General features: G+C 45.3%; 8 protein-coding genes, 2 long non-coding RNA genes and 1 other non-coding gene across 23 annotated transcripts; 6 read left to right on the plus strand and 5 right to left on the minus strand.

Moving 5' to 3' along the window:
* Nucleotides 1-413: 413 nt before the first annotated feature.
* Nucleotides 414-4412, plus strand: MARCHF9 (membrane associated ring-CH-type finger 9). The gene is made up of 4 exons (XM_047787064.1): nt 414-1216; nt 2287-2442; nt 3113-3305; nt 3560-4412. The coding sequence occupies exons 1-4, from the start codon at nt 860-862 to the stop codon at nt 3892-3894; spliced, it is 1041 nt and encodes a 346-aa protein (XP_047643020.1). The 5' UTR covers nt 414-859; the 3' UTR covers nt 3895-4412.
* Nucleotides 4413-7715: 3303 nt separating this feature from the next.
* LOC125131017 (25-hydroxyvitamin D-1 alpha hydroxylase, mitochondrial) lies at nt 7716-13162 on the minus strand. 2 transcript variants are annotated; one of them, XM_047787067.1, is made up of 9 exons: nt 12542-13162; nt 11714-11904; nt 11012-11214; nt 10730-10930; nt 10474-10646; nt 10108-10280; nt 9825-9903; nt 9341-9538; nt 7716-9029 (listed from the first exon to the last, which is right to left on the minus strand). In XM_047787067.1, exons 1-9 carry the CDS (start codon nt 12722-12724, stop codon nt 8916-8918), a joined length of 1515 nt encoding a protein of 504 aa, XP_047643023.1. In that variant the 5' UTR covers nt 12725-13162; the 3' UTR covers nt 7716-8915. The 2 variants fall into 2 exon arrangements, with proteins under 2 accessions (XP_047643023.1, XP_047643021.1); XM_047787065.1 differs by having other exon boundaries at nt 8631-9029; nt 10730-11214.
* A 127-nt stretch (nt 13163-13289) lies between these two features.
* On the minus strand, nt 13290-17320 carry METTL1 (methyltransferase 1, tRNA methylguanosine). Its single transcript, XM_047787068.1, has 6 exons — nt 17134-17320; nt 16120-16283; nt 15038-15222; nt 14832-14945; nt 14573-14674; nt 13290-14424 (listed from the first exon to the last, which is right to left on the minus strand). The coding sequence occupies exons 1-6, from the start codon at nt 17244-17246 to the stop codon at nt 14269-14271; spliced, it is 834 nt and encodes a 277-aa protein (XP_047643024.1). The 5' UTR covers nt 17247-17320; the 3' UTR covers nt 13290-14268.
* A 47-nt stretch (nt 17321-17367) lies between these two features.
* EEF1AKMT3 (EEF1A lysine methyltransferase 3) lies at nt 17368-27078 on the plus strand. The gene is made up of 4 exons (XM_047787069.1): nt 17368-17493; nt 17612-18035; nt 18148-18259; nt 25340-27078. The coding sequence occupies exons 2-4, from the start codon at nt 17859-17861 to the stop codon at nt 25729-25731; spliced, it is 681 nt and encodes a 226-aa protein (XP_047643025.1). The 5' UTR covers nt 17368-17493; nt 17612-17858; the 3' UTR covers nt 25732-27078.
* Nucleotides 27079-27609: 531 nt separating this feature from the next.
* Nucleotides 27610-36085, plus strand: TSFM (Ts translation elongation factor, mitochondrial). Its single transcript, XM_047787073.1, has 6 exons — nt 27610-27774; nt 27985-28155; nt 29188-29316; nt 30748-30870; nt 33331-33418; nt 35507-36085. The coding sequence occupies exons 1-6, from the start codon at nt 27676-27678 to the stop codon at nt 35911-35913; spliced, it is 1017 nt and encodes a 338-aa protein (XP_047643029.1). The 5' UTR covers nt 27610-27675; the 3' UTR covers nt 35914-36085.
* Nucleotides 36086-36368: 283 nt separating this feature from the next.
* AVIL (advillin) lies at nt 36369-56657 on the minus strand. 3 transcript variants are annotated; one of them, XM_047787070.1, is made up of 20 exons: nt 56587-56657; nt 53773-53857; nt 52021-52095; nt 51126-51322; nt 49007-49115; nt 48806-48916; nt 48336-48538; nt 47795-47873; nt 47568-47666; nt 46479-46632; nt 46277-46377; nt 45652-45789; nt 45388-45546; nt 44441-44620; nt 42638-42783; nt 42386-42530; nt 40740-40928; nt 40177-40245; nt 39015-39131; nt 37023-37610 (listed from the first exon to the last, which is right to left on the minus strand). In XM_047787070.1, exons 2-20 carry the CDS (start codon nt 53836-53838, stop codon nt 37497-37499), a joined length of 2451 nt encoding a protein of 816 aa, XP_047643026.1. In that variant the 5' UTR covers nt 53839-53857; nt 56587-56657; the 3' UTR covers nt 37023-37496. The 3 variants fall into 3 exon arrangements, with proteins under 3 accessions (XP_047643028.1, XP_047643026.1, XP_047643027.1); XM_047787072.1 differs by lacking the exons at nt 37023-37610; nt 56587-56657 and adding an exon at nt 36369-36782 and having other exon boundaries at nt 53773-54209; XM_047787071.1 differs by lacking the exon at nt 56587-56657 and having other exon boundaries at nt 46488-46632; nt 53773-54209.
* An 874-nt stretch (nt 56658-57531) lies between these two features.
* Nucleotides 57532-82459, minus strand: CTDSP2 (CTD small phosphatase 2). The gene is made up of 8 exons (XM_047787074.1): nt 81895-82459; nt 68043-68191; nt 65210-65248; nt 64695-64796; nt 64009-64065; nt 61713-61805; nt 61384-61569; nt 57532-61176 (listed from the first exon to the last, which is right to left on the minus strand). Exons 1-8 carry the CDS (start codon nt 81956-81958, stop codon nt 61051-61053), a joined length of 816 nt encoding a protein of 271 aa, XP_047643030.1. The 5' UTR covers nt 81959-82459; the 3' UTR covers nt 57532-61050.
* On the plus strand, nt 61110-62880 carry LOC125131023 (uncharacterized). The gene is made up of 2 exons (XR_007135844.1): nt 61110-61196; nt 62581-62880. It is a non-coding gene; the product is annotated as an uncharacterized LOC125131023 (long non-coding RNA).
* Nucleotides 82460-101703: 19244 nt separating the features above from the next.
* On the plus strand, nt 101704-222114 carry ATP23 (ATP23 metallopeptidase and ATP synthase assembly factor homolog). Of its 10 annotated transcripts, none has more exons than XM_047787078.1 (8): nt 101710-102049; nt 139582-139675; nt 151304-151400; nt 187986-188031; nt 189462-189543; nt 215638-215775; nt 218352-218435; nt 221463-221911. In XM_047787078.1, exons 4-8 carry the CDS (start codon nt 188015-188017, stop codon nt 221664-221666), a joined length of 525 nt encoding a protein of 174 aa, XP_047643034.1. In that variant the 5' UTR covers nt 101710-102049; nt 139582-139675; nt 151304-151400; nt 187986-188014; the 3' UTR covers nt 221667-221911. The 10 variants fall into 10 exon arrangements, with proteins under 10 accessions (XP_047643039.1, XP_047643034.1, XP_047643033.1 ...); XM_047787077.1 differs by having other exon boundaries at nt 101710-102038; XM_047787079.1 differs by lacking the exon at nt 101710-102049 and adding an exon at nt 107395-107413.
* LOC125131909 (U6 spliceosomal RNA) lies at nt 160164-160270 on the plus strand. Its single transcript, XR_007136084.1, has one exon. It is a non-coding gene; the product is annotated as a U6 spliceosomal RNA (small nuclear RNA).
* LOC125131025 (uncharacterized) lies at nt 164199-177789 on the minus strand. The gene is made up of 3 exons (XR_007135845.1): nt 177500-177789; nt 169198-169459; nt 164199-164251 (listed from the first exon to the last, which is right to left on the minus strand). It is a non-coding gene; the product is annotated as an uncharacterized LOC125131025 (long non-coding RNA).
* Nucleotides 222115-285526: the final 63412 nt, after the last annotated feature.

Here is a 285526-nt window from a genome sequence, read left to right on the forward strand (position 1 = left end):
AAGTGTTTATTGGTCGAGTCAATCTCTTGCTCACTCGCTTCACCTCAGACCGTTGCATAGCCCTTTCTTTGCACACTCCTATCTTGCACAAGTCTCTTCCTCCCTGATGCACCTGCGTCTTTGACCACTCACCTTCTATCCTCACCCGCTCACCCCCCACAACACCCTCATTCACACATCTATTCTTCTACCCGTGTGCACACCCCCCTTCCTTGGCCACTCCCCTCCCTCCACCCTTCCCCAGGCTCGCACACTCGCCCCCGCCTCTGGGGACACCTGCTCGCGCGGGGCAGGGCGGGGATGCGCAGCCGCGGCCACTTCTCTCCCCCTCCCCGCCCCCGCCCCTCCCTCCGTCCCTCACCGGCTCCCCGGCTCCCGCCCCGCCCGCCCCGCCCGCCCGCCGCTCCGGGGGGTCTCCGCCGCCGCCGCCGCCGGAAGGAGCCGCCATTTGCCACCGCCGAGCGCACAGGCCGAGCCGAGCCCGGAGCCTGAGCGGGACTGGGGCCAGTAGGACAGCGATGGGGAGCGGCCCCGCCGCAGGAGGACCGGTCGCGTAACCCCGGAGGCCCGGCCGGCTCCGGACCCGGACCCGTGGGGCGCGGCACCCTGAGCCCCCCTCCCCGCCCCCTGCCCCGGCCATGGCTGCCCGCCCCACCGCCCCCGGGCCGCCAGCCCTCTCGGCCCCGCAAGCCCCGGAGCCCCGGCAGCGGCAGCAGTGAACGGCGCTCGCAGGCCCCGAAGACCCCGACCGGGCTCGGCTCTCCAGCGCTCGCCCCCTTCCCGGCCTTGTCCTCTCCCTTCCCCCGCCGCCTGAGAGCCCCCCCTTGCACGCCGCCCCCCGCCCCCCGGCGCCCGGACGATGCTCAAGTCTCGGCTCCGCATGTTCCTGAACGAGCTGAAGCTGCTGGTGCTGACGGGCGGGGGGCGGCCCCGGGCCGAGCCGCAGCCCCGGGGGGGCGGGGGAGGCGGCTGCGGCTGGGCGCCCTTCGCTGGCTGCTCGACCCCGGACGGCGACGGCGACGAAGAAGAGTACTACGGGTCGGAGCCGCGGGCCCGGGGCCTGGCTGGAGACAAGGAGCCGCGGGCAGGACCCCCGCCGCCTCCCGCTCCGCCGCCACCACCCCCGGGCGCGCTGGACGCCCTATCGCTCAGCAGCAGCCTGGACAGCGGGCTCCGAACCCCCCAGTGCCGAATCTGCTTCCAGGGCCCGGAGCAGGTCAGGGCTGGGCACCCGGCGGGGCGGGGCGGGGAGGGGAGGGGTGGGGGCGCGCACCTGGGGCTCCCGGAGAGACGGCGGACAGGGGGGCGGGGCCTGAGGAAGCTGGGCGGGACCCAGGACCCCAGGTGGAAATAGGGTGAGGACTTGGCTGGAGACGCCTGCAGTGCCAGGTGTGGGGTGGAGGGGATCAGGGGCCCCGGGGTGGAGGGGATCAGGGGCCCCAGGAAGGAGTGGGCTTTATTCTAGAAGGGCTCAAAATCCCTCTCACGCCTTAACCAGGACAGCCTTTCTCCCCCACTTCTCTCCACGCCAGAGTCTCTGTAGGCTAAGAGGACCTATTCTTTGGGAGGTGGGCAGAGAGGAGAATGCTTCGGTTACCACCTTGAAAGGAGGGGTGCAGCCACAGCCCTTGCCTTACTCAATAGTTCTCTCCGTGGGCACTTTTCTTCACTTCCCATTCCACAACTTTCCTTCTCCTTCCAAAGACTATTCCTTGTTTTAATGTTATAGACAAAGTTGTCCCGGGACAGTACCAGGGGCGTGTCTCTATGTCGTGAGGAATTACTCTTTCATTAAAGGGTAGTCCCTCCTTTAGGACTTACCTCCCCTTTTGATACTTGGAAACTTAGGACAGTAAGCCATCCCTGTCTGCACCACATCTGGGAAGTACTTTTCAGTGTTGGAGTGGGTTAGGAAGGCATGGCTCAGAAGCTCTGACCTCTCCTGTCTCTCCAGATCCTAAGAAGTGGGCTTCCTTTTGGGAAACCTTAAAGAGCGCCCTCCTCAAAATCTAGTCACGGGCGAAGACCCAGTACTCACCGGCTAACCACACACCCCCTGCCTCTCTACCTCTCTTCTTTTGGGTCAGGAAAGTTTACCTTGAGCTCTAACTTTTTTTTTTTTTAGGCTGCAGCTTTAGTCTCTTGCCCTGTTTTGGTTGAAAGGCCCGAGTCCTTTTTAACTTGGGAGACTGAGTGAATTGAAGAAGAGGTTTCCCTCTCCCTGAATGAAAAGGACTGGGGTCGGGTGGCAATAGCTGACAGGGACCCACCTCACTCTTCCTCCAGGGGGAGCTCCTGAGCCCCTGCCGCTGCGACGGCTCTGTGCGCTGCACGCACCAGCCCTGCCTCATCCGCTGGATCAGCGAGAGGGGCTCCTGGAGCTGTGAGCTCTGCTACTTCAAGTACCAGGTCCTGGCGATCAGCACCAAGAATCCCCTGCAGGTGAGGTGCAAGGGGAGAACTCTGAGATTGGGGCAGAGGCCTTTCAGCAGTTAGAATCAGGGCCCCTTCAGGGAGCCTATTTCATCCATTTACTCTTGCTTCAAGTCGTGCTCCCCATGGTTACCATAATTTCCTGACTGTCTGTAAATCCTTCCCTCCTTCATTTACTTACAGAGTCAGTCACTGGGTGCCCCTTGTGTTCCGGGCACTGTTCTAGGCATTGGGACAATAAAAGAGGGAAAGATGGTAGTGCTGCTGCTACTGTTGATAGAGATATGTGGTTTTCTATGTGTCAAGCGCTTGGTGTGCATTAACTCTTCTAATCTAATCCTAATAGTTATGTACCATTAGTATCTCCATTTTAAATAGGAGACCATTGATGCACAAAGAGATTTTAAAACTTGCTCAAAGTTACTCTGCCAGTAAGTGATGGATGGTCTGGCTTCAGAGCACTTGGCTGACCCTGCCTCTCTAAAATAAAACAGAAAACAGTCTCAAACAATGTGAGAAGTGCCATATTCTGGATTTGATCAAGGCACAGAGAAGACAGATTATTAATCCTGCCTTAAGGATTTCAGGAAATCTCTTGGAGCATTCTCCTATTCAGGGCCACCCTAACCTTGCCCTCCACCTCTTTCCGTGACTTTTTGGAGCCTTTTCTCCCATACAGTGGCAGGCCATCTCCCTGACGGTCATTGAGAAGGTCCAGATTGCAGCCATAGTTCTGGGCTCTCTCTTCCTCGTTGCCAGCATCTCCTGGCTCATCTGGTCCTCACTCAGCCCTTCAGCCAAGTGGCAACGGCAAGATCTGCTCTTTCAGATCTGCTACGGCATGTATGGCTTCATGGATGTCGTCTGCATAGGTAAGGGTACCTCTCTTAACCTTATTTGCTCCGCATCTTCCTCTAACTCACACACTTAACTTCCTGCCATTCCCACAGTTTCATAGTCACATTTTCTACCATTGGGAGCCTTTAGGGCTGTCTTGGTGCCTCTCCCTTCCCTGCTTCTTCAGGCTCTTTGCAGTCCTATCTTCTTACCCTGAAGAAATGTTTAAGTACCTCTGGCCTAGGTCTGGGCAGCAATTGACCCTGGATTTCTTATCCCTCTTGCTCAGGCCTCATCGTCCATGAAGGCTCCTCTGTCTACCGTATCTTCAAGCGCTGGCAGGCAGTGAACCAGCAGTGGAAGGTCCTGAATTACGATAAGACCAAGGACATAGGAGGAGATGCAGGGGGAGGGACGGCAGGGAAGCCGGGCCCCAGGACCTCACGGACGGGCCCCCCCTCTGGGGCCACTAGCCGCCCTCCAGCTACCCAGCGCATGCGGACGCTCTTGCCTCAGCGCTGTGGTTACACAATCCTGCATCTCCTTGGACAGCTGCGGCCACCAGATGCCCGTTCCAGTTCTCATTCTGGCCGTGAGGTTGTCATGAGGGTCACCACGGTCTGAACTGAACCCCAGGAGCGGGGATCTTGAGTCAATGCGTCGGCCAGAGATAAGCTGTCATGGCTGCTGGAGGTACTACCTGGACAAGGTGTTTGGGGCACACTGCCCTCACCACTGAGGATCTCTGTGGGCAGCCTCAAGCTGGAGACATTGTCTGGCCTCTACTGCCCACTGGGTAGAGATACCTGGATGACATTCCAGCCCCACTCAAGCTCCTCACACTCGTCCTGGTGCCAGTGGGCAGGTGGGAAGAACATCTTTTCTTCCCTAGAGAACCGTCCTTACCTCAGCTCCTAGGGCCTCCAGCCCCCCAGCTCCTCCACGGTGACTTGGTGAAGGGGGACCAATGCCAGAAGAAAGGGGCTGTAGACCCCCCCCATTCCCCACCCTATGGCCACAGGGCAGCTGGCAATAAGACTAGTATACATTGACCTCCCGTTCCCTGCATGAGGGCGGGGGTACTTCCCCCTGCTCCACCCCCCATTGCATGGGGGGAGGGCATAAAGAATCATTTATATGCACGTGGAGACTCCTTTCTCATGTGGGGCTTTTTTGGGAGATGTGGGGAGGTTTCTCTGCAGGGGTTGCAAATCCCAAATGCAACCATGGATTCTGAGTTGGAGGTGTGACTCCCACTTGGTGGTGAATAATTCACATTGACTGCTAGGTGGCAGTGCTCAGAAGTATCTAAGGGGTGGACCTGATACCTGCGTGTTGTGTGATTTAGAAAAAAAATCCTTCCATTGTGGTTCTCCTGTCTACCACACAGGGTAGGATTGAGGATAAATGAGGGACAGGTTGAATGCCACTGCAAAGAAGATCAGTGATGGCATAAAAAGATTTCTAGACTAGTTGATGGTCCATTTGTTTCAAATAATAGCTGGTTAACAAATTTCAGAATGTGTTTTTCGTCTGGAATTGCACAGAGCCTGGGAAATTTGTGTCGAGTATCATAATAGATATGGAAAATACGAGGGGAAATAGACATTGCAAATGTTAAGGATGGTGGTTATTTGCAAGAATAAGAGCTTTTCCAGCCCCCTAAACACTGGGAGCTGGGAAAGGCTGGAGCTATCCTTCTTGCTCTCAGGATCTTGTGGGTTCTATTAATCCCTACCAGGAAATGTGCTCACCCAGAGAAGGGGTATAAAGTGAATTGGACTTATTTGGAGTGAGACAGGATTTCCCAGGGTTATGAGTCTCCAACCTCAGTTTAAGCTACTCTGATGGCAGTTCAGGATCACAGGTCTGATCCTAGTATACCCCAGCTAGTGATAGTAACTGGAAGATATTGTGCTTGAAGGCAGCAGCATAGAGGACTGTTGTTTATAGGGAAAAAGGACTGTTAAAATGTCAGCCTAAAGCCAAGGTCCCTCCTGAGGCCTTGGGCTGTGTATTATGAGTGATGGTGTCTTTTACGTGAACTATTCATCAGCAATTAAAATATTTCATAACATTGCTTAAGTCAGATCCAGAGGCCTTTCCTATTATTGGTCTTTCTCTCAGGGAAAGTTCTGCTCTGTCTCCTCCTTGGGGATGTTTTGGGGACAATGCTTCACTATTAAAGATCACATATCCTTGCCCAGGGCATGGTCTCCCCCATCCCTATCCAAAAGGGGTCTTGGCCGCTGTCCATGGTGCTGGCACTCAGACCTGCCTGGGAATATAGGAACCAAAGCTGTATTTGGTTTTGAGTTACCTGGAAGTGTTGAAGTGCATCACTTCCAACCACAGAGGGGATCAAAGTGGCTAAGCCTCCCTGTTTTTCCAGTGGGAAATCGTTTGCCTAGAGAGAGAATCTGCCACTTTCCCCACCTAGGGAGACAGAAAGGCCAGACGTCACTGATTTGCCATTTGCAGAATAGCTGGTGGGCCAGAAGGGAGACAGCAACTCCAAGCGACTACCAGTACCTATCTTGGCAGATAGGGGTTAGGTAAGACACAGGTGGGGTTTCCTGGGCCAAGCCTGGGCTGTCCCCAGGGAGGACTCCGCATGGAGGCGTAGCCATACCCAAGGACATAGGCACACTTACAGACACAGTGTCTCCATCTCCAGTCTGGGTCCTAAAACCAAGCTGAGTGAGACAGGACATTCTCCTCCTCCTCCAGTGTGGGGGGGCTTGGTACGAAGGTTGGGACCAGCACTCAGCATGGTCCTCTCTCCTTCCCTTTTTCCACCTTTAAGAGATTCTTGTCCAAGAAAGGATGAAAGCCAAGTATGGAGGTGGCCTTCTTGTCCAAGAAAGGGGTCCTAGAAACTGCTGCCCTCTTCAGGTGAGCAGTCCTATTTGCCCAATGAGGAGTGTGCAAAACCCTCACCACTGATTCCAGGGAAAGGGTCTGAGAGGAAGATGGGCTTTACTCAACCTCCAAGCTCAAAACTGCTAAAAATCAGGTCACATACGGAGTTCCCTGTGGCACAGCCGGTTAAGTATCTGGCATTTCGCTGTAGCAGCCTGGGTCATTGCTGTGGCGTGGGTTTCACCCCTGGCCTGGGAAAATCCACATGCCTCAGGTGCAGCCAAAAAAAAATAAATAAATAAATCAGGTTACTTAGTTTCAAGTCGAGTTCAGTGATAGGGAGTGGGGGTGGAGATTGAAAACCCAGCAGAGGAGAAGTTGAGAGGAGGGGCAGTAAAAGCACGAAAACCTTGGTCTCTGCACAGGGCCTTGGGTCTACCCTGTCCCCCTGTAGATCTTCACATAAACAGATACCCCCCAGAAGGCTGATGGCTAATGGAGTTTCTGTAGTCAGGGAGCCATGTCTAGGGCCAGGACTGAGGCGGTGGGAGGAGGAAGAAGCATGAAGTGAAATCTGTCTCCATCCACTAATTGGAATGGAGGGGAGCAGGAGGAAGGGGGGCAAGTCCTGACAAGAGGAGGGTAATCTAGGCTACAACAGAACTGGGGAGTGTGCTGAGAGATTTATTTTTGTGGGAGATGAGTTAATCTATATACATCACAAGAGGAGAAGTCAGCCCATCCTCTGGGGGGCCAGAGGGTACTGACTCAGGAAAACAGAGGCTCCTGCTGCCCACCCCTTTTTTCCTGCCTTGGTGCCCTAGGGCTTCTGGCCACCCCCACATTCGGCTTTCATCCTGTCTGTCTGTTTGTTCCTCTGCCTGTATCCTTGTCTTTCTCTGAAGAAAATTACCTCGGAGCAACTTTGCTAGAGAGGGAAGAGTGGCCATCCTAACGCATCCTTCAGTTCCAGCAGTCCAGATTCCAAAAACACTCTTCTACCAGAGTCAGCTGCCTCTAGGCATCTCAGCAAGTTCCTGGCTCCCCCACCCATTACAGCCTAGCGGTTGAAGCTACTTTTCAACACCACCCCCTTAATCTCTTACAGGGAGCCAGATTTTTCTGTTCCCAACTACAGACAGAAACATGTCTGGGTTTGCAACGTAAACCATTCTTCTAGGTGTCTAGACCTCCCATTGTTATGGGGGTCACTCCCAGGACCTGAGAAACCAAGGTGGAAGATTTGGGTAAGGATCTTGCCTCCAGGTCTTGTAGGAAGTAACAGTGGGAAAGAAGTCAAAAGTCTAGGTTGGAACATTTAATTTTTTTTTAATTTAAAAACAATACTTAAAAACTTCAGGAGTTCCTGTCATGGCTTAGTGTGGTAATGAACCCGACTGGTATCTATGAGGACTCAGGTTCAATTCCTCACCTCACTCAGTGGGTTAAGGATCTGGTATTGCCGTGAACTGTGGTGTATCTTAAAGATGCAGCTGGGATCTGGCATCGCTGTAACTGTAGCATAAGCCAGCAGCTGTAGCTCCTATTTGACCCCTAGCCTGGGACCTTCCATATGCCACAGGTGCAGCCCTGAAAGGCAAAATAAAATAAAATAAAATATTTCAATATATAAAAGGATTGGGCAGGGACAGCCCCAAAGATATCTCTGCCTGATACCTAAGTGGTAGGGCAGGCCAACCTAATAGTGACCAGATAGCCAAGGAGCATTTTGTATTTTGTAAAAAGTCATAAACAGGTGAGAGTAGACTCACTTTCCTATGGGCAAGATGAGGAAAAGGCAGCGCCTGGTAGCTGCCTATCCCTTCTGCCACATGGTCCAGATACAACGAGAAAATCTGTATGGTGTCACCCAGTTGAGGGTAGGCCCTGGCAAGGGATATAAAGACAACGGGGTGGTTCTTTGAGGGTCTAATGGGTTGAGGCTCCTGCGTTCTCACCACTGTGGCTCTGGTTGCTGCTGCGTGGCCTAAGTTTGATCTCTGGCCCAGGAACTTCCACATACTGCCTGTGTGGCAAAAAAGAAAAAAAAATACAAAAAAAAAGTGATAATAAGTCCCCATCCTTCCTCTCAAAGAAGTCACATGCAAGGAGAGAGGATCAACCAAGTGCAGATCAGAAGTTACAATTACTTAGCTCATGCTGTGATAACTGTTTAGCCAGCAGCACCAGCCAGTGAACACTGTGAAGCCCCAAAAGGTCAGTAGTTGAATTCTTCCTCAACCACCCATGATTATTAGCTAAAATCTGAGTTGGGGGAGTTCCCGTCGTGGCGCAGTGGTTAGCGAATCCGACTAGGAACCATGAGGTTGCGGGTTCGGTCCCTGCCCTTGCTCAGTGGGTTGACGATCCAGCGTTGCCGTGAGCTGTAGTGTAGGTTGCAGACACGGCTCGGATCCCGCGTTGCTGTGGCTCTGGCGTAGGCCAGTGGCTACAGCTCCGATTCGACCCCTAGCCTGGGAGCGGCCCAAAGAAATAGCAAAAAGACAAAAAAAAAATATACTGAGTTGGCCCTTGAAGGATGCATACGATATAACCAGAAGGGCTAAACAGGCAAATGGACCATGGTTTTCTCAGGGCCTGCTGGGTCAGGCCAAGTGCATTCTTCACTCCTTGGTCAGGGCTGCCTCAAGTACTTTGTTATGGTCATTCCAACCCGTTTGGACAGAGAGCTGGGCCTCAGGGAATATACATCCCTTGGTCTTATGCCTAATAAACCCCTATGATGAGAGAAATGGTGATGATGACAGCCTCCTTCCACAGGACTATCTGTCCACAAACTGTAGATTGATGCTTCTCTCAGGTACCAGAACAGTCCGGGTCATGGGTCTGATTGGGGCAGAACCTGGCTCAGGCTGCACCTCAAAGTGGATCAAGATCTGGAAAGGGAGGAAAAAAGCTATTACTATGGGAGGGATCTACAATGGTGGGCTTGATTGGTAGTGGACATTACTACTGTTAGGATAGTCAATGTTGGAATGGCACCTGCGACTGGTAGGGGACATCTTGGTTATTGACAGTAGGGACAAAGTCCAAATACTCTCACTCATCCACCAGGCCTATGGTGGGATTGACATATTTGAGGATAAAGACTTCCAAATCTTATATATTTTTCTATGCCTGTCAGGAAAAGAGCTCATGGCTTTAGATCCCTAAGGTATGGGGAAAGTAGAAGATCTTGATCACTCACCTGGGCCAAAGCCATTTGCAGCTCAAGCTCTGCCAGGCGTCTCCCCATGCAGCTGCGCTTGCCAAAGCCAAAGGGGAGAGATGCAAATGGGTGGGGGGCTGGACATTCCCCCAGCCAGCGAGCTGGACGAAAAGAATTTGGCTCTGGGAACTGGGCGGGGTCCCTTGAAGTGGCATAGTGACACAGAGTGACCAGTGTCTGGTGAGGGAAAAACACAAACTTGTCAGTTTGGTCCCAGGAATGCCAGGAGGGAAGTGGGGAATGGGATCTATGCACTGGGACAAAGGCAGACACTGGTTGGTTGTGGTGGGGAAATTTTCTGGGGCTACTTTTGGAATGATTTCTCCACTGCCCCATTATAACCTAGAGAGACATTCAGGCCAAGGAGAGGGTTTGAAGGGCTTATGGGGAGTATTTGAGAAGAGAACCAGTCCCAAGATGGTGAGGGATGGCTTAGCAAAGGGGGCCCATAGGCTCTACTCACATTTTTGGGGATAATGTAGTCACCCACACAAATGTCTTTGTCTGGCACACGGGAGTTTCCAGGTACCACAGGGTACAGTCTGGACAGCAGAGCATGAAAAGGAGACAACAAGGTGAGGCTGGGGGCTGTAGCCAACTTCTCATGTCTCTCACCTTCCAAACCTATTCTTGGCCAGGTGTAGAGTACCATTTTCCTCTGCTCTTTCTCCCTACTCCCTTCCATTATCTGCTTTTCCACCCCTTCCCTAGCATTTTCTCTAGCTCCTCCTCTCCTGCCCCCTCACCTTAGCACTTCCTTGACCACTGCCTTAAGCAGGGGCAGCTGGGATAGAACAGTGGCTGATGGGTGGGCACTGGAGCTGGGGCCCAAAGCAGTTTTGATCTCAGAGTGGAGTGCCATCTGGACTTCAGGGTGCCGAGAGAGTTCATAGAGAGCCCAGGAGAGCGTGTTGGACACCTGGAAGCATCGGAGGTGTGAGAGTGGGGACCCAGCATAGGAGGCAGAATATGAAGTAGGCTGGAATCCAGGGAGTGCTAAACCAAGCTGACCTAGGGACCATAGTGGATCTTCTGCAGCAGGAAAATGCCCCCTGAGAGTGGGGAGATTAAGCTGCGGAAGTGGGGCTCCTAACATGGAAGGGGAACCTCACCGTGTCCACTCCAGCCAGTAGCAACTCTGTCACATTCCCCAGGATGGATGGGGCAGGCAGCTCTTCCCGGAAGAGGAAGTAGGTCAGGTGCGCCCCAGATCCCAAGTCCTCCTCAGGTTTTCCCTGGCTCTTCATGGCAGCCTCGGCCTCTCGCCGCTCCACGTGCTCCTGGGCTATGGGGACAAGTTACAGGGATGCCTCACTACTCCTGAACAGCTTTATGTTCCCCCACGCGCACTTCATTTCTGTCCCTTACCAAATGCAAACATCTGGTCCCAGTCGCGGCAGAGGCGGGCCCAGGGTCCCGGCACGAGGCGGTGCAGCCAGCTGGGCATCGCCATGGTCAGGAGCGTGGACACAAACACCGATCCCACCGCGCGGATGAAAGTCTCTGTGTCTGGCGGCACTTCGGGTTCCAGGCAGCCCAGGCGGGAACCCAACAGCACCGCCGCAATGCCTGGCCGGGAGGGGGCGCTGTCAGGGCACCAGGAGACCCTGGCCGGGTGCCTCCTTTGCTGGTCCCTGCCTGGGGACTCACCTTCTAGTCCAAACTTATAAAACTCTCCTGCCACGTCCCGAACCAGGGCGGGAGGCCCAGCGCCCAGTCCCCGCTGGCTCCGCAGTCGCCGTACAAGGTCCTGGACCACATCATGCAGGGTCCCGGCATAGCGGGCTGCCGCTTGAGGCCGGAGGAGCAACGGGGCCAGGAGACTGCGGAGCCTCTGCCATTCTTCACCTTCCCTGCGAGGGCGAGGAGAAGGGGTGCATCAGGGCAGACAGTGGTATGCAGAGGTGGCCCGACCGGGCAGGTTGCTCTGGAGAAGGAGCGTGTTTGGCTGGGGTGGCCCGGAGAGGGACTGCGTCTGCTCCCTTGGTGTTACAGAAATCTGCCCCTGCTTGTGCCCACTTTCCAACTCCCCTCCTCGTTACTCATTTCCTGCCCCGGAGGGGCCTGGGTTCCTAGGTAAGCTGAGTCACAGAATCTTACGACTAGATCCTGGTACCTTAGCCCCTTCTGCAGTTTCTCAAGTTTCTAGCCTCAAAAGATAAGAGGTGAACGCAGGGGGAAGCGGGCGGGCGGGCGGAAGCCGGACTCTACCCGAGATTGGACGAAATCAGACTGGGGTGGGAACCCCGATTTGCCAGAAGAAACGACCGACCTCCCTCCACACCCCCAGACTGTCTCCAGACCCCCCACAAGAGAGGAAGGCAGTCGGGGCTTTGGGGCCAAAGCACTCACGCGGTGAGCAGTCCGCAAGACCGCTGGCGTCGGCGACGGTGCTCCGTCCAGGGTGAGAAGCTGCAGCGCTCGGGCAAGGGTCCCTCCTGTCGTAGCAGCTGCTCGACGAGCGTAGGGGCCGCCACGTATACCGTGCGCACCTTCCCGAAACTGGCCAACCACACTGGGCCGAAGCGCGCGGCACCCTGCACCTGGGAGAACCAGAGCAGCGGACACTGGAGACTCGGGCTGGGGACTCCCAGCTAGGACCGTGCCAATGCCAAGGGACTTGGCTACTGAGCTTTGAAAGGGGGAGCTTCTGCTCCCAACCAGCGTATGGCTTTGATGCTGTAAACCCCTCCTTCTCTTTTCCCCCACTTCCTATCCCTAGAAAGTTTGAGTGCGATGGGCAAAACGGAGGAGTTTTGCGCAAAGCTGACGTTCGGGATCTCTCTTTGGTTACCTGGGCCGAGCTGAGGCGGAGAAATCTCTAAAGGTTCCTCACATAGACTCTTCATCTCAGGAGGACACCCCCTCCCCCCCGTCAAATGTATAGGGGCACACTAGCTTCCTGCGCGGGGAAAGTACTCCGCCTCCCGCACACTTGTCCTGAACCTACCCGGCCTCCAGGCTTCTGCATAGGGAGAAGCCGTTTTTTGAACGCACTGCTCTGCTGGGTGTGGGGATGAACTCCGCGCCCAGTGAGCCACCGCCCCCAGTCCCAACTTGTCTTTTCCATAATTCATGGGCATCCATTCTCATTGGCCCTCTCTCCCACGTCCTGCAAGTAGAATTTTGTGACAGCCAGGTTCCCCAGCATTCAGTCCCAGGAACGGGGTCCCCTTCTACCTGTAGCTCGTGTAGCCGTGACAGACCCCCCTTGCAGAAAAGTTCGGCAAGGAAACCAGGCGTGGAGGGGCCTGGGAGGTCGGCCAATCCCCGAGGCGCTGAGTCGGAGCCTCTGGAACCCAGCTCAGGAGCACAGCAGACGCGATGGAACACTCTGGAAGCGAGCTTGAGGGTTTGGGTCATGGTCTGGCTGGGGGAACCCGCGAAAGCGCGCTTCTCCGGAGAATTTTCCCTGAGCCCTTATTTAACCCTTGGCTAGGTAGTGGCAACGCCCCCTTCTCAAGCTCCACAGCCAATCCCCTCTTCTGAGTGGTCGGTGCTGGGAATTAGCACCCAGGAACAGTAGGCTGGACAGGAGCTGCCAACAGGGCTCCCTTGGGTCTCATGCTGCAATGACCCTCTTGGGAGGGGAAGCTTGCCTCAGTTTCTCCTTCTGGGCTGGTGCCCAAGCCTAAGAGCTGAAAGGTCTCTTCCTCGGGAAGGCTATTTGGTGAGGCTTAAGTGACCAAGATACAGTTGATCCCTGGTATTCCTGACACTTCTGCAGGGAGCTGGGGCCCCAGGAACCCATCTTCAGGAATTCCCCAGCCTCCAGCTCCTCTGGGGGAGAAGCAAAGAGGCAGAGCTGTAGGCGTCCTCAGATTCTTGACTCCCTGGGCTGCACATTGTCTCTATGTGAGCAGAGTTTTCCTGCACTACCACATCTCCCCCTTCCCCTGTAGCTGACACTGGACAGAAGGCAGATGGGTTAACGGGTTAAAATGGCTCCAGGAGCCTTCGTCTTTATTCCTTGCGGAGAGGCAGGTTGGTTTTTTGGGTTAACAAGCCCTGTCCTCCAGCCATGGGAATTTGGGGCTTGAGTAACAGCAATGAAAGAACTTTTTTGCAAATTAGACAAGTTCAGAGATTTGTCTGGGCTCCCGTATGGAGGAAGGGCTAGCGAGTGCTCTGAATCTCCAGCCGACTCATCCCCTTTGCCGGGGCTTTCTAGTCAGCAGCCCCTTTCCACTTTTAGCTTCAGAATCCTCCCAGGTTCAGCTTTCTGCTCCTCACCACCTTACCCTACCCCTACCCTGAAGTAGGCTCTGTGCCAGCCAGTCAGCTCTCAGGTTCTGCAATCAAAGCGAATGTTAACAAGGAAAAGGAGAGGGTCTCCACCATCACACCCTCCCAGGGTCTCTCCAGAGACAGCAACAATAAAGGGAGCACGGGTTCCCCAGGTCAAGTCTTAGGCAGGGAGAGGACAGGAATGATACACGCTCTAGCCTTGCCTGGGTAATAGCAGCATGGGCACGTGCACATGTATACATGTTACCCCAGAATAACAAAGTAAACATAGTGGGCAGGTGATGTGAGCCTAGCAGGCAGTTTAGATGGAGAGTGGAGAATTGCATTGCTCACTCTAGCTGAGGAGAGATCCTAGAAGGAGAAGGGAGTGCTAAGGGAGAGCAAGACCCCGCTCTCTTCCAAGGACCCCTTCTGGTCCAAGGTCTTTTGACCTTCCCAGTCAGCTGCTTTTGCTTTCTGCTGTTATTGGAAAGGAAAGGTGAGAGGAGTCAGGAGTAGTCATGTACTTCAGGGTTCTGCCCAGGGTAATTCTTCAACTTCTTTGAGAGACTGCTGCCTCTCAGCCCTAGCAGGCTCAGCAGGGAAGGTCCAGGGGCCCAGTCTTCTTTCCAGTCCCTGGAAGATGGGGTCCAGCTAAGGCCCGGTCAGCAAAGGCAAAGTCAGTGACCGGGAGGGGTGGGACTAGGGGTCACTGCCTGGAGGGTGGGATCCTGTATTCTTCGGAAGATGGCTGGGAAATTCTTCCCGCCGTTGCGTAGAACTTTCTTTCCCTCCTCGGTTGAGGTGCCCAGATGTCCCACAATGGGGTCTTCACTCTGGGAGAAGGAAGGGTCCAATGAATCTTCGCCCACTGTTCAGGCCGCCCCTGACCCCAAGACTCCTGTCCCACCCTCCTGGCATGAAATTGAATTAAAAAAACATAGAACCATTCTGGAAAAGGTCTTTCCAGAAATCTCTGCTTACCAGCTCCTCCAAAGGCACACGCTCAAACAGGGGGTGCCCTTCGAAATGGGTGCACATCCAGTCATGTAGCTCCAGCACGTCAGTTATGGTATACACCAGCCCCTGCACAGGCAGAATCACCTGAGATAGGGGGCTGCACGCCATTGAGCAGCAGGATGATAGGAGTGGTGGTGAGTATCAAAGGCAACCCCACTGAATTCTTAGTGGAAGGCCCCTGAATAGGCCACTCACCCCATCTTCCCTCCCACTCCCAACTCACCCCAACACTCAGCACATAGGCATATTCTGCCAGCAGTGTGGGGCTGATGATTCGCCACTTGTGCTTTGTCCGCTTGAAATGTGGGTCAGGGAAGAGGAAGAACATCTTTGTCAGCTGTGAGACAGACGTGCACCAACAGGGTTGTGAGAGCCTGGCCTCCATGCCCTACCTGCCTACCAGCCCAAACCACCAGGGCCCCTCCCCACCTGGCCTTTGCGGAAGAAGTTAGGAAGATGTTTCATGGCATTGCTACGGAGACAGGCGATGTTCTGGAAGCCACCTCCAGGAGCTGCTCGTAGGGCCCGAATCCGATCTTGTACATAGTCTGAGACTTTCACCCGGATCTCCAGACCCAGCATCAGTGTGTCTGGGAACAGCGGTGACAGTGCCACTGGACACAGACATAGGAATGGAATCATCAACCTCATACTTGCGAGATGTGCAAAGGGGTCAACACAGGAAAGGAAGACTCAATCTGCAAGTACCAAAATCAGTAATGGGAAGTGTGGCCAGCCAGCTACCTGCGCAGTTGGCTCTGTGCTGGAGAAGTAGGCTGGGGGAGACTCACAAGGACTGGAAGTGGGAGGGCCAGGGAATACATGTATCTTTGCAAGTGCTTTAAAGTTTTCACACATTGTTTCATTTAATCTTCACATACTATGTGGTAAATTGCAAAGATGAGAAAACTGACTGTCTGAAATGCCCAAAATCACAGAGCTAAGAAGAGGGAGAACTGGAACTCGAACCAAGGTTTCCTGCCACCAAGTACCATGCTCTTCCTCTCTGTTGTGCCGTTAAGTCTATGGAGAAGTGGGTCCAGCATGCATGACTGGGATGATACAGACAATACAAGAGAAATTTGAAAATATGAGCTCAGAGAAGGAATGAGTTCTGGTGAGGAATGGGGGCGGAGGAGGGGTGGTGGTGGAATCCCTGAGAAAGACAGTTCAGGATCACTGGCCACAGTGACTAATCTCTGACGCTTGTGCTGACCAGCTCACTGACCCGGCACCTCACAGGTGAAATGGCTCATGTAGGGACTGGGGCCGGGGCGGGACTAGACAGGACAAGCCAAGTTTAAGAGTTTTTAAGGCAGCCCCCTCCCTTCTCCAGGGCAAAGGCCACAGACCCGGAGTGGAGAGAAGGTGGAGGTTCTCCACACTGATGTCACAGCACCAGCGTCTGGTCCGAAGGGGAAAGGCCAACTACCAGCCCCCACCAAACCTGCTGAGGTGGCAGAACCTAGGCATTGCCTCTCTTTGCCGCAGAGAAAGGGCCAGAGTGTTACCTAACAGGCCACCATAACCACAGCCTATGTCTGCAAACTCCACTTGGGCCTGAGCTCTCTTTTCTTTCTCATCTTTTGGGTCATCGTGGCTCTGATTTTGAGTCGGTGGAGTGAAGAACTCTGGATATAGCTCAGACCAGTCCATGTCCTCTGGCTTCACAGGGCTATTGGAGAGAAGACGTGAGAAACATGAGAAGGATGGTCATGTCATTGCAGAAGTGATACAACATGTGTGTGGGTGGATGGATGAGGGTAGGAAGTAGGTTAAAGGAGTGTTTCTCAAAAATTCTGTAAGAGCGGGTCCTGTGGCATCTAGGACTCACAATGGAAACTACCCTTAACTCCCAGTGTGAATCATAGACCCATCATGAGGCCCATTAATTGCTGATTTGCCCATCTCCATTTCCAGGGGTTGATGTAACTCTAGCCAGGCACCTCTCCTTTCCGGGGCACAAGTTCCCTTTGTCCCAGAGACTGGCTGCCTAAGACAGTGGGACCTTACTTTGCTATTGAAATGTTCTGTGGGAAGAGGAAAGTGGGCGGGATTGTATATACGTCTGTCTTTTTGTTAAATTCTATAAATGAAACTGAAAGATAGACTCTTCCATAAGTCTAGTTTCGATAACAATTTTTTTTTCTCACTTGCGGCATGCGGAAGTTCCTGGGCCAGGGATCGAACCCGCGCCACAGCAGCGACCTGAGCCACTGCAGTGAAAATGCTGGATCCTTACCCCGCTGTGCCGCAAGGTAACTCTTTTGCAACAATTTTTTCACTTTCCAGACTTGCACCGCTACCCAGACTTCGGCCAGAACGCCACGCCCCCTCCCAACGTGCCAACTCCGCGCTCCGCCAAATCTCCCTGACCCACCTCCAAAATGACGTCACCCAGTTGATTTCTCCGAGTCTAACCTAAACCTTACAACCGTCCCAGCACAATAGCTCTTCCGCGCTGCACCGCGCTATTTTGGTGGTCCTACCTTCCTTTCCCTCCCCCCCCCGCCCTGCTCACTCACTAGCACAGTGTATGGTCTGCCATGGGGTTGGAGTGAGCCCGCTGTCGATAGTAGCGCTTCTGAGGCTGCGAGGCTTCAGCTTCTGCCGCGTCCCGAGTCTCGGCACCCGCCATGATCCCTAGCGGCGGTTTCTCTACGGAACCCACGTGGAGACAGAGGTTCTGGGCGCAGGATAATGACGCAATCAGACACGTTGCGAGCAGAGCCCGCCCTTAAAGTCCCAAGAGCGAATTCGGCTGGGCCTGGCAGGGCGGGGCCGCAGGGGGCCGATGCGGGAGGGCTCCTCCGCGCCGCTGGTCTTCAACACACTGGCAAGGCTAGATCTGCACCGAGCCTCTTTCCTTAGCCTGCTTCTACTTGGTCTGGGTTACACTCTTGGTTGCAGGCCCCTGTGCCCCTCGCTGGTGAGAGGGGTCCGAGGACCCCGCTTCCTATGGTGAATTAATCCTCGCTCCTCTCCCCTCCCCCTGGTCTCCAGGCATTCAGCTGCATCTGACCCTCGCGGTCCCGCGTGAGTCCCGTCCGGTGTGCGCTGGAGCCCCGAGCCAGAGAGGCCGCTCCTCATTCCACGTCCAGGAAGTCAAACTGGAGGAAAGAAGGCAAACTCGCGGAGGCGGGGCTCGGTGCCACGGGGCAGCCGAGACTGCCCACGGCCCCCCAACCCCCACCCCGCTTCAGCTCTGGGATCCGAGTGCCCACCGGCGTCCCTGCACTCTCTTTGCCAGATGGCAGACCCCCGCCCAGATCCTGAATCAGAGCCCGAATCGGTGTTCCCACGGGAGGTCGGGCTCTTCGCCGACTCTTACTCGGAGAAGAGCCGGTTCTGCTTTTGTGGGCACGAGCTGAGCATCACAGAGAACTTCGGATCCCGCCTTGGCGTGGCAGCGCGCGTGTGGGACGCGGTGAGGAGTGGGCGGCTCTGGGCTAGGGTCCGCGGGAGGTCCAGACCCCGGACTTGCGTCCTTCCATATGGAGCCATCCCTGCTACAGTCTTTTCTCTTTTTTCTTCTGTAGGCTCTGAGCCTGTGCAACTATTTCGAGAGTCAAAATGTGGATTTCCGAGGCAAGAAAGTGATCGAACTGGGAGCGGGGACGGGCATCGTGGGTATCCTGGCAGCACTGCAGGGTGCGTGAGCTTTGCGGTGGGAGATGGTGGAGGGGGTACGGGACAGGGATGTGAAGTTTTCTTCCTGAATTCTTGGGAGAGGGGAGTATTTTGGGACCAGCCCAGTCTCTTCTTTTTAACGAATCTTCCCCCACCCCCAACCCACCTCCACCTGCTCTTGTGTGGCCAGACAGCGCTGGTTGGCTGTAATAGCACCCAAGGTGGTTGATTTGGAGGCAGGAAACAAAAATCCGGCAGGCCTTAGCAGACGAAATTTCTCCTGCCTTTTTGCTCTTTGTGATTTTTTTGTGGACTATGCTGTCATGTAAAATCTTTGCTTTGGTTATGGTCTTCTGTCAAAGCGCATATATGGGGGTACCCTGTAGGGGGAGCAGTCTGCAGGTATTAAATCTCATAAGTACTTTGTAACTTCATTGCGAGTATATTTTTGATTCTTTAGGTTTTGATTGCTTGGGAGGAGCAAGCTTATGAGTTTCTGAGGGTTAAAATGTGTTTTGTGGGAAGCAGGGTAGAAATTAGGCACTTCAGACTTAGGAAAGGAAATGGTAAGGAAAATTTTGCTTCATTTTTGTCAAGAACCAAAAACTACAAAGGAAACAGTTCCTTGGTTTATAATCTAATGGGCAGGCAAAACTTCACACTGAAAAGATTCCTTTAAAAACACTTATGGGAGTTCCTGTTGTGTCACAGAGGAAACAATCCCAGTATTGATGAGGATGCAGGTTTGATCCCAGGCCTTGCTTAGTGGGTTAAGGATCCGGTGTTGCTCTGAGCTGTGGTGTGGTCACAGCCACAGCTCAGATACCAAATTGCTGTGACTGTGGTGCAGACCAGCAGCTGTAGCTCCAATTTGACCCCTAGCCTGGGAACTTCCATATGCCATAAGTGTGGCCCTAACAAGCAAAATAAATAAATTAATTAATTAAATTAAAATTAAAATGACACTTATGATGTGGAGTTCCCATTGTGGCTCAGCAAGTTAAGAATCCAACTAGTATCCATGAGGATTCACATTCCATCCCTGGCCTTGCTCATTCAGTTAAGGATCCAGCATTGCGTGTTGCTAAGAGCTGTGGTGTAGGCTGCAGGCTTGGCTCGGATCCCAAGTTGCTGTGGCTCTGGCTCAGGCTGGCAGCTGCAGCTCTGATTTTACTTCTAGCCTGGGAATTTCCATATGCTGCAAGTGGGGCCCTAACAAGCAAAAACAAACAAACAAAAAGCCCCCACTTATGATGCCATCTCCCTAGGAATGCAAATTAACATGTCCTTGTTCACAGGGACGTAACACAAAACACATTCAGGGAAGTCTTTCCATTCATTCAACCAGCATGTATATAGAATCTCCTATGTGCCAAGACTCATGCTAGGTGCTGGGATACAGCAATGAGTAACACAGATTTCCTCTCCCCAAGGAGTTTATGGTCTAGTGGTGAAGATGGGGAAAGATGTTACAGCATGAGAACTATGTTGGGGTATGTGCAGAGCTAGTGGACATGCTCTGGCCATGTCTTCCTTGACTCTCTGGGAATCCATCAAAGAGACGCTCTGTCCAGAGGAGGAGCGTGAACACCCCAGGCTTAGAAAGAACGGAGGGAGTGTCAACAGCAGCTTTCTATGAAGGATGGGTGGATGAGAAGTGGGTAGCTAGGCTGAAATGGGAGAAAAGGCATGTCACATGGATGAAAACATTTTTCACTTGCTCCTAGACTGGCTTCTTCTTTTGCTCCCTATTCTGCTGCCAAGTCAGAAATCTGGTGTTATTCTCGTCCATTGCCCTCTCCCCTCACATCCTGCCAATCAGCAAGTGCTGTGGGTCATATGTCCCTCATATTTCCCCAGTTGTCTGTTCCTCTTCCCTCCGTCTGTAGTTCAGGCCACTGCCATCTTTCCCCTGGACTTTCACAGGCATCTTCGAGCTTCCCTAGGGGGGACATTTGGCATGCCCAAACTAGATCTCGTGAGCTTCCGCCACCAAACCTGTTTCTCCCTCAGGCTTTCCCATCCCAGTGAATCAAACCACCATCCACCCAGTAGGAAAACTAGACCCATCTTTGACATGTCCCTTTTTCTCACCCTCATCTCCATTATCCGAGCCCTACTGATTTAGCTCTTAAAAATCTCTGGTTGGAGTTCCCATCGTGGCTCAGTGGTTAACGAATCCGACTAGGAACCATGAGGTTGCGGGTTCGATCCCTGGCCTTGTTCATTGGGTTAAGGATTCAGATTTGCCATGAGCTCTGATGTAGGTCGCAGACGCGGCTGGGATCCCACGTTGCTGTGGCTCTGGTGTAGGCCGGCAGCAACAGCTCCGATTGGACTCCTAGCCTGGGAACCTCCATATGCCGCGGGAGTGGCCCAAGAAAAGGCAAAAAGACCACCACCAAAAAAAAAAAATCTCTGGAATCTCCTGTTTTTCCATCCACACCGATGGCTCCACTTTCCTGGATGGAATTCAATTAGCCAAACTGATTTTCCAGCTTCTACTCCTTGCCCCCACCTAGACGTCCGCCCACTCTACCCAGATCAAATCCCTCCCCCATCTTTCAATGGCTTCTTGTTCCTTTCAGGGTAGAACCAACCCCTTTAGCATGGCCTCCAAGGCTTTGGCTTCCCCTCTTAGCTTCTTTCTGTGCCTCTCCCTCTCCCTCTTGGGCTCCTTATGCTACCTAGTGCCCTCCTGTCAGTTTCTCAAGCCTGTTTCAATGACCCCTTCCTTGGAGCCTTCACACAGGGGGTATACTCTGTGTCTGGAATCCTTGTACCACCTGATAATGCACCTTCTTTGGTGCTCAGCTCAAACATCATTTTCAAGGGAAGGCCTCCTTGACACGCCTGCCCCCAGGCTGTCTTATGTCCTCCTAGTACTATATACACAACTGTGCCAACTGGTTTCTTCTTTCTCTTTTTTTTGCTTTAAATTTTTTTTTTTTTTTTTTGGTCCTTTTGCCATTTCTTGGGCCCCTCCCGCAGCATAGGGAGGTTTCCAGGCTAGAGGTCTAATGGAGCTGTAGCTGCTGGCCTATGCCAGAGCTACAGCAACACGGGACCCGAGTTTCGTCTGCAACTTAAACCTCAGCTCACAGCAATGCTGGTCCTTAACCCACTGAGCAAGGCCAGGGATCGAACCCAAAACCTCATGGTCCCCAGTCAGATTCATTAACCACTGAGCCACGACGGGAACTCCCTTTTGGTTTCATTTTAAATTTGTCACTAACCTCAGATGCATTGCCCAGGTAGCCTATTACCCTTCCCTTATCTGTTTATTCTCCCGCTCTCCTAAACATCTTGTTTTTTACCTCTTTGCCCTTCAAACTGCCAGATGTCTCTTCAGTTGATGATTTATCTCTTCTGATCTCTATTTTCTCATAGAAAATGTCCAAATGTTCCTCTCACAGTGGCTACTCACTCAGCTGTGTCCGTGTCTGTCTGCCCTGCTCTCTCCCCGTTACTGTGGATAAACGTGCTGTGCTCCTAGTTAGGGTCAGGCCCTCCATGTGTCATGAGACCCCAAGCCTTCTCATCTACTCAAAGACATTGTTCCAGCAAACACCTCACTCCCCTGCCTCTCCTGCATTATCCCTTTTCCTTTCCCTCTGAACCATTCCAGATGTGTCTGTGTGTGTATTATGCATATAAATAAATAAATTTCTCCTATCTCAGAAAAAACTCTGGATCTTACACATCCCTCCAGTTACTGCTCCATTTCTCTGCCCTGCTGTATAACAAAACTCAAAAGAGTGAATGCTCACTGTTGTTCCTCTCCTCCTATTCTTTCCTCAACTCCATTCCAGACTGCACCCCCTCCCCACCCATCCCCTCCACTTCAGTTGCTCTAGTCAAGGTTGTGAGAGTCATTTCTTTCTTTCTTTCTTTTTTTCTTTTGTCTTTTTGCCTTTTCTAGGGCCACTCCTGCGGCATATGGAGGTTCCCAGGCTAGGGGTCTAATCAGAGCTGTAGCCCGCCAACCTATGCCACAGCCATGGCAACGCAAGATCCGAGCCACGTCTGCAACTTGCACCACAGCTCACGGCAATGCAGGGTCCTTAACCCACTGATCAAGGCCAGGGATCGAACCCGCAACCTCATGGTTCCTAGTCGGATTCGTTAACCACTGCGCCACAATGGGAACTCCAATGAGCATCATTTCTGACTCCATATTGTTATGTACAGGAGTCAGTTATGAGCCCACCTCACTGTCTTTGCAGCATTTGTCACTTCCTCCTCCTCGAAACACCTTTGGCTTCCAGGGCACCACACTTCTCGGTTCTACCCACCTCCATGGCACTTTTTCCATTCTCCTCTATTGATTCCTTTTCTTCTTTGCAACTGAAAGTCTGAGTACTTCAGGGCTCAGGTGCAGTCCTTTGACACCCCGACACCCACCCCTGCTCCCCTCTTTGCAGTCTACAACTCCCTCCCAAGCGATCCTATCACCTCGTGCTTTAAATACCCTGTCCATGCCGATGACTCCTTCAGTTATGTCTCGACTGGTTTGTATAACCTGCTGTGTACTCGATATCTTCCTGTGGTTGTCTGATGGACATCTCAAACTTAATATGTCCAGAAACGGACTTAGGATCTTCCTGTCAATATCTGCTCCTCCTGCAGCCTTCCTTACCTAAATACATGACACCTTGGTCTTCTAGTTGTTTAGCCCAAATATCCTGGAGCCATCTGCCATCCTTAACTTCTTTTCCGCTAATATTTCCTATCTAATCTGTCAACAAACCCTACTGACTCTACCTCCAAAATATACTCAGGATCTGAACACTTTTTTTTATTTTTAATTTCAGGGCCACACCTGTGGCATATGGAGGTGCCCAGGCTAGGGGTCGAATCGGAGCTGTAGCTGCCAGCCTACACCACAGCCTTGGCAACGTGGGATCCGAGCCATGCCTGTGACCTAAACCACAGCTCACGGCAATGCTGGATCCTTAACCCACTGAGCGAGGCTGGGGATCGAACCTGCATCCTCATGGATACTAGTCAGATTCATTTCTGCTAAGCCATGACGGGAACTCCAGGATCCGACCACTTTCTAGACATTGCTGCTGCCCTGGTTTAAACCACCATCACCTCTCATCTGGGTTATGGTAGTCACCTCCCAACTGGTCTTATTCTGACCTTGCCCGTCTGCAGTATTTTCTTGTCACAGTAGCCAGAGTGATTTCTTTAAAGCCATTCTTCTTAAATTCTTAAAGCAATAAAGTTTATGCCCTTCTTCCATCTAAAATTCTTCAGGATGGAGTTCCCGTTGTGGCTCAGCAGATTAAGAACTCAACATATCATGAAGATGCGGGTTTGATCCCTGGCCTCGCTCAGTGGGTTAAGGATCTGGAGTTGCCACAGGTGTGGCATAGGTTACAGCTGTGGCTTGGATTTGACCCCTGGCCTGGGAACTTCCATATGCCATGGATGTTGCCAAAAAAAAAAAAAAGTACATACATAAAATAAAATTTTCCAGTAGCTTCCCATCTCACTCAAATGAAAAGCCAGATTTCTCAGTCTCCTTGCAGGGCCCTGGCTAGGATTTGGCCCCTACTATTATCCCCCTTATTTACTCTGCTCCAGCTACTGGCCTTCCTGCCGGTCCTCAGACTTGTTAGCCACTCCTGTCTCAAGGACTTTACACTTGCTAGTCCCTCAGTTGGTACAGTTTAACCAGAGAGGCCCACACAGTTTGCTCTATCACTTCCTTCAGATCTCTGCCCAAACATAATCTGCATCACAAAGCTTTCCCTAGCTACCCAACTTAAAATGATATTCCCTGCTCTGTCCCTTGTGTAATTCTTATTTTCCTTCCCTGAAGCATTAAGCTTCAGCACAGCACTTCTCACCATCTGACTTGCAGTGTGTCTTGTTTCTTTTTCTTTCTTTCCTTCTTTCTTTCTTTCTTTCTTTCTTTCTTTCTTTCTTTCTTTTTTTTTTTTTTTTGCTTTTTAGGGCTGCACCTGTGGCATATGGAGGTTCCCAGGGTAGGGGTCAAATTGGAGCTGTAGCTGCCAGCCTATGCCACAGCCACAGCAACGCAAGATCCAAGCCACATCTTCGACCTACACCACAGCTCATGGCAATGCCAGATCCTTAACCCACTGAGCAAGGCAGGGATTGAATCTGAATCTGTGTCCTCATGGATGCTAGTCAGATTCATTAACCACTGAGCCACAACAGGAACTCCCTTAGTTTATGTTTCTTGCCACTAGACTCTAAGTGCAGGAGTGGAAGGATTCTTGTCTGATTGGTTCACTGCTGTATTCTCAGCACCTGGCATATAGGCACATAATGGATATTAATAATTGAGTGAATTCTGTTTCTGTAATAATCATCATGATTATGATTAAATACTTCGCAGTACCTAATACTCCATAATGAAACTCAACGCAGGCCAAGAATTTGTGTTGCTCACCACTGTACCCCCAGAGCTTAGGCTCAGTACATATATTTACTGCATGAATAAAGCTTCCTGAAGTTCTAATCTAATCATCCTTACTCTCCACTCTACCCTTAAAACCTGTTGCCCTCGAGGTCAAGCCCAAATCGCCCAGCATGTCATAATCATTTTCCTCTTTACTCTCATGTCTTGATACTTTCCTTTCCACATCTTCCAAGATCCAGCCTTCTTTGCATATGCCGTGCTCTCACTACCAGGCCTTTGTACCCTCTGTTCTCTGCTTGGGAAGCTCCACCTGACTCACTCCCTCCTGTCCTTTAAGGCTTGCTGAGGTCATGTCTTCTGGGAAGCTTTCCAGACCCATGAAGGCTGGTTTGTGTCAGTAGGGGGTGGGTGCACAGCCCACCTCCAGCCTAGTCCTGCCCAGGCTTCTGTTGACCTCTATTTGTTGTGTGTTGGGCAGAGAGGTTGAAGATTAGCTCAGAGAGAATGTTGATGTTGTAGAATGTAGAGTAATGAGATGGCAGTGGATGAGGCTGAGGTTAGGGCAACTACAATCCAAAGTGTGGACTTTGGGCTGTCAAAACATTATCCTCTTAGGCCCTCAGGTCCCTGAACCGTCTGGGCAGGAGTTGAATCCCCTTGTTTGGTCCCTCTGACTTGCATTTCTCCTCCTTCCTCTCTCTCAGGGGGGGATGTTACCATCACTGACCTGCCCCTGGTCCTAGAACAGATCCAGGGCAACGTCCAGGCCAATGTGCCAGCTGGAGGCCGGGCCCAGGTCCGAGCCTTGTCCTGGGGGATTGACCAGCATGTCTTCCCTGGAGACTATGACCTGGTGCTGGGGGCGGATATCGTGTATCTGGAGCCCACCTTCCCACTGCTGCTGGGGACCCTCCGACACCTGTGCGGGCCCCATGGCACCATCTATCTGGCTTCCAAGATGAGAAAGGAGCACGGGACAGAGAGCTTCTTTCAGCACCTCCTGCCCCAGCATTTCCAACTGGAGCTGGCCCAGCGGGATGAGGATGAGAATGTCAACATCTATAGGGCCAGGCACAGGGGACCAAGACCTGCTTGACGTCACACTTCTGCTCCTCTGAACCCCTTGTTCTAATGAAGAAACTGCCAAATCTTCAAAGCCATAAACATAAGGACCAAAAACAGATGGATTTCCCTTGCCTCTGTCTTTCCTCCTTCCCTCTTTGTTTCTTGAGGTACTCTTGGGCAGGTGCAGGAGGTGCTGTCAGGGATACTGGGTTAGAGTGCAAAGGAAGTTCCCGGTTCCCATTCTCAGCAGAGGAAGATGGAGGGTATCCAGGACTTTAGGCGAAGGAGAGGTAAGTGGGATGTGAGAAGAATGGCTGCAGAGACAGACATGCTCCCGTCTAGTCCTGCTATTGTCTTTTTTATGCAGAATGGATTATTTTTTTAGATTCCAGTAGAGTTTTTTTTTTTTTTTTTAAAGAGAGAGAAATGAGCATTAAAGATTTCTGCATCTAAAGGACTCAGACTTTTGCTGGGGTCCTGGGAAGCAAGAAACCTCAGACCACCCACTTCTTGCTTCTAGAGACAGTCTGGTGGTCCCATGGCTGTAACTGGGTCAAAGTCCTCCCAGCACTGATGTTGGGGATAGGCAGCAGAGGTGTCCTTTGGACTGTAGCTCCTTCACTCTTTGCAGAGTTGGAGCCCTGATCACCATGTACCAGGTTCTCTTATTTTTCTTTAGGTTTCCAAGCCCTGTCTGCCCTTCCTTCCTAATGTGTTTTGCCTTCACTTCTTTTCTCCTCCCACTGTGGGACCTCTGGTTGGGGCTCTCTTTACTTCTCCTTGGGCCACATATCACCTCCTCTGGCCTCCTTTCATTCCCCTTTAAACCATTTTGTAAACTCTCTTGAGTTTCCAGAATCAGTTCTGATTAGCTTCTGCTGCTGCCAAGAGAAGCAAGAGTAAGCTCTTTTGCTCTGTACTCAATCTATCCCATATGATCCCAAATTACCCTTCTACTTCATTTCCTACTGGTTTCCCACATGTGTTGCAGCCTCCTACAAAAGGTCTATTCTTTGTGCCCTAAATCCACACCAAGATTTTCTGACTTCTTCCTTCACTCTTTTTGATGATTCCTTGCCTGGAAGGGCTGTTTCTGCCTGTGAAAAATCTTCATTACGCTTAACCTCGTTCCTGAAAAAAGCTTTTCCTGAGCTTCCTGTTTGAATATGATTCCTTTCTCCCTTGAGACCCTTTAACTGTTCCTCTTGTGGGGCTTACCTTGTCTTGTATGATCATTTGTCTGTTCCCTATTTTCTCCCCATTAGATTACCTTGGAGGGTAGGGCTGTGGTTCCTGGCACACAATTGGTGTTCAACAAATATTTTTGTTCGGGAGTTCCCATCGTGGCTCAGCAGAAATGAATCTGACTAGTATTCATGAGGATGCAGGTTCGATCCGTGGCCTCACTCGAGTTAAGAATCCAGCGTTGCTGTGGCTGTGGTATAGGCTGGCAGCTATAGCGCCCATTGGACCCCTAGCCTGGGAACCTCCATAAAAAAAATATGTAATATATATATAATTTGTCTGTTCCTTCAACAATATTTACTTGGTTTGTTGGAGGGACTCCACCCCTTCCTCTCTAGGTGTCCTTGGCCAAACTTTTGAACCCACCTAACTACCTCACAAGTTTGTCATGAATCATAAATGGACAATGAATATGAAAGCGCATTGGAAATAAACATAAAGTCTTACCACGTGTCTTGTATTGTTATTTTGTGACAACTCTGTCTCAGGCTTTCCATTATTTTGCCTGGATGGCGGCGGTGGCGGTTTGCGGGGAGTGGGGTAGTAGCAATTTCCTTGTGAAATGCCATCTCCAAAAGCCAAGTAAGAGAAATGAATGCGCCCTCCGGCCAGCAGGTGGCGCCATCCCCGCCTGGCGCGTTTCTGTGGAGAGTTTTGGCCCCATCGCCACGCCGTAGGTTCGCGGCCTCACCGGTGCGCTGGCCGGCGGCAGTGAACGGCCCCAAGGAAGATGTCGCTCCTGTGGTCGCTGCGCCTGTCCCTGGTTGCGCGGGCTGCGAGCTGCCCAGTGAGGGCTCTTGGCCCCGGCCCCGTTCTGCCTTCCTCACAGGTCTCCCGTGCGCCGTGAACGTGCCCTTCGCTTCTCCTCTGTTCGGCTCGGTTCCACCTTTCCACCCACCTTGGTGCCTGCTCGCGGTCTAGCGTCTGGGCACTTCCTTCCCCCCAGTCCCCTGGGCCTCAGTCTCTCCTAAGGTCGCCTCCCACCCCTGGAACTCCTCGCTGTTTCCCTTGTCTCATCCCTTCTTCTTAACCCTTCCAGGCGGGGCTCCTTCTGCTTCAGTCGCCGCAGCCGGGGCATACGTTTCACGCAGGGCCATGCCTGTCCTCCGCCTCCAGCAAGGAGCTCCTCATGAAGCTGCGGCGGAAAACGGGCTACTCCTTTGTAAACTGCAAGAAAGCTCTGGAGACTTGCGGTGGGGATCTCAAACAGGTGTGGGGGAGGAAGTAAAGGGGAGCTGGCGCCGCGGTGGGGAGTACTAGGGCCTGACCTCAGTGCTTTCGGGCACTGACTCTGACCCCTTGAAAGCAGTTGACTCAGGGTTCCAGGGTTAGCAAACTATTCCATGCAAGATGACTATGAGGTTTCCTTCTGCTCGAGGCTGAAAGGGCTTGTGGCAGCTTTGGAGTTAGAGGAAGACCAAGACTCAGATCGTGGTTCCTTCGCACTAATTCTGTGACCTTGAACACCTTACTTAATCTTTCAGAGTTGCATTGTTCTTCTTTTTTTTTTTTTTCTTTGTAGGGCCGCACCCGCGGCATATGGAAGTTCACAGGCTAGGGGTCTAATCGGAGCTGTAGCCACTGGTTACACCACAGCCACAGCAACGCCAGAACCGAGCTGCATCTGCGACCTACACCATAGCACACCGCAATGCCGGATTCTTAACCCACTGAGCAAGGCCAGGGATTGAACCTGCGTCCTCTGAATAGTAGTCAGTTGGTTTCCTCAGAGCCACGACGGGAACTCCACATTGTTCTTTTTTATATAACAAAAACACTACTATCTGGGGAATTCTCGCTGTGGGTTCATGATGGATTTGTCTCTGTGGAGGTGCCGGTTGGATCCTTGCCTTGGGCAGTGGGTTGAGGATCCCGCGTTGCCACAGATAGGGTGTAGGTTGCAGCTCCAGCTTGGATTTGATCCTTGGTGCAGCAACTTTCATATCCTGCTGGTCAGCTGAGAAAGGAAAAAAATAAAATAAACCTAACAACAAACAAAAAAAACCAACTACTATCTGCCCTATAGGGTTACTGTGAAGATTAAACCTACCCAAGGTACCAGGCACAATGCCTATTATTTGGTATTTAGTGGTAGGCTGCCAATAAACAATAGAAGTCTTGAGTTTCTATTGTATGGTTGAGGGGAAGGAGAAAGAATTGGGGAATCTGAAGATACTTTGGAGCCCTATTCTGTTCTAAATTCTGTGCTTTGTCATCTACCCTTTTTCTTTTTTATTTATAGGCAGAGAGCTGGCTCCACAAGCAGGCCCAGAAGGAGGGCTGGAGTAAAGCTGCCAGGCTCCATGGGAGGAAGACTAAAGAAGGTCTGATTGGGCTGCTGCAGGAAGGAAACACGAGTGTGTTGGTAGAGGTGAGTTGTCAGAGTTCCAGGTACTAGGAACAGCTGTCCCTTGGGTGCAAGGTGCTGTGGTAGACTCTGCATCCTTAAAGAAGTGGTGTTTGAGGAGTTCCCTCCGTGGCACAGTGGAAACAAACCCAACTAGGAACCGTGAGGTTTTGGGTTCGATCCTTGGCGTCGCTCAGTGGGTTAAGGATCTGGCGTTGCTGTGAGCTGTGGTGTAGATCGAAGACAAGGCTCGGATCTGGCATTGCTGCGGCTGTATTGTAGGCCAGCAGCTGTAGCTCCGATTAGACCCCTAGCCTGGGAACCTCCATATGCTGCAGGTGCGGCCCTAGAAAAGACAAAAAAAAAAAAAGAAGTGGTGTTTGAGAACCATAAAAGCTAGTTAGAAATAAGCCCATGAGACTCCAGTTATTATTTCATCATTATTATTATTTTTTAGAGCTGCACCCACAGCATATGAAGGTTCCCAGGCTAGAGGTTGAATTGAATCTGTAGCCATCAGTCTATACCACAGCCACAGCAATGCCAGATCTGAGCTGCGTCTGCGACCTACACCGCAGTTCAGGGCAACATTGGATCCTTAACCCACCGAGTGAGGCCAGGGATCGAACCCAAAACCTCCTGGTTTCTAGCCAGATTCATTTCCTCTGTGCCATGACAGGAACTCCTATTTTTTAATTAAATTAATTTATTTACTTATTTTTAGCCATACCTGGGGCACACGGAAGTTCCTGGGCCAGGGATCAAACCTGGGCTTGGGTTGCTGCTGTGGCAACACCAGGTCCTTAACCAACAGCCCTACAAGAGAACTCGGAGACCCCAATTATTAGCTATGGATTTATTGAAGTATAGAAATGCACAGGTTGTTGATGAGTGAAGGCCTAGTAGTCTAGAATATTTTTCCTAAGTGTAAGTCCATTGTGGCTTTACATCTTGTCACTGATAGTTTTCTTGAACAGTTAGATTATTAAAGCTAGGAATTATACTAATTAGCTGATGGACAGTGAATGGCTGTTTTAGAGGAGGTTTAAGGGCCCAGTTGGTGAAGAATCAGGTGTGGATTAGAGTGAGAGAAGAGACAAACAAGCTAATGACAAAAGTGGTTTGCCCTGTGTCAGGCCGCACTGGATGAGCTTGGAGAACGAGGTGCTTATGGCATGTGGTCACAGGCAAGTGTTGAGCTTGTAGTGAATCCTTTGGGGACATTATAGAACCATTCTCTCAATGTGCAGGTCATTGCTAGCTCATTGGCACGCAGGAATTACTTCATTCAGTTTCTGGCCTCAAGTTAGCAGAAGGACTGTAGCTTTAGAATCCTAGAGACATTTATTTCTGTTTTGTTGAGTCTGCTGCTTGTTCTGTCAATACTTTGGTTTAAGACATTTTTGGAAATGGTGATTAAACAGGTTACACAGCAGTATGAATTTCTTCCCACAGGTAAACTGTGAGACAGATTTTGTTTCCAGAAACTTAAAATTTCAACAATTGGTCCAGCAAGTAGCCCTGGGAACCCTGTTGCACTGTCAGAGCCTAAAGGATCCACTCTCCACGTATAGCAAAGTGAGTTTGGAGTTGTCTCCAACATGCTGGATTTGTTCCTATTCCAGTTTTTCAGACATCGTCATGTCTTACTTTCTTATTTCATGTCTCTGCTTAAATGTTATCTCTCTGGAGAGGAGTACCTTTCTGTTGTTTTATCCCCTTATCTTGCTTCATGTGAAATTTTTTGTTATAGTGCTTATATAGTTTTTGTTACAGTACATTTTTATTTCTAACTTGTCTGCTTGCCCCAGTTGAATGTAACTTCACAAAGTAGGGCATTTGTTTTTTCACTCGTGTGTCTCTGGTGAAAGAGAATTGGGCTCATTATGTGGAATGAATGAATGCCATGGGATAGAGTCCATCAAATCAAGTGAAGCTTTGTATTCTGAAATCTAGAATGGCCTGAGGAAGATTTTTTAAATACAGATACCGGGAAATGCCCAGTTTAGGAGACTAAGCATATTCTTGTCCGTAGATCATCACAACCCAACAACCCAGTTTTATAGCATTTCCAGCCCAAACCCCCAGCCCATTCCTGCCACCCCTCAACCTGTCTCCTTTGGACACCATAAGTTTTTCAAAGTCTGTGAGTCAGTATCTCTTCTGCAGAGAAGTTCATTGTATCTTTTTTTTTTTTTTTAGCTATTAGTCATTTTAATGTTCAAATTATCCCTAGATTTGGCTAGTATAAGCCAAGCCTCTGCAAGCTGGCTCTGCTGTCCTTTTGATATAGCCTCATTATTTTCTGAGTAATTTTCTTGCTTTTTGGCATAACAAAACATTCTGGGCATATGTCATACTTTCCCTGCTCCAGTCACCAAACTGGCCACTTCTCCAAGGAGTCCTGATTCTTCCTGGTGGGAAAATGGCTTTAAGAAACCAAGATCTGGAGTTCCCGTCGTGGCGAAGTGGTTAACGAATCCGACTAGGAACCGTGAGGTTGTGGGTTCGGTCCCTGGCCTTGCTCAGTGGGTTAATGATCCGGCGTTGCCGTGAGCTGTGGTGTAGGTCGCAGACGCGGCTCAGATCCCGCGTTGCTGTGGCTCTGGCGTAGGCCGGTGGCCACAGCTCCGATTCGACCCCTAGCCTGGGAACCTCCATATGCCTCGGGAGCAGCCCAAGAAATGGCAAAAAGACAAAAAAAAATAATAAATAAATAAAAAATAAAGAAACCAAGATCTTGGTCTTAGCAAGAGCTGGTCATTAGGTATGTTTACTTCTAGGGTGCCATTGCCACTCTGCTCTTTCAGCAGAGCTAGGAAGTTCTGTGTGTTTCAGTTCTAATCCTGCACCATAGGCCTTCCTTTCCTTCCCCCATTCTGTTTGTACCTTCCTTCTCTCATAGTGAATACCCTGGTTCCTAGAAACTTCATTTTATTTGCTTAATTTACTCGATGTTCACTACACACTTTGTTTCAGACTTAGTATCCCTGATCACTGCAAATTAACAAACCTGCTAAGGAATTCAAAATTTCTTTGATGTTCTTTTTGTCTTTATGGTGAAAAGATTGTGTCAGAAGTAACTTGGATTAGTTTTTTTCCTTTCAAATACAGTTAGAATCCTTATTTCTGTTTAGTCAATGTGCATTTTCACCCCGAATCCTTGTTAGTTTTATTTTTGAATATGTAAAACATTAACAAGGTTCTGAAAGTTAAAACTATTAATACACAAACACACACATCTTACTCCTTCTCTTCCTTCTACCCCATACCTCTCCACTCCTGTGGATAACCAACTTCATTGGTTTCTGGTTATCCTTTTTGCAGAAATAAGCATATTTATACAAATACTTTCTTACACAAATGGTGGTATAACATGTATGTATTTTTTAATTTGCTTTTTTCTCTTAATACATCCTGGAAATACTCCATAGCTGTTCATGGAGACCCTTTTTTTTCCTGCTGCATAGTATTCCATTGTATTACTGTAATGTGGTTTATTCAGCTAATCTCAGCCTATGTTTGGGCATTAGACTTTCCAGTATTTTATGATTAGAAATAATTGCTTAGTGAATAACTTTGCACATATTTACTTTTGTATTGTTGGAAGTGTATTAGGGTAAATTCCTAGAAATAGGATTGCAGGGTCAAAGGATAAATGTTTATGTAGTTTTGTTAGCTATTGTCCAATTCCCTGCTATTGTATTCGCACCATTTTTCATTCCTTCCAATAGTCTATAAACCTTTTAGCATTAACATTTTATGATTGTATGAAAATACTGTTCCTGGTTTCTAGGAAACTGCATTCTTAGAAGTTAGGTGAGAAACTGGGATAGAATTGGGGGTGGTGTGGTGACAAAATATTTATAAAGATGGACCTGTTATCAATTTTTAATGTTCTTGGCTTAAGGAAAACATTATCTATTTATACTTAGTTGTCTTAAATCATTTTCTGAGAAATAGGCAATATTTTTGCTTAGTCTCTTGATAATTTGAATTGTACAGACTGACTCATGTTCATTTTCTTTGTGCATTTAGGGCTTCTTGAATTCTTCCGAGCTTTCTGAACTTCCAGCGGGCCCTGAGAGAGAAGGGTCTCTCAAAGATCGGCTGGCCTTAGCAATTGGTGAGTATTTGTAAGGATCTGGAAATTGGAAATTAAGAACTACAGCTCCTGGAATCTTTGGTATCCTCCAAATCTAGATCAAGATTGCAAGCTCATGTTCTTTCAAGGACCAGATAATATGAATGTGAGAGGTGGGTTGTGTGTTAGATGTTAATGAGCAGTGGGCACCCTGAAAAGCTCACACTCTGCTGAAGGACGCCACTACCAAGCCATCTATTACCTTGGGATAAATGGGATCCCCGTGTCATAATTTTTTTAGATTCCTTGAAAAGAATTTTGATTTGTATGAAAATCTTAGTTTTTAGCTACTTGCACGTAATTAAATTTAGCAGCCATCACTATGCTGATCAGAGAGTGTCTTTAGGCAGAGATGGCCTTTTGACCTCTGGTTGACTACCTCTATATATTATGGAGGAAGTAGTCCATCAGAAGTCATTTCATCTTTTTATCAAGGGATCCAGGAATATTTCAGGGCATCATTTCTAGGAATTCATCCTCTCTGTAGAAAATCTGATCCTGAATTTGTGAAGGTACGTTCTTTCAGAACCCGCTGGCTACAGGACCCATATCTGGATCTGGTGGGAGTAGTAGGGATTTTGCCTTCTTCACACGTGTCCTTGATGAAAGGAGGGAAGTAGGACTGGGGTTGGAGCTTGCTGGGAATTTACTGCTCATCTCATGTTTCCAGTCAAGGCATCAGTTCTGTTTTTATCAGGTCATCTTGAAGTATGTGTGATGTTTCAGTGAGTCATGGTTGAGAAACCAGGCAGACAGCTGTGTATGGGACTTATTAAGAAATTCTGGAAGAACTGGGTGTTTCATCCTTGTCAATTTATGGGAATTAACTATTGGGTAGATGCTTTAAGCTGTTTGAAGATTCCTTTTGTTTTCGGGATACTCCCCTTCTTTGACGTTTAGATACATGGCTAATTCACGGATATTTCGCCAGACCCCTTTGTTTATTCTCCTACCTCTTTCTACCTTTTGGCTTATTTGGACTCCTGGTAGAGGGGATGGCAGCTTGCGAGAAAGGTGGAAAGTAGAATCTGTTTTTGGTTCTTATAAACAACTCTGAAGATGTTCTCTTTTTATTTTTGATGAGGGGAAGTTGAAACCATCAGATGACATGGAATTTGGGGTTTTCTGGGGCTTTTAGTTGTGGACTTTTTCCTGATAGAGTGGATGATTAGGAGTTGTCTGGGACAGTTTTGGTGGTTTTGGGGAGGGATAGTGATTCAGTGGCCAAAAAACACTTAATTGGTTTGGAGTCAGATGCGAGGTGTTTTTTTTTGTTTGTTTTGTTTTTTTGTCTTTTGTCTTTTTAGTGCTGCATGTGCAGCATATGGAGGTTCCCAGGCTAGGGGTCTAATCGGAGCTGTTGCTGTTGGCCTACGCCAGGGCCACAGCAACGCCAGATCCAAGCCAAATCCTCAGCCTACACTATAGCTCTCTGCAACACCGGATCTTTAACCCGCTGAGTGAGGCCAGGGATCGAACCCACAACTTCATGGTTCCTCGTCGGATTCATTACCCCTGTGCCACGACAGGAACTCCAGATGGGAGTTTTAATTCCAGCTCTGCTGTATAGTAGGTCTGTAGCCTTGGGAAGGTTCCTTAAGCTCTCTAAGCCTGAGTTTAATGTAGTAACAAGAGCCAGATTGGAGTGCTCACTGTGTGCCAGATACTGTAATAAGTTCTTTTACACATCCTATTTATTTCTCCCAGTAACCCTGCTTTCAGGTTACTTGAAGTGGTATCATCTCCGTTTTACAGATGAGGAAATGAAGGCTTGATGAATTAATAAGTGGGGTTCTGTCATTAAGTTCCTTGCCTTAGGTCGTGTATGCCAGGGTCTATGTGCAGCCGGGGCTGTGATTTTAAATGCCAGCGTGGCACAGAGTTGGTGCTCCACAAAGGATTCTCCATTTCTCCCACCCTTTTTTCCTCTTTACACTGAAAATGGTATGTCTCCATTTTACAGCATATCCACAGCATAAATTCCCACACTTGGCCGCCTCTGCACATATTTTGGTACTACCACAGGCATCATATTCTGGAATCGTATTTTTTGTTTTTGCTCTTTTATAGGGAAACTGGGAGAAAACATGACTCTTAAACGAGCTGCATGGGTGAAGGTGCCAGCTGGGTTCTATGTGGGCTCTTATGTCCATGGGACAATGCAGAGTCCCTCACTCCACAACCTGGTGCTGGGGAAGTATGGGGCCCTGGTCATCTGCGAGACGTCTGAGCGGAAAGCAAACCTTGAAGACCTTGGCCGCCGCCTTGGGCAGCACGTGGTGGGCATGGCTCCTCTCTCTGTTGGCTCCCTGGACGATGAGCCTGGGGGAGAGGCAGAAACCAAGATGCTGTCCCAACCATACTTGCTGGATCCCTCCATCACACTTGGACAGTATGTGCAGCCCCAAGGGGTATCTGTAGTAGACTTTGTGCGGTTCGAATGTGGAGAAGGCGAAGAGCTAGCAGAGGCCGAATAGCTTCCAGAGACTTTTGGCCCATGGGAAAACATTTATTCTTAACCGTGGACATTATTACAAAAAGAAGCTATTTCCTAAGCATCTTCAAACCCAGAATTTGTTTTCGTTTGAGTTCATAATGAAATTATATACTTCATGGGTGGAGTTGTTAAATAAAATAGTTATTAATAGAGTAGAATCTTTTCCTTGTTTTCGTAATGCTGGGTCTAGCTTTTTTGTGCCTTGCTTGTGGCAGGTTTTAGAAAGCAACAGGTGGGCTTTATTTATTTATATTTGTCTTTTGTCTTTTCAGGGCCGCACATGGGGCATATGGACGTTCCCAGGCTCAGGGTCGAATCGGAGCTGTGGCTGCAGGCCTATGCCACAGTCACAGCAACCTCGGGATCCAAGCCACGTCTGCGACCTACACCACAGCTCATGGCCACACTCGATCCTTAACCCACTGAGTGAGGCCAGGGATCGAACCCTTATCCTCATGGATATTAGTCGGGTTCATTAACCTCTGCACCATGACTCGAATTCCCCCGGTGGGCTTTGGTGAAGTAACTGACAGTGTCTGGGGAACAGGCATCTCCAGCTGTGCTGCTGCTCCCTTCAACCAGACTTATTAAGGTGTCCCTAAAATGTGTAACTCATTCCATCTTCCTCCTCCTGTGGCATAGAACTCCCGTGTTCAGTTTGGCTTTGTGATGCTCTGGACTATGCTTCGCTCCTGGAACTTCCCCAGTTACATGACTTGTGCCACATGGGTTACTTTGGAATTGTTGATTCAAACTTGGAATTGTCTGGAAAATGTGGTTCATTTATTGTTGTCTGTAGTGTGCTTTGAAGGCTCCGCGGTGGTAGACACACTGGTTTTGGCCTCGTTCCTGAAATCAATAACACACGGCCCTGTTTCTCTTCCGGATAATGGGGTGTGGATGGGTGGGGACTGAGGTTTCCTGGACAGCTGTAAGGCAGATTTTGGCATTCTTGTGCCAGAAACAGGAATTCTGGTTACCCAGAGAGCTCGCTTAGCAGTGCCTCCTTACTTCCCCAGTACTGAGACATTTCTCCCAGGATAACAAAATGGTTACCATAACAAGAAGCCCAAAACTACTGAAAAGAACTCCCATTTGCTCATACAGGTATCTTTATTTGAAAATTTAAAAATCTCTGGCACATACGGATCTGAGCATTTAGATTTTGACTTTAAGGTGTATACGTGAATAACTTCAATGATTTGTGGGTTAAACAGGAAATACCCATCTTAAATTTTAAAACAAACTTAGGTCCTTGCCCCAACATTAAATACTTTAAACTTAGGTTTTTTTTTTCTGTTATTTTTGACTTCTCCAGATTCATGCAGTTTTAGCCAGAAGGCCACAAAAATTAAAAAGTGGGTAGTTAGCATTTTAGGCGTGTAACAACTAAGGAATGCAGGGATGAGAAAATGGAGAACATGCTGTGATTTGAAGACCCTACAGCATCTATGGTGAGTAGCTGGGTGTTGGGCAGAAATCAGTAGATAAATTCTTTCTTGATATTGGCACTGTTGGCTCTCTTGTGGGGGGTCTTGCAATATCTAGATGTGTGTGTTTGCCTCAGAAAAGCCCCTTTTCTTTCTTCATCTGGAGCTGTTTCCAGGCAGGCAGAGCAGCAAATTGCCCTCTTGTGATGCCAAACACAGAGACAAAGTCCTGTTCAGAGAGGTAATTCTAAGAGAGAAAACAGAGTTTCTAGTTAGGAGGCCCCTGTCCATGCTCATGGGGTGGGGAGAGTGGGGCCAAGAGAGTGCTAGGTAGTTTCTTAAAAAGAGAAGTAGGATGAATTTTTCAGGAGGTCTGTAATAGACTTAAATTATTCATTGGAGAGTCCTTTAGCTCGCGGGGTCGCACTTTGGCCAATGGAAGTGCCGACGACTTGCAGCTCTCACAGTCCCACCTGGCACCAGTGTCTTGTCAGAAGGACAAGAACTGGGTTATATATTATGTATGAATTCTAAACATTAGGCTTTGGCTGAATGGAGAACAAAATCGAGTGATGGTTTTCCTTGCTTTATACCCCTGTCTGCCATTTTCATCTAGACATTTTCAAATGCAAGATCAGGTGGATCTTGTTGAGAGCATAAAATTCTCCTAACATTTATTTATTAATGATTAATAAATATTTTCTGTCCAAGTAAAATTATTAAGTTATGGTCTCTGTTTTCAAGGAAGCTGTGGTCCAGATACTTAAGAACTTAGATAATACATTGTGGAAAACCCAGAGGCCCTTCCCCTTCGAGGGGAAGATAAATGAATTCATTCAACGTGCATATGTTAATGCAATCAACCACACCTTCAGGCCTGCCTGTGATCTGCCAGGGACCATTTTAGGTGCTGAAAAGCTGAGAATGTGATGGTGAACAAAGCAGATAAAGCGACCAAGTGTAAAGGCCTGGAGTGGGCGAGGGAGGCAGTGTCAGAGTGGACGGGGAAGACCTTTCCAGGGAGGTGACACTGCGGCTGAGGAGCTGGCTCTCTGATGATCTGGGAGAAACATGTTTTTTTTTTAGGCAGGAGCAGTAGCGAGCACAAAGGCTCAAAGGCTGGAATGCACATGTTCAAGGAATAGAGAAGCCGCCACTGGCCGAAGAGCAGTCAGTAAAGAGGGTGGTGGTCTGTGAGATGAAATTAGAGGTGGGCAGGGGCCAGACTGTATAGGGGCTCAGAGGCCATTAAAAGGACTTTGGCTTCTTTTCAAAGTGCAGTGGGAAGCATTGAGGTGCTTATATAGAAAAGTGTCATCTGTTGTAGTAGAGGCCTGTTGGTTGTTATGTGGGGAACAGATTTTAGGGATGCATAGAAACCAGCAGCGGGGACTGTTGTAGGAGTCTGTGATCATTGGAGCAGCAGAGAGATGGAAAGTAGTGGATGGAGGCTAGCTGATGGATCGACTGATGTGGGCGGTGAGAAAAAAGAATCAAGAAGGAGCCCTGGGTTTTTGGCTTGAGCTCATGGGTAGTTCAGATGTCTGTTGAGTGTTGACAACACTCCAGATCTGTCCTGGGCCATATACCAAGATGGTGCTTTCCTCCTGGAAGGCTCCACTAACATCACACAGTTCCTTCAGCCACTCACCTCCTTTTTGGCAGGGTTCACATCCTCAGGCAACTCCTGATTCTGGTTTTTCAATAGAACTTCTATGGGGTAATATTTTGGCTCAGAATCCAGGGGGATGGTTGTGTCCCTCATGTCCTGTGGAAGAAAGAACACAGACACAGGCTAAAAGACTGTTCAGGTCTGTGCAGTTGAAGTTCTCTGTGTACGGTATTTAACATTTTGGCTTTTACCACTAAATACTTTATAATCATCTTTTAGGGTAATGGTCCCCTAAACCGGCTGCATGTCAGAATCATCTGAGAATCTAAAATATTCAGATTTGGGGTTCCTTCTTGGGAAGCTGATTCAGTAAGTCTAAGGCACATCCTGTTTAGCTAGTTTGGCATAAATGTTGTGCTTAAACCTCATTTAAATACTGTAATCCATCCCTTCTTTTACTTAGGCTCTACATTTCCAGCCTTCAAATTACTTCAAATTAAAGTCACACTTAAATATATTTTAAAGCTGCTACTTGCTGTTAGCTTTGAAATCTTGAGTTTGTGGAGCACAAAGACAAAATTGCGAGGTGGTTGGGACAGTGGTGCCATGCACTTGTTCTGACATTAATGAGTTGTTGGATTCCTGGCCAGAATTATCTTTGTTTTGGCCATTAACGTAGAGGCAGTGGCCTGAGTTTCTCTGGGTGCCACTGTCAGAAACTGATAAACATGCCCTTTAGATTAGAAGCTTATTATTTACTTTTTTGGCCATGCCCACAGTATGTGGAAGTTCCCAGGCCAGGGACTGAACCTGTGCCATAGCAGCAACCTGAGTTTTTGCAGTGACAATGCAGGAGCCTTAACCCACTGCATCACAGGGAACTCCAGAAGCTTATTATTTCTGAAAAATACTGCCAATAAATTTAATCTGTCCTGAATGACAGAGTTGTCGAATAATAAAATTTGTGTTTTTGTTGTTTTTTAAACAGCGTGTCTGTTCTAAATTCTGGAAGGCAGTAAAATAAGGAACTTGGCTCTAAGACCTGCTTTTCTGCCGATTAAAACAATCTTCATATCAAAATAGACCACCAGTGTGATACTAAGAAGGACATAATAGAACTTTTGGTCACATGGCAACTGTGGCGTTTGCTGTTTCTCTCTGGCTCTGGTTGCCTGTGTTACTTGCTCCTCGAGAAACTCACAGCAGTGATTCTGGTGATAGCAGCAGCATCTCCCAGCTCTTCTTTTAACTGTTCATATGATTTCCCTGCCTGAAAAGAAGGGGTAGAAAACACAGGATGAGATGCTTCTCAGAGGGGAAGGATGTCTTAGGCCTGGTCTGTACCCTTGAGAGATGCAAAAAAAGAGCCAGGGAAATCAGAAGACATTTCAGGGATAAGCAAAAATGAAAATCCCCTCTTCAGGGTCCTTGCAGGCTTGGAAGGTGAGCACTTAAACATGATCTGCATTCTTTGCTGGTGGCCCCTCAGTCCTCCGAATAATATCTCCCTCGCGTTTCCTCCTCTCTAACACGGAAACAGTGTTCTCTATCGGGATGAGAAACCCAAAAAGTAAAGTGTGTGGACATACTTTATAAACTTTATCACTTCACATACTGCTAGTTCCTAAGACAAGCTGTGATTTCTCTAATGGACTTAGCGTTGTGGTGCCAGTGAAAGAGAAGCGTAAGAAGTGCGGAGGGGTGAAGGAGTCAGGGGGAACCCAGCCCTCGAGCACCCCGCTTCCCCGTTCCCTCTGTTCTTACGCTCCAAATGTGAGAGTCCCAGGCCAGGAACCAGCCTGTGAAGATGGGAGGCTCATAGCCCTGTTTAATGATCAGGACGGGTGTGCTGGCGTCTCGGCCACTGGGGTGAGTGTGCAGGTACTCCTGGGCTGTGGCAAGAGCTCGCTCCTTCTCCTCGGCATTGGCTTCAGCCCCGATCCACAAGAACACCTGGTGTGGCAGAGCTCAAGTGTTAATGTGCTCATAGCAAGGACCGAGTTCTAGATCCCAGGAGCTGCCGTGTCTTTCCCCGTCAGCACTTCATTGCCTCGGCAGAGAGAGGATTTCTCAGGATCATTTTGATGTGTGGTTTGTGTGTCTCCCAAATCTACGTCTCCAGGTCTGAACTCTCTCTGAACTTCAGCTTCCTGGCTCCAGCTTCTTGAAAAACACCTCCTCTTGGCTGTCTCCAAGTACCTCAACTGTAACATCCCAAAAATGTAGCTCTTCTGTTCTAAACTTGTATCCATCTCCCTTCTTGGTGAATGGAGTCCATTTAATCACCTAAGGCCGTAACTGGGAGTCACCCTAAATGCCTTCCATACCGCCAGGACCTAGCCAGTTTATCTCCTCCGCTTTCGTCAGGTCGCACCATCCCTCCACCCCTGCCCCACTGTTCCTCTGCTCTTACTGGATTGCAACTGCAGTCGGCCAACTGGCCTCCCAACGTACAGTCGCCTTTTTCCCTTCATGCCCGTCCCTCCTCTCCTACACTAGCAGAGTGATCTAAAGTGACATCTGACCATGTCACTCATCTGCTTAAATTTCAGTAGCTTTCCAGGGTAAGTTTCAAACTTCTTGACGTCAGAGGTAAGGCCCACACCTACTTCTTTAGCTTCACCTCTTGGGTAAAGCTCTGTCTTACTCTCTGATAATATTTTTAGTTCCCTACATATTAGACTATTTCAAGCCTTGCTTTTCATTTGCCTGAGATGCCTTCTTTACCTGATTAATGCCTGTTTATCCTTTGAGATTCAGTCTGGGAGCCAATTCCTCCCGAATGTCCTCTCTGAGTCCCTAAACTGTGTTGAGTGCCCCTAATTTGTGCTCCCATGTCACCTCGTACACACCTGCATCGTAATAAAGTGGTGTTTTTATGTCTGGTCTCCTCCATCCCCCATCAGCCTCTAAACTGAGAGTGGGATGAGGCCCTTTGCCTCGGTGACACCACACCCAGCACCGTGATTAGGATGGAGGAGGTGTTGAGTATGTTTGCTGGGCCGAATTGAAGAAAATGGGATGTGGCAGAGGGTTGCCTTGAAGATCTCCCTCTCGTATCCCTTTATTCTCTAAAAGACCCACATCTCTGGATGTAGAGCCTGCTGCTCTTGGTCTTGAGAGAATGGAGTGCATGACGATAGGATGGTCTGATTTCCCCAGAGCAAGGTGGGAAAATTCCCAGGACACTATCCTGAGAGAGTAAGTTTAAACGACATTCTGTTCTCTCCAGCCCTGGCAAAGAGCAGGCTCTAACTTTGCTTCCCACTGACAAATGTTTGATTGACTTGGGGATTGTCCATGGCTTACCCTGGCTTTATCTGGGGGGTGGGGAAGAGAGACTACACAAAAAATAGCCTAAACTTTGAGGATCTTTGTCAGTTGTCCCAAGCTCTCTGGCCATGTCTTACCTGGTCCCAGGTGTCCAGGAGCATCACATCGCCTGGGTTCAGGTCATCCTGGGTGAAGTCTGTGATCTCAGTGACAATGAACCGGCCAGTCTTATTGGAACATTCAAAGAGACGGGGCTGGACATCTAGGATTTCCTGCTGTAATCTGCAATACAGTTCATTCAGAGGAACTGAGCTGCGTAGAAATCATGTGCAGTTCACAAGTCTGGGCGGCAGGGGGAGCCAAGAGGAGGGGATGCTGTGATCCTGTACCTTTTGTCATTGGCATAGGGAGTTTTTCCTCCCAGCAGATCCCAGAACTCAGCCGGCTCCTGGCCCTCGGCCACAGTGTTCTCGGTGCCATCACAGAGAAACCTGGCCAGCTCCTTAGCCATCGCCCGCTCATCCCCACTAGACCCTGAGAACACAGATGTTAGTCACACACAGGCACGTTGATATGGGAAAAGAGCATCTGAGACTAATAGCTCAGTGCAGCCAGGATCAGCTACCAAGCCACAGTGCCACAGTATCAGAGTACCGCACGACAGGGAGATTGATGGGTTTGTTCAGTGCTGGGAAGGGCAGGGGTGGTAGGGGTAGGGTGGGAGTGGGGAGGGTTATTCAACCCAGTGTGGTGGCAAAGGACAGGTCTAGACTCTGAAACCCACATTAGATATTGATAAGTCACCTTTGTTTCACCTTCAGTTGGAATTTTAGACCTATTTTTGATAAATTTTTAAGAGGAAATTTAAAATTGTATATGGAAAATTCACTTTTTGCCGTACAGTTCTATGACTCTTGATGAATGCATAGAATCCTGCTATCACCACCACCAACAAAAACAGACCACTTGTCTCACTCCTGCAGAAAATTTCCTCAGGCTACCTACCCCTTTGTAGTCAAACCCTCCCTGAATCCTTAACCTCTGGCAACCACTGGTCTGTTCTCTATCACAGTAATTTTGCCTTTTCATACACTATGTAGGCTTGGAGTCTAGCTTCTGTCACTTAGCATAATGCATTTGACTCATCCTTGCAGTTGTTGGTATCAATAGCTTTTTCCTGTGTGTCGCTCACTGAGTAGTATCCCATTGTATGGATGCACCACTGTTTGTTAGCTGTTCCTCAGTTGATTTGCTTCCAGTTTTTAGTGACTACATGTAAAGCTGCTCTTTGCATTTGTGTACAGGTTTGTGTGTGAAGATAACTTTTTATTTCACATGGGTAAATGCCCAGGTGTGGGATTGCTGGGTCAAAGGCCTTATCTGCATCCCTCCCAGCAGTGTGCGAGAATTCCTATTGCTCTCATCCTCACCAGCACTTGATATCATCAATTTTTAGTCATTCTTTTTTTTTCTTTTTAGGGCTGCACGTGTGGTACATGCAAGTTCCCAGGCTAGGGCTTGAATCGGAGCTGCAGCTACTGGCCTCCACCACAGCCACAGCAACATGGGATCCGAGCTACATCTACAACCTACACCATAGTTCACGGAGATGTCAGATCCTTAACCCACTGAGTGAGGCCAGGGATTGAATCCACATACTCATGGATACTAGCTGGGTTCATAACCCAGTGAACCACAACAGGAACTCTAATTTTTAGTCATTCAGATAGATGTGTTGGTATCTCATGGGTGTTCATTTGCATTTCCTTAATGACTAATGATATTGAGCATCTTTTCCTGTTCAATTCTCTTTTGTAAAACAGTTTTAGTGCATTTTAATGCAGGTGCAATCTCAGTTGACAAAAGTCACATTTTTAGTGCTTTTGTTCAGTGTTAATAATGCCTGTCCTATTACAGTCCACCAGATTGGTGTGGAAAGATTGACTTTTCCAACCCGCATCTCTCTAGAAGTTTATGGATGGTCTCCTGGTGTGGGCAGTGCTGTTAGTTTCTAATTGGAGGCCTGCTTGGGGGGAACCTTGTTGGTCCCTTTAAAGATCGTTTAAGAGAAGGCTCCTCTTTTTGAGGACTGCTCCAGCCTACTCTTTCATTCCTGTGCCTTAGCTGACAGGAGGGTGGGCGCAGGGCTGGCCTCTGAGGGGCTGGTATGAGCGCCGGGCTAGCCATCCTACCTTGCCATACCACAGGTAGTGTTCTGCCTGGGTCCGCAGCAGAAAGACATCATTGGAGTTTAGAGAGGAGGTGAAGGCTGGAACCTCCACCGCTTTGGTGTTAGATTTGTCATTTCCTTGAATTTGGAAAAGCCTTACGGGAGGATCGGGCTCAGCGTTTCCCTTCCTAGAAGTCCCACCCTAGAGAGAGAGAAAAGCAGAGTCTGGATCTAAGGTGCACCTGGTATGCTGAGTGTTGGGCTTGTGCTGTGGAAGACATAAATGGATTCAATACTGTCTTTGCCCTTGAGGAGCTTCTAGGCTAACTGGGAGAGGTTGAGGTGAGCTGGAGTTATGGTACCAATAATATTAGCTTTCACTCTGAGACCTTGGTTATATGCCAGGCTCTGCTGGTACCTTGTCTACATCATTTTATTGATCCTCATAATAATTTTGTGAGGTAGGTATTATTCCACAGTACAGAAGGGGAAACTGAGGCTTAGAAACCTGGCTAATAAGTGACAAGACTAGGACATGTGTATATCAAGCATGACATTATATGTTCCTGGTAGTGCTTCAGCCAGGGCTTCATGGAAGAAGTAGGACTTGAACTTGAGGGAGCACGTTCACTGGGCCAGGTGGATCTGGAATGATGTGGCAGATGTGAGGTCTAATGAGACCCATCTGGCTGGAGTGGAGTGTGTAGGTTAGGAGTTGAGGGTCATGCGCCTGCACAGGTAACATGGGCCAGGTAATAAAAGACCCTCCACGTGAATTGGGCAGCGGTTTGGATTTGAAGCCCTAGGCAGTCGAGATTCACCTCAGCATCTTAGAGAGATTCACCTCCTTCTTGTCTATCTGTGTCGACCCCAAGCCCCCCTCCCCAGGCCTCCCTTCCTCTCCTGCAGCTCCCTGCTGGCTTGCTGGTTCTGAGCATTCTGCTTAGAATGTTATCTGAGGGCTCTCACCTCAAAGATAACCAGCTTCCCTTTGAAGATGGCCATGAAGTGGCGTGGCTCCTTCCCCATGGTAACCCGAACCTGCACAGGGGCCCCGTCAAATTGCCGGTCCACCTCCACTGCTTGGTATGCCGAGGCTGCCAGCTCATCCTGAGAGGCGTGGCGGCCCTGCCATGGTGAGAGGGTCGAGATGGGTTGCTGCTATCCCTGGCCCCAGCTCAGTGGCCAGAGGTAGCACCAGGACCCAAAGCTGAGAGCCTGCCTCTGACCTACCTGCCAGATGTACAAGATGTAGTGTGGTTTTCCATTCATCTCGTACGTGTAGAGGACCAGATAGCAGTCTCCCCCGTAAAAGAAGCCATACCACTGATGCTCCACAGGGACCAGCTCCAGGTTTTCAATTCTCCAGACCTGGGCATAAAAGGAGACAAAATTCCCCAGAGATGGGAGTCCTCTTTGAAGAGACAGCTAGCTACCTGAAGGGAACTGAGCCATGCTTAGCAGATTCCAGCTGGGCGAGGCGCTAACATCCACTGAGAGTACTCCTTCCCCCTCTGGTGCCTCTTTCCCAGTGGTGAGGCCTTATCACATTTGCATGATTTGAATCCCAAAAACTGGACCATCCCTGATCAGCTGCATCCTCATCATGCTCAGAGATGATTTGAATATATCTGCGAAGTGAGTGGTTTTCAACACACTGGGGAATCTACCTTGCACTTCCCTGAAGAATTGTGGGAAAACTCGGACACCTCTTAGAGAATACTTCCAAGGCACCAGAGACAGCGAAAGAAAAAGACAGTGAAGCAGATACAGAATCACCTGCCCTCTCCTTTACAGCAGAGCAGCCCAGAGGGCCAGTGCTGCCTGCCCGCCCTGAGATGTGAATCACTGGGCTCACCTCAACTTTTCCATTGCCGTCATCGACCATTCTTTCCTGGGCCGCTATCTCTGGTTTGGTGTGCAGCAGAGTCACATCAAATTTATTCTGGAAAACTTGAGCTGCACAGAAAAGGGTAGGGAGAAGCCAAGTGAGTGAAAGGCATCTGTGCTTGCATTCCTAGAGTACCAGCAGTGAGAAGACGATCTGGGGGCAATCTCACCAATTTTACCAATGCTGAAGGTTTTCCCCAGGCCCACGGTCTGTTCCTTCACCGACCACTTCTGGAACAGCTGCTTGAACATGGCCGACTCGGCACCATCGTTGACCGTCTCCACGTTGGTGCTGCTAGGGTAGCCCTTCATCTTGATGAAATTCTGCAGAAACCAGCCCCCCCGAACCCAAGGGCAGATCAGTCAGGGAATGTACTGGGTTCTGTTGGCCGTGATGTACCCTGGAGAGGCCAGTTAGTAGGACTGCACCCTCTGGGAATCAGAGTCCAATTCTAACTCATTTCTGCCTAGGGACCAAGTCACCTGCCTTAAGGGAAGGACTGAGCGGAACAGTTTGACATCTCTTCATTAGCCTGTCAAGATTGTTACCGATTTTTCTTTTTTTTTTGCAAGATCCTCTATACTGTGTTCTTCCAGCACTCTCATACTCTGCTGACTTTGTATCACCTTCACTTGCACATTTTTTGCTTTATAAGTACATCCTGTTTGGTTCTGCTGCGTGGGTTTGCACAATATCATAAGCTCCTTGAGGACACAGTCCTTGACCTTGATATGTGATATCTCCTTCAAGAATAATAGCCACCTTTTATTGAGCAGATGTGTGTACCTGGTACTGTTCTGAGTGCATTACACATGTTATTTAATCCTCTTAACAACCCCATGAGATGGCATTAAACCTGGATTTGGAGGTTCCCGTCATGGCTTAGTGGAAATGAATCTGTCTAGTAACCATGAGGACGCAGGCTTGATCCCTGGCCTTGTTCAGTGGGTCGGGGATCCGGCGTTGCCATGAGCTGTGGTATAGGTCGCCAGTGTGGCTTGGACCTGGCGTGGCTGTGGCTGTGGCATAGGCCAGCAACTATAGCTCCAATTCAACCGCTAGCCTGGGAACCTCCATATGCCATGGTGTGGCCCTGAAAAAAAAACCAACCTGGATTTGAACCCTGATTTGACTTCCAAGTCTGTGTATATAACTGCAGTGTTCTGTGTTCTAGTGCCTAGTATGGCTCTCTGAGCACATCTGAGGTGTTACGGATAAAATTTTTTTTGAACAACATTTGCATGACCGTAGCTCCTACCAGGGCTTTAGACATGGCCATCTGTTTCTCAACCTTTGTGGCTCCTCTTCCTTTCCACACATAGATCTTGGTTCCACTTTGGTCCAGGATGTAGCAGTCCTGAAGCAGATAGATGGGGATAAAAGTGGTTACTACTGAGCCAAACCACAAGGAAAGCCTTTCTTCAGGGTCTGCCTCTAAAGCCAGGTCTGGGTACCCCAAGCCAAGCCCACCCAAGCTCTACTTACATCATGGTTCAGTAACTCCTGGACTAGAGGCCTTGTTGCTACCTCTGTGACTGCCAGTTGCCCAGCTGAGTCTGAGACACTAGAGAAAAAGAGAGAGATTAACCTGTGCCTTCTCTTCTTCAAAGCATCGTGTAGTCAATTCAGTATTTCCTGGCTCTGTCTTATGGAGGTCCTGGGTAGAGTTTGACTTCCTGTGACAGGCATGGCCTGAATGCAGAGAAGAATGTGATGCACTCTGTTCCCTGGAGGAGACTTCTGTGCATCTTTCTCCCGAACGTTATCCATCCCTACCCTTGGGCACATATAGACCAGAATAAAGGAACAGTCGCCCCCAGAGACCAGGAAGAAAGAGTTGCTAACAAGAGCAGATGGTAGCTGCTCAGGGAACAGGGAGCTCCTTGTAAAAGCTGCATGTGCAAAAGACTGAAAAAAAGCCAGGCTCCTGCACCCCAGTGGAGGAGCAGAGCAGAAGTGCCTCCGTTTCTAGGGGATACCTTCCCCTTCCCCAGCTTCCAACTAGTAGTCAGGCTTAGCTACTCACTGATACAACGTGATATTTGATTTCTGCTGCTGATCTGTGATCTCATCAGGGATGGCAGGCTTGATAATGGAGCGTCGGCCAAGGGTGTCCTGAAGGACCTTCATCAGCTCTGGGCTGGCTGCCTCCTTGTCACCCTCGATCACTCCTATTTCAGCACGGCCCCCTCGCTCCCTGTCCCGAATATCCTTTGCCAGAAGCATAGCCTGTAGAGAAGCCCGAGGAAGCTCTCAGCTTCAGGAGAAGCAGCCTGGATCCCAGACACAGAAGTTACCCCAATGCTGAAGAGTCCGGGCTGAGTCCCAGCCTCGCACACATGGCCTGTCTCTGAAACAGATGCCGCTCAAAGGCAGGCGTCTGGTTTGAAGGGCAAGGAAGAGCCAGCGAGGAAGGAAGGAGGAAAGGGCACCTGCGGGAGCACAAGCCCCTGAGGCTGGGGGAGAGGAGGGAGCGCTGAGACCCTTCAGCTGCACCTTTAGGCGCTCCCCGCTGCTGCTCTCTGGGCCGTTCCACTGGATGATGACCTTCCCAAGGTCCAGCAAGAAGACATCACCCTGGTTAAAGCTGTCCCAGCTCATTTCCACCTGCAGATGAGAGACAGACGTTGTTCAGGAGGAATTCTTAGGTGCCAGGCAGAGAGGCCCTGGGCCCAGGGCAGATGGGGCAAGACTTACCTCAGTGGCCCTGATGTTTCTCTTCCCCTTCACGTGTAGCAGCCGCTTCACATCATAGGTGTTGGTCTCCACGTGCTTCATCCCAGAGGCCACGCCCCCCTTCTTGTAGCTGAGGGAACATCCATTTGGTTATTCACTCATTCATTCATTCTTTCTTTTCTGGCCACACTTGCTGCATGTGGATCAAACCTGCGCCACAGCAGCGACCTGAGCCACTGCAATGACAATGCCAGATCCTTCCTTTTTTTTTTTTTTTTTTTGGTCTTTTTGCCTTTTCTAGGTCCGCTCCCTCAGCATATGGAGGTTCCCAGGCTAGGGGTCTAATCGGAACTGTAGCCACCGGCCTATGCCACAGCCATAGCAATACCAGATCCGAGCCGTATCTGCGACCTACACCACAACTCATGGCAACGCCGGATCTTTAGCCCACTGAGCAAGGCCAGGGATCGAACCTGCAACCTCATGGTTCCTAGTCAGATTCATTAACCACTGCACCACGATGGGAACTCCGCCAGATCCTTAACCTGCTGAGCCATCAGGGAACTCCCATTTGGTTATTTATTGAGCACCTGCTGTGCGCCAGGTATTAGGAAGACAGTTGTGGATTACACAGATGCAGCCTCTGCCTATGTAGGTGACAACAGTAAATGAGCAAGGTAAATATAGTTGGTGGTCACCACGGCCACAGAGGTGGACTCAGTGACGTGCTTTTTGAGAGTGGTCAGGGCAGTCTTCTCTGAAGGAGTGACATTTGAGCTGGGATATTGAAGAGTAGGAACCAGCAATCAGAGGACTAGTTCTTCAGATAGAGGATGTATCAGTGATAAAGTCCCTGCAGCACAGAAGAACTTGTTTTGTTCTACGAACTGTGTATCATATGTGATGGGGAGAGGAGCACAAGTCAGGCAGGAACAGAAGCATTAATGACACCGTGCCTCAAGACCAACTCAGTCCAGGAATCAGCTGTCTCACCCCTGGCACTCACCCCAGCCCAGCATCCTCCAGGCATCTGGCACATGAAGGGTGCACAGAAAGCCACTGAGAGCAGAGGGCCTTTGTCTCTGGGCTCCCTGGTGACTTAGTATGGTGCTCTGTGCCCAGTAGGTCCTCAGTCAGTGGGGACTGCTGACCTGCAAAAAGCTGGCCCTGGGCCAGCCTCAGAACCCTCCTCCTCAGTGGAATTAATTTTGTTTTCAATCTCAAGTGCAAAGTTTTGAGGTAATCAAGCTCCTTAATCCAGGGAAAGTTATCATTGGCCTTTATGAGACCCCTCTCTTGTAGTAAGAATGTATTCCTTTTTATATGTATATGCTACTCTGCTTCCTCTCCCTGCCAGAGGCATCCGTCCTAACAGTGGTATATATTTATTTATTTGCTGCTGTGCCCTTGGCAGGTGGAAGTTCCTGGGCTAGTTCTTGTGGCCATGCCAGCTCTTTAACCTGCTGCGCCACAAGGAAATGTCCCATCCTAACAGTTTAACATCTCTCTTGTAGTTTTTATCCTAGTGAACTGTGGTCTGTTGTTTTGTATTTGTGTATTTTTTTAAACAGAAATTGGCATTCTGTTCTATATTTCAAGCCTGTTTCTTGCTGTGTTCCCTAAGCCCCATGTTTTTAAGGTCTGTCCACATGTCAGATGTGGGTCTGATCTGTTGCTTCCAGCTGTGGCATAGTACTTGTTGGTAGCATGGAGTATTTTTCCTGTCCAGTCTCCCTGCGGTAGGCACGCCACACTGCCCGCAGCTTCCCACCGTCACTAATGATACTGCTGTGAACTTTCTGGTTCCTGTGCCCTTGTGGACCTCCTGGGAAGGTGAGAATTCCTTTGGGTTCTACCCCAGAGGTGGGATGTGCCTCAGTGGCAACAGACTACTCTTGGGAGTGCCAGGTCAGTTCTGACTCCCGCCAGCAGGGCACCAGGGCAGCTGTCTCCCCACAACCTGCGCTATCGCTTGGTACCACTCAGCTCTCTAATTGATGCTGCTCTGGTAGGAGGAAATGATAGCTTTGTTTTGATTTGCATTTCTCTGACTAGTTTCTCCATATATGTATTGGTCCTGCTGGGGGTTTCCCCTTCAGTAAACTGCGTTTGCATCCTTGCTCTGTGCATAGCTACTCACATGATGCCCTGCTTGAAGTAGCCGCGGAAGGTGTCGGACTCGTGGTACTGGACCTCCCGGTGCTGCACGGGGCTGCCCCCCAGGTAGTCATCCAGCTGCGTGGTGTAGATGGCCGCGCAGCTCTGCTCGTCCTGGGAGGAGTCCTTCCCAATCCAGAAGTGGATGTCCTGGGAGAGGAGACTGCCCGCTCTCCGGGTCTGGGAGATAGCCAGAGGGGTCAGGTTAGGGGCTAGCTTGCCTCCCCTTCACTGCTGGCCCTTCTGGTGTGGGAAGAACGTGGCCCACTGTGGCTTATGTCGTGTCCCTCCCTGTGGTGCCCTGTGCAGATCTGCTCCATGGCTTAAGGCCTAGCAGCCCAAATCCTTCCCCACATTTGGGGGATGTTGACAGCTTATTGTTCCCAAAATAAATGGGCCCCAGCGGGGATCTTTTCTAGATGGGACCGCAGACTTTTCTTGGCACTCCTTTGTGCCCCTGCATTTACACAGCTGGTGTAGCTGCCGTCCATCGGCAGCACTGTCAGCACTGTCCACGTGGGAGATGGTTTCCTCATCTAGTGTGGGCACTTTGAGGCCAGAGGCAGCCTTGTATCTATCTGGCCTTCCTCCGAAGCTTAGAGCTGGGGTCTGGGCCCGGGAGGGAGAAGTGCTATTTGGGATCCTTGCTGAGATTCAGGCTGAGGGCCACACCCCTACCCTCTGGTATAAATGTTAAATTAAAACCTGGGCCTAAGAATGGCCTTTGATAGTCAAACTGGAGACCTGTTCCATGTAACACTGGGGAAGTTGTCAAGACGGATATCAGGGTCCTGATTAACCTCATGAGATCTCCCAGTGGAGCCCCAGAACTGGCTTTCAGGGGAGGGGCTCGTGGAAATGGGGGAGGTGGTGCTCACCGATAGGATGACGTAGCAATCCCCCTCATAGAAGTTGCCGTGGGCGCTCAGGGGCACCAGCGCCAGCTCCATTTTCTGGAAGGACAAGGAGTGTGTATATAGGCTGCATTCCCTCCCTCCTCTCCATCCTCCACCAAGCCTCCTCTCCTCTCCATCACTGGCACTGGCAGCTGAGAGAGGTGGGGAGATGACCCCATGGGGCACAGCAGCCAGCCACAGGATTAGCACAGCCACCCCTCCGGCTTCTGCTGTGGATGTGAGTCTGGGTGCCTCTCCTCACCCCGTTCTCCTTCCACTCCCTGCTTGGTGTCATCTTGCTACCCTGAGGAGTCTTAGGAGCCGCCTCAGTCCTTTGCAGGGACAAGAGTGCTGCCTCTGAGCCACTGTACCAGTGCCTCCAGCGCTGACTCCAGCCACCCAGTGCTGGCCGAGGTCTGAAGGAACAGCGTGCTGGGGTTCTGTGGGGCTTGGGGGTGGGGGGGTGCATGCCAGCAGTGTGTGGGGCTCCATGCTGAGGGGTCCATATTTCTAGAGTCTGGGTTAGAGCCCTGATGTGTCTGTCACCTGCGTGTCTGGCTTGTTCCAGGAGGGCCATTCATGTGGCCTCAGATGTGGACTTTCATAACTGTCTCCAATTAGGTACATCTGCAGTCATATTTGAGTGTATTCTGTATAAAATATGTATGTTAAATATCTCACAATTTGCATAACACTTTTTTTTTGGGGGGGGGTGAAGGAGAAAAAACTTTATTGTTTTGCCAGGCAAAGGAGGCCACAGCAGGCTAATGCCTTAAAGACTGTGCCCCTGCATAACTCTTTTAGTACTTACTAGTTTTCTTTCTTTTCTTTTTTTTTTTTTTTAGGGCCGTACCCACGGCATATGGAGGTTCCCAGGCTAGGGGTCGGAGCTGCAGTTGCTGGCCTACACCACAGCCACAGCAACGCAGGATCCGAGTTGTGTGTGCCACCTACACCACCCACAGCTCATGGCCACGCCAGATTCTTAATCCACTGAGTGCGAATAGGGATCGAACCTGCATCCTCATGGATGCTAGTCAGATTCATTTCCACTGAGCCATGACAGGAACTCCAATACTTCCTAGTTTTCGAATGAACTGGGAGCCTTAAAACAGTGGGAGTGACCTGTACCCTCACAAGCTCTGAGTGGCTTGCTAGAGAGCTATGGCTTCCTTCCTGATGGAGGATGGTGAGGTGGGGCATCACCTCTGGGTTTTCTGGGGCAGCCACTCACTGGGCCTAAAGCGGGGAGGTGGGGGTGGGGCTGAGGGTCCTCATATCTGGCAGGTAGTACTGCCCAGGCCAGGGTGATTGATTCCCAGCTACGGACTGCTGGAGCTCGAGGTCAGCCAGAGGGGCTCAAGCCTGAGTGGGAGAATAGATCAGCAGGGCCCCATCTATGCAAAACCCTCCGACCCTCCCTACCACTTTGCAGGAGCCAGAGTGCCCTGTGGAAGCTCAGGCCCCACCCATCTCTCCAAGGTATTTACTGGAAGTGCAGGCTCACTGACCAGATGGCTGGATAATGGGGAAGCGTATTTTTGCTTGGAACCCTGCTCCCCAAGGCAAAGAACATTTCCTTCACCTGTCACCCACCTGCTCTGAGCCACCCAGGAGGGGTCAAGGATAGGAAAACATGCTCTCTGGTGTTGCCAAACCACAGGCAGGAGACTAAGGAGCGTGAAGTGCCTTCATTCAGCAGATGGGAGTCTGCCCCCATCCAGCCCAGCTCACCTCTATCCTCCAGGTGATGATCCCAGGGTCGTTGCCCACAGCCCGGAAGGCGCTGCTTAGAGACATGGTGCTTGTCTTCCCAGGACTGAAACATCACAGAGCGAGTGGGGAGATGATGCCTCTCTTGCAGCAGATATGCAGCCAGCTTTCCTCCTAAGTCACTTCCCAATCTCTTGTCAGCCTTCCTACCACATCCTCATGGTGCATCCCTACACTGTCTCACAGTGATGAGGGAAATGACTTGTCCAACCTCACGCTGTAAGCCTGGCTCACCTGGGTGTCCCCACAGGAAATTCTGCTTTCCACTTGCCACTTCCCTTGTTAAGAGCTCTGGTGACAGCCATGATTATTTACTGAAGGGATGACAAGTATGTTAAGCCCTGTGTTGATTCACTTTAGGTATCTCACTTCTTTCTTATGAGCTGAGTACATTTTCTCTCTTTCTTTTTTTTTTTTTGTCTTTTTTGTCTTGTTGTTGTTGTTGTTGTTGCTATTTCTTGGGCCGCTCCCTCGGCATATGGAGGTTCCCAGGCTAGGGGTCGAATCGGAGCTGCAGCCACCGGCCTACGCCAGAGCCACAGCTACGCGGGATCCGAGCCGCGTCTGCAACCTACACTGCAGCTCACGGCAACGCCGGATCGTTAACCCACTGAGCAAGGGCAGGGACCGAACCTGCAACCTCATGGTTCCTAGTCGGATTCGTTAACCACTGCGCCACGACGGGAACTCCCCCTTTCTTTCTTTTTTTTTCCTGCTTTTTAGGGGCACACCCATGGTTATATGGAGGGTCCCAGGCTAGGGGTCAAATTGGAGCTGTAGCCTCTGGCCTACGCCACTGCCACAGCAGTGCGGGATCGGAGCCATGCCTGCGACCTACACCACAGCTCACAGCAATGCCGGATCCTTAACCCACTGAGTGAGGTCAGGGATCAAACCCGAATCCCATGCGGGTTTGTTACTGCTGTGCTGCAACAGGAACTCCCCATTTTCTTCATCTTACATTGTGGGAAAATTGAGGTGCAGAGAGGTTAAATAATTTGCTCTATATCACATATTAGAATGAAATCCGTGTCTGATCTTAAAACCTGTGCTCTTTTTGAGTTACTCAGTCACTTTGACGTCTGCAATCCTTCCTAACTTACCTAAATTCAGTGGTGCATGCAGGTGAAAACCTTACATCAGAATATTTCTAAACTGGGTTTCTTTTTCTCCTGCTCGTTCCCTCTGACTCTCTCCAGACTCCCTGCTTGCCAGGTCCTTTCACAGTCAACTCCTTGAGCTTTTGCTTTCCAGACTTTAACTATCCTAAAACTCAAGACTACCCATCCTGCTTTTGTCATATGACTAATATACTCCCTGTGCCTGACTGGATTAAAGGGAAAGTACAGTGGCAGGGATGGAACTGGGACAAAGTGTTCAGGGTGCCAGCTGGGGCAGGTGGGCATGGCTTGGTTGGGGCCTATGGGCGGATGGCCTCCCACACCCCCTCTCACAGACCCAGCCAGCAGTGCTGTGGCTGCCCTCAAGGCAGGGTGGGGAGAGGGAGGAGGAGGTAAAGAGAAGTGTGGATTGTGCCCTATCTCTGTTTGAGGTGTGTCGGGGGTCAAGCCCCTCACACGTCCATGGCCACACAGGCTTTATATAATGAAAATGCCCACCTGGTTCTTGCTTTCAAGGGGCTTGCAATCTGATGATACCCGTCACTGAGTGTTTTTCTCAAGAGGCAAAGGATGGGCTTGATAGATTTGCATAAGTTTTTTGTTTTTTTTAAAGAGGGAGGGTTATTGCTCTTTGGAGGCATATTGTGCTTGTTAAGAAGAGCATGTCTGGCCATTCTTTCCTTGAGGCTTGGTGGATGATGCTAGGTTTGGAGAATGTGTGCCATTATCTAGCATGGACATTGGCAAAAACCCCACAAAAGACAAACAAAAAACTGCCTTTGTGTAACTGCTATAGCAGGACTAAAGCAGAGCAGTGAGGCAGCGCAGCCCGCAGCCCGTGTTTGAGGATTTAATTTGATAACTGGTGCCCCACCCTGTGCTGCTCAGAGTTGCCAGGAAATACTTATTCAGGTTTTCCTCAGACCCTGAATTCCAGTTATTAAAAGAAAATGCCATGACCCAGCTAGGGGAAGGGGACAAGGGCCAATGAACTCATTCCTTGGAAATGGAGAAGTATTAACCTGGTAAAAGTCAAACTGATTGGCACTAATTAGTACTGAGTCCAGAGGCCAAAAGCAGTCCCAGTTCCCAGCAGGAACTAGCAGTCGAGACACTCACTGCGTGAGGGTCCCCGAAATGCAGGAAAGGACATGCTCAAAGAAGGGACTCTGCCATACCAGAACACCCAGAAAATGTGATTCCGTCTGTGACACCCAAGGCCCCAAAGCTCAGTCTCTCCCTCCCTCTTCCTTTTGAGACCACAGCACAAGCCCCTGGGGTGGGGTGCAGTTTTGAAATCCCAGGTTAAAAGTCAGTGGCTCTTAATTCTTACCAATATGTCTATGAACAGACGCCAAGCAGAGGAAGCTGGCTTTAACTTTTGCCTTGCCCCATGCAATCTTTCTGAGATGGGTGGATGGGGTCTTTCCCATCTTTGTTTTGAAAATGTGTCCTAATGTTTAGCGGTCTCTAAAAACCACCTCGGATTCTCAGCACGACGTTTGTAAACCTCGTCACAAACTCCTGGTTCAACCCTTTAAAAGCTTCAGCGAAGAAGACAAAGCTAAGGAAATTTCCATCTCCTCTTTTCTTTTCTTCCTCATTCAGTAAAACTGCTCTACTGACATACACCCATAAACCAAAAAGACCTTACCTTGTTTTCTCTCTCACCGGTCTTCCCAGTTTTTTGGCGGATAATTAGTGTTGAGGAACCACCCAAAAGCGGGAGGCTTCCGGTCCTGCTGCCTTAGCTCAGTAATGGCTGCTCAGACACTGGGTTATATTTGCTTGGGTTTGCATCTTAACCGCATTTTCTTAGTCCTGACCAATCACAGCCAACCTAGCCCTGGACTTGACTTATTCAAACCAGAGGGAAAGCTTTATCTGTTCCTATTCAAAACAGCAAAACAAGAAGTGCAGACTTTTAAAGGCTTCTTTTAACTCCAGCTCCACGCCCTGATCTAATTGATTTTTTTTAAAGTGCACAGGCCATCAATAATGCAGAAAGAGGGTGGGAGGATATGAAATTTGCCATATTGGAGATGTGGACACATTACACTGATGACAGGAGGCAGGGGCTGGGGCTGCCCCCTGAGCACCTGGGATGTCCAGGCTGGCAAGCCCCTCCCGAAGCTTCTGGGCATTTCTCGGAGGGGCAGTCTGGGAGAGGGGCCAGGAGTGTGTTATTACATCATCCTGTTTTGCCCCTTGGGCAAAACCATCCAATCAGTATCTCAGTGCCTACTAAGTACCAGGAACTACCCTGGGCTGAGTTTCAGGGCTCCTAGTTTGGGAAATCAGTGAGGAGCACAGAAGAAAGAAGAATCCAAGTCCCTTGGGGCTTCTGGTTCCTCCCTAGAAGTCAGTTAAGACCCCAAGCATATGCTTATTAAGCACCTGGATGGCACTGGGCTTGGTTCCACATGGAGGCCAGGGAAGAGCTAACATAGCCAGACTTCTGTAACCTGGAGCACAACCCCTATGCTGAGTCCGTAGCTGGCCTCCCAGCCTGGGCGCTCTGGCTTCGTCACCACAGAGGGCTTTTGAGGGAAGAAGGGGTTAAGTGCCCAAATGAACAACAGCAGGATCAGGAGGCAGCTCTCATTCATGGATGGGTTTTTTAAACCCACTTTATTAATTAATTGTAAGTAATACAAATATTCCAAAAATATAAACAGACACTTAATGGCGTCCTATATTTCAAGTTTTTGAATACAACAAATTTATCAAACCATGAATCTGTAAGCAAGGTAGTCAGAACCCCATAGCCCAGTCACAGAGGGAAGTAGATCTCCCCCACCCTCCAAGCGGCATCTTGAAAGTGGCACGACATGGGACATGTCAGGCTGGAGAAACTACAAGCAAAGAAGTTCCTGGGGCTCAAAGAGAAGGGTCAGCTCGAGAGGCAGGTCCCCACAGCATTAAAGGAATGGGGTAGGGGCCACACCTCCGCTTCCCCTCCCCTGCTTGAATGCAAGTACTTACCAGCATTAAAAAAAAAAAAGGACAAAACTTAAAACCCCATTTTACAAAAAAGGTAACTGAAGGACAACAGTGGTAAGTAACCAGCTGAGGACCTGAAGGGGCAAACAGGCTTACCTTCCTCAGACACTTGACCTGGCTGGGACTTGGGATGCAGGACAGCCTTCCAAGGGGGTTGCCTTACTGAGTGAGGCCTCAGGAACAGGGTTAAGGGTAGCAAAATAGAACAAGCTCCATTTCCACGGGAATGCCTTTAGATTACCCATGCTTCTAGCACAAAGAAGCTTCTAGGCCACTGTTAACAGAGTGAATTCATACACTTATAAAATGGTCAAAATCTTTGGGAGGCAAAAGAGAAATAAACAGGGGGTCCCAGGTTAACTGAAGGCAAGTTTACTCAACCTCTATAGTAAGGGACCCATGGGCCTACAGAGTGTCCCCTCTACAATGTGCAGAGTGGAAACTCTTCCTTGACCCTGTCCAAACTGGTCCTGTGTCCAAAGCTCCCCCTATGAGAGGGACACGAACATCAGGCTTTTGATTTAGAAGCCCAATCAGAGAGACACACTGTGTCCCTGAAGAGGCACCTTATAGAACTGAACCTGGCAGGTGGGCAGATTCCTGGCATGGCTTGATTTGGGGCTGACCAGGCACGGTGGCCTACTGCTTCCCAGAGACCAGCCTCAAACAGGAAGAGTTGGTGGGAAACCCCAGAACAGAACCTGGGGTGAACTGGTTCCCTCTCAATCTCACCCTCCTCCATAATTGAGTCTGGCCTGATTCCTCTACGGAACAAGTTTTGCAGTCACCTCCTGCCCCTAACACATGCTGAAACTGGAGACCAGAAAGCACTTAATGACTCCAGGCTGGCTCTGGTCCACAAGAATGGACCCTGCTTAGACTTATTTGGCTGAGCTGCTTCTCTGGGGAAGGGAGGAGGGAGTGAGAGGGAATGTGGCATTTCTGGTGAGGAAGTGCAGGGGGCAGAGGGCAGGGTTCTGGCAGAAACCAGGCCTGTAGAGCAGGGCTTCATGCAGAAGCAGCGGGGACATTCCCACCACATTACCCTGGGCTCTGGGCATGAGTCCCTTGGAACACTTGGACAAGCCTAATAGGAAAGCAGGTGGCACAGGCTCTTCCTTCACCTGGAGACAAGGAGACTCAAAGGAAGACAGAAAGGGTCCTAGGAACTGAGTCAGCTTAGAGCCTCTTATTGCTTATTTAGCCAGAAAAGCTTGGCTGGACCCCATGGCAGATGATTTGGCCCAAGGGCTAACCCTCAGGGTGTGGCTTGGGAGAGAGGCCTAGCTGCCAGGGCCTTCGAATCAGAAGCTCCCATTTTCCTTCCAGAGACATTGTTCTTGGCAAGACCCCTGGCCCCACCTGCGTGCAGCAGGATCCCGCAGGCACCAGGGAATGATGTCGGGGAAATGACCACACTGGGCTTTGCGGACCCTGTTCAACTCATGTGACACCAAAGGTAAAGACAAGGCTTCACAACCTTGGGACAAGGAAGGGAGGTGGTGTCACAATGCCAGGGAAAGATGCTAGCCTGTCAGAACACCAAGCTGCTGCCTCACCACGTGGTGTAAGCAAACTGGCTAGTGGGTGGAAATTGAAAAGGATAACAGGGGTCACTCCTGAGTGGGTGGTGTTCTCGCACCTGAAGCAGTTTACTGATGCTTTGTGACACCTGCCTCCAGGGAAAACAGAGATGGGGATAGGAACTCCCTCCCACCCCAGAGGGAGGGAGGGGAGGCCATGGTTAAGGCAGTGATGCTGAGGCGGGGGTCCTTCTGGCGGGGCCCCCTGTGCTCCCAATTACAGGAGCACTTCCCCTTTTGTTTTCCATCCTGGGGAAACTTCCATTTTGTGCCTATTTTTAACAGCATTCACTATTAAGAAACTGAGAGCGGAGACACACACACAAAGCGCAGGTGTGTGAAGGGCTCACTCACACCTGTTACCATCAGCAGGAGGCATGTGCGTTAGGCTGGCAAACTAAACGTTGAGAACACCTACCCCTCAGCCCAGGAAATGCAGGAGTGCCTGAGGCCCTCGGGAGAAAAAGCAACAGTCAGGAAGGATGAAGAGTGTGCTCAGCCAGGCCAGGCCCTGGGGGAAGACAAGAGGAAAGAGCCCTGCCTGAGAGACAGGAGGATGGGACCAGAGCACTCTTCCTAAACTTGGGAACAAAGCCCATGTGCCAGCACCAGCAGAGAATCCCTAAAGAGCAGACTCAGGGACACACACATTCATGCTTCGCGGATTTTTGTCTTCCCTGCACCTCCAGGGCCTCCCACATTCATCTCAGGCCCAGGATTGCAAGAAACAAACAGGCCCAACACGCCATACTTAGAAAGAGAATTTTAAAAGAGTCAAAAGAACGGAAACCAGTTATCTGTCCTCTTCCAGGACAGGGAGAAGACCTCCTTCCACACAGGTTCAAGACTATGGCTAGGTGGTGAGGAAGGCAGGCCCACTGCCCAAGCCTTGGGGAGATATAGAAAGGGCCTGCGCCAGGCACTCCTTGGCTGGAGACAAGCGCAGTGCTTGGGCTACCAGTTCTGGAAACAAGCTTTCTTTCATCTTCCCAGAGATGTCTTCTTTCTGTCTGCAGCAGCTGGCTGGAGAAAGGTTTCAGAAAGGTGTGTGCCAGGGGCACCTGAAGGCAGCCTCTGACCCTTCCTTTCTCCTTGGCATAAGCCTTACAACACTGAGGAGAGGCCAAGGGGTTGGCAATAGGACCTCCAAGTCTTCATCCCTACAGAGGGTGATGGCGCTCAGCGTGACAGGAGAGGAGACCAACTTGGGAAGAGTTTTGATCATTCAGCTTCTCCCCCAACCTGAAACACTTATATCCCAGGACCACAGGTCAAGGCAAGACACACACACATAGACACACGCACACATAAACCTCGGGAACCCGTCTCAGGGAGCAGGCAGCTCTGGGTATCGCTGGTCTGGTACTTGCCCACTTGGCATCTAACCTGTCCTAAAGCTCTTTCCAATCACTTCTATTTCCAGGCCTCATCTGGTGAGATGCTCCAGCTTCTACTCTGTCAGGCTGATCATAAAGGCACAGTGTAGGAAAGTCCCCTACTGGGATGGCCGTTGCTTGGCAGCAGGGAAAAAGCTAAGGGGCCCGCAGCTGCCCAAGGCTGGTGTAGACATCCTCTGCTCCGCTCAGCTCCTCAAAGATTGGGATCAGGTTCAGCAGCTCAGTGTCCGCCATGTCATCAAACCAAGACTGCACAGGCACCTGGGGCAGGAAAAGGTCGTGTAAGTCTTCCCCACCTATTCCAGTTCTCCCCTCCCCTGCCCCAGAGCCCGCGGAGGCTGGCTGCATCCACCCGGGGATGGTACGCTCCTCTGGTCAAGCCCGTGCTCCCACCACCCTCTCCTCCTCCCTCCCAAGGCAGGGACTCCCGATCCATCCCTGCACTGTGGGCCTATCTGGGCCACTCACTGCATTCTCTGGGTGGAAGATATAAGAAGCAGGCGAGTTGTCCAGAATGAGGGTTTTCCTCAGGTCCCTTCCCAGGCGGCTGAGGTCCTTGACATAGCAGCCCTGGTGAAACACGCAGGACTCACGGAACAGGCGGGCCCGGAATACCCCACACCTGTCCAGCAGATCTGTCACAGGGTCGGCATACTGCGAGAAGAGAAGATGCTTTTTGTTTGGATGCAGTTCTGGTTTCCCTTTGGCATCCTGTGGACCAGCAAGGAGCTGCTGGACCACTCCTGTAGCTGCCACGCCTGCTCCCAGTTCTTTACTCCCCTCCTGCCCCCAGGTACCTTGGCCAGGCTGGCAGTGAAGAGAACACATTCAAAGAGTTCCCCCATTCGTCTCAGGAACTCATCCACATAAGGCCTCTTGAGCACATACACCTGAGGAAAGGCAGAGAGCTTGTTGGAGGCATCCCTATGGTGAATCATCACAGCATCACTCACTTACCGAAGCACTTACACAGCAAGCAGGTTCAGACCTTACTCTGTGCAGACTTTCATGCCCCAGCCTCTGGGACCACCTGGGTGGAAGGCTTCTGCCCCACAGACTAGGGCACTAGGATCACCTCCTCACCAGGCTTTTGCTGGCTCAGTGGCCCCAACCTTGACCCAGCTCAGGAAGAAACACAAAACACCTATGTCTCAGGAGCCATCTCTGTTTCCGGCGGTGAACCATTTAGCTGCCTCCAGAAACAAGTAATCAAGAATAGGCCTCACAGATGGAAACAGCCTATCCTGGATTACTTGAATCCAGCCACAGCCTCTGTGGGTGTTTCCTGTCCTTGGCTCTGGCAGGACAGTCAGTCCAAGTCCCCATCAGGCAAGGTCGCAGATACTTCCTGAAACCTCATGTCCTCACAGAGCTCTGAAAGGCACCAGGGGAAAGTGACATTTTCCCCTCAATGACCACCAAGATGCTGCAGACACCCTGCAGCATCTTGCTCTAGTGATCCCCACCCATTTTGTGCTTGCTCCTGCCAGCCACCCCATCACTTACGTCCACCTTTCATAACCTTGCACATTAAGACCTAGAAAGTTCACTGGCTGCCTGTCCCTTGTGGGTCTGCTGTCTGCTCCGTCCCTATCTCCAACCAGGTGTTCCCCTCTCATCCAGTCTGCACAGGTGCTACCAGAACCATTCCTTCTTTTTATCCAGGTCACTCCCTGCTCAAAGAGCACGTGCCTGCCATGACCCTCCTCCTGGAGGGGGCCTGGATTGGCCATCTATTCACTAGACCCCTCCCAGCTCTGCAGCAGGAACCACAACCTTCAAGGAGTCCTTCCCTCTTCCTGGCTATTCATCAACTTGGCATCCTCTCATCATTCTTTGCAGAAAACCCACCTTCTGCAAACAGACACTCCCCCCATCGCTCATTTTAATCTCATCCCTTTCTGTTATTCACACCTCTCCTTGTTAACCAGGTTTCACCGAAATATACTGTGAAATTTGCCTGTTTGAAGTCGTGCCTTTTTCTTTTCCCTGTGGGTTCTGTACATCTGTATACCCTCAACCAGAGCATAAAGGGCTGCTGTGCAGAGGCCGGCACTGGGCCTGGCAGGGCATCTCTGCTGGGATAGTGCTGACCACCCACGGAAGCCTCAAACCCCATTTCCCTACCAGTAACTCTTCTGTTTGACCAGGACATGCAAACAAGCATCAGGATTACCAGGACATTGTTCCTGATGGCCCCCGACTCTCCGGCCAGTTTGCAGGCCTCTGGGCAAGCATTGGAGTAAATGATTCTTCATGATCAACACCACAGGATCCTTAACCTGAGCAGGTTATATGAAGCCAGAGCCCAGTCTTAGATTCAAGTGCTCTTTTTTTTTTTTTTTTTTAAGGTTGCACCTGCAGCACAGTTTCCCAGGGTAGGGGCTGAATCGGAGCTATAGCTGCAGCCTACATCGTAGCCACAGCAACACTGGATCCGAGCCACATCTTCAACCCACACCTCAGCTCATGTCAACCTACTGAGCGAGGCCAGGGATCGAACCTTCGTCCTCATGGATACTAGTCAGATTCGTTTCCATGGGGCCACAACGGGAACTCCTCAAGTGCTCTTTGAGAGATGCATATGGAGCAGTTATTGTGGCAGAATCCAGTGTTGGGACTCCAAGAGGAGGGCAATTAGAGAAAGCTTTATAGAGGAGGAGATGCCTGAGCTTGGGAGGAAGAAATTCACCAGCTAGATGGAAGAGGTGGGCAGGGGAGGAGAGAAAAGCTAGTGCTCGCTTCCTTGCCTGGAACAGGTGGAAATACCAATTCCTCAGGATTAGAGAAAATGTACTAAATCATACAACAATGCTGGCCACATTCAGTGGAGGTGGGGGAGAGAAACAATAGCTATTATATTATTAAATAACATTTAATTTTAAACAGCTTGGCTGCAGAGAGAAAAAAGGTAACAGCTAGAGGGGGATGAGGGGTTGAATTTTTTAAGATGAAAAAGCCTCAAGTGTGAAAGGTACAGATTAAAATGGAGACGCTGAAGTTACAGGGAAGGAACAACTGATGGGATGCAAGCCCCATGGGGCAGACGAGCCCAGGGCCTCTGGGCTGGGCGTGGCCTGGCAGGCAGCTCACCTGGTGAGTGGTCCCCTCGATCTCTACAGGCACTATGAAGTCAGCGTTGTTGATCGGCTAGAAGGCAGAGGAGTTAATGAGTCAGCTCGTGGAAAGGGACAAGCCTGGCCACACCCCAGTCCCTGCCATGGCCACTGCCCCATCCCCTGGGAGGGGTGAGGAGCGACAGATCTCAGAGGTTCCAGAAAGCTCGTGCCACCCCACTAAATGGTTCTAACCCCACTCTAGGGGGTGACACTCCTTCTAGTTCTCCCTACTTACTACCACCCCCAAATAATACCTGAACTGAGAGAGTTTCTGGGCCTTCTTAGTTAACAACATTCTGATAAAATGGACAGGGGCATGGCACCAGGCTAACTCAACCCCTCTTGTGGGGCCCTCTACAGAGCCCTGGTGGCTCCTGTGCTGCATGACAGGGCAGGGTGGGGGGCTTGTGTGGGGTGTGGTGTGCGGCTGAAGCCTTTTGGCAGTGACTGGGGAGAGCAGGGGCTCCACATGCTCTAGTGGGCTCTCCAGATATCTGTGATGCCAGTGTGGCCAAATGCCAGAGGCTGGCCCTGCCCCTTCTGATCTCTTTTCCATCATCAATTTTAGACCGCTTCATGCACCTGCCCATGCCCACCATGCCTGTCAGGTGCCCAAGACAGCTCAAGATGGGTGTAGGAGGGCTCCAGATGTCAAGTTACCTTAAAGGAGCTATGCACAAGAGTTTCATCCAAGTCAATGACCACACAGATTCTTCCTTGATCTTCCTCTGTCACCTCTGGGAGCAGGCAGGTCCCTGGGATCTAAAAGCAGAGCCAGACTGCTGAATCTGCCACCAAGGAAGCCTAATTCTCTTAGCAGAACTCTGGGAAGAGCTGGGCGCATCAAGGAGATGGAAGGCACCCCCCTGCCCCCCTTAACCCAAGAGAGGCACACTTAAAGGCCAAGTAGGTAGAGAAAGAAGAGACAGAGTTGGCTCCTCGCTTTAGCCTCCCACTGGGACCATGAAGTGATCCGGATATTGGGGATGGAGGCCAGCTAGCTGTCCCTTCAACAATGCCTTGCATGTTCTGGGCCATCAACAAGTATCTGGGACAAGTACCTTCCCAGGGCAGCCAGTCAGACAGAGGAATTGAAGGTATTGTGGCATACAGTTATTAGCAGGGATCACTGGGTCTTGGGGCTTCTGAGCACATATCCTGTCAGATTCACATACCTGATAAAACTGGTACTGGAGACACTGGAGCAGATCCGACTGCGGGAGAAAAGGAGGCAGTTAGCACCAACCCAGCAAAGCCTTTCCTAGCTGTCTAAAGCCCACTCAAGCGGGGGCGGGGAGGGGGATGGTGGGCGGATACTCTCTTACCCAAACCTCAGCATCCTAGAATGCCCTGATATGACAAAAGTGGCATTCCTTAAGAGCTAGGCAGGAAAAGGAAAAGACCAAAGCCTCCTTTCCACACTAGGCCTTATGAAGGAGGGAGAAGGCAGCATCCTGGCTCTCAGCTGCCACAGCTTCTCAGCTCCCCTGAGGAACAGGAACTGATGCGGGATGCAGAGTCAGAGGCAGAACCAAATTGGAACTCCTCCCTGTGTTTAGCCTCTTGTTTAGTCCTAGAAACCAGGCTTCTCTTTAAATGTGTTTTCTACATCCTCCTTGGGAGGATACATTGGATGGGGTGGGTGCTGAGCCCCTACAAAACCTAAGTAGGCCAACATGAACCCATATTATGGGCCCTGAAACGTCAGGGGAGGTGGAGTGCAGACAGATCAGAAAGGCGTTTCCCACCTTTTGCTAATAATGAAAATGTTACTGTTATAAAACATAAGTGATCTTAATGAAAATCCCGAAGAAAAATTAATATCCTAGCACTCAGAAAAACATAACGTTGGCATCTTAGGGCCTTTCCTTCAAGCTTGTTTTAGCAGTCTTCCCCACCCTCCAAGATACATAATTTTTTATTTTGCTTTTTGACTTAATGTTGTAACTCAATACTTTTTTACATCATTGTGAGCTCTTAGTTCAGGAGTTCCTGTTGTGGCTCTGCAGGTTAAGAATCTGACTAGTATCCATGAGGATGGGGGTTCAACCCCTGCTATACTCAGTGGGTTAAGGATCTGGCGTTGCTATGAGCTGTGGTGTAGGTCACAGACATGGCTTGGTTCTGGTTTCTCTGTGGCGTAGGCCAGCAGCTACAACTCCGATTCAACCCCTAGCCTGGGAACTTTAATATGCCATGGGTGTGGCCCTAAAAAGACAATCCTTCCCCCCTCTCTGGCCTCCTCTGGGCCAGAGATCTTCTGACTCAAGCCAAGGCTGACTTGCCCAACTGCTGTGGTTGTAGGGACCCCCACTTGCCCACAGCGGTTCCATCCTTGCATGACACCAGCCTGAATCCAGCTACCTTAGCAATGGTGTTGGCTTCCTCCTTATATGCAGAGGAATAATAACACTGTCATGTTTTTTGTTTGTTTGTTTGTTTTTGTCTTTTTGCTATTTCTTTGGGCCACTCCCGCGGCACATGGAGGTTCCCAGGCTAGGGGTCGAATCGGAGCTGCAGCCACCGGCCTACGCCAGAGCCACAGCAACACGGGATCTGAGCCGCGTCTGCAACCTACATCACAGCTCACGGCAACGCCGGATCCTTAACCCACTGAGCAAGGGCAGGGACCGAACCCGCAACTTCATGGTTCCTAGTCGGATTCGTTAACCACTGCGCCACGACGGGAACTCCATAACACTGTCATGTTATACCTCATTTAACCATTTCCTCCTTTTGGATAATGAAGTGATTTTCACTGATGTGCATGTCTTTAGCTTGGCTTTAAAAGAGAGGAAGGATAGCTAACCCTTGGTATTTTAGAGAGTACCACCAGTTGCATTGGGGAAAGAATGATTTCTGTCTCCACCTTTGAAACGCCAGAGCATTTTTTGGTCATTGTGAGAATCAAAGACATGCACACATTTCCAGAAGTCTCTCATAGGTACAGTGCTGGAAGGAGTATCAAGAGTGTGAGAGAATTCTGGAGTTGCTGCTGTGGCATGATGGGATTGGTGGCATCTTGGGAACGCTGGGATACAGGTTCGATCCCCAGCCCGGCACAGTGGGTCAAGGGCCTGGCATTGCCACAGTTGTGGCATAGGCCGTAACTGCAGCTCAGATCTGATCCCTGGCCTGGAACTCTATGTGCCACAGGGTGGCCAAAAAAGAAAAAAGAGAAAAAAAGAGTGTGATAGAATTTCACTTCTTTGGTTCCTTGAAAGCCAAGTAACTTAGAAGGATTTTTTGCAGAGTCTAAACAAAACAAATCAAAACCCCACCCCACAACAATCATAGGACTTACAGCCATAGAGATCTGAGTTCAAACTCCTGTACTACCATTTATTTATTTATTTTTGTCTTTTTTTTTTTTTTGCCATTTCTTGGGCCGCTCCCACGGCATATGGAGGTTCCCAGGCTAGGGGTCTAATCGGAGCTGTAGCTGCCAGCCTATGCCAGAGCCACAGCAACGCAGGATCCGAGCCGAGTCTGCAACCTACACCACAGCTCACGGCAACGCCGGATCGTTAACCCTCTGAGCAAGGGCAGGGACCGAACCCGCAACCTCATGGTTCCTAGTCGGATTCGTTAACCACTGCGCCACGACGGGAACTCCGTGTACTACCATTTATTAACCATTAACTCTTCATTAACCTTCTGGGTCTCAGTTTCCATGTCTGTGAGTGGGAATCCTGTGACTCTCCTTGCAGGACTGCTGAGGGTCACATGAGACAACATGTGCAAAGCACCTGCACAGTTCCCAGAACCTGGAAGGATCTGGACCGAAGAGGCCCTCAGAAACCACAGGGACATCTGGATGGCCAACAACACAAATGGGAATCAATAGGAAGAAGATGGACCATGGGAAGGACAGAAAAGGGCCTCCTCTGGGCCAGAGATCTTCTGACTCAAGCCAAGGCTGACTTGCCCAACTGCTGTGGTTGTAGGGACCCCCACTTGCCCATTAGCAGTCCCATCCTTGCATGACACCAGCCTGAATCAAGCTACCTTAGCAATGGTGTTGGCTTCCTCCTTATACGCGGAGAGCTCAGTGGAGGAGCTGGACTGGCCAACATGCTGGGCTCCGAAACAGCAGAAAAGGGCCTTGAAGATATTACGTCCACGAGGCTTCTTAGGAGAGGACTTGGAGACCAGGCCTAGAGTGGAGGGAATGACACAGGCATTAGCTACAGGGTATCTGTCTACAGGTACCCATGTGCCATATCCCCACTAGTCTGTACGCTCTATCAGGGCACATGGCACATGATTGGTGAACAACTAAACACAGTCAACGGTGAAATGTACTTGTTTATTCCAACATTTTCTCTATAAAGCAGAAACAGCAGGAATCTCCAGTCCCTGGTTTGGGAAATATGCTGCAGAAAATATGCTCTTTATTCCATGGTGGGAGAGGGGCACTGAACAACAGGCCAGGTATAGAATCCACTCTGGTAGCACACTGAGGGAATCCTCCAATTAGTTCACAAAAACAAAAATCCTCCCTAACACTAGTTCCCAGAACACTATCCATTCTAGAGAAGGGAGTAGGCTAGACCCTTTCAAGTTTGTGGAGCTGCAGTCTTGTTCTGGAGTCGGCTTTCTTCAATTCTGGATCAGTGGTACCACTGAGCCCAGACTAAAACAGACTAGGAAATGGAAGAGCTTCAGCCCCAAGAAGAAGCTACATGCTTCGTTCACACCCTTTTGTCCTCCCCACTCCAGCCACTCACCTTAACACTCTTTTCCCTCAAAGACCAAAGGCATATTACTCTTGGGACACACACCTCCAGTGTTGGGTTCTGAGTTGACGCCCCTGCTTCTAGGCTACAGCTGCTAAGTCCCACCTTGACAATTTGGGTTTTGGAAATACAAAGCCATTTTAATAGGAGACTTGGAAAAGCAGCTCCAGAAAGGCCAAGATGATACAAAAAGCTATGGGCAGAGTTTCTGTGGTGGCACAGCGGAAACAAATCTGATTAGGAACCACGAGGTTGTGGGTTTGATCCCTGGCCTTGCTCAGTGGGTTAAGGATCCAGTGTTGCTGTGAGTTGTGTTGTAGTTTGCAGATGTAGCTTGAATCTGGCATTGCTGTGGCTGTGGCGTAGGCCAGCGGCTACAGCTCCAATTAGACCCCTAACCTAGGAACCTCCACATGCTGTGAGTGTGGCCCTGGAAAGACAAAAAGACCAAAAAAAAAAAATCTATGGGCATTACAGGATCAATCAGAAATGGACTTTGGAGTATCTTTTTCAAGCTTTTATTTTAGGTGAACTGGCAACTGTTGATGAGCAAGAGTAGGAAGCCAGGATGGGTACTGTGGCCAGGAGGTGGCGCCACACAACTGCTACCAGAATGGTCCTCAGCCACAGGTCTCCTCTCCTGGCGCCAGGGTGGGAGACTGGCCTTAGGATGAAATCTACCCCACTCTACTCTGCAGGAAAATAAGCGCAGGAAATGCCTATCTTTGGGGGTGGGGTGGTGGTGAAGACAACAGAATGTGGCCCTGAGGAGAACTGTTACTGGGTTTGAGAAAGTAAAGAAGTGGCAATGTGGTACCCCCACCCCCCCAAAGCAAGGCCAAACTCCCTTGGCACAGTCCTTACAGCACACACTGCACCTGCACAGAGGTGGCTCCTGCAGAAGAGGTGATGGGAGAGCCATTTAACACCCAGTTACTAGGCTGCCTGAGCCCCTGGAAAGGAGAGAAAAACCAAACTCTGTTCCCCAGAACCAAGGGTGAGGAAATGGCTGCTGACCGCCAGTCAAGTGGCAGTCAGCACCGCCCCAGGACAACGGACAACGGACTAAGCTCTGGCTCAAGAGAAAGGTTGAGGGCCCCCTGGCAGGTCAAGACCAGCACTCCCCACCCCCTCCTCCCGCCTCCACGCAGATCCTTCACTCAGGGAGGAGAGACCATTAGAAACCTTTTAGAAAATGTTCAGACTTCCCCAACAATTAGCCTAAAAACCTGGATATCAGTCTCAAGTTTCAGGCCCTGGTGGAGGAAACAAGATTTCCAGAGACTGGGATTTTGCCCTGAAGGAAGAAGTTTCATTGGAGAACTTGCCCAAGGGCCCTGAGTCCAGAAGACAGACAAGAGCAGAGCCCAGCACTTAAAAACAGAAAGATGAGAGGGTCCTTGGACTTTTTTCTTCCCTGAATAATCTATGCAGAAACTGGCGGGAAAGGACAGCTTCTCCACCTGCCTGTATGGCCCACATTCAATTCCAAGCCTAGGGACTCAAGGAGACGCTGACACAAAGCTCCAAGACCAAAGCTGAACCATTGCTTTTCCTTTGGTTTATGGTTTCTTCACGCAGAACCACAATCAGAGGCTTAACCCCGGGGACTGAGCCTTTCTTAAAAGGCCATACAGCCCAAGCTTTTCCTGAAGAGAGGCCATCATGAACGCACTCTGCATCTTAGTGACAGACGCTGTGAAGGCTGAGTAATCCTGAGAGGCAGGGGGGTGAAAGGGGCAGCTGGCTGGGGCCACGGAGAGGACTCGCCGGAGCCCACTGCGGGAGGCCCAACAGGCAGAAGCGCTTTAGTCTCAGACAGGGAGCTTGGTGGGGAGGGGGTGGGGGCTGCTTAAGCTGGGTTTGGACTCTGCAGGGGATGAGGGTCTTCTCAAGAAGACAATGTGACCAGGCAGCCCCTGGCCCTCAGAGACCACAAATGCCTTGACCTCAGGGGCAGGCGCTCTGAGCAGAGCAGAGCAGAGCTGCAGTGCCTGGGGAAGGTACCCCAGAACCACAACAGCAAGGTCAATACCCCAAACATCCCTCACCATCCCCTCCCCTAATGAGGCCCTACTGCCCTCAGCCCTTCTCCAGGCTGTGTGTCCTCCTTACCTTTACAAGCACTGCCACTGAAAACATATCAGAGCCTCCTTGGCCTGCCCCCAACATGGCTGCCTCCTGGCAGGGCCTGCAATGGCCTCAGCTGGGTATGTTCATCGGCCTCCAGCCTGCTGAGTAGTAGGTGCTCAGTAGCTTTGGCTGAATGAATAACTCCAGGGCCTTCCAGGACCTTTGTCACTTCTGCAGAGCCAGAACCTGTGGAACCCTTCACTGGTTTGCAACTGCCCAGAGGAGTCAGAAACAGAAAAGGCACCCTTATGAGTTGGGCTCTAAGGGGCTGAGCACCTGAGACAAACCAATTGGTATTTCTAGGCCACTGGCATGTTTACTGAGCACTGATGATAGGCCAGGCCTGTGTTAGAACACTTGACATCATCGTTTCATTTAATCCTCACTACAAACCCATTCGTAGGCACTAATCCCCCCATTTTACAGAAGGGAAACTGAGGCACAGAGAGGTTAAGGAACCTGCTCAAGGTTACAGAGGAAGTAAGACAGCAGAGCCAGAATTTGTATCCAGAGCCAGGGCTCTTAACAACTCCTCTACAGGGTCCCCAACAACTTGGGTGGGATCATGTGCGTTTACTCCTCCAACAACTGGGAGGTGGTGGGGTACTCTCGGTATCTCTTAAGTATTTGCTCTACCCCTCCCTAGGCTGCGCTGTAAAGCATCGGTTTGGGGTCCAGCCTCCCTTCTTTGCTGTCCTCTTGGGCAGTCCATGAAAGGTGCAAGGGGTAAAATAATACAAGGCTCTGGGACTACACTCCAGGGCCCACTTCAGCACCCCCTCCCCGGCCCTGCACCCGCTCTGCCCAGCAGATACCTCTAGGAGATCAAAAGAACAATGAGGCGGGAGGAGGAGGTGAAGCCAGGAGCTTTGGTCCAAGATCCACTGTGTTGAGCAGGTTTAAGGGCGAGGGGAAACACATAGCAGAGTGGGATCAGAGACTCGTGTCAGAGTGTCTTTCAAAGGATTCTTTTCAGCCAGCACTCAGCGTTGTGTCCCTGACAGCCAGGTGCAGGCTGGAAGGGACACTGGCTCTGCTCTCCTGGTGCAAGATTTACAGGGCAGTGAGAACTGCATTGCACAGTTCTCCAACGAGGGAGGGCAGGACTCCAGTGGGTGCCATGTAGCCCCATAACCAGCTGCTGTTCTTCCTCTTTAATCCTCCTGCACTTTGTGAACACCCAGCCCTTCTCTCCTTCCTAATTGCTAATGTGCACTCTTCTCCTTGCTCCAAACATCTGGTTTGGGGCTGATTGTCAAAGAGGATGAGCACAGACCTAACAGGGTCTGTGAAAGTGCATAGGTGGCTGAGAACAGGGAAGCCAGGCAACCCCTCCAGCTCACTGCTGAGAAGCTTCTCACTGGGGCAGGGTGTGAAGAGAAGGGGGGACACGAGAGGCATCACCCCTCCTCCACTCCCAGGATCATCTGGGCTGGGGTCCAGGCTCTGCCAGTTACTGACTTAGCCACACAGCCTCTTTGAACCCAAGTTTCCTCATCCATTAACTGGGCTAACAGCAAGACCCCTCTCCTGACTGAGAGGACAAACGAAACTTACTAAGCACAGCAATGCGCTGTGTGGACTAACGCTAAATGCCGCACTTGTTACAGTAAGCTATCTAAGGGGAGGAGACCACTCCTTGGCAACACTATGGACCCCATTCCAGGAGGGAAGGAACAGGAGATCAGGAGCTCTCTCACCCCTAGCATGTGGCTGAAGCTCAAGAAAAGAAGAGAAAGGTGCCAGAGGCACTCCAATCATGAGCAGACTTCGAAAAGTCAAAACTACCCCTACACTTTCTCCCAAACTCACTACAAAAGTTGTTTTCTAGTTACAGTCTCCCTGGCTGGTATCTGCAAATAACAGGAAAGCAGGGGAGGCTGTTCCCTTCGACACACAATGCCCTCTCCCCTATGTCCACCACCACTGCCCTCAAGAAGCACCAGGTGGGGACACTATTTGCCTGTTTACCTCTGCCTCTTAAGAAGCTTGTGCACATACATGCAAGTGTGTGTACACACACATGCGCGCGCATGTGCAGGTGAAGACTGGCTCTGCCAGGACAACACTATTTTTAACCATCTTCTGAAGGTCAGGTTCAGATATCACCATTGCCAACAACATACCTTCCTGTCCCAGCAAAGAAACTCCTCACACATCCACCTGGGATTTTGCAGAAGGCAAACTCTTTGGCTGTCGGATTTTAACAAGCCCATTCATGTAGAAGGATGCTTTCTTGGTTCATCCCTCAAAAGTACTTGCTTCTCCACCATCTCTTATCCCCCCACAGCAAAGGATTTAGCCTGGCTATCACTATAAAATGGCCTCTCGGAGGGGCCTCCCTCCCCTTAGCTATTGGAGGAAGGAGAGTATTTGGAGCATTTCCGGCCTTTCTTGGCCGGCTGCCTGGGCCTTGCAGCCAAGATGCATCTGAGTGGGGCTCCCCATGGAGAGGAGTCTTCCCAGGTCCTCGGTAAGGGGCATCCGTGCCTTGGCTAAAGACTGGCCCTCGAGTGCCAGGTGGACGGAAGGGCTCTTAGACCATCAGGTGAGCTGGCAGGGGAACAAGAAGGTAAGAGATGCCTAGACATCTCCCACACAGAAAAGACTGGAAACAATAGGGAGGGTGTACCAGTTTCCACAGTGCTCACCTGCTGACACTGCTCTCTTCAGGTGACAAGGCAGGAGGGCCTCACCTAGCTCAGCACCAGTTCCCAAAGTTCCAAAGAGCAGCTGTGAAGCTGATGACAGAGACTTTTAAATAGTAGTTTTAGGAGCTCCCCAGTGGCTCAGTATGTTAAGGATCTGGCATTGTCACTGCTCTGGCTGGGGTCACCGTTGTGGGACAGGTTCGATCCCTGGCTCAGGGCACTTCCACATGCTGTGGGGGCAGCCCCCCCCCCTCAAAAAAAATGGAAAAGAAAAAAAAAGTAGTTTAAGCCATGCTGTTTGGCTCACACCAGCATGTTCTATCTACACCAGTGCCCTCCCCGAGGCCAGCAACCAGGCTGTCCTATCTAAGCAGCCTTTTCCATGAATTCCCCTTCCCCAGGCTAAGGGAGGACTAAGGAGGACTTCTCTCAGTCCTGGGTCTGTGATGCCAACTGTGGGGTGAGAGTAGGGGGACCCAGTTCACCTGCTACCTTGCCTGCCTTTTCCCTGCTCCTTTCTCAACATAAGGACTCAGTTTTGGGAGCAGGAGACTTCTGGAAACAGGATCAAGATACTCTGTCAATTTCAGAATCAGCCTTTAAAAGTTACTGGCTAAACACCCTGCTGGGTAGCTCTAACATACCTTAAAACATACTGGGGTTGTGGTAAGAGTTTCCAGAAGAAGCAACGGGTCCTGGACCAGAGCAATTTCCTAACAGAAGTGTCAGCAGCAGGCTCAGCCCCCAGCCCCTTGGCAGAGTGCTCTTGGTGGATGTCAGGAAGTGATGTGATGACCCACAGCAGCAGCAGGGATGGAACTGAGATGCCATCCAGGAAAACCCAAAGGGCTGGACCCTACCCCTCTTTTATTGTATGCAGTGCCCGCTTCAGCAGAGATGTCATTGTGGGAGACTGGGAGCCACACTTACCTACCTCAAGCCTCCTCTCCCCCTAAGGAGGTGCTGAGCAAGCTCTTATGGGAAGCTGGGAGGCTAAAAGAAACTTGCCAACAGGACACAAGCACCCTCTTAGTGTCTGTTTCAGCCCCTATCTTGGCTCTTTGTATGATTTCTAGAATGCTTGGATTTGGTGAAGAACTTGAAGAACCTACTGCCTCCTTCCCCTCCAGCTATGGAACCTGCTTTAGATGACATCTTCATGAGCGTGAGACAGAAAAAGAGGAACAAAGGCCCAGGACAAAGCAAGGGGCCCTCAACCGTCTCTCCTCTGACCAGTGAACAACACAGTGGTTACATAGGCGCCATGGACTTGGGCTTAAATCCTGGCTCTGCCAGGTACAAGCTATGTGGCCCTGGACCTCACTTTCTCCATCTCTAAAATGGGAAGACTAACACTTCCTATTTCATATAGCTGGAGAATTACACTCAGGATGTGTCCTGGCCCTAGTAAAATGCTCAGAAAGTCTTGGCTGCTGGTCATCTGGTACAAAGCACTTCCACACCCTTATCTCAATCTCAACCTCAAAAAGTTCACAGTGAAAGAGACCACAGAGATTTCTTCCCATCCGAGAGGTCACACAGAGGTAGGAGTAGGGCCAACCCTGGGAAATGGCCTTTCCCGGGACTCCACCAAAAGCAATCCGTCAATCACACACACACACATACACATATTCATTGAGGTTAGCCAACCAGTTCCTTCCTTCCTTCCTCTCATAGCTGGCCTCTGCAGAAGGGCTGGGAGTCTGCCAAGGAGTCTGTTCCACCTTCAGGGTTATTCACCTGCTCCTCCCACATCCCAGGCTGCACCAGGGACCAGCCCACCAGTATAGGTGTGTCCACCGAGAGAGTACTGAGCTGGACGTCAGGAAATCTGGCTCTTGCCCCACCAGCTTCAGCCTCTCAAATAGCGTGGTGATCTTACCTAAGGCGCTATACCACTCTGCATTCAATTTCCTTGCAGGCCAGTCAGGAAAGATCTACACTGCATGATCCCTTACAAGCTGGTTTCCAGTCATCTGAAGCTTGAACAGATGGAATGCACAATGCAAATGCGAGGCAGTGCAGGTCAGGTTTAGGCTTGACTCTGAGCCAGCCCTGGCTGACAGGAACCAGCCATGTTCCCATGGACAAGGTGCTTGGGGTTTCTCAGTGGAGGTTTACCTTACCTGACAAGTAGGGATCACTGCCATCTCTCAAGGTCACTGGGAGGCTTAAGTGAGATACTAGATATAAAATGCTAGGATAGTACCTGTCCCAGGTAAGTGCTCTATAAATATCATCTGTGATCATTACTGATAAGAGGGGATCATTACTCTGTCCACCGACACTCATAAAACTTTTGGACTCCCCTTTAGGGGCCATAAGATCTTCAACAAACAGCAAAACTGGATCCCTCCAGGGACTCTTTCTGCTCAGGGCTAAACAGGCAGTTGGGGCCACTGCTGTGCTCATCTGGCTCTTCTCCAGGGACACCTGTCAGAATCACAGGGAGCATTTGGAACACACGTATACCCGGCCCACCTGCTCATGCTCTGATTCAGTCGGACCCAGGTGGGGCCTGTATTTTTAGTAAGTGTCACAGGAGATTCTGATGCATGTCCCTGGCTGAGAGCCGATGTCTAAAGGCTGCCAGTGGTCCTTGACTAACCCTTCCAGGACTGGAGGGTGATTTCAGCCAGAGTCCCCCTGGCCCTTTTTCCCTACCACATCTCACTGGTTCAGTGTCTCTGCCTCAGGGGACTTGTGCCCCAGAGTCTGATTCTCCTTCCTAGGGGCACTTGCTCTACTCTCAAGAGTCAAAAGACCCAAGCCCGCTGTCTCTTCCTGCAGATCCCTACTCCTGGGATGGAGGGGCCCTAGCCCTGTTCTGCTATGGAGATAGAAGAGCCAGGATCCACAGTCCTGGGAAGGCGCTTCCGCACACCTGTGGTATGTGCTTTTAGCTTTCCCATGAATCTGCTGGGCTCTCACTGGGGTTAGGGCCACATTTGTCCCCTGAGAGCTGTGCTGGTGGGAAAGAGCAAATTCTACAGAATGCAGACACTATTCATATGTCAAGAGACAAAAAGAAGGTATTGAATAAAAAGAGTAAATAAGAGCAAAGTCTGATTTGGGGTGAAGGGTGGGTAGGAGGGGAGGACTAGGGGCACCTGGAAAGGGAAGGAAAATGTCAGCAGATCCACTGAGAGATCAGGTTCAAGGCTAACCCCTAGAATAGCTGACAAATAAAACAGAACATACTTGTACCTCCTGCCCAGGAGGCCATGTGCTCAGGGTACCCAATAACAGACCTGGTACAGGCACACTCAGACCTGAAGCACCAGGCACTTTGCCAGACAAAGAAACTCTGTTCTAGTTGGCCTCTGGTCCACAGAGGCTTCCAGTTCTAAGTCACCTTCTCCGTTTGGATTTTTGAATTTCTTCATAAGATTTGCATGCTAAAACACTCATCTGCATCCCAGCTGAAAACTATTCTTCCATTTCAGAGGAGTGAGGGAATCATGACAGGGCCACACCCAATTCCACGTCCCCAAGAAAAGTGAGTTAATTCTGTGCTTCCTGAGCTGGCCAGCCTGACACAGGGAGAACAGCAGTTTAATGCCGCTTTTGTGCTTTCTCAGGTTGTACCCCAAAACCACGGCAGCAAAGATATAGCTTAAGGATATCTTTCTCTTCAAAAATCCAGTTTCTTTTTCTCCCCTTGTAACTAGAATTCCCTAAAAGTAATACGAATCTCCCTGGGCCCCCTTAATTCTCAAAGCAAATGCAGAGGATAAGAGAATGCAGCGCACAGTTGTCTCAAGTCTTCATTATATCCACTTGTGCGGGGCAGAGCAACTGCGCAAAAGGTTTAGACTTCAGAGACTCTTCACAGAAGGTGTGTGGTTCCCTGGCCATCTCCCATCCCCAATGTTCAGGCACCAGGCAGAATGGCAAAAGCCTCAAGGCACATGCTACTCTCACACTAGTGCAGATAAAATCCCATGCCATGTCACAGGGGCACAAAGAAGGGGTCTGTGCAGCAAGGCCGTTTGTAAGCCTCAGAGTTTGATCCTTCCAGAAGGCCTAAACCACACATCAGTGTGCCCTCTGACCCCTGGCCACCTGTCTTTAACAATAAAACCCACATGACTGTGTGCTGTTTGTACTGTGTCCGTGGAGAATGGAGGAGAGCCAGAGTGGTGGTCTAGCTATCTAAAAAAGAAATGATCGATTATCTACTGAGTACCCAGCATTATGGAAGTGTAGAGACCAATACCCCTATTTTAAAGATTAAGTCATTCAGAATACAAAAAGTGATTTGTTAAGTCTCACTATGAAAAGGGGGGAAGCAGGGATGCGCATCCAGGCCTGAAGCAACCAATTTTGCTCCGGGAGCAATTCTTATGAATGCTTTAACTGCAGTCTCTGCCTCCCCACTACCATCCCTAGAGACGAACTTTCCCAAGATGGATAAAAGACAATAACCCAACTTACCCAAATGCTAGGAGGAAGAGAGTTGAGAAGAGGAAAGGATATGTATTTGCCTATAAATACATGTTGTCTTTCTTTCCCATGCTTAGCCACAAACACAAGTATTAACTCTACATAGACAGGCTGAAAGCATCAACTCACCTTGACTAGAAATGCGCCTTCTATCGTATTTACCATTTTAACAAAGTCTGTGATCATAAGGGATTTGGGAGGTCCCACCAAGAGGATGAAAGGGACCTCTCCTCCACTCAGTTTCTTTAAGACCCCCTATAGTTGAGAAGGGGGAGATAGGAGTCAAGGACACCACCACCTCTGCTGTCTCTAGAGGGGTTTTTTCAAAGCAATTTCTGAGTCCGGCTCCATTATAAGCTCTGCAAGTCAAACTCAGCAGCAGAACTGCAAACTCCTAGCCCCGGGGTGGTGGGCATTTTCAAATCTTGTTGCTGAGTTAGCAGGGCTCCCTAGGTTCCTTTAGGAGAGAGCAAACACAAGCTTAAGTCACCACCAGGCTTAAGCCTTCCTCACTCCAAGATGGGGGAACAATCCCAAAGGAGATACAGCAGCGAGCCTCAGCAGCCACACAGGAGCCAAGGCTGAGACTGGGCAAGGAGGGAAGAGGAACCAGTGGGGCTGGAGAAGCCAGCTATGAACACAACCCCTGGACGCACACAGAGCAAGCTAAGGAATGAAGGAGGCCCCAGAGACACTGAGTCTTGGTCTAAGCTTTTCAAGTTAAGGGTTTAGCTACAACTTTTCAAGTGAAAGGTGTCTGAGCTTTTACATGAGAGGATAAGGCAACATTTCTCCCTGATGGAGAGAAAGTAAGAGCTAGAAAAACCTGCCACCATCCTAATCCTCAGGGATGGTCAGTGACCAGAACCTGTTGTTCAGTTCCGTGTATGAAGAGACAACCAAAGGCAGCATCATCCACTCCCCGAAAGGAAGGGGTGTGAGGTCTCACAAAACAAAGTAAAAAAGGTCCCAACTCCCCTAAAGGGGCTGTGGGTCACTCGGGCTCTGGAAAAGAATGCCTTCAACCTCTTGTTTTACAATGGGAGGTTAGTGTGGGTTTGATTCCTTGGCTTCTCCCCATCTAACCTCAAAGCCAAGGCACAATCTCCCAGCAATGGGGTAACACCCTCATAGGGGGCTGCAATAAATGGCCATTTTCTGGCCAAGCTGATATTAACTTTTCTTTTTTACTTTGGATATTACATACAACCCTGTCTTTGCTGTACGAGGAAGCCATTTCATCCATCTGTCTGGGAAGATGATCCAATTTTGGTCCTTTTATCATCAATGCTTTCAGCAACTTTGTTCTACTTCCCATACTGTAATTACTTTTGAATCATCAACACACCCAGCCAAGCTTAAAGCTCGGAGAACAGAATGCTAAAAAAAGAAAGGGGGGGAAAACAAACAAACAAACCTGCAATGGCAAACAACTTCACTAAAAAGACTACCCAAGCTAGGAGCAATTTGTATTTTTCTAGAAATTTACTGATTAATCAACAGCCTCAATCCTCCTTCCCCTTTCTCCAAAGGGAGGCAGAGCCTGGAGATGGGACACTGTGGAGAAGAGGGAAGGGCATGGAACTCCTAAAGGAGTAAATAAAACATCTGCTCCCCACCTCCACTTTTTGTTTTAAATGCAGGATTTGTGTGTAAGTGATGAGGGACTCAGAAAGTTGGCTTTCTGGGTGCCCAAGCAGCCCAGAAAGAATGTCTTCTCTGGAATGCAGTCAAATTACATGGGGAGAGAGAGACCCACCAGTGAAGGTTTGAGAATTTCGATTCCTTGAGGATTAAGTTTGAAGGACAAAACCACACAAAAAACAAAAAAACATTAACTCCAAGAAAATCCAACCAACACTGTCAGGAAGTCAGCTGCTTGCCTTCTGTTGTCATCTATTCTGTTCCCTGCCACTTGCCCTGGTAGATGAAACTTTCAGCTCTGATTTGTAAGCTGTCCCTGCAGCAGTCCAACTCTCCCTCACTCCTGGTGTGGTCCTTGAGAGGGCAGGGGAAGGCACCTCCTGAGCCCCTAGAGGAGGAAAGGACCAGAGTGGGGAAGCTCAGGGCTATTCCTTCCCCCTCTCATCAACACTGCCCCCTCTGGAATCTTTCCACATCCACATTTCTTCATTTCTGGCTAGCACTTGCCTGGGATGAGGTTAAGAAGAGAGTGGGAAGAATCAGGAGTGAAGTTATAAACACAGAAAGCCTCCCCTCGTCAGTCCTCAACACGGCTGAGCAGCCAGCAGATGGGCGAAGTTGCAGCCTGGTTAGTATGCAGCCAGGAGAGAAGGGAATCAGGGGCTTGGGGGCGGGGGTTGGGTTCTGGGTAGGCAAAGCTTATTAAAAGTAGGGCCAGTGATGCAAGAAGCACACACCACTGCAGCCCCTTCCACCACGGGAATTAAGGAATGGCTGAAACCACCAGCCTGGTTTCTTTGCCCCTACACAAGTTAGGGGAGCTTCTTGGGACAACAAACCCCAGAAATAAGTGATCTGCTGACTAATGTTGCTAAGTAGGGGGCTGTGGGGCTACACCGTGGCTCTAGGCCTCAATATGTTCAACTGCTGTACTGGCCCTTTTTCTCCTGTTGTAGGGGGTCGAGGGAAGGGCTGGAACACTCCCAATTTTGTCCCAAGTGCGCGATCTCCCCAGCCTTAGGCCAGGTGGCCCAGTCCGGGAAGTTCTCCAATAAAAAAAAAAAACCCAAAACGACGCTAGTCCTTACTCTCCGCGGAAATTCTGCCTGCTATTTTAGACACATTCCTCAAGGCTCGAAGAGGAACGTGGGGGAGGGGGAGTTTCGGGGCCTCGGCCGAGACCAAACTCAGAGAGCCCATCCTCGGACCCCAACCTTTTCCCTGCTGCCCCCCTCCCCCATAGGCCTCGGCCTCATCCTGATCCCGATCCCAAGCCCACCCCAAAAAGGGCCTACGATCCCCCTCGTGTCGCCACCTGACCCGCAGGAAGGCGGGGGCCGCGAGCCGCTGCCCACGGAGAACTCGCACTTTTTCGCAGCGCGATTCAGAAACACGCCGGGTCTGATGCCATCCGGCGAATTATGTAACCAGGGACACCGTTCTCGGGCTAAACAAACGCGGCTCTGTGTGTGCAGCGGCGGCCCGGGGGAAGCGTACCGGGGCAAGGAGGGGCTCCGGCCGGGCCTCGGGGTCGCGCTCGTTGGCTTAAAGGAAACAGCAGGAGGCAGCCCAGCGAGAGCCCCGCGCGCCGAGGTCCTGGGCCCAGCGCAGGTCAGCCGGCCGGCCAGGTTGGGTCCGCCAGGGCTCGGCCCCTCCCCCACCGCGGCCGCCCCCGCCTCCGGGCGGTGAACTTGGTCCCAAGTCCCGCCGGACGCCGTCACCGCCCGCCGCCGAAACGACCTCGGGCTGGGCGGGGGTGGGGGGGAGGAGGAGGGGAGGTGGGGCCTGGGAAGCGCTGGACTCTAGTCTCGGCTCCATTCCAGCTCAGGACCGCCCGGGACCCCTCCGCCCCCCTCCCCTCCCCACGGTCCTGGGGCAGTCGCGCGCTGTGGTGTGGGAAAGTGACGACCCCACCCCCACAACTCTGGAGAGGACCGCCGCGGGTGGACACGCGCTTCAGGCGCTTACCCCTTGGTCTTTCTGCCCGGGGCGGGGGAGGGAGTGCAGGACAGGGTGACAGCTGCGCGGATGACGCCCCTCCCCCTCCGCCGCTGGGAGCCCGGGCCCGCGCAACCCTCACAGGGGTCTGAGTGCTCACCCAGACCCGGGGCGGATGGAGTAGTGGGTCTGGTCGGAATCGCCCACTCTGAGCCCAGAGAAGACAGGGCCGCGACTCGGGTTCGGGGCTGTGCTAGCCCCCTTCCCGCCTGGGGGCGACGCAAAGTTTTGGGAAGTTGCTGCCCTTACCTTGCTTGGTGAGCACCAGGGCGTCTTCCCTCCGCGCCTGGGTGATGATGGAGCCGTGTTCCATCTAACAATCCCACGGGCCCGGGCTGGCTGGGCGGGAGGACGCGCGGGCGCACAGGCTTGTGCTGGGCTGGGGGGCCTGGGCGGGGGCCCGCTCCGGCTCCGGCTCCCGAGACTCCGACTCCCACTGCTGTTCACATGCCTGCTCTTGTTCCCTCCCTGGGCCGGGAAGGGAGGCGGCCTGTACCGAGAGCGGGCGGCCCCGGCAGCGGCTCCCCCGGGTGCCCCCGGCCCCGATCCCCCGGCGGCAGCTCCGGGCTCCTCAGTTTGGGTCCAACATGGAGAATCCGGAGCGAAAACAAGAGGAGGAAATGGGACACGGGGCGGTTTCCAGGCTCCCCCCTCCCCTCCGTACTCCAGATAAACAACCCGCGGCAGCAGCGCCCACCCCCGCGCGCCTCCGGGTTCTGGACCCGGACTTTCTACAGCCTCCTACTCAGGAGCACGGTCCTAGGCTCCAGGGCTCTCCACCTGTGAGCCGCCGGAGCTGCGGAACATACGGAGCTTTGCTATTTTGTTACGGAAAAAGCGAATCCCCGAGGGGGGTGGGGTGGCGGGCGGGCAGGCTGGCGGGGGGAGACTTGAAACAGCTCCGGCGTTACGATTGGCTCTCTCCGAGAAAAGGGGCGTGGCCCCTCCTTACTATGCGGTCCGAGGACCCAACAACATTCCAGTCGCTACGGCCACGCCCCCTGGCCACTCCCCCCCTCGCCTGGCTGCGGCCGCCCAGGCCCCTCGGCCACACCCCCTCCCCAACTACTTAAAAGGACACTCCAAAGCTCACGCTTTCCTACTCGGTGTTGGGGTGTTCCTTTCTCTGTAGCTGTATTTGGGTAAGGTGGAATGGTTCCGCGTTTCGGTAACCAGCACAAGCCGTGAAGCCTAACCCGAATCCGGCTAGGCTGAAAGAGGATTTGGGGGAGTTGTCTTACTTCCTGCTTGGCCCTCGAATCTTGGACCCACTGTTTCACAATAAGAGTACAACCATCGAACCCTGAAAAGGATGTGTGTGTGTGCGTGTAGGCAGACTCAGGACTCCTGAGTATCAGAGCTGGAGCTGACCTTGAGATGGTGTGACCCCCATACTTCAAATAAAACATGAGGAGCCAGACTTTGCTCAAAGCCACTCATTTCCATTCAGGGCTTCCCTCCTCCCCCCTCCTCCCCCCTTCCCTAGAGGCCCAGGTGTTAAGATGGATAGAGGTCTCTGAGGGTAGAGCGTCAGCTCTGTGGACTCTTGCTGCCCTCCCTTCTTGCTTTTGGGCCCCAGGCACCATCCACTGGCTATGGCTCCTGGACATTCGTGAGCCTCCTGCTCAAAATTATAGGTGAGGGATACACATTTCTTGCCAAGAAGTGGAAGCTGGAGAAAGGCAAGTTTCAACTCACTATAGGGTCTTTTCCAGTTGGCTATGTCTGTCCACAGGTGACATGAGCTGCACTGGGAGGAAGGAAGCTGTTCAAGTCAAGGCTGGTGAGAGTAAGGTCCAGTGTGACTGCAGTTGGTGACTCCCCAATAGTCTGTAATTCAATGGAACTCATCCTGCTGAGGAAGGAACTTTCAGGAAGGTCAGGACTTCTCTAGTCCCTGGAGTGGGAGTCAGGGGCAGCTGATGGCCTTCCTGCTGCAGTCCCCATTGCCAAACATACACCCTATCAGATGAGGACAGGGGGACAGGTGAGGTGTGATGTGTACGTTCCTGAATGCTGTAACAGTGCTCATGCGTACCTGTTCCTTCTGTTCCTACACATACATGCAGAAAACCTTTTTATATAATACCATTTTTAATGGAAGTGCAGTTTTTCCAAAATGAAAGCAGTTTCAGATCTGAATGATGCTTATGTAACTTTAAACACTGAGTTGGGGTAGATCCTAATTCACTAACGGAAGGGGAAAGGGAGGAGTTCTCACGTATTTACCTTCCATCATTGACAAAAGAACATGGAACCAAAAGATTCCTTAAGGTAAATCTTCCAGAGTCAGGTTGCTGGGGGGCCTTTGGGGGCCCTGCCCCCACCCTCTTGAAAGGTAGTTCAACTGCAGTGGGAGGAGGAGTGATGCAGGAGCTGAGGACTGAGCATTGAGGGGTACCTGCTTCCTTGGCTCTGCAGTGTTGGGCAGGACACCTCACCTCTCCGCACTGTCTTCATCCATGAAGACAATCCCTCTCCATTTGATAATTTACAAAGTACTTTCACATACATTTTCTGTCTCATTTGCTCTCTTACTGCTTTAAGGTTGACAGAGCAGATATGCCCATTTTATACAAGAAGAAACAGAGTCTAGAGAGATTAACTGACTCACCTGAGGTCTCACAGCTTGTTTTTTTGTTTGTTTGTTTGTTTTGCTTTTTAGGGCCGCCCTGTGGCATATGGAAGTTCTTAGGCTAGGGGTCAAATAGGAGCTACATCTGCTGGCCTACACCACAGATCACGGCAACGCAGGATCCCCGACCCACTGAGCAGGGCCAGGGATTGAACCTGCGTCCTCTTGTTTACTAGTAGGGTTTGTAACTCGCTGAGCCACAACAGGACCTCCTGATGATGATGATTATTATTTTTTTCGGTCACAGCCTGTTAAGAAGACTAGAATTGTATTTAGACTTTATGACTTAAATCTTGACACTTTACTGTAGTTCCTTTCCTATCTATAAGATGGAAGAGATACTAGAACCCAGTCACAAACTTTTCTTTTTTTTGCCTTTTAGGGCCACACCCATGGCATATGGAAGTTCCCAGACTGGGGGTTGAATCAGAGCTACAGCTGCTGGCCTATGCCACATTCACAGCAGCAAAGGATCCAAGCCACGTCTGAGACTACACCACAGCTCACGGCAATGCTGGATCCCCGACCCACTGAGCAAGGCCCTGGGATCAAACCCACATCCTCATGGATACTAGTTCCTCTGTGCCACAACGGGAACTCCCACGGTCTTTTCTTGCGAAGAACTCTGACTGCACCACTTGCATGGGGAAGCCCTCCCAGATACCTACCCACTCTCACATCAGGGCTTCATAGCCTTCTACGTACTCTCTTGGAGCACTGAGCACCATGTCTTGCAGATAGTTTGTGTGTTGGCTCCCTAACCAGAAATGGATGGAGACTATATTATTCATTTTGGATCTAGCATAGTGCCTGATGCAGAACAGGCAGCATTCCTTTACGTATTTGCTGTATGCGTCTTGACTCTATGTCTTAACCAGAGTTCTGAACCAGGGGTTCAGTGACCCACAGCAAGAAACTCATTTTGTCTTGTGAGATAACTGAAACAAAAGTTTCATGGGACAATATTTATTCTTGCTATGTGCATGTACTCTGATACTTTCTGTGTCTTGTATTCTATTTCTTTTCTTTTTTTTTTTTTGTCTTTTGTCTTTTTGTTGTTGTTGTTGCTATTTCTTGGGCTGCTCCCTCGGCATATGGAGGTTCCCAGGCTAGGGGTCTAATCGGGAGCTGTAGCCACCGGCCTACGCCAGAGCCACAGCAACTCGGGATCCCAGCCGCATCTGCAACCTACACCACAGCTCACGGCAACGCCGGACCCTTAACCCACTGAGCAAGGGCAGGGACCGAACCTGCAACCTCATGGTTCCTAGTTGGATTCGTTAACCACTGCGCCACGACGGGAACTCCCTATTTCACTTTTTTAAGATGCTGACTGTGATGGTTGGAACCACACTGTTTTCACCTCTGTATGCTGGGGACACTTTCTATATGTAGGGCTCTAGCTGTCCCTAAAAAATACAGAGGAGATGGCCCTCAAGTACCTCTTGCTTTGAGGTCAAAGAAGGGTTCATTGATAAGAAACCATACAGAAATCCTTCCAGGACCAGAGGCACAAGGGTGCAAACAGAACCCAGGGCAGAAGGGTTAGATGAAGGAAGGTCCTTGAGAGCCCTGGTGAGAACCTTTGTGCCTCTAGAAAATATGAAGGCAGGGGCTTCACTGGGGCCTGAAACACAGACAGGCAGGGCCTGGACTTGATGCCGTGGGCTTCTCATTGCTCTTTCTCCAGATTACAGGTCTCTACTCCAGAAAGCTCTCTGGGGTCATGATGGGCCTCAAGCAGCCTTGAAAATAACCTCCCGCCTCCAGACCCTGGGTCAGTTGCTGGCTGAGTGACTTTGGCTCAGTCCTGTGTCATTAGGTTCAAGGGTGACAGCTGAAGCCAGGGCTCTCTAGGGCTAACAACTCTCCTAAGAGAAAGCTTATGGGCTCTCTAGTCTCCTACGCATTCCACCCCTTTATCTCATCTTTACCTCCGTGGGAAGGTTGGTGAGAGGTACTTTGGGAACAACAGCATCTTCCTGCCCCTATTCCGAGCCCAAGGCGAGCAATGAGGTTGTGAGGGTGGGGCTCAAAGGAGTAGCCATCCCTGCTGTCTCTCCCATGGCTCCTCGGTTGGACTGGGTGTTCCTGAGCCAAGGTTTGGGGAAGGGGAAACAGAGCTGCAGGAGCTTCCTCTCTGGGAGGTACACACTTGCTCTGGAAACCTGCCCCTTTTCCCACAGTCTCCCTTGGGCCAAGGGAGACTTTTCACAATGCCCTGACATAATTGACATGTTCCATTAAAAATTTTTTATTAAAAATTAAAAAAATTATTATTACTATTGTCTTTTCTAGGGTCACACCCATGGCACATGGAGGTTCCCAGACTAGGGGTTGAATCGGAGCTGTAGCTGCCAGCCTACACCACAGCTCACAGCAACGCCGGATCCTTAACCCACCGAGCCAGGGATCGAACCCGCAACCTCATGGTTCCTAGTCAGATTCATTAACCACTGAGCCACGACGGGAACTCCTAAAGATTATTTTGGCCATACCCACGGCATGCCAAAGTTCCCAGGCCAAGGATCAAACCCACGCCACAGCAGTGACAATGTCAGATCCTTAACCACTAGGCCACCAGAGAACTCCTTAAAATGTTTTATTACAAAGGGAACACATCCATTTTCTTGCTTTCTCTGGTTGTTTGTGCAGAGTCGCAGTTCCATTTTGCGTCGTAACTGAGAAGGCGAGGTCTCAGCACCAGGGTTCTGGAGCCTCTGTGCCTTCCTAACACGAGGCTTCTGTGGTCCTGTCCTGTCTGTTCAGGGGGTAAGGTGGGGTGGGTTGAAAGAGAGAGACCTGGTGATGGTGACTGAACAGATGTGGGGGTGCCAGATGGGGAGGAAAGGAGGAGCTCGTGGTGATGAGTATAGCTTCTCTGAGAGTAGCCTGGGAAACCTCCTTGGAGCTTTATTTATTTATTTTAAATTCTTTTCTTATTATTGATTTACAATTAAATTGATTTACAATTTTCTGTCAATTTCTGCTGTACGGCAAAGCGACCCAGTTTTATACCTATACACACATTCTTTTTCTCATATTGTCCTCTGTCATGTTCCATCACAAGTGCTTAGATATAGTTCCCTGTGCTATATGGCACATTGGAGCTTTAGATGTGGGATGATGCATTCGGCAAGCTGCAGGCATGTTCATCATCCCAACCCTATCACTTGGGTTATTAAATAACCACCACAGGTTATTAAACCTCTTGATTTAGTTTCCTCATCTTAAGATGGGGATAACAATAGGACCTACTTCACAGGTTATCGTAAGGATTAAATGAGATCATATGTGAAGTGCCGAGTGCCTGAAACACTGGAGATGCTCAATAAATATTACTCTCATCATCATCAACCTTGGCTTCTGCATCCATCAGCTGCCCATGTCCCCAAGGGAAAAGACCTTCCTCCCTGCTCATACTCATTCCCCAATCCATCCTGAAGCCAAGTGGCTCTTCCCCTTACAAATATGTGTTAGCCCCTTTCATTCTTTCCATTTCCACTGCCACTATCTCAGGGGAGGCTGGCAACAGACTCCTAATCAACCTCTTTCCTTCTCTAGGGCCCAAATCCAAATCCATCCCCAGCTCTCCTAGAAGATGCAAATCTGATCCTGGCTATATGGAATGATTCAGCAGTTCCCCACAACTTTCAGAACAAGCTCAGATGCCTAGCTCTGGCTCCTGGTGGCTTACCCGCCCTGTCTCCCACACCACCCCACGCTCGCCCCCTTGTTTTTGTCCAGAGGAACTAGGCACCTGTGAGTCTTTAGCACCATGTGGTTCTAGCTTTCGCACAGTCCCCTTCCTTCTGTATGGATACCCCGCCCCCTCCCCGTGTAAGGACTCCTCTTCCTTTAAAACACAATTTAAGTGCCACCTCATCCAGATCCTCAGGATCCTGGCCATTGTCGGATGCTTCTCTGTACTCTTGTATTTTCATTCTGCTTTACCCCCTACTCCAACACAAACCTCTCATGCCCACAGAGACTGGCACACTGTAGGCTCTGTTGGAAGCCGGTGGGTGAGGGGTGCGGGGAACGGGGACTTTCCTCCCAGGTTGGGCCCATCTCTCAGGCCACTGAGCCAGGGAAGCCCTCAGGCAAGATGCCACCCTCCTAGACACTTTCTCCACCACTCAGACCTGGAGTGGAGCCTGGGACCCTGATGGCCCTCACAGGCACAGGAATCTGGGACTCGGGAATCCTGTTGCATCTAACCCGGGCTTTGGAAACAAGGCCAGAGCCTTGAGGCTTGGTGAAACCGACAGACACACCTCGCCCAGTCATTCATAAGGGGTGCGTGGGGTGGGCAAACCCACAGCAGGGCAGACCCTCGACTTTCCCACCCTACGGTCAATGTGCAAGCCTGTATGATAAGAATAAGCGGAAACTATTTGGGCTGGGGGGCCGCCGGGCCTGCGATTCCTTGCTGGACGGCCTCCTCGCCTCCCTTGATCCCGATAGCGTGGGAGCACAGCCTCCCCCTCCCCCAACTTGGTCCTCCTCGGAGCCACTAATCGCCTGGCTCTGTCCCTTCTCCTAAATAGGGAAGCGACAGGAGCAGATCGAGTTTCTTCGCCGCCCGTATTTACAGGTTTCCTGGACGAAGCCAAACCACCTCCCCTCGCTCCCCCCTGCGCGCGCATTGGGGAGAGGAAAGAAGGGCCCCTCTCCTGCGCCCCACCCCCACCTCTCCAGTCCTCCCAGCCCAGTTGCGGCCCAGTCCTCCTCCCTCCCGCCTTTCCTCCACCGCTGCTCCGCCGGCCCCTCTAGGGGCCATGCTCAGGTCGCCGCATTCCAAACCCCGGGCAGCAATTTGGGGTCACGTGGCGCTATGGGGGTGGGGCAGCAGTACGCCCCTGACCCAGGCTAGCGACCTAGAGGCTTTCCAGTGATGAAGATTCTGGTGCCTTTTTCCCAGACCTCGCGGAGTCCAGCTTCGTTTTGGGAGTGATGCAAGGCGGATTTTTACCCTCCAGAGCCTACTGTGTGCCTGTGAGCACTCACGCTTCTTACCTCCCCCGCTCCCTGCACCGGGGCAGGGGCCCGCATACCTTTTTCATTGGAAGACCCTGGCCGGGAGTCACCCAGGCAGGCCAGCTCCAAGAGCTAGAATCCCTGCAGAATGGCCAGAGAGGTGAGAAGCCTGGGTAAAATTAGTCGCTAAATTTATTCCAAACAGATTCTTGTTAGTCAGGCTAAAGTCAGGTCTGTTTAGCCTCGGTCCCAGACCTCAGAGCTGTACTTTGGGCTTTGGGACATGGAAACTAAGAGGGGATTGATTTCTTCCTGGCTGGTCAGATAGTCCCTAAGCTGCTCACTCTAGTCTAGTGTGAACTCAGAAAGCCCTATACTGAAATTGAACCTGGCCACATGCAGAGGCCTTGGCTACTTTATGGAGTCAAGGCAGGAGTGAGAGGCACTGGCCCCAGCCAACTTGCTTGAGAAGTGTGACCTTATAGAACAGAGAGAGTAAAGGTAGAATGGAGACGACAGAAGGGAGGCCTGTCGGATGGAGGAGGAGGTCTGTGTTTGAGTATTTATTAACTCTTTCAAACATTTATTGAGCCCTCTTTTTTTTTTTTTTTTTTTTTTTAGGGCTACACCTGAGGCATATGGAAGTTCCCAGGCCAGGAGTTGATTAGAGCTGCAGCAGCTGGCCTATGCCACAGCAATACTAGATCCAAGTCGCATCTGTACCTACACCACAGCTCACCGAAACGCCTGATCCTTAACCCAATGATCGAGGCCAGGGATCAAACTTGCATCTTTGTGGATACTAGTCGAGTTCCTTACCAATGAGCCCAACGATGGGAACTCCTGAACCCTCATTTTTAATTTTTATTTTATTGAGCCCTTATTTAATGTGAGTCCTGCGTTCAGCCATTTGCAGGATCATTGACTGTTTTAGCAGGCACAGGCCTGAGGCTGAGTTCCTGTCTTCATAAAGCTCACAGTCTAGTGGGAAAGTTAAACAAGTGAGGGGCATTTACAGTCTGTGTGCTAAGAGAGAGACAGTGGGGAAGCACAGCTGTAGGAAAACAGAGGAGGAGCACTTCGCCCAGATTAGGTTGGTGTATAGTCACGCCACTCAAGATGGCTATTGTCCTGCTCCCCGTACATCCCTTGCTCAACCAGTGCCTGTTTCACCTACACCCTACTCACCTGACAGACCTTCCTACATACTGGCCCCAGGCCCCAGCTAGTGCCTGGTCAACGGGGCTGTGGGGGCGTGCCCCTCTGCTGGTTTCCTTGGTAACTAATGAGCCAACCTGATGTCAATTCCCCCTATAACTGGCCATCTCCCCTTACTGCTGGGAGCGAAGGCTACCACCATGTCCTGCCCACCTTCAGCCGCACATGATGGGGTGTCACTCCAGGCCCTTGCTTCAGACATGTAAGCTTCCCCCATGCATTTAACCATTGATTCTAGTTGCTCACCCTGGGCTCTTTCTTCAGTCTTAAAACTGGGCAATTGCAGGCCTTGTAGGCCTGTGGAGTGCAGCCCAACAGTTGGGAAGGAGGATGGCTATGGAGGAAGTGTTATCTAAGCTGAGGCCTGAAGTATAAACTATCCTTAACCAGTTGGAGTGAGCATGGAAGAGAAAAGAATAGCCTTCCAGGCAGAAGGCACAGTGCATGCAAAGTCCCAGAAGCACATTCTGGACTCTGACAAGACTGGAGTACAGCCACCCGTGGATGGCTGACAAAACAGGAGGAGAGGAGAGAGTGCATTTGGGAGAAGAGGGCTGATGATGAGTAATGCCCACTGGGAGGGGATGAGAGTGGGGAGACCCCTGCTCCATTGAGTCCACACAGAGTCCCACAGGCATTCTGTGGTGGGGGATGTGACTCTTCCTTTTATAGTTGCTTTATAAAATTAATATTTATTTTTATCAAGCTAATACATCCACATAGCTTACAAATCAAATCGTTCTAAAGGGTTTGTAATAAAAACAGAAGTCCCACTGGCCTTTCTCCCAATCTTTAGCTTACTCCCCTGGGGCAACCACTTTCAACTCGTTCAGCTATTTCTTCTGGTATTTCCTTCCTTCCTTTTGAAAAATGTATGTGCTGCCATCCTGGGTTCCTCTATCCAATTTGTTGATTTTTTTTTTTTTTTGGTCTTGGTAGATGAGGATTTTGATTCTCTTCCTTGCCTCTTCCCCAGTCCCCTCCCCCATTATGTTTATATCATAATTTATGGTTAAATCCACATTCAGTGATCTCGTTATTGACTTTGAAAATATTGTTTACTTTTGAGGCAAGTATGCTGGTTCCATTTCCTTTTCTAATATAACTTTTTGTTGTATGCTCTGTTTACATTTCCTTTCTTGTACAACTTTTTTGTTTTTCCTGGAGTTAATTGCCTCATTTTTCATTTGCTCGGTTTCCTTTGAATCTCTGGCTCTGTCTTCCCACACCCTTCAACAGTTCTGTAAAACGCCTTCTCAGTACAATTTTGCATATGGCCAAACCTCTCATATAATCTTATTGGTTCTGTTTTGGTTTTTCTTGGAATCATTTGTCCTGGGCGCTCTACCCTACTTTCTTCTGGATGCATTGCTCACGGGCACACCTGTCATCCTCGGACTTCCCATGGCCAGCAATTAAGAATTCCCTTTGGCCTTTTCCTCTTTCAGGGGCCCAGTGTCATCTTCTTTCTCAGTTTATTTCCTTGTTTGGATGAAGCACATCCTCCAGTAGCTTCCTGAGAAAGAATGACTAGGAGGTAGCATTTTAGAGACTTTTGCCTACCCCAAATGCCTTTATCCCACCCTCACTCTTGGTGAACAGTTTTGGCTGGGGATGTAGATTGAAAAGCATTTTTCTTCAGAATTTTGAAAATATCGCTTCTTTTTCTTGCGGATTCTGATTTTGGAGTTGCTGTTTTGATTCCTGAGCCTTTGAGTTCACCTCCCCCTACCCTCACTTTTAGCACTTTCTTTGTTATCCCTGATTTATTAAAATATATATCAGCATGGATCATTTTTCTCATCCACTTAAGACTTTTAAATCTAGGAGTTCCTGTCGTGGCTCAGTAGTTAACGAATCCGACTAGGAACCATGATGTTGCAGGTTTGATCCCTGGCCTTGCTCAGTGGGTTAAGGATCCGGTGTTGCCATGAGCTGTGGTGTAGGTTGCAGATGCGGCTCGGATCCCGTGTTGCTGTGGCTCTGGTGCAGGCCGGCAGCTGCAGATCCAATTAGATCCCTAGCCTTGGAACCTCCATATGCTGTGGGAGCGGCCCTAGAAATGGCAAAAAGACAAAAAAAAAAAAAAAAAAGACTTTTTAATCTAACAGTGGTTTTCTAAGTGTGGTCCCCAAACCAGCACCATCAGCATCACCTGTGAGAATATGTTAGCAATGCAAATTCAGAGCTCCGCCTCACATCTACTGAATCAGAAACTCTGGTGATAGGTCCCAGCAATCTGTGTATTGTTGTTGTTTTATTGAGGTATAATTGACATATAACATTATATTAGTTTCAAGTGTACAACATAAAGATTGAATATTTGTATACATTGTGAAATGATCACCACAGTGATTCTAGTTAATATCAGTCACCATGCATAGTTACAGATTATTTTTCTTGGATGAGAACTTTTAAGACTGGAGTTCCTGTTGTGGTGTAGCGGAAACAAATCCAACTAGGAACCATGAGGTTTCGGGTTCGATCCTGGCCTCACTCAGTGAGTTGAGGATCAGGCGTTGCCCTGAGCTGTGGTGTAGGTCGCAGACACAGCTCGGATCTGGCATTGCTGTGGCTCTGGTGTAGGCCAGCAGCTGTAGCTCTGATTAGACTCCTAGCCTGGGAACCTCTGTGTGCCGCAGGTGTGGCCCTCAAAAGACAAAAGACAAAAAAAAAAAAGAAAGATTGACTCAGTCACTTTCAAATATGCAACAGAGTATTATTAACTACGGTCACCATGCTGTATGTTATATCCCCATCACTATTTTAATTAATTACTTAATTAATTTTGCTTTTCAGGGCATCACTGGCAGGCTATGGAAGTTCCCAGGCCAGGGGTCGAATCAGAGCTGCAGCTGCCAGCCTATACCACAGCCACAGCCACAGCAACATGGGATCCGAGCCATGTCTGCCACCCACACCAAGCTCACAGCAATGCCAGATCTTTAACCCGCTGAGCAAGGCCGGGGATTGAACCTGCACCCTCATGGATACTAGTTGGATTCATTACTTCGGAGCCACAACAGGAACTCCCCCCATCACTATTTTATAACTGGAAATTTCTACATTTTGACCCCCTCTCTCCATTTCTGCCACTCCTCTACCCCCAGCCTCTAGCAACTACCAATTGAGTCTCTGTATGAGCTTGGGTTTTTGTTTTGTTTTTGTTTCGTAGAGTCCATGTATAAGTGTGATCGTACGGAATTTGTCTTGTTCTGTCTGATTTATTTCACTTAACATTATGCCTTTGAGGTCCACTCATGTTGTCACAGATGGCAAGATTTCCTTCTTTTTGTGGCTGAATAATATTCTATGTGTGTGCATATGTGTTGTAATAATTTGTTAAAATTTAACAAATCCTCCGCATATTCTGACGCATGCTAATACTCAAGCATTGTAACATTTATATCCTTTAGTTCTGGGAATTTTTTTTATTATTTTTTTCAAATTTTTACAGTTCTTATGATTTGGATCCTGGACAAGAGGATACAATCCAAGAAGACTGATGTCTAATTTTCTTATTATTTCTCTCTTATTGACCATCTCTTTCTTCTGGATTTTGGGAGATGTTATATCCCCATCTATTTACTAAATATGTTATTATGACCTCTTTTCTTTCTTTGTTTCTTTTAATTTTTAAGAGTGTTTTCATGTTCTCTGTTTTTCCTTTGCTTTTCTGAACGGTTTCATGTTCTTGTTCCCTGGATGCAAGTGGTATCATCTCTCTGAGGATATTCTTTTGCAATGATCTTCCCCCTATGTTTTCTCTCTTTCCTCTGATTTCATGTTTTCTGTTGTTTTTATTTGTGTCATGTTAGAGATGTCTGGTCTTCCTTGGACATCCATTCAGGTTTGAGAAGTAGGCCCTGAGCGAGCCAGTTGGAAACACTCATAGGGCAGCTGGCTGGCTGGCTGGACTCCTCCCTTGGGAGCCGCAGTTGTCAATGTCAGTGGCATAGTTTGGTTTTCCCAGAAGAGGATCCTCTAGTCTAGCTTCCTTCTCTGAAGGTTATAAGCTCACCTGTCCAGGGCCCTCAAGCGAGATGAAATGTGGGGGATGGGGAGAGGTGTGGCAAGCAGGTTTAGTAACACAGTCCAGAATGCTGACTTCCCCTCCTCTTTTTTTTCTTTTTTCTTTTTTTTGCTTTTTAGTGCGGCACCCAAGAGGCATAAGGATATTCCCAGGCTAGGGGGTGCATCTGAGCTGTAGCTGCTGGCCTAAGCCACAGCCACAGCCACGCAGGATCCGAGCCGTGTCTGTGACCTACACCACAGCTCACAGCAGCGCCAGATCCTTAACCCACTGAGCGAGGCCAGGGATCGAACCTACATCCTCATGGATGCTAGTCGGGTTTGTTAACCCCTGCGCCACAAAGGGAACTCCCCCCTCAGCTTTTGAGCCCACTTCTTCTCCTCCTCTACCCCATCCCCCGTAAAGTCTGTACTGTATCTCCAGAAGTGATCTTCCTGTCTCCTGCACAAGTGGGGGATGGGGCACCATAAGTCACCTGGTTGCGCTGGGTACTGCTGAGTTTTCTGTCAAATTGCCCTTTAAGTACATATTTGAACAAGGCCCTAGTTTTTCGACCTCTGCCTTCTAGTTGACGTGCTCCTTCTCATCCCAGCTTCCTGGGGTTCTGAGGAAAGAGGCAGCTTGCCTCTCATGGGCACGTGCCTCTGGGTGTCCGGGCCTGCCTCGTCTCATCCTTTGCCACTCTCCCATCCACTTTCTGTGTGCATATGATGTGGTACAGGCTCCTTAATATCTCCTGGTTTAGTTGAAGATGGAGTGAGGGTTTCTGTTTCTGATTCCCCTTGCCATTCTGAGGGTGATTTTTGGAGAGAAAAAGGGCACAGAAAGGGCTGTACTCTACCATCTTGTGGGCAGAGTCTGAGAGGTCTTCCCGAGGTGGATGGTGGTGCCATCTGTGCCTGACATTCCTGCTCCTGTTGACAAAGACGAGGAGTATGGAGTTCCCGTGGTGGCTCAGTGGTAATGAACCCAATGAGTATCCATGAAGATGTGGGTTTGATCCCTGGCCTCACTCAGTGTATTAAGGATCCGGTGTTGCCATGAGCTGTGGTGTAGTTGGTGGATGCGGCTTGGATCTGGCTTTGCTACAGTTGTGGTGTAGGCTGGCAGCTGCAGCTCCAATTTAACCCCTAGCCTGGGAACTTCCTTATGCCCTGGGTGTGGTCCTTAAAGGACCGGGAAAAAAAAAAAAAAAAGACAAGGAGTGGGTCATCTGCAGGAGGAAGGTGGTCCAGGGAAGAGAGGAGCTTCATGAATTTGGAAGAGTTGCTGGAGGAACTTGACAGGGAGCCCCCACCCCTAGATAACAAGGAATATCAGGCCCTGGTGAGGCTAAATTGAAGCGAGACAGTGAGAATCAGCAGTGAGGACAGCAGGAACCAGGATGGAGGTAGTGGGAGGCAGGGAGTAAGGTCCAGCTGGGAGGGAAAGAGTGAGAGGGATGAGGCGTGTTCTAGGATGGGGCGGGGCAGTAAAGTGACTGGCTTTGGGGCAGGCCATTTGCCAGGAGGTATAAGAGGATGAGAAAAACTTGATAATCACTAATGGGATGTTGATTAAGTGCCAGGGACTGGACATCACTGGGGGTGGGCAGCTGAGAGGAGGAGAGGACAGAGAGGGGTTTAAGAGCTGAGTCTCAGGTTTGAGGGTGGGGCAGGTTTGAGTGACTCTGGAGTCTTGGGTGCAGAGGTAAGAGAGGCCCTCAAGGGCAGAACCCCAAAGCATCACGTCCTAAGGATGGGAGATGTGAGGTAGGGGGAAATGGCTGTGTGATTGCTTGCATCTTCTGTAGGAAAGGCTGGTCATCTTCATGGATGGCCTCTTGGACACCAAGGAAAGATAGAGTTTTTAAAAGGGGGAGGTGGTCACTTGAGTCCACTCCAGTATTTACTGAATGTCCATGTGCCCCACCTTCCCCAGGGTACATAGCCTGGGAGTACACTCACAGTAAAGTCAATTGAAATATTAGCTTGAAGGCCTAATAATCCAGCTCTGGAAACCCCACAAACTGTTTCGGGGGTCTTAGGGCTATTTCACATCTGCTGCTTGTGTGGCCATTCTATCCCATCTCAGGGCTGTGTGCTGACATCACTCCTCCTGGCTATGAATGCCGCTTCTGTCACTCCTCGCTGTGTAGCCTCAGAGCTGCATCAGCCAGAATACTGTGGTTACAGGCCACAGAAACCAGCTCTGGCTAACTTGAGCAGAAAAACAATTTATTGGAAGGTTATTGAGCAGCTCATAGATTCGGTGGCCACTCCCTATCTTTTTTTCTGTACTGGTAAGCTTTGGTTTTGTTCTGGAATTTACCTACTCCATACTCAGGGAAAGGGACCCCCCTCGGCCACAGGAGGTGAATGTTGATAAGTCTAAGCAACCAAGCAGGGTGATTCTGCCTCCTTGCTGGTGATTGGTTAGGCCTGGGCATGTGATGCAACCCTGGTCAATGAGGGGAAGCCGGTTAGTCTAGGGGTCTACACAGGATCACAGAGAAGATGATTGGAGCTGTGACTTTATTGAAAATGGAATTAACCCTCTCTGCCTATGAAAAATGACATCGTTGTTCATTGTTTAAGTCAGTTTTAGTTGGTCTTCTGTTGCTTTCCACCAAAAGGACCTAATTGACACATAAGATACTGCTAGGTATCTTTCCTTGGTAGCCAGTGGGGTGAAGAAGGGGAAAATAAGCTGATGGCTAAAGAGTAGGATTAATAAAATTTCAAAATAAAGGCAGCTGATGCATCTTTTGGATATATAAGAATTACATCGTAAATAAAAATTGGATTTCCTGTCATGGCTCAGTGGTTAACGCACCCGACTAGCATCCAAGAGGACGCGGGTTCAATCCCTGGCCTCCCTCAATGGGTTAAGGATCCAGCGTTGCTGTGAGCTGTGGTGTAGGTTGCAGACTCGGCTCAGATCCCACGTTGCTGTGGCTGTGATGTAGGCCAGTGGCTACAGCTCCAATTGGACCCCTGTCCTCGGAACCTCCATATGCCACAGGTGCGGCCCTGAAAAGACAAAAAAAAAAAAAAGAAAGAAAAGAAATGACTAAAAATACCTCTGAGAAGGGGAATAACTCTGGGAGGAGGCCACCAGTTATTAAGTAGATACTTACTGTATACCAGGCACTGCGAAAGGGGCTAGGATGTGGTGATGAGCAGAACATAAGATCCTTGCTCTTATGAAACGTTCGGTCTGAGTGGAGTGGAAGGACAATAAGCACTAAGTAACAAAATAAACAGGATAAGGTAAAGGAAGGTCATATGGGGGGGTTAATTTTAATGATGGTCAAGAAAGTCTATGCAGGAGTTCCCGTCGTGGAGCAGTGGTTAACGAATCTGACTAGGAACCATGAGGTTGCGGGTTCGGTCCCTGCCCTTGCTCAGTGGGTTAAGGGTCCGGCGTTGCCGTGAGCTGTGGTGTAGGTCGCAGATGTGGCTCAGATCCCGAGTTGCTGTGGCTCTGGCGTAGGCTGGCGGCTATAGCTCCGATTCAACCCCTAGCCTGGGAACCTCCATATGCCGCGGGAGCGGCCCAAGAAATAGCGAAAAAAAAGACAAAAAAAAAAAGAAAGAAAGAAAGTCTATGCTGAAGAGGAGACCCAATAGGTGGGAACGAGCCAGCCATGTGAAGACCATATGGAGATTCCAGAAACTGTCTCTGGGGGCAGCAGCAGTTGGCTCTGTCCTAGTTGGGAGCCCAGTGCCCATTCCAGAAAGGGAAATGCATGGCAGCAAAACCTGTCTGGAGGCTCGCGCAGGCCAGGAGTGACAGCGTAGCTGAAGACATGTATTTTCCTTGGTCTCTCATGGACATTAGCTGCCCCATGACAGGACAGGCTGGAAACCAAAGTGTCACTGACTTTCTAGAGGCTGGAAAAGTTTGAGTGGAGTAGTATGAGGGAGAGTGAGCCGGTGGGTTGAAGGAAAGACATGTGGGACCAGCAGATGACCCTCTGGCCCCTGAGTGCTCAGCTACCACCTGTCTCCCCTTGTGTTTCTAGTCTGGAGTTCCAACCCTGTTGCTCTGGTTTTTTTGTTTGTTTGTTTTGTCTTTTTAGGGCTGCACCCTTGGCACATGGGAGTTGGCAGGCTAGGGTTTGAATTGGAGCTGCAGCTGCCAGCCTACAGCACAGCCACAGCAACGCCAGATCCAAGCCACGTCTGTGACCTACACCGCAGCTTGAGGTAATGCCAGATCCTTTAACCCACTGAGCGAGACCAGGGATCAAACCTGCATCCTCATGGATACCAGTTGGAGTCTTAACCCACTGAGCTACAACGTGTTCCTCTGTTTTAAAATGTCTTTGTTCAGGAGTTCCCGTTGTGGCACAGTGGTTAATGAATCCGACTAGGTACCATGAGGTTGCGGATTCAATCCCTGGCCTTGCTCAGCGGGTTAAGGATCCGGTGTTGCCGTGAAGGTTGCAGATGCGGCTCAGATCCCGCGTTGCTGTGGCTCTGGTGTAGGCTGGCAGCTGTAGTTCTGATTCGACCCCTAGCCTGGGAACCTTCATATGCCGTAGGAGCGGCCCCAGAAATGGCAAAAAGACCAAAAAAAAGTCTTTGTTCAGGAGTTTCTGCTGTGGCGCAGTGGGTTAATGATCCAGCTTGTCTCTGTGGAGGCACTGGTTCTATCCCTGGCTAGGCGCAGAGGGTTAAGGATCTGGCATTGTGGCAGCTGTGGCAAAGGTCACAGATGGGGCTCAGATTCAATCCCTGGCCAGGAGGTGGAGGTGGCCGAAAAAGGAAAAAAATAATGTCTTAGTTCAGACTGCTCTAACATGATACTGTAGGCTGGGGGTTTATAAACAACAGAAATTGATTTCTCATATTCCCTTTTGGAGATCAAGGTGCAGGAAGAGTCAGTGTCTGTTGAGAGCCTGCTTCCTGATTTATAGAGGGCTGTCTTCCAGCTGCATGCTTCCATGGCAGAGGGGGCAAGAGAGCTCTATGCAGTCTCTTTTAAGAGGGTACTCATTCCATTCATCAGGACCCATGGCCTAATCACCTCCCAAAGACCCACCTCCTAATACTATCACACTGGGAGTTAGGACCTCAGTATATATGAATTTTGGGGGGACACAAATACTCAGTCTGTAACAAACAGCTCAACCAAATCAATAAGCACTTCCAGAGCATTTGCTTTTTGTGTAGCTTTTCCTGGTTGGTTGTGTGGCGTGGATACCACAATAGAAAGACAAAACCTGATTTCAAGGAGTTTGCTGGTAAAGGCCTCAAGAACTCTGCCTCTGAAACAACTAGAAAACAATTTATCTGGAGTTCCCGTTGTGGCTCAGTTGTTAACTGAGGTTGTGGGTTCGATCCCTGGCCTTGCTCAGTGGGTTAAGGATCCGGTGTTGCCATGAGCTATGGTGTAGGTCACAGATGTGGCTCAGATCTGGCGTTGCTGTGGCTCTGGCGTAGGCTGGTGACTACAGCTCCCATTCAACCCCTAGCCTGGGAACCTCCATATGCCATGGGTGTGGCCCCAGAAAAGACCAAAAAAAAAAAAAAAAGAAAAAAGAAAACAATTTATCTGCAGAAAATCAAGGACACCCCATAGGGTTATATACCACGGCAGCCATCACAAACCCCTGGCTGTCTATTGCACTGGTCACAACCTTCCAACCTAGCACCAACGGTTCCCTCTTTTGCCCACTACTCCCTTCTTCCCCCAGGGTTAAGGGTGGCCTATTTTTTACTGAGCCCCCCAGATCCCCTGAGGGTGATTCATCAAGTCAGAGCCTGATGCATGATTCTGCTCATCCTGTGCTGCCTTCCTCCAGTCTCCTGGGAATGTGAAGGAGGAGGAGGGAGGGAGGGACCAGTTAGCTGGATTGAGATCCCTTCGCTTAGAGGTGAGAATGCCGCAGCGGGGCTCTTTTAAGGGCCTACCCAGCCAGAGGTCCTAGTTTGGGAGACCCTGTAGCTGAACAAATAAGAAAAACATTGAATGCTTACCTTGTCGGTCTGTTGAAGAAACAGAGCACTAGCATCTTTCTTATACTAGCTCATTAACGCTACACACCAATCCTGCAAGGTGGGGGGAGGGACTTTATTCCATTTTACAGTGGAAGCAACTAAGGCACCTCGAGGCAAAGTCATTGTCCCAGTCAAACAACTAGTCAGCAGTGCAGCCCGGATTTGAACCCAAGCAGGTTGACGGCAAGCATCCCCGTTTGACACCACTGTACATGCTGCCAAATTGGCTCATTCTAGGAATTTCCCTTCTTCTTGCCACAACATTAAGCACTGATTGAGAGGCCATTCAGAGCAAGGACCAGCCCCCCCCCCCCCCCCCCCCGGCTCCCTGTGTGAGGAGAGGGAGTTTGGATCCAAGAGACAAGGAATTCCAGAAGAGATGCTGCCATTTGGGCTATTTTTCTTTAATGTTCCTCAGACAGGGAGCGCTGGCTTTTGATTTGCCAGGTGGCCCTCTGTTCTTCTAATTAACACCAGAGTCAGCCTTTAGCCAGAGCCCTGCCTGCAGCTGGAATCTGTAACCCTGTGGCTCAGGGGCCAGTCCTTTGTGAGAGCGGGAAGGGACAAAGCAAGCACTAGTTCTGGGTGGAGTTTCCTGTGATGATGTTCTCTTTGCCTCAACTTGAAAAATTTTAAGCTCCAATATGATCTACCCCATTTATGGTGGAGGCCAGGGTGGCAGAGTGTGCGGGAGGAGGAAGAATCAGGCTGAAACAGCTCCTCTTTGCCTCCCTGAATTCTCTTCCAAAATGCTGTCAGCACTGCCAGTTGGAAAATATTTTTCTCCCTCCCTTTGTCTTCTTTCTTATTTAAAAAAAAAAAAAAAAAAGCCATCTGGTGTCAAATTCACTCCTGGCACATCATAAAGGGTAGCACTAAAAATGTCCCTGAAAAACTAAAAGCAAAACCACAGCAGTACACATGGGATTTAATCTCAGCATCCCAGAATTTGAGTTGCTAGAGGCCTCAGAGATCAAACCGTTTGTTGCACCCAAGGAGGAAACTGAGGCCGGGAGGGATTAAATCATGCTTTCAAAACTGTTTATTGAGCGCCTATTATGCTCAAGGCGCTGCAGGCGTGGGAGACCAATCATGATCATAAAATCCCCCGGCCTTCCTGGAGTTCTCAGTGGGAGGTTCTTGCCTCTGTCCTCAGGCCCGTCTCTGCCACCGCCCTTCCCAAACGCCCTGGGGGCGGGGGCCCTAGGTCATTCTAGCCCCTGCACTGCACCACTGGGCCCCGTGGTCGTCACCTCCAGGCGGTGGGCTGGCTGGGCTCGGGCGCCTGGCTTCCCGCACCCGCGGGTTACATCGGAGCCAAGTTTGCAGCTCGCTGCCCCTGCGCGGTCCCCGGCCGGCCGTCGCTGTGATCTCCCGCCGCTTCCGCCCGCCGCCGCTGTGGCTCCGCATTCCTCAGGGTTGAGCAACAACTTTCCCTCCGAAGGCGGCTGGGCCGGGGCCAGGCGGGGCCGCTTGCGCGGGGCCCCTCGCGGGGCGCGGTCCGGGTCGCCAGCGTGGGCCTCCTAAGGGATGCGGAACGGTCAGTCTCCGGTACTTGCTGGGCTCCCCCCTCCCCTTCCTGCGCGGCTCCTGGTCCAGAAAGCAGCACCCCGGAGGCCAGTCAGTCTCCTGGGAGCCAAGACTGGCGGGGTGGGGGTGGGGGTGGCACAGGCCAGGACCGCTGCAAGCTTTCGGCCCGCCGAGCCCGGTACTGCCTACGGAACAAGTGGCTACGTGGGCCTGACCCTGGCCTTGATGGTTGAGCTGGTCCAGGGTGACCACCCAATTTGGAGCCGTGCCCCGAGGGTGAACACTCAATGTTTGCCTCGATTTTTTACCCCAGTTCCAAAGGTTCTTTGATGATGATGAGAAAGAGTGGGGGTTTGTAGTAACTAGAGAAGAGAGGTCCCAACCCACTTCTTAGTCTGAATCTAAATATTTACAACAATCATATTAATACAAGGACTTTTATCCTTTGAACACACTCTCATGCCCACTGAACTTGAGCATATCTCCGGAGAAAACTGGTTGCTGACCACTTTGCTCATTTCACAAATGAGAAAGCCCAGGCATGTAGTTCCAAGGCTAGTGGGAAGCAGAGAAGCAGTTAGTGTAACTCAGTGCAGAATCTGGAGCCACCTCAGGCCTCCCAGCACTGACAGGTCAAGCAAAGCCCTTCCTGGACCCTGATGTGACTCAGAGAGGAACTGGCCCTGCTTTTCAGTCCTAGGAGCTGAGGGCTGGAGCCTGTAGGGTGGAGTGGGGTTAGGCAAACAGATGAAGCTCTAGTCTCACTAAAGTGTAAGCTCCAGGATGGCAGGGATTGACTCTGTTTTGTTCACTGCTGTATTCCTGCTCCGAAAACAATACTTGACCCGTAGTAGGTGCTCAGTAAATATTTGTTGAGTGGATAAATGAGTCCAATAAATGAACAAAAGTCTTCAGATTTCTGAGAATTAAACAGGTGTCCCTCTTTTTGTCCCTTTACTTTCCTTTTAATCTTTTATCTTCTCTCTTTTTCTGCCTCTTAAATCTTGAGCTTCTGTTTGAAAGATTTTTTGGTTTGTTTCATGTTAATATATTCGGAGTAGACTTACAGAAACGCTGCAAAAATAGTGTAGAGAGTTCCTAAACGCTCTTCACCTAGCTTCCTCCAAAGTTAATATCTTCCCTAACTGTGGTACTTTTGTCAAAAATGAAGAAATTAACCTTGGTGCAATACTATTAACCAAACTATTGACTTGTTTTGGATTTTCCTGTTTCCCACTCAGTCCTTTTTCGGTTTTAATATCTGGTCAGGGATATCACATTGCATTTAGGGCGTGATGTCTTCTCATATTGAGGCCAGATCTTGTTGTGCAGGGTCTCTCCTTGGCAGTGAAGCAGGAGACAGGGACTCTGGTACCGGACTGAGATGCCTCTCCTGGGGGCCAAGACAACACCTTGAGCCTTGGATTTCCTGAGAATGCTATTAAGAGATTGCTTCCGGGTCTGCGTGATGGTTCTGCTCTGGTAGCATCTGGTTCAAATCCAGACCCCCCTGGGTCTCCCCTCCCTGCTCCCTTCCCTCCACTGGGCTCATACCTGCCAGGTAACGATCTTGTTGCTCCAGGTCTGCATTTCCCTTGGGACCTGCATTTTTGCTATGCCCCTCATCAGCCGGCTGCCTTTCCTTGAACTCCATGAGGGGCACTGTTCCTCTTTCTCCATTCTGGAATCATCTTCCAGCCTGAAACCCTCAGGGGGGAGACCTCTCTCTTCAGCTGTTACTTGGTCACAGCTCACCATTGTTGAGCGAGCCTGAGGATTAGCCATGAGTGAAGTGAGGCACAATCCATTTGTTGGGTTGGCCGGGATTTACTGAGCATGGCTGGGTCACAAGGATGAACAGTTCTCATCCCCATTCTCTAGGATCTGTCTGGAGGAAGGACAATGTGAACAAATAATTGCACACAAAGGGGACGTGCCCTAATGGGGAGAACCTGTACACATCGTTGTGTGGCAGCACGGGGGCAGAGCCTAGTAGCTGGGGCTGTGGGGAAGTCTAGGGACAGCTTCTCAGATGAGATCATGCTCAAGTTGGGTTTTGAAAAATAGATAGGAAGGAGTAGGTGCCCAGGAAGTGGGCAGGGAGAGGAGAGAAGAGGGCATTCCCAGAAGAATTGAAACTAGGTGTGAAAGCACACATGTGTTTGAGAGTAGGGCATTTTTCGGTGAACTGCAGGGTAGCCCTGTGTGCCATGCCATGAGGGGGTTTAGGAGAGCGTGGTTAGAGATGAGCAGGACAGGTGAAACAGACAGGTCTTAGGTGCCATGGCAAGGTGTTCAGACCTTGTTCTGCAGGGGGTGAGGACTATGAGCCACTTTACTTCTTCTTCTTTTTTTTTTAATGAATAAACCTATTTATTTATTTATTTGTTTGTTTATTTATTGATTTTTAGGGCCACCACCCAGGGCATATGGAAGTTCTCAGGCTAGGGGTTGAATCAGAGGTACAGCTGTCAGCCTATATCACAGCCATAGCAACACAGGATCTGAGCTGCATCTGCAACCCACACCACAGCTGACGGCAACACTGGATCCCCAACCTACTGAGTGAGGCCAGGGATCGAACCCGCATCCTCATGGACACTAGTTGGATTCGTTTCCACTGTGCCAAGATGGGAACTCCCACTTTACTTCTTAGAATGGTCACTTGAGCACTCTGTGGCGTCTGGATTGGAGGTGAGGGGCATGTGGTGGGCAGCTGCTGTGAGAAACCAGACAAAAGGCAGTGGGGTCTGAACCAGGGCAGCGGGTTTGGGGCAGAGGGAACAGATACCAGAGAAACTTAGGAGTCAGGGCTTATTGACTGAATGGTGTGGGGTGGTGAGAGGAGTGATGGTGACTTCTGAGGCTTGCAGGAGACTGAAGCTGTTGCAGAATGAGCTGAGGTTGTCCCCCTTCTCAGACAAATGAGCATCTTGAGTGGCGGCAGGGGCTAGGGTGTTGCATGGATGGATCCCCAACTTCACTGCCTACAGGAGAATTGGCTTAGTGAGGGAGGCAGCTGCAGAACAGGCCAACTGAGGGTTGTAGCTCCCTCAGGTAGGTCAAGGGCAATCTGACTTAGGAGACATTGGTGAGGAGGGTGGAGGAGTGGGGAGGGCAGGCACTGGGGGAAATGGGGTGAGGGCTGGAAAAGGAGGGCAGTTTGGTTCAGGGAACCTAGGGAAGGTCACCAAGTCATTCCAGATGCAGAAGCCGGAGCAGGATTCAGCTCCCTCCTTGAATCTGAGAATTGACCACTTGGGGACAAAGAAGTCCATGGTGCCCTGAGAGAATGCTCAGAGGTGAGGAGGTGAGTAGGTGTCTTAGTCCCTCCCATCTTTGGACATTTCGGGACCTGCTGGAATTCTGGAAGTGACTGGAGTTTCACCTGAAGGCTGTTTGGTTGTGGGAAGAGCAGAGGTATGTGAAAACACCTATGTGGACAGTTTATGCATCTGGAAGTGACCTGTGGCAGATTTCTAGTAACCACCCCTGTAGAAATTTTGATTCTTAGCTGAACACTGTGGAGAACTGTGAAGGTCTGAGATTTTATTTTATTTACAAGCTAGTAAATTAGCCCCTGTGATAGCTTCTGGGGAGCTGAGACTCCTAGGTCAGAGGTGAAAGACAGTTTAGTATAGCAAATCAGTAAAAGAGAATCAGCCTCGGTTCCCATAGGGCTTCACAAAGACAGCCAAGTGATGATACCTGGATGCAGTGGGTTACATTTTAGGAGAGGAATCCAAACTTGGGGAACCCTAATCTTTATAATGGGCAGTATACCTGCCCTCTGCTCTGGAGAAAGGCACTATATACCTTCTGTGGATGTTCACCATATTCTGGAAACAATCATCTGAAACAAAGAACAGTTAGTGCTTCACTTGTAAGATGTGCAGAAATGGAGTAGAATCATGGAGAATTGTCTGCCAGGAAACATGTGGCCATAGAAAACAATACATTTCCCATCCTCTCTTGCAGCTAGGTTTAACCATCTAACCAAGCTGCAGTCTATTAAGTGTAAAATTTTTTTTGTGGCAGCTTTTGGGAATTAAAAAAAAAAAAAAAAAAAAGCTGGTATGTGTCCCAGGCCCCTTCTTCCCATTTTCTTTTTTCCTGGTGGCTGGAATGTGGACGTAATGTTAGAGTGTGAGCAGCCATATTGGGCCAGTAGTGACATGTAAGGACTCAGGATGACAGAACCTCAGATGCAAGGGGCCTCTGTCTCTGATTATCTTTGACTTTAGATGAGAGGAAAATTAATTTCCATCTTGTGTTAACTTTTTTTTTGTCTTTTGTCTTTTCATGGCCGCGCCCATGGCCTATGGGATCTAATCAGAGCTACAGCTGCTGGCCTACACCACAGCCACAGGCACAGCCACACCAGATCTGAGCCACATCTGCAACCTACACCACAGCTCACGGCAATGCCGGATTCTTGACCCGCTGAGTGAGGTCAGGGATTGAACCCGCAACCTCATGGTTCCTAGTAGTATTTGTTTCTGCTGTGCCACAGTGGGAACTCCTTGCGTTAACTTGTGTGTGTGTGTGTGTGTGTGTGTGTGTGTGGTATGTGCAACTGAATTCAATTCTGATACAAGGCTAGTACAGAGGAGGACCAATGGAGAGTTAAACCTGTCAGCAGAGAGCAGGGTTGGGGGCACTTCTCCCCCTTCCTCTTGCCTCAGCCTCAGCCGGGACAGGGGGAGGGGACGGGGAGTCACCTCTGACTCATTCACCACCCACTGGTGATGCCCCATTCACAAGGGGGCCTGAGCTGGCCACGCGACCCAGCAGCGACCATTTGAAAGCAGCAAGCAACAAGCTGGCTCCATTCACAAACCCTGTCCTCCTTTGAAAACCAATCACTGTGCGAAGCGTGACTGGGTGGTGGCCAGCGCTGGCCCATCTGTCATGCCCTTTCAGAGAGCCAGGCATCGGCAGCCGGCCTGGGCCGAGCCAGCCCCTCTCCCTTTGTACCCCAGGGACACGCACTGTAACGAGATCACAGTGCCTACTGAATTATTCAGAGCCGCCCTGAGTGTCAGTGTTATTATAAACATGCAGATTTCTCCGGGCTCCAAACTTCCAAACCTCCAGCAGCCATCTCCCTCCAGGATTTTTCACTGGCTGCTTTGTGCCTGTGATTTCAGATTCCCTAGGCCCTGTCAGCCTAATCTGCCTTTGATTAGCTCCTACCTGCCTCCAGGTCCCTTTACCCACCGTTTCCTCGGGCCCCATTTTTTGCTCAACAGCGGTCCTCATGGCCACCCCAGCAGCCTGCCTCTTTCCTGTCTCCCCGCAGCTTCATAGCCCAGGTTGGTGACATCAGACTCTCCTAAGTGCCTGCCTGATGGGGACACATTAACAACAGGATCCTCCGCTTCTGTGAGTCTCCACCTGATCTGTGTCCTGGTGAGGCTTTAAGCCTCTGGGTCTCCTCTCCCATCCCCACGCTCTCACCCGACTCAAGCCTCCCCTTCCCCACAAGCCCCAGATTCCCAGTTCTCTCCAGAGTTGGTCTGGAGAGTCTCCCCCAGCTGGTAATGAGGCAGAGATGGTAATGCACATTTAAGAGTAATGAAATGCAGTGATATTTCAGGCCTGACAGACCTATTTCTGGCAGCCTTAGAATTAAAGTGTGAGGCTTTGTACTGCAGCTGCTACTAGGAGCCTTCAGAGTTTTTCTAAAGATGTGAATAAAGCTTGCAGGGTTTCAGCTCAGATCACTGGCTATTTATCCCACTGCTGCTTTCATTGTACCTTTTTATTTGAAATTTTAGAGCTTTTAGATGAAGGAAATGCTGCAGCAAGTGCAAAGCATACAAAATATCCTGGTGGGGGAGAATGTCCCGGTTTTTCTTTCAATTGTCCGGGCCAGCTCTGGGGAGGAAGAGGGCTCCCGGGGCTTCCCGGTGTGGCCTCCATCTCCCCTTTGAGTGGGCTCCTCCAGGATCCTTGTTCTGCCACAGCAGGGAGCAGGGCCTCGTGAGAAAGCTCTAGGAGGGAGTCCATGCCACCAAGATTGATGGGGCCGGGCTCGGCCAGCCTTTCCTTACTGCCTCACCAGCTCTGAGCTGAGTGAGCAGAGCCTCTGCCATCCCTGGCTGGGGGGATGGGGTGGGGTGGGGGGGACGCTGTGGCAAAGAGAAGTAGATCCACTCTGGGCCAACACTAAGAGCTCACTCTCCAGACTCCAGCCAGCAAAGCTGGCTGCTCATCCTTGCCTTGACATGAAAGCTCTGTCCCTCCATGGCCACCGGGAAGGCTGGAGCATTCACTGGGAGAGGCCACAGAGGGCAGTGTCACAAAGCATGGGCTCTGCTGTCGGACCAACCTGGGGGTGAATCCTGGCCCTGCTCACTGATTACAGTGCTCCAGGGCAAGCCACCTACTGTTTCTGGGCCTCAGTTTCCCCACCTGTAATATGGGGCTAACGATGCCTCCATCATTTAGGTCCTTGTGATGCATGTAGGCTAGCTGGCACCTCTCAAGTCACAATATCTTTTTTTTTTTTTTGTCTTTTAGGGCCACACCCATGGCATATGGAGGTTCCCAGGCTAGGGATCCAATTGGAGCTATAGTCGCCAACCTATGCCACAGCCACAGCAATGCCAGATCTGAGCCACATCTGAGACCTAAACCACAGCTCATGGCAATGCCAGACCCTTAACCCACTGATCGAGGCCAGGGATCGAACCTGCATCCTCATGGATGCTAGTCGGGTTCGCTAAATGCTGAGCCATGATGGGAACTCCAATAACTATTTTTTTTGTCTTTTTTTTAGGGCCCCACCCGTGGCATATGGAGGTTCCCAGGCTAGGGGTTGAATCGGAGCTACAGCTGCTGGTCTATGCCACAACCACAGCAACATGGGATCTGAGCCTACACCACAGCTCACGGCAACGCCAGATCCTTTAACTCACTGAGTGAGGCCAGGGATCAAACCTGTGTCCTCATGGATACTAGTCAGGTTCATTACCCCTAAGCCACAGTGGGAACTCTGCAATAGCTATTATTAATATGGAAGTTGTCTCAGGATTCAGAATATCTAGGCTTCCTTCCTGACTGCCAGTCATGGGCCAAACCCCTTCCCCACCCTGGGACAGTGGAAAGAGAGGGGCTTTCCAACCTGGATCCTTCATTTTTGGGCTTTGTGAGCTGGGCAGTTTGCTTCATTCATCTCTCTGAGTCTGTTTCTTCCTCTGTCAAAGTGGTGATAATGAGTATTCACCTTGAAGAGTTGAAGTGGGGATTAAATGAAACCATCTTCATCGAGAACCCAGCCAGTGTCTGGCATATAGTAGGTGTTGTGCAAATAATTGCCCTCTTCCCCCTTCCCTTCTCCTCACTCTGCTTCTGTTCAAAGGGAAGAAGTTTTAGATCCGGCTGTCAGTTCACAGGAAATGCAGGAGGAAGACAAATGTGTTAAATGACAGCAGGGGGATAGCACTGGCAAAATCTAGAATTGGGGAAATTCTATAGGACAAATGACCCAGAATCCTCAACTGGTAAATGTCAAGAGAGAGAAAGAGGGAGAACCAAATGGAATGTGTGGACCTTGTTTGGATCTGCATTCAGACAAACGGAGTGGGAAAAAAATCAGAGAGACCCTCTGGGAAGTTTTGCTATTGGCTATTCAATAATGTTGAGTAATTATTGCTAATTTTTTAGGTGTGTTAACAGTGCTGTAGTTACTCCGAAAAAGAGTACATATACGGAAGAGATTACAGATGAAATCATATGGTAACTTGGGTTTTCTTTAAAATAGTAAAATGGACTAAAGTGGGGCTAGGGCATAGATGAAGCAAAACTGGCCATGTGTGGATAACAATTAAAGCTGGGTGATGGTATATGGGGAGGTGTTAAACTATTGCCTCTGCTCTTGTATGAAAAAAGGCAGTGATTGAGTTCCCACTGTGTCTTACCTGTAATGAACCTGGCTAGTATCCATGAGGAGGTAGGTTTGATCCCTGGCCCCACTCTGTGGGTTAAGGGTCTGGTATTGCCATGAGCTGTGGTGTAGGTCTCAGACACAGCTCAGATCCTGCATTGCTGAGGCAGCTACAGCTCCGATTCTACACCTAGCCTGGGAACTTCCATATGCTGCAGGTGTGGCCCTAAAAAAATAAATAAATAAAAAGAAAGAAAGCCAGTGATCCTTTCTAGATGGAAAGTGTCTCTCCCCTCTGTCATCTGTCTCTTTTGTGCATTGTCCCAGGCCCTTCCTTGCTTCAATTTTACCTTATTCCTCACCTGGACTATTTTTTTTTTTTTTGGTCTTTTTAGGGCTGCACCTGCGGCATATGGAGGTTCCAGGTTAGGGGTCCAATTGGAGCTCTAGTTGTTGGCCTACACCACAGCAACACAGGATCCAAGCCTTGTCTGCAACCTACACCACAGCTCAAGGAGACGCTGGATCCTTAACACACTGAGCGAGGCCAGGGATCGAACCCTCATCCTCATGGGTACTAGTCGGGTTCGCTAACTGCTGAGCCACAATGGGAACTCCTTGCCTGGACTATTACAACAGGCTCCTCTAGTCTCCCAGCTTTTGGTCTCTCTTCCTTCCAATCTCTTTCCCATTCTGCTGACAGAGGTATCCTCCTAGAACACAATTCAGAGCATGTTCCTTATGTGCTTAAAAAAATCTGGGAGTTCCCATTGTGGCTCAAAACAAACTTTCTGTAGCTCCCTACTGCCAACAACCCATCAAAATACAAAACCCTTATTATGACACGCAATGCCCTTCACAGTCTAAACTCACCTTTCCTGTCCAGTCCCAATCCCACCTGATCCTCACCCCCTTATGAAGCCTGGATTCACTCACGAGCCAGGCACTTTGAGATCTCCATGCCTTCTGCTCTGTAATAGTTCTCTCTGGCAGGTCTTCCCCCTTCGCCCCTAACTTCACCTGTTAAAGACTACATTATTTTTCAAAGCTCAGTTCAGATGCCATTCTCCCTCCATACTTTCTGGAAGTCTACACCGTTCGCCAAATATCTCTGCCTCTCTGCCTTCTGGCATATGGTAAGCTCTCACTTCTGTGGCTCTCTGAGGTTGGATGGGGCCATGTGACCAGTTTTAGCCAATAGGTTGTATGTGGAAGTCACACATTTCTCCTCTAGGCCAAGAATTCAATTGCTAATTCAAGACCTTCCTGAGCTCTCTTTCCCTCTGGCTCAGCGATATCCAGGTGTGGCTGCTCGGTCAGGCTGGGTTCTGGCGTGAGGACGATGCTGTGGAGCACAACCTCCTGTCCGCTGTGAGGGCTGTGCAATGTGGGATAAATACATCGGAGGGGGTGTTTCTTTCTTCAGTGTACCCTAGTCTATTCTGACTGACAATGCCTCCCTCTGATTTATTTTTTTTAATTTTTTAATTTTTTTCATATAGGTAGTTCTATTTTTATTTTTTTTAATTAATTTATTTTTTTAATTAATTTATTTTTTTTCCCCTCTGATTTAGAATCAACTGTGCCGTTCTCTGTATATGTCTGCATTACCGTCCTGTGCGTGATGTGTCTAGATGATCCAGCTCTTCGGGTCAGCAGTTCTATTTTGTGGTGCTTGTATTGCGGCCCCCAACACTGAGCATGTGCTTTGCAGAGAGGAGGTGGCAACCGAATGCCCAGCAGTCCATAGCTGTGGTTGGTGCAGGTGGGAGGATGTGCAGAGGTTCAGATGTGCCATCCTTGTGAGCGGCCCCCACACTCATCATGGGAATCGTGATGGTTTGGAGATGGAGCCAGGATCTAGCTTGATATTCTCTCTCTCTCTCTTTTTTTATTTTTGGCTGAACTGGCAGCACATGAATGTTCCTGGGCCAGGGATGGAACCTGTGCCACCGTAGCAAACCAAGCTGCGGCAGTGAGAACGCCAGGTCTGTAACCCTCTGTGCTACAGGAGAACTTCTTGGTGTTCTCAGTGGATGCTATGCCCAGCCCCAGGGAATGGGTCATGATTGGTCTAAGCCAATTGTAACCCCCACCCCTTTGAGCTTATGATTAATTTATACATGGACACATGGACCAGTTCTGGACAAGGAGATGCAAGGGAAAGTTTTGTCCTCTCCTTGAAAAATAGAGCAATGAGAAATGTAGCCAGTCTGGATTTCACTGAAAGCAGAGCCTGAGAAAGGATTTGAATACTTATGGTTTATGAGGGAGGGGATCCCGGTGAGCAGAGGAGGGTAGAGAGGGGAGAGGGGACAGGATCAGACAGGAAAGGAGGGCCAACAATAAAGGGTGTACATTTGAGCTTGTTGTGCTGGAACTCAGTCTTGCTTGGGACCCTCTGAGGGACATCAGAATTGTTCTTCCACATGGCAGGAGGCTGGGGCATTTATCCAACCATGTTCATTGGTTGCCGCCTGTCCCAGCTTTTCCTGGAACTGGATGTTCAGTGGTAACTTTCTGGTGGCCAGAATCCAATGGGCACCCTGCTATTGGTTTGCTTTTTTTCTGTGTCTCTGCCCCACTTCCTATTCCTGAACTCTCTTCTGCCCTAGCTTCTAGGATGAGTCTTCTTCCAGTGCTTTTTTTGTAGCCTCTTTGGCCGCTTCTTGGTTTCTAGGCTCCTCTCTCTTTTGCCGCTCTGTAGACATCTCCTAGATTCTTTTTTTTTTTTTTTTTTGGCTTTTTGCCATTTTCTCGGACCGCTCCCACAGTATATGGAGGTTCCCAGGCTGGGGGTCGAATCGGAGCTGTAGCCGCTGTCCTACACCAGAGCCACAGCAATGCGGGATCCGAGCTGCGTCTGCGGCCTACACTACAGCTCACGGCAATGCCCATCTCCTAGATTCTATTCTGGTCTTCCTCACCTCTTCCATCCACTCTCACTGGGTAAACCAATTCTTGAAGTGGTTTCTGTTGTTACTATCGTGATGCCAGCATCCCAGTCTACACCCCAGCTCTCTCTCTCCTGAGTTCTGCAGCCATATGTTTATTCAGCCAATCAACAAATATTTATCCAGTAGTTTGAATCTGCCAGGAGTTGGGATAAGGCAGTAAATAGGAGCTCACCTTCTAGGAGGGCTAGACGATATGGAGCAAGTGGGCAAAATCCAAGTAAACAGGTAATTTTAGATAGTAATAAGTGCTCTGCAAACAATCAAACAGGCCCATGGGATTGAGCTTGGGCGTGTGTGTGCACCCTATTTTAGAGTGACTGTTTTGAAGAGGTGGCATTTGATCAGGGATCATGTCATTTGTGGCTGTGCATGTGCAAAGGTCATAGCGAGCTTACCAGTGTATTTGAGGATAAACAGGAAGGAGCCATGTCAGCACAAGGCAGTGTGGTCAGGAAAACAGCAGGGCCAGGTGAGCAAGGCTTTAAAAAGATCCCCAGGTGATGCTTATGTGTGCTTTGGCACACATTCCAGAACAACTGGGACAGATGGAGAAGGGAAGAGATAAGAAGAGATCTTCATTTATAAGTTATTCTTGGGAGTTCCCTGTTAGTCTTGTTGTTAGGACTCCACACTTTCACTGCTGTGGCACGGGTTTGATGCCTGGTCTGGGAACTGAAATTCCACATTAAGCAGCTGCATGCTGCAGTCAAAAAAAAAAAAAAAAAAAGTTATTCTTAAGAAGTATTTTAGAAAGTAGAATGCAACTAAGTATAAAATACTACCACACCCTCCTATGGGCCCATTGCCAGCTTCAATACCATTAACTTAACAAAGGAAACTGAAAGTAGCAGCCAGGAACATAGGAGGAAAACCCGAAAACCCGGGAAGTATTGTGTCCATGAAACATGTCAAAGAGAGAGGTCAATGGTGACAAATAAAGGCAACACGCTCCTGTGAGTTTATCCTTATCTCAGTCTTTTTACTGACGTGTAGGTGACTTACAATATTGCGTTGGCATCAGGTCTGTACCAAAGTGATTCAGCATTTTTGCAGATTATACTCTATTACAGGTTCGTGCAAGATAATGGATGTAATTCCTTATGTTATACAATATATCCTTGTTGCTTATATACTTTATAAACAAGAGTTTGTATCTGTTAATCTGATATCCCTAGTTTATCCCCTCTCCCCCCTCCGCCGTTGGTAACTATAAGTTTGTTTTCTATATCTGTCTGTTTCTACCTTGCATGTATAGTTATATTCATTCATTTATATTATTTTTTATATTCCACATATAAGCAATATCATACAATATTTGTCTTAATCTGTCTGATATTTCATTTAGCATAATATTCTCTAGGTCACTCCATGTTGCTGCAAATGGCAATATTTAGTTCTTTTTTATGGCCGAGTAATAGTTCATTGCTGGAAGATACTTCACATCTTCTTAACCCATAATCTGTTGATGGCACTTGGGTTGCTTTATGTCTTGGTTATTGTTGCTGCTGTGAACCCTGAGGTGTATGTTTCTTTTCAAATTAGTGTTTTCATTTTTTTTTTCCTGGAGTGAGGTTGCTGGATCATATGATAGTTCTTTTTTTTTTAACGTTGCCCCTGGGGCATATGGAGGTTACCAGGTTAGGTGTCAAAATTGGAGCTACAGCCACTGGCCTACACCACAGCCACAGCAACGAGGGATCCAAGCCGCGTCTTTGACCTATACCACAGCTCCCGGCAATGCCGGATCCTTAACCCAGAGAGCGAGGCCAGGGATTGAACCCGCAACCTCATGGTTCCTAGCTGGATTCGTTTCTGCTGCGCCATGACGATGATAGTTCTCTTTTTAGTTTTTTAGGGAAACTCCTTACGGTTTTCCAGAGTGGCTGCATCAGTTTACATCCCACCAACCTGCAGGAGAGTTCCATTTTCTCCACATTTTCTCTAACGTTTGGTACTTGTAGGCTTTTCCTGTAGTTTTGGCAGAGGTCAGGTTCCTGTGGGCTCCTGTATAGGATGAAAACAGAGGCTAAGTCTTAGATGTGGGTTCAGGGAGTTTTTCTAGGAGATAGTCCGCAGAGTAGGAATAGGGGAAGAAAAGAAAGGCAGGGAAGGAGGAAGAATCATAAAGAGTAAGTTACTGATGGAGTTCCCATTGTGGCTCAGTGGTTAACGAACCCGACTAGCATCTGTGAGGATGCAGGTTTGCTCCCTGGCCTTGCTCATTGGGTTAAGGATTCAGCATTGCCATGAGCTATGGTGTAGGTTGCAGACACGGCTCGGATCCAATGTTACTGCGGCTGTGGTGTAGGCTGGTGGCTACAGCTCTGATTTTGACCCCTAGCCTGGGAACCTCCATATGCTGCAGATACAGCCTTAAAAAGACAAAAGACAAAAAAAAAAGAGTAAGTTACTGATGGAGTTCCCTTGTGGCACAGTGGGTTAAGGATCTGGTATTGTCACTGCAGTGGCTTGGGTTACTGCTGTGGTACAGATTTGATCCCTGACCCAGGAACTTCCACATGCTGCAGGCAAGGACAAAAGAAAAAAAAAAAAAGAGTAAGTTACTGAACTGGTTGCCACTGTGGGCTTGATCTGGCTGGGGCCCCAAAGGAACTGGGGTGAGGGGATGTTTCTCAAATTGTTCCTCAGAAGCACAGAGGGCTAAGGCATCTAGTCAATGGTCTCTTATCTCCATTTCTGGAAGGTTGTGATGGGAACATGAACTTCCATGTATTTCTGGGCTGCTCTGATGTGGCTTCTGCAGAGGGTTGCTGTCATTGCACAGGGCACTGTCTGTTGCAGCTGCAGCTGCATCCAAGGGGGGGGGGCAAGGGCCCATAGTGCAGCTGCACTCCCATCATATATGTACATGATAGAATCAAAACGCCTCTGTGACAGTGGTGTCCCTCTATTACCCAGGCCTGAAACACTGGAGTCATTCTAAATGCTTCCCTAATTGCTCTCTTCCTTGTTTGTTTCTGTAGCCACTCCCTTAGTTCAGGTGGTCATTTCTTGAGGACCTTGATGCTCTCCCTATCTTTTATGAAGTGCCAGTGATCTCAGACAAACGATAAAATGGGACAAGTTCAAGGTGCTGTAAGCACAAGGTGGGATATAGAGAGACTCAGGACTAGGGGCTCAGAGAAAGCTTTCAGGACGAAGTGACTTCTAAGCTGGAATCTGAGGATTGGATAGGAATTATCCAGGCAAAGAGGTGGGTAAAAGTGTTTCAGACAGAGGGAAAAAACATGTGTGAAAGCTCAGGAAGAGCATGGCAAATTTAAGACACTGAAGAAAGGTCAGTCTGAAGTGTGAGGAAGGAAGAGAAGAGATTGAGATGGGAGATAAACAGTGGCCACATTATACAGGATTCTGCAAGCCATAGTGAATAAGAAAGTGTGGACTTTCTTCTAAAGGAAAGGGGAAACATGAAGGATTTAAAACAGGAGAGTTGGGAGTTCCCGTAGTGGTGTAGAGGAAATGAAACTGACTAGTATCCATGACGATGAGGGTTCAATCCCTGGCCTCTGCTCAGTGAGTTAAAGATCCGACATTGGAGTTCCCGTCGTGGCGCAGTGGTTAACGAATCCGACTAGGAACCATGAGGTTGCGGGTTCGGTCCCGGCCCTTGCTCAGTGGATTAACGATCCGGTGTTGCCGTGAGCTGTGGTGTAGGTTGCAGACGCGGCTCGGATCCTGCGTTGCTGTGGCTCTGGCGTAGGCCAGTGGCTGCGGCTCCGATTAGACCCCTAGCCTGGGAACCTCCATATGCCGCAGGAGCGGCCCAAAGAAATAGCAAAAAGACAAAAAAATAAAATAAAATAAAATAAAATAAAGATCCGACATTGCCATGAACTGTGGTGTAGTTCGCAGACGTGGCTTGGATCTGGCGTGGCTGTGGTGTAGGCCACAGCCGTAGCTCCGATTCAACCCCTAGCCTGGGAACTTCCATATGCCAAAGGTGTGGCCCTAAAACCAAACCAAAACAAAGCAGGAAAGTGATGGCATTGAATCTGAGTTGTAATAAGATCACTTTGGTTTAAGCAAGAAAAAAAAAATTAGCAGATTACATGAGACTTAGAGGAAGACAGAGTGGTTGAGGGAAAGTCACAATTGACCAGGCAGGAGAGGATAATGTCTTGGACGAGGGCAGTGGCAGTTGGGAGGCAGAGAAAAAAGATGAATTGGAGAGATATCTGGAGGTAGATTCAGAAGGGCATGGAGGTGGGGAGTGAGAGAAAGAAAGGAGTCTATGATTTGTGGTTTCCAAAGGAGACAGTTTGGGGGGTGGGGGGTGCACTGGGGTTGTGAGATGGAAATCCTATAAAAATGGATTGTGATGATCATTGTTCAACTATAAATGTAATAAGTTAATTGAGTAATAAAAAAATTAAAAAAAAACATATTGCCAAAAAAAAGAAAAGAAAAAGAAAAAGAAAGGAGTCTGTGATGATGCCCAGTTTTCTGCCTTGCCAAATGAGTGGTGTGCATCAGTTAGGATGGGTTGTGTTATGCTGCAGCAATGAACAAGCTCCAAATCTCAGTGGCTGAATACAGAAAATATTTACTTCTCATTCTTGCTATAAATCTATCACAGATTGTTAGGAGAATCTCTAGTCATCAAGAATCAGTGTGATGAAGGCTGCACTTTGGTACATGCGGTTACTGGTATGAGGATGTGAGTCTGGAATTGCTGTGACCACTTTACAACTATGTGAACATGGAGCTGCTGGGAGGCTGCTGTATATATAACATGGTGATGAAGCCACCACAGAAGGCTAAGTGGGAAAGGGGAAGACTCAGTCCTTGGTAACATTATATGAACGCTTGGCTTAAGCCTTGCTCAGAGCCAGCTCTTCCTCTGGACTTCAGAGTAATGTGAGTCAATATATTCTCTTTGTTGTTTAAGCCAGTTGAGTCTGATTTTTGTTTATTCCGACCTAGAGTCCTAATGAGTATAGGAACTAGTGGGAGTTCAAAAGGCAGTGGGGAGGTTTCAAGAGGCAGGACCCTCAAAATGGCATTGATGCCACCAAGGAAGTAAGATGAAAGGCGGTAATAGCCCCTATATCTTAGATTGAGAACCTGGCAACCAGATAGAGATGCTTGTGCAGTTTCCTAACGTATCTGGGGATGTAGCTCATGCGCCTGCTGTGGTTAGAGCAGTACCTCACTTAGTAGAGAAATATAGTGTCGGATTGGGTTGGCTCCTTCTTGTTGCTATTAGTAAGGGACTATAAAAAGGTAAACTTATGTTCAAACTAGCCTACTCAAAAACAGAAAAGGAAGAAAATAGAGCTTTGCTAAGAGAAGATCTTTCTGCCTACAGTCAAAAATGGCTGAGAGTCTAGAAACTGGCAGGACTGGAAAAGTCCTCAAACTTTGCCCCAAGGTATGTGAGTATAAGCAGAGACAGGGATGGGGAATGCATCACAAGAGGTAAGACAGGGACAGGCAGGGGGTCTGATCCTTAGCCCTTTGCTAAGTACCTCCCTGGCTTTTATTCCTTCCAAGACAAAGGGAACCATCAACCCCATTGGCTACGTAGGTAGGATCTAACTTATAGGCAAGAGCCAGACTTGGGGTGCCTCCCCAGTTATCCTAAGGTATCACTCAAAATTAAACATAGGGCTGAGTGTCTGCGAGAGCACTAAGGCTATTGCTTAGAGAAAGAAATACCCATACCAGACTCCAGACTCAAAGACTAGTCTCAGTGAGATTTCTTTTTTTTTTTTTGTCTTTTTGCTATTTCTTTGGGCCACTTCCGCGGCATATGGAGGTTCCCAGGCTAGGGGTCCAATCGGAGCTGTAGCCACCGGCCTACGCCAGAGCCACAGCAAAGCAGGATCCGAGCCGCGTCTGCAACCTACACCACAGCTCACAGCAACGCCGGATCGTTAACCCACTGAGCAAGGGCAGGGACCGAACCCGCAACCTCATGGTTCCTAGTCGGATTCATTAACCACTGCGCCACAACGGGAACTCCAGAGATTTCTGGTTTTATATACCAGCTCACAGAATCTATCAGAAGCAAATAGACTGGAAGCCTATCAAAAGAGTTATAGTGCCGAAGAAACTCTAAGGCCAGATGACAATGGCCAGAGACTTTTAATTCCTAACAGAATTTCTTAGGTCTTCAAACACAGTAAATCATCCTTCACAGGGAAAAAACATTAAATCAATATTTTATTTACATGAGAAGTTTATTAAAATGATCATTTCTTGGAGTTCCCTGGTGGCTTAGTGGGTTGAAGATCTGGCATTGTCATTGCGGGGTGGCTCAGGTTACTGCTGTGGCATGGGTGATCCCTGGCCCTGGAACTTCCAAATTCCGTGGGTGTGGATGAAAAAAAAAAGTATCACTTCTTGGGCTTTGTTCCTAAAGAATTTGATTCCTTCAGTCTGGGACTGAGCTCAGGCATTTGCATTATTAATGAATATCTTTGATGGTTCACATGCAGTTGATGCCGGAACCCCACTTTGGGAGACATTGCGTTTAGGGAAATTATTAAATTCTTTAAGGACAGCAGGACTTCTTTTGTCCAAATGGCATCTATCACTGTGTAGGGCACAGAATGGGAGCTTAGCAGAGTCTTGCCCACTAGACTTGAAAAGCATGGGTTTCCAGAGGTTCATCTGCCCTGAGTTCCTGCTTCCCTGCTCCTCAGTTCTGCTTGTTCCTGCTTTGTACCTATTAGGGAGGCCTTAACCAGACACTGAGCTGGCGATGACTATGCCTGGGGTTCTCTATCAGTGCCCTTGTACAGGCAGAGAGTTCTGGACACATCTGTGGGAGGGAGGAATGTGCCAAACATCGGAGAGTGTTTACTAAGCTTCTCCATGTTTATTTTCTTCCTTCCACCACACCTCAGGACAGGGAGTGTTCTGAGAGCCTCAGTGAAGCCGTTACACTTTACTGGCACCTTGGGTGACTCATGTGTCTCAACATCACACACCCTCCATCAAAGGCCTTGGAATTGTCAAGGTCAGGATATTTAAAGCCACATTCTTGGGAGTGCTTTGGACATTGCCAGCTCAGCTCAGAAAGAGGGAAGTGCCCAGAGGACAGCTGTCAAAATTAGTGCCCACTGTTTACGGGAAGTCTGAAGCACACACCAGTCGTTAGTATACCCGTGTTGTTCTGGTGGGTCATGAGCAAGTGAATATAAAATTTCTCTTTATTCATTCTCCTAAATATGTAATTCAGCACCTACTGTGTGCTAGACACCAGAGAGGATACAAATATATGCAGACACAACCCTACACCAAATGAGCTCAGGCTAGGACGTGATATCATGGCCCTGCAGAGAGATGTATGAACAATAACCATCCTCACAGGCAGGGTATTATAAGCTCGCTAAGGAAGGGCATACAGCTTGGAGAGATGGAGATGATGGTGGAGTGTAGGGAAATCTTGTAGGAGCAGGGTTCTGGCTGAATATATAAACTTAAGTATAAGTTACTCAGGCCAACTTCAGCTTCTGGCCAAGATGGACTAACATGGATGGAATTTATTCTCCCACCTGAGGCAATGAGAAAATTGTACGAAATATATGAAGCAGTGGTTTTGGACATCAGACATCACAGGACAGTGATCCTGGAGAGGAGAACAAATGAGGTGAACCCTGTAAATGCTTCAGCCTATTTCCTTGAGAGAATTTCCAGGATGCAGCACAAAGAAGAGGAACAGAGGTGGAGTCCAATAGTCTCTCTGAGTTGGGAGATGGACCAGGGAGTCCAGGGAGGCCAAGGCAGCTAGAGTTTTCAGGGTAGAGTACCAGAGAGGAGTGAGACGTGGAGAGAGGAAGGAGAATAGAGGAGATTGGGAGGGAGGAGAGGGAGAGAAAGTGAGAGACAGAGACAAAGATATCCAGAAATCTGTGGAGAGTTCCTGTTGTGAATCAGTGGGTTAAGAACATGGCATAGTGTCTGTGATGATGTGGGTTCAATCCTTGGCCTCATGTGGTGTAGGTCATGGATATGGCTTGGATCTGGTGATGCTGTGGCTGTGGTGTAGATAACGGTTGGAGCTCCAATTTGACCTCTGGCTTGGGAACACATGCGGCTGTAAAAAAAAAAAAAAAAAGAACAACTGAGCACTGAGCACTGGTCAGAGCATGTGTATAAGGAAACTACCTGAGTCTAGAGAAATAACCACACAAAAGGAGCAGAGAAAACAATCCTTAGAGGTCATACAAGGCAAAGAATAACTTTTGTTCACATCAGCCAGAATAGCCAACCTCATACTTCATAAGGCATCAGATAGAGTGCTCAGAAGGAGATCACCACAGGAGTGGGGAAAAATTAGCTCTAGACTAATGGATATTCTGGTCCCAACTAACAAAGCTTAAAAGCAAGTCTCAAAATGGTTAAACTGTTTCCAAATAACTGTGTCCCAGAACAAAATTCAAGAATATTTATAGGAGTACAAAAATATTGAACACCTAACAAGGCAAAATTTCACAATGTCTGCCATTCAGTGCAAAATCACCAGACATGCAAATAATTAGGAAAATATGACCCAAAACAAGGAAAAATCAATGAAAGCAGATCCAGAAATGACACAGATGTTAGAACAAAGATAATAGTAGACAAAGACATTAAAACAGTTACATGTTTAAGAAAGTAAAAGAAAAATTAAGTATATTAAGTAAAGGCATGGAAGAGATAAGAAAGATCCAAATCAATCTTCTAGGAATGAAGATTATAATATGAAAATTAAAAATACCCTGATGGGATGAACATCAGATTAGACAGTGGAGAAGAAAATACTAGTGAACTTGAAGATAACATTATGGAGACCATTCAAAACGAAACACAGAAAAAAGAATGAGGAAATGGAAAAAAAAAAAGATCTGTGAGAAAACTTCTGAGTGCCTAATGTATGTGTAATTGGAGTCCCAGATAAAAGGGGAGGGCAGAAAATATACTTGAAGAAATAATGGCCAAATATATTCCAGATTTGATGAAAACTATTATAAACCCAGAGATTCGAAAAGCTCAAGGAAACCCTAGCACAGGAAACTGAACTACACCAAGGATGTCGTAATTAAATTGCTTAAAACCAGTGTTAAATAGAACATCTTAAAAGCAGCCGAGGGGGGTTGGGGGGTGGGAAGAGATATTTTATGTATGAAGGAACAAAGAGTAAAATGACAACAGATTTCTTTTTGGACACAATAAAAGGCTTAATATCCAAAAAAGTATGGAACTAATGGAAGAGTCCAATAAGAACTATTAGGATGCCAGCAGTAATATCAAACCACTTGGTCCAAATTAGGTAGTGATGAAAGTCTTGCAGGAAAAAGTCATTCTAGGGAGTTCCCTGGTGGTCTAGTGGTTTGGACTCTGTACTTTCACTACTGTGGCCTGGGTTCAATCCCTGGTTTAGGAACTGAGATCTCACATCAAGCTACTGTGTGCTGTGGCAAAAAAAAAAAAAAAAAAAAAAATTACGGTGAAATGAAAACTTTTGCAGATAAAATGTTAAAAAATTAATCTCCGGCAGATCTGCACTATAAGAAATGTTGACATAAGTCCATCAAACAGAAGAAAAATTATACTAGATAGCAGTCTGGATATATACAAGACAATTAAAAGCAATAGAAAGGAGATGTTTCAACCAATAAATGAAAAAGGAAGGATGTAACTAGAAATATCACAGTTTTGAAATCCCTACTGAATGAATGGATATAGACAATAATGAACAATGCTGACAATATGACAAAGAGAGAGACAACCGGATATTTTACACATTGATAAAGGCACATTTCACAACCTATGTGAAGTAATCTTGTCCAAAATAACAGAAACAAAAAGAGGTAATAATAATCAAACTTGAATCTGGCTTCTAGATCTAACTACCAATTTATAGGCTATACAGGGGAGAGAGTAACATGTTAAATGACACCACTGTGATCTTTTTTCTGTTTTTTGTTTTGTTTTATTTTTGGTTTTTCTTTTTGCTTTTTAGGCCTGCACTTGTGGCATATGGAGGTTCCCAATCGGAGCTAAAGCTGCCAGCCTACGCTAGTGGCCACAGCAACAGCAAGGCCAGGGATTGAACCTGCAACCTCATGGTTACTAGTCAGATTCGTTTCTGCTGCACCAAAATGGGTACTCCTGGATTTTTTTCTTTTTTTTAATGAAAACACAGTGGTGTTGGAGTTCCCATTGTGGGTTACGGATCTGGCCTTGTTGTGAGCTGTGGTGTAGGTCGCAGACGCAGCTCGGATCCTGTGTTGCTTTGGTTGTGGTATAGGCCAGCAGTTGTAGCTCCAGTTCAGCCCCTAGCCTGGGAATCTCCATATGACACAGGTGCAGCCCTAAAAAGCAAAAAAAAAAAAAAAAAAAAAAAAATTCGAGGCTTGGGAAATGCAAATGTGGAGTTCTCTGGTGGCTCAGCAGGTTAAGGATTCCATGTCATCACTTTGTCACTGCTGTGACTTGGCTTGCTGCAGGCATGGGTTTGATCCCTGGCCCAGGAACTTCTGCCTGCTGTGGGCACAGCCAGAAAAAAAAGAAATGAAAATTTTTTAAAAAAATTAATGAAAGAGAGAGAGAATGAGAGAGATTGACACTTATTACAGATGGGGAACTACAAACTACAAGAGACTTAAGAGTCATATCAATCAATCACAGTGTGTGGAGCTTTAGATTTCTGATTCAAAGTAACTAAAAGGCTGGGCCGGGGTGAGGGGGGAAGGATAAGACATTTAGGGAGAAATGTGAACACTGACAGGTGTATTAAGAAATTATCCTATTGGAGTTCCCATGTGGCTCAGCAGGTTAAGAACCCGACAGAGTGTCCATGAGGATGTGGGTTCTATCCCTGGCCCTGCTCAGTGGGTTAAAGATCCGGTATTGTGCCTATGGTGTAGGTCGGCAGCTGTAATTTTGATTTGACCCCTAGCCTGGGAACTAGGATGCTGTGGGTGCAGCCCTAAAAAGAAAAAGAAAAGAAAACAAAACAAAGACATTATCCTGCTGTATAGCACAGGGAACTCCAGTCTCTTGGGATAGAACATGATGGAAGATAATATGAGAAAAAGAATGTACCTATGTACCTATATATATGTATGACTGGGTCACTTTGCTGTATGGCAGAAATTGACACAACACTGTACATCATCTATACTTTAATGTAGGAAATCTGTCCAGAAAAAGGAAAAAAGAAATTATTGGGGGAAAAAATTGTCCGGGCCAAGAGAGGAGGAGGAGCCCTCCAGTGGTTGGGCACAGTGCTGGTGAAGGCTCCCTCAACACTAGACAGACAGGGAGAGGTGGCAGTTACAGGAGAAAAGACTCAAGCTATATAGTCCCCCACCCCGCCACCACTAGGGCAGGCTTGCGATGCTCTGGTTTCTGCGAAAGGCAAATGCAGAATATCTATCGATATGGAGACCTCTTCTGGCTTCCCTGGGTCTAAGGGGAACCTGGGGGGAAGAAGACTTGTTGAGTTTTTTTTTTTTTTTTGTCTTTTTTTGCTATTTCTTGGGCCGCTCCCGTGGCATATGGAGGTTCCCAGGCTAGGGGTCAAATCGGAGCTGTAGCCACCGGCCTACGCCAGAGCCACAGCAACGCGGGATCCGAGCCGCGTCTGCAACCTACACCACAGCTCACGGCAACACCGTTAACCCACTGAGCAAGGGCAGGGACCGAACCTGCAACCTCATGGTTCCTAGTCGGATTCGCTAACCACTGCGCCACGACGGGAACTCCTTGTTGAGAGTTTTCGAAGCCACTCTCAGCACTGAGGACAAGGGCCCGACAGCTGGGGGAGACTGAGGCTTTGAGTACTTCAGCCTCCTCTGGGCTCTGCGTGGGGGTAGAAGACCAGGAGGGAAGAGCGACCTGGCATGAAGAAGAGGAGAGAAAAGAGGGAAGGAGAGACAGAGAAGAAAAGAGGTGGGGAGGAGGGAAGAGAACCAGAGAGGATGAAAGGGTGCGCAGATGCTTCCAAGGGTCAATTGACTTCAGCCTCTAGACCTTATCCTTCTCCCCTCGTGCCAACTGCAGTTCAGTCCAGAGGCAAAGCTGCGTGTAAGGAGGGATCAAGGGGATGGTCTGGCCCCAGAGATTAAGGAGTTTGTTCAGGTCAACGGGCAAGTTGAGACGATGAGACGGCTGAAGGACAAGCCCAGGTCCCTGACCCTGGTTTATCCACAATCACTCAGGGTCGATCTTATACACTGTGGTGCGTCTGTTCTGTGGCCCCCTACTGCACCAAGTGCCCAGTGAGAAATAATAACGACTCTTATTAGCTATTATTATTATTATTGGCTGCACCTGCGGCATGAGGAATTTTCCAGGCCAGGGATTGAACCCGAGCCACAGCAGGGATAACACTGAGTCCTTAACCTCTATGCCACCAGGGAACTTCTAACTGACATTACTGAGTGTGCACTCTGCCAGACTCTTTTTTTTTTTTTTTGGCTTTTTAAGGCCGAACCTGAGGCATATGGACGTTTCCAGGCTAGGGGTCAAATTGGAGTTATAGCTGCTGGCCTACACCCCAGCCACAGCAACACAGGATCCTTAACCCCCTGAGTGAGGCCAGGGATCAAACCTGCATCCTCATGGATGCTAGTCGGGCTTGTTACCGCTGAGCCACAAAGAGAACTTCCTGCCAGAGTCTGTTTTAAGTTCTTTTTTTTTTTTTTAATTTTTTTTTGTCTTTTTGTCATTTCTTGGGCCGCTCCCACGGCATATGGAGGTTCCCAGGCAAGGGGTCTAATTGGAGCTGCAGCCACCGGCCTATACCAGAGCAACGTTGGATCCGAGCCGTGTCTGCAACCTACACCATAGCTCATGGCACCGCCGGATCCTTAACCCACTGAGCAAGGCCAGAGACCGAACCCGAAACCTCATGGTTCCTAGTCGGATTCGTTAACCACCGAGCCACGACGGGAACTCCTGTTTTAAGTTATGTATTAATTCATTTCATCTTCTCAACAACCCATCTACTACATGAACTAACTGAGCTCAGAGAGGTTAAGTAACGTACTTAAAGTCACACAGAGGGTGAGTAGTTTCCCTGTAGCTGAACCTAGGAAAAGGCTGGTTCCAGACCTCATGCTCTTCACAGTGGGTGACCTTAGCTCCTCCAGGCCCCCACCCCCACCCCCGAGGCTGGTCCGGGCTCTCCTTTTCTCCTTTCCATCCAGAGCAGCTGGGGCCCAGGGCTGGAATTAAGGCTTCCTGGGGCTCTGGAGGACACCTGGGAGCCACAGTGGAAAAGCCATCTTGTGCCTGAAGGTTCAGAGGGCCCCAAGGTTGGGGAAGAGCCCAAGACAACAGCATGCCTGACCTAAACTGTCCTCGGCAGCATGGCCTGGACTCAAGGCTGCTCGTCGGTGATTCTTATCAGCTCTCCAAGAGCAAATTCTGACCTCGACTCTCTGATCCCAGGACATGGGGAGGGAATAGGGGACAGGGCTGTCCCAGGCAGTGCTGGGCTTGGGACTGGAGGGCCCACGTGTGCAACCCAGCCTGGCTCTCGGTGGGCAGCTGGGTCCCCTCCCCAGGTTCTGGCAGAACACCCTTGAATGATTTAGCCTGAAATAGCATAAGAACTTCTTTCCCATTTTTTCCAGGCTTTTGGATGAAATTATATTTTACAAATGACTCATTATTGTATTTATAGCTTCTCTCCAAATGATTCAAATTGTGGTTTGTCGCCTCCCTGTCTCTCAACTCCCCCCAGCTCGACAGGAAGAAGTGCTGTTTACTGTACGGCCAGGTGTGGCCGCCCCGAGAGTGGCTTTGCCCCCTATAATTACATTCGCCAGAGCCCTGACAGGCACTCCAGCACATGTAGTCATGTGCAGCCTTTGTTCCAGCACGTCGTCGTCGTTGGGAACTTGGCTTGGAATCCGCTCCTGTAGGAAGTGCCTGTGTGTGGTGGGGGGGAGTGGGAAGAGAGTGGGCAGCAGGAGGGGGAGGCGTGTTCCCGGGGAGAGGCTGTGACAGAGGGTGCCTTTGTGAGGGCAGAGGCTGGAGAAGCCGGAGCTGCAGTTCCTCAAAGCACCCTGTGAGAAAGCTGGGGGTGGGGTGGGGTGCGCAGGCCAAGGTTGATGAGGCTCCCCCCCCATTCCTCCCCTCCCCCAGCCTCCATTGAGGAGTTGAGAGGGTGGCTGGTGGAGGAGGTGGCGGCTCAGACATTTCAGGCTCCACTCGTGTCTGGTTATTGACACCTCATGATTTCTGGTGAGGCACCACTCTGGCTCTTTCAGGAAAGGGGAGCGGGGAGGGCTTCTTGCATTCCCTCCCGCTTCCTCAGAGCTCCAGGCTGCTGTTGTGGCAGGAGACTCCGCTCAGCTCCCCCACCGTGCCCCCCCCTTCCCCAGCTCCCAGGCAGGTGTGCTCAGGGTAGCTGGCTCTTAAAGAGCCGCCTTTGCCGCCTTTGAGAGGAATGTTGCTGAGGAGGCCCCATTTGCATTAACAGTTTATTCTGCCAGGTGCCCAAGGGATCAAAGTCCCCTTGGTCTGCCCTCCTGGGTGCTAAGAAAAGTTAAGAGCCCACAGAGTGGGACAGAAAGACATTCTGGAACTCACAGTGACATTCTCAGAGCCTCACAACATCCCCCCGCCCCTCGAGGTCCCTGGACTTGGGGTGTGGTGACCTGCAGACGCCTCCTGTGGCCGGCTGTGGGGCCACAGCAAGGACAGGCCCCCGGGGCTCCCAGAAGGGCTAGGGGAGAGAAGGGAAACAAGCCACCCCAGAGGGAGCTGTCTTCCCCAGATGTGTCTGCAGACCCCTCCCTGCGCTTTAAGGGAAGAATTGGCTCCTTGATGCTACAGATTCTGCGCGTGCGCGGGAGGCTGGGCTGGATGAGGTGGGAGCCTGGAGTTGTGTATGGCCCAAGTCTTGGGCTCCTCTTGTGTCCCCAGCTCGGCCGCCCAGGTTCCTTCGGGTCTGCTTCCATTTTCACTTCTTGGCACCGCCTGAGTGAGTGGGAAGGGGACTGGGGAGGAGGTGTTGTGGGAATGGGTGTGGACGAGCATAACGTAATCATTGGTGAAATCAGTGGGAAACCATAACCAGATGACTTCCATCTGGACTGAGCTGGGTCCCTGTGAGGTGTGTGAGGTGGTCCTGAGACGTGGCCGGGGCCCTAGACCAGGAGTCCTGGGACCCTGTCCCTCTGGGGTGCTCCATGGAGATGGGGGGCGGGGGGCGCTTGATAAGTCTCTCCTCAGAGGGAAGGGAAGGCTGAGAGAAGGACCAGAAGCAGTCGTGGTGAGATAGGGATGGCAAAAGGGAGGAAGGGAAGGGCCAGGTGTGGACTTACCTGGGCTGCGAGTGACCTGGATGTCCTCCTTAGCCTGAGGGACAGAGAGACTCTTGTTGGAGAGAAATGCTGGCTCCTCATCCCGTGTAGAGCCAGGGCTGGCGGGCTTCTGACAGCAGCAAACTGGTTGGTGGTCAGACTGAGGGGCAGCCAACTCAGCCAACTGAAGCCACCTTCGGACCACCTTTGTGGGCTTTGTGGTCCTGTAGCCTCCCTCCTCGTGCTGGCATCTTTTCATCAGTCTTTGGACAGTCATGTCAATGTATTAGAGTGCCTTGAACATCGTTAGAAGGTGCCATTTTTGAATGTGCTCATGGGATCCAGCTCTTCTCCCCGGTCTTGCCCAGCTCTGCTCCTGCTTGGAACCTACGCTGCATCTCGTGGAGGCAAGGCCATGGGCAGCATGTGGGCAAAGCTTTGTCTTGGCTCTGAGGAAGAGGTAATCACGGAGAAAATAAGTATCTTGGAGTTCCCATCGTGGCGCAGCAGAAATGAATCTGACTAGGAACCATGAGGTTGCGGGTTTGATCCCTGCGGGTTAACGATCTGGTGCTGCTGTGAGCTGTGGTGTAGGTCGCAGACACAGCTCGGATCTGGCGTTGCTATGGCTGTGGTGTAGGCTGGCAGCTGCAGCTCCGGTTAGACCCCTGACCTGGGGACCTCCATATGCCGTGGGTGCAGTCCTAAAAAGCAAAAAGACCAAAAAAAAAAAAAAAGAGAGAGAGAGAGAAAATAAGTATCTTGCCCAAAGGGGCTCTCATGGTGGAGACCAGACTGGGAAGGACTTGGCTTCCTCCCATCTTCGATGAGGTTGTTGATGGAAGATCAAAGTACTTTTCTTTAGGTTGAGTTTATGCAGTGATTTGCTGTCCACCTCCTTGTTTTCAGGTAGTAACTTCTTTTTTATATTCGAAATGTTTTTAGTTTGACAAAAGTGAAATGAGAGATGATGAAACCAGCGTGCACACACTTCTCAAACTCTGTTCACATCCATTATCTCACTCGGGGAGGGCTATTACCGTCTCCATTTTCTTTATAAGAATACGGAGATGGGGAGATAAGATAACTTGCCCAAGAGTGTGCACAGCTTGTTACTGACTAGGTTTAGAACCGGGGTTTGAAGACTCCTCTTCTGGTGGTGGCACCTCTGTGCTTCTTCTGCTTTCCATCAATTTGAAAAGGAGGCAGAAGCCTATAGCTCTTGTGGGTGGATCCCGCAGAGGAATACTGAGAGCAAGCGAAGGTGCCATCCTGAGCCCAGAACTCCATGCCAGGTGTTCACAGAGCTGCTGAGACCCAAGGTGGTGAGGGAAAAGCCCCCGGTTGTTGCATTAACTGCAGATCTCTCTTGGGGTCAGAGTGAATGTTGCTGACATGACTTCTTTTCACTGTGGTAAAGCATGCATTACATAGAATTTACCATTTTAGGAGTTCCTATCTTGGCTCAGTGGAAATGAATCTGACTCGTATCCATGGGATGCAGGTTCGAACCCCAGCCTCCATCAGTGGGTTAAGGATCCAGCCATGAGCTATGGTGTAGGTCGCAGATGCAGGTTGGATCTGGCGTGGCTGTGGCTGTGGCTGTGGCTGTGGCTATGTCTGTGGCCAGCAGCTATAGCTCCAATTCGACCCCTAGCCTGGGAACCTCCATATGCCACAGGTGTGGCCCTAAAAAGACAAAAAAAAAAAAAAGAAAAAAAAGAATTTACCATTTTAACCATGGTTTTTGTTTGTTTGTTTGTTTTTTGTTTTTTTGCCATTTCTTGGGCTGCTCCCGCGGCATATGGAGTTTCCCAGGCTAGGGGTCTAATTGGAGCTGTAGCCACAGCAACACAGGATCCGAGCCTTGCCTGCAACCTACACCACAGCTCACGGATCCTTAACCCCCTGAGCAAGGCAAGGGACTGAACCTGCAACCTTGTGGTTCCTAGTTGGATTCGTTAACCACTGCGCCACAATGGGAACTCCTAACCATGTTTAAGTGTATAGTTTAATGGTATTGGGTATATTCATACTAATGAATGGCAACCATTACCAGCATCCATCTTCAAAAGCCTTTTCATCTTCCAAAACTGCAACTCTACACCCATTAAACAGTAACTCCCTATTCTGCCCACTCCCCAGCCCCTGGCAGCCACCATTCTTCTTTCTGTCTTTAGGAATCTGACTACTCTAGGGACCTCCTATAAGTGGACTCATACAATATTTGTCCTTTTGTGTCTGTCTTATGCTGACTTATTTTTAATTCGATCATCATTTTCAACTACAGCAGGGATACTGGTTAGCAGTGCTCCATGCCCATAAAGGGGTAGAGAGAGAAAGAGCGAACAAGAGTGATTTGGGGTGGATTTCTCAACTGAAGGGGTACCAGATGTAAGGGGGCGGTGGTGGGGGGTGGATAGGAAGAAAGTGTTACTGAGAAAAAAATGCTGCGCTTTATCATTCCAGGGGAGGGGTGCGCCTCCCCCAGAGGTAGACACAACTTTTTTGAGGATTTTGAACCCTGATGGAGAAGCCACTCTGTCTGGTGAGACCAGTGTGACGCTCTGGGCATGCTGAAGGCAAGACAAATTGTTTGGTGAGAGAAATCCACAGGAACTTAGGGTTTGGATTGAAGGATCTGGAGGAGAAGGGGGAGGTGGGAGAAATAGTATAAGTTGAGACTTAGGAAACAGTGAAAAGCGTTTGGAGACAGGGGAATGGTGGATGGATATATATATATATTTTTTTTTGGCCACGTCTGCGGCATGCAGAAATTCACAGCTGGGAATTGAACCTGAGCCACAGCAGCAACCCGAGCCACAGCCATCACAAAGCTGGACCCCCAGCCACCAGGGAACTCCAACTGATGAATTTTTTAGAAGAGTAATGTCCATTGGTAGATTCGAATGTGCTTACTGTGAATCCTCTCCATGACCCTGAACTTTGAGTAAAACTCTGCTACTGTGCCCCCTAGCCTTGTGCGAGTTGGAGGGGTGACTGGGTGGGGGGCGGTGCAGGAACAGGGCAGTGTGCAGGGTGACAGAGGGATGCTGAGAGAGGGCTGCTGCTACAGGAGGTAAAGGGCAGATGGAAGGGAGAGGTGGAAGAGCAGGAAACCGAGCCAGAGGTCATCAGAGGAAGCATGAGCCCTCTGAGTGTCCTGGGCATGCGGTTGGTGGTGGGGGCAAGGGGTGAGAGGAACTGTGAGATTTGGGGGACCCAGTGATGGGGCCGCCACAGTTGGGATGGAGCTCAAGTCATTTTCTTGAATATTAGCAGCAGTCCTTCCAGTGAGATAGCCTGACGGAAGGAGTGGATGTGAATTTCTCTTCTCAGAGACCTTCTGGGTCATTTAGGAAGAGAGGCTTTCTGTGGTCTCATCAGCTCAGCTTGCTGCCTCCGGGGTGTCTAGATTCATGAGGAAGAGAACTTTTTTTTTTTTTTTTGAGAGATGAAGATGGAGCTAGAACCAAAGCCAAGCCCGGAACATGTCTTGAGCTTTCAAAACATCCTTCTTTTTAAAATCGTCGGAAGGCAGCGGTCTGGGGCTGTGACCGTCTCTGATGTGACTGTTTCTGATGCTTTTGGACCTCTAAGACAAAGCCTGAGGCCAACGGGAGGGTCTGGCTGCTCCCACCCAGAGACCCCAGAGAAACCTGGCATGGAAGGCAAGCCTTATGTTTTTGGGGATACTTGGAGATTCCCTGACCAGGTCCCGGGCTGAGCGTGGGCTGGGGATGGAGTCCTGCCTGGAATTACTGATGCATCCTGAGATCTCGGGACCAGCCTGCGGGGTGGTGGTGGGGCCGGCCGAGGACACTTCCCCCTGGTCCTCTCCAGCCTTGGCCCAGAGAACCAAGGCTTGGGGCTTGTCTGGCTGGACCCCATTTTGGTCCTCGCCCAGCATCCCTTCGTCAGCTGGGTCCTGGGGAAAAAAGCCTGGCTTGGCTCTCACTGGAGCAGTCTTGCCAAATGTGTTAGTTGCTGCTAAAAGCTTGTAAACAGGGGGTGCAGGATGTGGAGGGCCCTGCGCTGGCCCAAGGATATGCTGTTTAGAAGTTCCAGAACTTCCCTGCAGGTTGGGAGGGAGGAATGTCCCTGCAGAATAGCAGGCAAGCCTTCCTGGGGCCCAGCCAGCTTTCCCTCTGGCAGGCCCCTCTGCTCTGGGGGAGCTGTGTGTTCCCTTCTACTCCAGCAGCTTGGGAAAGACCAGAGGCCCTTTCAGGGAAAGGAGAAAGAGAGAAAACAGGCCTGAAAATGCTGTAGTGAAAGCCTCATTCTGAGTTTCAGCTGCGGACCCAGACCCGGAGCACAGATGCATTTTCAACTCCCTATGAGAATGTGGAGGGTTCTAGAATAGGTTATTTGGGGGGAACTGTAGAGCCTCAGCACTGTGGTGCTAGCAGGATCTCCAAGACCAGTTAGTAAGCCCCCTCATTTTGCTGGGAGGCTAATTTGAAACAGAATGGAATTTGGCAGGGGCTGGGATGGCTTTTTTCTTCTGAGGCCCCTTTTTCTGAAAGAGACAGTGTCCAAGATGAGCTGATTTCACTCCTTCACTCAATGCCCTCCTTAGTGCATCTGAAACACACACACACACACACACACACACACACACGCACGCAAGTCCAGATCTGGCTTCTGTGAAAGTAACCAGAGTTTGTGGCTTCCAGGGTGTTTTCAGTTTGGAGCCATCATTTCTGTTTGTCCATTAAAAATGTTTGTTCACTACAGGCTTCTTGCCAGATCTCCCTTTGCACGTTATTGGACTGTGCTTGTGAATGGCCAAAGGAGACCAGAAACCCAACTTAGAAAGACTGGAATAAGGCAGCAGCTGCGGTAGTCTGGGGAGGAGGGGGGATGGAGGGTGACAGGCCTGTGGTTAAGCGTGGCTGTCTGAGTACCCTCAATGAGGAGCCTTACAGCCACAGGAGAGACCTTGGCGAGGCATCTGTGCAGGGTGGATGCAGAGAGGCTAACTTGGGAAGAGGGCACCCAGATGCCTCAGGAAGAACCAGCAGGCCCCTGGCCCACGAAGCTTAGGAAAGAGGAGATCTGGGAAGCAGCAGCCAGGCATATCAGAAAAAGAGGAAAGAAAGAGTTCCCAGTGTGACATAGCAGAAACGAATCCAACTAGTATCCATCCATGAGGATGCATGTTCGATCCCTGGCCTCGCTCAGTGGGTCAGGGATCCAGCGTTGCTATGAGCTGTGGTGTAGGTCGCAGACGAGGCTCAGATCCCATGTTGCTGTGGCTGTGGTGTAGGTGGGCAGCTGATTCTCCGATTTGACCCCTAGCCTGGGAACTTCCACATGTCTCCAGTACAGCCTTAAAAAGGAAAAAAAAAAAAAGAGCAAAGGAAGAGAGAAAGCAAGGGGCACAGGGCATAGAGTGAGGTGGGGCCTGAACTGAATTATAAGTTTGGGGAGGGGCCCTGGAGGCTGCCAACTTTGATCTCACTTTCTGGACGGGCCTTTGGGTTATTTCTTACACAGACAACCCAATCACCAGAGAGCATCGCCTTCTGATAGCAGAAGCTCTTGGCAGACAGACAACACATATGCAGCTGGAATTGGGGGCAACACGTGCTGGGTGTGGGCTGGGGAGGGGACATACACACGTTGTTGGAGGAGAGGGAAGTCTTTCACAGGCTTCTGTCCTGGGAGGCAGAGTGGGGAGCAGAATGTCAGGGCTCAGGGCAGGGGTGCTGTCTATCCTGTTCCCACTGTCCCTTCATTGCCCAGCTCAGGGCCAGGCACAGAGAAGGCGCTTGCTGAGTAACAATGAAGCTTGTATCTGTCTGAACGCATGGAGTTCTACTCTCTTAAATTCCTATGCTAACCTCTAGTTTTCTTCTTCAGGATTTAAAGAATGATGGAGAATATTTGCCTAACCTGAGCTTTCTCCTTCAGGAAGGATCTTACCCTTGATGTGGCAGAGGGTATGGAGGCCCTGTTCAGGGAAAACCATCTCAGCATAAAGACCCTCCATCTGGGGAGGGAAGGGAGGTGGGAGGAGGGCCAGAATGACCTCTCAGGGTCCAGCTGGCTCTGCCAGTATGCAGAGGGTGGACTGAAATTCACCAAGCTGTGCTGGTGATGGCCAAGGTCACTGCAAGATGATGCATTAGCCACTTCGTTAATTGCATCATGTTTTTTTCCTCCCTGTGACACTGCTGGGCTTATGCCTCATCCCCAGCAGATGACCAATGGAGGAAAAGCAAATGGAATTCAAACCTTCTTTTTGACAAGACTTAACTCCTGGAAGTGGTTACTCTGAGGAGCAGTGGGTTTCCTTCCTTGGACAATTTCAGGGCCCATCACTGTGGTTTATGCAAAGCACAACCTACTGAGGGAGATCTGTCCTCCCCTCCTTGCTTTGCACCCTGAGGAAGCCCCCCCTCCCGCCCCCCAGCTTCTCCTGGGCTTGGTTTTAGAAGTGATGGCTAATCCTCTCCCCTGCAAGCACTTCCTGGAAGGGCTTGGTATAGGATGTCTCCAGAGACAGCGGGGTGTTGAGAAGATCTCTTCAAGCTTTGCCCACTCCCCAGTTTCTGCATCTCAGGAGAACCTAAGCATTTCCTTTCCTTCAGAAGTTGTCAGAGTTAACTCCGAGTAGGCGTGGGTTCCTTGTAGTTACACCACCCTCTAATATTTAAAAGATCTGTGCTGGTTCTTAGGGCCTGCGAATCATGTATTTATTTTCCTTGGCTCTGGCTGGAAAGGACAGACATCGCTTTTTTTTTTTTTCTTTCCCTGAAAGCTAGGTCCTCTGGGCTAAACACAACCGCCTCTCAGCTCTAGAAATGGCTGAATTTCATCATGCCCTTTACCGACCAAATTATTTCTTAAATTGCTCTTCCTCCTGCTGGGTGTTCAGGACACAGGAGCCAGTCTGGAGGGGCCCCTGGCTTTTCTTCCCCGCCCCGCGGAGGACTTGGAGGAAAGCCTCAGTTTCTCCTTTGGCCCGAAGGGGCCAGGCGGCAGGGGAGGGGATGCTCCGGCCGCGCTCTTGAACGTGACCCACCGCTAGACCGCTGGGGAGCAAACCACCGCGCCCCGCGGCCGAACACCGCCCTCCGCCGGCGTCTGGGGCCACCGGGAGGTGCCGCAGGAATGAGGCACCGTGGACCGAGGCCCTTTTCGGTGTTCGCCGCGCTCCTGCCCCACTAGGCTCCCGCGCTCGCGGAGGGGAGGCTCGGGGCACCCCCAGTCCCCCTCCCCTGCAGCCCAGCCCGGCTGCCGGGGCCCCTCTGGGAAGGGCTGGAGGCGACGCGGGGAGGGGGCCGGGGGAGGAGGGAGCGTTCCTGCAAATCACATGATTTTCCCGCTTATATAAATCACAGCTTGTTTTTCTCAACTGGCTGCAGACTTAAAGGTGCAGTGTCTTCTTTCTCTCCCAAGGGCAGGGGTGCTCCGGGGTGCTTCGGACGGCCCTCCAGCTGGCTGCAGGTGGCTTCACCAATGAGGATGTTAGGGCTTAGGGTTTAGGGAGCCCCCCAACTCCACCCCATACTTGAGGATGTTTCCTTTTAGCTGGAGACCAGGGAAAGTCTTGGAAACATGACCACCAAATGAGCAGACAGAGCCAACCTGGGTTGGCGGTGTCCCTCAGACCTCTCTGGAGACCGGGTGCCCCAGAGAATGGCTGATGCCCTCCGGGGGACCCTGATCTGAGGGCTCAGGATGAGGTTGTCCTGTGGGAGATGTGTAGTGGCCAAAATCAGGCTTCCAAGGCTAATGCTTTTTATCCTGACCAGCTCTGGTTATTTGAGGCCAACATACGTGGGAAGAAAAAGGAAAGCAACATCTGTGTTTTAAGCTCCTACTATCTAAGTATTGGGCACTGCAGGGAGAAATCAAGACCCAATAGACAATCTTCCCCTTCAAGTGGTTTATACTGTTTGGGGTGATGAGATACAGACTGGGGAGAGATTACAATAGCACTAGTGCGTTTCAAAGCCTGTTCCAGGCTAAACAGAAGAGTTACAAGCCAGTACATAATTACTGCCTGATGAACAGTATGGGTAATGAGTCCTGCAGGCTTTGAAGGGAGGGCTGGCAGGCCTGGGCTGAGAGGTGGCAGGAGGGAGGAGGGGACAGCCTCCTGGGGGCCCTGGGAGCCACAGGTGGGGAGGAAAGGAGCTTGGTAGGGGGAGGGGTGTGTGCAGCCAGCAATTCTTTGCTAAACAGGAACTGAGAAATGGAGAATGAGGCTGAAGACTGGCAGCCACAGGGCCAGATGCAGGCCATCTAGAGAGAGGGCAGGGCTGAGGGCCGGTTTGATTTGATCAAGGCAGCCTGCCATCCAGTGAAGGTGCAGGGCAGGTACATGGTGTGATGTATCTGGCAGTTGTGTATATAGGTGAGCTGCAAGCCCTGAGGGAAATGGCTGGAGGTTTTTGCAGGGACCAGGCAGATAGAAGTTTCGTGGTGCTAGGATATGAAGAGAACAAGTAGAAACGAAAAATGAGAGATGAGAGATGCTGAAGAAAGAATTGAGATCATTGAGTGATTATATGTATATGGAGAAGGGGAGATAGAACCAAAAGTGATGGTGATTTTGATCTTGGGAGGCCAGGAGGCGGGGCTTGTGAGTGATGAGGTGAAGAGGTTCTTTTAGAGATACTGTGTAAGGACAGCGGGATCCTAACTGGAAATTGTCCAGGGGGCTAGAAATTGGAACAGAGGATCTGCACGGAGGGAATAACCCAAGGGCTGAAAGAGACACCACAGATTTTTTTTTTTTAACTTAAAAAAATTTATTAAAGTACAGTGGATTTACAACGTTGTGCCAATTTCTGCTGTACAGCAAAGCGACCCGGTCATACCTATATATACATTCCCTTTATTATCTCCCATCATGGTTTATCCTAAGAGACTGGATATAACTAACTCCCTGTGCTATGCAGTAGGACCACATTGCTTATCCATTCTAAATGTAATAGTTTGCACCTACTAACCCCAGACTCCCAGTCCATCCCACTCCCTCCTTTCTCCCCCTTGGCAGCCCACCAGTCTGTTATCCATGTCTGTGAGTCTGTTTCTGTTTTGCAGATAGGTTCGTTTGTGCCACATTTTAGATTCCACATGTAAGTGATATCATATGGTGTTTGTCTTTCTCTTTCTGACTTACTTCACTTAGTGTGAGAATCTCTAGTTTCATCCATGTTGCTGCAAATGGTATTATTTCATCCTTTTTTATGGCTGAGTGGTATTCCACTGTGTATATGTACCACATCTTAATCTATTCATCTGTTGATGGACATTTAGGTTGCTTCCATACTTTGGCTATTGTGAATAGTGCTGCTATGAACATGTGTGTGCCTGTATGTTTTTGAACTATAGCTTTGTTGAGACATATGCCCAGGAGTGGGATTGTGGGGTCATATGGTAGTTCTATATTTAGTTTTCTGAGGAACCTCCATACTGTTTCCCATAGTGGTTGTACCAGTTTACACTCCAACGAACAGTGTAGGAGGGCTCTTCCTTTTCTCCACATCCTCTCCAGCATTTGTCATTTGCAGACCTATTAATGATGGCCATTCTGACTGATGTGAGGTGGTACCTCATTGTAGTTTTGATTTGCATTTCTCTAATAATTAGTGATGTTGAACATTTTTTCATGTGCCTACTGGCCATCTGTATGTCTTCTTTGGAGAAATGTCTATTAGATCTTCTGCCCATTTTTTGATTAGGTTGTTTGTTTTTTTGTTGTTGAGTTGTATAAGTTGGGTTTATATGTTTTAGAGATTGAGCCCTTGTTGGTGGCATCATTTGCAACTGATTTTCTTCCATTCTGTAGGTTGTAGTTCATTTTAAAAAACAGGTTTCCTTTGCTGTGCAAAAGCTTTTAAGTTTGAATAGGTCTCATTTGTTTACTTTTGATTTTATTTCTGTTGCCTTGGGAGACTGACCTAGGAAAACATTGGTACGTTTATGTCAGAGAATGTTTTGCCTATGTTTTCTTCTAGGAATTTTATGGTGTCTTGTCTTATGCTTAAGTCTTTAAGCCATTTTGAGTTTATTTTTGTGAATGCTGAGTTCTAGTTTCATTGATTTACATGCAGCTGTCAGGTTTTCCCAGCATCAATTGCTGAAAATACTGTCTTTTCCCCATTTTGTATTCTTGCCTCCTTCATCAAAGATTAATTGACCATGGGTGTCTGAGTTTTTTCTGGGCTTTCTATTCTGTTCCATTGATCTGAATGTCTGATTTTGTGTGAGTACCACACTGTCTTGATTACTGTAGCTTTGTAATATTGTCAGAAGTCTGGCAGAGTTGGGCCTCTTGTTTTTTTTTTGTTTTTTCTTCAGGATTGTTTTGGCAATTCTGGGTCTTTTATGGTAGAGACACCACAGATTTTCTTTTGGCTGCACCCTCGTCATGCTGAAGTTCTCCAGCCAGGGATTGACTCCATACCACAGCAATAACCAGAGCCTCAGTGGTGACAATGCCAGGTCCTCAACTCACTGAGCCACCAGGGAACTCCAAGACAACACAGATTTTTAAAGGGAGATAACAGAAAGGGAGAGAGAGACCTAGAGCCTGGGAACACCCACATTTAGGGGGAGGAGGCAGTGGTGAGGTTGTGAAGGGAAAGAGCAGCCTGGGTGAGTAGTGTCTCTGCCTGACCTTGGCTAAGCTGTTTATTCTCTCTGATCTGTAAAACGGGAGAAACGCACCTGTATCATACTCTGTGCAGATTAAAGGGAACACAGGAAGCATCTTGCACACTGCACAGTATTTGGCACGTAGCGTGTGCTTCATTCAGGGGTCCTCCTTCTCCACGTGCCTTCCCAGCTCACGACCCCCTCCCATTTCATTTAAGTGACAGGCACTCAATCAGAGTTCTTCCCTTGAATGGCAGCTGAGCTGTTACTGTTTCTCTTCTTACCCCCACTCCCTCCTCTTCATCCTCTTCTTCTCCCTCTAGAAGAAACAGTCTTGGTGCATGACTAATTATTTGAACCGGATATATCCTGCCTGATAAAGGAAGGAAATAATAAATTTATTTCCTAAGGGCCTCTTAGCTGAAGATGGCTATTATTTCGTTTGATCCTTCCAGCGGCCTTGCACGGTTGGGGAGGCCAGGCATTATTGGGCCATTCCCCCGCCCCCCCCCAATGGCTGAAGAAATGAAAGGAAGTTTGTAAAAAGTTGGATTATTATGTTCGAGATCCATACAGTCTGGTGGCTCCCTCTGGTTCAAAGATTTCCAAACTTTTATTTTTCGCCCTTTATTTTTGGAAATAAACTTTACCAGGGAGTCAAAACAGATTGAGGCAACAGAGCTCAGGTCTCAGGGGAATGAGTCTCCATTGCTGGGCTGTAGGAACTGCTGACCCCCTGGGCAGGCTGGACTTCTGGGATAGTCTGGCACCCAGAGCCTCTGTCTCTGCACCCAGCTTCTTTCCCCTCCTTTTCAGCCACAAACTTCCTGACTTCCAAGCCCTGACTAGAGCCCGCGTGGTCTTTGCAGACTCCTGGGTGTGCCCGTTGTGCAGGCCAAGGGTCATCTTGGTGAGTATGCTGCCTAGAATGTGGACCAGTGCTGCTCCAGGGGAGAAAGCAGGGGGCGGGGGGGTGTCTCTGCTCAGACTCGATGACCAGCAATGCCTGGTGTCACGGGGTCCAGGAACTACCCTGCTGTGGGTAGCAGCAGCCTGCTCTGCTGATGTGCTTTGGGTCCTTATTTCCTTGTCGAATGTGTTTCTTGAAAAACAAATCCTCTGAGGTCAGAAAACAGTTAATGGTTTTCAGAAGGTGATTTGAAATCAAACATATAGTGTAACATGTTCTGCAGATACTTATATAAAGCTGCGAAAGAACCACAAATAATGTACCCTAACTGCAGTACTATTCATCATCCTATTCAAAGCAGCCATCTTTTGGATTCTTTTCTTTGAGTGAGAGCACTTCCCCAAAGAGACAAGCATTAAAAAAAAAAAAAAAAAAAGAATGATTAAAAGAAATTCCTGGAGTTCCTGTCACGGTTCAGCAGTTAGCAAACCCAGCTAGCAGCCATAAGGATTCAGGTTCGATCCCTAGCGTTGCTTGGTGGGTTAAGGATCTGGTGTTGTGGTGAGCTGTGGTGAAGGTTGCAGAGGAGGCTTGGATCCAGTGTTGCTGTGGTGTAGACCGGCGGCTGTAGCTCCAATTCAACCCCTAGGCTGGGAGCCTCCATATGCTGTGAGTGCAGCCCTGAAAAAGACAAAAATAAAATAAAATAAAATAAAAGGAATTTTATGTGTTTTTTTGTTTTTTTTTTGTTGTTGCTTTTTAGGGCCACACCCATGACATATGGAAATTCCCAGGCTAGGGGTCAAATTGGACCTACAGCTCCCGGCCTACACCACAGCCACAGTAATGCAGGATCTGACTCGCCTCTGTGACCTACACTACAGCTCACAGCAATGCTGCACCCTGAACCCACTGAACAGGTCCAGGGATGGAGCCTGCATCCTCATGGATCCCATTTGGGTTCCTTAACCACTGAGCCACAAAGGGAACCCCCAATTTCATGTAATTTTTGCTTTTAAAATAAAATTAGGGTAAACTAGCCTCCTAATCCTGTAACTGTCAATTTTTTCACCGATTTATCTATTTATTTGCATTAGAAAGGTAATATATACTAATGTTAAAAACAGAAATGCAGGAGTTCCTGCTGTGGCTGCTGTGGCTTCTGTGGCTCCGTGGCATTGGCAGGAACTCTGGCATGCAGGTATGATCCCTGGCCTGGTGCAGTGGGTAAGGATCCAGCGTTGTGGCGTAGAGCTTGCCGCATAGGTGGCTCGGATTGGACCCCTGGCCGGGGGAATTCTAAATGCCTCAGGGCAGCCAAAAAAGGAAAAAAACCAAACCAAACCAAAACAGAAATGCAAATCATTCTGAAGGTTGTAAAATGAATAGTTGAAGTCCCCTCTCATTACCCAATCTTACTCCCCTGAGATGATAGAAGTTAATGGTTTCTTATAATCCAGAAAGTTTTTGATGTGTGTGTGTACACCTCTAATCTAATATTTTTCCCCAAATGGTCTAGCTCTATGATTTTTTTTTTGGTCTTTTTAGGGCCACACCCGCAGCACATGGAAGTTCCCAGGCTAGGGGTCCAATCAGAGCTGTAGCCGCCGGCCTACGCCAGAGCCACAGCAACACAGGATCCGAGCCATGTCTGCAACCTACATCACAGCTCATGGCAACACCAGATCCTTAACCTACTGAGCAAGGCCAGGGATTGAACCCACATCCTCATGGCTGCTAGTTGGCTTCGCTAACTGCTGAGCCACGACGGGAACTCCTAGTTCTGTGACTCCCCCACCCCCCCCCACTTTATATATCTTGGCATACAGGTCTTTTAAATGATAATCTAGCTCTAGTATTTCACTGAATATTTTATATAATATTCCCATATTTAGGTTGTTTCCAGTTTTTTATCCCCCTTAAGTTTATAACTGCTATGATAAGTATCTTTATATATATTGTTGCATACTTGCATATATGCTAGTGCATGTGTAAGTTGATTTCCTAGCAGTGGAATTAGGTGAAAGTGCATGTACATAAATTAAAAAAATTTATTCTGCAGTACTTAAGACGTGAATAAAAGATAAAAGAATCAAAACAGCTTAGAAAACATCAACACAGGAGTTCCTGTTGTGGCGCAGTGATTAATGAATCTGACCAGGAATCATGAGGTTGCGGGTTCGATCCCTGGCCTTGCTCAGTGGGTTGAGGATCTGGCATTGCTGTGAGCTGTGGTGTAGGTTGCAGATGAGGCTCAGATCCCGCATTGTTGTGGCTGTGGCGTGGGTCAGCGGCTGCAGCTCTGATTAGACCCCTAGCCTGGGAACCTCCATATGCTGTGGGAGCAGCCCTAGAAATGGCAAAAAGACAAAGAAAAAAAAAAAGAAAGAAAACATCAACACAGGTGGCTGCTCCTTTGTACAACCCTGATCTCCATCCCTCTTGTTCCACCCTGAGGATGCCAGGATCCTGAATTTGGTTCTTACTGTTCCCAGGCGATGCCTTGAATGTTTTTACATTTTACCTAAATGATATTTTACTGTAAAATATTCTGAGACTTGTGTCTTTTCCTAAATATTGTATTTCTGAGATTCTTCCATGTTGATACCATTTTTGAGCTAATTTATTTTCAGTACTGAATAACTTCAAATTCTATGAATATACCACAAATTATGTATCCATTTCCTAGTTAAGGACATTAGAGTTGAACTAGTTTTTTTTTTTCTTCTCTTACAAGCAATGCTGCTCTGAACATTCTCCCGTGTATCTCTTGATTGTACACATGTGGGGATTTCTCTAGGTATTGGTCTAGGAGGGAATGGCTGGTTGGTTCACAGCCTGCAGAATCTTCAGTATTAGAAATTGTTCTCCAGGAGTTCCCGCCGTGGCTCAGCCGAAACGAATCTGACTAGTATCCATGAGGACACAGGTTCGATGCCTGGCCTCGCTCAGTGGGTTAAGGATCCAGCGTTGCTGTGACCTGTGGTGTAGGATGCAGACATGGCTCAGATCTGGCGTTGCTGTGGCTGTGGTGTAGGCCAGCAGCATAGCTCTAATTAGACCCCTAGCCTGGGAACCTCCATGTGTGGTGGGTGTGGCCCTAACAAATAAAAAAAAAAAAAAGAAATTGTTCTCCAAAGTGGTTTTACACTCTCACGGCAGTTACTCCACATTCTCATCAACACTTGGTATTGTCCAATCTTTTAATTTTGCCAGTTTGATTGATGTGGAATGCTTCTTGTGGTTTTCGTTCACATTTCTTGGATTACTAATAAGGCTGGGCATCTTTTCATGTATTTTGTGGCCATGCATGTTTCCTCTCATGGGAATTGCCTTTGCCTATTTTTTTTTCTGTTGGAATGTTTGTTCTTTCCTTGTTGATTTATGGAATTTCATTGTATTTTGTACTTACTGGTCAGTTATAGGTTAAAATCTTTTCCCAATTTGTTGCTTGTGTTTATTTATTTATTTATTTATTCACTATTTTTTTATTTTTTTAGGGCTGCACCTTCAGCATATGGACGTTCTCAAGCCAGGGTGTGAGTCGGAGCTGCAGCTTCAGGCCTACACTACAGCCACTAGGCAACACTGGATCCGAGATACGTCTTCGACCTATTCTGCATCTTGCAGCAAGTCTGATCCTTAACTCACTGAGCAAGACCAAGGATCAAACTCATATCCTTAGGGAGACAACATGGGGCTCTTAACCTGCTGAGCCACAATGGGAACTCCTCTTTTCACTTTTTAAATGGGTAACTTTTGGGAGTTTCCACTGTGGTCCAATGGGATCAGCCGTGTCTGCAGTGCCAGGATGCAGGTTTGATCCCTGGCACAGTGGGTTAAAAGATCCAGTGTTGCTGTGGCAATGATAGGTTGCAAAAATAATTAAAAAAAATAAATAAATGGGTGACTTTTGGGTTCCTTGGTGGTGCAGTGGGTTAAAGATTTGGTGTTGTCACTGCTGTGGTGTAGGTTCTATCCCTGGCCCAGTGGAATTCCACATGCTGCGTGGTGGTGCCCTCCCCACCCCCGAAAAGTGCCTGTGTCTCCACACTCCTGCCAACACTGGGCATTATCAGTTTTAATTTTTATTAATCTGATAGGTGGAAAATGCTGCCTCATGGTTTTGATTTGTCTTAATTATGAGTGAGCCTGGATATATTTTCACAGGATTACTGGCCTTTTGCATACTTTTTCTGTTTTTATTCCTTGTTTTTCTATTGGGTAGTTTGCTTTTTCTTGATTGTCCTAATTGATTTGTCTTTTTGTTTTTTTTTTTTTGGTCTTTTTAGGGCCACACCCAAGGTATATGGAGGTTCCCAGGCTAGGGGTCTAAGCAGAGCTGTAGCCACCGGCTTACACCACAGCCATGCAACGTCAGATCCAAGCTGCATCTGCGACCTACACCACAGCTCAGGGCAACACCAGATCCTTAACCCACTGAGCGAGGCCAGGGATCAAACCCGCAACCTCATGGTTCCTAGTCGGATTCGTTTCTGCTGCACCACCACGGGAACTTCCATCCTAATTGATTTGTAAGGATTTCTGAATGTTAAACAAATTTGCTTCTGCCATATATGTGGCTCTATGTTAGACTCATAGCCCTTAACTGCAGCCCATTGGTGATGGAATTAGGAAACCTTAGCCTCTGTAACACGTTGCCCCTTTAGCCCTTGAACACTTGCCCATATTGAGCAATCAATTAACTGGAGGCTTTGTGGGGGCGACAGGGGGAGCAGTGTTGCCCTGTGCAAGTGGGGGAGGCTGAGGAGGGGAGCGTGTGTGTTGCCGGGGTCTGTCTGACATTAAGGCCTCTGTAGCCTTGCTCAGTGGGTTAAGGATCCCATGTTGCTATGAGCTGCAGTGTAGGTCACAGATGTGGCTCAGATCCAGCATTGCTGTGGCTGTGGTGTAGGCTGGCAGCTGCAGCTCCAATTTGACCCCTAGCCTGGGAACTTCCATATGCCTTGGGTGCAGCCCTAAAAGATAAAAAAAAAAAAAAGTTCCTAATGCCTGGATGAGTCAGTCTGAGGCGTCTTGGGGAGCTTGGCTACACTTGGCTGACGCCAAAAGCAGGGGATTGAATGGCTCTGACGGTCCAGATGTGCCAGGCACCCAGCCTGAGGGGAGGCGTTGGGGACTGGGCGGGGGAAGGAAGCTCAAGAAAGCTGATTTGCTCCGGGTCACTGGGCCATGAGTGGCCAAGCTCCGTCTCAGCTCAGGACTGGCTCCCTCCCCAGGCCACCTCTTTACAGTCATACTAATGAGTCTTCCATGATTAGGCTCAATTAGGGGAGAACTCAGCTTTTATAAAGAGGTTTGTCAGGAGACCCTTCTAACAAGAGAGTAAAATGAGGACGTATTTTAAATAGATGGCCATCTCCACAGTGAAATTTCACACTTCTGTGTTTTAATGTTAGTAATTGGCTTAAGTAGTCCTTCCAGGAGAACATAGGTAAATGAACAGTAATTATAATTGGTCTCTATTGAAAAAGAGCAATAGTCTTAATAGTCCCGTTCACTCCTGAAAGAATGTTCCACACGGAAATCAGCCAGGAATCCATTTTCCCCCCTCTCGCATTTGGTCAAATTCGGTTGACACCAGACTTACTCCTGGAGTTCCCGTTGTGGCACAGTGGTTAACGAATCCGACTAGGAACCATGAGGTTGCAGGTACGATCCCTGCCCTTGCTCAGTGGGTTGAGGATCCGGCGTTGCCGTGAGCTGTGGAGTAGGTCGCAGGAATGGCTCGGATCCTACGTTGCTGAGGCTGTGGTGTAGGCCAGTGGCTTCAGCTCTGATTCGACCCCTAGCCTGGGAACCTCCATATGCTGAGGGAGCAGCCCAAGAAATGGCAAAAAGACAAAAACAAACAAACAAAAACCAAACCAAACAAAAAAACTTACGCCTCACTCCTTTTTCCATTCAACAACTGTTTACACAATGCATGCTTTGTGCCATTTTGCGAAGAGCTGAGGAAGTGGTGAACAGGCACTGACTCAGGTCCTGCCCTCCCGGAGCCTAGTGTCTAGGGGAGAAGATAATCAGGAAACAAGTAAACAAACGAAGTACTTCACGGCTGTCATCCATGCCCTGCGGGTCGCCCACAGGTGCTGCGACAGAGAATAATAGGTGGACCACCTTTAGTTGAGGGGACCCAGAGAATGTCACATACGTTTTGTGTGTGATTGGGTACTAATATTATTTCTCGGTTAAAAATATATTCTATGGAGTACCTGCTGTGGTGCAACGGGATTGGCGGCATCTTTGGAGCCCTGGGACATAGGTTGGATCCCGGGCCCAGCAGAGTGGGTTAAGGATGTTGCTGCAGCTGTGGCTTAGGTTGCGACCGTGACTTGGATCTGACCCCTGGCCCAGGAACTCCATATGCCCAGGAGCAGCCAAAAACGAAAAAAAAAAAAAAAAGAAAAAAGAAAAAAACCCCAAAAAACCTGACCTATAATCAGTGCCCCCATCAACATTTTTTTTTTTTTTTAAAGCGCAGGATAAACATCTCTACTCTGAGAAGATGAAAGCAGGATGTGGAATGATTTCTTCTGGGGGTTATAAAACTAAGACAAGGATGAGGGTCCCTGGATAGCCCCTTCTGCTCAGGTCTTTGGAAAGGGAGCACCAGGCACCCCTAGTGCAGGCTTTTCTTGCTATGTGGGTGTGAATCGTGATTTTTTTTTTTTTTTCTTTTTAGAGCCGCTCCCAAGGCAGATGGAAGTTCCGAGGCCAGGGGTTGAATTGGAGCCACAGCTGCTGGTCTACGTCACAGCCACAGCAACACCAGATATGAGCCGCATCTTCAGCCTACACCACAGCTCACAGCAATGCTGGAACCCTGACACACTGAGTGAGGCAAGGGATCCAACCCACATCCTCATGGATACTAGTCATCACAATGGGAACTCCTGAATTGTGATTTTTAATGGAAATTTCTTTTTTAAAAATAAAAAAAAAACTAATGGCCATACCTGCGGCATATGGGATTTCCTAGGCCAAGGATTGAATCCAAGCCACAGCTGTGGCACCCCCAGATCCTTTAACCCTGCACTGGGCCGGGGATTGAACTTGTGCCTCGGCAGAGGTCTGAGCTGCTGCAGTCAGGTTCTCAACACATTGCACCACAGTGGGAACTCCGGAAATTTCGAACTTGAGGTAAATAACTCTCACTCATCTTTAATGGGAGGACCTGAGAACATCTAAAGAGAATATAAATTCTGGAGGTGTGTCCTGAACTAACATGAAAAACTCCTCTCCTGAGTTTACTGCCTTTCAAGATAGAGCAGCTTCCTCCAAGCAGGTTTGGAAGATTTACTTTCTGTGCCCCATCCCCCACTCCCCTTCCCACATGCCAGCCCACCAAGTGCCAAGTTAGCAGCACGTGGCTTAACTGTTCTCTTGGCCCAGGAAATGTCTCTGCTCAGGAGGAGTTTTCTCAGTTCACAAACACTTTCATTTTGGTTGTTCGAGCCATGATGAGAACACCAGGCTTTCCAGAATATAATTTGATGCTTGTGGTTGGGATTCACTATCCATGTCCCAGGACTTTTTGGGAGACTTTTAGTTAGTTGTGCCTTTAGTTATGTATGTGTAGAACTTAGATAGCATTAAACTTTCTGTTCACTCATTTCTTCACTTGCCAGCTGTTTACAAAACGCACACTCTGTGCCATTTTGCTAAGAGCTGGGAAAGTGATGACCAGAAGAGAGCCAGGTCCTCTCTCAGGTTTGGCCATTAAAATGTCCCTAACCAAACTACCGTCCTTAAGCAAAACACCATTCGTTAACACACCTAAACACCTCATGAGATTTTGGATTCACCTAAATCCTCAGTCCATATTCAAATTTCTGATCTCTTACTTGGCCTGGAAGAGAGCCTCTCTTTTCCTTTTTCTTTTTTGTCTTTTTAGGGCTGCACCCGAGGCATATGGGAGTTCCCAGGCTAGGGATCAAATTGGAGCTGTAGCCACTGGCCTACATACACCACAGCCACAGCAACACCAGATCCGAGCCATGTCTGCATCCTACACCACGGGTCACAGCAGCGCTGGATCCTTAACTCACTGAGCGAGGCCAGGGATCAAACCTATGTCCTCATGGATACTAGTCAGATTCATTTCCACTGAGCCACTAAGGAAACTCCAAAGAGGGCCTCTTTTTCCAACCAATGTATATAAAGTTTGCAGCGTTGCTCCTCTTTCTTCCTACGTTTTCACTTTCTGAGCAAAGTAACGTATAGCTCTAGACAATTTCCAGGTATTTGTCTCACCTGTGGGAGATGTTTCACTTTTCAGGAAGAAGGAATAAAGAAAGCGTGATTCTGAAATGCACCTGATAGAAATTACATCCTGGCCGCCATTAAACTGGTATTTGGGGTCCCTCTGGTGGCCAGAAGGGTTTTTAGCACAAGCGTGGACTTCCTGTTGCCCTCTCGTGGCAAGAGGCAGTACGACACTCAAGGAATCCTTTCCCCTGCCTTGCATAGGATTACAGAAATAAAGATACAGATCAGGAAGGAAGTGAGTTAACAGCTAACGTTTACTTAACACCCATAAAGGAGATAGGACTCCGAGATGAGCCAGGAGAGCGCCAGCACTGGCATGGCATCTGCGATTGCTGCCTGCTGCCCGCAGGATATTTAAGAAAACCCCAAATAAGAAAATCCAAATATACAGTTTTGTGTGCCTGGGGTGTGAATGTATGACATATTCCCAATTGTTATTTTTTGATCACACAGAATTCTGAATCACAGAATTTTAGAGCTGGAAAGATCTTAGAAATTAGACAACAAAATTTTATTGAAAAAAATTTTTCTTTTCTTTTTTATAGCCGCACCTGCAGCATATGGAAGTTTCCAGGCTCGGTCAAAGCAGAGCTGAAGCTGCCAGCCACAGTCACAGCAATGCCAGATCTGAACCGGATCTATGACCTACCTGAAGCTTGTGGCAACTCAGTATCCTTACTGAGTGAGGCCAGGAATCAAACCTGCATCCTCAGAGACTCTAAGTTGGGTTCTTAACCTGCCGAACAACAACAGGAACTCCTTTGATTGAATTTTTACTATTGGCCTCTGTACTAAGTGCTGTTAGAGAGATAAGGTGAATTAGATAAGCCCTAACCTCAAGGAGTTAAAAGTAGGGAGGTAAAGATAGATATACGAACGAGTAAGTGCCATGTAGGCTGCAGCGACGGTGGAAGAGCATGCATGCTGTAGGACAGAGATGCAGACTGGCCATCTCCACCTGGAGGGCAGAGAAGGCTTGAAAGAGAGGAGGTAGCACCTGATTTGTGTTGCAGAATAGAGAGTTTTCCAGGTGGGCTGGGTGAAGGTGGAGCTAGAAGAGGGGGGCCCAGGCAGTTGGAAAGCACAGGCAGGGGGAGGCAGGATGGTGCATCGGCTGTCCAGGTACTGCAGGTATGGATGTAGCTGATGGTGGGAGGGATACAGTGGAGGCTCTGTAAATCCTTGCTGAATGAACGCATGAGAGAAGAATGTTGCTGTTGGGAGTGGTGAGAGAGGAGGGTGAAGAGGTTATGTGGGGACAGACCACAACACCCATAAGGAATATGGACATCATGAGGTGGTAGCTCATTGTGATTTGGTTTGCATTTCCCTGATGTTCCGTGATGTTGAGCACCTCGTCATGTCCCTGTGCATGTACTTCGGAAAAAGCGTCTTGTATTCAGCTCCTCTGCCCATTTTTAAATCAAATCAAATTGGTTTTGTTTTTGTTTTATTTTATTTGCTATTGAGTTGTATGAGTTCTTAAAATATTTGGGATATTAAGCCATTATCATATATAGCGTTTGAAAGTATTTTCTTCTATTCCATAGGTTGCCTTTTTTTTTGTCTTTTGTCTTTTTAGGGCCTCATCTGGGACATATGGAGGTTCCCAGGCTAGGGGTCGAATCGGAGCTGTTGCTGCTGGCCTACACCACAGCTCACAGCAATGCCGATCCTTAACCCCCTGAGCGAGGCCAGGGATAGAACCCACAACCTTATGGTCCCTGGTCGGATTCATTTCCGCTGTGCCATGATGGGAACTCCCCATAGGTTGCCTTTTGATTTTGTTGATGGTTTCCTTTGCAGAACTGCTTTAGTTTGATGTTGTTCCACTTGTTTATTTTTGCTTCTGTTGTCTTTGCTTTTGGTATCAAAAAAAAAAAAAAAATCATTGGCGTTCCCCGGTGGCTCAGTGAGTTAAGAATCCAATGTTGTCACTGCTGTAGCTTGGGTTCCATCCCTGGCGCGGGGAACTTCCACATGCCTTGGGCATGGCCAAAAAAATAAATACAAAATAAAAAAATAAAAAAGTAAAAATAAAAATTTAAAAAGAAGAAAAGAAAAAGAAAAGAAATGCATTCTGATTGCTTTACCAGCTCACCGGGACCCTCACCCTCTCCCAACACTCCCAGATCCTTGCAGGTGCAGGCCCCTGAGGCTGAAGCTTCCTTCCCTCGGTGGGAATCACCTTTGGAGGTGACTGAGGTGTGGGGAGGGGGATGAGGTAAAGATCAGAGCTGGGATGGAAGGATCAGGAGAAGGATGTAGGTTCTACCTGTCCCCCGAGTATAAAAGTGACGGGCTTGGGGAGAGGGTGTAGGAGAATGGATGTTTTATCTTTCAGACCTTGAAATAAATAGTTCCACATCAAAACAACCGTGTGAGAATGTGATGTGCCCTTTGCCACCCTGGCGAGCTCCCGAAATGGGAAGAGGCCACCATTTCGTCTGTTGTGTCAGGGAGACGGTTTAATGAAAGGGACACTGGAAAACTTTGAGTTTTGAAAACAAAATGGTCTATCAGCGACAAAACAGTTTTAATATTTTAGGTGTGTGTGTGTGTGTGTGTGTGTGTATACACACTTGAGAGAGAGGGAGAGAAGAGAGAGAGGAAAGGGTTTTTAGGCAAGCCAGGCTTCAAGCTCTGAACAATTTTTTTTTGTTTGTAACTTTTTAGATTGGCTGCTTAATTTCGTTTTAAACTAAATATTTAAAAGACCATCTAGGAGTTCCTGTTGTGGTGCAGTAGAAATGAATCCGACTAGAACCATGAGGTTATGTGTTCGATCCCTGACCTCGCTCAGTGGGTTAAGGATCTGGCCTTGGTGTGAGCTGTGGTGTAGATTGCAGATGCGGCTTGGATCCTGCGTTGCTGTGGCTGTGGTGTAGGCCAGCAACTGTAGCTCTGATTCAACCCCTACCCTGGGAACCTCCATATGCCATAAAAAAGGCAGAAAAAAAAATATAAAAGACCATCTATACTGATGAAGGCAATTATTACCAAGGCCCATATTGATTCTTTCCTCCTTTTTTTTTTTTGGCTGACCCATGACATTTGGAGTTCCCCAGCCAGGGATCAGCTCCAAGCCACATTTTCAATCTATGCTGCACCTGTAGCAATGCAAGATTCTTCAACCCCACTGTGCCAGGCTGGACAACAGAGATTGAACCTGCATCCTGCCACTGCAGACATGCCATTAATCCTGTTGCAACACAGCAGGAACTTCTCACAGGGATTACTTCTAAAAATCAAGGATGCTATGAGGAAATGTCTAGGGCAAATCTCCTTTGCAAAGGAGACCGTTGAAGGTGGTACCTGTTTCCCTCTGTCATGCAGCCTCCTGCCCCAGATCTCTGTAAGCATAACAACAGGCAGACCTACGACGTTTCCAAGAGCTGTGAGCTGAGCTGAGGCCGATGTTCTCGTGCAAAACGTGAGTCTCCGAGAAGGGAGAGGGATGAATGACAGTCCCCAAGGTACAGCCAAGGGTGGGTTGATTGCTGATGAGTAGAAGGAAATGAAGAGGATGTGGGTGAGCAGAAGTGTTTCACAAGCGATGGACACACTTTAATGGCACTTTACATTTAGTGATACCTGTTCTATGCGATTTAAACAATTTTGCATCTATTTTTTTTTTCTGTAAGATTTTTAGGGAAGGGTCATTGCTTATTGTCTTTAACAATTTTTTTTTTTTTTGGCTACACCTGGGCATGCAGATGTTCCCTGTCCAGGGATTGAGGGCACCCCAGAGCAGTGACAAGGCTGGATCCTTAACTGATGTGCCACCAGGGACCTCCAGTCATTAGCAATTTAGAGCGACTTATTTCATGAGATCCCTTCTGGACAGTAAATGTGGACTTTTATTTACATTTTTTTTTTTGAAAGAAGAAAAGGTGGAGTGGGAGGTCACAGCCTGGTCTGAGGAGCAAGAGGAGTGGGGAGCTGTTGGGGGCCAAGTGCATTGGATCTTTCATTGGGGATGGGGGCTTGGGTGGTACTTTGCTAATTAGCAACTAAAAGAAGACTATGGAAGCTGTTGAGGACAAACATTGCCACCCACAATATTTGCTAAGGGGGCAGGTCACCAGTCTCACTTTCTCAGTGCTTGGAACGGAGCAATCAGCACAAATGTGGCTAGAAAGGTGTGGGAGGTAGAACGATGGTCCCCTAATGCCTAGCATCTGTGAATATGTTAAATTATATGGTGAAAGAGACTTGGCAGAAGGAATTAAGATTATGAAGCTTAAAATAGGGAGATTATCCTGGATCATCCGAGTGGGGCAATTGTAATCACATTGTAATCACATGAGCCTTTAAAATTGGAAGAGAAAGCCAGGAAAATGAGTCAGAGAAATGAGACTGAAGAAGAGGCAGGAGAGGCTTGAAGCTTGAGAAGGTCACAGACCTTGGCTTTGAAGGTGGAAGAAAAGGGCCATGTCCAAGAGGGCAGGCTCTGGAAGGTGGGAACAGCAGTCAGATGACAGCCAGCAAGGAAATGGGGGCCTCAGTCCTACAACCACAAGGAACTAATTCTGCCAACAACCTGCATGAGCAAGCAGACGGGTTTTCCCCTAGAGCTTCCAGAAGGGAATGCCGCCCTGCCACCACCTTGGTTTTAGCCGGGAGAGATGATATCAGACTTCCAACCTGCAATACTGTATGTAGCATAGTAACTTAGTTTTAAGTTTCTACATTTATGGTGATTTGATACTTAAGCAATAGAAAAACAATACTGCATGCCAAGCATGACTTAATTTTTTTTTTCTTTCTTTTTCTTTTTAGGATCGCTCCTATGGCATATGGAAATTCCCAGGCTAGGAGTTGAATTGGAGCTACAGCTGCCGGCCTATGCCACAGCCACTGCAACACAGGATCTATGTGTCCTCATAGATACCGCTGAGCCATGATGGGAACTCCACGACTTAATATCTTATTGCAGTGGTCCTTCACTTTTTGAGGGTCATGGACCCTTTGAGAAGGTGATGAAAGCTACATGTCTTCTATCTAGAAGAATTCATATGCATATAAAACTGAATACAATTTCAAGAGGTTCATGAACCCACAAAGCACATCTCATGGACCAGGTTACAAACCTTCGCAGAAGGTCATGTCCAGAGGAGACAAGCTGGGTAGGAGGAGACTTCCTAGTGATAACTTCTTATCTCCCGTTGAAGGCTGTCATCGTACCCAGGACGGCAGGTAGCTGGGTTGCATGGAATTAATTCAGTTTCAATGAAATGAATTTCCTAGATACTGAAGCTAGAAGGCAAACCATCTCAGCCTGATCTTTTGCTGATGAGCTCCCTGGAATGGGGCCCCATCGTTGAGAATGACAGTCAGTGTTCATCAAACACCACTGAAATCTAATGATTTGAGGATCATCCAAAGGTTAAGAGAATAACAAAGCATTGACATCAAATTTTTGAGGCATAAATATTATTTAATAACTCATATATGCCACTTATATGAAAAGAGCCTCAGAGGCCTCTGATTACTTACAGGAATGATGGTCACTTGCTGCTCTTTGATTGTTTTTTTTGGGCCCCACCCGTGGCATGTGGAAGTTCCTGGGCCAGGGACCAAACCCTCACCACAGCAGCCGCTTGAGCTGCTGTAGTGACAGTGCAGGATCCTTAACCCACTGTGCTGCAAGGGAACTCCGCTTGCTGCTCCTTCAGATCATATACACAGTGATACCGCTGGCAAGACTGTGTGAAGGAAGGGAGAACAAAAAAAATCGAAAGATTATTTTTTCAACAGATTTTAATTCAATCTGCTTCATCTAAAGAAGTCTTCTTTGACCTTCTTTGCACGTCATGGACCTTTAACACACATCTATTTATTTTAATTTGTGCCATTAAAATAAAATATTAGGAGTTACCACTGTGGTACAGTGGGTTAAGACCTTGACTGCTGTGGCGCAGTGGGTTAAAGATCTGGTATTGCTGCAGCCGTGGCTTGGATTTCATCCCTGGCCCAGGAACAGATCCCATAGGCTGTGGATGTGGCCATTAAAAAAAAAATAGAATCTTGATATTGGAAAAGACCTGCAAAATAATTTCTTTTTAATGTAAGGAAGCATAGATTAGAAGATGGAAAAAATAGGAGTTCCCGTCGTGGCGCAGTGGTTAACGAATCCGACTAGGAACCATGAGGTTGCGGGTTCGGTCCCTGCCCTTGCTCAGTGGGTTAACGATCTGGCGTTGCCGTGAGCTGTGGTGTAGGTTGCAGACGCGGCTCGGATCCCTCGTTGCTGTGGCTCTGGCGTAGGCCGGTGGCTACAGCTCTGATTAGATCCCTAGCCTGGGAACCTCCATATGCTGCAGGAGCGGCCCAAGAAATAGCAAAAAGACAAAAAAAAAAAAAAAAAAGAAGAAGATGGAAAAAATATAAAGTATAAAGCTAGCTTTCTGGCCTTCCTTCCATGGTGTTTTTCTGTCAGAGGCTGAAGTTCCTTCTCTCCTTCTTCTGTTACCACTACCAGTTATTATTTATTGAGCTACTCTTGTGTCAGATACCAAAACCATCATTATGAATCCTATGGGAACTCTACAAAGTAGATCTTACCATCCCCATTTATAGATGACAAAACAGAGACCTAGAGGGACTATTATTTATTTATTTATTTTTGTCTTTTTAGGGCTGCACCCACAGCATATGGAGATTCCCAGGCTAGGGGTCTAATCAGAGCTGTAGCTGAGGGCCTACACCACAGCCACAGCAATGCCAGAACCGAGCCACGTCTGTAACCTACACCACAGCTCACGGCAACGCTGGATCCTTAACCCCCAAGCAAGGCCAGGGATCGAACCTACAACCTCATGGTCCCTAGTCGGATAGGTTAACCACTGTGCCACAACAGGAACTTCTAGAGGGACTATTACAATGTATCAAGGTCATAAAGCTTATTAATGCAGAGCCAAGAGTCAAACCTACCCTTTTTTAGTCCAGAGCCTGTGCTATTTCCAATATGCTGCACAGCCTTTGCAAGCTGGGGAAAGGGAGGACCCACAGTGGTCTTGGCAAAGTGCAAGCGGATGATTGGTGAGGCGGCCAAGGGATGGAGGAGTGAAGGGTAAGAAAGAAAGCGAAGGAAAGACAGAAGAGAGGAGGAGTTCCCGTTGTGGCGCAGTGGAAACGAATCCAACTAGGAACCATGAGGTTGTGGGTTCGATCCTTGGCCTTGCTCAGTGGGTGAAGTATCTGGCATTGCCGTGAGAAGTGGTGCAGGTTGCAGACATGGCTTGGATCCTGTATTGCTGTGGCTGTGGCGTAGGCCGGCAGCAGTAGCTCCGATTCAACCCTAGCCTGGGAACCTCTATGTGCTGCGGGTGTGGCCCCAAAAGGCCGGAAAAAAAAAATAGGACAGAAGAGATGAGCATATGTGGGGAACAGTGGTCAGATGATGGGCTGGGGTGAACAGAATGTTTTCTTCCACCATCCATAGGTCATGGCTTGGAGGCACTTCCTTGACAGCCAGCCAGGCGAGTGGGCTTTGAGGAGGTGGAAGAGGAAGACATTGAATTGTTTACCTCCTTCAAAGAGGAGCTATGTCTTGTGGCTGGTTCCACAGTCTTTGCCCATTGACAGATGTGCTTTTTCTTGCCTGGGGTTCTGAGGATGCTAAGAACAAAGTGAGGGTTAAAGCCTTGTGCCTTCTATTCCCTCTACTCATTCAAAATCCCTGAGCTTCTTGGGACTGGCAGTGTGCATGGAGTCAGACCCAGGGAATAGCTGCTCTCTGCTGTCTCCTCCTTGCATGTATCTCTTGGTGACATTTCATTTCATACCCACAGGTTTAGCATATCTTTGTTTCCTTGTGCCAAAGTTTCCAAAAGTGGAAACATTTTTTTTTTTTAAACAGGATGAAAATACATGAATGAAACTATGATACACTTTGTAGGGAAGATAAACACAGCACCCCTTCTTTGAGACAATGATAATAACAGGGCTGTGTGGGTATAAACTTGAGTGGTTATTCTCAGGGCATGTCTCTGCTGTAGCTGGCTGTGGGGTGACAGCCAGCCTGACCACACGTTTTGGACATGCACCATGCCTTTTTCCAGGTTCTCAACCACATGATTCAAAGCACAGCTGCAAAAAAACAAAGAAACAAACAAAAACCCACCAAAAACAAACAAAAACCAGGAGTTCCCATCGTGGTGCAGCGGAAATGAATCCAACTAGGAATCACGAGGTTGTGGGTTCGATCCCTGGCCTCGCTTAGTGGATTAAGGATCCGGTGTTGCTGTGAGCTGTGGTGTAGTTTGCAGACACGGCTCGGATCCTGCGTGGCTGTGGCTCTGGCGTAGGCTGGCAGCTGTAGCTCTGATTCGACCCCTAGCCTGGGAACTTCCCTATGCTGTGGGTGCGGCCCTAAAAAGACAAAAGACAAAACAAACAAACAAAAAACAAACCTCCCCAAACCCAACAGAAAATCCATGTGGTTCCCAAACCATGTACGGAAAACTGTGAGTGCAAGGGGTGCTTATAGTTCTTGGGCTTCCACATAAAATTCTTTTGGGAAAAGAAGCATTTTAGGATATAAAGACAGACATGAATTATGGCTATGGTAGTTGTATTTTAAACATTTTAATTAAAAAATCATCACTAATTATTTTCATTTTTAATTTTCTTCCAGTTTTATTGAGAGGGAATTGCCACTGTGTTTGTTTAAGGCATAATGACTTGCCTTACATACAACAGGAAATGATGATCACAAGAAGTTTAGTGAACATCCATCGTCTCATATAGATACGAAATGAAAGAAATAGAAAAAAACACTTTTTTTGGTCATGAGAACTGTTAGGACTTATTATCTTAGCAATTTTCATGTACAACAGTGTTAAATATAGTTACCATATCATATATTTACATACCTAGTTCTTATTTATTTTTTTGCTATTTTAGGGCCGCACCCATGGCATATGGAGGTTCCCAGGCTAAGGGTCCAATTGGAGCTACCACTGCCGGCCTCCACTGCAGCCACAGCAACAAGGGATCAGAGCTGTGTCTGCGAGCTACGCTACAGCTCCTGGCAATGCCGGATCCTCAGCCCACTGAGTGAGGCCAGGGATTGAACCCACATCCTCATGGATCATAGTCGGGTTCGTTAACCGCTGATCCATGCAGTTAACTCCCCCTAGTTTATTTATCTTATAACTGGAAGTTTGTAGTGCATTTTGACTGCCTTCATCCAATTTCCCCTTCCTTCTCATATGTCTCTGGTAACCACAAATATGATCCATTTTTCTATAAGTTTGTTTGTATGTGTTTGAAGTCTGTTTGACACACCAGTAGGTCATTCCCTCTGATACAACACAGTGATTTTGTTCTATACATTTCAAAATGATCACTGCAGTAAGCCTGGTTATGATATGGTAAGTCACCACACAAAGATAATTCTCAGTTAATGACTATGTTCCCACACACGCTACATTTCATACTTGTGACTCATTCATTTTGCAACTGTAAGTTTGTATCTCTTAATCTCCCTCACCTATTTCTTTCTTCCCTCCACCCCGTTCTCTGGTATCTATCATCTGTTTGTTCCTTGTATCTACAACTGTTTCTGTTTTGTTATGTTTGTTCATTTGTTTTGTTTTTTTAGATTGCATATAAATGAAATCATACAGTATTTGTCTGCAGAAGGGAATTTGGCAGTATCTAAGAAAACTACATATGAGTTTACCCTTTGATCCATTTCTGCAGGAATTTATCCTGAAGAAATATCTCCAATGATATAAAACTACACATGCATAAGATTATATATTGCCGTGTTTTTGTAATTGCAAAACGTTGGCGCTAACCTAAATATGAATACTGTAGGAGACAGATTGGATATACATAGCAGAGAACTATACCCATAATAGAATATCAGGCAGCTTTTATAGAGTGGTTTCAGTGAAAATCAAGATTTACTCTTCAGGGAGTTCTTGTCGTGGCCCCGCAGTAATGAACCTGACTAGTACTCATGAGAATGAGATTCGATCCCTGGCCTCACTCGGTGGGTTAAAGGATCCAGCCTTGCTGTGAATCGTGGTGTAGGTTGCAGATGTGGCTTGGATTCCAAGCTGCTGTGGCTGTGGTGTAGGCTGACAGCTACAGTTCTGACTTGCCCCCTAGCCTGGGAACTTCCATATGCTGAGGGTGTGGCCCTAAAAAAAAAAAAAAAAGAAAAGAAAAGAAAAAAAGATTTACTCTTTAGTGAGAAAAAGCAAAGAGCAAAAGAGAATAAATAGTATGCTATGTTTGGAGTAAGAAATAAGGGGCAATAATATACAGGTATCTGCTCATTTTTTACCAAAACATATATTGGAAGAATAAACCAGAAACGGATGAAATTTACCTAGTGGTGGAGGGTGGAAAGGGAATGGGAGGGATACAAGAGAGAATGATGCTTCTCAGGTAAGTATTTGCATGTTTTTGTTTTTGTTTTTAAGCGCCACACCTGCCACATATGGAGGTTCCCAGGCTAGGGGTCAGATCTAAGCAGCAGCTGATGGCCTAAGCCATAACCACAGCAACTCTGGATCTGTGCCGTGTCTGCAACCCACACCACAGCTCACGGCAATGCAGGATCCTTAACCCACTGAGTGAGGCCAGGGATCAAACCTGAGTCCTCTTGGATACTTGTCAGGTTCGTTAACTGCTGAGCCATATTGGGAACTCCCCCCCACCCTTTGCTTTTTTTTTTTTTTTTTGTAAATTTTGACTTTAGAAGCATGATTTTTTTTTGTTTTTGTTTTTTGTTATAGGGGTAGCTAGACAGATGAAGTGCAGTACAATGCACCTATTATGCTGTTTTGGCTAAAGGTGACAGGGTCTGTCTCTTTCTCTAAGGCAGTGGGATTCCAAGGTACTTAAATTTTCCAAACCGCTTTAATCAGACTCACTTGGCTGCAAGAAATAGACTCTTTGAGCTAAAGGTAGTAATTGTAACAGGGGGGAAAATTTCCTGGTATGCCACAAATAGGACACATACTGGGATTAGGCCTCAGACTATAGTCTCTCTGACTGTAGCTAAAGAATGGGTCTAGATTTAAGTTGAACTGTGTGGCCTTCGCTCCGTTCTTGACATTAATGTGATTGAGTGACATCTTGTACCTTTTTGTGTTCAACTGGCCAGCCTAGGGATTGGCTACTCGAGTCAGACATGTCCTTTTAGCTCTTGGCTAAAAGTAATAGAAAATCACAAAGTTGTTTAAAATTTAATTGTCTTATATAACAAAAATATGGAGATAGGGCATGTCCCCAATGACCTCATCAAGGACCCAGGATCTGTCCATCTTTCACTTTTGTCATTCTCAGCATGTTGGCTTTTCCTCTCAAGTTGGATTCCTTCATGATTCCAAGTTGTCATGTGTCACAGCTTCCAGGGTTGGCAACACTAGCATACAGGAAATGAACGGTACCTATCATGTGTTGTGTTTTTTGGGTTTTTTTTGTTTGTTTTTTTTTTCAGGGGGTGCCCCTGTGGCATATGGTAGTTCCCAGGCTAGGGGTCAAATTGGAGCTATAGCTGCCAGCCTACACCACAGCCACAGCAATGTCAGATACAAGCCGCATCTGCCACCTACACCACAGCTCACGGCAATGCCGGATCCTTAACCCACTGAGCGAGGCCAGGGATGGAACTTGAAACCTTGTGGTTCCTAGTCAGATTCATTTCCACTGCGCCACGACGGGAACTCCCCACGTGTTCTTTTTTAAGAGTAACTTCCCAGAAGGCCTCTAGCAGATATCCCCTTGGCATCTCATTGGCAGAGTTGACAAGGGAAACGGCAAGATGATCATGACTAACTTACACTAATCAAGGTTAATACCCTTAGGGTGAGGAGGAAGTGTCCCCATTTGGATACAGATACCTAAGCAAATAAAACAAACACCTCGGACAAATAAAAATTTCCATTAGAATGGAAGTAGGGAGAATGTGGACTGATATTATTAGTGTCATAACCCCTGGCCCAATCAGTGGTGGTGGTGGTAGGTAGCTATAAGGTGCAGTAAATGGTCCTTTAGGGAAAGAAAATCTGTATACAAAATAAGTTCCATTGGGAGTTCTCTGACGGCTCAGTGGGTTAAGGATCTGATGTTGTCACTGCTGTGGCTCAGGTAGCTGCTATGGCACAAGTTCAATCCCTGGCCTGGGAATTTCCACATGCTGCATGTGTGGCCACAAAAAAACAAACAAACAGCGCTTACGTTGGCAGTACATATACTAAAACTGGAAGAATACAGAGAAGATTAGCATGGCCTCTGGGCAAGGATTACACACAAATTTGTGAAGTGTTTCATGTTTTTACTGAATCACTTTGTAGTACAGCAGAATTTTTTTCCCCCCATTTTTGGTGGCCCTGCAGCATATGGAGTTCCTGGGCCAGGGATCAGATCTGAGCTTTAGGTGCAACTTATGCTGCAGCTGCAGCAACACAGAATCCTTTAACCCACTGTGCCAGGCTGGGGATTGAATCTGCGTCCTGGTGCTACAGGGATGCCTCCAATCCTGTTGCACCAGAGCAGGAACTTCTGAATAGCAGAAATTGTCATAATATTGTTAAATAAATTATAATAAAAATAAAAGGAAAGAAAACAAAAAAAAAAACCCTCCAAAACAAAAACTAAACAAAAAACCCCCCACCAACAAGCAAAAAAACTCAAGTTCCCTTAGAAGAAGATGTGAGCTGGCAGGCAATTATTGGCATCTCTCATCTGTTAGCTAGCAATGAAGGTAATTATCTGATGGGTACATTTCAAAAATTTATTCCAAAATAAATAAGAACTTTTTGTTCAATTATACAAATATGTAATCCTTGTGAAAAATTTAAACCATAAACTAAGGAGGTAACTGCAGTTTTAAAGAGGAATGAAGAGTATGTTTATTTACTATAATGGAGTGAGCTTCAGATCTACTGCTAAGCTAAAAAGCAAGGAGGAATTTGAAATTAAAACAATTCCCTTTACAATAGCATCAAAAAAATAAAATAGGAATAAATTTAACAGGAAAATGTAAAACGTGTAGTCTGAAAACTACAAAATATTTAAAAGGAATTAAGAAGACATAAATAAATGGGAAGACATCCAATATTCATGGATTGGAAGACGTAATATTGCCAAGATGGTTGGCAATACTCCCCAAATTGACTTACAGATTTAATGCATTCCCTTTGAGAACTCCAGTTGGCTTTTTTTCAGATATTTTCAATTTATATGGAAACGCAAGGAATCAAGAATAACTACAAAAAGCCTTGAAAAGAAAAATACAGTTGGAGAACTCACACTCCCTGAGTTCAAACTTACTAGAAAGTTATAGTAATCAAGACAGTGTGGCACTGGCATGAGGGCAGATATAGATCAATGGAATAATAAACTTGAGAGTCCGGGAGTTCTCGTTGTGGCTCAGCAGGTTAAGAACCCGACTAGTATTAATAAGGATGTGGGCTCGATCCCTGGCCTCACTCAGCAGATTAAGGATCCTGTGTTGCTACGGCATAGGTTGCAGATTCGGCTCAGATCTGATGTTGTTTGTTGTTGGACCCCTGGCCTGGAACAGAAGAGTCTGTAACAAGTGGTGCCAGAACAATTGAATGTTCATATCCCAAAGAATGAAGTTAGACCCTTACCTATCTCATGCCATACACAAAAGTTAATTCATAACCGTGAATCATAGATCTAAATATAATAACTAAAACTATAAAACTCATAGAATAGGGAGTTTCCATTGTGGCTCAGAGGGTTAAGAACCCAACTAGTATCCATGGGGATGTGGGTGTGATCCCTGGCCTTGCTCAGTGGGTTAAAGATCCACAAGCAGCAAGCTGTGGCGTAGGTCCTATGCAGCTTGGATCCAGTGGTGCTGTGGCTGTGGTGTAGACTGGCAGCTGCAGCTCTGATATGACTCCTAGCTGGGAACTTCCATATACCGTGGGTGTGGGCCTTAAAAAGAAAAGAAGAGAAGAAAACTCTTAGAATTAAAACACCAGAGTAAATCTTTGTGACCTTGAATTAGGCAAAGCCTCCTTAGACATGCTGCCAAAAGCATAGCAACAAAGAACAAGTTGATAAATTAGACTTTATCAAAACAATAAAAACAGACTTGTGTGTTTCAAAGGATGCCATCAAGAAAATGAAAAGACAAGAGAGAGAATATTTGCAAATTACATGTTGATAAGGGACTTGTATCCAGAATATATAAAGAACTCATATAATGGCAACAGAAAGACAAATAAACCAATTGGTAATTTGGTGAAGGATTTCAACAGACATTTCTCCAAAGAGGATGTATAATGGCAGTAAGCCCATAAAAACTTACTCTACAACATTAGTAATTAGGAAATGCAAATCAAAACCCTAACTAGATAACACTTCACTTTCACTGGGATAGTTACAATAAAAAGACTGGTAACAGCGAGTGGTGGCAAAAATGTGGAGAAAACGAATTCACATTGCTGATAGGAATGTAAAGTGGCACAGCTGCCTTGGAAAACAGTTCCTCTAAATGTTGAACATGGAGTTACCATATGACCCGGCACTTCTACTCAAGAGGAATGAAAACCAAGTCTATGCTATACAATAACTTGGACACAAATGTCCAGAGCCGCTTTATTCGCAGGAGGCAAAGAGGAGAAAGAACCCAAATGGCTATTGGTTGATGCATGGATATCCAACATGTGGTATATCCATATAATGGAACATATTCAGTAATAAAAATGAAGATGGATACACATACAATACGGATGAACCTTGAAAACACAGTAAATTAAAAAGGCAGCCACAAAGGACCACATACTGTATGATTCCATTTACATGAAATATTCAGAATAGGCAACTCTATAGAGACAGCAAGTTGATTAGTAGTTGCCTAGGGGTAGGGAAGATTCTGGGATTGAGAGGGAGTCACTAAGGCAGGCAGGGTGTCTTGGGGATAATTAAAATGTTCTAAAATTGTGGTAATAGTTGCGTAATTTGTGAATATACTAAAAACCACTGAATTGTACATTTTAAATGAATGAATTGACTGCACAGTAGCATACCATTTATTTTAAAAGGGAGAACAGAATTGCCTGTCTAAAAATAGAAAGATAAACAATAAAATGAATGGTTATTTATATGGCAAGGGAGGGATAAGGACAGACAGATTTTTCTCCGATAGCCCTTGTCTTGGAGAGTTGATTTTAGAACCATGTAAATATTTCATACAGTTATAAAACAACCTAAATTAATAAAATATAATCCCTAAAAATTGAAAGCAAGAATAAAAAAATTAACCTAAGTATTGAGTTGGTGGCATAATCACATGAGGAATCTTTCCAAGTGACTTTTTTTTTCTTTTTCTTTTTGGTCTTTTTAGGGCCCCACCTGCGACATATAGAGGTTCCCAGACTAGGGGTGGAATCGGAGCTGCAGCTACACCTACACCACAGCCTCAGCAAGGTGGGATCCACACCGTATCTGCCACCTACACCACAGCTCATGGCAATGTCGGATCCTTAACCTGCTGAGGGAGCCCAGGGATCGAACCCGAGTCCTTATGGATCCTAGTCAGGTCTGTTACCACTGAGCCACAACAGAAACATCCCCAAGTGACTTTAAAACATAGTAATTGACTACACATCACTTTAGAATATACCCTAATAACAAAAGGAGTTACAAAAAACCCCACCCCCCTCAACAAACAACAGCAGTTTTCAGTAATCATATTGTGGTAATGCCAAGATGGTTGTTTTGTGACTTGTTTATACATGGTGGGATAAAGCAAACGATGGTGAATTTTAGGCATGGGTAAAAGGAGATACAGATATGAGATTGATGTGGGCAGTCCTGATTTTGAATTGGACATATTAGCATAATCTCATGTTGCGTTATATCTTTAGACAAGAACAACTTTCTAGCTTCACTTGCTGGAAAAATCTAGAAACAGTGAACCGGCCAGTAGAAATGAACATTTTTAGCAGATGGTGGCCTCTAAAACACCATTTCACATTCAAAAGAATCCGAGGTTCTTGAAGAAATGACTAGTTCCATATCTGGGGCAGGAACTGTTGAAGACGAGTCTGTCATTTAGAAGGCAAGGAAGTTAAGAGAGACTTAGAGAGCCGAGTCAAACTCAGGAGCTGGTAGTTCCTACTGTGGTGCCGTGGGTTAAGAATCCGACTTAAGAATCCGACTGCAGGGGCTCAGGGTGTGGCGTAGATCACAGCTGCGGCTCCAGTGCTCCAATTCAGTCCCTGGTCTGGGAACTGCCACATGCTGCTGGAGAAGGAGTAGGGAGGAAGAACTCAGGATCTAATCAGAAGAGAATGGCATTAGCTAAAGACAGGACAATTTGAGCACCAACAGGATGATAACTGAGAAGGATTAAGCACATCAAATGTTTAATTCAAAAAAATTTTTTTACATAACAAATATTTAAATACTTGAGTTTAAATAAATAATGATACTAAAATGATACTTTAAAAAAGAAAAAAGATCTCTCACTGTCGATCTTTGATGCATGTGAGAGAACCATCTTGTAATTTTGAAAACTGGTAAAATAAAGGGAAAGAATTGTGTTAATTCTGCCTTTCCTATATAAATTGTATTTCAGAGAAACCAAATCGTTTTGAAGGGAAGTTTCTTTGTCTTTGAAAGTTCCTCTTTGTAGGAACATTTCAGCAAATGAGTGAGTGAGAGAATAACACTATTTTGTAAACCCTAATAAATCAGTGTGTCAAGGTAAGGTTTCTTGAAACCTGCTAACGACACAAAAAGAGAGACAACTACAAACCAAAAGATTGCCAACAAAAAAAATGTAGAAGAGGATATGAAGCAACTGGAACTGTTATGGAAAGTTGTTTTTTTGTTTTTGCTTTTTGTCTTTTTAGGGCCGCACTCGTGGCATATGTAGGTTCCCAGGCCAGGGGTCTAATCAGAGCTGTAGCCACCGGCCTACGCCACAGGCACAGCAATGCCAGATCCGAGATGCGTTTGCCACCTACACCATAGCTCATGGCAACACCAGATCCTTAACCCACTGAGGGAGGCCTAGGGATCAAACCTGCAACCTCATGGTTCCTAGTCAGATTCATTTCCATTGCGCCATGACAGGAACTCCTGGAACTCTTATACTTTGTTGCTGGAAATGTAAAATGCTACAGCCACTTTTAAGAATTGTTTGGCAGCTTTTAAAAAGTTAAACAATCATTTTCACTCCTAAGTATTTACCCAGAAGAAATGAAATGTCCACAAGACAACGTGTATAAGAATGTTCATAGCAGCCTTATTCATAATAGCCCCCAAACTGGAAATAATTCTAATACTCATAAACAGGGGAATAGATAAATTATGGTATATTCATATAATGGAATACTACTCAGCAATAAAAAGGATAAGCTAGTATACTGATGTATCAACAATATGGATAAATTTAAAAAGTAAAATATTAAGAAAGTCACCAAAGAGTACATGCTATATGATTCCATTTATATGAACTCCAAGAACAGGCAAAACTAGGGGGACAGAAGTGAGAAAGTGGTTGTTGGCTCTGTGAGTGGAGGATAGTTGACTGTGATGACTCATAGAATATTGTATTTTTTTGTAATGCTCATATTTCTACTAGCAAGAATAAAAATATTCTCATGTGCTTATTAACCATTTTTAGAGAGCCTGTGACCTATGCTAGAGCTGCAGCAATGCCAGATCCTTTAACCCAGGGATTGAACCTGCGCCTCTGCAGGGACCCGAGCCGTTGCAGTTGGGTTTTTAACCCACTGCACCACAGCAGGAACCCCACGTTTTATGTAGTTTAAGCTTTAATAGTTTGGGGCTTTTGGCCTCAGCAGCAGCTTGATATGGAATCTCAGCACCCCGACCAGGGATTGAACCTAGTCTACTGTGGTGAAAGTGCTGAGTCCTAACCAGTAGGCCACTGGGGAACTCTCAGTAGTTTGGGGCTTTTGAGTTATGTTTAAAAAGTCCTATTTCAGGGAGTTCCGTGGTGGAATCGGGCACTTTCACCAAAGCAGCCTGGGGTTCAAACCCGTGTCTGGGAATTAGGATTTCATGTCAAGCTGTGGCCAAAAAAAAAAAAAAAAAAAAAGTCCTTTCTCATTACAAGACTATAATACTAGGAGATCCTATTGTGGCTTAGTGGGTTAAGAACCCGACTACTATCCCTGATGGTGAGAGTTCAATCCCTGGCCTTGATCAGTGGGTTTAAAGGATTGGTTGCACTGGTGAGCTGCGGGTGTCAGTCACAGATGTGGCTTGGATCTGGCATTGCTGTGGCTGTGGTGTAGGCTGGCAGCTGCAGCTCCGATTCAACCCCTAGCCTGGGAACCTCCACATGCAGCAATTGCATCCATTAAAAAAAAAAAAAGAAAGAAAGAAAAGAAAAAGCCCCACCAGAAACAAAACAAACAAAAAAACCACAAAAATTATAAAATGATTCACTCTACTATTCATTTATTTTTTTCTCTCTCTCTCTCTTTTTTTTTTTTCTTTTTAGGGCCACACCCACGGCATATGGAGTTCCTAGGCTAGGGGTCGAATCAGAGCTACAGCTGCCGGCCTATGGCACAGCCACAGCAATGCCAGATCCCAGCCACGTCTGTGACCTACACCACGGCTCAGGGCAACGCTGGGTTCTTAACCCACTGAGCGAGGCCAGGGATCGAATATGAAACCTCATGATTCCTAGTCAGATTCATTCATTTCCACTGCGCCACAGTGGGAACTCCTCTTCATTTATTCTTACAGCTTATCTTTTCTTATTAAAATGCTGTTGTAAAAATGTAAACATTGTAATACTTAATATAAATTGAGCATTTCTATAATCTTTACTCCCAATATAGATACCAATAATACTTTAATATATTACACGATATATATATATTTGAAGCTTTATTCCTCTTGGACATCCTCTGTTGTCAATAGACATACATCTACAGCATTCTTTTGACAGCTGCATGGGACGAATTGCACAGATGAATTTTCTCAGTCTTTTTATTTTCCTCTCTCTCTCTTTTTTTATTTTATGGCCTCACTCGCGGCATATGGAAGTTCCTGGGCCAGGGATTGAATCCAAGCCACAGCTGCGACTCACACTACAGCTGCAGCAACGCCAGATTCTTTAACCCATTGCACCAGGCTAGGGATCAAACATGCACCTCTGCAGTGACCCAAGCGCTGCCATCGAATTCCTTTTTTTTTTTAAGCTTTTTTTTTTAAATAATGATTTTTATTTCTTCCATTATAGCTGATTTACAGTGTTCTGTCAATTTTCTGCTACACAGCAAGGTGACCCAGTCACACACAGATGTATACATTCTTTTTTCTCACATTATCATGCTCCCACAAGTGACCAGACATAGTTCCCAGTGCTACACAGCATGTTGCAAATCAAATTCTTAATCCACTGCACCACAGAGGGAACTCTTAAGACATTTTTTTCCCCAATCATTCTCTCAATAGGAAATTTCGATACCACATATATACTGTATATATGTTTATGTACCTTATGCATATTTGTTCTTTTCTACATTAAAAATGTTTTTTTTGGTCCCCTCAAGAACCAGTTTTTCACCCCTTTAGTTGTGATATCACCCCTTCAAGAATGCACAGTATAAATATTCCATCCCTTATTTATTATTCCACATATGTATATGTGGAATATTTTTGATATTCCAATGCTATATTATCCATATTTATCTTTATACATGTATTTTATTTCTATAGGATCAATTTCTAGAATTAATATTTTTTGATATTCCAATGCTATATTATCCATATTTATCTTTATACATATATTTTATTTCTATTTCAATGCTATATTATCCATATTTATCTTATACATATATTTTATTTCTATAGGGATCAATTTCTAGAATTAAAAAGCAGTGTTCAAAAGGTATTAACATTTAGCACAACATTGTAAATCAACTATACTTTAATTAAAAAAATGTATTGGGGAGCTGCTGTTGTGGCTCAGCAGGTTAAGAACCTGATCTAGGCTCTGTGAAGAGGTGAATTTGATCCCTGGTCTTGCTCATTGGGTTAAGGATCCAGCATTGCCACAAGCTGCAGCAGTGTGAGTAGCAGATGCAGCTCAGATCTGGCATCGCAATTGCTGTGGCTGTGACCAATAGGCTGACAGCTGCAGGTCCAATTCAGCCCCTCACTTGAGAATCTCCATATGCCACAGGTACAGCCCTAAAGAGGAAAAAAAAAAAAAAGTACTGGGATTCCCTTGTGGTGCAGCAGGTTAAAGATCCAGCATTGCCACTTCAGTGGCTTGGGTTGCTGCTGAGGCACAGGTTTGATCCCTGGCCAGGGAACTTCCATATGCCATGGGCGTGCCCCCCCGCCCAAGATAGTAACATTTAAAAATTAGCACATACTGTTAAGATTATTCCAATTATATGCCAACAAATAAACTGAAAATCTGGCTTCAATTATTACATTTAAGTCATAAATCCACTTGGAATTTATTCTGGGTTGATGAATAAGGTAAGATCTAACAATTTTTCTCCTCCAAATCTAGCTCATTGTCCTTAAATACTTCATTGAACTAATCTTTTTTTGATTTGCCATATATTAAATATGGTAAATGCTCCTATATTTACTCAGGCTTTGAATTTTGTTCCATTACTGTTTATTCCTACTCCATTACCCTCATATGTTTATTATTCTTCTTTTATGTTTTAATATCTGATTATACAATTCCTTTCATGAATTCTCCTATTTTCTTGGTATTTTAATGTTGTTTTTTTTTGCGTGAATTTTGGAGTAATTTTGCTTAGTTCTAAAACAAGCAAACATCAACAACAAAAAAGCTCTTAAAATGCTATAGGCATTAAAAGTGGGATTATACTTTATTTGTAGATTAATTTAGTGAAAAACTGTAGAATATCTTAGATAATACATTCTAGAGTAACACATTTAAAATAGGGCATGGAGGGAGTTCCAGGCGTGGCTCAGCGGTAATGAACCTGACTAGGATCCATGAGGATGTGGGTTCAATCCTGGCCTGCTCAGTGGGTCAGGGATCCAGGGTTGCCATGAGCTGTGGTGTAGGTCACAGATGAGGCTCGGATTTCCATGTCGCTGTGGCTGTACTGTAGGTCAGCATCTGTAGCTCCCATTTGACCCCTAGCCTGTGACTCCATATGCCACAGGGGGTGGCCCTAAAAAGCAAAAAGCAAAGTAACATAAATAGGGCAAAGAAACAAAAATAATGATTTAATGATGTATACCTGTATAGGATGTTTTGAATAGGAAATGACAAAAATCCAGGTAAAACTCAAATTTAAGCATAACGGAAGGTTTATCGGCTCATTTAACTACGAGTTCAGGGGCAAAAGCTTGTCTTTAGGCTTGTGTGAATCCCTGGGCACCAGCAGCGGCAGGACTTGTTTTTCTGTCTCCCAGGTTGTTTTTTTTAGTTTCAGTTTCAGGCAAGCCTCCAAGTGACAGCAAAGATGGCCTCTTCCTCCATGCTTACATGGTCTTCAGCACCTGCACAGTGGAGGAAGAGTCTTTTTCCTTATAGTGTATGTGAAAGTACTGATGATGGCTGTCATTGGCCAGATCAGGATTGAGGGCAGGAGTTAGGCAGGGTGGGGAGTTGGTTATCAGCCCCACTTGAACCACACAAGCTATAATTGGGGGAGGGGTGGTTCCTTGAAAGGAAGGAATGTGGAGTAACTAAAAATGTAGTTTTGGGCATTACAATATCCATCTACTTATATAAAGAGGATTTTAAAAGAAATATTACTAAGTTGTAGTTCTAACACTATTTTTCAGCATATTGAAAATGACTTTGAGGCAATAAAGGTGAAAAGAAACCAGGAAACAGAGTAGGAAATATGTTGAGGGACTGAAAAAAATTAGCTTTGGGAGTTTCCTTCGTGGCTCAGCAGTAATGAACCCGACTAGTATCCATGAGGACTCCGGTTCAATCCCTGGTCTCCCCAGTGGGTTAAGTTCCCCGTGTCGCCTGTGAGCTGCAATATAGGCAGCAGACACAGTTTGGATCTGGCATGGCTGTGGCTGTGGTGTAGGCCAGCAGCTACAGCTCCAATTGGTCCCCTAGCCTGGGAACTTCCATATGCTCTAAAAAGGTGTGGCCCTAAAAAAACAAAGAAACAAATTAGCTTTGTTATTGAATATTTTTTGTTAGAATTATAATGCTGATTCTTCACAAATGACTCTTTTCTCCTTTCTTGATCTCATTACTGTTTAGATCCTCCAATATTTTCTTCTTACATTTATCCTTTTCTGCAACTTAATCCTCTCCTTCTCTTCTAGCTTTTGATGGTTTTTTTCCCCCTGTTCCTAAGGAACTCCATTCCTTACCTCCCTAAATAAATCAAAAGCCCCTTAATTCTATTGGTCTTTTAAGCTCCTCTCCTTATATTCGTTGGTCAACCATAAAGAAATAGTTTAAAAGTCATCAGTGATTTTCTTAATCACCAAATCCAATGGCTTTAGATCTTTTGCTTGATGGCCTCCTCTCTCTGTAGTACTTGACAATATGGACTGACCTTTCCTTCTTGAAACATAAATTCTAGTTCCTAAGAAAACTCACTCTCTTATCTGTCTGATGACTTCTTCCCTGGTTACTTGGTTGTCCTTCTGCCTTATTTCTTTCCTGTGGGCGATTCCCTAGGTTCTGGCTTCAAACTGTTTCCCTATTCACTGTGTTGATAGTCTCAAACATTTCCCTGTTTTCCAATGAACCATGCACCTTTCTTTTTTTTTTTTCTTTTTTTGTCTTTTTACTAGGGCCACACCTGTGGCATATGGAGATTCCAGGCTAGGGGTCGAACTGGAGCCACAGCTGCTGGCCTATACCACAGCAACGCCGGATCCAAGCCATGTCTGTGACCTACACCACAGCTCATGGCAGCTCACGGCAACACTGGATCCCTTAACCCACTGAGCGAGGCTAGGGATTAAACCAGTGTCCCCATGGATACTAGTCAGATTGGCTTCCACTGTGCCACAACGGTAACTCCCCATGCACCTTTCTATTTAGCTGCTTCTGATCAGTTCCTCCCACTTTCTGCATGATCCAGTCCTAACTATTATTATCAAAGGCCCAGCTTAACTTCTCCTAAAACAAATTTTCTCTTCTGAATCCCATGGCGCCCTTTTTTTTTTTTTTTTTTTTAATGGCAACTACTTTTCAAACTTGGATTAGTTATTTATGTATAAGACTTGCCTTACTTTCTAGCCTTGAAACTTCTTTAAAAACATTTTGTTTTTTGGCTTCACTGCCACAGAGGTAACACTGGGATCACACCTTCTGTACCACAGCGGGAACTCCCAAGAACATTTTCTTATTCAGCCTCGCATCTCTTTTACTATGGGGCGCAGTATCTTGTATTTATTTGTTTATTCAACATACATTAAGCAACCTCCTATGTACTGTGCTATGTGCCAAGTGCTGAAAAAAATTTGTAGTTTCTGCATTCATAGGATTTTAGTCTCATGAAATAACAAAAGTAACAAATACATATGGTGATATATGCTTAATAAAACTTCAAGAGAAAGAATCTTACTTTTTTTTTTTTTCTTTTTAGGGCCGTACCCGAGGCATATGGAAGCTCCCAGGCTAGGCTACAGCCGCTGGCCTACACCACAGCCACAGCAACGCCAGATCAGAGTCGAGTCTGACCTACACTGCAGCTCATGGCAGCACCGGATCCTTAACCCACTGAGCAAGGCCAGGCATCAAACTTGAAACCTCATGGATCCTAGTCAGACTCATTTCTGCTGAGTCAGGACAGGAACTCCTTTTTTTGGAATTTTACATTTTTTGTTTTTCTTTCATCTTCTCTCCCCAAATTCCTGTCCTACATTTCCCACACCTTTTCCCTGATAACCCCCATAGGTTTCTTAAACTCAAAGGTTGAATTTGATTCATATGCTGTGGACATTTATAATTAAGTTTGTCTAGTGTTAAAAAAAAAAAAAAACCCTCGCTTTTCTTCTGAAACTTCTGCTGACTTCAGTATTTAATGTTACCACCTCTTCCTCATTCCCCAGGGGAAATCTTGGTATTTTCTTTGATTTCTCCTTCATTCTTCATATTTATTTTCATTCAAACACTTATTCTTGTTTTAGGCCTTTTTTTTTTTTTAATCTATAAGAGGTTTGAAAATTAGTATCTAGTCAGCAGAGTGTTTTGTTTGGTCTGCATAATATTTTTAAAAATATGGTATTCCTCGAGTTCCTGTTGTGGCTCAGCAGGTTAAGACTCTAACTACTATTCACAGGGATGTGGGTTTGATCCCTGGCCTCGATCATAGGTTAAAGGATCCCGTGTTGCTGTCAGCTGTGGAGTAGGTTGCAGGTGTGTCTCTGATCCAGTGTTGCTGTGGCGCAGGCTGGCAGCTGTAGCTCCTATTTGACCCCTAGCCTGGGAACTTCCATATGCTGCAACTTGGGCCATAAAAGGAAAAAAAAAAGTGGTATTCTTGTTTCTCTTGAAAAATTAGAAAATCTGGCAACACTGGGTCCTCATTCATGCAAGAATGGCCGGAGTGTTTTTTGGTTTTAGTTTTGGCTGCCCCACAGCATGTGGAGTTCCTGGGCCAGGGATTAGGTCCAGGCTGCAGTAATGACCTACACCGCCGCTGTGGCAGCACTAGATCCTTTAACCCACTGTGCTGGGCTGGGGATCGGAACCTGTGTCCTGGTGCTTCAGAGATGCTGATCTCGTTGGGCCACATTGGGAACTCCTGGCTGGAGTTTTAGATGAGACATCTGAACCACTACTTTAATCTCTACCACTTCATATTTTTCTTAAGGCCAGCCCATTTTCTCATTTATGAAACATTCTTAATGTTCGAGTTTGCAATCTCTGGCCGATAAGATCACAGAATGTTAGTACAGGAAGTGATATTGAGAGATCATCTATTAGTTTCCTTCCTCTTCTCTCTCTCCTCTAAGAGATGGAGACACTGAGATCCAAAGAACTCATATTGACCAACTTTATACAGCTCATGTGTAACAGGATTCTATTATATGCCCTCAGGCCCCTTCCTCACTTTGGTGGGGTAAATCCCTAATCTGGACCCTCATGTGCCTCACATTCCCCACCCAGGACCCTCCCAAAGAATTTTCAGAGTCAAGGTCTCTCAGCTTAAACTCTTATTTTATCAGGCCTTAAACCTTTATCAGGTAAACCATGTCCTAAGTGAGGCCACTTTCCTAAGAGGTTCTAGAAGGTTATGAATCTTAAAACTCTATCCCCAATCCTGCTAGCCTTATTTTCTAGGGCTTACTTGCACGTATATCATATTACTATGTGTGTGCGTGTTTTCCGAAACACACCCTATTCTTTCCAATCTTTTTGATTCTGTTTTTATTTACCTAGATTATCCTTCCCCAAACTCTACCTGATATAATTTCTTCCATCCTTTAAGGTCTACTTGAATGTAATCTCTTCCCTGAAGTGCAATAGTGAAGACGGTGGTTTGCAATGGGACAGACCTAGTTTGAAATCGGGCTCTGTCCTTTACCAGCCATGTGACCTAGGACAATTTACCTGTTTCCTCATCTTTTAAAGGGGACTAACACCCCTTTTACAAATGGGTTGACCATGATCCCACTTGTTGAAAGTACTGTAGGAATACCATCTTGCTTTTTGGCCTCAAAGATTGTCCTGATTTATCGTTTTTCATAGTAGTTATTCTAATATTCATCAGACTACTCATCTTACAAGTTATTCATCATATATTATCAATATGCTATTGTATAGTTTTTCTTTCACAATAGATGAGGGAAGGGATTCCCCTTACATGTGTTTATATTTCTCACATTATGTAATAAGAGCTTGTAATTACTGAGTTAGTGAATAGGAGTATACCATTTCTGAGATGTTCCAAATAGAATAAACGCAATAGTAATAGCTGAATCTCACATTATTCTCTTGAGGACCTTGGGAGAAATTTTTCTCAGGTTTCTATATCAAAGCTATGCTTTTCTTAAGCAACTTAAAAAATTCTTACAGAAGGGAGTTCCCGTTGTGGCGCAGTGGAAATGAATCCAACTAGGAACCATGAGGTTTCGGGTCTGTCCCTGGCCTCGCTCAGTGGCTTAAGGATCTGGCATTGCCATGAGCTGTGGTGTAGGTTGCAGATGTGGCTCAGATCCTGCGTTGCTGTGGCTATAGTGTAGGCCAGTGGTTATAGCTCTGATTGGACCCCTAGCCTGGGAACTTCCATATGGCACAGATGCAGCCCTAAAAAGCAAAACAAACAAACAAACAAACAAAAAACCTTAGAGACCATGTGAAACTTAGCACTGTTTCCCTTTGCCTTAGTTGCTACTAACCTCAGAGCATAATTTGTGGCAGCACCCCTCTAGCAATTACACAGCATCTTTTGGTATGAAATTTTTTTGGTATTAACATACCTTGGCCTTTTTTTTTCCTCATTATCTTTTGCCTCTGTTTTCTATTCCACATTTTCTAATTATAGTATATATTTCTTTCTGAACACAATCTTTCGTAAGAGAGATAGGGCATCAGTATATAAAATCTATTTTTAAAATGGTTCTTAAACAAAACTTGTTGAAGGAGTTCCCTGATGGCCTAGTGGTTAAAGATCTGGTGTCACTGCAGTGGCTTGGGGGTCACTGCTGTGGTACGGGTTTGCTCCCTGGCCTGGGAACTTGTACATGCCAGGAGTGCGGCCAAAAAAAAAAAAAAAGCTTGTTGAATCACTTTTTTTTTTTTTTTTAAGGGCCACACCTGCAACACATGGACGTTCCCAGGCTAGGGGTTGAATTGGAGCCCACGCCACAGCAATTCGGGATCCGAGCTGTGTCTGCGACCTACACTGCAGCTCATGGCGATGCAACGCTGGATTCTTAACCCACTGAGCGAGGCCAGGGAATGGAACCTACATCGTCATGGGTACAAGTCAGGTTTGTAACCCGCTGACCCACAAAGGGAACTCCCAAAGCATTCTTTTGATCTCCTCCTTCACGGAGAGCCATCACTTCCTTCAAGGTCATCAGGAGACCACTTCCTCAACTTCCCACTCCACTTATAAACTTACTCACATCTTTAAAAGAGCAACATTTTTATCTGTCCTTACAAAATGTATTTAACGTATAGACTATAGATAAGCAAAAAGCAGAATAGATGAAAAACAAAACAACATCACGTGCTACATACTGCTGATTTCATAACCCACTTTTCTTTTTTTATAATGCTTTCATAATCACTTTCTCTCATCTTTCTTTATCATTAAATGGTCTTCTACATCCTCATCCTAAGTGGCATGAAGCACCCCACTGATTGTGTAACAGGGTGGGTAATCAGACTACATTCTATATTACCTTCTCAGAAAACCTAGGAATGCTCTTACTTAAATTAATATGAGTGAACTTCTCTTATCTCCAACCATGTCTAAGAAAAAAGGGTGTAATATATTTAAGCAATCTTTTTTGGAGGACAAACTGAAATGAACTCCACTCAGCTTAACGTGTATATGCAGTTTTGACAACATCCTAGAAGTATACTTGCTTAGTATATATTTTAAGGATTTTGCTACATATTTCTAAAATACCTAGGAAAGGGGGAGATGTACCAGTTTCTATCCCTACCTGCAATGACTGTTTCAGTGAACACTTTCCTAACATGTATACTATTTTTAAAATCTTTTTTCTATTTTTTAGGGCCACACCTTTGGCATATGGAAGTTCCCAGGCTAGGGGGTGAAACGGAGTTACAGCTGCCAGCCTACACCGCACCCACAGGAATGCCAGATCTGCACCCACAGCTCATGAAACACTGGATCCTTAACCAACTGAGTGGGGCCAGGGATTGAACTTGGATTCTCATGGATTCTAGTTGGGTTCATTACCACTGAGCCACAGCGGGAACTGTTGCCACTTATTTTTTACTAATAATGATTGAACACATGCATTTATTGGCCATTTTTATATGTATCTTTTGGCATACTTTTGTTACTCTTTTGCCAATTTTCAATAGTTTTACCACCTTGACATCCTCCTTCCCAGTTCTGCCTCTTATCTAAGCTAACTTATGTACCTGATCTATGGATGTCATCTCTTCCTATCTCGTGAGGGAATCATTCAATCAATTATCTTCTTCCTTGTCTTTATCCTTAATATAAAACTACCAGTTTTTTTTTCTCTTATACTAATAAACATCACTAAGTCTCTTTTCCTCACAGAGAAACCCTAACTTTTTTCTTTCACTTGCCATTCTCCTATGGTACTGAACTTTCTCTTTTCCTTTACAGCCAAACTTCTTGAAAGAACTGTCTTTACATGCTATAGCCACTTCATCTCTGTTTCTTCAACTCAACGGCAAACAGATTTACATTAAGATCTTCAATGCCTTCTTTGCTGCTAAGATTTTAGAAACAGAAGTATATCACAATATGTATATGAAAAAGCAGGACATGAAATGGTTTCCCCCAAATAATCTCAACTACATAAAAAATATTTATGCAGAAAAAAATCTTACATGTAATATATGAAAATTAAAAAAAAATTAGAAGTTCTTGTTGTGGCTCAGTACTTTAAGAACCTGACGTAATGTCTATAAGGATTCAGGTTTGATCTCTGGCTCACTCTGTGGGTTAGGGATCCGGCATTGCCACAAGCTGTGGCAAGGGTCACAGATGTGGATCGAATCCCATGTTGCCGTGGCTGTGGTGTAGGCCGGCAGCTGCAGGTCCAATTGGACCCCTAGCCTGGGAACTTCCATATGCCGCAGGTGCGGCTGTGAAAAGAAAAAAAAGGGGGGGGGGCGGAGAGAGGAGGGTGGTAATTAATGTTCTTTTGTGGCCAGGATTACACTGTGATCATTGTTACAAGTAACCCCACTTTCTCTATTTCCTGTTCACCACATAGAAAATGGAATTCGAAAATTCCTTTTGAGGAAAGTAACATTTCCCTTGAATCTAAAATTCTCATGCCCTTACCATATCACAAGAGGCAGTCTACAGTTTGAGTGTGAATTTTGAGTTCTCAGTTTGTGGTCCCATAAAATGCTCTCAGTTTTAAGAACAATAATTTGGAGTTCCCGTCGTGGCGCAGTGGTTAACGAATCCGACTAGGAACCATGAGGTTGCGGGTTCCGTCCCTGATCTCTCTCAGTGGGTTAAGGATCCGGCGTTGCCCGTGAGCTGTGGTGTAGGTTGCAGACGCGGCTCGGATCCCGCGTTGCTGTGGCTCTGGTGTAGGCCCGTGGCTACGGCTCCAATTCAACCCCTAGCCTGGGAACCTCCATGTGCCGCGGGAGCAAAAAGAAATAGCAAAAAGACAAAAGAAAAAAAAAGAACAATAATTTACGCTGATATTAGACCACATTACAATGTTAATTGGAAATTCTTTTTTTCTTTTATTTATTTATTTATTTTTAAAAATTGCTCAAATGAATTTATCACATCTGTCATCATTAACTGTGGTCTTTGACAAGTTTCTTAATTTTTTTTCTTTTATTTATTTAAATTACTCAGATGAATTTATCACATCTGTCATCATTATAATTGGAAATTCTTAACTTACATTTTCTAAGAGGGGGCAGAAAGTAAAGGAATGACAGGAGCCGCTGGGCCACCTCGCTTGGCAGAAAGTCTCCAAAAACAGGGAGGCATGACCCAAATCCTCAGAGAAGGCGTTCCGGCCGAAGTGCACGACTGGGTAACCCGATAGGAAATTTTTCTCTTGAAAGGATCCTCTTACTTTTTCCCGCTCATCCCAAGAGACCTCCGAGAGGCTCAGATTCTCCAGCTAAAGCGCCAAACCAGGGATAATTGTCAATTGTCTCTGGTTGTCCTGGTAACAGCCAGCGACCCCCCCCCCCCCCCCCCCCCCGCCAACCCGGCTCTCGTAAGTCTTCCCAGAATACTGTGCGCCTTCTCACATTCACTTCCGGGTCTGGAGGGCTTCTGTTTCCAGTCCCTGTACGTTGCTGCTGCGGAATCCTAGCGGTGAGGGATCACTGTGTGTCCAGTGTGGCGTTTTCCGCCAGAGAGGTGGTGATTGCTTTGTTCTTTCCCTACATTCAACATGACAGTATCGCTAAAGAAAGGCTGTAATCTCATTGAGTTTTTGGTGGTCCTGGAGAAGTAGATTAGAAGTTAGTTGTGAAAAACTGAACTAGAAAGCACTTTAAAGTTATATCGGAGTTCCTATTGTGGCTCAGTGGGTTAGGACTTGACATGTATCCATGAGGATGTGGGTTTGATCCCTGACCTTGCTCAGTGGGTTAAGGATGCTGGGGTGTAGGTCTTAGCTGTGGCTTCCCTCTAATTTGACCCCTAGTCTGGGAACTTCCATATCCCGCGGGTGCAGCCCTGCAACAACAAAAAAGAAACGAAAAAAAGTTATGTGCAGCTTTATTTGTTGCTGTGATACATATTTAAGCATCTTTAAACTGCTTACTTCCTGTTAAAAAGCAACTATTTTTGCTTTAGAAAATGCAGGCAAGCACACAAAACAAAACCTCCAAATTTCATCCACCTAGAAACAACCATTGAAAACATTTTGGAGCAGTCTTCCAGACCCTGTCTATGCTTATGCTAAATTTCAAACCTAATCACCTTGTATACGCTGTTTTGTAACCTAAAGAAATTTTAAGGAACATATTTCATTAAAAAGGGAAACAACGTGGAATTCCCTTCGTGGCTCAGAGGTTAACGAACCCTAGTAGGATCCATGAGGATGAGGGTTCCATCCTTGGCCTTGCTCAGTGGGTTAAGGATCTGGCGTTGGCTGTGAGCTGTGGTGTAGCTTGCAGACGCTGGGGCGTAGGCCGGCAGCTGTAGCTCGGATTTGGGAATCTCCATATACCTCGGGTGTACCCTGAAAAAGCAAAAAAAAAAAAAAAAAAAGGCGCGGGGGGGGGGGGGACGGACAAGGTTGAATGTTTTCCATTGTACTTTTGGTTAGACATTTAAACAGTTTCTATCCTTTTTCTTCTTAATTAATAACTGCAATGGAGAAAAGAAAATCCTTAGAGCTAAATCTTTGCCCATGCTTTCATTTCTTATTGGTAATTATTTTTCTCTTTTTAACTTAGTCATTTGAATTCCCTATTTCTCCCCTAATGTCTTCCAAATCCACTCCTTTGTTTTTATACTATAAATGAGTGAAGTTACACATATGACATCCAAAGCCTACTCAGTTTTTTAAAGTTTACCTTTCTGATTGTAAAGGTAATACATGCTTATTGTAGAACATTAGGAAAATTCAGAAGAATGTGATAAAAATATCCCCATGCTTAGACAACTACTGAACATATTTTGGCATAACGTTTTCTAGTTTTCTCTCCCTGTTGCCTTCATCAATGAACATTAAGAAAATGTTTGCTGGGATTTCACATTGTGGCTCAGTAGGTTAAGAACCTGACATAGTGTCTGTGAGAATGTGGGTTTGATCCCTGGCCTCACTCAGTTGTTTAAGCATCCAGTGTTGCCACAAGCTGTGGTATAGGTGACAGATGCTGCTTGGATCTGATGCTGCTGTGGCTATGGCATAGGTCTCAGCCACAGTTCTGATTTGACCCTCTAGCCCAGGAACTTCCATATACTGCAGCTGCAGCTGTAAAAAGAAAAAGAAAAAAAAAAAGAAAAAGAAAAAAAATAAAATGTTTGCTAGTTTGGTGGGGAAAAAACGACAGATTTTAATTTGCATTTCTTTGCTTGTTCATGTAGCTGAATAGCATTTCAGATGTTACAGTCTGGTCTATTTCAGGCCCAGTTTTCTCCATCTAGTCTTCTTTGAGAATTTCAGAATAATTACATTAACTTGTAATGGTCTGGTTTTCCATATGTGTGTATTTTATTGCCTAACTAGATGGAGAGCTAGTTGTGTGGTCCTAGAGAAATTATTCAATTATGCTGAGCCTACCTTCTTTATCTGCAAAATAAAGTGATAATAATACTTATTTTGCAGGGTTGTGGTAGGGATTAGAAATAATGTATTTCAGGTGAGCTCAATAAAAAGTAGCTTTTAAAAAAATTTATAGCTATCAATCTGTATATAGGAGGTGTTCATAATTTTATAATATGGTGAATGAATGAATTATGCTAGCATCCCACTCAATTTAGGTATTTTTTGAGCACCTATGACTCATAGGTGCTATTCATAATGCTCAACATCCCTTGAGCCTTTATGATTTAGATCTGTTTCTTATATAAAAATCCTATGTTCCTCTCAATGCAGCAATTTTCTCTTTCCTTTTTTGGCTGTGCCCATGGCATGTGGAAGTTCCCAGGCCAGGGAGTGAACCCAAGCCACAGCTGTGGCAATGCTGGGCCCTTAACCTTCTGAGCCACCAGGGAATCGCTCCGCAATTTTCTTATTATCCTGTGTCTGCCACTATGCCTTGATCATCATAGTAGGTGCTGAATAAATGTGTAAGCTGAATTGAGTAATTTAGTGGGAAAAGAGAAACACAAATTAGTTAAAACCTGTCAGGCAGTGATGAAGCCATGATACTTCATACACTGGGAGATCAAGAAAGATTGATTTTGATTAAGGGATCCAGGAATTCCTTGTAGATTAAACTTCATCAGGACCTGGATCATAAAGACCGAGGAAAAGGGGCTTAAGGATGAAGGACTGAGTTAAGGCTTGGAGATATAAGTAAACAGGTTGTGTTTTGTTATATCGATGAAAAAAATTAATCTAAGTCCATCTAAGAAAGAAATGGAGGAGTTCCCTTGTGGCTCAGCGGGTTAAGGATCTGGCATTGTCACTGCTGTGTTCTCTCATGCTGTGCGCATGGCACCCCCCCAAAAAAAGAAATGGAAAATTTTATTTGAACCAACCATGGGACTATAACCCCAGGGAGTCTTTCAGAAAGCTCTGAACACAGCATAGTTACATACATTTTTGAGACACAGGGTTATACATCAAATGACTTATTGACAGTTTACCCAGTAAGTACTAGGTCTGCAGGTAACAAAACAAGTTGTGGGCCATCATGGTGTTGCCAAAACTCAGCTTCTGTACACCGGTGCCAAATAGAAATGTGGAGACAGAGTTTGGAGTGAAGGAGAAAAAATAGCTTTTATTGCTTTGCCAGGCAAAGGAGGCCACAGCAGGCTAGTCCCCTAAAGACTGCCCTCCTTTGGGGAAGAATTGCATGGAGTTTTGTGGTCTAAAAGGAGAAAAACAGGGTTTCAGATAAGAATCAGGTTTGGGGCAAACATTCATTCTTCAGGGAATCTTAGTCATAGAAACTAGTGTCAGGAGATCTCAGCATGATCCTGGGTCTTCTGGGTTATGGCATTTTTTTTTTTTTTCTTTTTAGGGCCACCCCGTGGTATATGGAAGTTCCCAGGCTAGGGGTCGAATTGAAGCTGCAGCTGCTGGCCTTTGCCACAGCCACAGCAACTTGGGATGGGAGCTGTGTCTGCAACCTGCACCACAGCTCACAGCAACACTGGATCTTTTACCCACTGAGCAGAGCCAGGGATTAAAACTGTGTCCTCATGGATACTAGTTGGGTTTGGTTCTGCTGAGCCATAACAGGAACTCCCTGGGTTATGGCATCTTGACTTTTCCTGGAATAACAATACTTGCGAAAAGGGCATGTTGATTCTAGATTAGAACAAACCTAAAGTTGCTGAAAAATGTCATGTTTATAATCTTTAACCCACAGACAATTGTACTCAGTTTGCCTAATCTTTAGCTCATGGGTGATTGTGTTTAGGGTGCAACTGAATGAGGGAGAAGCACAAGGAAGTGCTCCAAGCTGTTCAGTTTTAAAGTATTCATTTTTATTTATTTTAATTTATTTTTTATTTTGTTATTATTTTTTTTGGCCTTTTTAGGGCCGTACCCACGGCATATGGAGGTTCCCAGGCTAGGGGTCTAATTGGAGCTACAGCTGCTGGCCTACACCATAGCCACAGTAACGCCAGATCCGATCCGAGTCTGTGACCTACATCACAGCTCATGGCAACGCCGATCCTCAACCCAGTGAGCGAGGCCAGGGATTGAACCTGCAACCTCATGGCCCCTAGTCAGATTCCTTTTCACTCTGCCACGATGGGAACTCCTAAAGTATTCATTTTTAAAAGAAGCGTAAGGAATATAACTTTTCTCTTAGGTATATAAGATGCCTACATCATTAGGTGTATCCCTTGATGGGGAACCAGGACACTGCCCCAAGGCTGTACTATTGTTGCATGACTGTTCCTCCCTTATGTTTTTTTATTTTGCTTTTTATGGCCACACTGGAGACATATGTAGGTTCCCAGGCGAGGGGTTGAATTGGAGCTGTAGCCACTGGCCCACATCACAGCCACAGCGATGTGGGATCCGATCCACATCTGCGACCTTCACCACAGCTCACGGCAATGCCGGATCCTTAACCCACTGAGCAAGGCCAGGGATCGGACCCACGTCCTTGTGGATCCTAGTTGGGTTCGTTAACCGCTGAGCCATGAAGGGAACTTCTGTTCCTCCCTTATCTTTACATCCCCTCCCTTCCCAGATCAGCAACTGTCTGAACCTATCCCTTGGAACTCATGGAAGGCCATGGAGGCTAAATGAGGCACATTTCCTAAAAACAAGAAGTGGGGGACACAGAAAGGCTTTTGTGCCCAGGAGCCCCACAGGGCCTTGTTCGATTTCAGTGGCCCCTTATAAAATTAAAGGAGTAAAGTGGGAGTTCCTGTGGTGCCACAGAGACAATCAGCTGTAGTTCTGATTTGACCCCTAGCCTGGGAACTTCCATAGGCCGTGGGTGCGGCACGGGGTGGGGGTTGGGGGAGAGAAGGTTCTCTCCCAAGAAGTTATGGAGTCGAGTCATGACGCTTTACAAGATTAAAAAGGGAAATGTTTTCTCCTAAGGACATCTGGCTAATGCAGATGCACAATACACGCTAAATGGGATGAAGGGGCCCAAACTTGCAGAGAAAAATTTTGTTTAAAATTTTCTTGTTTTGCCATAAAATATGTATTTTATTTCATCAACTATCAGAGTTATTTGGGGATGGCAAAAGAGCAGGGCAGGCAAAGGTGCCCAGATGAGGCAGAATAAAAGTTGGGTCTTATTATTTGAGGACTTTCATGTGACCAGTCATTACAATTGTAGCTTTTAAACATTTTTGAAAACACTACTTTCAGTAGGGCTTGGGGCGTCAGGAGAGAGGTGGACTAAAGAGTGCAGTTAGTCTGCTGGTGGATCCTTCAGAGAGAGAAGGGTATTTAATGGCTGGTAGTGGCCTGGAGGTAAGGAAGGAGTGTTCATGAGGAAGCCGGGCTGCAGAACCAGGCTTATGGGGACCGCATAAGCAAGCTGTGGGTTAGCGGCGAAGTCCACAGCAGGCCGGTTGTAACCTGTGAGGACACTTCCCAACTCCAGTTCCGCCACCCAGCACAGGGCCGGGAGGCCCCCGGGGCCCCTGCACCTCTCACCAGGTTACCGAGGCCCCGCCCCACGCTTCTCGCCCCGCCCACTAGCCCTCTCCAAGGTCGTCCCTCCCCAGGGCCGTCGCCCCGCCCCTTACCGTTGTCCCGCCCCACGCCTCTTGCCCGGCAGCCGATCTGTCTCCCGGCTAGAAATCCTCTCCAGCCGGAGGGCCTTGGCCCCGCCCTGCGACTGTTGCCTGGCTGGCTTCTGGTCGGCGGGCGGAGGGAGGGCCTAGGCGGTGTGCGTTGGCGGGAGGGAAGTCAATTTCCCTTGTCTAGCCTCCGGCCGCCCGTGGCGGGAGGAAGCAGGGGCTAGGTCAGTGGGCGGCATGGCAGGAGCTCCGGATGAGCGTGGCCCGGGCCCCGCGGCTAGGGAACCACTGCAGCAGCAACACGTCGGATGCCAAGTCTTCCCCGAGCGGCTGGCCCAGGGGAAGCCCCAGCAAGGGTTCCTCTCCAGCTTCTTTACCGACAACCAGAAGTGCCAGCTGATGCTCCTGAAGACGCTGGAGACAAGTAGGAACCTTGACCCAGAGGCTGGGCGGGGTGGTGTCTGACACCCGGCGAGCAGGGAAGGGCCTGGGCGCCGCTCGGCTAGGGGGCTCCAGGTTCGGGCACCTCAGAGCAGAATTTAGGCCGAGTCAGCCTCATGGGGGCGGATGTAGGGGTCTGAGCCTCAGCTTAGGTCATAGGAGGTGCTGAGGCCCCTTTCTGCACTGCTTTTGCTTGTGGACAAGGAGTCCATGAACAAGGAATCGGGTTAGGAGTTTGCCCTTCTTTACCCACTCCTCTGACAGATCCTCTGATTTCTTAGGTAAGTTATGCAGCAACATGGGGACTTCAGAGTCCAGGTGAAGCAGAGTTTTAATGAGCCATCTTAATTAAGGCTTACCTACTGCTGGTAGTGCAAAAGCAACAGTTTCGCAGTCCTACCCTTCCTTAACCTTAATACATGGATGTACTTCAGAGTGTAGAAACTCCCGACGTGGACCACGAAATCATGTGTGTATGCCCCCAAGTGCATTTTTCTGGAGAGAGAGTTCATAGCTCCATGATATTCTCAAGAGAGGCCCACAACCCTGAAATGGTTAAGAACCACTGCTGTGGGTTAAATAGGGATACTCCCTTCTGACTAGTTTCCCTCTAGCCCGAGGGTCATTGCACTAGAGCTTTCTTAACTTTTTTACATTGCCTTAGACTTCCTAAATTTACTTTGGATACATTTAGAAAATCAAAGACTTAAATGTATTTGTCCCAAAGCAAGGTTACTATTTTATAGCTGGCCAATCAGAGTTAAAAAAGTCAGCCGCACATGGGATTAACATATACACACTACCATATATAAAATAGGTAAGTAACAAGGACCTACTGTATAGCACAGGGAAGTCTACTTAATACTCTGTAGCAACTTATATGGGGAAAGACTGCAAAAAGAATGGATATGTGTATATGTATTAACTGGTCCATTCTGCTGTGCACCTGAAGCCAACACAACATTGTAAGTCAACTATACTCCAGTAACTTTTTTTTTCTTTTTATGGCCACACCCGTGGCATATGGAAGTTTCCAGGCTAGGGGTGGAATTGGAGCTTCATCTGTGATCTGTGCCGAAGCTTGCGGCAATGCTGGATCCTTAACCCAGTGAGTGAGGCCAGGGATCAAACCCGTATCCTCACAGAGACAACATTCGGTTCTTAACCTGCTGAGCCACAGTGGGAACTCCTCCAATTAAAAAAAAAAAAAGGCAATTTGGAAAAGAAAAAAGAAGTCAGTCATCAGAGATTTTCCAACCTTCTTGAGCTTATTCACATCTAGGGAATAAAGGGAGGTGGGAAGAGGTAGGGGAGTAGAGGGAATGATGACATTGTATTTACTTTGTAGATATGTATTCAGTGTTTCCTGGGTTCTGGAATGGAGAAATATAGGATGAGTTAGGACTCTGCCTTTAAGGAGTTTCAAAGTGGAATGCAGTGAAAAAAGAACATGAGCTGCAGAGCTGGACGTGGGTTCAGAATTTGGTTTCTTGTTAGGTAGGGAAGAATGATTTAACTCTCCAATCCCCTTATCTGCAAGAAAAAGGTGGGGGGGCAGGGGAAGGATAAAATTGCCTCTCTTAGGGTTGTTGTGAGGAATAGATTTTATGAGTGCGAAGTGCCAACATATTTGGAAAGAAAGGGTAGCTAGTCTTACAGTGAAAGCGCCAAAAAATGAAGGAAGAGCTGTGATAGGATTCGAGGAGAGTGAAGTGCTGAGCATGAGCCTGGCTAGGAAATTAACTGGCCTCAGCCTTCCAAGGGGAGGGCTGCTGGGAGAACCTGTTCGTGGTAAAACATCAACCTGAAACTTTAACATCCTATCCCTGGGGCAGGTGTGATGGGAGAAATCAGGCCTCATGGGAGACCTTGGTTTCTTTTTCTTCAAAGGAAATCCGTTCTCAATACTGCAGGTCCTTTTTGAAATACCAAACCTGGTACTCCTGGCAGTTTTTTTTTTTTTTTAAGTGAAAGGACTGTATGCTTTTGAACCCACTTCAACTTTGTAAAACACTTAGTTGCTTGAATAATAATGCACTTAGTATGGAGCCTGACACTTGATATACACTGAATAATTATTTTTTTAATTTTTATTTTTTATGGCTACACCCCCCAGCATATGGAAGTTTCCGGGCTATGGATTGAGTCTGAGCTGCAGCTGCAACCTATGCTTGATCCTTTAACCCATTAAGCCGGGCTGGAGTGAACTTGGACCTCCACAGCAACCCCAGCTGCTGCAGTGGGATGCTTAACCCACTGTCCCATAGCGGGAACTCCTGAATAATATTTACTGTTATTAATAATTGTCTTACTGTTAACACTCTTAAGAGACATGTAGATCAGTAACCTATACCTAACCTTCAGATCTCACACTACTTTTCTTTAACTCACCTGTTTTAGCTTTCAACACTTAAAAAAAGAAACAAAAACCCTTGAAGGAGTTCCCTGGTAGCTTAGCAGTTAAGGATCTGGTGTTGTCACTGTTGTGGTGTGGGTTTGATCTCTGGCCCATGAGTTTCTGCATGCCGTGGGCACAGCCAAACCTATCCCCCATCCCCCCCCCAAAAAAAAACCCTTGATTCTTTCTTTTTCTATTTTTTGGCTTATGTCATGTAATTGGCCTTGCATTTATACTCTCAGACAAGACATCTATGTGAAAAGTTGATATTAAAGGTGTTTGGATTCATCATATTTTCTGTAACCACTCATAGACTCTTTCTTAGAAGTCGGGGGTGGGGGGGGGGGGCTCAGGAGTCGTCTAGGCCGTTTCAACCCCATCCCTGACCAGAGTGTTTACAGACCTCTACTGGAACAGCTTATCTCTGAGGCCTTTTGAGGCCACCTGGCTATTGTATCGACAGCTTGAACTGTAGGAAAATCCTTTTTTGTACTAAGTTGAAATCTGCCCCAGGTAACCTCTACCCTTTGGTCCTTGTTCTGTCCTCTGAAGAAATGTTGACTGGATCTGTTCCCACATGGCACCCCTTCAGATACTGGAAGCTACTGTGGTGTTAGTTAAATCTTTCTCTTTCCCAAATGCACAAATCCCTTTCTTCCTGCCAAACATGGTCCTGCACTTTGCTAGTCACCTTCCCCCATGGAAGAGCTCAGTTGGCAGGTCCTGTTTAGATTGTGGTACTCAGAATGTGACACTAGATATGGACCAGGACAGACAACAGTGGGGCTACTTATTGCTTTCCTCTAATCCAGATACTATGCTACTATCTCTATGGATATGGTCCTGGATACCCTCAGTCTTTTGGTATATACTTAAAAAAAAATTTTTTTTGAGTTCCCATTGTGGCTCAGTGGTTAGCAAATCTGACTAGTACCCATGAGGACACAGGTTTGATCCCCGGCTTTGCTCAGTGTGTTAAGGATCTGGCATTGCCGCAAGCTGTGGTGTAGGTTGCAGTGTGGCTTGGAGCTCAAGTTGCTGTGGCTGTGGTATGGGCTGGCAGTTACAGCTTTGATTCGACCCTTAGCCTGGGAATCTCCATATGCTGTGGGTGCGGCCCTAAAGAGCCCCCCCCCCCAAAAAAATCTTTTTTTTGGCTCTTTAGGGCCACACCTTTAGCATATGGAAGTTCCCGGGCTAGGGATTGAATCGGAGCTGCAGCTAGGCCTATGCCTCAGCCACAGCAGTGCCAGATCTGAGCTGCATCTGTGGCCTACACTGCAGCTCATGGCAATGCTGGATCCTTTAACCCACCAAGCAAGGCCAGGAATCAAACCTTCATCGTCGTGGATACTAATTGGTTCATAATCTGCTGAGCTACAGCAGGAACTCCTTGGTATATACTTTAATACATTGTGTTTGATCATTTACCCGAGAAGCACATTTGAAATTATCCTAGATGTTTGGTAGTGCCTGTCTTGGTATTTTCGATTAGTGTTTCAATTCCTCAAAGATTTGCTTTGAGGTTAATTTAAACTTGTTCTTTTCATATTCCTTTTTATAACTTTAAGATAGTATTATTTTACCAAGATTTGTGAGGTACTTTTTGATATCTTTTACTGCTCCTTGGATAATTTCATTGGTGTTTTTTTTTTTCCAATTAGCGTATGTAATTGAATCAATATCTTTCTAGATCCATATGTCAAACTTCTACTTGATGCCATGAAGCATTCAGGTTGGTAAGTAAATCCTTTTGAAGTGCGGCTCTATGTATTCTGGCTGCTTAAAGCACACACTCCCCTGCCCTCCGCGCCCCTCCTCCCATCACATCTGGAACTGCTTCAGATTTTTTTCACCTCAGGCCACACAGCCCTTTCCTCCCTTTTGGTAGGTGGTGGTAATTGGCTGCCCTCTCTCCAGGCCACACCTTGTTCTTCCCAAACCTCTTCCGCCCTCAGGCCACATCTCTGGCTCTACCTTTCACCTTGGCTGTTTAGTAAATACAATACTTAAAATCTTTCTTGGGGGGAGGGGCAATGTAATGGTAAGGAATTAAGAGGTACAAACAATTATGTATAAAATAAGCTAAGGGAGTTCCCATTGTGGCTCAATGGAAACCAATCCGACTAGGATCCATGAGGATGTGGGTTTGATCCCTGGTCTTGATCAGTGGGTTAAAGATCTGGCATTGCCATGCGCTGTGGTGTAGGTCACAGATGCCGCTCAGATCCCGGTTGCGGTGGCTGTGGTGTAGGCTGGCAGCTGCAGCTCTGATTTGACCCCTAGCCTGGGAACCTCCATATGCCTCAAGTGCAGCCCTAAAAAAGCAAAAAAAAAAAGAAAAGAAAAGAAAAAACAAAAAACACTCAAAACCACAGCAAAAAAAGCTACAAGTATATATTGCATAGCACAGGGATTATAGCCAATATTTTATAATAACTATAAATGGAGTATAACCTTTAAAAACCCCCACTAAAGGCGGCATATAATAATCACTTAATAATAAATAGTAACTTCTCTTTTTTCTTTTTGGCTACACCTGTGGCACACTGAAGTTCCCAGGTGAGGGACTGAACTCCTGCCACAGGGGTAATTGGAGTCGCAGCAGTGACAATGCTGAGTCCTTAACCTACTGGGTCATGAGGGAACACCAGTACTAGGCTTTTAATATAGTCCTATTGTTAAGAATAAACCCTGGCCAAAAGGGGAAAAAAAAATGTGTTAAGTAATTACCAAACCTGGCTTTTCCATTGTGCCAGCCCCAGCATTGTCTCTAACGGAGAAGAAGCCTCAGCTTGTTATGCATGTAGAAAGCTTCTAGGTGTTATTTAACTTTGAGAGGATCAGACGTGACCTCTGAGGTCCACTTCCAAACATTCTGTCCCAAGATCAGAAACTCCAGCATAGTTCCAATATGGTCTTAATTAGTTGACCAAATGCTTTATGGAATCAGGGCATAGGATTTGAGCTGGGACTGGTTTTGCAGAGACAGTTTACTTACTTTATCGATGAGAGAACTGAGTCCTGAAGGTGTTCAGTTGCTTTTCCAAGGTGTTGTATGTGGCGGTGGAGGGATGCGTGATCTGGGTCTCCTGGCCTGACTGCTTCCCCTGTGCCCCGCGCATGCTGCTTCTGGACGTTGTCTCTTTAATCCATTCTTGCCTTCTAGTGCTGTGAGCAAAGAAAGACACTTTTCCTGTGAAGATTGTAATGGAAATGTCAGTGGGGGTTTTGACGCTTCCGTGTCTCAGGTAGGCATTTTTACCAAGTTGTTTTCCTTTCCCCGCTTCTCTCTCCTGGTATTTGCTGAGTGCTTTCCACATGCTGGCATACGGTTTGCTAGACTTTGTGCAGGATTCAAAAAATGTGTCATGCATGGTCCTTACTTTTACGGAGCTTGCATCCTCACAGGGGAGATAAGACCTGAATGCAGACAATGATAAAATTTGAGGCAGGTGAAACTCTTCTAGGTGAGTGTGGTTACCACAACGGGACAGTGATGTGACTGACTGAAGGAGGCCAACAGATTATTCAGCTGGAGGATGTAAAGCCCCTTCAGGGGCAAAGAAGACAAAGATTGTTGTCCAGAGCAGCGGCAGCATGAGCAAAGGTGGCCTGTTGGGAAAGTGCAAGGCGTATTTGGGGAATGACACGCTGTCTAGTTCAGCTGCAGGGCAGGAATGCATGGGGAAGGAGGAGAAATAGGATTGGAAAGCAAGGTAAGCTGCATGGTGGGGGGCTTTGAATGCCAGGATAAAGAGTTGCCCCTTTATATGGTAAGAAGTGATATACATCTTTGAGAATTTTTGATGAGGTGAGTTTTCTCATCTATAAAAATTTGGGGGAGTTCCCTTCTTTGCTCAGCGGAAATGAACCTGACTAGCATCCATGAGGATGCAGGTTCAATCCCTGGCCTTGTTCAGTGGGTTAAGGATCTGGCATTGCTGTGAGCTGTGGTGTAGGTTGTAGAAGCTGCTTGGATCTGGCATTCTGTGGTTGTGGTGTAGGCCAGCGGCTACAGCTCCAATTCAACCCCTCCCCCGGGAACCTTCGTATGGCATGGGTGTGGCCCTAAAAAGACAAAAAAAAAAATTATGGGTAATGGTTGTATTTGTCTTACAGAATAGTTAGAAGAATTGAATTTTCTCTTGTACTTTATCAGTAAGCACAGTACTTCTGTCAATACATGTTATTAGTTGTATATTAATTGACCATAGGTATATGGGTTTATTTCTGGGCTTTTTATCCTGTTCCATTATTCTGTATTTCTGTTTTTATGCCAATACCATTCTGTGTTGATGACTGTAGCTTTGTAGTATAGTCTGAAGTCAGGGACCTTGATTCCTCCAGCTTCATTTTTCTTTCTCAGGATGGCTTTGGCTACTCAGGGTCTTTTGTGTTAACATACAAATTAAAATTTTTTTTTTGTTCTAGTTCTGTAAAAAATGCCATTGGTAATTTGATGGGGATTGTGTTATATACATAGATTGCCTTGGGTAGTATAGTCATTTGGACAATATTGATTCTTCCATTCCAAGAACATGGTCTATCTTTCCATCTGTTTGTGTTATCTTTGATTTTTTTCATTAGCATCTTATAGTTTTCAGAGTACAGGTCTTTTGTCTCTAGGTAAGCTTTTTTTTTTTTTGTCTTTCTTTTTTTTTTGATTTTTTTGTTTTCTTTTCTTATAGGGTCTTTTTTCTTTTTGCAGCATATGGAAGTTCCCAGTCTAGGGGATGAATTGGAGCTGCTGCTGCCACAGCAATGCTAGATCCAAGCTGCATCTGTGACCTACACTGATCCTTAACCCAGGGATCAAACTGAATCCTCACGGATAGTAGTTGGGTTCTTAACCTGCTGAACCACAATGGGAACTCCTATTCATAGGTATTTTATTCTTTTCGATGCAATGGTAAATGGCATTCTAATTCTCTTTCTGATCTCTCATTGTTAGTGTATAGAAATGCAATAGATTTCTGTGTATTAATTTTGTATCTGCAACCTTACCAAATTCATTGATGAGCTCTAACAGTTTTCTGGTTGCATCTTTAGGATTTTTTATGTATAGTATCATGTCATCTTCAAACAGGGATAGTTTTACTTCTTTTCCAATTTGGATTCTTGTTATTTCTTTTTCTTCTTTGATTGTCATGGCTAGGAATTCCAAAACTATGTTGAATACAAGTGGTGAGAGTGGACATCCTTGTCTTGTACCTGATCTTCATGGAAATTCTTTCAGCATTTCACTGTTGAGAATAATGTTAGCTGTGGGTTTGTCATATATGGCCTTTACTGTGTTGAGGTAGGTTCCCTCTATGCCCACTTTCTGGAGGGTTTTTATCAAAAAATGGGTGTTGGATTTTGTCAGAAGCTTTTTCTACATCTATTGATATGATCTTATGGTTTTTATTTTTCATTTTGTTAACATGGTGTATCACCCTGATTGATTTGTGGATATTGAAAAATCCTTGCATCCCTGGGATAAATCCCACTTGATCATGGTATATGATCCTTTTAATGTATTGCTGGATTTGGTTTGTTAGTATTTTGTTGAGAATTTTTGCATCTATGTTCATTAATGATATTGACCTGTAGTTTTCTTTTTTTTTTTTTTTGTGGTATCTTTGTCTGGTTTTGGTATCAGGTTGATGGTGGCCTCATAGAATGAGTTTGGGAGTGTTCCTTCCTCTGCAGTTTTTTGGGAGAGTTTCAGAAGGATAGGAATTTACTCTTCTCTAATTTTTTTTCTTTTTCTTTTGCTTTTTAGGGCTGCATGTGCATCATGTGGAAGTTCCCAGGCTAGGGGTTGAATTGGAGCTACAGCTGCCAGCCTACACCACGGCCACAGCAATGAGGGATTCAAGCTGCAACTGCAACCTACATCACAGCTCATGGGAATGCCAGATACTTAACCCACTGAGTGAGACCAGGGATCAAACCCATATCCTTAAAGATACTAGTCAGGTTTGCTACCGCTGAGCCATGACTGGAACTCTCTTCTCTAAATTTTTGATAGAATTCACCTGTGAAGCCATCTGGTTCTGGACTTTTGTTTGTTGGAAGTTTTTTTTGTGTGTGTTTTTTTGTTTTGTTTTCTTTTTTAGAGCTACACCCAAGGCATATGGAGGTTTCCAGGCTAGGGGTCAAATTGGAGGAGTAGTTGCTGGCCTACACCACAGCCACAGCAACACCAGATCCTTAATCCACTGAGTGAGGCCAGGGATCAAATCCACAACCTCATGGTTCCTAGTCAGATTCATTTCCACTGTGCCACGGGAACTCCTGATACGTATGTTTTTAATGCCATTTTGTTAATTGTTTTGGATTTGTTTTTGTTGGTCTTTTTTCTTCCCAGTTTCTCTTGTTCTCTTCTCTTGTGGTTTGATCATTACCTTTAGTGTTGTGTTTGGATTGCTTTTTCTCATTTGTGTGTGAATCTATTGTAGACATTTTGGTTTGCGGTTACTGTGAGGTTTGATATAGGAATCTATGTATACAAGACTAAGTTGCTGGTCTCTCTTTTTTCTTTTTTTTTTTTTTTTGCTTTTTAGGGCCACACCTGAGGCATATGGAGGTTCCCAGGCTAGGCGTCTAATTGGAGCTGCAGCTGCTGGCCTATGCCACAGCTACAGCAATGCAGGATCCTAGCTGCATTTGTAATCTACACCATAGTTCATGGAAACGCTGGATCCCCAATCCACTGAGCAAGGCCAGGGATGAAACCCGCATCCTCATGGATACTAGTCAGATTCGTTTCTGCTGCGCCACAGTGGGAACTCCATTTTTTAAAAAATTTATTTTATTATTATTTTTTAAATTTCCTGGTCTCTTGATTGCAAATGCATTTCTAGTATCCTGCATTTGTACCCTCTCCTCTTCTCATGATTGCTGCTTTTGGTATCTCATTTGTGTGTGGATGATTTCCTACCTTTACTGTATGTTTGCCTTTGCTGGTGAGCTTTCTCATTTGTCATTTTGTTGTTTCTAGTTGGGGCCTTTTCTGCCTAGAGAAGTTCTTTTGGTATTTGCTGTAAAGCTGGTTCATGTGGTGCTGAATTCTCTCAGCTTTTGCTTGTCAGTAAAGCTTCTGATTTTTCTTTCAAATCTGAATGAAAGCCTTGCTGGGTAGAGTATTCTTGGTGTTTTTTTTTTTTTTTTCCCCCCTTTCATCACTTTAAGTATATCATGCCACTCCCTCTGGCCTGCAGAGTTTCTGCTGAAAAATCAGCTGATAACCTTATTAGGGTTCCCTTGTATGCTATTTGTTGCTTTATCCTAGATGTTTCCAATATTTTCTTTTAAATTTTGGTCATTTTGATTAATATTTGTCTCAGGGTGTTCCTCCTTGGGTTTCTTCTATATAGTGTTTTGTTGAGCTTCCTAGATTTTGGTGAGTAATTTCTTCCCCATGTTAGGGAAGTTTTTGGCTGCTATCGCTTCAAATATTTTCTCCAGCCCTTTCTCTTTGTCTTCTCCTTCTGGCACACCTATAATGGGAAACATGGTGTGTTTAATGTTGTCCCAGAGTTCTCTTAGACTGTCCTCATTTCTTTTTTTTCTTTCTTTATTCTGTCTGCCTAAGTGATTTCTACCAGTCTGTCTTCCATCTTGATTATTCCTTCTTCTGCCTCCTGTATTTTACTTTTGGTTCCTCATAGTGAGTGTTTTATTTCAGTTATTGTATTTTGCATCTATGCTTGTTTAATCTTTAAATTCTGTTTTTTTTTGTTCAGCATTTCTTGTCATTTATCCTTCTTTGCCTTTAGTTTTTTTCTGAGATCTTGCATCATCATTACTATTATTACTCTAAAGTCTTTTTCATGTAGGTTGCTTATCTCCAGTTCACTTAGCTGTTTTCCCAGGCTTTTGTCTTGTTCCTTCATCTGATTCATATTTCTTTGCCTTTTCGTTTTGTATAGCTTTTTGTGTGGTCTCCTTTTTGCACTCTCTCCTGCTTCTGGTGTCTGCCCCCTTATGGGTGAAGTTGATACAGGTAGCAGTTTCCGATGGTAGGAACTGATACCTTTCCACTGGTAGTGGAGCTCAGACTTAGCCCTCTGGTGGGTGGGGGTTTGTCTTTGGGTTGATTAGGGGCAGCTGTGTGCCTAGGAGAATTTTTAGGTAGTCTATTTGGTGATGGTGGAGCTGTGTTCCCACTGTTTGTTGTTTGGCCTGGGGCTTCTCAGTCCTGATAGGTGGGGCCAGATCTTTCAAAAATGGCAGCCTCCAGGGGAAATCGCACTAATGATTATTCTAAGAAGACTCTGCCTCCAATATCTTGCCCTCACAGCCAGCTACAGCCACCCCCCACTTTCCTAGGAGACCCTCCAAGATCTGCAGCTAAGCCTTACACAGATTCTTATGGAGTACCTGCTTTGCCCTGGGACTCAGCACATGAAAACGTGTATGCACCTTCCAAGAGTGGAGTCACTGTTCCCCCCAGTCCTGTGGAGCTCCTGCTTACAAGCCCCACTGTCCTTCATTGCCAAATGCTCTGGGGGGGGGGTGTCTTTCTCCCAATGACAGACCCACAAGCTGGGAACCTGACCTGGGGTTCCATACTCATTCCTGTGGGAGAGCCTCTGTGATATAGTTATTTTCCAGTCTGTGGGTCATATGCCTAATGGGTATGGGGTGGCTTACCTGGTGAAAGAACTCTTCCTACCATCTCATTGTGGCTTCTTTGTCTTTGGGTTCATGATATCTTTTTTAGTAGTTTTAGTCTATTTTGTTGATGATTGTCCAGCAGTTATAATTTTGGCGTTTTCATGAAAGGATGTGAGCTTAAGTCCTTTTACTCTGACGTCTTGCAACCACAAGTCTGTTATTCCATGTCTGTGAATTTATTTTGTAGATAGGTTCATTTGTACCACATTTTAGGTTCCACTATAAGTGATATCATATGGTATTTGTCTCTGCCTTCACTTGGTATGAGAGTCTCTAGTGTTCTATATTGCTGCAAATGGCATTATTTCCTTTTTTATGGCCGTGTAATATTCCATTATATATATGTACTACATCTTCTTAATCCATTCCTCTGTCAATGGACATTTAGGTTGTCTCCATGTCTTGGCTATTGTGAATAGTGCTGCTATGCTGTATGGGTGCAATACCTTTTTTTTTTTTTTTTTTTTTGTTGTTGCTTTTTAGGTCCTCACTTTGGCATATGGAAGTTCCCGGGCTAGGGGTTGAATTGGAGCTGCAGCTGCCAGCCACAGCCACAGCCACAGCCATGCAGGACCTGAGCTGTGTCTGTGACCTACACCATAGCTCATGGCAATGCCAGCTCCTTAACCCACTGAGCAAGGCCAGGGACTGTACCTGCATCCTCGTGGATGCTAGTTGGGTTTATTACTGCTGAGCCATATGGGAACTCCATGCAATATCTTTTCGCATTATAGTTTTGTACGGATATGTGCCCAGGAGTGGGATTGCTGGATCATATATTTAATTTTCTGAGGAACCTCTGTACTATTTTCCATAGTGCTTGTACCAATTTACATTCCCACCAACAGTTTAGGAGGGTTTCCTTTTCTCCACAACCTCTCTAGCATTGCTTATTTGTAGACTTATTAATCATGGCCATTCTGACTGGTGTGTGGTGGTACCTCATTGTAGTTTTGATTTGCATTTCTCTAATAATTAGTGATATTGAGTGTTTTTTCATGTTCTTACTGGCCTTCCATATGTCTTCTTTGGAGAAATGTCTATTTAGGTCTTCTGCCTATTTTTTGATTCCATTGTTTGTTTTTTTTGATGAGTTGAATGAGTTGTTTGTATATTTTGGAGGTAAAGCCCTATTCACTTGCATTGTTTGCAACTATTTTCTCCTAATCCATAGATTGTATTTTTACTTTTTTTATGGTTTCCTTTGCTGTGCAAAAGCGTGCAAGTTTTCGATTAGGTCCCATTTGCTTATTTTTATTTTTATTCCTATTGATTTGGGAGAATGACCTAAGAAAACACTGGTATGGTTTATGTCAGAGAATGATTTTCCTATGTTCTCTTCTAGGGGTTTAATGGTGTGGTGTCTGGTATTTAAGTCTTTAATCCATTTTGAGTTAATTTCGTACATGGTGTGAGGGTGTGTTCTAGTTCCATTGATTTACATGCAGCCATCCAGTTTTGACAGCACCAATTGTTGAGGAGGCTTTTTCCCATTTTGTATTCCTGCCTCCTTTGTTGAAGATTAATTGACCGTAAGTGTCTGAGTTTATTCTGGACTCTCTGTTCTGTTCCTTTGATCCGTATGTCTGTTGTTGCACCAGTTTCACACTGTCTTGATGACTGTAGCTTTGTAATATTGTCTCAAGTCTGGGAGAGTTATGCTTACTGCTTTGTTTTTTTTTTCCCCTCAGGATTGCTTTGGCAATTCTTGGTCTTTTTTAGTTCCATATAAGTTTTTGGAATATTTGTTCTAGTTCTGTGAAAAATGTCATTGGTAATTTGATAGGGATCACATAAATCTGTAGAATGCTTTGGGTAGTATGGCCATTTTAAGAATATTCTTTCAGTCCAAGAGCGTGAGATATCTTTTCATTTCTTTGAATCTTCTTTGATTTTCTTGCTTATGTTTTTATAGCTCTCTGGGTATAAGTCTTTCACCTCCTCAGTCAGGTTTAGTCCTAGGTATTTTTGTGGGTTTTGGGGGTACAATTTAAAAAGGTATTTTTAATTTTTTAATTTTTTTGGCTGGACCTGTGCCATATGGAAATTCCCAGGCTAGGGCTTGAATAGGAGCTGTAACTGCAGGCCTACACCACAGCCATGGCAACACCAGATCTGAGCCACATTTGCAACCTATTCTGCAGCTTGTGGCAGTACTGTATTTTTGACCCACAGAGCAAGGCCTGGGATTGAACTTGCATCCTCACAGATACTATGTTAGGTTCTTAACTTGCTAAGCCACAGCAGGAACTCCCAAATTGATTTTATATTCCTTTTCTAATAGTTCATTATTAGTGTACAGAAATGCAACTGAAACCTGAATGTTAGTCTTGTATCCTGCTACTGTGCTGAATTCATTTTTCAGTTTGAGTAGTTTTTGTGTGGAGTCCTCAGGGTTTTCTATGTATAGTATCATGTCATCTGCATTTATCGAGTTTTACCTCTTCTCTTGCAATTTGGATATTTTTCTTTTCTTTTCTTTTTTTTGGCCTGATTGCTGTGACTAGGGGTTCCAATACTATGTTGAAAAATAGTAGTTAGTGGAGGCATCCTTGTCACTGAGTATTATATGGACTGTGGGTTTGTCATGAATGGCTTTTACTTTGTTGAGCTATGTTCCCTCTATACCCACTTTGTTAAGAGTTTTTTTTATCTTGAATGGATGTTGGATTTTGTGAAATGCTTTTCAGCATCTATTGAGATAATCATGTGGTCTTTGACTTTCCTTTTGTTAATATGTTATACTACATTGATTTCCATATGTTGAACCATCCTTGTGAATTTGGAATGAGTATCACTTGGGCATTGTGTATGATCTTTTTTATGTGTTGTTGGATTCAGTTGGCTAAAATTTCATTAAGAATTTTGCATCTATATTCATCAAACATATTGGCCTATAATTTTCTTTTTTTGGCAATATCTTCGTCTGGTTTTGTTATTAGGGTGATGGTGGCTTCATCGAATGTCTTTGGGAGTGTTCCTTCTCAGTCTTTTGGAAAAGTTTAAGAAGGATGGGTATAAGTTCCTCTTTGTATGTTTGGTAGAATTTGTGTGTGAAGCTATCTGGTACTGGACTTTTGTTTGTAGGGAGTTTTTTTTTCTTAATTACATACTCAGTTTCATTTCTAGTGATTGATCTGTTCAAATGATCTATTCTTGATTCTGTTTCGGTGGGCTATATATTTCTAGAAAGTTGTCCATTTCTTCTAAGTTGTCAAATTTTTTGGCATGTAATTGCTCATATTATTGTGTTTTATTGTGTTCTGCAGTATCAGTTGAGATTTCTGCTTTTTCATTTCTTATTTTATTTGGGTTCTCTTTCTCCTCTTGGTAAATCTGGCCAGAGGTTTGTTAATTTTGTTTACCCTTTCAAAGAACCAGCTCTTGGTTTTATTGATTTGTTTCCCTCGGTATTTTGAATCTGTATTTTATTGTTTTCCTCTCTGATCTTTATGATTTCCTTTCCTCTGCTGACTTTAGATTTGTGTATTCTTTTTCTAATTCTTTCAGGTGGTAGGTTAGGTTGTTGATTTGGGATTTCTCTTGTTATTTGAGGCCTCCATTGCTATGAATGTCCCTCTCAGAACTGCTTTTGATGAGATTTTGAGGCATCTCATAGATTTTGTATGGTTGTACTTTTATTGTCATTTGTCTCGGTGTGTGTGTGTGTGTGTATATATATATATATATATATATGTATATATATATATATATATGAGCCGCACTTGTGGCATTATGTAAGTTCCCAGGCTAGGGGTCAAGTTGGAGCTGCATGCCAACCTACACCACAGCTCACAGCAACACCAGATCCTTAACCCACTGACCCAGGCCAGGGATCAAACCCACATCCTCATGGTTACTAGTTGGTTTCATTACCACTGAGCCAAATGGGAACTCCTGTCTCAAGAGATTTTTTTAATTTCCTTTGTGATTTCTGTGTTAACCAATTGGTTTTTTTAGTAGCGTCTTGTTTAGTGTACATATGGTCATTTTTCTTTTTTCCTTTTTCGTCTTTTTGCCATTTCTTGGGCTGCCCCTGAGGCATATGGAGGTTCCCAGGCTAGGGGTTGAATCGGAGCTGTAGCCACCGGCCTACGCCAGAGCCACAGCAACGTGGGATCTGAGCCACGTCTGCGACCTACACCACAGCTCACAGCAATGCTGGATCCTTAACCCGCTGAGCAAGGCCAGGGATCAAACCTGCAACCTCATGGTTCCTAGTCAGATTCACTAACCACTGAGCCACGACGGGAACTCCATATGGTCATTTTTTCTATTTTCTTTTCCTGTGCTCAATTTCTAGTTTCATGTCATTGTGATCAGAGAAGATGCTTGAAATAATTTCTGTAACTTTAAATTTGTTGAGGTTATTTTTGTGCCCCAGTTTTGTGTCAATCCTAGGAAATGTTCCATGTGCACTTGAAAAGAAATATATTCTTTTTTTTTTTTTTTTTGCACGTAATGTCCTTAACATATCAGTGAAATCTAACTGTTTGAATTTCCTGTTGTGGCTCAGTGGGTTAAGAACCCATGAGAATGTGGATTCAATGCTTGGCCTCTCTTAGTGGGTTAAGGATCCCATGTTTCTGCAAGCTGTGGCTTAGAGCCCAGATGTGGCTCAGATCTGGTGTTGCTGTGGCTGTGGTGTAGGCTTGTAGCTCCAGCTCTAATTTGACCCCCAGACTGGGAATTTCCATATGCCACAGATGCGGCTGTAGAAAGGAAAAAAAAAAAAATCTAACTCTTCTGTTATAACACTTAGGATCTCTGTTGCCTTGTTGATTTTCCATCTAGAGGATCTGTCCATTGATGTGTGTGGGGTGTTAAAGTCTCCTACTATTATTGTATTCCCATAAAATTCTCTTTTTATGTCTGTTAGTATTTGTTTTATGTATTTGGGTGTTCCTATATTAGTGGCATATATATTATCGAGTATAATATTCTCTTGAACTGACCCTTTTATTATTAAATAGTGTCCTTTTTCTTTATGGCCTTTTTTGTTTGTTTGTTTGTTTTTAGTTCTACAATGATCATCACAACCCAGTTTTTGAGCATTTCCATCCCAAACCCCCAGCCCATCCTTTGGAAACCATAAGGTTTTCAAAGTCTGTGAGTTAGTATCTGTTCTGCAAGGAAGTTCATTGTGTCTTTTTTTTTTTAGGTTCCACATATAAGTGATAGAATATGATGTTGGTGTCTCACTGTCTGACTAACTTCACTTAGCATGATAATTTCTAGGTCCATCCATGTTGTTGCAAATGCCATTATGTCTTTCCTTTTATGCCAGGGTCCAGCCCCCGTGGTCAGGGGATTTCCTGAAGAGGCGGGGCGGCAGGCGCAGGAAGAAAAACAGAGACATGCTCTCTAGTAGGGCTCAAGCAGTCTCAAATTTATTGGTGAACAGCAGCAGCTTATATAGGGAAAAATCTTAAAACTTACATCAGTAAAAAAGGTCAATATCTCATAACTGTTCCAGGGTTACAGATTAAGTGTAAAGATAGAAAAAGGCACCTGGATCGGGGAAAGTACACCATAAACCCATTAAAGAGTGAACAAGCAGAAAGCTAGAGGCACATACAGGTCACAGACAACCTTGTAAATGTCACGTACACTTCATTGTCCTTTAACACAAATGTCTGTTTACTACCTAGCAACAATCTTACTTTAACTTCTAACATTATGATAGATTTTTATACTTATACAATAAAGTAATAATAATCATCACTTCCTTTTTTTTTTTTTTTGTCTTTTTGCCATTTCTTGGGCCGCTCCCACGGCATATGGAGGTTCCCAGGCTAGGGGTCGAATCGGAGCTGCAGCTGCCGACCTATGCCACAGCCACAGCAACACGGGGTCTGAGCCGTGTCTGCAACCTACACCACAGCTCACGGCAACGCTGGATCCTTAACCCACTGAGCAAGGCCAGGGATCGAACCCGCAACCTCATGGTTCCTAGTCGGATTCGTTAACCACTGCGCCACGAAGAGAACTCATCAATTCCTAATGCCTACATACTATATTGTAAAAACTAAATAATTGTGCTGCCTAAATAAAGCATGCCAGTATTATCTAAGCTCATTGTATGAAAAAACAGAAACCTCCCCAGAAGCTATTATTTTGGAGTAGACAGCACGGAGCCATAGCTCCAAAGATAAACTAAAGGCTAACAAACCAAAATAGGTTGAAGCTTAAATAGAGAATAATAAATTCCTTTCTTAAGGCAAAAAGAGCACAGAGTTAAGGCACAGCAAGCAAGGCATGGATCAATTGTTAAAACAAAAGAACAGAAGCCAAAGGTATGTATCTCCAGGCACTGGTCTCTAATGCCTGGTGGGGGCTTCGAGGCCTAGTGGATGTGCTGTTTTGCAGAGCCTTCTTCAGAATCTCCTGGACTTTGTCATCAGGCAGATTCCTTTCTTCAGAGTCCCCTGGACTTTGTCATCAGGTGGACTCCCGTCTTCTGGATCCCCTGGACTCTGTCATCAGGTGGATTCCATTCTTGAAACTCGGCTCCCAGCACTTTTAATGGCTGAGAAATATTCCACTGTGTATATGTAACACATCTTCTTTATCCACTCCTCTGTTGATGGACATTTAATTTAGGTTGCTTCCATGTCTTGGCTATTGTATATAGTGCTGCAGTGAACACTGGAGTAGATGCTGTCTTTTTAAGTTATGGTTTTCTCTCTGGATAGATGCCTAGGAGTGTGATTGCTGGATCAAATGGTAATTCTATTTTTAGGTTTTTTTTTGGAATATACATACTGTTTTCCCATCAATGGTGAAGGAGTTATCCCTTTTCTCCACACCTTCTCCAGCATTTATTGTTTATAGACTTTTTGATGATGGCCATTCTGGCTGGTGTAAAGTGGTAGCTCATAGTAGTTTTGATTTGTATTTCTCTAATAATTAGTGATGTTGAACATCTTTTCATGTGTTTTTGGCCATCTGTATGTCTTCTTTGGAGAATTGTCTGTTTAGATCTTCTGCCCATTTTTTGATGGGGTTGTTCGTTTTTTGGTATTGAGCTGCAGGAGTATTTATAAATTTTGGAGATTAATCCCTTGTCAGTTGCTTCATTTGCAAATATTTTCTCCCATTCAGTGGGTTGTCGTTTTGTTTTGTTTAGGGTTTCCTTTGCTGTGCAGAAACTTTTAAGTTTAATTAAGTCTCATTTGTTTATTTTTGTTTTTATTATCATTACTCTAGGAGGTGCATCTGAGAAGATATTGCTGTGGTTTATGTCAAAGAGAGTTTGGCCTATGTTTTCCTCTAAGAGTTTTATAGTGTCTGGTCTTATATCTAGGTCTTTAATTCATTTGGAGTTTATTTTTGTGTATGATGTTAGGAAGTGTTCTAATTTCATTCTTTTACATGTAGCTGTCCAGTTTTCCCAGAACCACTTATTGAAGGGACTGTCTTTTTGCCATTGTATATTCTTGCCTCCTTTGTCATAGATTAGTTGGTTGTAGGTGTGTGGGTTTAATTCTGGGCTTTCTATCCTGTTCCACTGACCTATATTTCTGTCTTTGTGCCAGTACCATACAGTTTTGATGACTGTAGCTTTGTAGTATAGTCTGAAGTCTGGGAGCCTGATTCCTCCAGCTCCATTTTTATTTTTTATTTTTATTTTTGCTTTTTAGGGCCACATCCATGGCATATGGAGGTTCCCAGGCTAGGGGTCAAATCGGAGCTACCAGCTGCTGGCCTATGCCACAGCCACAGCAATGCAGGATCTGAGCTGTGTATGTGATCTACACCACAGCTCAGTGCAATGCCAGATCCTTAATCCACTGAACTAGTCCATGGATCGAACCCACAGCCTCATGGTTCCCAGTCGGATTTATTTCCACTGTGCCATGATGGGAACTCCATTTTTCTTTCTCAGGATGGCTTTGGATATTCTGGGTCTTTTGTGCCTCCAAACAAACATTAAAATAACTTTGTTCTAGTTTTGTGAAAAATGTCCTTGGTAATTTGATAGGGATTGCATTGAATCTGTAGATTGCCTTGGGTAGTATATTCATTTTGACAGTATTGATTCTTCCAATCCAAGAGTATGGTATGTCTTTCCATCTGTTTGTGTCATCTTTGATTTCTTTCATCAGAGTCTTATAGTTTTCAGTGTACAGGTCTTTGTCTCTTTAGATAGGTTTATTCTGAGGTATTTTATTCTTTTTGAAACAATAGTAAATGGGATTGTTTCCCTAATTTTTCTTTTTGATTTTTTTTGTTGTTAGCATATAGAAATGTAGTCAATTTCTGTGTATTAATTTTGTATCCTGCAACCTTACCAAATTTGTTGATGAGCTCTAACAGTTTTCTGGTAGTATCTTTAGGATTTTCTAGGCTTAGTATGATATCAACTGCAAACAGTGATAGTTTTACTTCTTCCTTTCCAATTTGGATTCCTTTTACTTCTTTTTCTTCTCTGATTGCCAAGGCTAGGACTTCAAAAACTATGTTGAATAGTGGTGGCAAGAATGGACATCTTGGAGTTCCCGTCGTGGCGCAGTGGTTAATGTATCCGACTAGGAACCATGAGGTTGTGGGTTCGGTCCCTGCCCTTGCTCAGTGGGTTAACGATCTGGCGTTGCCGTGAGCTGTGGTGTAGGTTGCAGACGCGGCTTGGATCCCGCGTTGCTGTGGCTCTGGCGTAGGCCAGTGGCTGCAAGTCCGATTCGACCCCTGGCCTGGGAACCTCCATGTGCTGTGGGAGCGGCCCAAGAAATAGCAAAGAGACAAAAAAAAAAAAGAATGGACATCTTTGTATTGTTCTTAGTGGGAATCCTATCAGCTTTTCACCATGGAGAATGATGCTAGGGTTTGTCATATATGGTCTTTATTATATTATTGTTGAGGTAGGTTCCCTCTATGCCCACTTTCTGGGGGATTTTTTTTCTTTTTTTCTTTTTTTTTTTTTTTTCTGCTTTTTAGGGCCACACAATAACGCAGGATCTGAGATGCATCTGTGACCTACACCACAGCTCATGGCAACTCCAGATCCTTAGCCCACTGAGCAAGGGCAGGGATCAAACCTGCAACCTCGTGGATCCTAGTTGGACTTGTTTCTGCTGCACCACGATGGGAACTCCCTGTTTGTTTTTTTTTTTTAATTAGAAATGGATTTTGTCAAAATCTTTTTCTGCATCTATTGAGAAGATCATATGGTTTTTATTCTTCAGTTTGTTAATGTGGTGTATCACACTGATTGATTTGCAGGTATTGAAAAATCCTCGCATCCCTGGGATAAATCCCACTTGATCATGGTGTACAAGCCTTTTAATGTATTGCTGGATTTGGTTTGCTAGAATTTTGTTGAGGATTTTTGCATCTATGTTCATCAGTGATATTGGCCTGTAATTTTCTTTTTTTGTGTGGTATCTTTGGTTTTGGTATCAGGGTGATGGTTGCCTCATAGAATGAGTTTGGGAGTCTTCCTTCCCCTACAATTTTTTGAAGGATAGGTGTTAGCTCTTCTCTAAATGTTTGATAGAATTTGCCTGTGAAGCCATCTGATCCTGGACTTTTGTTTGTTGGAAGTTTTAAAACCACAATTTCAATTTCAGTACTTGTAATTAGTCTGTCCATCTTTTCTATTTCATCTTGGTTTAGGCTTAGAAGATGGTACCTTTCTAAGAATTTATCCATTTCTTCTAGGTTGTCCATTTTATTGGCATATGTTTGCTTGTAGTAGTCTTTTATGATCCTTTGTATTTCCGTGATGTCAGTTGTAAGTTCTTTTTCATTTCTCATTTTATTGATTTAAGTCCTCTCTTTTTTTTCTTGATTAGTCTGGCTAAGGGTTTATCAATTTTGTTGACCTTTTCAGAGGACCACTTTTAGTTTCATTGATCTTTTTTATGGTTTTCTTCATTTCAATTTCTTTTCTTTCTTTTTTTTTTCTTTTTGTTTAGGGCCACGTTTGCAACATATGGAGGTTTCCAGGCTAGGGGTCAAATTGGAGCTACAGCTGCCACCCTACACCACAGCCACAGCAATGCAAGATCTGAACTGTGTCTGCAGTGCACACCACAGCTCACAGCAATGCCAGATCCTAACCTACTGACCGAGGCCAGGGATCGAACTTGCAACCTTTGTTCCTAGTCAGATTAGTTTCCGCTGTGCCACAATGGGAATCCCATTTCATTTATTTCTGCTCTGATTTTTATGATTTCTTTTGTTCTGCTAACTCTGGGTCTTGTCTATAGTTGCTTCTTTGTGAAGTTAGGTTATTTATTTGAGCTTTTTCTTGTTTCCTGAGGTAGGCTTGTATTGTTATAAACTTCCCTGTTAGAACTGCTTTTGCTGCATCCCATAGGTTTTGGATTGTTGTGTCTTTGTTGTCATTTGCTTCTAGGTACTTTTAAATCTCCTCTTTGATTTCTTCAGTGATCCATTGGTTGTTTAGTAGCATGTTGCTTAGCCTCCACATGTTTGTGGGGTTTTTTTGCAGCTTTTTCTTGTTGTTGACTTCTAGTTGTATAGCGTTGTGGTTGGAAAAGATGCTTGATGTGATTTCAATTTCCTTAAATTTACTGAGGCTTGATTTGTGGCCCAGAATGTCTTCTATCCTAGAAAATGTTCCATGTGCACTTAAGAAGAATGTGTATTCTGCTGCTTTTGGATGGAATGTTCTCTAAATATCTATTAAGTCCATCTGGTCTAATGCGTCATTTAAGGCCTGTGTTTCCTTGTTGATTTTTTGTCTGAATGGTCTGTCCATTGCTATACGTGGAGTGTTAAAAGTCCTCTGCTATTATTGTGTTATTATCAAATTCTCCTTGTAAGGTTGTTATCAGTTGCCTTGTATATTGAGGTGATCCTATGTTGGGTGCCTATAGATTTACAATTGTTATGTCTTCTTCTTGGATTGATCCTCTGATCATTATGTAATGTCCTTCTTTGTCTCTTATAATGTTCTTTATTTTAAGGTCTATTTTGTCTGATATGAGTATTGTTCCTCCAGCTTTCTTCTGATACCCGTTTGCATGGAATGTTTTCATTCATCCTCTCACTTTAAATTTGTATGTGTCTCTAGAACTAAAGTGGGTCTCTTGAAGACAGCATATATGTGGATCTTGTTTTTGTATCCATTCAGCCAGTCTATGTCTTTGGGTTGGGGTATTTAGTCCATTTAGATTTAAGGTAATTATTGGTATGTATGTTCTTAACTGCCATTTTGTTGACTGTTTCGGATTTGTTTTATTGGTCTTTTTCTTCCCTTCTGCTCTTGTTCTCTTCCCATGTGGTTTGATGACTATCTTTAGTGTTGAATTAGGATTGCCTTTTCTCACCTGTGTGTGTATCTATTGTATATTTTTTGGTTTGCAGTTACCCTGAAATTTTGATACATATACACACACAAGATCGTTTAAGTTGTTGGTCTCCTAATTGCAAATGCATCCCCGGGCTCCTGCATTTGTACCCTCCTCTTCCCACAATTTCTGATTTTGGTAGCATTTTGTGTGTGGATGATTTCCTACCTTTACTATATGTATGCCTTTACTGGTGAGCCTTGTCATTTGCAATATTTTTGTTTCTAGGTGTGGCCTTTTTCTTTTCCAGCTAGAGAAGTTCCTTGGTATTTGTTGTAAAGATGGTTTCGTGGTGCTGAATTCTCTTAGCTTTTGCTTGTCTGTAAAGCTTTTGATTTCTCCTTCAATGTGAATGAGAGCCTTGCTGGGTAGAGTAATCTTGGTTGAAGGTTTTTTCCTTTCATCACGTTAAGTATATCATCCACTCCCTTCTGGCTTGCAGAGTTTGTCCTGAAGAATCAGCTGATAACCTTATTGGGGTTCCCTTGTATGTTATTTGTTTCTTTTCCCTAGCCACCGGTTTCAGTATTTTCTCTTTGTCTTTAATTTTGGTCAGTTTGAATAATATGTGTTTTGGGGTGTTCCTCCTTGGGTTTATTTTATATGGTACTCCTTGTGCTTCTTGGATTTGAGTGAGTGATTCCTTTCTCATGTTAGGGATGTTTTCAGTCATTATCTCTTCAAATATTTTTTTCTTGCCCTTTCTCTCTCTCTTCTCCTTTTGGCACCCCTATAATATGGATGTTGTTGCATTTAACCTTGTCCCAGAGTTCTCTTAGACTGTCTTCATTTCTTTTCAATCTTTTTTTTTCTTTTCTGTTCTGCATCAGAGATTTCTGCTAGTCTGTCCTCCATTTCACTTATTTGTTCTTTTGCCTCCTGCATTCTGCTGTTGGTTGCTTCCAAAGAATATATTTCAGTTATTGTATTTTGGATCTCTACTTTCTTAATCCTTAATATCCTATTTCTTTGCTCATTGTTTCCTGTATTTTATCAATCTTTGCCTCCAGATTATTTCCCAGATCTTGAGTCATCTTCACTAATGTCTTTTTCACAGAGGTTGATAATCTCCAGATCACTTAGCTATTTTTTCTGGTGTTTTGTCTTATTCCCTTATATGAGTCATAATTCTCTGCCTTTTCCTTTTGTATAGATTTTTTTTTTTGGTGTGGCCTCCTTTTTGCAGACAATAGAGGTGTAGCCTCTCTTGCTTCTGATATCTGCCCCTCTTGTGGCTGAAGTTGGTATAGGGGCTTGCTATAGGCTTCCTCATGGGAGGGACTGGTGCCTGCCCACTGGTAGGTGGAGCTGATTCTTATCCCTCTGGTGGGTGGGGCTTTGTCTCTGAGTGAGATTAGAGGCTGGTTGTGTGCCTGGGGGTGTCTTTAGGCAGCCTGTTTGCTGATGTGTGCAGGGCTGTGATCCCACCCATATTATTGTTTGGCCTGGGGCTTCTCAGCCCTGATGAGTGGGACCATATTTTTCCAAAATGGCCACCTTTTGAGGAACACATACTGATGATTACTCCTGAGCCCCTTGCCTCCAATGTCCTTCCCTCACAACGAGCCACAGTCACCCCCGTTTTCCCAGGAGATCCTCCAAGAACTGCAGTCAGGTCTGACCCAGATTCCTATGGAGTCTGTTTGGCCTTGGGGCCCAGTGCACATAAAAGCCTGTGCACCTTGCAAGAATGAGGTCTCTATTTTCCACAGTCCCATAGACCTCTTATGCACAAGCCCCACTGGCCTTCAATGTCAAATGCTCCAGGGTCTCCTTCTCCCAATGCCAAGTCCTCAGGCATGGGGACCTGGTGTGGGGCTTAGAACTCTCACTTCTTTTTTTTTTAAATCATTGAATGGATTACACTTTATTTATTTATTTATTTTGTCTTTTTTGCCATTTCTTGGGCCGCTCCCACGGCATATGGAGGTTCCCAGGCTAGGGGTCTAATCGGAGCTGCAGCTGCCTGCCTACGCCAGAGCCACAGCAACGGAGGATCCGAGCCGCATCGGCGACCTACACCACAGCTCACGGCAACGCCGGATCCTTAACCCACTGAGCAAGGCCAGGGATCGAACCCGCAACCTCATGGTTCCTAGTCGGATTCATTAACCACTGCGCCACGACGGGAACTCCAGAACTCTCACTTCTGTAGGTGAGTCTGTGTGATACAGTTACCCTCCTGTCTGTGGGCTGCCCACACAGCTGTTACAGCATTGCTTATATCATGTAATCGCCCCTCCTACCATCTTTATGTGGCCTCCTCTTTGTCTTCTGGAGTAGGATATCTTTTTTTGACAGTTTGCAGTCTATTTGGTTGAAGGTTGTACAAGCAGTTGGTTGTTATTTTTTTTGCTTTTATGAGAGAAGGTGAGCTCAAGCCCTTCTATTCTGCCGTCTTAATCCCATCTTTCCTTTTTTTTTAAAGTCCATTTTGTCTGATGTGAGTATTGCAACTCCTGCCTTTTGTCATTTCTATTTATATTAAATATCTCTTTCCATTGCCTCATGTTCAGTCTTGTGTATCCTTTGCCCTAAGGGGGATCTCTTGTAGACAGCATATTGTAGGCTCTTGTTTTTTATCCAGTGTACCACTCTATGTCATCTGTTTGGAGTATTCAGTCCATTGACGTTTAAGGTAGTTATTGATAATATGTATTTATTGCCATTATAAACCTTATTTTCCAGTTGATTCTATGCTCCTCCTTTGTTTCTTTTTCTTTTTTTTGGTTGGATGATTTCCTTTTATTTTATGCTTGTGTTCTCTTTCAGTATTTGTGAATTTATTGTTTGGTTTTGATTTGTGGTTGCCCTGTTTTTTACAATGTTAATCCCTTCCTATATCTGCTTGCTTTAGACTGAGAGTCATATAGGCTCAAACACAGTCTTAAAAAAAGTCTAGATTTTCTTACCCTTCTTCTCCACATCTTATGATTTTGATGTTCTTGTATACATCTTCATGTTTATCAATTTGCTGTTCCTTGTATTTATCATCGTTGTCACAAGTAGGGTTTTTTTTTGTTTGTTTGTTTGTTTTCCTTTTAGATCTGTGTCCTGGCTTATTTAAGTGATTACTTTCTAATTGTGATTTTCTCCATTCTATATCTTCTTACTTCTTTTCTATTTGGAGGAGACTTTTCAGTATTTTAGAATGGGTTTAGTATTGCTGTATTCTTTTAGTTTTTGTTTGTCAGAGAAATTCTTTATTTCTCCTTCATTTTAAATGATTATCTTTCTGACTTTTCCATTTTAGAACCTTGAATGTATCTTTTTTTTTTTTTTTTTTTTGTCTTTTTAGGGCTGTACCTGCGGCATATGGAGGTTCTCAGGCTAGGGGTCATATCAGAGCTGCAGCTGCCGGCCTACACCACAGCCACAGCAATGCCAGATCCAAGCCATGTCTGTGACCTACACCACAGCTCTTGGCATTGCTGGATCCTTAACCCACTGAGTGAGGCCAAGGATTAAACCTGTGTTCTCATAGATACTAGTCAGATTCGTTTCTGCTGAGCCACAAGGGGAACTCCCAAGAACTTTGAATATATCTTGCCACTCCCTTCTGGCCTGTAGCATTTCTGTAGAGAAATCAGCTGATAGCCTATGGGTGCTCCCTTATAATTAAGCCTTTGTTCTTCTCTTGCTGACTTTAGAATTCTCTCCTTACCTTTAACTTTTGCCATTGGTATTATGTCTTGCTATAGGTTTGTTTGGGTGCAGCTGGTTTGGGGCTCTCTGTGCTTCCTATATCTTTTTTTTGGGGGGGGGGGCTTTTTAGGGCCACACCTATGGCATATGGAGGTTCCTAGGCTAGGGTCCAATTGGAGCTACAGCTGCCAGCCTACACCACAGCAATGCAGGATCCAAGCTGCATCTGCAGTCTACACCACAGCTCATGCCAATGCCAGATCCTTAACCCACTGAGCAAGGCCAGGAGTTGAACCTGGAACCTCATGGTTCCTCGTCGGATTCATTTCTGCTGCACCATGATGGGAAATCCTGCTTCCTGTATCTTGATATCTGATTCCTTCTTTAGATTTGGCAAGTTTCAAATGTATTTTCAATCCCCTTTTGTTTCTCTTCTACTTCTGCAACCCCTATTATGTGTCAATTGGAACGTTTTCTATTGTGCCAAATAGCTCCTATATCGCTTTCATTTTTTTTTTTTCCACTTGCCTTTCTGTCTGTTTGTCATGACTGGGTGATTTCCATTATCCTGTCTTCCAAGTAACTTATTCATCCCTCTGCATTATTCATTCTGCTGTTCATTGCCGTTAACTCAGCTTTTGTGTCTGCAAATGAATTTTCTAATTTTTCTTGGCTCCTCCTTGTAGTTTCTAGTTCCTTTTTAATGTAATATGCATTACTGTTGACATCTGCTCCTAATTCCTTTGGTATTTCCATTTCCTCCTTTTTGGACTCAAGTGTCAAGTGTCTGTTAGACTGCAGAAGTGAAGTCTATTTCATTGTTTGCTCCTTCAGGGGATTCTCCTTTTCTTTTAACTGGGAATGGTTTCTGTTCTTAATTTTTTTTTACTTTTTAGAGCTGCACCTGCAGCATATGAGAGTTCCTGGTCTAGGAGTCAAATCAGAGCTGCAGCTGCAGGCCTATGCCACAGCCATAGCAACGCTTGATCCAAGCCACTTCTGCAGCCTACATTGCAGTTTTCAGTAATGCTGGATCCTTAACTCACTGAGTGGGGCCAGGGATTGAACCTGTGTCCTCATGGAGATTTGTCAGGTTCTTCACCTGCTGAGCCACAGTAGAGCCACTCTACTATGCTTCTTTATTTTGCTTATGTTTTTCTTATTCTGTGAGTTTAGGGAGAACAATTATCTACTGTAGTCTTGGAGAGCTATTTACATGTGGGAATGTCCCTGGGTAGCTTGTGAGGGCTTACTGTTTTTTTGGTGTGAGGGCTGCTTTTGGTTTGGTTGCTTGCTGTTTCTTTCCTTACTGTGTGCAGACTGTTCCCCATGGTAGGGGTTGCGAAGGTATATGGCCTGTGTGTGCTTCCTGGAAGGTGGGGCAGTTGGCTGTGCCTGCAGGCAGCACCTGGTCACTGGGCCCTTGGCTGTGGTGAGGACCCATGTACAGGTGGGGGCGGCAGGCTGCTTCTGGTTGTAGGGCTTTTGGCAGAGCAGTGCCTCTCAAGGAAATGAGGGTGGTGCCCAGAAACCTTGGCAGTGGCAATGGCGGAGCATGTCGTTCCCATAGATTGGGGGCAATGAGTGGTGTTTGGCATCGACCCTGGAGGTGATTGACTACAGACAGTGCCTTTTCATGGGACCCTTAGTTGTCCCATGACAACCTCTGGAGTCTGAGACGGCTGCGGTGATTTGCACCCATCCCCATAGCCTGTGCAAGAGGTGCTCGCTGCCCAAGCGCCCGCGTGTTTGCAGAGAAAGAAGTTCCTATGGTGGTCTGTCCCACCCCCACCCCTTGCACTCCCCAACAAGGGCCCAGGCCTCCTTCAGCTGTGGCGCACTGCTCCCTGGCCCCCTCAGGCTGATTCCACAAAGCCAACACTAGTCCCCTCCCAGGAACTGATCTCTGTAGTCCGAGCCTCAGTGCGCAGCCCCTGCCCAAGTGTCTCAGGCTGTGGTGTGTGGGGCAGCAGAACTGATCGTCTGTGTGGCTCTCTCTCTGCTTTGCCCTCCTCAGTCCAGCAGCTCCGATTTTCTGTGAGGCTTCGAGGCTGCCTCTCAGTGCCGGCTGGTCTTTCTGTCAAGTGGCCTCCCAGGGTGCAGATTTCTTTTCCTCCTTCACAGCTCCCTCCCCAGAGTGCTGGTTCTGTCTGATTCCTTTTTTCTCTTCTTTTTTCCCCTTTTATTCTACCCAGTTATGTGGAGGGTTTCTTGCTCTTTTTGGAAGTCTAAGGGCTTCTGCCAGCGTTCAGTAGTTGCTCTGAACAAATCGTTCTACATGTAGATGGTTTTTATTGATGGGTTTGTAGGAGAAAGGGTGCACCACATCCAAGTCCCCTGCTGTCTTGATCCTGCCTCCTAGTTGCCTGTTTTTAAGCTTTATACTTGGAGCAATATGTAATACTTTGTCATTTTATGAAATCATACATGATATAGTCTGTGACTTCTTTTGTTCAATATTGTTAGAGTATTCTGTGTTGATATGTGTGCCACGGGTTTATTGTTTCACATTACATATTATTCCATTATATGTCTATACTAGAGTTTATCCTAGCTAATATTTAGTAGGAGTTCCCGTCGTTACTCAGTGGTTAATGAATCTGACTAGGAACCATGAGGTTGCAGGTTTGATCCCTATCCTAGCTAATATTTAAACATATTTTTTTCTTTTTACAGTCACACCTGTGGCATATGGAAGTTCCCAGGCTAGGGGTTGAATCACAGCTGCAACTGCGGGCCTTCACCACAGCCACAGCACTGCCAGATCTGAGTCACATCTATGATCTATGCCTCAGCTTGTGGCAACTTTGCATCCTTAACCCAGCGATCAAACCTGTGTCCTCTTGGACACTATGTCATGTTCTTAACCTGCTGAGTGACAATGGGAATTCCTATCCTATCTAATACTGATTGTTTCCAACTTTGTTATTGTGGACAATCCTGCTGTACACAGGCAAGAGTTACTCGAGGGTATCTGCCTGGAGTGAAATTGTTGGCTCATATCACATGCACACACTTGACTTTTAACAGCTAATGTCACTTTCCTGCTCTGGTTTCCAGTATAAAATACTCTTGTGGTTGCTCCTTTGTTAGCTCACCTTCCTCTACCAGCCCCTAAATGTTGAAGTCCCTTGGTATTAGAGCCCCTTCTTTTCTTATTCTATACTCTGCCAAGGGGATCTCACTTACCTTTCTAGCTCAGAGCTCTCTCTTGAACCATAGAGCCAAGTGTCCACTGAACACCTATACACTTGGATGTCTTAAAGGTACCTTAGATGTGACGTGTCGAAGTAAAAATTTTTACCATCTTCCATCCCCACCCAACTTGGTCTTTTAGTTTTACGTATCTCAGTGATGGTACCACCATCCATCCTATTACTCATCCTTGATACCTCTGATTGATTCCCTTTCCATATTCTGTCCATTATTAACTTAAAAAAATTGCACAACCTGAAAGTTGAGTTAGGTTTTACTTGGGGCAAAATTAGGACTTAAGACTGGGAGACAGCTTCTCAGGTAGCCCTGAGAAAAAAAACCACTCTGAGGAGGAAAGCGGGGAGCTAGGGTATATAGGCAGTTAGCAGGAACAAAAGATTACAGAAATCAGATTATCTCAAGAAATTCAGTACATTTCCATGGGAAGATGCAAAGGTCTGGGCTTACTGGAATCACTCCTTTGATGTACACTGCAGCTATGGGGCCAGTATTCTTTGTTTTCTTCCTGAGTTCCCTCAGGGCTCACCCTTGGGAGTGGCTGCACTCACAGATGACTGTGACATCTTTCATTTAGTCGACCTAACTGCAGCCAGAGAGGCAGTATTTCAGGCAGCTCTGCCACAGAGAGGAAAGGGGAACTATCTGTGATAAAGGTGAAGGGGGCGGGGCCTGCAGCATGCACACATTTTACAAAGTTTGCTCCTCCTCTTGTGAAGGTTACTACTAGTCACGAGGAGCAGACATCACCATGAAGGGTTTTAGTGTTATTCTGGATATGAGGAGATGCAAGAAGTAGGCTCATAAAGTCTTCTCCTAAAACTATCTAACTCTCTGAAGACATGCTCTTCCAGTTTTCCCAGAGCACAAAGTGCCTCACGCCTGGTCTCCACCCTGAGATCCCCTCGGGGTGCTGCAGGTCAGCTGCTACAGTGGCTCATGTTTTAATCCGTGTAGAGGCTGATGGCAAGTGCCAGACTTCAGTTCACACCATCATCAAATTTTGTCCACTTCACCTCCTAAATACCTGTTAGACTCCTGCCATCCTACCTCCAGTACTCTTCTCTTGCCTAGAATACTTCGCCTTCAACTAGTCACTGTGTATCCAGTTTTGATTATCTTTTGCTTATTTTTCAAACTATGGTCAAAAGGATTAAAAACAAAAACACCCCTTTCTTTCCTGTCAGAAGAGTGACTTGGCTGTTTAGCAGCCTTATCTCATGCTGGCCACCTCCAACTTTGTGCTCCAGGACTACTCGCCTGCTTTCAGCTTCTCAGTCATTCTAGCCCCTCAACCCTCCCCCTTCTGTTGGTGTATCTTGTTCTGTCTGGAATGCTGCCTTCCCCTCTCCTCAGATTTAACTCCTATTCATCTGTTAGATCCCAGTTTAAAACATTCCTTCTGCAGAGAAGGCTTTCCCAACTCTCCAGACCAGATCAGATCTCATTGTATGTATTTCCTGACAATCTTGGTTTTTCTTATGGCAACTGTCATTGCATGTGCTTAAACATTTTGGTAAGTATTTATGTCTCAGTGGATTATAAATCTAATATTAATCTAATATTATAAATATCAATAGGCCTTAATAGTTGAATGAATGTATATAAAATATCTGGGACAATATATACAATATCCCAGTGTCTGGCACATAATAAGTACACAGTAAGTGGAAACTATCATTTTTAGGACCCCTCATGGCCTTATTATTCTCATAGATCCTGCTCAGTGTGCTGTTGGCTTTTTGTACTCCTTTCAGAAGCTCCTGGCAATTCTAGTAGAATGGGACAGTTTGGTATTCCTTGTTCATTCAGAAACTTGATAAGAAGCATTTTACATATTCTTGTTTAATTCTCACAATTCTATAATCTAGGTACTCTACGTCATCTCCTTTTCATGGTTGAGAAAAATGAGGCATAGAAAGCTTAAGAAACTTGCCCAACGTCACTTTTTTTTTTTTCTTTTTAGGCCTGTACCTGTGGCAAAGTTCCCAGGCTAGGGGTTGAATTGGCGCTGCAGCTGCAAAGCCTACAACAACACAGCCACAACAACTTGGGATCTGAGCTGTATCTGCAACCTACACCACAGCTCATGGCAACACTGGATCCTTAACCCACTGAGTGAGGCCAGGGATTGAACACACATCCTCATGGATCTTAGTTGGGTTTGTTACTGCTGAGCCACAATGGGACCTCCCCAAAGTCCCCTTTTAATATAAGGCTGTGAAGCCCAAACAGACTGGTACAGTCAACCGAGTGATGATGGTTTTTGAGTAAATGTCCTTAATCTAAGACCTGTGAAATCCAGAGAAGGGAGAACTTAGCCATTGAGGAAGGCTTCATGGAGCGTGTATGGTTAAGACCAGCCCTGATGGGGGGGAGGGTGTGGGGGTTGATAGAGAAGAGGCAGGAGAGGCATTCCCAAGCAGATGAGAAGATGGAATCTGCAAAATGAGAGTAGATCTTAGGAAATAACCAAACTCCTCTTATTTTGTTGCCTCTTAGATTGTTTTGTGCCAGAATAACATCCGGAATCAGGCTCATATGAACAGAGTGGTCACCCATGAACTCATTCATGCATTTGATCATTGTCGTGCTCATGTGGACTGGTTCACCAATATCAGACATTTGGCCTGTTCTGAGGTAGGTTTTACCATAGAAGATACTTGTTTTCCCTAGAACATTGTTGTATGTTTGAATATTTTCTTCAACTGTGACATATTCCTTTTTTTTTTTTTTTTTTGCCATTTCTTGGGCCACTCTAGCGGCATATGGAGGTTCCCAGGCTAGGGGTCCAATTGGAGCTGTAGCCACCGGCCTACGCCAGAGCCACAGCAACATGGGATTGGAGCCTCGTTTGCAACCTACAACCACAGCTCATGGCAACGCCAGATCCTTAACCCACTGAACAAGGCCAGGGATCGAACCAGCAACCTCATGGTTCCTAGTCGGATTAACCACTGAGCCATGATGGGAATTCCCATATTCCTTTTCTTGTAACTCCACATTGATCTTTCATTTTTAACTATTGAATACAATGAGATACTAGAGACATTTTAAGTATCTTTTTAGAATTGTTTTGAATATAACCTTTAAACCCTAATAACAGTGATGACTTAATAAAAAACTTTTTCCTGTAGAATAAACCATATACTATAAAAAATATTTATAGGAGTTCCCATCGTGGTGCAACAGAAACAAATCCGACTAGGAACCATGAGGTTGCAGGTTTGATCCCTGGCCTTGCTCAGTGGGTTAAGGATCTGGCACTGCCGTGAGATGTGGTGTAGGTCACAGATGTGGCTTGGATCCTGCGTTGCTCTGGCTCAGGCGTAGGCGGGTAGCTACAGCTCCGATTAGACCCCTAGCCTGGGAATCTCCATATGCCGTGGGTGTGGCCCTAAAAAGCAAAAAAAAAAAAAAAAAGTATATATATATATATATATATATATATATATATACTTATTTATAGTTTAAAAACATGTACAGTGTTCTGTTTGTGGCTTATTTGTGCTGCCTTCCTTAGGTAAAGCTGCTTGCTTACAGAGAGTAAACATTTAGTCTAAAAAATACACCATAGAAAAACATTTATTGTTACATGTTTGTCATTTTGCTCTCAGAAGTACACACACACATATTTTGCTAGAGAGACATTTGTATTTCGTACTTGTATTTCATTAATCGAAGAGGGCAATGTGCTGAAAAAAAAAAAAAACCAAAAAATTAATAAATTTTAAGCTCCTACTTTATAACTTATTTTCTCTTTCCCTTAAAATTAACAAGCAGCCCCATTGCATCTACCTACAACTCGTTATTTGAAAGAAAGACAAATCTGAGTTTTTAAATATTTCTGTCTCTTGGATATCATGAGAATTAGTGCTTGTTAGCTAGTTAAAATGTGTTAAGTACTTTGAGCTCACCAGAGGCATGAAGCCACATTATTATAGAAGTAACAATGAGTGGGCCATTCTGATAGCAGTGAACCATCAAAGATGTGACCACTTTGGCTGTAGAATCTATGTGGGTGGTTCCATGACTTTTTCACCATTTATCCTGCCCTTAATCTCACAGATATAAGCAAATTGGAAAATATGTACTAACTTCAGGCTGTTAAGTTCATAGCATGATTAGTTTGGAATGTTATTGATTCTTTGTATGACTCCAGGGCTCTGGAGGAAGGTCACAAACTGACATGGGTTTAAGGGAAGGTTCAAGAGAGTTTTAATGATGTGGGCTGGGTGGTTCATGTGCCTAACAGGTCTTAAAGAACTGATGTATTCAGTTTTAAGCTTACGCTGAAACTCAGCTTGTGGATCTTTGGAAGAATGCTTTCTTCTTTTTTTTTTCTTTTTTTTGTCCTTTTTGCTATTTCTTTGGGCCACTCCCGCAGCATATGGAGGTTCCCAGGCTAGGGGTCGAATCGGAGCTGTAGCCACCGGCCTACGCCAGAGCCACAGCAACGTAGGATCCGAGCCGCGTCTGCAACCTACACCACAGCTGACGGCAACGCCGGATCCTTAACCCACTGAGCAAGGGCAGGGACCGAACCCGCAACCTCATGGTTCCTAGTCGGATTCGTTAACCACTGCGCCACGACAGGAACTCCGGAAGAATGCTTTCTTGAAGTCCTTTGATAATTTCTAGAAGTGTTTGTATCTTCTAGAGAGCGTAATCTGTAACTCTGAGGTCCAACTCTTTGACTTTTGGTTCCAGAAGAAATTAGTTCTGGAGTTCCTGCTATGGCTAGTGGGTTAAGAATCTGACTGCAGTGGCTCGGGTTGATGTGAAGGTGTGGGTTCGATCCCTGGCCCAGTGCATTGGGTTAAAGGATTAGCGCTGGCATTGGCTCAACTGCAGCGTAGGTTGCAGCTGTAGCCTGGATTCAGTTCATGATCCCGGAACTTCCATGTGCTGTGGGTGCAGCCATGTAAAAAAAAGAAATTGGTTTTGTCAGTAGGGCTCCAGTGGAAATATACGAAAATTTTCTTTGGGTACCTGATTGCCACCACTATATTTGGTATTGTCTAGCATAGCTCCTGGGTCTCTGCTGTTTTTAATTTAAGAAGTTCATAAGCCAATAGAGTTTAAAAAAGTCTTATAGATACTCTGTCCTCAGAAAACATGCTCATTTTATATTCTTTTACAATTAAACCAGTTGATATAAAGGTATAAAGGCACAAGTGCTCATTCTCTTTTTATTTGCCTTCTCTTTGTAATAGGTTCGAGCTGCTAACCTTAGTGGAGACTGCTCACTTTTAAATGAAATATTCAGGTTACATTTTGGATTAAAACAACATCATCAGGTAAAACCTAACATATGAAATCACTTACCATCAAGAATGCTATGAGTAGAAATAATGAATAGAGAAAACAGAAATGAGAAGTACATTTAGCATTTGAAAGAACTACTTATAAGAATGCAAAATGTAAGAATTCTTATTGTGGCTCAGTGGGTTAAAAACCCAACTCGTATCCATGAGGATTTAGGTTTGATTTCTGGCCTCGCTCAGTGGGTTAAGGATCTGGCGTTGCTGTGAGCTGTGGTGTAGTCTGCAGCTGCAGCTCAGATTCGACCCCTGGCCCAGGAATTTCCATATGCCACAGGTGTGGACTTTAAAACAAACAAACAAAATGTATACCATTTAGGCCAAATAGATGGAATTCAGTTGGTTCTACTGTATAATTACAGGCAAGCTGTATGACAGAGTATTTTATGGTGAAAAGACCTGTGACCTTGTTCTTAGGATACTTGTGGGTGGGGGGTAGATAAGGAAGGGAAGTGAAATCACTGCCTGTCTTACTTTTATCCTAGCAGTTCTGGACTTAACATTTTGAAACCATCACAGTATTTTTCAGACAAAAAAGTAATACCTATCAGAACAGAGACTGCACTGCAGCACAAGTTAGGGCTGTGTACTTAGCACATCTTTAAAGGCTGTATGATGTGACAGCAAAGCTTTGGATCAGCACCAAATTGATTCTGATGTGCTGAGTTGAGTGAAATTTTGTAAACAAAACAAAATTAAAACAGGAATAAAACTATAGGCAAGATCATCCTGCTACAAAGCCAGGTCCAAGATAGATGGACACAGGGAGAGGAAGTTTAGAATTGATGGATTGATAAAGAATGGGTAGTTCCCATTGTGGTGCAGTGGAAACGAATCTGACTAGGAACTATGAGGTTGCGGGTTTGATCCCTGGCCTCGCTCAGTGGGTTGGGGATCTGGCATTGCTGTGAGCTGTGGTGTAGGCTGGCAGCTGTAACTCTGGTTGGACTCCTAACCTGGGAACCTCCATATGCTGCAGGTGCAACCCTAAAAAGACAAAAGACAAAAAAAAAAATGTGAACGGTTCCACCCATCACCTATGAAGGGGCTCCATGTCCACACTTAGGAGAAAGGCTGGTCAGAGCTTTTTCTATGGGAAGAGGCTGCTGGGCATTTGGAGAGGTGCATGGACATCAGGATAGCTGTTTCAAAAAAGGACAGGTGGGGAACAGGAAGGCCCTTGGTTTTCCAAAGTAGAGAGTAACTCAACGCGGGGGAGGAAGATGGAAAGTCACAACAAACTACTAAGAGAAATTGTGAACTCAGTGAAAGGGAGCTGGAAGGCAATCCTGGGTCCAGGACAGGGCTGAGAAGCTTTCAGCCTGTGCCAAGTCAGGTTAGTGATGTGCTGTGTGGCTTCGTGTACTCTGGTCCCTGTTCATCTGGTAAACTGTGCACCTGACTGGGCGGTGTGTTCTGGCTCTCAGTGGAAAGGGTGGGAATGGACTGAGCATCAGCACATCCCAGAGAAGAGGCTAATGCACTGAAGGTTTTCGATTCATGGCCTGGAATCTTTGCAAGACAAATATCCCCTCTTTTCACCTTGGGTAGCAGCAGCAAATGAATAGCAGTGGGATGGGAAATATGTGGAGGTGGTTGGGGGAAAAGAGTGTCTTAGAAAACAGAGTCCCTACTTTTGTATTGCAGGTGCCCAAGAAATAAACATCGATTAGAATAACTCATTGTAAAAATTGCACTTTTAACAGAAATGTATTACATTTGGAAAGAATTAAATCTGAATTGTGATCTATACTTGAGCCTCTCCAACCTCGGAGGTGCCAGGGAACTCATGTTTTCTAGCATTTTACTACCTGCAAGGGAGCCCTTTCTTCTTTCTGGCAATTGCTGTCATGGCTGTAATGGTTGCTTTCTCCCCTTATTCCTCTGAGCCTGGGGTTTATTTTTTAAATCAGCATTTGGTTCTTAGGTTGAAAAGCACTGGTTTATTGTCCAATAATAGCAGGCAGGCTGATCCAAGCCAGAATAAAACTGGGAACACCAAGGAAATCAGTGATTGGCAGGCTTACAACCTGTGTTTGGTTATGTTTCAGGAAAAGGTTAAATGCTGTTCTTGAGTTTCCATTTGGAGAAATAAATGGGTTTAAAGCTCCTCAAGAATTGGAATGGCCAACCTCACCTTTCTTAAAATATTAGAGTACTGAGAAATTCTAGTCTATTAATCTGTAACTTTAGCTAACTTATTCTTTTAGGTAGAGAGCTTAAATACTCATGCAACGAACACTCAGGAAAAAAAAAGTTGATTTTTTTTTTCCTTGAAAAATTAGGACACCTTCAAATTTTGCGTGTATATATGTGTGGTTTCCTGTTGCCTCCAGGGGAAATGCCCCTCTCGAAGGAAAAGTTACCTAGCATTTGGTCAGTTGAAAAGTTAAGCAAGAGAGGCACAGAAGTAAAGCACATTTCAGATTTATTTAAATTAAAAATAAACTTAACCGGCACCTAATTTATAGACTTTCTGGTTTTATAAATTGGGAGTTATTGTTTGGTAGATGCTACCTAGAATTTCAGAGAATGACATCTGCTTATATTTATTGGGAAAGATGAGAAGAAGGGAAGAGGTCTTACTTACACCTAAATAATTTTATTTTTTGGTTTTTAGGGTCGAACCCCAGGCATATGGAAGTTCCCAGGCTAGGGGTTGAATCAGAGCTATAGCTGCCAGCCTACACCACAGCCACAGCAACTCAGGATCTGGGCCACTTCTGCCACCTACAGCAATGCCAGATCCTTGACCCACTAAGTGAGGCCAGGGATCAAATCCACATCCTCATGGATACTAGTCGGAGTTGTTTCCGCTGTGCCACAATGGGAACTCAACCTAAATAATTTTAGATTGAGCTAAACATGCTCCATAATTTAGTGATTCTTCTTTGGAATGACAAGAAATTAATTTTGACTGTGGTTCAGACTGTATCTATAAAGTTATTTCATGATTAAAATTTCATAGAAAATTAAAACCACGTACCTTTTCTTGCTCCTTAGACTTGTGTGAGAGACAGAGCCATTCTTTCTATCCTGGCTGTTAGGAACATAAGCAGAGAAGTCGCTCAGAAGGCTGTTGATGAAGTTTTTGAATCTTGTTTCAATGACCACGAACCTTTTGGAAGGATCCCTCATAACCAGACCTATGCAAGATATGCTCATAGAGACTTTCAGAACCGGGATCGGTACTATTCAAATATATGAAGGCAGTGACACTTTTATATCACAGAGCTGCAGTGATCATGAAAAAAAAATTGTGGTTCCCAAGTGGACAAACATATAAAACGTAAGTCATCAATTAAATACACAGAAGACACCAAAGATGCTGATTCTAGCATATGATCAGGAAAAGTAACTGTGGTAAGAAATGAAACTGCCTTGGGAGTTCCTGCCATGGCACAGTGGTTAAGAATCTGACTGCAGCGGCTCGGGTCACTCCAGAGGTGTGCATTCGATCCCCAGCCTGGCGCAGTGGGTTAAAGTGGTGTTGTGGCAGTTGCAGCTCAGGTTCAGTCCTTGGCCTGGGAGCTGGGTGTGGCCATTAAAAAAAAAAAAAAAAAAAAAAAAAGAAAGAAACTGCTGTAAACTCCAAGGCAGACATTTTTGTAGCTATTTGGTAAATAAGGCAAATAAATTGCATTTTAAAAAAGTACACTGTATAAATTTTTAATGACTGATTTGTTTTTATTACATGTAATTATTTTAAAACTCGATTATGAAACCCTTATATGATGTTGATTGGTGACCAGTGTTGGTATTTACATTAACTGTAAAGAAAGATGTACCAATCTCACTAGAAGATGTTTGCGATTGATTGAAACATTTAAAGAATGAAAACTGGGACTAATTCAGTGATCCCATAAAATTTATTCCTGTTTGGTATAATTTACCTTAAAAATAATTGAATGCAGGTGGAGAGTGGGGTGGAGGATGCAGGTGGAGAGTGGGGTGAAGGTATAAATTAAACAAGATGGCAGAATATTGGTCATTGTCAAAACTGATGGGTACAAGGATATTCATTATACTATTCTGTGAATGTTGTAAATGTTTGAAATTTTCCACAATAATTTTTCTAAACTGGAGGAAATCAGTTAAAGTAAGACACACTGCATTCTGAATGCTATAATCTTTTTTTAAAAATGAGAACTAGTAGAGCCACACAGTCTCTGCTAGGCAGGAAACGGAGTGCTAAATAATTAGAAAAATTCTTGTTTTGTTCATTTTGGCCCTTGGGAAAGAGAAGGAAGGGCAGACTGAAGAATGAAACAGGATAATCGGGGTCTGCAGCAACCAGACCAGGCTATTTCAATTATTCAGCTTCCTCTGCTCAAGGGGATAGAGATATCCAGGCAAGATATTACCAAACCTAGTTATTTGTTAATTAAATTCACTTCAGAGCAATACCCTAAGTGCATAATTAATTAAATGTTAATTTATGCTGATGATAATACAACACTTGAATTTTGAACTTTTCCCCCCCGAGTTTAAAATATTTGAGAAGCAAGAGCTAAGTGTTCTGCTAATAACTTGCATTTTTCTCACATTATTTTCTATTTCTTCTCTGAGTTCTAGTCCCAACTTTTATAATGCAAGTGTTAGAGTTCCCAAGAGCAGATTTAGACTATCTGGGATTTTACAGGGATAATACTATTTCTTCAGCAGGTACCAAGGCTCAGTCAAAGGAAAAAAAATTAACATCCTAAGTGGCAAGTAGCAGTTTCTCTGAGTGCTAACTTCATTTGTACTGCCTCATACCCAAGGTGATAAAATAAGGGGGAAAAAGATTAAAATGGGTCAAGAAAACTCTCCTAACGTAATGCTTCTTTTTCTGAAAATTAGTAAGTCATAGTCCCCGAGCAAAGGCCCAAACTGTATAGATGTACCTTCCAGATCTGGATCTGCAGGGTCAAAGCCAAAGACATATCTGGAGGGGCCAGGCTGGCCACTGGAGTGGCCACTTAGTAGGAGGCCGAAGTGGCTGGACTCAGGGCTCACTAAGGGGACCACAGCTGCCCCTCATTCTTCCAACCACTGCATGAGGAGGAGAATCAATCCGTGGGAGAAAACAGACATTGCATTACTTCACTAAATAATTATTATTATTGTCTTTTTGCCATTTCTAGGCATATGGAGGTTCCCAGGCTTGGGGTCGAATCGGAGCTGTAGCTGCCAGCCCTACACCACAGCCACAGCAATGCGGGATCTGGGCCGTGTCTGCAACCTATACCACAGCTCATGACAACGCCGGATCCTTAACCTACTGAACAAGGCCAGGGATTGAACCCACAACCTCATGGTTCCTAGTCGAATTCGTTAACCACTGAGCCACAACGGGAACTCCTTAGTTCACTAAATAATTATTAAGCACTGACTGTCTGTGATGTACTGATGTAGGCACTAGGGATACTGAAGTGACCAGTGTGAATTGGATCTTTGTCATTGAAGGGAACAACCACACCAAAAAGAAGTGCCAGGTAATTTGGGGAGATAAAATTTGGCACCCAACCTAGAGGAAGTGACTTTTAAACTAAGACCTGAGTATGGGAGGAATAAACAGGTCAGGGAGGTACGGAAGGAGGCCTGCAGAGTCTCTGCAAGACATGTGCGAAGGAAGGCCTTCAAAGGGGACAGGGACAGTGAGAGAAGGACTTTGGACAGGGATCATGTGGAACAAAGTACCTGGTCCTTAGGGAAACTAGTACCCAGTTCCCAGGAAGAAGAGATGCTCTGTGACTTGAGTGTCAAATGAAAAGGCAAACAGTGGGAAAGAATGAAATATTCTGTAGGGAGTTCCCGTCGTGGCTCAGTGGTTAGCGAATCTGACTAGGAACCATGAGGTTGTGGGTTCGATTCCTGGCCTTGTTCAGTGGGTTAAGGATCCAGCGTTGCCATGAGCTGTGGTATAGGTTGCAGACACGGCCCAGATCCCGCATTGCTGTGGCTGTGGTGTAGGGCCGGCAGCTACAGCTCTGATTTGACCCCTAGCCTGGGAACCTTCATGTGCCGTGGGAGCAGCCCTAGAAAAGACAAAAAGACAAAAGAATGAAATATTCTGTAAATGGTTTGGAGAAAACTGGAGACATCTGGAAAAAATTAAGTTAAATCCCTCACTCATTTCTATACCGAAATAAGTCCTAAAGATTTTAAAGATGTTAATAGAAAGGAAAGCCATAAAAATATCAGAACATGGGAGAATTAAAAAAAATAATCTTAGAATGGGACAGCCTAAAGTAACATAAAAATCATAAAAGGTGATATTAATATACCTAACAGCTTTTTCTTTTTTTTTTTTTGGCTTTTTAGGGCTGCACTTGTGGTGCACTGCTGCACTGCTCCCGCGGCATATGGAGGTTCCCAGGCTAGGGGTCACATTGGAGCTGCCGCTGCTGGCCTACACCACAGCCACAGCCACAGCAACTTGGGATCCCAGCTTCGTCTGCGACCTACACCACAGCGCATGGCAGTGCCGATCTTTAGTCTACTGAGCAAGGCCAGGGATCAAACCTGCATCCTCATGGATACTAGCTGGGTTCTTAACCTGCTGAGCCAAAACAGGAATTCCTTAACAGCGTTTTTTCAATCTTCAAAAAAAAGTTAAAGATAGTCCTTGGTGGCTCAATGGGTTAAGGATCCTGCTCTTGTCACTGCAGTGGTATGGGTTCAACCCCTGGGCATGGGAACTTCCAGATGCTGTGTGCAGCCCCCCCCCCAAAAAAAAAGTTGAAGATAAAAATATTTTCAACACCATATCATGAAAGATGTTATTCATAATAAAGTAATGACTCTTTATATTAAAAAACCACTCAACAGAAAAATGACCAAATAACATGAACAGAAATTAGACCAATAGGTGCCTTTTTAGGCATAAGACTTATGTGACCTTAATCATAATAAAAGATATATAAACTGTGACATACTATTTTCATCTAAGAGACTTAAAAAGATCAAAAATATGACATACATTAAAGAGCTTTGGGGTTCCCATCGTGGCTCAGCAGAAACAAATCTGACTAGTATCCATGATGACACAGGTTCAATCCCTGGCCTCACTCAGTGGGTTAAAGATCTGGCATTGCTATCAACTGTGGTGTAGGTCTCAGACGTAGCTTGGATCCCTCATTGCTGTGGCTGTAGTGTAGGCTGGCACCTGCGGCTCCAGTTCGACCCCTAGCCTGGGAACCTCCATATATGCCTTGAGTGCAGCCCTAAAAATAAATAAGTAAAATAAACTAAAGAGCTTCTGCACAACAAAGGGACCCATTAACAAAATGGAAGGCAACCTACTGAATAGGAAAAATATTTGCAAACCTGGAGTTCCTGCTCTGGCGCAGTGGGTTGATGATCCAGTGTTGCTGCAGCTGTGGCATAGGTCACAGCTCTAGGAACTTCCATATGCCAAGATGCAGGGAAAAATAAAATTGCAAACCATATCTGATAAGGGATTAATATCCAAAACATATCAAAAACTCATACAACTCAATAGCAAAATCTTCCAAACAGCCCAATTAAATAGGCAGAGGATCCGAATAGACATTTTTCCAAAGAAGATATAGAGACAAGCCAGCAGGCATCCCTCATCATCTTGGAAATACAAACCCAAACCACAATGGGATTATCACCTCATGCTATTAGAATGACTATTATAAAGAAAAGAAGTAACATGTTGGTGAGCATGTGGAAAAAAAGGAACCCTGTGCACTGTTGGTGGGATTGTAAATTGGTGCAGCCATTATGGAAAAAAGTATGGAGATTTTTCACAAAATTAAAAATAGGAGTTTCCGTTGTAGCATAGCAGAAACGAATCCAACTAGGAACCATGAGGTTGCTGGTTCGATCCTTGGCCTTACTCAGTGGGTTAAGGATCCGGCATTGCCGTGAGCTGTGGGGTAGGTGGCAGACACGGCTCGGATCCTGCATTGCTGTGGCTGTGGCGTAGGCCAGCGGCTGTAGCTCTGATTAGATCCCTAATCTGGGAATCTCCATATGCCTTGGGTGTGGCCCTAAAAAATAAATAATAAAAGTAGAACTACCAGGTGATCCAGTAGTTCCACCTTGGGGTATTTACCTGCAGACAACCAAAACACTAACGTGAAAAGATATATGTACCCCTGTGTTCATTGCAGCATTATTTACCATAGCTGATATATTGCAACAACCTAAATGTCTATTGATATTATGTGTGTGTGTGCCTATACATATATATGAATATTATTCAGCCATAAAAAAGAAATCTTGCCACTTTTGATAACATGGATGGATCATCCTCAGTGAATCAACCTCAGAGGCATTTTGCTAAGTGAAATCAGTCAGAGAAAGACAAAATCTGTATGTTATCACCTATATGTGGAATCTAAAAAAGCAAAAAACAAAACTTCAAATGACTGATGGTTGCCTGAAGCAGGGGGTGGAGGGTGGGGTGGGAGAAATGGGTAAAGGGGGTTAAGAAGTACAAACTTCCAGTTATAAATGTAAGAAATTAGTCACAGGGATGTGATAGACAGCATGGTGACCATAGCTAACAACCCTATACTGCATGCAGCCGTCCCCTTACCTGTGGGGGATATGTTCCAACACCCCCCCTCCAAGGATGCCTGCAACCTTGTGTAGGACTGAACTTTCTATACACTGTGTCCTTTCCTATACTTATGTACTTATGATAAAAATTAGGCACAGTGAACGATGAACAGCAATAATAGAACAATTTTAACAATGCACTGTAATGAAAGTTATCTGAATATGGTCTCTCTCACAATATCTTATTGTACAAATTTCATGCCTGTCTATCCTACCTAAGCACTTATCACACATGGTGGCCATAACTTTTGCAGTTTGAGGCATCACAGCAAAACTAGCACAATTTTTTTCCTTCTTCACAATTGAATGGGTAGATTTGTTCTCACTGTAGGTCTTAGCAACCTCAACATATGATTTTTTTTTTTAATAAGTGAAGAACTTTTCAACTGTTCATTTAAAGGAAGTATTTTATGGCTTCTCTTTGGGAGGTCTGAATTGCCAGCATCACTGCTTTTGCACTAGGGCCATTATTAAGTCAAGTAAGGGTTATTAACACAAGCCCTAAGATACCATGATGGTTGACCTGAAAACCAAGTTAACTATCAAGTGACTCGTGGGTGGGATATGATGAACAGAGATGGTTCATGCCCCATGTAGGACGGATTGGGACAGCATGAAATTTCATCATGCTACTCAAGCTGGTGCACAATTTAAAACATTTCTGGAGTTTTCTATTTAGTATTTTTGACCATGGGTAACAAACTGTGGATAAGAGGGGACTAAAATGTATTTGAAAGTTGCTGAGAGTGAATCTTAAAACTTCTCATCACAAGAAAAAGAATTTTGGGAGGGGTAACTCTATAAAGTGATGGATGATATTACGACCATCACCTTATGGAGTTACCCCTTCAAATTTATTGTGTTGATCATTTCATAATGTCAAATTGTTTTGTAAACCTGAAGCTAATTTAATAAAAATAAATACAGAAAGACATTCTCACCTACTGTTAGGGCATAACTGACTATAACCTCTAAGGAAAATAGTTTGACAGATGTTATTTAAATACACGTATTCTTTTTGGTTTGTTTTGTGTTTTGCTTTTTAGGGCCCTACCTGTGGCATATGGAAGTTCCCAGGATAGGGGTGGAATCAGAGCTGCAGCTGCCAGCTAACACCACAGCCCACAGCAATGCTGAGCCAGGCCAGGGATTGAAGAGATTTCCAGTTATAGGAGGAACTGATGACAAGTTGGCTCATCAGTTACTAGGGAAACCAGCCAAGGAGCATGCCCCTCATAGCCCTTTTGATAAGAAGCAGCACTAGTTGGGGCCTGGGGCCAGTATGTGGAAGGTCAGGTGAAGCAGGCACTGGTTGAGCAGGGAATGTACAGGGAGCAAGAGAATAGCCATCGTGGAGTTCCCTGGTGGCCTAGCAGGTTAAAGGATCCAGTGTTGTCACTGCTGTGGCATGGGTTCAATCCCTGGCCTGGGAACTTCTGCATATCATGGGTGTGGCCAAAAAAGAAAAAGAAAGAACAGCCATCTTGAGTGTACCACCTGTACATACCCTGCGTGACTTTATAACCTTGGCCCCCCTCCCTTCTGTGATATCCCTGGAGTCAGGTATGTGGAGGGGCACTGCAACCAAATACCACACAGACATCAGCAGCCAAAGAGTATCAAGAGTAAGATACCTAGTACACTAAGAACAACCACTTTTCAGGATGTGGGCACATTTTGGAGCCAATCACATACTGGATCAATGGAGAGGGAGTCAATAGCAGCATGCCTAGTTATATAAGGAACGTAAGGCTACCTCTGGCTTTCACAGACACAGAACACCCTCATGGGGAGGGGAGGGCTCAGCTTTAAAAGAGACATTCTGGTGGCTTAGCCAGGAGTCAGCAGTCACAGTACAGGTCTGCCACTTCATATTCCATCCATTAGGGATGGATTCATTAGGTTTTTTCCAAACAAATAGTAGTTCCACTAGTTGGACTTGTATGTTCAGAAGCCAGCCTATTCCATTACATGCAGCATAGCCCAGAAGGGGCTGTGCTGTACATTAATGTACAATATACAGTCCATTGTACAGTAATGTTTACAGATGGGGGGGGTCCTCTTTTTTCCTGACTTCCCCATACCTCGCTATGTACAGAGCGTTTTCCTTTTTTATTGCAAATCTTTCAATAGAAAACATAGATGACCAAGATATCTGGGGTGCTGGCTCCTACTCCAGGTTCAGATCACATCCCTCAGTGCCAGGCCTCCTTTATATTTACCTAGTTATTCACATTGGGGGAAAACTAATCAGATCTTGTGGACAGGCTCGGAGGTACGATAATGGGGAAATACTTTATAGGCCATGCATTTTATTACTTACACTGGATTATTACTCAAGACTTGTATGTGTGCATGTAGCATCAGACTTAAAGCAAGCAATGTTATACATCACTGAGTAGTTATACTCTGTGACAATTTCACTAGATAATTTTTCTTTTCCTCCTAAACATAACAGCAAGTGTGCTAACGCAATAACTTTTATAAATACAAATCTCAATGAACAGAACTAGAATTTAATATCTATTGAAATAATCTTTCTCTCTATAAAATTACTGTCATCTCCAAATGCCACCAAATCAAGACTAATTCATTTGCAAAACTAGTCTGGTCAATGGACCATATAGGCTTCTTTGAACTGGCTGAGGTAGAACTCCTTAGAAGAGGTCGCAGACTGAATTTTCCAAAGGCCTCTCAAGGCCAGGAAATCCATGCCAAAGGCCTGCCATCAGGCTCCACCTTAGTGGATTTCTTGGTCCCCAAAATAGCAAGATTCCTGCACATGACAGGAAATGGTTTTTCCCATTCATCTGATAAGGCTGCTCAGAATGCAAGAATCTCCAATTTCTGGAGGACTAGACAGGAAAGAAAAATGCTTCAATTTATCAACTAAGAATGCCACCTGCCATATCAGTAAACAGACTGTAACAGCCATCAAGTTGCCATATTATAGCTGTCCTGACACTGAGCCCTAAAGGGAACTCAGGTTGGAAAGAGGTTGCCTACCATCTAGCAGTCAACTGCTAAAGCCACCCACAGTGGTACACCAAGGAGACTCAGGATGAGAAAGCACAGACTACTGGCTCAGACCCTGACAGGGCAGTGACAACCACACAGAAAGAGGAGGACCCACTCAGAATCCAGGCCCTGGGCACACCAGTCACACTTCCTATGAAGGCGATGATGGCCAGCATACACTGAGAAAAGAGGTTATAGGCATCCACACTAAAAACAGCTGTCACACCAAAAAATATTAAGCCCACATGGGCTACACGGGGATGCTCCCACATAATATCCTTCCAAGACCACAGTATATAATTGTTTTTCCTCAACTCATAGAGTAAGGTAAATATAAGTAAAATGAAGAAACAGAGGAACTGCTCTCAATTAAAAGATCAAGAAAATTCACCTAAAAGAAAAAACTATGAAACAGATCTCTTCAGTCTAATAGACACCAGCTGAAAAAGGAAAGAATGAAAATACTGAAGGAACTGAGGACTGTTGATAAAATGCAGATTATAAAAGGAAGTAGAAACTAAGGGGAATTTAAGAAAAATTAGAAAATTAGTTTGCCAAGATGAAAGCTGAGCTAAAGACAATGCATAGCAGAATGAATAATGCAGACGAATAAGTGACCTGGAAGATAGAACAATGTAAATCACCCAATCAGAACAGAAGACAGAAAACCAAATGAAAAAAATCAATGTTTTAAGATATCAATGGGATATTATAAAACATGCCAATGTATGCATAATAGGGAATAACAGAAGAAGAAGGAGAACAGGGGATTAAAATGTATTTGAAGGAAGTAGGGTTGAAAATTAGCCAAACTTAAAGAAGGAAACAGAGATGGGATTAAGATGGCAGAATAGAAGGACTGGAGCTCAGCTTCTCTCCTAAACAAAATTCACAACTAAAGACAGAGCATTCTTCAACCAAATGGACCGGAAACCTTAAAAGAGATATCCTACTCCAGAAGAAAAACAGGAGGACACATCAAGAGGTAGGAGGGGTGATTACATGATGTAAACAAGGTGGGAAGACCCACAGACTGGAAACTAACTGGTTCACAGGGACTCACCTACACGAGTGAGAGTTCTGAGCCCCACATCAAACTCTCACGTGTGGGGATCTGGCACTGGGAGAAAGAGCCCCTGGAGCATCTGGCATTGAAGGCCAGTGGGGCTTGTGTGCAGGAACTCCACAGGACTGGGGGAAACGGAGACCCCATTCTTAAAAGGTGCACACAGACTTTCACGTGCACTGGGTCCCAGGGCACAGCAAGGTCTCCATAGGAATCTGGATCAAACCTGACTGCAGTTCTTGGAGCACATCCTGGGAAAACAGGGGTGAATGTGGCTTGTTGTGAGGGAAGGACATTGAAGGCAAAGCTCTCGGGAATATTCAGCATCATGTCTTTCTCTGGAGGTGGCCATTTTGGGAAAATCTGGCCCCACCCATCAGTCAGTTCTAAGAAGCCCCAGGCCAAACAACTATCCAGGTGGGATCAGAGCCCCGCCCCTCAGTGAACAGGCGGCCTAAAGACCCCTCAGGCACACAGCTGCCTCTAATCCCATCCAGAGACCAAGCCCCACCCACCAGAGGGATTAGAATCAGCTCCACCTACCAGTGGGCAGGCATCAGTCCCTCCCATCGGAAGCCTACAGCAGGCCCCCATACTGACTTCAGCCACAAGGGGGCAGACACCAGAAGTAGGAGAGGCTTTAACTCTATTATCTGTAAAAAGGTCACCACACCAAAAACCTATAAAAATGAAAACACAGAGAACTATAAATCAGATGAGGGACAAAAAAACCCCCCAGAAAATCAGCTAAGTGATGAGATTCTCAGCCTCCAGGAAAAAAACTTTAGATTGTTGATGCTGAAGATGATGCAAGACATTGGAAATAAACTGGAGGCAAAGATGGATAATTTACAGGAAACACTGAGCAAAGAGATACAAGATATAAAACTTGAACAAGAAGAGAGCAAAATACAATAACTAAAATAAAAAATTCACTAGAAGCAGCTAACAGCAGAATACAGGAGGCAGAAGAACAAATAAGCGAGGTGGAGGACAGATTAGTAGAAATTACAGATGCAGAACAGAAAAGAGAAAAAGACATTTCTCCAAGGAAGATATACAGATGGCCAGCAAACACATGAAAAAATGCTCAACATCGCTGATTATAAGAGAAATGCAAATCAAAACAACCATGAGATACCACCTCACACCAGTCAGAATGGCCATCATTAATAAATCCACAAACAAGTGCTGGAGAGGCTGTGGCGAAAAAGGGAACCCTCCTGCACTGTTGGTGGGAATGTAAACTGGTACAGCCACTATGGGAACAGTTTGGAGATACCTTAGAAATCTATACATAGAACTTCCCTATGACTCCACAATCCCACTCTTGGGCATCTATCCGGACAAAACTCTACTTAAAAGAGACACGTGCACCCGCATGTTCATTGCAGCCCTATTCACAATAGCCAGGACATGGAAACAACCCAAATGTCCATCGATAGATGATTTGATTCGGAAGATGTGGTATATATACACAATGGAATACTACTCAGCCATAAAAAGAATGACATAATGCCATTTGCAGCAACATGGATGGAACTAGAGACTCTCATACTGAGTGAAATGAGCCAGAAAGAGAAAGACAAATACCATATGATATCACTTATAACTGGAATCTAATATATGGCACAAATGAACATCTCAGAAAAGAAAATCATGGACTTGGAGAAAAGACTTGCGGCTGCCTGATGGGAGGGGGAGGGAGTGGGAGGGATTGGGAGCTTGGGCTTATCAGACACAATTTAGAATAGATTTACAAGGAGATCCAGCTGAGTATCATTGAGAACTATGTCTAGACACTCATGTTGCAACAGAACAAAGGGTGGGGAAAAAAATGTAATTGTAATGTGTACATGTAAGGATAACTTGATCCCCTTGCTGTACAGTGGGAAAATAAAATTAAAAAAAAAAAAAAGAAATGAAGAGAGTCTCAGAGAACTCTGGGACAACATTAAACACACCAACATCTGTATTATAGGGGTGCCAGAAGGAGAAGAGAGAGAGAAAGGGCCAGAAAAAAAATATTTGAAGAGATAATAACTGAAAACATTCCTAACATGGGAAAGGAACCACTCACTCAAATCCAGGAAGCACAATGAGTACCATATAAAATAAACCCAAGGAGGAATACACTGAGACACATATTAATCAAACTGACCAAAATTAAAGACAAAGAGAAAATACTGAAAGCAGCTAGGGAAAAGAAGCCAATAACATACAAGGGAACCCCAATAAAGTTATGGGCAGATTTTTCAGCAGAAAATCTGCAGGCCAGAAGGGAGTGGCATGATATACGTTAAGTATATCATGAAAGGAAAAAAACCTCCAACCAAGATGACTACCCAGCAAGACTCTCATTCAGATTTGAAGGAGAAATCAAAACCTTTACAGATAAGCAAAAGCTAAGAGAATTCAGCGACACTAAACCAGCTTTACAACAAATACTAAAGGAACTTCTCTAGGCAGAAAAGAAAAGGCAGCAACAGGAAACAAAAATACCACAACTGACAAGGCTCACCAGTAAAGGTATATATACAGTAAAGATACGAAATCATCCATGCACAATTATGCCACCCAGATCAGAAATCATGAGAAGAGGTGGGTACAAATACAGGACACTGGAGATGAACTTGCAATTAAGAGAACAACAACTTAAAACAATCTCATATACATATAGACTCTCATATCAAAACTTCAGAATAACTGCAAACCAAACATCTACAACTGATAAACAAATAAGAAAAATCAACTCAAATACAACACTAAAGATAGTCATCAAACCACAAGAGGGGAGAAGAAGAAGGAAAGAAAGAAGAGCAACACAAACAAATCCAAAGCAATTAATAAAATGGCAATAAGAACATACATATCAACAATTCCCTTAAATGTTAATGGACTAAACGCCCCCAACCAAAAGACATAGACTGGCTGAATGGATACAAAAACAAGATCCATATATATGCTGTCTTCAAGAGACCCACTTCACTTCTAGGGACACATACAAGTTGAAAGTGAGAGGATGGAAGAAAATATTTCATGCAAACGGGGATCAAAAGAAAGCTGGAGTAGCAATACTCATGTCAGGCAAAATAGACTTTAAAATGAAAAATATTTTAAGGGACAAAGAAGGTCATTACATCATGATCAAAGGATCAATACAAGAAGAAAGATATGACAATTTTAAATATCTACGCACCCAACATAGGTTCACCACAATATATAAGCTGACTGCTAACAACCTTAAAAGGACAAATCAACAATAACACAATAATAGTGGGGGACTTTAATATCCCACTTACAGCAATGGACAGATCATCCAGGCAGAAAATCAATAAGGAAATACAGGCCCTGAATGATGCATGAAACCATATGGACTTAATAGATATTTATAGGACATTTCATCCAAAAGCAACAGAATACACATTCCTCTAAGTGCACATGGAACATTCTCTAAGATTGATCACATCCTGGGCTACAAATCCAACCTCACTTTAAGAAAATTAAAATAATTATCAAGCATATTTTCTGACCACAACACTATACAACTGGAAATCAACAACAAGAAGAAAACTGCAAAAAAAAAAAAAAAAAAAAACACGTGGAGACTAAACAACATGCTACTAAACAACCAATGGATCACTGAGGAAATCAAAGAGGAAATTAAAAAATACCTAGAAGCAAATGACAACAAAGATACACACTCCAAAACCTATGGGATGCAGCAAAAGTTGTTCTAACAGGGAAGTTTATAGCAATACAAGCCCACCTCAGGAAACAAGAAAAAGCTCAAATAAACAAGCTAATTTTACATCTAAAGCCACTTGAGAGAGAAGAACAGACAAGACCTAAAGTTAGTAGAAGAAAGAAATCATAAAGATCAGAGCAGAAATCAATGAAATAGAAACAAGGAAAACCATAGAAAAGATCAATGAAAACAAAAAGCTGGTTCTTTGAAAAGATCAACAAAATTGATAAACCCTTAGCCACACTTATCAAGAAAAAAAGAGAGAGGACTCAAATCAATAAAATTAGAAATGAAGAAGGAGAAAGTAACAGACATCACAGAAATACAAAGGATCATAAGAGACTACTATATGCAACCATATGCCAATAAAATGGAAAACCAGAAGAAATGGACAAATTCTTAGAAAGGTACCATCTTCCAAGACTAAACCAAGATGAAATAGAAAAGATGAATGGGCCAATCACAAGAACTGAAATTGAAACTGTGATTAAAAAACTTCCAACAAACAAAAGTCCAGGACCAGATGGCTTCACAGGTGAATTCTATCAAACATTTAGAGAAGAGCTAACACTTCTCCTTCTGAAACTATTTCAAAAAATTGCAGAGGAAGGGATACTCCCAAACTCATTTTATGAGGCCACCATCACCCTGGTACCAAAACCAGACAAAGATACCACAAAAAAAGAAAACTACAGGGCAATTTCACTGATGAACATCGATGCAAAAATCCTCAACAAAATACTAGCAAACCACATCCAAGAATACATTAAAAGGATTATACATCATGATCAAGTAGGATTTATCCCAGGGTTGCAAGGGTTCTTCAATATCTGCAAATCAGTGTGATACACCACATTAACAAACTGAAGAATAAAAACCATATGATCCTCTCAATAGACTCGGAAAAAGCCTTTGACAAAAGCCCACACCCATTTGATAGGTGGGATTGACTAATAGCTAGTCAATCCCACCTATCAAAAGAAACAACAACCCTTCAGAAAGTGGGCATAATGGGAACCTACCTCAATATGATAAAGGCCATATATGACAAACCCACAGCAAACATCATTCTCAATGGTGAAAAGCTGAAAGAATTCCTGCTGAGATCAGGAACAAGACAAGGATGTCCACTCTCACCACTACTATTCAGCATAGTTTTTCAAGTCCTAGCCACAGCAATCAGAGAAGTAAAAGAAATAAAAGGAATCCAAATTGCAAAGGAAGAAGTAAAACTATCGCTATTTGCAGATGACATGATACTATACCTAGAGAACCCTAAAGACTCTACCAGAAAACTTTTAGAGCTCATCCACGAATTTGGCAAAGTTGCAGGATACAAAATTAATACACAGAAATTGATGGCATTTCTATACACTAACAATGAAAGAGCAGAAAAGAAATTAGGGAGGCAATCCCATTTACCATTGCATCCAAAAGAATAAAATACCTAGGAGTAAACCTACCTAAAGAGACAAAAGACCTGTACTCTGAAAACTATAAGACGCTGATGAAAGAAATCAAAGATGACACAAATAGATGGAAAAATATACAATGCTCTTGGATTGGAAGAGTTAGTATCATCAAAATGACTATACTACCTAAGGCAATTTACACATTCAATGTAATCCCTATCAAATTACCAAGGACATTTTTCACGGAACTTGAACAAAGTCTTTTAAAGTTTGTTTGGAAGCACAAAAGACTCAGAATAGCCAAAGACATCTTGAAAAAGAAAAATGGAGCTGGAGGCATCAGGATCCCGGACTTCAGATGATACTACAAAGCAACAACCATCAAAACCATATGGTACTGGCACAAAGACAGAAATATAGGTCAGTGGAACAGGATAGAAAGCCCAGAATTAAACCCACACACCTACAACCAACTAATCTATCACAAAGGAGGCAAGGATATACAATGGAGAAAGGACAGCTAGTTCAATAAGTGGTGCTGGGAAAACTGGACAGCCACATGGAAAAGAATGAAATTAGAACAATCCCTAACCCCATATACAAAAATAAACTCAAAATGGATTAACGATCTAGATATAAGACCAGACACTATAAAACTCTTAGAGGAAAGAATAGGCCAAACACTCTCTGACATAAATGACAGCTACATCTTCTCAGATCCCCCTCTTAGACTAATGACAGTAAAAACAAAAATAAGCAAATGGGACCTAATTAAACTTAAAAGTTTCGGCACAGCAAAGGAAACCCTAAACAAAATGAAAAGACAACCCACAGAATGGGAGAAAATCTTTGAAAATGAGTCAACTGACAAGGGATTAATCTCCAAAATTTATAAACACCTTTTGCAGCTCCATACCAAAAAAAAAAAAAAAACCAAAAAACCCCATCAAAAAATGGGCAGAAGATCTAAACAGACAGTTCTCCAAAGAAGACATACAGATGGCCAAGAAACACATGAAAAGATGTTCAACATCATTCATTATTACAGAAACGCAAAGCAAAACCACTCTGAGGTACCACATTACATCAGCCAGAATGGCCATCATCAAAAAGTCTACAAACAATAAGTGCTGGAGAGGGTGTGGAGAAAAAGGAACACTAGTACACTGTTGGTGGGATTGTAAATTGGTGCAACCACTGTGGAAAGCAGTATGGAGATTCCTCAGAAAACTAAAAATAGAACTACCATTTGATCCAGCAGTCCCACTCCTGGGCATCTATCCAGAGAAAACCATGACTTGCAAAGACACATGTACTCTGATGTTCATTGCAGCACTATTTACAATAGCCAAGACATGGAAACAATCTGAATGTCCATTGACAGAGGAGTGGATCCAGAAGATGTGGTACATATACACAATGGAATATTACTCAGCCATTAAAAGGAACAAAATACCAGCATTTTTAGCAACATGGACGGACCTAGAAATTATCATGCTAAGTGAAGTCAGCCATATAATGAGACATCAACATCAAAGGTTTTCACTGACATGTGGAATCTGAAAAAAGGACAGACTGAACTTCTTTGCAGAACAGATGCTGACTCACAGACTTTGAAAACTTATGGTCTCCGGAGGAGACAGTTTGGGGGTTGGGGGGATGTGCTTGGATTGTGGGATGGAAATTCTGTGAAATTGGATTGTGATGATCATTATACAACTACAGATGTGATAAATTTATTGAATAATAAAAATAATAAATAAAGAAGCAAACAGTTATCATGGTACAGGAAGCACAGAGGGTCCCAAACGACATAAATCCCAGACTTGCACCAAGACATATAAAAAAAATGAAAAGTTGTGTTTTTCTATGCTACCTTTAGGATCCTGAGTTAATCACAAAGGAACCTCAGTAACACTATACACTGATTTCTCTACAGAATATTGCAGGCCAGAAGGGAGTGATGAGATTCAAAGTAATGAAATTGAAAAAAACCTGCAACCCAGGATACTCTTCCCTATAAAATCATCATTTAGAATAGAGGGAGTGATAAAGAATTTATCAGAGAAGAAAAAAACTAAAAGAAAACAACAATGCTAAACCTATTCTAAAATGAACTATTCTCTTCTCTAAACAGAAAAGAAAAATCTATAGGAAAGAGAGAAATCAAAATTGGAAACTTAAGTCAGTATGCAGATTAAAGAAAAAAGATCAAAAAATTTTTGTGAAAGTGATGATAACCACAATGAACACCAAAAGGATGAACATAAAGATGTAAAAAGGGACATCAAAAATCACAAAATGTTGGGGAAGAGAGTAAGAAAATGTAGAATTCTTTTTTCCTAGAACATGTTTGAGCCTATATGACCACCAGTCTAGGGCAAGTATATGCAGAAGGGGGTTAATACTCTAGAAATACAGAGTAACCACAAATCAGAAACATACAATAGATTTGCAAAAACCAAAAAGAGGACATAAGAATAATAAAAAGAAAAATCAAACCACACACAGAGAAAGGGACAAGAAAGCAATATAAAAATCAATTGGAATACAAGGTTTAAATGACAATAGGAGTTCCCATTGTGGCACAGTGGAAATAAATCCAGCTAGGAATCATGAAGTTGCAGGTTTGATCCCTGGCCTCGTTTAGTGGGTTAAGGATCTGGCATTGTAGCTCTGATGCTACCCTCTACCCCTAGCCTGAGAACTTCCATATGCCATGGGTTTGGCCCTAAAAAGCAAAAAAACAGGAGTTCCAGTTGTGGCGCAGTGGTTAACGAATCCAACTAGGAACCACAAGGTTGCAGGTTCGGTCCCTGCCCTTGCTCAGTGGGTTAAGGATCCGGTGTTGCCGTGAGCTGTTTTGTAGGTTGCAGACGTGGCTCGGATCCCGCATTGCTGTGGCTCTGGCGTAGGCTGGTGGCTACAGCTCCGATTCAACCCCTAGCCTGGGAACCTCCATATGCCACGGGAGCGGCCCAAGAAATAGCAACAACAACAACAATAACAACAACAGACAAAAAAAAGCAAAAAACAAAACAAAACAAAAACAAAAAACACCCACCAAAACCAAAACCAAAAAATGACAATAAATACCTATCTATCAATAATTACCTTAAATGTCAATGGACTAAATGGCCCAATCAAAAGATATAGAGTGGTAGGTTGGAAAATGAAAGATCCTACAGTGTGCTGCCTTAAAGAGATCCACATTAGGAAAAAGACACACATGGATTGAAAGTGAGTGTATGAAAAAGATACTTCACACAAAGGGAAATGAGAAGAAAGTGGGGGGCGAGTTTGCAATACTCACATCAAATAATTTAAGACAAAGGCTATAAAGAAAAAGGACACTAAATAATGATAAATTATCAATAAGGAGAGGATATTATATTCATCAACATATATGTACCAAATATAGGACCACCCAAATACATGAAACAAATAATAACAGACATAAAGGGAGACACTGATGAGAAAACAATGTTAATATAAGACTTTAACACCCACTCACATCAAGTGGGACAGATCTACACAGAAAATCAATAAAGTAACAGAGATCCTAAATGAAACAATAGAACAATCAGACTTAATTGATATTTTCAGGACATACATCAAAAACAACAACAACAACAAAAACTCAGGAGTTCCCATTGTGGTGCAGCAGAAACAAATCCAACTAGGAACCATGAGGTTGTGGGTTCAATCCCTGGCCTTGCTCAGTGGGTTAACAATCTGGTGTTGCCATGAGCTGTGGTGTAGGTTGCAGACGTGGCTCGAATCTGGTGTTGCTATGGCTGTGGTGTAGTCTGGCAGCAACAGCTCCGATTGGATTCCTAGCATGGGGACCTCCATGTGCCATAGGTGTGGCCCTAAATAGGACAAAAAGAAAATCAGAATACCCATTCTTTTCAAGTGCACAGGAACATTCTCTAGGATTGACCATATACTAGGGCACAAGACAAATCTCAACAATTTAAATGTATAGACTTTTTTCAAGCATCATTTCTGAGTGCAATAGCATGGATCTAGAAACAAGAGAAAAGAAACAAGAGAAAAACAATTACATAAAGATTAAACAATATGCTATTAAAAAAACAAATGGGGAGTCAGGGATGAGATGGTGGAGTAGAAGGACTCAAGTTCACCTCCTTTCATGAAAACACCAAAATTACAACCAATGGCTGAACGACCATCAACAAATGGACTGGGAACTACCAAAAAGACATTTTATACACAAAGACATGAAGTCACATTGAGGAAGTAGGAGGTCTTCTTTTGTGATATAAGCAATCCCATACCAACCAGGTGGAAAACCCACAGACTGGAAAATAACTGTTTCACAGAAACTCTCCCACAGGAGTGAGTTTTGAGCCCCCATATCAAGTTGTGATGCCTGGGGGTATAACATTGGGAGGAGGAGCCCCCAGAACATTAGGCATTGAAGGCCAGCAGGGCTTGTGCACAGGAGCTCCACAGGACCAGAGCAAACAGAGACTCCACTCTTGGAGGGGGGAACATAGGCTTTCATGTACATTGGATCCCAGGGCAAAGCAGAGACTCCATAAGAAACTAGGTCACACCTACCTGAAGATCTTGGAGGTCTTCTGGAAAATTGGGGGCAGCTATGGTTCACTGAGGGGGCAGGATATCGGAGGCAGAATTCCCAGGAATAATCATTAGAGTGAGCTCCCCTGAAGGCCAAAATTTTGGAAAAATCTGGCCCATCAGGGCTGAGAGGCCCCAGGCCAAACAACAAACAGGATGGGGACACAGCCCCACCCCTCATTAAACAGCTGCCTAAGGTCCTCCCAGGCACACAGCCATCTCTAAATCACACCCAGAGATAAGCCTTACCAACAAGAGGGACAAGTCTCAGTTCTACTTATCAGTGGGCAGGCATAAGTCCCTCCCATCAGGAAGCCTGCCATAATCCCCTGTACCAACTTCACCCATAAGGCGGAACACACCAGAAGAGAGGTACAACCTCTCCACAAAAAGGAGGCCACACAAAAAGGAATACAAAGTAAAGAGGCAGAGAAACATGAGCCAGATGAAGGAACAAGCCAAAACCCCAGAAAAAGAGCTAAGTGGAAATAAGCAACCTACATGAAAAAGACTTCAGAGTAATGATAGTATACAAGATCCAAGATCTCAGAAAAAAAACGGGAGGCAAAGATGGATAAATTACAAGAAATGTTGAACAAAGAAATAGAAGATTTATAGATTAAACAAGCAGAGGTGAAAAAACACAATAACTGAAATAAAAAATTCACTAGAAGTAACAGCAGAATACAGGAGGCTGAAGAATGCATAAATGAAGTGGAAGACAGACTGGTGGAAATCACTGACATGAAACAGAATAAAGAAAAAATAATGAAAAGATATGAGGACAAGAGAAATCTGGGAAAAGTTTGAACATACCTCATCTGCATTATACCAATGCCAGAAGGAGAAGAGAGAAAGTGTCAGAGAAAACATTTGAAGAGATAATAGCCAAAAACTTCCCTAATGTGGGAAAGGGTCACTCATTCAAATCAAGGAAGCACAATGTATACCATATATATACCATATAGAAAGAAACCCAAGGAGGAACACTCCAAGAGACATGTCACTCAAACTCTCCAAAATTACAGATAGAGGAAATATTGAAGTAAGAGCTAGGGAAGAGCAACAAATAGCATATGAGGGAAATCTTGATAAAGTTATCAGCTGATTTTTCAGCAGAAACTCTGCAGGCCAGAAGAGGGTGGCATGGTATACTTAAAGTGAGGAAAGCAAAAAAATCTCCCAAGATTACTCTACTCAGCAAGGCTCTCATTCAGATTTGAAGGAGAAATCAAAAGTTTACAGACAAGCAAAAGCTAAGAGAATTCAGCACCATTACACCAGTTTTATGACCAACACCAAAAGAACTTTTCTAGGTGGAAAAGAAAACGCTACAACTAGAAACAAGAAAATGATAAATGACAAGGCCCACCACTAAAGACAAACATATAGTAAAGGTAGGAAATCATCCAAACACAAATATGCTATCAAAACCAGCAATCATGAGAAGAGGAGGGTACAAATGCAGGATACTGGAGATGCATTTCCAATTAAGAGACCAACCATTTAAAACAATCCTCTGTGTGTGTGTGTGTATATCTACATATATATTCTGGCATATATTATCATCTCTAGGAGAGAGGAAGAGAGGAGAGAGGAAGGACATAGAGAGGGAAGAGAGAGAGAGAGAGGAAGAGAGAGAGAGGAAGGAAGAATGGAGAGAGGAAGAGAGAGGGAGGAGGAGAGAAGAGGAGAAGAGAGAGAAGAGAGAGGAAAGAGCAGATGAGAGAGGAGAAGAGAGAGAGAGGAAGAGAGAAGAGGAAGAGGAGAGAGGGAAGAGAGAGAGGAAGAGATGAGAGAGGAAGAGGAGAGAAGGAAAAGAGAGACGCGGAAGAGAGAGAGAGGAAGAGAGAGAGAGGGAGAGAGAGAGAGAGGAAGAGAGAGAGAGGGAGAGAGAGAGAGAGGAAGAGAGAGAGAGGGAGAGAGAGAGAGAGGAAGAGAGGAGAGAGGGAGAGAGAGAGGAAGAGAGAGAGAGGGCAGTGGAGGTGGGGGGGGGGGGGGAAGAGAGAGAAGCGAGAGAGAGGAAGAGAGAGAGAGGAAGAGAGATAGAGGAAGAAGGAGAGGAAGAGAGAGAGAGGCCGAGAGAGAGGAAAGAGAGAGAGAGGAAGAAGAGAGGAAGCGAGCGAGCAGAGGAAGAGAAAGAGAGGAAGAGATCGAGTCGATGAGAGGGGCAGAGACGAGAGGGGACGGAGAGGAAGAGAGAGAGAGAGAGAGGCGAGAGAGAGAAAGAGGAGAGAGGAGAGAGAGGAGGAAGACGAGAGAGGGAGAGAGAGAGAGGAAGATAGAGAGAGAGAGGAGAGGAAGAACGAGAGAGAGATAGAGAGAGGAAGAGAGAGGGAGATAGAGAGAGAGATGGAAGAGCAGAGAAGAGAGAGAAGAGGAAGAGCTAGATTAGATAGATAGAGGAAGAGAGCGCTATGTAGAGAGAGAGAGATAGTAAGCAGAGCGAGAGAGAGATAGATTCATATAGAGCAGAGGGATCTGATCTATATATATCATATAGCTCTCTAGATTAAATTACTATCCTCTCTCTGTTATATATTCTATCTACTAGATTCGCTATCTCGTATATATACATATATTCCTATCTCTCTCTCTATATATATTCCTATCTCTCTCTCTCTGTTTATATATATTCCTATCTCTATCTATTCCTATCTCTCTCTCTATATATACATATATTCCTATCTCTCTCTCTCTATATATATATTCCTCTCTCTATATATTCCTCTCTCTCTATTCCTCTATACAGATTCCTCACATATATTCCTCTCTCTCTCTGTATTCCTCTATACACATAGATTCCTCACATATACTCTTTAATGTGTATTCCTCTATGGAGTCCTCACATATACTCCTATATGTATATTCCTCTATGGAGTCCTCACATATATTCCTCTATTCCTATATGTATATATATATTCCTCTATTCCTATATGTATATGTATATTCCTCTATTCCTATATGTATATTCCTCTATTCCTATATGTATATTCCTATATGTATATGTATATTCCTCCGTGTGTGTGTGTACATTCCCACATATATACACACATTCCCACATATATATGTATATTCCTACATCAAAACTTTATGGTAACTGCAAACCAAAAATTTACAATAGAGAAAAAGCAATCCAAATTTCACACACAAATGAGAAAAAGCAATCCAAACAACACTAAGGAATCATCAAAGTATAAGAGAAGAGAACAAGATAAACAGGGAAGAAAAAGACCACCACCACCAAAAATCAATTAACCAAATGGCAATAAGAACATACGTATCAATAGTTACCAGAGGTATCGTGGTGGCTCAGTGTTTAACAAACCTGACTAGCATCAATGAGGATGTGGGTTCAATCTCTGGCCTCCCTCAGTGGGTTAAAGATCTGGCATTGCCATGATCTGTGGTGTAGGTCACAGACACAGTTTGGATCCTGAATTGCTGTGGCGTAGGCCAGCAGCTACAGCTCCAATTTGACCCCTAGGCTGGGAACCTCCATATGCTGCTGGTGTGTCCCTAAAAATACACAAAAAATTACCTTAGATGTAAATGATCCAACAGAAATACATAGACTGGCTGAATGGATGAAAAAACAAGACCCACATATATGCTGTCTACAAGAGAACCACTTCAGTTCTAGGGACATATACAAACTAAAAGAGAATGGAAGAGAATATTTAAGAAAATCGACATCATAAAGTTCTTTTTTCTGACCACTAGACTACAGATCAACCACAAGAAAAAAAAAACCCTGCCAAAAACACAAACCCGTGGAGACTAAACAGCATGCTACTAAACAACCAATGAATCACTGAAGAAATGAAGAGGAAATTAAAAATACCTAGAGACAATTGACAAAGACACAATGATTCAAAACCTATGGGATGCAGCATAGGAAGATCTAAGGAAAGTAAATAGCAATACAAGTCTACCTCAGGAAACAAGAAAAATATCAAATAAAGAACTTAACCTTACACATAAAGCAACTAGAAAAAGAATAAAGAAAACCCAAAGTGAGTAGAAGGAAAGAAAATCCTAAAGACCAGGGCAGAAATAAATGAAATAGAAATGAATAGAGAAGATCTATGAAACTAAAAGCTTTTTTTTAAAAAAAAGATCAACAAAACTGATAAATCCTTAGCTAGATTAATCAAGAAAAAAAGGAGAGAACTTAAATAAAATTAGAAATGAAAAAGAAGTTACAATGGACATCACAGAAATGTGAAGGATCAGAAGAAATTCCTACAAGCAATTACATGCCAATAAAACAGACAGCCTGGAAGAAATGGACATATTCTTAGAAAGGTACAAGCTTCCAAGACTGAGCCAGGAAGAAATAGAAGAGTGGACCAATCATAAGTACTGAGATTGAAACAGTTATTTAAAAACTTCTAACAAACAAAAGTGCAGGACCTGATGGCTTCACAGGCAAATTCAGTTGAACATTTAGATAAGCATTAACACAGATCCTTCTCAAACTGTAAAAACTGCAGGGGAAGGTATACTCCCAAACTTATTTTTTAACTTTTGGTCTTTTTGCCTTTTCTGGGGCTGCTCCTGTGGCATATGGAGGTTCCCAGGCTAGGGGTTTAATCACAGCTGTAGCTGCCAGTCTATGCCAGAGCCACAGCAATGCAGGATCTGAGCTGTATCTGTGACCTACACCACAGCTCATGGCAACACTGGATCCTTAACCCACTGAGCAAGGTCAGGGATTGAACCCACAACCTCATGGTTCCTAGTCGGATTTGTTAACCAGTGAGCCATGATGGAGTATGTTATTCTATGAGGCCACCATCACCCTGATATCAAAACTAGACAAAGATACCACACACACACACACACACATACACACAAAGAAAATTAGAGGCCAATGTCATAGATGAACATAAATGTAAAAATCCTCAAGAAAATACTAGCAAACCAAACCCAGCAATACATTAAAAGGATCATACACCATGATCAAATAGGATTTATTCAAGGGCTGTAAGGATTTTTCAATATCTGCAAATCAATCACTGCTATACACATTAACAAATTGAATAAAAATCATAAAATAATCTCAATAGATGCACAAAAATCTTTTGACAAAAATACAACACCTATTTATGATAAAATCCTTTCAGAAAGTGGGCATAGAGGGAACTTACCTCAACATAATAAAGGCCACATATGTCATACACATAGCTAACATCATTCTCAATGGCAAAAAGCTGAAAGAATTCTCGCCAAGATTAGGAGCAAGATGAGGATGCCCATACTTGACACTTTTATTTCTTTTGATTGCTGTGGCCTGGCCTTCCAAAACTATGTTGAATAAAAGGAATCCCAATTGGAAAAGAAGTAACACTGCCACTGTGTGCAAATGACATGATACTGTAAGTAGAAAATCCTAAAGATGCTACCAGAAAACTGTTAGAGCTCATTAATGAATTTGGTAAAGTTGCATGATACAAAATTAATACACAGAAATCTATTGCATTTCTATATAATAACATCAAAAAATCAGAAAGAAGTTAGGGAAACAATTCCATATACCATTACATCAAAAAAGAAGAAAATACCTAAAAGTAAAACTACCTAAAGTGACAAAAGGGAAATGGGATGAAGATGGTGGAGTAGAAGGACTGGAGCTCACCTTCTCTCATAAAAGCAACAAAATTACAACCAACTGCTGAACAACCTTCAACCAAATAGACTGCAAACTATCAAAAAATATCCTACTTCAGAAGACAAAGAGGAGGCCACATCAAGATGGTAGGAGGGGTAATTATGCCATATAAGCAACCACATACCTGCCAGGTGGGCAGCCCACAGGCTGGAAAGTAACTGTATCACAGAGACTCACCTACAGAAGTGAGAATTCTCAGCTCCACAACAGGTTCCAATGCCTGGGGATCTGGCATTGGGAAGAGGAGCCCCTGGAGCTCCTCTTTGGAATTGATGGCCATCAGGGCTTGTGTGCAAGAGCTCTGTGGGACTGGGGGAAATGGAGACCCCATTCTTGAAAGGTGCACAGAGGCCTTCATGTGCACTGGGTCTCAGGGCAGAGACTCCATAGGAATCTGGGTCAGGCCTGACTGCAGTTCTTGGGGGATCGTCTGGGAAAATGGGGTCACTGTGGCTCATTGTGGGGGAAGGACATTGGAGGCAAGGGTCTCAGGAGTAATTATCAGCATGTGTTCCTCAAAAGGTGGCCATTTTGGAAAAAACTGGCCCCACACATCAAGGCTGAAAAGCCCAAAGCCAAACAATAATCCAGGTGGGAACATAGCCCCAGCCATCAGAAAATAGGCTGCCTAAAGGCCCCCAGGCACACAGCAGCCTCTAATCACACCCAGAGACAAAGCCCCACCCACCAGAGAGATAAGAATCAGCTACACCTACCAGTGGGCAGGCACCAGTCCCTCCCATGAGGAAGCCCACAGCAAGCCCCTGTAGCAACTTCAGCCACAAGAGGGGCAGATATCAGAAGCAAGAGAGGCTACACCTCTATTGTCTGCAAAAAGGAGGCCACACCAAAAAAAAAAATCTATACAAAAGGAAAAGGCAGAGAATTATGACTCATATAAGGGAACAAGACAAAACACCAGAAAAACAGCTAAGTGATCTGGAGATTACCAACCTCCATAAAAAACAGCTAAGTGATCTGGAGATTACCAACCTCCATAAAAAAGGCTTTACACCAATGATAGCAAAGATGATTCGAGATCTTGGAAATAACACGGAGGCAAAGATTGATAAATTACAGGAAACACTGAGCAAAGAAATAGGATATTTAAGGATTAAGAAAGCAGAGATGAAAAAATATAAAACTTTCATTAGAAGCAACCAACAGCAGAATACGGGAGGCAGAAGAATGAATAGGTGGAAATCTCTGATGTGAGACAGAAAAGATAAAAAGATTGAAAAGAAATGAAGACAGTCTAAGAGAACTCTGGGACAAGGTTAAATGCAACAACATCCATATTATAGGGGTGCCAAAAGGAGAAGAGAGAGAGAAAGGGCAAGAAAAAAATATTTGAAGAGATAATGACTGAAAACATCCCTAACATGGGAAAGGAATCACTCACTCAAATCCAAGAAGCACAAGGAGTACCATATAAAATAAACCCAAGGAGGAACACCCCAAAACACATATTAATCAAACTGACCAAAATTAAAGACAAAGAGAAAATACTGAAACCGGTGGCTAGGGAAAAGAAACAAATAACATACAAGGGAACCCCAATAAGGTTATCAGCTGATTCTTCAGGACAAACTCTGCAAGCCAGAAGGGAGTGGATGATATACTTAACGTGATGAAAGGAAAAAACCTTCAACCAAGATTACTCTACCCAGCAAGGCTCTCATTCAGATTGAAGGAGAAATCAAAAGCTTTACAGACAAGCAAAAGCTAAGAGAATTCAGCACCGCGAAACCATCTTTACAACAAATACCAAAGGAACTTCTCTAGCTGGAAAAGAAAAGGCCACACCTAGAAACAAAAATATTGCAAATGACAAGGCTCACCAGTAAAGGCATACATATAGTAAAGGTAGGAAATCATCCACACACAAAATGCTACCAAAATCAGAAATTGTGGGAAGAGGAGGGTACAAATGCAGGACCCCGGGGATGCATTTGCAATTAGGAGACCAACAACTTAAAACGATCTTGTGTGTGTATATGTATCAAAATTTCAGGATAACTGCAAACCAAAAAATATACAATAGATACACACACAGGTGAGAAAAGGCAATCCTAATTCAACACTAAAGATAGTCATCAAACCACATGGGAAGAGAACAAGAGCAGAAGGGAAGAAAAAAGACCAATAAAAACAAATCCAAAACAGTCAACAAAATGGCAGTTAAGAACATACATACCAATAATTACCTTAAATGTAAATGGACTAAATACCCCAACCCAAAGACATAGACTGGCTGAATGGATACAAAAACAAGATCCACATATATGCTGTCTTCAAGAGACCCACTTTAGTTCTAGAGACACATACAAATTTAAAGTGAGAGGATGAATGAAAACATTCCATGCAAACGGGTATCAGAAGAAAGCTGGAGGAACAATACTCATATCAGACAAAATAGACCTTAAAATAAAGGACATTATAAGAGACAAAGAAGGACATTACAGAATGATCAAAGGATCAATCCAAGAAGAAGACATAACAATTGTAAATCTATAGGCACCCAACATAGGATCACCTCAATATACAAGGCAACTGATAACAACCTTACAAGGAGAATTTGATAATAACACAATAATAGCAGAGGACTTCTAACACTCCACGTATAGCAATGGACAGATCATTCAGACAAAAAATCAACAAGGAAACACAGGCCTTAAATGACACATTAGACCAGATGGACTTAATAGATATTTAGAGAACATTCCAACCAAAAGCAGCAGAATACACATTCTTCTTAAGTGCACATGGAACATTTTCTAGGATAGAAGACATTCTGGGCCACAAATCAAGCCTCAGTAAATTTAAGGAAATTGAAATCATATCAAGCATCTTTTCTTACTACAATGCCATATGACAGGAAATCAACAACAAAAACCTGCAAAAAACCATGAACACGTGGAGGCTAAGCAACATGCTACTAAACAACCAAAGGATCATTAAAAAATCAAAGAGGAGATTTAGAATGTCTATAAGCAAATGACAACAAAGACAACAACAATCCAAAATCTATGGGATGCTGGAGTTCCCATCATGGTGCAGCAGAAACAAATCCAACAAGTATCCATGAGGATGTGGGTTCAATACCCGGCTTTGCTCAGTGGGTCAGTGATCCAGCATTGCTGTGAGCTGTGCTGTTGGTCAAAGTCATGGCTCAGATCCCCCATTACTATGGCTTGGTGTAGTGTGGCATCTGTAGGTCTGATTCGACCCCTAGCCTGGGAACTTCCATATGCCATGGGTGTGGCCCTAAAAAGCAAACACACTCACACAAACAACCCCCCCCCCCCAAAAAAAAACCCTATGGGGTGCAGCAAAAGCAGTTCTAAGAGGGAAGTTTACAGCAATACAAGTCTACCTCAGGAAACAAGTAGTAACTCAAATAAACAACCTAACTTTACACATAGAGCAACTAGAGGAAGAAGAACCAATAAAACCCAAAGTTAGCAGAAGGAAAGAAATCATAAAGATCTGAGCAGAAATTCATTTAGAAATAGAAACAAAACCATCTTTTGATCAATGAAACTAAAAGCTGGTTCTTTGAAAGATCAACAAAATTGATAAATCCTTAGCCAGACCATCAAAAGAAAAAGAGAGAGGACTCAAATCAATAAAATGAGAAATGGAAAAGTTACAGACATCACAGAAATATAAAGCATCATAAGAGAGTACTAAAAGCAACTATATGCCAAGAAAATGGACAACCTAGAAGAAATGGACAAATCCTTAGAAAAGTACAATCTTCTAGGACTAAACCAAGATGAAATAGAAAAGATGAATGGACAAATTACAAGTATTGAAATTGAAACTGTGATGAAAAAATTCCCAACAAACAAAAGTCAGGATCATTGGCCTCACAGGTGAATTCTATAACTTTAGAGAAGAGCTAACACCTATACTTCTGAAACTACTCCAAAAAATTGCAGAGAAAGGAACACTCCCAAACTCATTCAATGAGGCCACCATCAATCATCCTGATACAAAAACCAGAAAAAGATACCACCAAAAAAAAAAAAAAGAAAGAAAATTATAGGCCAATATCACTGATGAACATAGATGCAAAAATCCTCAACAAAATACCAGCAAACCAGATCCAACAATATATTAAAAGGCTTGTACACCATGATCAAGTGGGATTTATCATAGGGATGCAAGGATTTTTCAATATCTGCAAATCAATCAGTGTGATACACCACATCAACAAACTGAAGAATAAAACCCATTATGATCCTCTCAATAGATGCATAAAAAATTTTGACAAAATTCAACACTGATTTCTGGTAAAAACCCTCAAGAAAGTGGGCATAGAGGGAGCCTACCTCAACATAATAAAGGCCCTGTAAGACAAACCCACAGCTAACATTGTTCTCAATGGTGAAAAGCTGAAAGAATTTTTTTTGCTAAGATCAGGAACAAGACAAGGACCTCCATACTCACTTTTATTCAACATAGTTTTGGAAGTCCTAGCCATGGCAATCAGAGAAGAAAAAGAAATAAAAGGATCCAAATTAGAAAGGGAAAAGTAAAATTATCATGATTTTCAGATGATAACACACCTAGAAAATCCTAAAGACACTACCAGAAAACTGTTAGAGCTCATTCATGAATTTGATAAAGTGGTAGGATACAGAAGTAATACACCAAAATCTATTGCAGTTCTATATTCTAACAATGAGAGATCAGAAAGAGAATTAGGCAAACAATCCCATTTATCATCACATCAAAAATAATAAATACCTAGGAATAAACCTACCTAGAGACAAAGACCTGTTCTCCGCTGATGAGAGAAATCAAAAGATGACACAAACAGATGGAAAGACATACCATGTTTTTGATTGGAAGAATCAATATTGTCAAAATGACTATACTACCCAAAGAAAACTACAGACTCAAGAGTGACCACTCTCATCACTTGTATTAAACATAGTATTGGAAATCCTAGCCACAGCAATCAGACAAACAAAAGAAATAAAATGTATGCAAATGGGAAAAGAGGCAAAACTGTCAGTGTATGTAGCTGACAGGATGTTATGTATAGAACACCCTAAGGACTACACACAAAAACTATTTGAACTGATCAATGAATTCAGCAAAGGAGGATGTAAGATTAACATTCAGAAATTGGTTGCATTTCTGTATACTAACAATGAAATAGTAGGAAAGGAAATTGTGCCCCCAAAATTAAAGACCTTGCAGTAAACGTTGCCAAGGAGATGAAAGAGTTTTATGCTAAAAACTATAAAACCTTAATCATGGAAATTAAAGGGAATTCAAAGAAATGAAAGATATCCCATTGTGTTGGATTGGAAGAATTGGTATTGTTAAAATGGTCATACTACTCAAAGTAATCTACAGATTTATCTGATCCCTATCAAATTGCCCATGACATTTTTTACAGAAATAAAACAAACAATTCAAAAATTTATATGAAACCATAAAAGTCCCAGAATTGCCAAAGCAACCCTGAGGAACAACAACAAAACCAAAAAAAAAAAAAACAACAAAAAAACCCCCCAAAACCCAAAAAAAAAAAAACAAACAGGAGGCATAACTCTCCCAAACTTCAGACAATATTACAAAGCTACAGTCATCAAGACAACATGGTACTGGTACAAAAACAGACACACAGATCAATGGACAGAATAGAGAGTCCAGAAATAAACCTGGACATCTATGGTCAATTAATATTCAACAAAGGAGGCAAGAATATAAAATGGGAAAAAGACAGTATCTTTAGCAAGTAGTACTGGGAAAACTGGACAGCTGCATGTAAATAAATGAAACTAGAAAACATCTTCATACCATGCCAAAATAAATTCAAAATGGCCTAAAAAAATATAACACACGACACCATAAAACTCCTAGAAGAGCTTCAGCAAAACATTCTCTTACATCAACTGTACAGATGTTTTCTTAGATCAGTCTCCCAAGGCAATAGAAATCAAAACAAAAATAAACCAATGGGACCTAATTAAACTTAAAAGATTTTCCACAGTAAAAGAAACCATTATTAAAAAAAAAAGCTGAAAATGCAACCTGTGGAGTGGGAGAACATAGTGCAAATGATGCAACTGACAACGGCTTGAACTAAAAAATACTCAAAAAAGTCAATCAACAAAAAAATATAAACAACCCAATCAAAAAATGGGCAGAAGACCTAAATAGACATTTCTCCAAAAAAGTTGTGCAGTAGGCACATGAAAAAATGCTCAACATCCCTAATTATTGGAGAAATGCAAATCAAAGCTACAATGAGGTGCCATGTCATACCAGTCAGAATTGCCATCACTAATACATCTACAAATAAAAAATGCTGGAGAGGATGTTGAGAAAAGGGAAGCCTTCTACCTTGTTGGTGGGAAAGTAAATTGGTATGACTATGGAAAGCAATATGGAGGTTCTTTAGAAAACTGAATATAGAACTACCATATGATCCAGCAATGCCATTCCTGGGCCTCTATATTGACAAAACTGTAATTCAAAAAGATACATGCACTCATATGTTAACATCAGCCCTGTTCACAATAGCCAAGATATGGAAACAATCTAAATGTCCATTAACAGAGGAATGGATTAAGAAGATGTGGTACAGGAGTTCCCTTCATGGCTCAGTGGTTATCAAACCTGACTAGGATCCATGAGGATGTGGGTTCAATCCCTGTCCTCACTCAGTGGATTAAGGACCTGGTGTTGCTGTGAGCTGTGGTGTAGTTTGCAGACATGGCTCAAGTCCCACATTGCTGTGGCAGTGGTACAGGCCCATGGCTACAGCTCTGATTTGATCCCTAGCCTGGGTAACTCCATGTGCCGCAGGTGTGGCTTGAAAAAGCAGGAAAAAAAGAAGAAGAAGAAGAAGAAGATGTGGTACATATACACAATGGCATACTACTCAGCCATAAAAAAGAATGAAATGATGACATCTGCAGCAATATGTATACGACTAGAGATTATCATACCAAGTAAAGTAAGGCAGAAAGAGAAAGACAAACACCATATAACTTATATGTTTAAACTAAAATATGGCACAAACAAACCTAGTATCTAAAAAACAGAAACAGACTCACCAACATAGAGAACAGACTTATAGTGGCCAAGGGAGAGGGGAAGGGAGTGGGATGGACTGGGAGTTTGCTGTTAGTAGATGTAAACTATTACATTTAGAAGGCTAATCAATGAGGTCCAAGTGTATAGCACAGGGAACTATATCCTGTCTCTTGTGATAGACCATGATGGAAGATAATACAAGAAATTTTATATATCTATGTGTGTGTGTGTATGCGTATATATATATATACATACACATACATACATATATGAATGACTGTGTCACTTTGCTGTTCAGCAGAAATTGATACAACATTGTAAATCAGCTATACTTTAATAAACAAAACTATCTTTTCCTCATCTCCCCATCCTTAAAGTTTAGAGACCTTGGAGTTCCCATCATGGTGCTGCGGAAACGAATCCGACTAGGAACCATGAGGTTGTGAGTTTGATCCCTGGCCTCCCTCAGTAGGTTAAGGATCTGGCATTGCCGTGAGCTGTGGTGTAGGTCACAGACGTGGCTCGGATCAGGTGTTGCTGTGGCTGTGGTGTAGGCCGGAAGCTACAGCTCCGATGAGACCCCTAGCCTGGGAACCTCCATATGCTGCAGGTGCAGCCCTAAAAAGACAAAAAACAAAAACAAAAAACACACACAAAAACAGAAAGGTTAGAAATATTTTCTCATTTTTTATTGCAGCCTTCTTCAGTCATTAGATAATCTAAATCAGTGTTTTCTAAAGGAAACACATTTGTGTTTCTATATAGTAAGAGTTGTGCTCTCTCTTTTCATTTTAAAAAATAAGAACTACAATGAAAAAAATTGGGAATAGTGAATAAAATTATATGAATTATGAAAAGAAAACCCCAAAGCATCCATACAAAAACTACTAGAAGAAATAAACGAATTCAGCAAGGTAGATGGATATAAGATTAACATACATAACATACATTCTTCACACTTGGGAATAAACCTCACCAAGGAGGTGAACGATTTATATGCTGAGAACTATAAACCATTAATAAAGGAAACTGAAGGTGACTCAAGAAATGGAAAGATAGCCCATGCTCCTGAATTGGAAGAATATTGTTAAAATGGCCATACTACCCAAAGCAATCCCTATCAAATTACCCATGACATTTTTCACAGAACTAGAACAAATAATCCTAGTTTATATGGAACCATAAAAGACCTAGAATTGCCAAAGCCATCCTGAGAACAAAGCTGGAGGCATAACCCACCCAAACTTCAGGCAATCATTACCAAGATACAGTAACCAAAACAGTGTGGTATTGGCACAAAACCAGATATGCAGATCAGTGCAACAGAATAGAGAGCCCCAAAATAAACCCATACACCTACAGTAAATTAATCTTCAGTAGAGGAGGAAAGAATATACAATGAAAAAAAAAAGACAGTCTCTTCAGCAAGTGGTATTGGAAAAGTTGGGCAGCTACATGCGAATAAATGAAGCCAAAACATATTCTCACACCACACACAAAAATAAACTCAGAATGGCTTAAAGACTTAAATCTAAGACATGATGCCATAAAACTCCTAGAAAAGAACATAGGCAGAACATTCTGACATAAATTGTAGCAATGTTTTCTTAGGTAAATCTCCCAAGGAAATGGAAATAAAAGCAAAAATAAAAAAATGGGACCTAATCAAATTTATAAGCTTTTGCACCACAAGGAAACCATAAACAAAAGATAACCTACAGAATGGGAGAAAATATTTGCAAATGATGTGAGCAACAAGGGCTTATTTTCTAAGATATATAAACAGCTCATACAACTCAGCAACAAAACAACAAACAATGCAATTAAAAATGAGCAGAAGACCTAAATAGGCATTTCTCCAAATAATACATTCAGGTGGGCAGTAAGCACATGACAAGATGCTTATCATCACTATTTATGATACAAATACAAATCAAAACCACAATGAGGAGCTCCCACTGTGGCACAGCAGGATTGGCAGCATCCTGGGAGATTCTGGGTCTTGGGTTTGATCCCTGGCCCAGCACAGTGGGTTAGGGATCTGATGTTGTGGCAGCTGAGGCTTAGGTCAAGACTGTGGGTCTGGAGTGTCCATCGTGGCTCAGTGGTTAATGAATCTGACTAGGAACCATAAGGTTGCGGGTTTGATCCCTGGCCTTGCTCAGTGGGTTAATGATCCGGCATTGCCGTGAGCTGTGGTGTAGGTCGCAGACGTGGCTCAGATCCCATGTTGCTGTGGCTCTGGCATAGGCTGGCAGCTACAGCTCCGATTTGACCCCTAGCCTGGGAACCTCCATATGCCGTAAGAGTGGCCCAAGAAAGGGCAAAAAGGCAAAAAGCCAAAAAAAAAAAAAAAAAAAGACCATGGGTCTGATTCCTGGCCCTGGAGCTCTATATGCCAAATGGAAGCCAAAAAAGCAAAATAGCAATAACAATAAAACTAAAATGAGACACCATCTAACACTGGACAGAATGGCCATTGTTTAAGAAAAAGTCTATAAATAGTAAATGTTGGAGAGGGTGTGGAGAAAAGGGAACTCTCTTACACTGTTGGTGAGAATGCCAATTGGTGCAGCTATTTTGGAAAACTGTATCAATGTTCCTCAAAAAATAGATTTGCCATAAGATCCAGTAATCCTACTCCTGGCCATATACTCAGACAAAACTGATTTGAAAAGATACATGCACCTCTATGTACATGGCAGCACTATTTACAATAGCCAAGACATGGAAATAACCTAGATATCCATTGACAGATGAGTGGGTAAAGATGTAGCATATATACAATGGAATATTAGCCATAAACAGAATGGAATAATGCCATTTGCAGGAACATGGATGGAACAAGAGATTATCACACTAAGAGAAGTCAGAAAAAGACAAATATGATATCACTTATTTTGGAATCTAAAATATGGCACAAAGGAACATAATTACAACACAGAAACAGACTCACAGACATTGAACAGATTTAGGGTTGACATGGGGGAGGGGAGTGGGGAAGGAAAGAACTGGGAATTTGGGAGTAGTAGATTCAGACTAGTATAGATAGGATGGATAAACAACAAGTGTATTCTGAATAGCACAAGGAACTATATTCACGATCCTGTGATAAATTATAATGGAAAACTGTATGTGAAAGAACATATATATAAATGTATAACTGAGTCGTATTGCTGTACAGAAATTAAACATTTTAAGTCAGCTATACATCAATAAAATTTAAAAATTCATTACTCAAATTTATTCTAAACTTAATCCTGAACATACACAAAACTTCCATCACTCTCTGTATCCATATTAGTCTGTCCCTTATTTTTTCCATCCAGAAACAACCAGCTCTAAGACAAACTTACTTCCTTTTCCCTTAATAAAATGTAATTCCTTTCCTTATAGCTTTCTTTAGTAAACCCACATCCTGCTTTCCTACTGTATGCCAAAATGTTTCCTCCATTATTTCTATGAGTTTTAATTTTGTGTTTAAGTTAGAATCCTTAACTCTTTTGTTTTGTTGCTTTTTTTCTTTTTTTCTTTTTTTTTTTTTGTCTATTTGTTATTTCTTGGGCCGCTTCCGCGGCATATGGAGGTTCCCAGGCTAGGGGTTGAATCGGAGCTGTAGCCACCGGCCTACACCTGAGCCACAGCAATGCGGGATCCGAGCCGCGTCTGCAACCTACACCACAGCTCACGACAACGCCGGATCGTTAACCCACTGAGCAAGGGCAGGGACCGAACCCGCAACCTCATGGTTCCTAGTTGGATTCGTTAACCACTGCGCCACGACGGGAACTCCGTTTTGTTGCTTTTTAGAGCTGCACCTGTGGCATATGGAAATTCCCAGAATAAGAATCTAATCGGAGCTGTTCTTGCCAGCCTACGCCACAGCCACAGCAATACCAGATCTGAGCTGCATCTCTGACCTACCCCACAGCTCATGGCAGATCCTTAACCCACTGTGCAAGGCCAGTGATGGAACCACGACCTCATGGATACTAGTTGGGTTCTTTAATGCAGAGCCACAGAAACTCCTAAAAACCTTAATTTCTAGTGAAAACTAAGAAGTAAACATTAATGAACTATTTTTTAGATTAGCAATCTGTAGACTGGAGAACATAAACACCAGCAATAATTTCTAAAAACATTTGCTTTCTTATAAAGAACATCACAGGATGGAACCAAACATATTAATAGTCCTAAATACCTTTAGTTTCTCTGTTTAGTAATTGATATCTCAGTATCTTTTTTGTGAATGAACTAGTTATTCAATAAACTTCTATCATTTAATTTAGCATAACTCCAAATTTCAAGCTGCCAAATATCTGGAGAGTTTTTTTCTTTTTTGTCTTTTAGGGGTACACCCATGGCATATGGATGTTCCCAGGCTAGGGGTCCAATTGCAGCTGTAGCCACCTGCCTATGCCACAGCCATGCCAGATCTGAGCCGTGCCTTCAACCTACACCACAGCTCATGGCAACGCCAGATCCTTAACCCACTGAGCAAGGCCAGGGATCAAACCCGCGTCCTCATGGATGCTAGTCTCAGTTGTTAGACACTGAGCCACAATGGGAACTCCCAAGATTATTCTTAAGTAGACATTCCTAAATTATAATTATTCCTAAAAAGTTCATCCAAAAGCTCTTATTTCACTTGCGTTTAATTCACTCCTAAAAATAACATACTGAGTTATTTTTTTGCTGACAAATTTGTAACAGATATAACAAGATTTTATTTAACTTCTCTTAAACCTAGGCACAATGAAAGTATTATACTTAATGTTAATGACTCTAAAGACACGTCTACATTAAATCAATGAACTTTAACCTTAATACCAGGTATTAACTTTATACTATTTCCCTGTTCAAGTGAACTTGAAACTCATTTTGTCTAGTTTCTTTTATATTTAATTTGTAAGTGCTTACTTTCAAATCAATTAAATAGAGCTCTTTAGAAATTCAATTTTGATAATTCTTTCCAGAGGTAGTGATCTCATGCCTATAATGTGTACACAGACATAACAATACTAAAGATCTCAGAGCTTCATTTAGAAAGCAAACTCAGTAATGAATTAGGTATTACAATATAAACTTACTAGTTTACAGAGAACAGTTGGAATACATTAAAGTTGCTTGCTCAGATGACTAAGGCTTTACTATTTGTTCTCCATAAACCCTTAGGAAGCTTATGAATTAAAAATTTGGCTGAAGGAGCATTCCTGCCTTACCCCTCCTTAGTTCCAAGCAACACATATTGATGAGATAAGCTCCTGAACGCCCAGATATAACATTTACATCTCAAAGGCACAGAAGGGGAACAAGTTCTCCCAGAAAGACCCTTTACTCAGGGTCAGAACTTAAAGATATTTTTTTCAAGCTGGCTTTTTCTAAATACATATACAAAAAAAGAAGGACCATCACAAATCATAACACAGAACACGAAGTACAGGTGAATGGCCGTCACAGATTAATCAGTATGAGCCCCAGTTGAAACCATACACCTCAGATGGTGAGTCAAACCAACACGCTGGCATTTATACCCAGCCAAAATTCAGTGTGGGACCCTAACCCAGTGAAAAGCCCAGACTGGGCTTGAAACCACTATGGGTTTTTTTTTTTTTTTTTAATTAAAATCACACACCTGGTCCCAAGGCTTAATGGAGTCCAGGTTCTTTAAATCTCTCAGCAGAAGGAATTCAGCAAGAGGCAAAGTGATAGCTAAGAAGTAGACTTATTGAGACATCTCAAAAGGCCAAAGAGCGGTCCACAGAGTGTGGGCCTCTCAGAAGGTGAGAGGCATGAGGGCCCGAAATGTGGGGTGGTGAATTTTTATGGGCTGGGCAATTTCATAGCCTAATGAGTAGGAGCATTATTCCAACTATTTTAGGGAAAGGGTGAGGGTTTCCAGGAATTGGGCCACCGTTCACTTCTCGGCCTTTTATGGTCAGCCTCAGAACTGTCATGGCAGCGGTGGTGGTGCCATTCAGCTAATGTGTTACAAGGTGCATATAAGGAAGCTTACGGTCCACTGGAAGTCAAATCATCCACCATCTTGTATCTAGTTGGTTGAACCAGGTTTTGTCATATCCTCAAGGACTATGTCATTCTTTTAAAGGTTGTGCCCTGCCCTCTTCCCTCCTGTTTTGTAATCAGATGCTCCCTCAAATACAAATGGTTTCATGTCAGAACCAACTGACATGAAAGGGAACCCCTTACCCAAATGGTGCCTGGTCCTTCGCAAAATGATCCTCAGTTGCAGATGTACATCAGAATCATAGAAGGAGGTTGCCTGGGTGAGCTCTGGTGGGCAAACCTTGTCCTGGATCTTATCAGCTCCGAATGCACCTTTCAATTCTACCATCTATCAGCTAAAATCAGCAGCCTGTGCTGGGCAGGTGAAGAGACAGGGACAATCCCCAGAAGGAATAGTTCTGGCAGGAACTGGGACTTCTCCGAGAATCCCTTTCTTGGGGTGGGGGGAGTAGCCATGAGCAGCTGGCTCCCTGTGGTTGACCCACTATGCTGCAGTGGCCATGGACTTCCTCTGGGAAGCCTAAAGAACATGAATGCCACGAGAGTTAGGTCTCACCTGGGGTGCCAGAATCTTAACTGATTGAATTGGGCCTTGCTGCTTGTCACTTATAAAATAAATTATACACCCAAAAATGGCAGAAGAAAAAGGTGCCTTTAATTAAAATGCATACTACCTGAGGAGGTGGTGGACTCAGCATCCCCCCAGAATCACCTGTGAAAATGCTGCTTGGCCGTGAAGATTTTAAAGGGAAGCAGAAGAAATCTCAGTGAATCATTGAGATGGGGGTCAGAGTGGTGGCCTGTGCACAGCTTGTTGATTGCTCATGATTTTTCTCTCAAGCTTATCTTGTCACACAGTTTAGGCACAGAGTTTGTTTGGGAGATTCCTAAAGGGGAATCTAGGGAAGAAATCTGGTCTTCTATGAATTACTTATTCTTCATTTCTACTTGTTGATTTAGGGAAAGAATCAACAGTTTAGGTGAGGTATTGTGTGATTAAAAGAATTGAAAGGTGTGCTTGGGCAGAAGATGAGTAGAGCATAGGGATGCCTGCCTTAAAGTTAGTTACAATACAGCCTTGCTAACGTGATGAGAAAAGGGGATTCAGGCTGAGGGTGGTTTCTTGTAAAGAGCTGCTTACAATCACAATGTAATCAATAAAGAAACTTGGCTACAATAACTAAGTCATGACTGATTATAATCTTAACCCTTAAAACCCTTAATCTCTGGCAAAAGACAAGAAGAAAGTAATTGTAAATGTCCTGATTGGAAAACTCAATGCTTTCATCTTCCTTTTGTAAGCAGGCAAAAGTACACAAACTTAGACTCACCCAGCAAATCAATGTTGCAATATTTTATCCTATTTGAAACGAGCGAGATACTCCATGAATTCTCTTCCTTTCACTTACCAAAATTCAGAGAGACTATTTTAGATAGACATGCTGAAAATACAATTATTCCTATAGAGTTTTCTAAAAGCCTCTCTATAATGTGAGAAAAAAGAACGTATACATGTATGTGTAACTGGGTCACCTTGCTGTACAGTGGAAAATTAATGGACAATTGTAAACCAGCTATAATGGAAAAAATAAAAATTATAAAAAATTTAAAAAAAAGCCTCTCTCCTTTTTCTTCCTTTACTCTTAGAGTTCACATGATTAAAGTTCCTGAGAACCCAAGTATATTATTTACATTTCAAAGGCACAAGAAGAGAAATACCAGTTCCTTTTAGAGAGCTGGATCAGCCAGTTACAAAAGGCTCACCTTGATATAAAAACAGAGCCATGAGGGCCATTTTTCTCCAGTTCTCTTGGAAGCCCCCATTCATCAAGGACAGCCACCCTGGTCTCCCACCCCCCACAACTTTTGGGATCATCACTGGAACTTTCGGGCCTTTCTTGTTAATGGACAGCCACTGCAACTTTCCACTCCTCATCCTGTATCTCCCGACCTCTTGGCAGTCACAGGAGTTTCCTCAGTCTCCTGGCTGGCTCTGCCAATTGTTGGGCTGCCCTGCACAGGCCTACAAGACCTGCACCTGCCCAACTTTAAGACAGAGCCCAGAGTCAACAGCAAGACGTTAATGGTTTAAAGGATAAGGGGAATCTTACATCTCAAGCAAGGTCCTGGAGTCACCTTCTACCACACGTAGCAGACGGTAGCAAGCTGGAAATGGCGGCAGAAGGGGAGATTGCCATTTATAGGGGGAATTGATGTCAGGTTGGCTCATTAGTTGCCAGGGAAACCAGCAGCCAGGCACACCCCTCACAGCCCTTTTGATGAGAACAAGCACTAGCTGGGCCCTGGAGTTAAGTATATAGGAAGGTCAGTCATGTAAGTGGGGTGTAGGTGCAGCAGGCACTGGTTAAGCAGGGGATGTACAGAGAGCAAGAGAACAGCCATCTTAAATATATTTATATATTTATATATTTATATATATATATATATATATATATATATATATATATATATATATATATATATTTGGTATGTGGAAATTCCTGGGTCAGGGATTGAACCTGTGCCACAGTAGTGACCCAAGCTGCTACAGTGACAACACTGGATCCTTAACCTGCTGCACTACAGCAGAACTCCAAGAACAGCCATCTTGAGTGGCCTGACCATAAAACTCTATACAACATCATTAGAAGGCATTGGAAGACTACAGTGGCTCTTTCCACACTGAATTGTAAATGTGTGAGTCAAGTTGATGGTTTTTGAACCTGAAGGATCAAATAGTTTCATTTAATTGTATGGACCACATTGATTTTTAAACCAGCAGAATTATTTGCAGTGCTTGAGAAGTCATATGCTCCACCCAAACAAGATAAATGGGTCACCTTGGGACTTGCAGCTGGACTTTTCCTTTACAACAATACAATGGGAGTCATTTGTGCTAAAGAGACTCTCAGCAAGGTTCACCAAACCTGTCTTGATAAATTTTTCAAAGGCACATGAGGCGATTTACCAATTACCCTTTCAAGGGTTGATTTGATCAGCTTCACCTGGTTGCACAATCTGCATATTGCGGCTTTAAGCTCCAACAGACTAAAATGGTTAAAAACATTCTGATGGAGATAAACTATGAACTAAATCCTAATATGATCTAAACATGTATGCTTAAATTACTGCATATTTGAGATGCTGCATAGAAAGTTATCTAATGCAAATTCTCATACCATTTCTGCAAAAGTAGTCAGGGAACAAATATGAACTCCTTTTGGCCAGTGAGGGATACTGTGACAGCAAAGAGGAAGATCATTGTAGAAGACACAGTAACCCACTGCAGAACCATTCAGATGTTTTTCTCTCAGGCACCCTCCCTCTTTTGTTGCCATGGCAGTTATCATTGCAGTAACGTGGTTCTAAGTAATCTGCTTTTTCGGTTCACACTGACATTCTGTGATTCCACGTTGAAAAAAATTGCCTTTTCTTTTGTGATTTTCTCTCTTAAAATCTTCCTTCTCAAAGTAAGGTCCTTGGAGTTTTCGCTGTGGCTCAGTGGTAAACGAACCCAACTAGTATCCCTGAGGATGCAGGTTTGAACCCTGGCCTGGCTCAGTGGATTAGGGATCCAGAGTCACATGGTTGTAAGCTGTGGTGTAGTCAGCAGCTACAGCTCCAATTTGACCCCTAGCCTGGGAACTTCCATATGCCATGGGTGTGGCCTTAAAAAGACAAAAAAACAAAACCAAAACCAAAACAACAAAAAAACCTTAAAAGTAAATAAATAAATAAAAGTATGGTTCTTGGCTCAGCAGCAACTGCATTAACTGGAAGCTAGTTAGACATGCCCAGATTCTACTAAATCAATCTGCATTGATTCAAATGCACATCAAAGGCAAGAAGCATTCTCTGCAGGGCTTGATGGCCTCAGAACAGTGGTTCGCCACTGCCCACTGGAGATTTACTTTTGCCATCTACCTCTAGAAGGATTAAATCATAAGCTGCTGCAGCTGCTGACCTTCAAGACCCCCCAAAAGGAGCTCAAGGTGGAGATCAGGAGTGAGGCACCCTGTGCTCTGGGAAAACTGGCAGAACAAGTCTTCAGCTAGATATTTTCATAAGATTTTATGAGCCCAATTCTTGTATCTCATATCTAGAAAAGCACTAAAATCCTTTGTGGTGATGACTGCTCCTTGCTGCTGGCAGAAACCTTCTACAAAATGTGTGATTGATTGCGTGTACCTCCCCCTTCACCACCAGAGTTTCTCAGAGTTATCTGAAATGCTGCCTCCCAGGTTATAGGCCTTATTTTGCCCCAAATAAAACTTAACTCACAACTCTCACTTTGCAATTTTTTTTTTCTCAGCCAGCACCACTATGGCTGCATATTAAAATTGCCAGGACGGCTTTTAAGCCATAAGTTTCCTTGGGATCCCAACCTCAGGGCTTCTGATTTAATTGGTCGGGGGGGTGGGCGCTGTTTCAGATTTCCACAGTTGATTCTACTATAGGCTTGTGAGTGCCTACCTTAGAATCATGTTGCATCTAGGTGCCTTTATTTTCTTTTCATTCTTTTTCTTTTTTATGGCTGCACCCATGGCATACAGAAATTTCTGGGCCAGGGATTGAATCCTAGACACAGGTACGACCTATGCCACAGCTGTGGCAGTGCCAGATCTTTTCATTCACTATGCCAAGCGGGGGAGTGAATCCTTGACCCAAGCCTCTGCAGTCAGTCTCTTAACCCACTGTGCCAGAGTGGGAATGCCTAGGTGTCCTTATTTTCAAATTTTCTACTCTGAAAACAAAGCAAAATGAAACATTTTATATGTTTTATATAGTGTTTTTAGTTTCTACATGAAAGAAATTCAGGATTTCTCTCATACAATCTGTTCATTTTTTAATTTTTTTTTTGTCTTTTCTTGTTGTTGTTATTGCTGTTGTTGTTGCTATTTCTTGGGCCGCTCCCGCGGCATATGGAGGTTCCCAGGCTAGGGGTCCAATCGGAGCTGTAGCCACCGGCCTACACCAGAGCCACAGCAACGCGGGATCCGAGCGGTGTCTGCAACCTACACCACAGCTCACGGCAACGCCGGATCCTTAACCCACTGAGCAAGGGCAGGGACCGAACCCGCAACCTCATGGTTCCTAGTCGGATTCGTTAACCACTGCACCACGACGGGAACTCCCATTCATTTTTTAAAAAAAACAAATGTTTTCAATCACGTGCCTAGCTGACCCTACTAATGCAATCTTTTGCTTTAAGCTTTGATATGTTAAAACCGTATTCAGTGTCTCAAAAAATGTGAGGGAATAGAAAACAGTGAGAAGGATGTTTTACTTTTATTCATTTTTTATGGTGGGATAAGCACTGAATATCACAAGATAAAAGAATTTCAATTATAAAATTCAGAGCACATGTGAAAATAGGTAAGGTCTCCAGATGAAATACAGGCAACCCAATTAAATTTGAATTTTAGATAAACAGTGGATTTCTTTTTACTCAATAATTTCGTATTTAGCGTATTTAGTGTGTGTCATGCAAGTATATGAGAGATATTTTTATTTGCCAAATTCGGCAGCCCTAAGCAATAGGCCATGTAAAAGAAGGCAAAAATCATATCTATAATTAATAAAAATTGAAACCTATATGATATACCAGCAGGATGCCTACACAAATTGCCTTTTATGGAATATTTTAAAGAGCAATGACATATACACCATGATTATAGCTTGGTGGGAAATCTCAAGTGTTTTTGAAGTGAGAGTTGAAACATTGAGATAATAATTTTAAATAATTTCATGCATTATGATTCTATAATAAGTATCCCTCTACTGATACTTTTTACTAATTTGTGTATAAAAATCTGAACCAAAAGGAAACATTGTATGTTCTTAAAAAGGGGAGGGCGGTGGAGGTAGGAAAGCGGTACTGAACAATCTGAGCTGTTGGAAAACCTAGCCAGCAGAGGGCGCTAGTGTATCACTGATGAATTTCGAGTCACAAAAGGCTCATTTTTGCGATGTTCTGCGCGACTTCGATTTTAAATATTTATTTCGGTCCACTCTGCCATGCAGTGTTGCTAACACATCAGAAACTAAGTGCAGTTCTAGTGTACTGTTCAGCATTTGCATTGCCCTCAACGATGTATTCCTTTTGCCCAAGATCCTTGGCTGAGAAATACACTTTAGCCCTTGTTGGCAACTGCAAGCACTGTGCTTTGAGCTTAGGCTTAATTCCTTGGGTCTCTGCAAGTGTGTGCGATTGCGTGAGTGGTCATGGATCTAATTAACAAAGGCAGTGGCAGGTGGAGGTTTATTAGGTGAAGATTTATCAGTTGGGGTGGGAGATGGTCGTGGCCGGCCTGACTCCTGAACCAGAGAATAAGTGTCACACGTACACACCTCAAAAGTGTGTGTAGGTCTAGTTAAATTCAGGACACTTTCATTTCCTCTACTCCAGTACTGCCTATAGGGATAGAGAGAAGGAGCATTCATTATATGTCTGCTTTGCACTAGGCTTGACCTTTTATAGATCTGACTCCATCTCATTCTCATGGCAACCCTGGGCAGTGAGGGTTATTATCATCTATTTAGAGATAAACAACAACAACCAGAACCAAGGCTGAGAGAAAGGAGAGGTTTCCAAGGACACTATTTTTGCATACAGAGGGTACTCATTTAACGTTTATCTAATGTAGCATTTCCCAAATCTGTTCTGAAAGACACTAGCGCCCTTCAAAGTTTCGTAAGTTTCCTTATTAACAATTTTGGATAATATTGCAAATTTTAATGCTCTCTCAGAATTTCATAATGTACAAATATGTTATAAAATTTCCTAAGAAGTTCTGGAGCAGGAAAACAACTGTGTATATCTCAGGTTTTGTAAATTTATTTTTTTATTAAAAAATTTTATTTTTTGTCTTTTGTTCTTTTTGGGGCTGTACCTGCAGCATATGGAGGTTCCCAGGCTAGGGGTCCAATCAGAGCTGTAGCTGCCGGCCTATGCCAGAGCCACAGCAATGCCAGATCTGAGCTGCATCTGCGACCCACACCACAGCTCACAGCAACTGTGGATCCTTAACCCACTGAGTGAGGCCAGGGATCGAACCCACATCCTCATGGATGTTAGTTGAGTTTGTTAACCACTGAGCCACGACAGGAACTTCCAGGTTTTGCAAATGTAATTGCGCCCTTCTCCTTCCATTCTTTTTTTTTTTTTTTTCTGCCTTGCCTTTGGCATGTGGAAGTTCCTGGGCCAGGGATTCCAACCTGAGTCACCTGACCTGCTGCAAGACAATGCCAGATCCTTAACCTGCTGTGCCGCAAGGGAGCCCCTCCTTCCATTTTTAATAGAAAAACCACCGATATTGTAAGACACATACCTTCTGTGGAACGTGTTTTGAGAAATATGGGTTTAATGAGTAAATATATGGAATATTATTCATGGTAGGATTTAAGGGGAATTAATTCATCATCATTATCATTATCATTGAAAAACATGTATTCATCCCCTTCTGTTTGTAGGGCATTCAGTTAGGACCTAGAAATACGACACAGACTCCATTGTAGGGGACTTTCAGTTTAGAGGAAGATGCAAAAATTCCTTTAGTTTGAATGGGAATATAGCTTGAATGCCTGTGATCTTATTTCTCCAGTTTTTAGAGTAGGATGCTGTTAATGGATAACAGGGTTTTGAAAGATTTCTTAACGTGGCATTCTATTTCGTTCCCCTAGTGAACAATTACCATTTCCTTCCATTAATTTAGTATGGCTCAGATGTTTGCAGGATGAGACGTTTAAACATTTGATTATGAGTAGATCCTAGCAGAAGTCATTAAGAATCATACATCTTCGACACACCCTGGGAAAACAGATGTTCTCCTTTTCACATGCAAGTGCACACACACGCACACACTCAATTTCATCTCATCAGAGCATCCCATGTTCATGTCATTTGTTAGATGAACAAAAGCAAATGAAGGATGTAGATACCTATGTCAGGGGACTGGTCAAAGGATTTGGAGTTTAGACAACAAAAAAATGTCTGCTGTCTTTCAGTAATTTTAATGGCTGGCAAGTTATCAGTAAGCTGGAGATCTCTAGCCTTTCTTCTCCAGAGATGTCATATTTCACACGATCCTGCATCTTTTTCCTAAGACTCTTTTAAAGCCTTCTCAAGCAATGTAGCAATGTAACAACAGGGAAGAAATTCATCCATGGCTCCACCATTCATAGAGGAGTTGGAAATGAAATATTCAGCTGTGATTAGATATGCAAAGGGAAATGTAAAAATGATGGGAAATAATCCAGTGATATAATGATTCTATCTGGAAATACATTTTCCCAAGCTATTCAGATGTCTATAATGAAAAATGATTTTTTTTCCCCCTGAACCACCTTATTTAAGTCAGCCCTGTTACTTCACCCTGATGGCCTTTGAAGTAGGGGTCCCCCTGGGAGGACTCTGGGTGGACAGCCATGCTTTTGCAAGTATTGTAACTTGCATCTCCATCAAACCAAGTGTGTCTTCTTGGAGAGAAGAGGACAGAGGTTTTATCATTGCCTCTGCATGTCTTAGCAGCCTTCTCATCCTATTCATCCACCAGGCCTTATTTATTCACATCACAAATAACGGAGCAGTGTAGAAATAATAGGATACTGATAGCAAATTGTGTTTTTCCACATCATGACTATAAATAAGTTACATGAGACAACTTTTCAGAAGCCAATTTCAGTGTAACGGTTTAAACCAAAATCCAATGAAAAGTCATTTTTTTCCATATAATGCAGTCGTGATTAAGAATGATTATTTTCTCTTTACATTGATAACCCCTAATCCTTCATCCTCCTTATGAGATTTGCTTTAATATCTAAAAATAATGGACATTTCTGAAAACAGAAATGGAACTTGCAATAGAACTACAAACTCACGAGGAACTGCAGAGAATGTCCAGGTGGGTGTTTTTCATATGTATTGGAAAGGGCACATGCCTTTACCTGGATTGTTTCCTAGGGGAACAAGACACATATCTGACAATATAAATGGGATAATTCATGTCTTGGCCCAAATTGGCACCATTAGCAGGCTTTCTGCTTTGGTGTCATTTCATGTAAGCCCACTGTGGGGTCTTGGAAGAAACAGCCCAGTTCATCATTTAAACTGTTTCCTACATTGAGAAATTAAGAATGCAAAACAAAAGGAGTTGAGCCTGAGTCCTGGCTGCAATGATTTCCAGCATCACTCTTCCAGTTCCAGGTCTCATGTAAAATTGTTAGGGCAATTTGGGACTCTGTAATCACTTGTTTCTAACAGAGACTATATTTTTACCCTCGTAACTCCAGTTGTGGCATGAAATCATCACTTAACCAAAACCTTTTAGTTACCCGCAAACCTCTCAACACTTACATTCATTTCTTTAACAAATATCTATTGAGCACCTGTTATGTTCCAGGCATATTCTGGGCACTGGGATACTGGTGAAAATGTTGGATGAAGTCTTCGCTGTCTTAAAGTGTACTTTCCAGTGGGAATAAAGAAAATGAACAAATTAATAGAGTCTCTAAAGAAAACAAAATAAGATAAATGTGGTTGAAAGTGATGGGCGTGGGAGGAGAAAAGCTCAGTTTGAGGGAGTGTTGAAGGAGATGGAGTCAGTTAGGGAGGGAGAAGAGAACCTGAAACACTGGAAACAGCAAGTGCAAGTGTCCTGAGGCAGCAGCAAATTTGGCATGTGTGAGGCTCTGGAAGGAGCTCCTGTAGCTGGAGCCTAGAGAGCAAGGGAGAGAGAATGGAAGATGGGGAAGAAGGAACAGTCAGGGGTTGGGCTATGAGGGAGCTCATAAAGCCTGGGGAGGAGTTTGGATTTTATTCCATTTGTAGTCAGAAGCTATTAAAAGTTAAAAAAATTATTCTTTGAAATGTAATAGATAATACCAAATAGTAAAGATGAAAGCCATACAAAATGGGATAAAGTATGGAATAAATTTCCTACTTGTCTCAGCATATTTTCCACTCCACTTCTCCAGAGGGAGTCACTTAATCTCTTTCTTAAGATCCATGATATAAGAATCTGTGTGAATGAAATTGTGTTTAAATATATGTATTTTATTCTGTAAAAAAAAATAAAAATAAAATTTAAAAAAAGTTAAAAAAATTATTCTAACTAGAAGAATGACTATATGGACAAGAATGGGGATAGGAAGACAATTTGGGCTGCTTTAGGTGAGTCCAGGGGCTTGGGACTCAAGAGGCAAGAGAGCAAATAGCATCAATTGATATCAAGATATGTTTTGGAGAGAGGAGCAATAGGATACATTGATGGGTTAGATGTGAGGATGCAGAAAAAATAGGTATTTGTCACAAGCAACTTACTGAGATGGGAAAGAAGAGTTTTAGGGGATGGAAAATTTAAGAGTTTGATTTGAGCCTGGTTAGCTTCAACATGTTTCTTGGACATCAAAAGACTGAGATTGGATAAGTCACAGCTGCAGACATAAATTTGGGCATAATTTGCAGATAGTTGGTGTTTGAATACCAGGGACTGGACCAGCTGATCTCAGCAGAGAGTGTAGAGCCAGGAGAAGAGGGTTGAGAACTGCATCTTAGGTCACACCAATACAGAGGTTGGGAAGAGGAGGAGAAGCCTACAGAAGAAATGGAGAAGGAAGAGCCAGCACGGTAGGTGGAAAGCTGGAGAAGAGTAGGGTTACAGAAACCAAAAGAAAAAAAGGGTTTTAGGGAGGAAGAATATACTGCTGCTGAGAGATAGAGTAAGATGAGAACAGAGAGATCGGCATTAGATTTGTCTCTTAAAAGTTGTGGGTGACCTTGGGAAGAGTAAGCCCCTTGATCAGAATGAAAAAGAGGATGAGACTTGATCTTTGTCTTCAAGGAAGTGACAGCTTGGCCTTGGAGACAAAGCAAGCTCTAAGCACACTTCATTTTGTGGCTGCACTTAACCTTCTCAGAGGACCTGTGTTGCTGTGGAAACCTAGAGTTACTCTAGAGAATGATATTATCTCTAGATTTAAGGGCCTCTCCATGTCCAGTAGTCTAAATTGTCAGCTTGGGCCCTTCATGACAGGCAGACAGATGTCAACATTTGTACAAATGTTTCCAGGGGTAGAAGTTCATCTTATAAGAGAGTCCATTCTGTAGTTGTATGGGTTTGGTCTTTTTGAGAACATGGTGACTTCTTATGGCAGGGTTTTTAATTTTATTGAAGTGTCAAGTGTACAGCATTTTAATCCAACATCTGTAAACGCTACTAAGTGATCACTTAGTAGTTACAAGTCTAGTTACCATCCATCACTATGCAGTTGATCCCCTTCACCGTCTCACCTATGCCAGGATGTTTTGAGGTATGTCTACGCATCACCTATACATACTATTTCTCCCCTTTTTTTCCTCCTACTGAGTGTGCGGAGCAGGGTGCGGGGGAGTGGAAAGAGCGTCTTCTGAGTGGATATCTTGGCTCTGGCATCTGCTAACTGTCCAGTTTTAGGTGACTTGTTTTACTTTTGGGGTATCAGTCTCTTGGTTAGCAGGGGATGACACCACATATTTCATGGGTCTGTTATGGGGTACAGTGAGATGACCAGTGTTAAACTCACCAGGAGCCTGGCTAAAGGCAAGTGTCCGCAGGTTTGCATCACGCTCCCCTCCCCTAGCTCTGCGATGAGATAGTCCTTGGCTGGGCTGGGAGCTTCCCCAGGGGCAACCTTCCTCCACACTCCCACCCCTCCCTCCTGACCACACTCAATCAAGTTTTCTCCCTCTTTTCCCCTCACATGTACCTTTATCTTCCCATGTAGCACATAGCATTGTGATTGGTGTAAGCTCCTCCAGGTTGGGAAGTGTTTTCATTTTTAGGGAGGTAAGATAGCAAAGTGATTAGGGATGTGGCTTGAAGCTCCATCCCGGTCTGCTAACTAGTCTTGGGCAGTTTCCTTGATCTCTTTGTTCCTTGCTTCCTCCTTTGAGGAATGGGTGTATCCTAGCACTGACACACTTGGATGAGGATTAAATGAGACGGTTCTGATAAAGTTTTTGAGACAGTGCCTGGCACATCGTCAGCACCCTGTAAATGTTTGCTTATTGCAAGGATGGTCTTTGAAGCCCTTGTGGTGCCTGGTCTGGAGAAGTTGCACTAAAGGCTCTATCTACTGTGTGGGATGACTGAACCAAATGACCAAATAGCAAACATGGGTCACTTCCTAGATAGGTAAGCAGATCACAGATATGATTTTAGATGATCCTTTAAAAAATAAAATTTCAGAAGTTACACATAAAACCTTCTTATTGTAAAAAATTCAAAAAATGTAGAATTACATCAAGTAAGAAGAAAAAGTCTCCATTCATAGCTATTCTCCTTCCCAGTTCCTCACCTTCCTGTATTATTTTCCAAATGTATAGTTTACTCTTTGGGGTTCGGGTGTGTGTCCTCACGTCCACAGACTGAAAAACAAAATCTACTACCCATTCACTGAAAATGTCAGAGATGAATTAAGCAATTAGAATTAACTAGAAATTAATTCTAAGTTAAGAAACTTACTATGAATCACTTGTTTTAAAAACAATTGCCTTAATTAATCCTTTTGTTTACCTCTCAAGATGATATGTGTCCTTCTTCCCTTGAAGGAGTGTTTGGAGACAATGGGAAGAGGTTCCTTGTTCAAAAATTCTCTCCCACTGAAATTCCTATTGTCAGCAGAAACAAATCTGACTGGTGTCCATGAGGACGTGGGTTTGAACCCTGGCATTGCCTTGAGCTGTGGTGCAGGTCGAAGACATGGCTTGGATCCCCTGTTGCTGTGGCTGTGGTGTAGGCTGGCAGCTGCAGCTCTGATTGAGTCCCCAGCCTGGGAATTTCCATATGCCTCGGGTGCAGCCCTAAAAAGCAAAAAAACAAAACAAACAAGAAACCTCTGTCCTATGCTGTTTTCCTAGCAGAGCTGAATTTCTTGGAGTTAAGTTATTATTGCCAGAAAGCCCCTCGACAATTGCAGGTGAGCACAGTTCCTGGATAAGGCAGCTTGTAGGGAGGGAGAGCCCTGAGGGTCCCAGGAAGCTCCGTCCATCTCAGAGTTTGGCCTCCGGCTCATCCTGCTCAAGGAATGAGAGACCCAGCTCTGCCTTGGAAGCTCAAACTCTCTTGCTTGTTACTCCTTGATTTTGTCATATGCTCTGGCTCTTCACTGAACATCCTCTCTTCTGACTCCTTTTATGTTTTGAAAACAGTAGGAGGAGCTCTTTGGATAGGATGGAGCTGTAGCCATCCTTTGATAATAAATTTTTATTTCTAAGGCACTGTGCATAGACCTAGAGGCATTTTATTGTGGTCGGTTTTTATCTCTTTTTAAAAAATAAATAGAAAGGGACACATGAATTTTTATCAAATCATCAATCTAAAAACAAAGCCCATCATAACGGAATATCGTCCATATTTTCTAATAGGGCTTTATTGCTAACTTTTTTTTTTTTTTTGGCTTTTTGCTATTTCTTGGGCCGCTCCCGCGGCATATGGAGGTTCCCAGGCTAGGTAGGGGTCGAATCGGAGCTGTAGCCACCGGCCTACGCCAGAGCCACAGCAACGTGGGATCCGAGCCGCGTCTGCAACCTACACCACAGCTCAGGGCAACGCAGGATCGTTAACCCACTGAGCAAGGGCAGGGACCGAACCCGCAACCTCATGGTTCCTAGTCGGGTTCGTTAACCACTGCGCCACGACGGGAACTCCTTTTTTGTCTTTTTGATATTTCTTGGGCCGCTCCCCCGGCATATGGAGGTTCTCAGGCTAGGGGTCCAATCGGAACTGTAGCCACCGGCCTACGCCAGAGCCACAGCAACACGGGATCCGAGCCGCGTCTGCAACCTACACCACAGCTCACGGCAACGCCGGATCGTTAACCCACTGAGCAAGGGCAGGGATCGAACCTGCAACCTCATGGTTCCTAGTCGGATTCGTTAAACCACTGCGCCACGACGGGAACTCCTAACATTTTTTTATTATCCTAAAAAATACTTACTTCTCTTCTTCTTCTTTTTTTTTTGTCTTTTGCCATTTCTTGGGCCGCTCCCCGCGGCATATGGAGGTTCCTAGGCTAGGGGTTGAATCGGAGCTGTAGCTGCGGGTCTACTCCACAGCCACAGCAACGCAGGATCTGAGCCGCATCTGCAACCTACACCACAGCTCACGGCAACGCCGGATCGTTAACCCACTGAGCAAGGGCAGGGACCGAACCAGCAACCGCATGGTTCTTAGTCGGATTCGTTAACCACTGAACCACAACAGGAACTCCTTACTTCTCTTCTGATTTTACAGTAACCTAAAATTAGTGGTTGGACCATTATTATAGCTGTTTTAGATTTGATGGGACTGAGTCACATCTTTTGGAAAAACATGATTTTTATATTCATAAATGTTGTTGATTTTCTAAATCTTTTGATTTTTAAATAGCATTTAAATTCTTTTATTTGCCTGAATGTTCAAATCATCAATAAGCCAAGGCTTAGTGTTTAAATGTCACTGTATTTAGAACAATAAATTATATATTGATAATTCAAGGATCCCCATCGGGTTGATCACAATAAATTGTGAAACCTCACTGAAGTCTGGGTAGATGCTGCTGTTATGATTCTCTCTCTCTCTCTGTGGCTGGTATTTTATGTGGATGTTAGCAGCTATTAAACTCCACCCCTATGAGCGCACCCATCTTTTCAAAGGATTATGTTTTGATGAAATAAAAAACAGTTCTCACACAGAAGTGTAATTGGAAAAGAAATTCTTTTTTTTTCTTTTATTTATTTATTATAATTTTTTTTCCCACTGTACAGCAAGGGGGTCAGGTTATCCTTACATGTATACATTACAATTACATTTTTCCCCCACCCTTTCTTCTGTTGCAACATGAGTATCTAGACAAAGTTCTCAATGCTATTCAACAGGATCTCCTTGTAAATCTAAGTTGTGTGTGATAAGCCCAAGCTCCCGATCCCTCCCACTCCCTCCCCCTCCCATCAGGCAGCCACAAGTCTCTTCTCCAAGTCCATGATTTTCTTTTCTGAGGAGATGTTCACTTGTGCTGAATATTAGATTCCAGTTATGAGTGATATCATATGGTATTTGTCTTTCTCTTTCTGGCTCATTTCACTCATTATGAGATTCTCTAGTTCCATCCATGTTGCTGCAAATGGCATTATGTCATTCTTTTTTATGGCTGAGTAGTATTCCATTGTGTATATATACCACATCTTCCGAATCCAATCATCTGTCAATGGACATTTGGGTTGTTTCCATGTCTTGGCTATTGTGAATAGTGCTGCAATGAACATGTGGGTGCACGTGTCTCTTTTAAGTCGAGTTTTGTCCAGATAGATGCCTAAGAGTGGGATTGCGGGGTCATATGGAAGTTCTATGTATAGATTTCTAAGGTATCTCCAAACTGTTCTCCATAGTGGCTGTACCAGTTTACATTCCCACCAACAGTGCAGGAGGGTTCCCTAGGAAAAGAAATTCTTTCATTCAGTTATGCTTCAGTGAACAAATATGTGTCAAGACTTGGGCAGCACACAAAGTCACAGCTATCTTGGTTTAGGTTCCCCCCAAAAGCAGAGGCTTGCTGGTAGGGAGTTTTAATCTGGGAAATAAAGAAGAGTGGGAACTGGAAAAAAAAAAAAAAACCAGGAAGGAAGCAAAATGTTACTGAGCTGACTTGCCACTTTGTCAAGGAGGGTTCAATCCCCCTGGGCATCTTCTAAGAAACTGTGTAGGATGCTCCTCAGAATTGCCCACTTGAGATACAGAATATTCAATATATTCAATCATTTGAACAGGGATTGTCCTTGGGGATGTTAACTCCCTCCACTTCCAAGTTTGTGTAAGAATCAGAATGGCTGAGTGACTCTTGAGGTCCCCTAGCAAAGGCAGAGGGACTCCAGTAGAAAGTAAGAGATACCTGTGCAGAGAGAGAATGCACCATCAGTTTTCATCTGCTGATTGCTGTGGCCCAGGCTGAACTAAAAAGTAGGCCAAGAGGATGTGAGATAAAGCAGAGGAGGAGTCTGATAAAACAGCTCGTGTGCTCATGAATCTTATTGTCTTGTGGTAGACTCAGACAGTAGACAACTATAGACAATAAAATGTGATAAGTGATAAGGGGAGAGTTTATCAGCTAGAATGGTGTTGGGCCACATATAACCAAAACTCAACAACAGTGGTTTAATCCAATGGAAGTTTATTTTTCTTGTAACAAGAAGTCTAGAGGAAGGCAGTCCAGGGCTAGTGCAAATGCTCGAGAAAGTCATAGCACCACGCTCCATCTAACTTCCTGCTCCTCCATCCTCAGTGTTCAGCTTTTGTTCTCATAGAGGCAAGATGGTTGTTCTAATTCCAGGTGTCCTATGTCCTAGGCAGGAAGTCAGGGAAATGGTGATTAGCAAGGACATGTGCCAGCTAAGTCTGTTTTTATCAGGAAAATCATACCTTTTGAGAAGTCCCACCTGATAAAATTCTACTTCCTTTGACCAAAGTAGATCACATGCTCACTCTTGGCTCAAGGAAGTCTGAGGCAATGCATATTTTTATGTGGACACCTTGTACACTGTACAGAATTGGAGTTCTGTTATCAAGTTCTGAGAGGGGAGAAAGGACATTGAGTAAGCAACTTATCATCTCTGCCTCAGAAGTCTAGGGTGCAATGGGACCATTTAGGAGAGACCCCAGACTTGGACTGGGGTAGACAGAGGGTGGTCAAAGAAGGTCCTTAAAGATGACTTGAACTAGGTCTTGAAGGATGAGCTAGAATCAGCTAAGTAGAGAGTATGTGAGCTTGTGTTGGTGTATGGTGGCATGGGGCAGAGATGGGGATGGGTGGAAGGACAGTCTACACATTATGTAGAAGAACAGGAAATATGAAAGATCATAAGCACTTAAGAAGCATTGCCGAGAGATACAACATAGCTAGAGAATTGAGGGCAAATGGGTAGTGCTGAGGTACAATTCTGATAGGTATTCTAGAGTCAGGAATTTGGATTTTATCTGGAAGGTTATGGGAAGTTGTTGAAGTATTTTAAACAGGGAGGCAATGTGATAAAATCTATATGGAAAAAAATCAATCTGAAAAAATTTTGGAGAAGGGATTGGAGGACTCAAGGCTGGCAAAAATTAAGAACTTGCCATAATCTTAGGGAAAAAATGGTGTGGACTTGAACTAATAAGGAAGAGAGAAAGGGATGGATTCAAGAAACATTTTGGAGACAGAAATTGGTAGGACTTAGTGGACATCTGTGTGACGCATATCTCTAATCCAGCAACACAGAAGGAAGAGTAGATTTAGAGGGTGAGTTGATAAGTGGACATGCTGAAGTGGAGGCTCCTCTGGGAGAGTCAGGAGGTGATGTCCTGTAGGTAGTGAGAATGTCAGGACTGGAACATTTGCCAGACAGTTGAGATGGAATCAGAGACTGGAGGTCACTGGCATAAGGGTAGTATTTGAATCCTTGAGCATGGGTGAGGCCCTTCAGATCATGGACTATAGGAAAGAAGTTAAGAAAGCAGAGCATGATGGCAGCACCAAAGGGCACACTCACATTTAGAAGATGGATAGAAGAAGATCAAACCGTTGAGGAGAAAGAGAAAAAGGGTGAGGGAGATACAAGTAGCTCCAGGAGAGAGTGTGCACTGGAAGCCAGGAAGGGGTGGGACCCAGGGTCTGGTGCAGTGGAAACAGTACGAACCTCAGAGTCAGACTGCATTTCCAGTCCAGGTTCCACCCACGACTAACCACACCATCTCAGCCGAATTTACTTAATTTCTCTCTGCTTCATTTTGTTTCCTCAAAATGAGGAATGTTTACCGGCCTATTTTCTCCTTTTGAAAATGGAGATGACAATAGTTCCTACATCAGTAGTGTTTTGAAATTAAATGAAACGAGGTCTATAGAGTGCTCAGGACTGTGCCTAGCACAGAGAAAGTTCTCGAAGTATAATAGTTATCATATTTCTTTTTTTGGCTGCACTCATGGCATGTAGAAATTCCCTGGCTAGGGATTGAATCCATGTTACAGCAGTTAGAACGCTGGATCCTTTAACTGCTAGGCCACCAGGAAACTCTAGTAGCTATTGTATTAATATGATATTAGAAGTATCTTCTCAAGAGTGTCTGGAGATTCAGATAAATCAGAAGAATGACAGTGAAAAAGTTTAGAAAAATCCATTGGACTGTGATTCAGTTTTTCCTCCAAAACATACATGATAGAAAGTGCAGAAGCCCTTGGTGAGTAGAGGACTCAGTCTTTGCCTGATGGAGAGAAGCTACCTTTAGCCCAAATAGAATTATTTCCAGAGTTAGAATGTTGCTAAAGGGAAACTCAACTGTATCTATCAATCAAACTCAGAGTATCTTTGTATCAATCTCCACATCAACAGTGGGCTTTGGAGTCAAACTTCTGTACTCAAATCCTGGCTCCATCATTTGGCAAACTGTGAGATCTTGATGATTTATTTAACCATTCGGTGACTCAGTTTTAGAAATTTATAAAATAAGGATGATATCTCCCCACCTCCCATGGTTGTTATGAGCTAATCCATGAGCTAATGTCTATGTAAGGTGCTTAGAACAGTGTCAGAAACATAGTAAGTGCTCAAAAGTGCTATATTTCTTTGTATATAATTCTGTCTATGTAATCTAATACTTTTTCCACTTAAAAAATTTTATGCTGAGTGATATTTTTCTATAAGGGAATTCAGAAATTATGGAATATTTCTAACCATTGTCTGTCTCAGGATATCGGTAAGTATAATGGTGACATTTCTCATGAAACATATACTCACACCCACCCACAACATACACACACCTCACAAAAAAACATATCACCCCCCTACCTCCAACCATTACTGAAGGTGTCAGCCTTGAAATGTTTCTATTCCACTTTCCAAATTGTCAGATATCTTTGTGTGGGGGGGTGGCTAGGGATATATTCATTCAAGTGGGAAACTGATCTGTTTGGCCAACTCCAAGTCCCTTTCAGGGCAGTGGGTGGGGGAGGAATTCACACAAACACTCAAGAAGCCAATGACTTAATGTAGTCAAGTGTGAGAAGGAGGAAATTCTTTCTGATGCGTAACTAAATCCATGGAGAGCCTCAGCCTGTGGTTTGTGACTGTTCACTTTCCCACCTATGAAAGGAGGATTGTGCTGAAATTGAGCACCTTTTATTTTCATCAAAGGAATGTACTTATTAAGTCATAAGATTAAGTCATCCTGCGATGGTCAGAATAACTCAACCTGTGTCTCTTGCGTGACATGCACTTTCCCCTCTCTTTTTTTTTTTGTCTTTTTGCTATTTCTTTGGGCCGCAATTGCGGCATATGGAGGTTCCCAGGCTAGGGGTCGAATCGGAGCTGTAGCCACCGGCCTACGCCAGAGCCACAGCAACATGGGATCCGAGCCGCGTCTGCAACCTACACCACAGCTCACGGCAACGCCGGATCGTTAACCCACTGAGCAAGGGCAGGGACCGAACCCGCAACCTCATGGTTCCTAGTCGGATTCGTTAACCACTGCGCCACGACGGGAACTCTCAACTTTCCCCTCTCTTGACCTTACAAATCCTATCTATCCCTTACAGTTATGCTCAAGTCTGGAGTATGAGTGAGTAAGAGAAGGATGCTTTCCCTATGAAAATCAAGATATACTGGGGGGGGGGGGGTAGGATCAAGATGGTAGAGGAGTAAGACATGGCAGTCACCTTCTTCCATAAACACATAAAAAAAAAAACACTACATGAAAAGCAATTTGCACAAAACATCTACTGAACACTGGCAGAAGATCTTAAACTTTCAAAAAGGGCAAGAAACTGCCATGTAACTGGGTAGAACAAAAGGAAAAAGAGAGAGATGGAGAGAGGGAGGGAGAGGGAGAGGGAAAGAGGGGAGAGAGAGAGAGATAGTGAGAAAGGAATCATGATGGGACTAGCACACCTGAGAGGGAGCTGTGAAAGAGGAAAGGAACACACATCCTAGGAAGCCACCTAACTGATGGGGAGATTGGCTGAGATGGAGGGACATCGAAGCCTCAGAGAAAAGCACAAGAGCTGGACTGAGGAGGACAAAGCAGAGAGAGCCACAGAGACTGTTAACTCCTCCCAGGACACCACAACCTGAGACACTTGGAAGGGGACTGGGTGCTGAGACTCAGGCTCCAGAAGTCAGCTCTGGGGAGAGGACTAGGGTTGGCTCTGTGGAGACAGCCTGAGGGGCTAGGAGTATGCCGAGGACTGGGGAGTGAAGTGCTACAGCTGAGGGAACCTGGAAGGAGGTCTGGGCCCACAGGAGAAGCAAAGCACCATTATTGGGGAGGGCAAGAGGAGGAGGGGCAGATTGCCATAGGAATATCTTTCTCTGCACATGTGCAGACTCTTGGAGGGTGGAGCTGTGGGTGGTGAGATGCCTCTTGCTTGGGCTATGGGTGGTGGCACCTCCTGCACAGGCTAAACACAACAGGGCACTTTTGTGTGGTCTATGGGAGCAAACTCAGTCATTTCAGACTCCAGAGATGGGTGTGGCCTGCCACCATGAGGGGTCCTGTTCATAGACCCCTATGGCCCCAGTGACCTCAGAAGTCAGCACAGAGGAGGGCACTGCAACTAAGTACCACCCATTGTTGCTCTCACTCCCCTGGGAATGCACATGTGCTGCCACTGCCACTGCTAAATGCTCCTAGCACTGCCTACACCTACCTGAGGGTCACTGCCACTTCCCAGGGCCCTGCAACTAGGAGCAGCCTGTGCCACCTTCCATGAGTCCTTGTCACTGTCAAGGACCCAGCAACCAGGCATTGGGTACTAGCCCTGCCCACTCCCTCCATCTCCATGGAAGCATGCACAGTACCCTGTCAAAGGGATAACAGCCTGCACACACTGAGGAAATGGACAGCAAGCATCCAATTCCAAAGCAGCCCCATGCCAAAAATAAAGCATAAGCCATCACAAAATACCCAGGGGCCCTCTTGCATATAAATAGTCCTCCAAGACTACAGAGGTTGTTTTCCCTAAACTCAGAGAATAAGAAAAATATAAGCAAAATGAAGAAGTTCAAGAACTATTCCCAGTTAAAAGAACAGGAGAATTCACCTGAAGAAGCAAAAAATGAAACAGACCTCTGCAGTCTAACAGAAACTGAGTTCAGAAAGGAGATAATGAGGAGTTCCTGTTGTGGCTCAGTGGTGACAAATCCAACTAGTATCCATGAGGACAGGACATGGGTTCAATCCCTGATCTCACTCAGTAGGTTAAGGATCTGGCATTGCTGTGAGCTATGGTGTAGTTTCAGATGTGGCTTGGATCTGGCATTGCTGTGGCTGTGGCATAGGCTGGCAGCTACAACTCCAAGTTGATGCCTAGTCTGGGAAATTCCATATGCTCTGGGTGTAGCCCTAAAGAGAAAAAAAAAAAAAAAAAAAAAGAAGAAGAAGAAGCAAAAAAAGAGAAAAAAAAGGAGATAGTGAAAATACTGAAGGAATTAAGAGCAAATATGAAGGAATTAAGAGCAGACATGAACACTAATGTAGATTACTTTAGAAAGGAAACAGAAAATATAAAGAGGAGCCAAGAAAAATTACAAAATTCATTTGCAGAGATGCAAGCTGAGTTAAAGGCACTGAAGAGCAGAATGAATAATGATGAGGAACAAATTAGTGACTTGGAAGATATAATGGAAATCACCCAATCAGGACAGCAGACAGAAAACCAAATGAAAAAACATGAAAGCAATATAAGAGATGTATGGGATAAAGTAAAGCAGGCCAATCTATACATAATAGGGATTTCAGAGGAGAAGAAAAAGAAAAGGGGATTAAAATATATTTGAAGAAATTATGGCTGAAAACTTTCCAAATCTAATGGAAACAGATATCAAGATATAGGAAGCACAGAGGGCCCCCCAAAAGTTGAACACAAACAGGCCCACACCAAGACATATAATAAAAATTATATATATAAATTTATATATTATTATAATAAAAATTAATAAAAATATAAATGTCAAAAGTTAAAGAGAGGATTCTAAAGGCAGCAAGAGAAAAACAAAGACTTAATTTTAAGGGAACCTCCATAAGGCTATCAGCTGATTTTTCTACAGAAACACTACAGGCCAGAAGAGAGGGGCAAGATATATTAAAAGTTCTAAAAGGGAAAAAATTGCAGCCTAGAATACTCTACCCAGCAAGAATATCACTTAAAATAGAAATAAAGAATTTTTCCAACAAACAAAAACTGAAAGAATATAGCAATACTAAACGAATTCTAAAAGAAATACTGAAAGGGCTCCTCTAAATAAAAAAGAAGAAGAAATAGGATGGAGGAAATCACAACTGGAAAGTAATCCCTTAAAGAAGCCAGTATATAGATACAAAGGGAAAAAACCCTAAGGTAAAAGTGACAATAGGAGTTCCCGCCGTGGCTCAGTGGTTAACGAATCCGGCTAGGAACCATGAGGTTGTGAGTTTGATCCCTGGCCTTGCTCAGTGGGTTAGGGATCTGGCATTGCTGTGAGCTGTGGTGTAGGTTGCAGATGTGGCTCAGATCCTGAGTTGCTGTGGCTCTGGCGTAGGCTGGCAGCTACAGCTCCAATTAGACCCCTAGCCTGGGAACATCCATATGCCATGGGAGCAGCCCTAGAAAAGGCAAAAAGAACAACAACAAAAAAAGTGAGAATAAACACAAAGAATAGCAAAAGGATAAACATGAAGATGTTAAGACATCAAAATAATAAAATATGGGGAAGGAAAGTAAGAAAAATAGATTCTTTTTTTAAGTAGTGTGTTTGAGCCTATATAACTATCAGTCTAAAGCAAGCAGATATAAGAAGAGATTAACATACTTGAAAAACAGTGTGACCACAAATCAAAACCAAATAATACATTCACAAAAACTAAAAAGAACAGGATACAAGGATAAAATAAAAGGAAACCATGCAACCAAAAAAAGAAAAGAGCAAAGGAAACACAGAATCAACTGGAAAACAATGTTTAAAATGGCAATATACATATTTATTAATAATTACCTTAAATGTTGGACTTCCCATGTGGCTCACAACAAAATAATTACCTTAAATGTCAATGGACTGAATGCTGCAATCAAAAGACATAGAATGGCAGAATGGATTAAAAAAAGGGGGGGCCTGCAATATGCTGCCTACAAGAGACTCACCTTAGGGCAAAGGACACGTATAAATTGAAAGTGAGTGGATGGAAAAAGATATTTCCTTTTATCCTTTAAGTAAATGGAAATGACAGGAAAGCAGGAGTTGCAATACTCATATCAGACAAAACAGACTTTAAAATGAAAGCCATAAAGAAAGACAAAGAAGGACACCATTTCATGATAAAAGGATAAGAGGATATTACACTTGTCAATAGATATGCCCCTAATATAAAAGCACCCAAATACATACAACAAATACTAACAGACATAAAGGAGAAATTGATGGGAATACAATAATAGTAGTAGACTTTTACACTCCACCCACATCAATGGAAAGATCCTCTAGACAGAAAAATCAATAAGGCAACAGAGATCCTAAATGATACAAGAGAACAGTTAGACTTATTTGATATCTTCAAGACATTTTATCCAAAAAATAAAAAATAAAAGTGCACATTCTTTTCAAGTTCACCTGGAACATTCTCAAGAATTGACCACATACTAGGGCACAAAACTAACCTCAGCAAATTTAAGGGTATAGAAATTATTTCAAGTATCTTCTCTGTCCACAATGGTGTGAAACTGGTAATCAAACACAGGAAAAGAAATGAGAAAAAACTGACTACATGGAGACTAAACAACATGCTACTAAAAAAAACAATGGGTCATTGAGGAAAGCAAAAGGGAAATTAAAAAAATACCTCAAGACAATGATAATGAAAACACAACCATTCAATATCTATGGGATGCTGCAAAAGAAGTTCTTAAAGGTAAGTTTATAGCAATACAAGGCTTCCTCAAAAAAGAAAAATCTCAAATCAACAACTCAACCCACTGCCTAACATAATTAGGAAAAGAAGAACAAACAAAACCTAAAGTCAGCAGAAAGGTGGCAATCATAAAGATCAGAGAGGAAATCAATAAAATAGAGATTCAAAAGACAATAGACAAAAAACAAAACAAAACAATAACAACCAAGAGCCGAAAGGGTAAGCAAAATTGACAAACTCCTGGCCAGACTTACTGAGAAGAAGAGAGAAAGAACTCACATAAGAAATGAAAAAGGAGAAATCACAACAGATACTGCAGAAATAGAAAAAAAAAAAAAACCCCAACAACTCAAAACCATAAGTGAATACCAACAAATTTTACAACCTAGAAGAAATGGACAACCTTCTAGAGACATACTGCCCACTGAAACTGAATCAATAAGAAATATATCAGTTAAACAGACAAATCACTAGAAATAAAATTGAATATGTAGTAAAGACACTCCCTACAACCAAAAGTCCAGGGTGAGACGTCTTCACAGTCAAATACTACCAAACATGCATCCTTCCTAAACTCTTCCAAAAGGATGAAGAAGGAACACTCCGAAAGACATTCTATGAAGCCACCATCACTTGATATACCAAAACCAAAGATACTTCCAAAAAAGAAAATTATAGGTCAATATCTTAAAAATTTTCAACAAAACTTTAGCCAACCAAATCCAACAACATAAAAACAAGATCATACACCATGACCAAGTGGGATTCATCCCAAGTTCACAAGGATGGTTCAACATATGCAAATCAATCATCACACACTATATTAACAAAAGTAAAGTTGGGAGTTCCTTTCATGCCTCAGTGGAAATGAATCTGACTAGCATCCAGGAGGATTCAGGTTCGATCCCTGGCCTTGCTCAGTGGGTTAAGGATCCAGCATTGCTATGACCTGTGGCATAGGTCAAAGATGAGGTTCAGGTCTGGTGTTGCTGTGGCTGTGGCTATGGCTGGCAGCTGTACCTCTGCTTTGACCCTTAGCCTGGGGACCTCCATGTGCCTCGGGTGTGGCCTAAAAAAAAAGTCAAAAACTACATGATCATCTTAATAGATGCAGAAAAAGCATTTGATAAAGTATAGCATCCATTCATGATAAAAACTCTCACCAAAGTGGGTATAGAGGGAACATTCCTCAACACAATCAAAGCCATTTATGAGAAACCCACAGCATATAATACTCAATGGAGAAAAGCTGAGAGCCTTCCTGCTAAAATCTAGAACAGGACAAGAACACCCACTCTCACTGCTTTTATTCAATGTAGTATTGGAAGTCCTAGACGCAGAAATCAGACCAACAAAAGAAATAAAAAGTATGCAAATTGGAAGAGAAGAGGTAAAATTGTCACTGTATGCAGATCACATGATACTATATATAGAAAACCCTAAGGACTCCACACAAAAACTACCCAAACTGATCAATGAATTCAGCAAAGTAGCAGGATGCAAGATTAACATTCAGAAATTGGTTGCATTTCTGATTACTAACAATGAAATATTAGGAAAGGAATACAAAAATACAGTACCTTTTAAAATTGCACCAAAAAATTAAATATCTAGGAATAAACTTGTCCAAGGATATTAAAGACTTTTATGCTGAGAACTATAAAACATTAATCAAGGAAATTAAAGAGGATTCAAAGAAATGGAAAGATATTCCATGCTCCTGGATTGGAAGAATTAACATTGTTAAAATGGCCATACTACCCAAAGCAATCTTTGGGTGAGATTCAGTGCAATTCTTATCAAACGACCCATGACATTTTTCACAGAACTAGAAAAAACAATCCAAAAATGTATGTGGAACCATAAAAGACCCAGAATTGTCAAAGCAACCCTGAGGAATAAATAAAACGAGCAGGAGGCATAACTCTCCCAGACCAGACAGTATTACAAAGCT

This window comes from Phacochoerus africanus, chromosome 7 (assembly GCF_016906955.1).
Source record: "Phacochoerus africanus isolate WHEZ1 chromosome 7, ROS_Pafr_v1, whole genome shotgun sequence".
Classification (NCBI taxonomy): Eukaryota; Metazoa; Chordata; class Mammalia; order Artiodactyla; family Suidae; genus Phacochoerus; species Phacochoerus africanus.

Bases quoted from the DNA above. Each gene is read 5' to 3' on its own strand.
- MARCHF9 (XM_047787064.1), top strand. From the start codon at position 860: ATGCTCAAGTCTCGGCTCCGCATGTTCCTGAACGAGCTGAAGCTGCTG. The intron at 1,217-2,286 runs GTCAGGGCTGGG...CTCTTCCTCCAG, and splicing joins GCTTCCAGGGCCCGGAGCAG to GGGGAGCTCCTGAGCCCCTG. The intron at 3,306-3,559 runs GTAAGGGTACCT...CCTCTTGCTCAG, and splicing joins CATGGATGTCGTCTGCATAG to GCCTCATCGTCCATGAAGGC.
- LOC125131017 (XM_047787065.1), bottom strand. From the start codon at position 12,724: ATGACCCAAACCCTCAAGCTCGCTTCCAGAGTGTTCCATCGCGTCTGC. The intron at 11,905-12,541 runs GTAGAAGGGGAC...TGGTTCTCCCAG, and splicing joins CACGGCTACACGAGCTACAG to GTGCAGGGTGCCGCGCGCTT. The intron at 9,539-9,824 runs GTGAGTAGAGCC...TTCCCTCACCAG, and splicing joins ACTACATTATCCCCAAAAAT to ACACTGGTCACTCTGTGTCA.
- METTL1 (XM_047787068.1), bottom strand. From the start codon at position 17,246: ATGGCGGGTGCCGAGACTCGGGACGCGGCAGAAGCTGAAGCCTCGCAG. The intron at 15,223-16,119 runs GTAACACTCTGG...GTCTGTGTCCAG, and splicing joins TGGTTATGGTGGCCTGTTAG to TGGCACTGTCACCGCTGTTC. The intron at 14,946-15,037 runs GTGGGGAGGGGC...TCTGTCTCACAG, and splicing joins ACTTCTTCCGCAAAGGCCAG to CTGACAAAGATGTTCTTCCT.
- EEF1AKMT3 (XM_047787069.1), top strand. From the start codon at position 17,859: ATGGCAGACCCCCGCCCAGATCCTGAATCAGAGCCCGAATCGGTGTTC. The intron at 18,036-18,147 runs GTGAGGAGTGGG...TTTCTTCTGTAG, and splicing joins CAGCGCGCGTGTGGGACGCG to GCTCTGAGCCTGTGCAACTA. The intron at 18,260-25,339 runs GTGCGTGAGCTT...CCTCTCTCTCAG, and splicing joins TATCCTGGCAGCACTGCAGG to GGGGGGATGTTACCATCACT.
- TSFM (XM_047787073.1), top strand. From the start codon at position 27,676: ATGTCGCTCCTGTGGTCGCTGCGCCTGTCCCTGGTTGCGCGGGCTGCG. The intron at 30,871-33,330 runs GTGAGTTTGGAG...TTGTGCATTTAG, and splicing joins CACTCTCCACGTATAGCAAA to GGCTTCTTGAATTCTTCCGA. The intron at 33,419-35,506 runs GTGAGTATTTGT...GCTCTTTTATAG, and splicing joins TCGGCTGGCCTTAGCAATTG to GGAAACTGGGAGAAAACATG.
- AVIL (XM_047787070.1), bottom strand. From the start codon at position 53,838: ATGTCTCTAAGCAGCGCCTTCCGGGCTGTGGGCAACGACCCTGGGATC. The intron at 49,116-51,125 runs GTGAGTAGCTAT...ATGTTCCCTCAG, and splicing joins TACTTCAAGCAGGGCATCAT to CTACAAGAAGGGGGGCGTGG. The intron at 42,784-44,440 runs GTAGGATGGCTA...TCTGTGTTCTCA, and splicing joins ACTACCTGTGGTATGGCAAG to GGGTCTAGTGGGGATGAGCG.
- CTDSP2 (XM_047787074.1), bottom strand. From the start codon at position 81,958: ATGGAACACGGCTCCATCATCACCCAGGCGCGGAGGGAAGACGCCCTG. The intron at 64,066-64,694 runs GTAACTTGACAT...TCTGCCTTCTAG, and splicing joins TTGTGCATAGCTCCTTTAAG to CCGATCAACAACGCTGACTT. The intron at 61,177-61,383 runs GTGAGTGGCCCA...TTCCTGCCCCAG, and splicing joins TCTTCCACCCAGAGAATGCA to GTGCCTGTGCAGTCTTGGTT.
- ATP23 (XM_047787076.1), top strand. From the start codon at position 183,691: ATGGCAGGAGCTCCGGATGAGCGTGGCCCGGGCCCCGCGGCTAGGGAA. The intron at 183,878-187,985 runs GTAGGAACCTTG...ATATCTTTCTAG, and splicing joins CCTGAAGACGCTGGAGACAA to ATCCATATGTCAAACTTCTA. The intron at 218,436-221,462 runs GTAAAACCTAAC...CTTGCTCCTTAG, and splicing joins GATTAAAACAACATCATCAG to ACTTGTGTGAGAGACAGAGC.